At 38.5% G+C, this 278,148-nt stretch overlaps 1 protein-coding gene across 2 annotated transcripts; it reads left to right on the top strand.

Moving 5' to 3' along the window:
* The first annotated feature begins 14,804 nt into the window (after positions 1–14,804).
* PDZRN4 (PDZ domain containing ring finger 4) lies at positions 14,805–243,183 on the top strand. 2 transcript variants are annotated; one of them, XM_062491143.1, is made up of 10 exons: positions 14,805–15,434; positions 17,733–17,819; positions 21,602–21,706; positions 203,027–203,280; positions 204,845–204,947; positions 226,372–226,470; positions 228,555–228,617; positions 232,119–232,220; positions 235,610–235,726; positions 241,657–243,183. In XM_062491143.1, exons 1-10 carry the CDS (start codon positions 14,805–14,807, stop codon positions 243,181–243,183), a joined length of 3,087 nt encoding a protein of 1,028 aa, XP_062347127.1. The 2 variants fall into 2 exon arrangements, with proteins under 2 accessions (XP_062347127.1, XP_062347128.1); XM_062491144.1 differs by lacking the exons at positions 14,805–15,434; positions 17,733–17,819; positions 21,602–21,706 and adding an exon at positions 146,111–146,179.
* The last annotated feature ends 34,965 nt before the right edge of the window (positions 243,184–278,148 follow it).

Consider the following 278,148-nt stretch of genomic DNA (forward strand, 5'->3'; position numbering starts at 1 on the left):
CTTCTCCCTGCCGAAGCTTCCAGAGCACATCCAAGGATCTTGCAGCCCTAAGCATGCATATGATGTTCAACTTACAGTCATTCTGCACCACACTTACAAACCTGAAACATGGGAAAAAAACTAAGTCCACATCTCAGAGGAGCTTTGTGTAACTGGGTTACAAATTACAAAGAAGCACACACATACTGCAATGAAAGGCACTGTAAAGAGCTCTTGAGGATGTGAATGACCCTACATTCATAGCCCTGCTTCATGGAGAAGAAAGACAGCTTGGGTTGTTATGATTTAACTCCAGACAGTTTGTTCACCCCCACACATCCTCAGTGTAATCAGGAGGAGGATTGGAAAAATAAAGCCTGGGGATTAGTAAAAAAGTTTAATAATTGAAATTAAAGACAATAATAATATTAATAAATAATAATGATGATGATGATGATGATGATGATGATGATGATGATGATGATGATGATGATGAAAAGAAAGATAACAAAAAGAGGGAGAGAAAGAAAACCCAAGAGAAACAAGTGATGTGCTATCCAGCTAATCACTCAATGAACAGTGCTCAGCCTGCCCCCAAGCAGGGATCAGTGCTTCTTATATAGATCCTCCCCAGTTTATAAACTGGACATGATGTTCTATGGTATGGCCAGTTTGGGTCAGCTGTCCTGGCCATGCCCCCTTCCAGTTTCTTTTGCAGTTCCTCCCTAGCAGAGCATGGGAAACTGGAAACTCCTTGACTAAGGGTAAGCATTCCTTCACAACAATTAAAATATCACTGAGTTATCAACATTATTCTCATAATGAATCCAAAGAACATAGCACTGTACCAGCTACTAGAAAGAAAATTAGCTTGATCCCAGATGAAACTTGGACAGCCTTGTACTGAGCAATGGAAAGAAAATAAAATTTTGTGTTGCTACTCATTAATTGAGTGCAGTTAGGGTTTTGCACTAAGAACCCATGGAAAGGAAAAAACAACATGAGCATGTCATGAAAAATGGCATCCTAGAAGATGTACACTGCCTTGATGTTTCGAAGTTCCTGGTCATCATCCATTTTCTAACTCCTGAATTCTTAATAATGTTCTTTAACCTAATCTCTGTTACCTATCTCACAACTAATAGATGAAGAAGAATATCTTTGTAGATAAAGCCCTGACCTGGGACCTGGGAAGAGTAGTCTCCTTTTTGGATTCCATTGCATGTTTGTAGGTGTTTACAGTAGAAACCAAATCTATAAAATAAGTACATTTTTTTCAAAATATATACATTTATACTTTGTAAATTTATAAATGGGCAGTTTATTTACCTATTGTCTGTCACATCTATTTGATGTTCATTTCAGAACCTTTGGGGAATTCTTGACTCTTATTCAATATTTGTCAGTTGCAGCTGAGGCCTCTAGTTGTCATTTTAAGAGTAATTTTATGAAGTCTGTTCAAAGCTCACTGAAACTTAAAAAGGCTTCTCCAGGGAATATGGGGGTGCTCATGCTGGCTGTGGGAATTTCTCTACAAGCAAAACCCAAGCACTGCAAAAGCTTGGCTCATAAAACGTATGAAGACAAGAAATTGATCTTTTTATCCTGAGATGTAGTTAAGAGGTTCAAAGTAAATTAGATGTTCAGTCATCAGTGGACTAATTACATGTAAGTGGAAAACATGTTAAGGACATTTGCAAGGGACTGCCAGGATTGGCTGTAAGCACTTGGGAACCCATAAGAGATAGGCAAGGAACTAAGTGGAATATGGCAGGATGTTCAAGTGGCACTAGATGCCTATATTCAGGAAGCTAGATCTGTTCTGTTCTTCTAAGATAGGACTGCAAGCATTTATTATGGATCCTTCTGTGCACTGCTGATGCACTAATGTAGTGTCTGCTCTGGCTTTTCCAAGTAATAAGAGGCATGGTCTTAAAACTTTGTTCCAGAATATAACTGTGTACTGATGTAAAAGTTTTGATAGTGAAAAACCATTGCAGTCCCAGAGACACAATAGTTATATTAATATCATGTGCCTAAACCAAGAAAAAGTTTCTCCTGGTTTTCTTGCCCCCAGTTTATCAATTCTGGCTGTAAAAATTAGAGCAAAAAGCAGAAAAAGAGGAATGTGAACATGGTAATAATAGTTATGCAGAGATTCATTTAGAGTCTGACTTTAGGCAAAATTCCCCAGTAGCTTCAGATAGTGCTCAGAAATCAGACTTCTGACAGATATACCAGAAAGACTTTCTTGTAACTCTCAGCCCAGTGGTACTTAGGAGATTGTTTTGTTCCCAAAAGCAACGGTGTTAAATCACGGAGCCAGGAGAAGGAGATGTGTTTTGATTAGGTACACAGCCTTCCTCTGGCAGCTTTGAAGATCCACAGTCTAGCAGATGGTAACGTAACAAGCACAGTTGTGTTTCTCTTAGGTTGTCTGATAAATTCTGTGCCCTTGGTTTTGACTGTGTGAGATTTTCATGAACTATTATTTATTTTCTTTGTCTTGGGTTTTTGCCTACTTCCTTTTACAGAGCGTTTTTATTTCTCCTCAGGTTCACTGCTTGCTTGTGTGAGGAGCATAGCCAGGAAGCTGCCATTAGCTTCACTTAAGGCAGAGATGGAGCAGGCAGTGGCTGGGGTTGCAGGCACAAAGTTGTGCCATAGCACTGCTAAATGTGGGGCACTGTCACTGCTGTCCAGACCTGAGGTCTTGGGTCAGCCTCCTGCAGCCTCACCACTCACAAAGGGCCCTGCTCTGCTCTCATGACTTCAACAGGGATTTCAGTGTGCTCTGGTAGCAGTGCCTGTACACTCAGAATGTTAGGGAATTGACTGGTGGTGGTGGATTCTGTCTGTGGATAGCGTTCTCAGTGTCCTGTTCTAGGTAATGGACAGGTTTTGTTAAATTTTCTTTGAACATTTGGGTTAACACAGGAGAACATCATCCCTGTCACTCCCTCTTTCTTTGAGTGACACATACACGTTTAAGATTCAGTTGGTGACATTTGGTTGATTCCTGCAAATGTTACAGAGGATGCAAGTGGTGTCACCCTCTTTTAAAAAAATTAGGAAAGACTTTTCAAAACATTGAGAGGATGATATTGCAAAACATACCTATAACGAGGAAAGCTGATAGATGAAAATCTTCTCCATGATCTAGAAAATATGGCAAAAAAGGAAGTTCAGCTTGAGGTTCCAGCAAAGAGGAATCAAATTCCAAGTAAAGAATGTAATTATTTTAATTGCAGAAGTATTGTTTTATTATGATTTTATTGTAAACATGAATTTTAAAAAAAATTGAACCAGGAGGCCCTTTTCAGGAGGTATACAGTACAGAAAGGAGAATGATTCAGAGGAAGAGAGAACCAGATAAACAGAAAGTGTTAGGGTATAGGTCACATGCACTATACAAACACTCCCTTGCACAGCAGTCACAGCAGTGCTGTGAGTTACAGGAGAAAGAAGTAGATGGTATCTTATCTTCAAATTTTAGTTTACAGCTCAGCACTGATGACAGGAATTCACTTTGCTTAAATGGATGAGCCAATAAAAATATATATCCTCTGTTATTCACAGACTATCTATTGCAGCAGCTAGATAGAGTAATTTATTGATAAGAAGAAAAAGTCTCTGATGGGAAAAATTCCTCTTTTGTTCCTTTTGGGAAAGAGCAGCAGGAGGACGTCACTGGTTAAGCAAAGGTACAGTTCTGTTGACTTCAGCACAAGCTCTCTCATGCCTCTGTGTCAGACCATTTTTGTTGTGACTTGATGGTGCTGAGACACCTCTCATCAGCTATTCCGAGGACTTCTCGTTGTAATCCTTCACATATACCTCTTCCTTCTGCACATCATTTTTGCTTTATGTAAGCAGTTTTTGTAGGAGCCAAGGGGGTAGAAAGGAGGTATGGCAGCATAGAGTAGCACATCTTTCATCATTTGGGATACAACTTTGTCAGGAAACAGTGGGGAGGTGTGCAATGCAATTGAGAGATTACATTTTTGGGAGAAATTAGGCCTCTGTACTTCTTCAGTATGAAATGGCAGCACAAAGGTTTCCCTTCCCCTGATCCTTGGGGCAGCCCAGACTGTCTGCTGCCCACCAAGCACAGCTGATTTTCCACTTGCACACCTGTCCCAAGGGCATGCTGAGGAAGCCACCCTGAACCTGTGAAGGCCTCTGATAGGGACAGCACAACAGGCTCTTTATCATTCCACCTCCACCCAAAAGATAGGATCATGACAGGCTGGTATTTCTGAATACCTTCAAAATCCTTTTTTAATTCTCCTAGAAATCAAGAAGCCCGGACTTGCTCCCAACAAAACCAATGGCAAATCTCTACGATAATAAAGTGAAAAGAGCAATCCCTAAACAGGTGTCCATTTTCGTTTCTGAAAGGAAACGTGCAGATTGCCTTTGACAGCTTTTCAACTAAAACTAATACTCACTTCAACTTATGTCTGAATGATTTAAAATTCAGCAACATCTTTTTGCTCTATTATAGTCAGACATTCAAGATCCCAGCAAAATATTTATTTTGGATAGTCTTTATATCCAATTCCTCTCTTTATCAATAGAACAATATTTACAGAGGTCAGGCTGCCAACTTTGCCAGACAGACGCCTTTGCATTCAAGAGAAAACATGATTCATCACAGGATCAGGATTTCAGCTGCAAATTAAAGCTTTTCTTTGATAGACTGAAAGAGACAAGTCAATAAAGGAAAATTCTTGATAGCTGGAAAGGAATTTCTTCTTTGAGACTGCCAATATTCAGTTCTGATCTCTAATATCTTAACTGATGGATGAGATTTTTATTTTCTTTATCTAATTGTATCCCAGAGGCAATGTTTAAAAGAAATGGAAAGATAGCTATAAACAACTGTGCTGTATGAAGGTGTCAGCTTCCTTTTGTTATCTCTTTGAGACAATTAATATCTTATAATGCATTTGTGCAGCACACAGGACAAAAATGCTCTGACCCAAACCTATGATTCTCTAGATGTTGCATAGTATTAGCATTAAGCACAGTAAGGAAAATATCAACAATGAAAAAATCAGAGATAAACATACAGGCTTGTGGCTTGTTAGTTTTCAGTGCACTCTCATATCACTAAACCAACAAACACATGTATGAAAGCGGACTTACTTTAGTAGCCACAGTGTGTGATACAGTAGGAAAAATAACCTCTATGCTGGATGAAAAAAACAGAAATCTTATTGAACCTTGTTTTTTGGAGCTGTTACTCATGGTCTTTACTGCAGATGTCCCACAAAATTATTTCTTGACTCTCTTTGAAAATATGCAATATATTTTTCATCATGTACCCTTTTAATGATGATTAACTATCACAACCCTACATTTCAACTAATTGTAATGACCTTGTTATTCTTGGTTTTGTCTGACTATGATTTCAAACGAATGATCATTAGTAACAATAACAGTCCTCTACCCTTTTATCATGCCTTACATCTGTGGGACTCTGTGTTAAGCATTGCTACGTGCATTACACCAGTGCTTACGCTGAGTCACAGAGGTTAATTAACTTAATAAAGATCTTAGGGCACGTCAGAGGCAGAATCAAGAATAACGAAAGTCAACCCTGAGCTCTGATCTCTCCGGTCTTGACAATGTGACAATTGCTACTAAAGGGATAGAGAGATAATAAAATGCTATTGATGCCCAACGCATCACTATTACTCTCTAAAATCGAGACTTCTTTAGGAACAGATTATTTGTGTGGAAAGGAAAGGAAAGGAAGGAATCACTTTGTTGCTAAAGTAAAGCTGAAAGTGGAACTAGTGGAAAGAAAAGCTCCTACTTGCCTGAATCACACTGCTTGAAGGCACTGAGTGTGGCAGACAGTTGGTACTATTTATTAAGGAATCTAGAATCTCATGTTCATAAAACCAGCCTGAAGACTGTGCTGTTTGGGAACTGAATTTTGGTACATTAAAATCAGATTTAAATGTCATTTTTCTAAGGTCACTGAAGTTCCTCAATTCAGAATCTGGGAATAGGGCAGCTATTAATATGCAAGCTGCCAAAATATCATATTCATCTAACTTTTGCCTCAGAGAAGATTGACAATTTTGGACCCTGTCCTAGACAGTGGTGAATCACTGCTTGCTCAAACACAAAGCTGGATAAACTTTGATGTTGTAGAGAGCAAGAAACTTGGAAACTCTAAAGTCTGATTACTACAGAAAAAAGGTATTTTCTGTGTCTCTCCTCTTCCCAACCACCATGATGCTTTATTTTAATGTGAAATGTTTTACAGACGCTGTTAATGCTGTTTCAAATTCTCATGGGATGGAGAATGGAAAGAGTGAATTTAAAATGACATTTTATGCTGATGGCACATTAAAATGTATGATCTAGGAAAGACTTCAGCTTTTACTACAGTTTGAATCACTACTAATTTTGGAACATTTTCTGGCCTTAAAATGAGATGTAATAAGTTTCAAACCCTGCCTCTGCATATACCAGATAACACACTTTCCATCCATGTTTTCCATTTAAGGTGAAATGCTAAGTTGTCCCAAACCTCAGCTTATGTATCACCTGTTTCTATTTAAAAGAGAAAATCATGATAGCAAAATATAAAATTAATAAGGAACATTCTTGCTATGCCTTGATCCATTTTAAAACATAACCAAGGACCAAATCCAGCTTTTCTTATTTAGGAAAGGAGCCTCTTAGAAGTTAATATCAGATTCTTATGCTAAATGGTACATTATTGATCTGAATCATTGGTGATACAAGCAGAAACTGATGTATCCATAATACAGCTCAAGCACAAAGGGTGGAAACACCCTAAAATATATCTGAACAGGACAGTATTAATAGGTATGAAGAAAAAGCCTGTTCATTCTTCCTAAAAGTACACCTGATTTGGACCTGTTTATTTCCTGTTGGTGTCACTGAAGCATCTTGCTGCTCAGCATTTTTAAAACTCAGGCTTCTTTTTTGAAAACCTTTATAGGTTAAAAAAAATAGTAGTGTGGTAATACAGCAGGTTGGAGCTGTATTTGCACTTTGACAAAACACCCCAAAACAAGACTATCAGGCTGTACATGTCAATCCTCACTTCAGCAGTAAGTAGTCATTAGAAAGTTGCATCAGTACACCAGAATTAACATTTATGAATCCATGATGATAGGCAGTTTAGCAAAAATTTAGATTTAATTTGTTCAAATATGCTTTAATGATGTCATCTCTGATCTTTCAGGTCTTAGTCTCTCAAAAAGAGGAGTAGCTTTTGTTGTTAAACTCAAAATATTTTTAAAACGTTTTCAAACATCAGACAGTTATTTCTGTCTTTTCCATTTTGGGGGTCATTAGGATAAAAACTATTAAACCATGAAGCTGAAAATTTCTAATTCAGTTCTGTTGACATTTCCAGAAACAGAAGACATGCACTTCATTTGAGAGCATTCTTCCGGGAGATGTTCAGCTAAAATGCACTCCCTCAAGTACTGAGATAAACAGCCACAACATCTTTACTGTGGTTTTACCTGTACAGACGGTTTCTTAGTTTGGGCTCTTAAGAAAAGATGTGGCATTGGCCTTATCAGTGTGTATGCATGCCTGTTTGGGTACCCTCTCTAATTATGTTTAAACTCCTCACTTCTTTGAGCCACATCTTGCAAATGTGTAGGAGACATAAAGATACTAGAAGTTAAATGAAACCTGGCAAACTTCTAAAGGAGAACACCCTTCCCCTGGGTCTTCCAACCAGAGGACACAATAACATGAGACCCACTGTTACTGAACATCAGAAAAACCAGACACCATCCATAACTCTTGGGAAAACCACATTCCTCTGTTCTGCCAAATCCTCTGTCCATCTTCTGTCAGCCTGGGGATGCCCTCCACTCACAAGAACACTGGGAGGCCATGTCTTCACTCTGATACCTCCCAGGCAAGAGAGTTAAAGGCCCACAGTGGCCCTCTGCCTGGCTTGGCCGTGAGAGAGGGAGGGGAACAGAAATCACGGAGGCATCAATAATGGAGGCTGATCTGCACTCCCTGCAGTTCCTTTAGTGCTGTCCCATGCAGGTGTTACCCAAAATACTGTAAAAATTCACCATCTCTCAGAGCAGGTCATAGTTTCCAGCCTTGCTGGGGGCAGACAGGGAGGACCTGTGTGAAATAACAGCAGATCTCACACACCTACAAGGAAAATAATTACAAACTGAAGCAACTTCTTTCTACTTTTAGTCAGGGTGGTAAACAAATTCTGATAGAAAGCATAATGCTTGAGATGTGTCTTTAGAATAACAAGTCAAGGTGGTCTTCTGCATAAGACAAGTACAAGAAATCCTATTTATAAGTTAAATAAAATACAAGCAGTTGAGATTATTTAAATCTACTTGTGGAATAAGCAATTTTATGTATTTTAATTCAGACTCATTAACAAGCAACTTCTGAAAGCATAACTTCAGGAAAACAGGACTCAGAAGAAAAACAAGGCTAAAAAGATCAAGAGCTGGAAAAACTACAAAATCCAAACTCATACTTTTTCCTTGCTCATTTTGCTTCTATATTATGCTGACATTATTAAAGATTAGCTACTATAAATCATTACTCCAGATTATTTCTGCTATCAAATGCAAACATGAAACATCATTGTTTTAAGTGTCTCCTGGAGAAAGTAAAATATATCTAGGAATCATGTTTGCTAGTGCACTAAAATATTTAATTACAGGAGAAAATTTTTCTTTTTTAGCACTGCATTATTTGTCTTAACATAAGCTGAATCTCAAAGGGACTGGCCCAGGGGTCAATTAAATATTTGGATTATCACAGCTTTCATATTTGAGGAACACCAACAGAGTAAAGTGCTCCCTGGCTATTTCTGTTTAACCTATTTTGTACATGGAGGCAACAGGCATGGGATTTAAGAGGGTATCCTAAATGGCATAAATTTGCATAAATATGTGTAACAAACAAATAGAAAATATAGAAGGATCAGAAGCATATTCTTATATGCTTATCTTATGGCCCATATGAACAAGATATTAATTTTTTGTTTCCCTTTTTGTCTATTGCTTCCATATTTCTAACCTATTATTTTGTTGTTTCTTCTTTTTTTTTTTTTTGTACTGTATCATGTACGAGTTTAACACTGAAACAGTGCATGGATTCCCATATTCCCATGCACTGATTACCATTGACATTGCATTTTTGACTTGTTTTCTTTGACTTACTAATAGCTTTTTTCAATCTGTGTCATTTTCAAACACATAAAGTAATCAAAATTCTCTGCGCACATTTCCTATGCTGTTTACCTGGTTTGGACTAATACCAGCCCCATTTTGGTGGCAATGATATTTAACTTTAATTTCAAAGGCTTAAATTCAGGTATTTAAATAAAAGTTCTAAAAATCCTACCACAAAATTCCCACGTTTATTTCTTTTTATAAATAAACATTTGTTACATTTCATTCTGAGCTTTCTATCAAAGTTTTTAAATATTTTACTTCTCTCCCTTACCAGTTGATGTGTAAGTTAATACTACAAAAATTCATAGGTAAATGCAGTTTTCTAAAAGCTGTGCAATGTGACACCTGAAAGAGATGTGCAAAAGGGTAGAAATAACCAGAAAAATTTCTTACTCTGAACAGATGTCAAAGCCTTCACTGCAACATGCTGAGTTGGAAACTGAGGTTCTGCTTCTATCCCAGCTTGTGGTAACGTACTGATACTGGGGTGACTGTTTTTCCATCTTAGGTGTTTATGTCATTTTGCTTCATGAAAAGGAAGCCCTAGGAACAGCCACGAGGTGTTTGCTGGTTGATCAAGTACTGCAAGGGCAAGAGGAATTAACCCTTCTCAAGAGGGACTGTCATCAGCAGTGAGGTGATCCCTTTCCAATACAGTTTGGGCTGTGTCATCTCAGAAGAGCCTGGCAACAGCAAGTGGCTCTTCTCAGTGACAGTAACTGATGAGACTTCATAATGTGAAAAATTATCCCTTTTTTGTTCCTTGACTTAACAGGTGCTAAAATAGAAAGCTTTTTGTATCTGCATACCCTTAGGGAGCAGCTCTGTGCAGAAAGGAGGTGTCTGCAGCAAGGAAATGCATTGTGGACAGGCTCTGCAGGGACATTTAAAACCTGTGACATCTGGAGGTTGCAACATTTGGATTGGGAAAGGGAAATGAGGTAGAAACGCCCAATGCAAGGCAAGGCTCTGATGTTCCTTTACATTTATATCCACTGCCAGCACCTTCTGCTCGGGCTGCAGCCAGCGCCACAGTGTGCAGGGCAGTGCAGGAGTGCTGGGCAGGGGTGGGCAGCCAGCACAGCCTGGCTGTGGGGTGTGGTACGGACCTGACAAGTATGAGGGCTCAACACACACACAGACCTGCTTTCTCTCAGCCTGGGTCTCACCTCTCCTTGCTCCTTCTCTCTTGCCATGTTAAATGCTAGCAAGTAGCTTATGTTTAACACCAAACAAAAGAGGTTAAAAAAAGGTAAAGGGGAATAAAGAAAAAGCAAAACCTCAACCCTCAAAGAAGTGGAAAATAGCTGAAGTGCATAGTCTACTCTACCTGGGCTTCCAGTTTAAGACATGGTTTTGCCTTGCTCATAGTCTCCTAAAGAGAAAGAGAAGAGCAGTCGCAGTTCTGACACATACTTTCAGTTTATGTGAGAATTTTTGACCCAGAATCTAAAGAACTTAATTATTCACCTCCTCATCCACATAACATGGATAGGAGCCATTTCCTCCAAATCAATTTACTATTAAAATGTTCTGTTAAAAAGGTGTATGGAAAAACCACCTTTGAGTGCTCATATCTACCCTTGACTTCGTACCAAGGACTTCGGTAGTAATGAAATACTGAAAAAAAAAAAAACATTCAGCTGCTGGATGTATCCAAAGCTGATTGAATAGTTAATTTCTATCAGGTAAGTTCCTAAAAGGCTAAACAGGCATGCTTAGGAACATTTGGCTTTTATAGCACTGGGAAGATTGACTCTTAGATCACACACAATCTCGTTGCTCCTTGAATTCCTCTCTCTGCAAGGCTCAGACCACAGGGTGTGACTGCAGAGCACCCCTCCCAGGTCAGGCACATCCTGGAAGGTGCTTTTATCCACCTGTTGTGTTGGAAGCTGCATATTTCAATCCTGGCTGCCCTAAGGTGCCCTAGTGAGGTATCTTTTTTAGCTACAGGCATTGAGTAGGGATTTTAGATGACTGCTGTGAATTCTGCAGGGTAGCATTAGCAGTAAGTGAACTGAAAAGTGAAAAGCTGTTTTAGGACTTGCTTATGGCCATTTAGGGGGTGAAAGATGTGGGTCAAAAATCTAGACCTCCCACTTACTGATTTTTAAGACTCGTTCTCATTTTCTAGAGCTGATTGTTGATTCATTTGATGTCAAAGATAGTTACAAAAACATAGATATCATAAAGTGTTGTGACAAAAATTCTTTGCAGAATTCTGATTATAACAGATTTTAATAGCAAATGCTCAGATCTAAGTTCTTATCTCAGAGTGGAATTGCTGAGTCTAGATTAGTTACAGCATTTTACTAGTGTGACTGGAAAAAGAACCTTCCCATGAAATCCCATGGATGAATAATAGGCAAAATTTTTAATGAAAATTAGGGCGGAAGCACAAAGCCACATATTTTATTCCCACATATGTGAATTGGAAGTTTACAGGATTTTCCACTTTGACTTCAGTGGAACCTGAAGCCTTACAGTTACCTTCGGTATTTCAGAGCAGTTATTCTTACACTCCTTCAGTGCAGTTACCCCCACCAAAATCCTCCCTCAAAGTGTGTGTCTGTGTTCTTTTTTTATTTTTTTTTTTTTTGTGTGTGTGTGTGTGCATGTATAGGTACCTGTAACTAAGGAAGCAAATGATTTCTTACCTCAAATTACTTTTTCTGCCTCTACGAAACAGAGCAAAAATAAATGTGTTAGAAGCTGTTGAACACATGGACTGATACAGAGACAAGGCACTGCACATTTATTTGATCCATGACTGGGTGCAGTCCCAGTGTGGTGCTATCACAGCTGTCTCCAGTGTTGATGAGAGCACTGCTGTTCCTATGCTCCTCAGTCTTTCTCCGTCTCCCTAAATCTGCTTTTCCCTCTTTGACCACCTCAGTGAACCCATGACTGGAGTGGCTGGATGAAACCTGGAGCTGTAGGTGCTGAGGCCTTGAAGGAGAAAACAAAATTATAATTATTTTGTCTCTTTCAGAATATTTTAGGACAGTATGAGGATTGTGTTTTTCACTTCCTGATTACATCAGAACTAATAGGACTAATTGTAGAAATCATTGCTTGTAAGCACATGGGTAACATTCACATGTATTTATCCAGGAGTATCCATTTCCATGGAGGTCTGGTGTGTAGGCAGCTGTTATCTTTAGATGAGCTTAGTATATTTGTCTTATTACAGGTTCCTGCACTGGAAAATTGCTTCTGCTAATAAACCCAGTTGCCTGTGCTTCCATCTATGCTGACATCACGGCAAAGAAAGATAATTTCTTAGTCCAACACAAGCAGAGAAAAAGGCAACTGCCTTCCAGTCATCTGCCTGGAATTGTTTTGCCAGTGCATTGACATTTCACCAATGCCCAAAGTGGGCCAGAAAGGACAGAATTGGTTTTTTTTCAAGTATGCCTACCATAGGAATCCTAAACCATTGTTTAATTAATCACCTAATCTAAAAGAAGCCGAAAGGCTCCAAGGCTCAAACCTGGCTGCCTCATTTCTACACCCGCATTTATACTGGTGAATAAAATGTGCCAGGGACTCCAGAAGGACTTGCAGCCTTGCCCCTAAGCCTCCGTGTCCCAAAGAGAGCAGCCACCTCCAACTATCTCTTGGCACTTGGCCCTGCAGCACTAATGCCCTGCAGCACTAATGCTATGTCCAAGTGTGGCTTGGGAGGCTGCTCACACATCTCAGCCAAAACCGTTTCACACTAACAGATGAAGTGAAGCAATACCAGTTTAACAGATCATGAACCAGTGTTAGTGCCTTTTCTCTGCCCAGTTCAATTTATGAATGAAGACATTACTGCCTGTGCTCAGACCTGAAATTCTGACCCATGTATAATGAGGTGTAAGAGATACATTGGGACCCTGGGAGACAGAAGAGGATACAAACAAATAATGAGGCTGAATTAATAGTTAAAGTGAAAAATGTACTGGAAGACACTATTTTAAAATAATTTTCTATAACATTGTGAATGACACTGATTTGACCCTGTGAGCAAAGCGATTGAAATCAATGGATAATTAAAACCAGTATGAATAGCACAATACTCAAGGTGTCTGATTTCCTTTTTTGTGTGAATGCAATTTTGATCTACAATGATATATTGGATTATAGTGCATTGTTTTCAAGATGAGTGACTATTTAATGGTGCAGTTCATTTGCTTATTTATTTCATAGTCATGGTAATACAACAAAAACTGTGGGTTTCTGTTTGGCAAGTCAGAAAGAGTAGATTGGTGGTGCTTCTCAGTAATATTTGTGTCTGTGGATGTTCTGTGAGGCATTGCCAATCTTTTGTTAAGTACATAATGAGTATACACAACAGATATGCTATCTCAGATTCAGTTCTAGGGGCAGGTATGTGCAGGGTTTTCCTTCTTGCTTTGGGAAGAAATAAGTCTCTGCTTTATTGCCCACATGATGCCTTTTTAGTCATGGAAAAAGAACCATTCATTAGTGGGTCTCAAAAGCCCCCATGGCTTTCCCAGGGGATTGGCTCCTGAGATTCAGAGTTTAAAGCAGAAATTGCAGAACTGGTGAGGACACTCCCTGGCTCTACCTCTGAAGTTCTCAGCCCAGGAAATAACTTGGGATCGAGCCTTTACAGACCAAACCTGTAATCTTTCCAAAAAATGATGGTGTCTGATCCACATGTGAAGGAGCCGGCTGAAGAAACAAACCCCTCAGAGATCTCCATCCCTCTCTGCTCTGGGAGGCTTTCTTGGAGGGCTGGGGGCAGCAATCTGGCCCTGTGTTTTCAATAGTGAAGTTATGTGGGGAATGTGTTAGGAGTTTCATGTTTCAGTGTGTGTTGTGGGTTGTGCAGTAATGAAGGGGTAGAATCGAGGCAGCTATTGATCCTAACAACACTTTTACAGATTTTGCTGTGTTTTAGCTTTCTTTAAATGAAAGTGTTGCTTATACATATGTTGTAGTTTAAGGGAGCTCAACGAGTAATTTTCTTACCCTGACTTATTTCCTTTCTAGTGTGGCAACAAAGAGAGCACTAGTACTAGGAATTTCAGGATTCTGTGCCCTGACAGATATCCCAAAACGGGAAGAAAAGAGAGGAGGAAGCCTTTTGGAAAGACGTGAAACAGATGTGCTCACACGTGCGCATTATTTACCAGCACAAGTGAGCATCAGCCAGAGTCCGAGCGATTCGCTGTCCCGCAGCCTTTTGACTCCCTCCCTCCGCGACCACAGCCCAGCGGGGAGTGACCCACCGGGGGCACAGCTCTCCCGTCGGGACAGTGCCCGCACGGGGGAGAGTAATGGGCACAGGTCGAGCGGCGGCGCGTCCACTCGCCTCGGTCCCTCGCCCCGCCGCGCAGCGAGGATGCTCCGGGAGGGTGGAGGTGGTGCCGGGGCTGGGCGTGGGGCGGTAGCGCCGAGGAGAGGGAGCTAATGCGAGAGGGTGGGGGGAGCCGCCGGGATCTCCGTCTCGGCGCTGCCGCCCGCCTCCCTCGGCGCAGCCCCGCTCCTCCGCCCGCCCCTCACCGCCGCCCGCCGGGAGCGGCTCCAGCGGCTCCGGGGCCGGGCCGGGGTCACGGCGCCGAAAGTTTCGGCCGCACCATGGGCTTCGACCCGTCGCGGTTCGCGGGGCCGGTGGCGGCGGAGCTGCAGTGCGGGCTGTGCGGACGGGTGCTGGAGGAGCCGCTGTCCACTCCGTGCGGGCACGTCTTCTGCGCCGGCTGCCTGGTGCCCTGGGCGGCGCGGCGCCGCCGCTGCCCGCTGCGCTGCCGGCCTCTGGCGGCCGCCGAGCTGCGCCCCGTCCTGCCCCTCCGTAGCCTCGTCCAGAAGCTGGAGGTCAAGTGCGACTACAGCCCGCGGGGCTGCGGCCGCACCGTGCGGCTGCGGGAGCTGCCCGCCCACCTCGCGGCGTGCCGCTACGGGCCACCCGGCCCCGCCGAGCCGGAGCACCGGGCCGGGCGCCCCTCCGGCCGCTCGGCTGGGCAGCCGCGGGCGGGCGGCGGGCTCCGCTGTCTGCGGGCGCTGCGGGGCGGCGGCGCCCCGGAGCCGGGTCACGAGCTGAAGAGGGAGGCCCTGCGCTGGAGCAGGAGGGAGAAGTCGCTGCTGGCGCAGCTGTCGGCGCTGCAGAGCGAGGTGCAGCTCACGGCGCGGCGGTACCAGGCGAAGTTCGGCCAGTATATGAGCCACATCAGCAGCATCGCCCGGGACCTGGCGGGCAGCCAGCCCGGCAAGGTGAGTGCGGCGACAGGGACCGGCGGGGCAGCGCGCCCCGGTCTGCGCCCCTCCAGCTGTACTCTCCTCCAACCTGCTTTTCCCGTGCCCGACTTGTGAACCACGGGCCCAGTGACGGGGGGGGGGGACGGTCTCCCCGGGGGCGGCAATCACCACCACAGCAGTCCGGGACCCAGCCCGATCCCGCTGCGCATCTCCCGGGCGGTGCGAGCCTCCCCTGCCCGTGCCTCGTCTCTTTCGAGGAGATACATCCCCCTGTTGCCAGATAAAGAGTTTTATTTTGTTGATTTTTGGTAACTTCCCCGCTGGGGACGCACTTCTGGCCGGTCCCTCTTCCGTCGCCCTTCGGCATCCGAAACCCTTTCTGCGGTGAGCCCAGCAGTGCCCGGCAGAGGCTGCGACCGAGCGCTTGCTCGGCTGGAGAGGACGGGGAACGAGCGGGAGGGAGATGGCTTCGCTCCTGGGCTGGCAGCTGGCAGACGGGTCCTGGTTCCTCCGATCAGGGTATCCACATCAGACCGCCCCACCTCGCAGGGACCCAGCTGCGCTTGCTGCTCGTTTTGCTCCAGCTGGTACTAGCGGCATCTCAGGGGCGTGGAGCTGGGTTTTAACTTTTATTTGAGTAGCTGAGAAGTTGTCTTAAAAAACTTGAGTGTAAAATTATTGTAGACTTTGGAAACTCTGGCGAAAGGACAGCAAAGCTTTGGTAGAATGGAATGACAGCTACCGCCGTTGATAAGCAGAGGCCGGAGCAGTGCTGCGATCTCCCCTCGGATCTGAGGGCAATGCCCAGAGACCGACACGCTTCCTTAGGCAAAACAAACCATCCGAGAATTGCGGTGAGCTGGCTTCACTTACGGTGATGGTACTGGTTGGTTTTTAATTCCTGCCTGGAAGGTCACTGTGCAGGCTCAGACACTGCTGATTGCAGCAGTGGTGAGAAGTGTTTTATGCAAAAATCTTTTCTTTCTACCTAAATCTACGCGGGCCCTTGGGAAGCAAAACCCCAGGTGGATAAGGCCTGAGCAGCGAAACTCGCACCCGAAGCAAATGTAGTGTGCAGGGCATCTGCCAGCTGCATGGAAAATGGGAAAGGGGACGTTGTTCACAGGACGCTAGAATGCCTCAGAGTACACGTCTCCCAGGTCTTTGTGGCATTGCGTAACTCTGAAAACTTGAATTTTTAATTTTTTTTTTTTCAAGTTTCCTCTGGTTAGCTAGTCCGTGAGGTTTAGCTTGCTGGATCCGAGAGGTGTGCTCATACACTTGCTTCATCTCTTGGCAGATGAGGTAAGGTCATGTGGAGTGGGACAGCAGTGGCTGCTAGGGGTGGGGTGTGCGAGGACAGCCGGTGTCTGGAGAAGGGAGGAGAAGTGTCGGGACTGGGGGTGAGGAGCTGGCCGAGGTGCGGGCACAGGCGGGAGCGTCGCTCCGCCGGCCGCTCCCCAGCGCCGCCGGGAGGGGTCGCTGTGGGCGCTGCCGCTCGGGCATCTGAGGAGGGATAAACCAGGAGCTGGGGAGGAAAACTATCGCTGCGGTAAAAATACACCGAACTGAATTCAAATGTACCGTTCGGGCATCAAACACGACACTGACCCTGTGAATAAAATGTCAGTTTCAGCCTAAGACAAGATAACTTGCTGTGCTAAAGCCCCCAATTTTATTTTTTTTTTTTTTAATTATTTACCTGGTGCACTGAAGAAAAATATTTTTCTTTTATAATTTTTAACTTTTACTCCGTTTATTCTTCTCAGTGTTTGCTTCATATTTTAAGCCTTTTATCGGAATAAACCCCATATTTTTACGGATGTTGTTTTGGATTTTTTTTTTTTTGAGAGAAAGTGCTATTTTTCATTTTCTGTGTGTTCTCTGAAAAGTGATTTAAAAATGTGTGCTCCTATGACTTTGAGGTCTTTATAATTATAACGTTGTGCATTTTAATCTGTATGTTTAATGTTTGAAGTGTTAACACGTGTAGGGATATTATGTTTATAGAGACCTCCAGACATTTGGAGCTCTGACTTTTTTCAGTGGTGCCAAGAATTCCTCACACCTCAAATATATCCTTTTTTCTGTTCATCTGAAGATAACTAGACATAATCGTGTTACCTGCTAACTTTTCAGTGAATCATGACTTTTCCTTTGTTTTCTTTTCCCAGTGCCAAGTATTTTCAGCCTAGTTTTCCTTCAGGCCTTATCTTATATATTCTCCATCTAAAAATCGTACTTGCAAGAATGTTTTCATTTAATAACTTCTTGAGATTGTGTTTTAACAATATTCAATCTCTTGCTTCTTAGGGAGGAGAATGCAAGCCATTAATGATCATGCTACACCGAGAAAATGATACTTTGGGATTCAATATTATAGGAGGACGACCCAGACAGGTAAAGAGACAAATAACTGTAGGTGATTTTGTCCATATCTACTTTTACAGTATACACTGTTAATTAAGAGTAACTTTTGATGACAGTAGGTATGGAATCTGTTCTTCAGATGGAAAAACTATTTATTATCAGGTATAACTGGAGACATTGGAAGATGTTATCTCATGAGAGTTGTATTATTCTCATTTTTTGAAAGGGTGTTCATAGTTTTTTTGCTTTAAAACTTTAGGCTGGTTTACACTAAGTTCCCATGTGAGTAATATGTATTCATGCAAATTGTTCAATGGAAATCTCTGTGACTACTCATAAAAGTCATTGTTGCAGGATTAAGCCTTTGGAATTTTGTGGAATTCCTTGGGTTTTTTTGTTTGTTTTGTTTGTTTGTTTGTCTGTTTGTTTGTTTGTTTTTCCATTTACAGGAGAGAAGAAAATTTGCTTCTGTAGCTCAGATAGTTTAAGCATATGTCCTGTTCTCACATGCCTACTTTGAGTTTTTCTTTATGAACTGAAAAGTTTTTCACAAATGCTTCTGAATCTTAATCTCATCAGTCTAGTTTTAGAAAGTTCATTGCTAACCATAGAATATGCATTAGGATCACTAGCCCCCACTTAGAATATACACATGAATATGCTTGCATTTTTATTTTTTTTTCCACTTCATCTTCCCAAAAGCATTAATCAGGACTGTCATTGCATATGAAGGGTAAAGAAACCTGTTAAACCGGAAAATGAACAGTTGATTAAAAAGGGTTGGTAATAATTATGTACTGATCAGGTTCCTGTGAACTGGGAGAATTGTAGCCTTCTAGTATTGCTGAGGAGGGGAGTAGGACCCTGTATATTAGATTGGCAATCTTCTGCTCTAAAGCTATATTTAGTGGTGCCAAAGAGTCTGTTCCCATTAGTCCACTGTCTGTGCTGCAGTTACTGTTCCCTGTGGGTAAATATGAAGACCAGCAGTTATCAGATGCTGGGGCTGTAAATCCAAAGCAACAGTTTCTTAGATTTTTCTAGTGGAAGGATGAGACAACAGGTTAAAATCGCATGTCATGATTATATTTATATTTGGAGTATAGCAGTCACAAAATTCAGACAATCTTTAGTTTGGATTGCATTTTGATGTCTCTTATTCACATCTGTAGGAGAACTGCAGGGGAAGGGAAGCATATGTTCAGTTTTCTTGGGATGGTAACTGAACTCCTTTAAAGGACTTGGAAGTTGACAGTGCATACTGCAACAGTGATATATATCACAGACTGTCAGACTTTCTGACTTAATATTTTGTAGTTTTAAGGAATAAATTATAAATATATGATAGTCTATAGGACTTTGTGTTGAGAAGACTGCCAAATGGAGACAAGGAAATTAATCTCTATTAACATTCACATTTGGAGACAAATTGGTGAGGTTGTGAGGCAGGAGTGGGTCTCAGGTGGTTTTGAATCTTTGAGGTTCAATTTGGAAATTCCTTTGTGTTTTGTTCTTACTTTGGCAAATGTGACTACCACAGGCATTTGATTGGCATTTCCCAGATATCAGTGTGAGACTCAGTGTATCTGGAGCTGAGGATAGAAGAGGAAAAAATGCTTGAGTTGACTCAGATATTGAAACCACTGTGTTCTGCTCGAGAGCTTAAACAGTGGAACAGGAGTTGTTAAATAGACAAAAAGAGTTCATGAAGGTGCTCTGTACATTCAGGCTGTCCAGGAAAAATGCCCTTGGTTGAAACATTGGCTCTTGCAACAGAAGAGCAAAACAGTGATGTCTCTCTATTAGTCATGTGTTTGGGGATGTGTTCTTCATCCCATGTTATTCATGTTTTATAAGTATAATGCAGCTTATTTGCATCAGAAAGTAGGTGACTCTTGGTGACTTGGGTAACGTACATACATACTTTCTGTTGGCTGTGTTTATTTTCAGTCCATAATAGGCATCCCCACTGCTTACCTCCTACATGAAGGAAGGAGGAGTGGAAAGGAACAGCTCATCATAGGATCAACTTTTGTTTTGTCGGAAAGGAACTTGCTTCTCATAGGTGTGTTTCCAAGAGGTGATTCATTATTCTGAGGGAGCAAGGCTGCTTTGACGGGCCCCAGCTCTGTCTGGCTGGGAGGATTGTTTCCCCTGAGGACACCACGTCAAAGCCAGGCTGGAGGGAGGTGTGCTGCAGGCACAGTTGCTGCACCACCCCTGGGCTGTGTGACATAGTGCTGGTGCTCTGTATGCCTTGTGCTATGTTTTCCTGTCAGGAGTGGTGGGTACCAGCACATACAACTGATGGGGACCACAAGCCAGACTGAAATACCTTTTTTTTTTTTTTTTTTTTTTTTTTTTTTTTTGAAAATGCCAATGAATTTTCTGATGGAAAGAAATACACTTTATGTGGCTGAAGGTGCTGTAATCTAGCTTTTTCTCAGGTTAAAACCAAACCATGTCCCTCTTGTATTTTCACTAGTGGTCATTATCAGAGTTTAATATCTCACTGCTTAGACAGGAAGTCAGTGGAAGTCTATTTGTTCATCATTTCAAAATATTGCTAGAACTATTACTGTATTTCCCTTTTGCTTCTCACTCCTTCTGACATGTATGAGTCTCTGTGAAAAAGGGGAAAAAAAGAATTTGTGAAAACATAGTCTGATTAATATTGTGTTGAATAAATATTTATTTACCTTAAGTATACCTGGGTCAAGTCTCCATAGGACTGTTGCCATATTGTGTAAAGTATATTTTACATATGCCTCTACAGTTTTCTTACTAGAAAAAGTTATTAAGCATTTTCCCCATGAGTGTATAGGACCTAGACTGGAAACCTGTGCACATATGAACTGTGCTGTTGATTAGGATTCACCAGTCACAAAGGAAAATAAACATCATATAAACTGCAATCAAAAGCATAAATTGGCTGGAAAAAGATTACTTCAGTTATTGCTAGCCATGTTGTTATTTGTATAAACACTTAAAACCTTCTAAGTAGGCAGTGGCTGCTTATCATTAATTCTTTATTAATAATTACTTTAACCTACTTTAAACTATCATGTGATGAAATAAAGTAATTCCAGCATGTACAACAACATCAGTTATATTGTTGCAGCTGTGGTAGAAAACTTGCCTGTTTTAAATTTGACCTTATGTGAGTTATACTTAATGTTGCAGAGACCAGCTGGAGATGGATTCTCTTTTTGTCCACAGCTTGTCTGTATGGATTTTATAGTTGAGCAAGTTCTCAGTCTCCCATGTGAATAGGATTTACAAGGTTAACCAGTTCCAACCAAATCCTTTCACTGTTACGTGCCAGCTAACTAATGTTGCTTTGTTCCTTGGAGCTTTATTTTCAAATGCAGTAAGGCAGTTTGCAAGCAGCAGTACTGCAGGAGCCCCTTTCCTTCTGATAGAAACACTTATGCGTCTGTTTTTATGAGTGTTTTCTACTGTGCTTTTATGTGCTACTCACTGGTTGCTGTGAAGTCTGAGGTTTGCTCCAAGTATTTTAGCTGGGATCAGATTACTATTGCACACTGTGTCTCATTTAGACTAAAATAACCGGAAGTAAATGGATAATCTTATAAAAATTACTGGAATAGCTCATTAATTCTGTCCTTTTGATTAATAACTACTTTGTGTTAAGCAAGTTAAAAAAAATCCGAAGGACTTTAATTCTTAGCTAGAAAAGTGAGCTGCATATTTCAGATGGATTTACATTTTTCATTGCTCCTGATTTTAGTACCATCTCAGTTTTTGTACTAACATGGCATTTTTTGCAACTTCCCTAATGCCTGGTACAGAACAATCAGGAGGAATCTGCTGACGGAATTTATGTGTCAAAGATTTTGGAAAATGGACCTGCAGACAAAGCAGAAGGCCTGCAAATTCATGACAAGATTATTGAGGTAAGAAAGAACCCACACCATTGGATTAGTCTGTCATATTATCAGATTAATAAAGGATTTGATGGTTTTCACCCTAAGTATGTTGTAATTTTCCTCTTTTGCTGTGTCTGAACATGATTCTTGTACACTGAACTGCTTGAAAATTTCTTAGAATTAAAGACGTAAGATGGATTTTTCCAACAAGCAATAAATGTAGTAGTATTTGATTAAGCTGATTTAGATGAAGCAAAGGTGTAAACGCTTAAATAGCGAGCATAGAAGTACTTTGTGTTTCTTTTCATTAAGCTGAGAAAGAAGACGAATGACTGAAAATTCACAGGTTTGGTGAAATTGATTTTGTCCTGTGTAGGGACTGTTACTTTCATGATTCTGGGACAAGGCAGAGAAGATAGCTTAGCAAGCACTGCTGTGAAACTTGTTAAACAATTAGAGGAAGTACTTTCTGCTGTATGATCAGAAGGAGATCATCTATTGTTCTCACCTGGATCACTAAAGCACTTTCATGGTCATGTAATATGCACAGAATTTTCAGCTTGTATGCAGTTTTTCTCATAAAATAATTATAAATGACAGAAGAAATCAGTATGTCAACTGGAAGAATAGGTTGATGTCTAGCCTGTGTGTACCTGTAATTAGCCCTGTAAGTAATCTCAAAGGAGCAGTTTCCAACAGCAACTGGAATAGGCTCCTTAGGGTGCTGCCAAGACAGCATTTCCCATCACAGCTCTGACACAATGTGCAGTGACAGCACGTACTGTTAGCTACTGGCTTTGTTTAGGCCACGTCAGTCCAGCTTTGCAGGTTTAGGGGAGGCTTAGAAGCATGGTGTGAACGTGCCAGTGGGATGGGTGTTTGAACAAAGACACATAAAACAAGTGGATTGGAAAACAAATGGAGAATTATGCTGCTGGTTTCTTGTGTTATACCCCTTTTAAGACCTAAAAGGATAAGCTGAGAGTGTTTGAATGCTGACATTGCTCTTAATGTTAGGGGCCTAGAGCAGTGTGTGAAATCAAATATATTTTTGAATATATTTTCTTGGAAGAATAAAGCTTATGCTCTTAGCTGGAAGATAGAGGCATCTCTGGGAGAAACCAAGTAGGCTGAGCAGAACTGAACCTGCACGATACCACTTATTTCCCTAAGGTGTACAAAAGCTTGCACATCTAATTTCTTTTTTTTTTTTTTTTTTTTTAAAGAGTAACCCTATGCTGTAAAGATCTATTTTCTTTTGACATTACTATTTCACTTACCACATCGTGTTTTGGGGTTTGTTTTTTTCTGTTTTGTTTTTTTGTTTTTCTTTTTTTATAGACTGAACAGCTATGTAGTTTCATGCATTTGCTCAACCCTTCCTGCGTCAATTTATTGTGCTTTTACAGTGCTTTTTTTTAAAAGACAAAATAAAGTGGTTTTGAAAGAAGGAAGAATAGTCACAAACCAACATTTATGAAATGTGAGGTCATATCTTAAAATGTCACCATAACTGGTGCTTGATTTTTGTTGAAAAATTCTGGCTGCATAAAATCATACTGAAACAGATTTCACTTCTATGTGACATTATAGATCCAATCTAACATAAGTATTCATACAGCTCTGAAAGGAGCACCATATTGATATACAACAGATTTGTATATAACTTTCTCATTCAGGAAATCATTTACAAATATTTTGGGTTAGGCCAAAGTTATGTTTCAGTGTTTCAAAATTTATTAGACCAAAATAAAAAGAGGCAGAGAAAAGTAGTAACTATTTTTCCGTGCTAGATACAGGAAGCAGATGGAGTCAGAACATTGAAAGTTTCATTCCCCATGCATAGCTATCAATGTCTTCTTGCAGTGGGCTGCCCTGCCAGCTCTGTGTTTGTTACGAAAGATCATTCTGATAACTTTTGCTGTGAGGAAATAATCAGGGTGGTGTAAGTATTTAAAGATGTTGGCAGATATAAGGAATATGAGTTTTGGTGAAAAGTTGGTAGGAAGTGGGACTTCTTATTGTTTGCTTTGCACTTTTTCATTGATTTGATCTAATGAGTGATATTTTATGGGACGATTCTTCAATAATCAAGAGCAGAAGGAACTGATGTTACTTGAAGAGCCATTAATATCTTAAGTCATTTGTCTGACAACGGGATACCCAGGGTGTTTCTAGCAATGTGTATCTAATGGGATAACAGAGAGAACTATCCCAGTAAATCAGAAAATCTGTTCTTGAGGCATATTGCTAAATAAAGAAGGTAGTTTGTTTCGGTGGTTTATCACATGTTTAACAAAAATTAACTGCACGTGGTTGACTGTGGTGAGCTGTGCACATTTCAGATGACCATCTTGTAGGCAACTTAGTGCAGCAAATGGATTTCACAGTCCTATGGCACTGGCAGATGGAATTGAGAGCCAGGCTGGCAAACATGAGTAGTGTTGCCTTTTAGTTTATATATATATAATCTATGTAGCAACATTGCCAAATAATTAAGGTATTTGGAAAAATGCCAAGGGAAATAATCAGATTTCTTTCTTGAGGTATTTATTCTAAGTATAAAAGTGCCATACAAATGACTTGAGTTGCTGGAAGTTTTTGAGATCAATGTGCCTAGGCCAAAGACACTCTGTCACTTTCATTTGAAAAAGGTTGGTGTTTATTTGGGCTTTACTCGCAGGGGAGCATATTTTGTGCATGAGGACCTGAAATAATGAAAGCTCATAAAAGCTGAAATAGTTGCCTGTGTCCTGGCAGGGTGGTGGTGCTTTAGAGTGACAGGGTGATAGCCCTAGATCTCCTGTGTCAAAGGACTGCAGCTCTTCATGGGGGACAGTCACAGGACCCCTGTTGACCATTCTTACTGTTCTGCTGAAGAATAGGTTTCAGGCACAGCATTGCCCTCTTTTATTAAAGGTTAACACCTCTGTGAAAAAGTTACTTGTTTATGCAGTGTAAAGCTGACCTGGGACAGTGATGTGCTCAAGCAATACTTTGATATAGATATTTCCGGGAATCCTATTACAAGCCCCAAAAGATAATTATTTGTTGTTCATCATGAAAAAACCCTTATGAATTACTTCTATGTAGCAGGTTCCTGCAGGACTTCATGGTCTTCTGATGCTTTCAGAAGTTTTTACCCAGAAAATCTAGCTCCCTGAAATTGACACTGCATCATGTTTTCAAGGACTGTAACTGTTCGCATTCTGCAAAATGCATCTCATAAAACTAGATGCAGCATTGGTATCTGTAACTCCCAACATGAAACCCTTGGATATGAGCAGTGGTATAAAGCCATCCAAACTCTAACTTTTGGATCTGTCTTCTTCCTTTCCACCCTGCCTCTAAATCCTGTCAAGAGGAGACAAGCAGAGAGCAATGCACAGGGCTGTTTATCAGTCTCTGCTAGTTCAAAGCATTCTATTTGCTTCTAGGAGAAAATTGTATTATTAAAGTATGTTTAGAATCGTTCACAGTGACATAGTTCAGCAGCATTTTACGTCCCACTCACTGCATGCTAATCATTCCTTCTGAGTAAATTCACTGCTCATCTCTCTTCATGCTTGATTACCTCCTGAAGGGAGCATAAAACAGCTATGATCCTTAGCAATGTTACTGATACACAGAAGTGTTTCACCTGCTGCTTTTTTTATCCATACTTACAGTTCTGAGCAGTTAATGCTGAAAGCAGCTCTTTCCATATGGAGGAAAACTTGTATCTCAATTTGCAGTCAGTTGAGCTTCACATAAGTATAGCACCACATTGGCCAGATCTCCAAGCACAATACTTAATGCCTTGTTACCAAGCTTTCAGAACTAGTTCTTTGAGGGGTTTTTTTGTTTGTTTCTTTGATATTAATTTTACAGAAATTGGTATGTTGTGTTCTCTGTTCCTAAGCCCAACTTTAGAATAAAAACAGCCCTGGGATTGTATTTCTCACATCATCTTCCATTCTGTAAATCACAGTGTCTTGCAGAATACTCTTGAATCGCTTCAGTGTTGTACAGAAGATACATGACCAGGAAAGAATTTGCAATCCAGACAGAATTTCTGATGTTTTTGGTGGTTTTTTTTAGGTTTTTTTGGTTTTTTTTTCTTAAGAACATTATTTTATCAATTTGAGGAAAAGGAGCAACTGTTAATTAACATTGCCAAAGTAGATTTACCAAAAAGATAAAACAGCAATGAAAAACTTTGTACGCAAATAAGAAGGGCTAAATTGAAGTCCAAAATATACATATGTGGAACTGTAAGCACATCATCAGCTGAAAGGCTTAAGTGTTTTTCTGTTCCTCGCACTGCAAGGAAAAGAGTTCTGTTCTTTCGCTCTCAAGTAAAATGAGAATATTGGCCTTTCTGCATTTTAGTCAGTTGATTCTCATCAATTAAGCAGGTTTAATGGAGAAGGGAAAGGAAAACATTTTTAGTCTGGGACGTTTAAGTCTGAAAAATAAGGTAAATGCATTTATATATCATGACTGTATTTTGTTCATGCAGCCTGAGCTCTGTAAGTGGATGATAAATAAGGCTTCATCCTGTATTCCATGTTTGTCTTTGTTCTTTTCATTTTTTTGGAGAGTATTCACACAATGGCTTTGAGGCACATGTCAGCAAAGCCAGTCTCAATAAAGAAGAAATCTTAAGGCTTATCCTGGCAGAAGTAACCTACATCTGCTGAGTGCCTACACAGAAACTTTTTTAACTATTGCCAGACTGCTGACTGTGCTGTATGTCAGTCTTGTGATGTTTTATCTTCTGCATGTTTCTGTCATTACACTCACTATGTTGCTCAAGCACAATCTTTGATACGAGTCATGTTTATTTGACTAAGAATCTCTAGTGTCAGATTATGCCTGTTGAAGTAGTGAGTCTTAAAATGTCTTGCTGGGATCAGAGCCAGAAGATTTGGGATGACTTTGAAACAAAGCTGCACAAGATGTGGCCAGTAAAATCTGTGTGGTAGCTAAGAAAACTTAATACAACTAATTTCAGTGTTGTAGCTTTCATCTAAATATACTGTACTGGTATTAAGTTCTCTTAAACCTGGAACAAATTCATTATATTATGTTGCAGGTAACCAGGTTTGGCACCTGCAATCATTAGATAACTCCTAATTAGTGTGAAGGATCCTTGGCATAATAAATTTGTGAAACCGCAGGCTTGGAAATGTGTATAGAATCTTTTCTTCTTTCCTTCATCTGTTGAGATAAAGATTTTTGGACACCTGAAATCTTTCATCTATCTGAATAATTTTTTAAAGTCGGTGTGACCAGATTTCCGTAACGTCAGTTGAATTGGAGCTACTGCCCCCACTGACTTTTTTACTTCAGAGAAAGCCTTAGCGTGCTTTTCCAAGAAGCAAGAGATGTGGGTTGTCGTTGCTGCCTGAAAAGGATTGAATTTACCTCTCCAGGTAATTGCTCTTGTTACTAAGGCTGAGGCTCTCCTGTGTTAGACCAGCATGCACCCATCCTCCTCAAACAGACCTTGGTGCCAGCAGGTGTTTAGGAAGTCAGGATTATTCAGAGGTAATCTGGTGTGAAATAGACTAGTTCCAGGGAGCTGTATCTGAAATACTGGCCCTGCCCTTTTCCAGGTAAATGCTTGTGATAATACACAACAATTTCCTTTTATCTTCCACAGTCCTGTGTCTTATATGACACTGTTTAATGGTACTTGAATTTCTAACTTCATAGTGCCTTGACTTTGAGAAGGGAGCTAGCAAATCCTCTAGCTAGGACATGTTTCTAAAGGTGAAAGGTGGGGTTCCTGATGGAATAGATACCAATAGTTAGGGTTTTCCTCCTCTGTGTTGTAAATCCAACTGCAAGTGTTACCTGAAAGGTGGTTACTGTGGCTGGTGCTCACTATCAAAAGGCCGTAAGGGCTGGGTCTCTTGTAGGTGGAGTAACTTAGTGTTTTAAGGTACTGTCTGTTCTGGAAGCTGACCATGAATGGCTGAATTTTGTAATTTGTTTCCTCACTTCACAGATCAGTAGCCTAAATTTGACTGGACTTGCTATGGGTCTTTAGAGATGCTTGCATTCCTCTCTATTCACTGAAGTAAAATGCAAATATTGAGGTTTAGAGAAACAGTTGGTGTTCCTTCCAAAAAGCACTTAAAATTCTAGAAATTCCCTTTCTTTTTTAAAAAGAAAAATGAGACTTCTATTTTTGTGTGATCTAAGACATGTTGGGATTTTTTGTGGTGAAGCATATTACTCTTACTAAGACTTTTCAAAATTCTTTCTGTCTTAATTATGCTTTATTTCTTCCTGTTCTTTATGTTTAAGAAGTGGTGAAATTTGTGTAATAGAGTAAATAGTGAATGATAAGATTCTATTAAAAGAAATTCACTAATTGATCTCTTAGTTGGCTCAATGAAGACTTACATTCATAAATGGGCAAAATATTATTGGATACTTTTTGATATTTGTGTAGCCCAGCATCAGAAAAGAATTCTAAAATGTCTTGTCGTTTAAGAAGTGGGGTCTTTTAATCTGGCATATAAACTGAGAACTTGGTGTGGATGCAGCTTGAGAGGCCCAAACCTGTAGGAAGGTTTTCCATCTGAATTTGTTTGGTCTTGTACTCACAGAGAAACCAGGCACATGTGCAAGTATAATGCTGCGTTGTTTTTGTGAAAATATGTGCTCACAGTACTTTTATCTAAAAAATGACGGAAATGCCAAACGTAGTTGGAATATGACCACCAGATGAACTCTCCAGCTAGTTTATTTGCAGAATTGGTATATTTGACAGATAAGGCAGCTTTGTCCTTTTCAGTATATCTTTTCAGATTGTGAGTCATAGGTCTTGGTCAGCAAGGTGCTCCCAGTAAGCAAAGAAAAACAAGGCTGTGGTAGCTGGAATGGCATGAGGCAGATGGAGTAGAAGAAACAGTGTGAGACTATTTCTGAAATATGACCCAGCATGAAAGAAGTCAAGAGATATGTGAAGTGGAAATGGTGAAAATAATCTACCCTGTTGTTTTGTTTGTTTGTTTTCTCTTTGCATTTTTTTTTTTTATTTTTGGTTTTGTTTTTTTTTTTGTTACTTCTACCATGCTGGGCTTTTCTTTAGGCGACTTAGGTTAGGCATGATGAAAAAGGCTTCAGGACCTTGCATGCACATGAATGTGCATAACCCCTGCTTTCCCATGCTCTGACTGTGAGGGATCTCTACAACAGATGGGTCACTGTAGGAGCAGAAGACTGAAGTAGAATGTGCAAGGAAAAAGAAAAATGTGAAACTTTACAATTAAAGATTACAAAGCACCAACCTCAAGTTTCCACAGAAGTACTTTCTAGTTCTTGCTCATAAATAGGAAGTGTGGAAGAAATGGAGAGCATGTAGGAGTAGGGGTAACTGAACTGTCAGATTAGATCGTCTATACATGCTGTCATGAACTCTCATAGGAAAGTGAGGGGGAACAGTACTGGAGCAGAACTATGACAATTGGGTCTGCAGAGTTAGGCATTTGCTAAATTGGCAACTTAGAAGTGCTGTTAGGTAGGAAGGATTTTGGTTAACCCATGGAAGAGCTGACTAATATGAAAAACCTTCAAGTTCCCACAAATGGTGTTGCTACCATGGCTTCAGATCCCTCAGCCTCATGTGAAGTCCTGCTCACACCCATCTCTTTCAGAAAGTGCCTGATCTCACCCCTGAGGTATAATGTGTCAGAAATTCAGCAAGTTGAAGCTTAGCATCTTTCTAGATGCCCTGTTTGAGCTTGACTTTGCTGCTTGTCATCTTTCTTTTCTTTCCCATGAGTATTTTGAGGGTTTTTTTAAGCTTTAAGGTAAACCTTGCAAAACAAGAAGACTTAAGCATCCTTCTGTCTTGCCCAGCAGCTGGAGCAAAGCAGTTTTATGTGTAGCTGAGGTACTAGGTTTAGCGGAATTTGTTTTTTTGTATGCGGTGTTAATTAAACACTTTCAGGAATGCATTAAACAACTTGTCTAGCATCTGTCAAATGCTGTTACTTTCATCTCCTTCCCAGGAAGAGAAGGGTATATGTAGGGGAGTGTTTCGTTTAGGAATGTTTCAAATAATTGCATACACGCATATTTACGTGTAGGTATCTATTTATGTTAGGGAAGACAAGGTCATAGAAATGTATCTTGATTGCTGGTGGTGCAAGGTTTTGAGTGAAAACCCTTCTCTTGGATCTTTGCTCTGAGAATGATCTTAGGCAACCTTGAATAAAGTGCTTTCTCATCCACTGATAAGCCAAATCTCCATGACAGTTGGGCTGTATGTTATGTACAATTGCCTTGGTGTTGGTCCAAGTCTGTCTTACAGATATAGTGGGCTCGATGGTTGCTGTGGAGCAAGGCACCCTAACCTGGGGAACTACGGAAATCTGAGAGCAGGAAAGGCATTCTCCAATGACTTTCCTTAGCCTTGTTAATTACATAGAGAGCATACATTGCATAGCAAAGTCAGAAGCTTCAGAGGACTTTAGGATGTATCAGGGAGATATGAGCCTTTGAGGCTCATATAATCAAGACTAGTGGGAATAATTGATGGTAAGCACCAGTATGGAAAACTCTGATGAAGTCTGAGGCCATGCTGAGTTTGTTGCTCAGAACTGAAGGATGTGCAGGGAAGCCCTGTCTCTCACAACACATGCTGCCTGGCACCCCAGAAGCTCTTGGCATTTTCAGAAAGGGAAAAGAGCCGCCTTCTGCCTTTCATGAAGGTTGCTCTTTATTGTGGTTGAGACAACTTCACAGTTAGAGGAGTTGCCATCTTACATGTGTTGTGTGAATGCAGTGTTTTATCTTCCTAAGTCACTGAATTGATTGTTACAATCCCAAGGATACGTGCTCCAAGAGCTTTGATCTCTTCTTTTTCTTAATCAACTAGTTATATTTTTAAGGAGTAGGTAATAACTGTTGTCTATAATTGGAGGTTGAATGAAAAAAGACTTTAACATCTGCCAGTGCTGAAATGCTCTAAATGAAGTAATTATTCAAGGCTTCGCTTAAAAATTAATAATCCAGCTTTTAAGAAGCTCTGAAATACAGCAGTGTGTTGAATAGGAGAGTGCTCCTCCTCCTTAGAATGATTGGGTAGGAGTAGTAGGAACTTTTGTTAGAAGTAGTAGGAACTTTTGTTAGGAGTAGTAGGAAGCTTGTACAGCATAGTGTTTTCCAAATTCTTTGAAAATAGAAGTGATAATGTTTAAAAAAAATGGTAACTTCTGCAGCATTTAAAATCATACTGTTACGGAAAAAACTAATTTTCAAACTGGCAAGAGCAGATGTGGTCCCTTCAAACCACCAACAAAGACTATACTTAGTGAAATCAAATACACTCAACGAAGTACATTTGTTACCAATACAAAGGCATTTTGGTAAATATATGTCTTGTTTGGAATTGCAAATATTTTACATTTAAATTTACATTTACATTACAAATAATTTTACAACTTTGTATGAAGATCCAACTTGATTGAATCACAGCTGCTGCAGGAAAGGAGTGCAGAATGACTCAACACTGTTTCTTAATGAAAATTATTTTGGGAAGCATTTTCTTTATGAAATATTGTTGACAAAGTAAGTCATGGCTGCTATGTTTATTTACATAGAAAGTTTATGCATGTTATTTACAGGATACGTTTTACTTATTTTTTTCTTGAGGAAAATACTTCTTTCAAGTAGCAAGACTGGGAAGTAGAGAGGGAATGGGAAAAATGACAGGGAAAAAAAATTCAGAGCTGTTGACACCCTGCTGATTTCTACTTGGTTTTTAAGTATGGAAGCCTTATTTGAAGACCACTGTATTCTGAACACCTATTAAATGGTTTAGCAACTTTAAAATTGGATAAATGACAATTCTCTGTGTCTAGAAGAGGTCACTTAATGTGGGAGAAGTTCTGAAATGGGTTGATAGAGAATATGAGGTTTTTCCCCTTTATCTGTCTTTCCCTCCCTATTTGGAGCATCCAGCGTTTGAGAGACCCAGAGGCTCAGAGTTTGTCCATCTGTTTCCAAGTACGGTCTCTCAATCTTGCATTTGTTTCTTTAACCACACTGATCAAGAGGGTAAATATCTGAAGTCCTTCCAGCAGCTTGTGGGAAGAAGGCATGCTATTTTAAATGGAAGGGATTTGCTGTCTTGACTGAATTAAAACATCTGGATCCCTACACTTCTCTGTTACAGCCTGATTGATTTTAGGCTAGTCTTTGGCACATGGCAAGTATGGAGGCATATGGTCTTCATGCTGTCAGCAGGATTTTTGAGCACATACCTCTGCCTGCCCTCAGCTTTTTCTGGTAGCTGCTACTGTGACCTAAAAGATAAATGTTCCAGGAGCTTTCAGGCTGTTGTGCCCTTCTTGAGCAGATTAGTTGCATCTTTTTGAGGGGTGCAGTGTCCAGCATTTGGACCAGAAAGCTGAAACCTTCACTTCCCCTGCAGTGCTCAGAGCCCTGCTCCAAATCAGACACCTTGTGTTAGTGCCAGATGTGTAGCAGCACTTTCCACCTTACACTTTAACTCTCTAACTTACACTTCTAACTTGCATTTAGATGGCAGGTTGGGTTTTTTTTTTTTTTGAAGCTCTCCAAGTGCTTGGCACAACCAGTTCTTAGTATGCTCTAAGATTATATGGAAATCTGACTGCTTTGAGAAGTTTTTAAACAGAAATTTACTTTCTGGTAACCAAGAGAATGGTGTTAAAGCCATAATGCTCTTGCTAGCACAGTTTTTTTTCCCCCTTGAGTGGTAGGCAGAATAAGTATGATATTTACCAAAAATAAGGGTTCTTCTTTGTTTCCAAATACTCTAAAATACCTTCATTTTTTTAACAAGTCTTTTTAATGATTTCTCTATTTTTAATTTTTATTTAAAAATAGAACAAGGAGAGTCTGAGTACTAAGAAGCATATTTATATTTTTTACACTATAAAAAGAAACTGGAAGAAGGAAAAATGGTTCATATAATCATTTTTTTTAAGAACTCTTACTCCTGCTAGAACTTCTCATTAAATAAATGTAGACCACTGTTTTCAGCCTTCTTTTCAAAGTCACTTAAGTACTGTACCCTTATACTAAAAGTGTAGTTTTTTTAATTTATTTTTTGTTTCCTCCCTGCTATGAGGTAAATCATAAAGAAAATCTAAAGGATCACTATTCATCACTGAGCCCAGAGATTGTTTCTTGTAATTAGCACTAACGATGGACACTATTTTAAAGACTAAAGAAGACAATGACATTTCAGAATACCTTTTAGAGAGTGAGCTGTTGAGACAGTGCTGTTAATGTCTTAGCAGAGCTACTTAAGAACAAAGTTTTCATCCAATTCCTTAAACTTGCATCTTATGTTGGTCAGAGCCTTGCAGTCCATTACAGCTATTCTGCTGAGGGCATTAACAAGTGTTTCAGGCAGTTTTAGTAGACAATGAAGAACTATGGTGGGTGCATCATTATCTTCTTGCACTGCATATGTCTCTCTCTTCTTATGTACCTTAAAACTGAAAAATAACCACTCCTGCTTTCTTAATCAGAGTTGCTGCTTAGTGTATAAGTGCCCGTCCTCTCAAAAAACTTGTTGCCTTTCTATTTGGCTTTCAGCCATTAAAGATCTGCTCTAGCAGGAAAAGCCTGAACTCCATAATCCAGTTGCTACGATTTTCCTCTGATTCAGCCTGTTTAAAATTAAATGAGGCTTTAGAGGCTAATGAAATGGATAGAGAAATGTGTAGTAAACTACTACAAAAGAGTGGCGCCCAATTATAAATTGCAGGCTCCATCGTTGGTGCTGCTTTTTCCAGTTTTAAATGAGTTTTCCCCAGATTCATGTGTAGTGCATTTTACCAATAAATTAGCGTCCAAACCATCATGAATCCATGTTACTAAGTAGGAGAGCAATTATAAGTGATGCTCACCAGCCTGTACCAATCCACCTGCCTGATGTTTACTTTTCTGAGTGTTGACCATGTGTTCAACAGGGTACAAAAAAAGCCCTACAAACCAATCTAAAATTAGAACCTAGAGCACACAGGACACTTAAGATGAATTTCATACTGCCTATGGATAAATATCATAACATTTCCTAATTTTCCAAGTGTTGAATATGACTTAGGCATGTATTTTTTAGCAAAGGTAATTAGTTCAACCTTAAGTATTTTACTTAGTGATGCCTGAGTTAGGATGAGATTCAGCTGAACCAAGTGTTAGCAATATATCTTAAACTCTTTTGAATTTTCACAGGAACCAACACATTTTTAGTGCTTTTTAGTGCTTTGGACTTTTTATTAGTGGATAAAACTATTTGTACAGCGTTCTTCAATATTTAAAGCCAGAACAAACTGTACTGAATCTTGCGTCATTATAGAATGAATAAAATTTAAGAAGAAATAATATAATTTGGTTTAGTCTTCTTTGTATATTATGTCTCACATGGGTCTGATACTCCATTCTTCTGGGATTATATAACTAATTAAATGGAAGCTCATAGTATGTAAAATGCCAACATAAATACAGAGAGAGAAATTCAGGTATGAAACTTAGAATCCACCTCCTATGCACTGGTACTCCTGTTTGAGGTGGCCTTCTCCAACTCAATAATGCTAATGACTCAATGTTACATTTTTCATTAAACTAACTCAGCAAAATATGCATACAAAAAACAAGATCAAGCCTTATTCCATGTTTCAGATATTTTAATTGCTGAATTTTGAACGTTGTTACTCAAAATCTGGCAGGAATTAGCATAAAAACAGATGCAACTTGAAATGCTCCAGTAAACCTTGCCTATTTGGATACTAGCTTTGAAATCACTTAACATATGGTTTCATGTCATATCCAGTCTTGTTAATCTCTGCATCTTTACAACTGGAATAAAGTAAAGCCAAGTGTTGGATGGCAGTCTGTGTTCCCTGAGGGGATGGCTGGTGTATCTCTGGTGTAGCTGACTCTGCTGCAGCAGCAGAAGGAAGCCCCGCATTGGCTGAAAGCATGTGCCAAATCTCAGCTTTGACTGTTCTCTGTGCTTTTACAGAAGTCATCAAACTCTGATATCAGCAATTTTTGGAGGTGTCTGAGTAGGTGTTTGTGGAACCTTGGTGATGGGTTTTAGCAAGTGAAGATGCAGATGTGGTTTTTAAATGGTTCAGGGCACCAGCCATCAAAAGTAGCAGAGCATGTTTAATTTTTTGGCAGTCTTCAGAAAGACAGGAGTTTGTTCAGAGAAACAGACCATACAAAGACTGAGAGACTGGTGACGTCCTTTTGGCAAGAGAACAATAAAAATTATTGCTCGAAGAAAGAAATTTTTAACTGCACTTTGTTGCTTTTAGGTTTAGTATTTTGTATAGACGAAAAGGGGAAGGAAGGCAGCATCTTTTATCAAACTAAGACACTTGTAAAATTTGGGATGGCTTTTGGGCAAATGGTGTTTTTATTAAAACTGGCATAGAAAGATTTATTATGTATTTTTATGTAAAATAAGTTTATCTGAGTTGTTTTGCTTTGCTTTGTTTATTTGTTTGATTTTTGGTTTTGTGGGTTTTTTTAGACCAGGACTGAGAAATTAGGAGATGTGGGGATTGCTTCCTGCAAAATAGCATTTCCCTTTCTTAGTCATCTTAATTGATTTGAGTATCTGGAGTTTATTCTGGAGTTTCATGGTTGGGTGTTTCCACTCAATTTCAACAAGCATATTTGAGCATTGAATGAGCATATCAGGTTTTAGGATATACACATGAGAGATGCATTGATTCTGAGGATGCCTTGGTGGGGAGGCATTAAAAACTACATTTGGAAGGAGATGTTGGTTGTAGAAGTACCTTGGAGCATTTGGAGGCTACAGAGAAAACAAGGAATACTTGGCAGCAAATGCACAAACAGCACTGTAAACTATAATAATGAAATAACGATCTAAAAAATGAACCAGGCTAAAAGAAATTTACAAACTTGAATGTTCAGTGTGAATTTCTTACAATACTTTTTAGTGGAAGGGCTTGTAGCATTTTATTTGATATAGGTAAGATATTAATGGGCTAGGATGTCAGACAAGGGGATAATATAAAAGGAACAGATGAAGTTTTATCTATTAAACAGACTTTTCCAGTCTGATTTTTTTTTTCTTTACATGGTTTTTCAGCTGTGCACTCTGGATATTATTTAACTTTCCCTTGCAACAGTTTTCTAACTTTAGCTATTATATTACTGTAAAACTGTGCTTTTGGGATGGGATTAGAATTTCTTTTTACAATTTGTGAGCTGCACCTTCCTATGTTCAGAAGGCAACTGCTGTTGTTTTTCAAGCTACCGTTTTACATGTGAGGATTTGGAAATGTCTAAGATCCAAAAGGCACTGTGAGTAACAAACTAGAATAGAAGGGACTATTTTCAGTTGGAAGGGACATAATGCAATAATCTAGTCCAACTGCCTGACCAATTCAGTGCAGAACACAAACTAGAGCGTGTTATTATTAGAGTCTCTTTCTCAAAGTCTAAAATTGTAATCACTTTAAAGAATTTCTTTTTTTTTTTTTTCAAATGCCAGTGTTTAAATGAATACTGCAATATAACTTTCAGTCTGGAGCCAAAGCACTGCTAATATGTTTTCAGTAAGAAAGATCATCAAGGAGAAGAAGGTGAATGATGACTGCCTTTTCCTCCCTTCCGTGCCATGCGGTTCAGAGCAATGCATAAAGAGTGGGGAGCAAAAGACTGACTTAAATGCATGTACTCATTACTGCCTCCAGCAACACTTCAAGAAGTTGTGAAGTTTTTAATCTGTTTTGTGGAATTCTGGTAAATTAAAATCCCACGTTATATTGCTCCAATCTGAGATAGTAATGCAATAATTAGGACTTTTCTTTTTGTGGATAACCAAGAAAGTACATGTACTCTCCTGAGGTTACAGGTCTGTGCTGGTTTTGAAAAGTTTTCTGGAGATTCTGTGTGCATTTTGGGTGTTGGGGATGTGCATATAGAAGCAAACTGCAGTGAAAACATCTGCAAGTGTGTTCCTTGAGGTGAATCAGACACATTTCAACATTTATTTAAAATATTTCAATTGCTGTATCCATAATGGCATGCAAATATAGAATAAATGGATGTTTATATATATATGTGTATATGCAGTTTTCCAAAATCAACTGTGAGCTGAAGAAGTTGTCTGGCATAAATCTTTGCGTTTACTTTTAAAATTTATTTTAAAAAAAGTTTCTAGGCGATTTGTGTATTAGGGAAAAGGTTGGGGGTTTTTTTGTGGTCTTGTTAATCCTTTATTTCGAAAAAGAGCAATCAGTGCTTTTTAAATCTTAAATAACATTGCTCTGTTAAACACAAATGCTCTATACTAATTGACACTCATGGGCAAATGCAAAGAATAGTTGACCTATTTTATTTCTTGCTTCATACTTTTACCTGAAATCTTACTGTAGGAAATATTTCTTACTTAATTTTGAGAATAGAGAAAATGTTTTAAGTATTTCCTGTAAAATCCTGCTGAAAATATTTCAAAAATTTGGTTCCTTCTTGAACATTTGTAGTCACTTCTGTTTTTCACATAATGCTCAGACCACTGCATGTTAATGGCAGTTATTTGAACTGAAGAAATAGTGACACTTTATTGTATTTCTCTTTATTTCCTGGAGACTAATTCTGTTTTTCTTCTCCTCTGCTCATGCATCTGGCATCTTTTCTCATTTTCTTGAAGCAGAAGCCTTCAGCTCTGAGTCAGGGACCACAATCATCAGAAAGAAACTATTCTTACCTGTTCTTATATTTTATGCACTTGTTTGCTGCTGTTTGATAAGGCTGTTCGAGAAGATAGCAAAAGTCAAGGGCCAGATGACTGAAGCCATGAGCTGCCCTCAGTAAGGTCAGTAAGACAAGGAAGGTAGTCATGCTCCTGTGTGAAGAGTGGGGCAGGAGATGCTAGGAGGGACTGTGCAGCAGCAATAGAAGAGTGGAGCACTCTCCAGTTTTGTTATCAGCAGCTTTATGTAGTTAATTAATGAGTTTAATTCTTGTCATCTCCTTATCTTCTGTGATCTTAATTGCTTGGTGAAGGCTTTGTTTTTTACTGTGTCAAGGTTTTTAATGCTGTCAGGGTTTTGTATTGAGAACCTGGCATTCATTTTTTAATAAAAAGGTTTACCTTATTGTTTTCTCCCTTGTTACATAAGAAAAGTCAAAGCACAAGTGAAAAAGGCTTCACAGCATTGCCAGGTAGAGAGGTCTTGGGTAGTTCCTGATATTTGAGTTGCACTGTAAGTATAGGGGCAGGTTGAAGACCAGCTGGTGAAGTGTGTGTCATGTAAACTTGTTCAGAGACGATTCCTCTGAAGGAAACCCAGTTGATTGGGATCTGGCCCAAATAGTTGGAGCTGAAAGGCTGGATCAATGAATAATAAATAACCCTGTGGAGTCATGTCTACTCCCCATTGACTAGCTGGGTATTCTATTAATGACTCTGTCCACGTTTGTTTGTTGAAAGTAGTCGCAGACTGCTATACTTGAACAGATGTATTAAGAAACAGAGGACATCAGCAAGATGAGGACTGTTGCAGGATCTGCCTCCTTTTTTCTCAGTGCTGTGTTAAACACTGCTGCTTAAAGAACAGTATACTGCGTGCTCAGAGGCTACTGCTTATGCAAAAATTTGCAATAGTGGGGGAGGTGATTCAATGAAACTGTTCCTGGCTGGTTGTAGAGTTCAAAATTTGGATGATTATTGCGCAAGCTGACTTGTGATGCATACTAAGTGGTTATAGTAGTATATTTCATTCTGTTTCCTCGCTTTGAATTACTCTAGTATTGATGAACTAATCTGCCCTTTCAGTAGGAGGCATTTATACTATTAGTAATTTTATTGCCATCAAGAAACTCCAAAGGAAATATTTCTGCAGACATTGCTGATTAGTTTTCTATAAATAAGACTTGTAAGACTTGTAGGGGCTTTGTTGAATTCAGAGACTTGTTTTAAAAATGATGACAAAAGTAACAGGTACGTCCTCCTTCAAAAAAACGTATATAATTAAACGTGTATAATTAATTGCATGCATGTATTTGTATGCACATGCAAGCTGTGTCATGTACCTTAGTTTTCATAGCTGATTTTGATGAAGACCACCCAATTTCATGGCAAGTCAGCTGAGGTCTGTGCTGTTTGACACTAGGTACTGAGTGTTGTAAGCAACTGACCTGTATGTAGGTGTGAAAAGGAGCTGCTGTGATGGAAAAGCTTCCAGGAACACCTGGAAGCTGCTACAGTTCTCAGTGACAGCACCCATTGCCATCAGCAGCACTGCCATTAGTGCCAGTCTGTGTTTGCTCCCAAGGCACTTGTATGAAGAGATGAAATCAAAATGTACATATCCTTGGTTTTACATATACAAGATTTTATATATAAACAGATTTGAGACTGATAAAATCCCGTATAAATAGAGAAGCTTGGTTAATGCACAAAGCAATATTATCTAGTTTGCAGTGAATAGTATCCTCTGATTTCATGTGCTGTGCTGCAGCTGTGGTAACCAAAAGATGATGACTCTTTCCTGTAGCCTCTGATGCTTAGGTGTGGAGTAGAGCTCACCTGCTAAATCAACTTTTGCAAGTGTTGAAACTGCTCGGCAGGCAATGCTATAACTTATGCCTTCCTCTGACTCTGCTACTGATTAATTATTGCTGATCTTTGTGTCTTATCGGAGCTTTCACTACATGTATTTTGTCACTGAAGAGTTCAGGTTGTTTTCAGAAGCAAGATCTACAGGCCGTGGTGCATAATGCTAATTCAACAAAATTGTGACTTCCTCATAAAGCAAAAGTGCCTCTCTGCCTCCTCTTTTTTTATTTACTTTATTCAATAATGTTAGCTGCCGGTGATGTTTAATTAGTTTAATTACTGCTGTTGATCCTGTCAGGAAGTTTCCTTGGACTGATGCAGACAATTTCTAATCCAGCTGTTTAATATTGGCTCATGGTTGATTATAAATTTGAAATTATTGTAAGGGTCTGGGAAATCCAGATAATAACACTTGATAATAATTTTGGTGCTAATCAAGCTGAGTATTTTCATTTACATATATTTCCTGAAAAGCCAGCACTGATTGAGAATGACAAGGGTTGGTTTTCAGATCATAGGGGTGCTTTGAAAATTAGGAAACAATTGAGACTTCTCTGGGTGTGGACATCCAGAAAACTGGGAGACAAAGCTATGCTGCTGAGTCATTCAGTGAATCAGATTTACTCATTGATAAGAAATGGGTTAATGGATGTGTTTTAACAAAAAGGATATGGAGAGCAAGGTGAGAGAACTAATGTGGTGAGCTAAGACTTCAGCTGCCTTCCCTTCTGCTCCATCAGCCTGCCATGTCAGAACCCTTAGCTGGGTTTTCGGGGCCAGTACCTGCAGTGTCTGACCTACATGATTTTCCTGCAATTAGTCCACATTTACAGGTTGGTGTGCAACATACAGGAGTCCCACTGCCGGGCTGATCCTCTGCTCCAGGAAAAGGGCTGTCTGTTGCTGGGAGTATGCCATTTACCCAGTCTTTAAATAGCTCTCCTTTTGTGGAGGAGGCCCTGGAGTCCTCCTCTCCAGGGCTGTGCAGTCGCCTGCTGCCCTTTTTCTCGTGAGCGAGGAACCCTGAGACCTTCTTCAGGGTCCTGTGCCCAGCCTGTTCTGTGCTTGGGATTGTCCCCACCCAGGACCTTGCAGTTGGCCTTGTTGAACCTCATGAGGTTTGCACAGACACCCCCCCCTCCCCCCCCCCCCCAAGCCTGTGCAGGTCCCTCTGGGTCTCATCCCTTCCCTCCAGCGTGCTGACCACACCACACAGCCAAACCTGCTGAGGTGCCCTCCATGGCAGTGTCCATTCACCAAAGGCATTAAACAGTACTGGTCCCAGTACAGACACTTGATGTGCATTCACAATATACTGTGTATACACAGAATATGTTATAAAACGTGTGTGTATATAAATATATAATAACATTTCTGGATCTGTCATGTAAAATCACTGTGAAAACTGTGCAACATAAAACCTGTAATTGCTTATTGGTTAAATTCTAGCCTTTAAATGAGAGCAAGAGTTTTAACAATGATTATAGCTACTCCTAAACTTCTGTCGGTGCTTGTTTGTTGCTATAGCTCTAATCTACTTCCTCTTATATAGCTTTTGAGACCAGATAAGTGAAATTACAGTATTAGGACATGAACAACCTCAGCGTTAAATATTGCCACAGGATTTCTTTTTGCAAAATGAGGTTGCCAAGCATCATTACAAATGATCTGGTAATGATATTCTACCTTAAAAAAGATTAATTCCATTATTTTCATTTGGAAATAGCAATATCCTGTTGCTATAATTATTCTCAGAAATTCACAGAAATACATATATATAATTCACAGAAATAATATTTATCCTGTTTATTGAAAGACTGAAAGTGTTGTAAACTTTCCTCTGTCTTCGTTTGAAGTAGATGTTTTTTTAACATGTACCTTTCCATTTTGGTCTGGCTATCCAAAATTTGAACTAAATGGATATTATTGAGATAATGAAGATTTCTGAAAGTTCAAAAAAACCCACAAGTAAACCAAATAACCTGTTCAAAAATTGAATCTGAATCCATTATATTTTCATGGTTGTTTCCAAGAAAGTCGTTGAACAAAACAGATCAGAAAAGAGCTGCTATATTTAAGACAAAGAAACCTGGAAAATAATAATGCATAGAAAAACTCTTTAGATCTTTTAAAGATCAGAATGAAAAATAGGTGAAATTGTTTATTTTAATGTGATTTTCCAATTTCACTTGTTAGTTTTTATAAGCTTCCACCTTTTGTGATTAAGCTGGACTTCTTTATATTACCTGCTATAGTGAGAGAAAATATTTTTATTAATTTACTGGAAAAACAAGATGATATCAACCTATTAGGTGTAGGTACCATTCAGAACATGTTTGTTGACTTTTATAATTGCAGCTTAGTGAAATGATTTATACTCTTCTGAACCATTCAGAAGACTATTAGAGCCACTTTTGTCTTGTAAAATGAGCCAAAAATCATATATCTGAAATTTGTTTTCCTTTTTTCATTAGTGTTGTGAGAATAGACAGTAGCCTGGACTGAAGCAATAATAACAGTATGGAGCCAGACAGAGTGAATGTTGTGTTTGAGTGTAATATGGAAGGTTATTATCTACCCTTTCCTTAATCTACCTCCACCAGAGAGCACAGAGTGTTTTCAAGCTCTCTTCTCTCTATGGAACATTGGCAACCAGTCATTGCAATCTTGCCATTTACTTTACATAATAATAATAATAATCATCATCATCATCTTGCAATTCATTAAGGAAAAGCATAGTTTGATTGGTTTCCTTTTGGGTTGACTTAAATCAACTGCACCACATTGATGGGTCAAAAGTTTGCTTGCTTTTAAAATAAATATTTTGAAAACCTAAGATTAAGAAAAAGTCTGACTGGCATTATCTGAATATCTTTATAATTTTTTCTGATAATGCAACAAAAGAAATAGGCTAGATTTTTACACATCTTGTAGCTGTCTGCACTGAGGACTGTAATTTAATTTCCTAATTAACACGAAAAAGAGTTGTTTGTTTTTTTTTTCCATGAAACATCTTTGGCTTCATCCAAACACACGGATTGCCTTTACTTGTCACATGAAAGTCTCCATTTCATGACTTAAAAGTAAGGATAACCTCTTGCAGTCAGCAGGAAAGCCTAAAAGTTTTGCTTCTTTTAAAGTGTTTCTCTGTCTCAAGTGAAAATAAATACTGTCTTTCATTGTGCACCAGTTGAGCCTCTGGAGCAGTTAGTGATATACTTCAAACTAAATTAACTGCAATTGGAGTTGATATCACAGCATTTCTCGTATTGGAACGATAGAGGATCAAATGGCATACTAAAAATATTACTTGAAAATTAATTTTCTTGAGGAAGAAAAAATTATAGCCCACAAAACTAGCTCTTAGCAATTTTCAGACCATTATATTTAAATTGATAGATGTGACCACAATCAGTCTGAAAAATGAGTGTTGACTCCTGTTTATGTCAGTAGTGGTTGAATCTCTGTTATGACGTGCAAAACTTAGTTTGTGGTGAGCATCTCTATTTTGAGGAAAAGCATTCTAGTCCTGTAATAAGTAATATGAAATGTTTCCCAGTAATCCTTCTGTTGAAAGAAGCAGGGGGACTGAGTTTTGGTAAGGAAAACCTGAGGAGATTTTGAATTTTGTTCTGCTGTGTTTGCAGTATCAAACATTACCTGGGAAGTCACAGCTGCAATTTTCTGTGCCTGGAGATGCAAATGAGATTGCTGATTTCTTCATGTCATTATTGCTTTCCTATTTTTCACCTACAGAATTTCTTGAGAAAGGAAGCTGCTGTGAGCAGCCCTGCCTGGTCTGAAACCTTGACACTTGGTCATGAACAGACAGAAAGTGCTTTACAACTCTATTTATAGTCTGCATGTGTTGGAGATTTTTTTTCTGTTCTTTTACTTTGCCTTTGAGCAGAGGATTTAGAGGAACATTTTTCTGGTAGCCTAAAAAGATAATTTTTCTTCAAACTCAGTGTTAAACTAGTGCTCCTAGGGAGGAGGAAACACAGTTTTGGAAATTGCCTTTTATAAATAAAACCTAAACAACTCATAAATATACGGACTAGTCACAATCAGATCCAAGATCTCATTTTGTCAGCACAGTATTATTCTAATCCATGTTTTGTCTGCATTTTAACCTTTGTGTCAAATGGTTCTTTTACCTTACACTACTTTGTTGTATGGAGCTACTTGATCTGTTTTATGATTAAAGACTTTGAAGTTGTATACCAAACTGTAAAAAATTTTATCTTACAAACACCAAAGACATCATCTAGAATGTAGCCAAAATTTCATTCCGGCATTTTTCAAAACCACCATGATTATTTAGTATGTTTAATTCCACTTTGATACAAATGTTAAGGAAATCAACAGAGTAATAGAGTAAAATAGCCTGGAAGGCTATGAACTCCACTGTGAGCCCCTTCCCAGTAGCAAGTGGGAGAGCTAACTGGGGAAGGAATGTGTTTGCTCTACTCTTTCTCCCTTGCTCTGGATACTGATCAGCTGCAGAAGGGACCTTGATCTTGATGGTCCGTCCTTTGGCTTCAGTCAGCACAATTCTCATGGGAGGATTTTGTGTTTGCTGGGATTTTGGTCAAGTCACATTCATGAGCAGTCAGAGCTGCTTCCCAGAGTGTATCTGCATCACAGCCCATCATCATCCTGTGACAGCTGGGCTTCCTGCCCCAGGTCTGTTTCGACTGTGTGATCATAGTCAAACTCAAATGTCTATTTTCCTTTTGTAAACTTTCGATAACCTTGAAAAAAATCCATGTTTTCTGTAGGCCTCTCTTTCCAGTGCCAACGACTTAAATTTTCCTGGTTAATCCCACATGATGTCTACATGAATGTTTGATTTTTTTTTTTGCTTTGTTTTAAGTTGGCTAAAAAATATGAAAACATTTTCTCTGTTGGGGTGTTACTGAAAGTATTGAAATTATTTTCTGTTTTTTCCTAATCTGTCTTGTTTGATAAAACTTCTTTTTAAGGCTTGCTGATTAACATATTATCTTCCGAGGGTTTTGTGGGTCTTGTGTTTTGTTTTGTTTTTCTGGATAAGGTTCCTGTTTTGTGTGTGTGTTTTGTGTTATGTTTCAGTAGTGTCCATAGCCTGTTTCAGATAAACCAGGCACAGTGACTTTCTTTTATTGAGAAGGCTACACTCAAATTATGCTTTAAGTTCTGCTGAGCCAAATGTGCCAAAATGATTTAATACAAAATTCCTCTTTAACTAATTCCTAAAATCTTGACTGCAGATACTGGTATTAAAGTAGATGTAATGGAATTTTGTCTGGCGATAACTGAGAATGATGAGCCGTGGCAAAGATCTCTTACATCTAACACCTGCTGAGTTTGGAGGCTATCTTTGAAAGAGCCCTAAGGGCTCTCATTCTACATCTGCTGACTTCAGCACACTTATTCGTGTTTCACTGATACCATTGGAAAAATTATAGAAGAAGGAAAAAACCCAGAGGGGCTGCCATCCTGCAGCACTAGCCACTTTGCAGTATGCACTGGAAAAGTTTGAGAAGGCACAGGCAGTGCATAACCAGCCTATTGTTGACTCACCTATGGGGAATGATAGCAAAAGAGCAATGACAGGGATTAACAATGAGGCTGATGTTACTTTGTGTCTTGAGCAGGAGTATAATTTGTCATTAAATAAAAATGTCCTGGAAAACAGTTTATTAATTATGTCCTCAGATTCACTGGAAATGTTCTTCTCTGCTCCAAAACCCCTATGTGTCTATGATGTGTTATTCTCACAGTTCATGGTTAAAAATGGTACGTATACACTTTAGAGAAATGTGAGTATCAGGATCTGAATGGAAGTCAAGATGTCTGCATTACAGAGCTAAGAGAATTTGTGTCTGTCCTGGGATATCCAAGCTATTATGTCACTTAATGTATAAAAAGTTAGACTGAGGGGAAAATGCATAGTGAGTAAAAACACTAAAATATCATTAAGTAAAGACAGGTGAGTGGATGGTTTTAGGGACACATGTCCTAAATCACCTGACTTATGTGGTAAACATTTGTTAGAGAAAATTGCCTTCTGAAGACCTTTAGAGTGGCTCAGCAGCCAAACACATTATTAGATTTATGATGTTTCCTAAAGTTAGAAAAAACATATATTTCCATCTTGTAAGCATTAATTAATAATATCTACAGAAGTTAAAGCATTATTTGACCTTCTTTTTCTAAGTTAACATTTTGTCATTATAGGTTTTTAAAAAGCAGAAAAGAGTACTTCCTATTTGCAGTTCTCTCTTACATTTATTATAATAAATATAATTCTCCTTCTATGTTTGCTGAAACTCAGGTTAAGGTCTGCTTGCCTCAGCTTGGAAGGGGACCAGTTTGGGAAAAAAAAAAAAAAGACCTCTTGAAAATCTTGATTAACTCAGGGCTCTAGTTTGCAGTTCATGGAATCTACTGAAATCAGAGATGATTATTTAACCCTATGACAGATGGAGCCAGGATGTCTATATCATCAAAGAGAGGAAAAATGAAATGTGGGTGAGCAGAGAAGTCAGAAAATATGAGAATAATTGGAGTGGGCATGCAGAGGAGGTAAGGAGGTAAGCATACATTGCTGACACTTTTTTTAGCCATCAGCTTTGAAGCCAGCTACTGGGCTGTGTAAGCAATCTCTACAGCCTAAGCTGAAAGAGGTTATAGGGTTAGATAAATGCCCAGTTCTGTATAAACCTTTCAGGAACACCCATCCAGCGCATTTTTTATGATGACAAGACAGTTGTGCTTCTTGCAGAGGATGAACTAAATGATCTGAATTTGTCTTTTCAATTTGACCTTGGTAGTAAGCTGGAGTTTTTAATATACTTTAAGGCTTTCTTCTGGCTTCTGTTAGTAAGTACACTCATCTGGTTAGGAGAATAAAAAAAGTCTTGATTAAATATATAATGAAATTCTGTGTCTTTGAAATGTTGAATGTTGTCCATTATTGGAAACATGAGGCAGTTCAGACAGCTGTGGACTGGAATCAGGCCGTCAGATTGTAACATCCTTTTAACTATTGGAGATTCTGCTTAAAACCAATTACCTAGTCTGTAATACTCCCACTACAAACCTGTTCCACAACCTTGTTTTGTTGGTATGGAAGCAGTAGATGGTCTACCAGTTTCCAAAGTAAGTGATTTTATAGCCATTATTGTCAGTATCAGCCTTTTAGCTTAAATGAGTCCTGTCTTTCTAGCGTTTGTTGCTACAAAGTAATTTTAAATACTCTGAATTTTTCTTGATGTTGGTACATCAAACAAAGCAGCTTCTTCTGTTTTTCTTGCAAAATTTAGAATTGGGTCTTTGTCTAGGCAAGAAAGTTGGGGTAAGATTATGCATAATGTTGAATTAAAGCAGGAATTAGGACACGCTGAGTGAGATGTACTGGGAACTGCCTTGTGAGTAGTAAAGACTCTTGTATCCTTCATTCAACCACCCTCCTTTCTGGTGTTTGAAGCAGATAGAGGATTCTGTGTCTTTCCATTACATGGATGTCAGTACCTCTCTGTGAAACTTCATGGTGGAGTGTTTCTTTTGCCCGCCTGATAATGCTGTGGAGCTCAACAAACCTCGTTGTCCTCAGTTAGACTTAATGAAAAAGATTAGCATAATGAATCTAAAAATCATTGCTGTTGGTTCCTGTGAAATGTGTGATTCCAGATGATAGACTTTGAAGTAGGGTGGTCTTCAATTTCTTTTAAAAATTTTATTGTGCCAGTTTTATACATTATTTATACTGAGAAAAGATGAGGGAAGGAAGTTGAAAACTCAAGTAGCCAGGAGTTCAGGAATTTTCAGACTTCTAAATTATATGCATGAACATACAGAATAATTTGGCATTCAGTTATAGGACTACAGCTGTGAGATTTTGGAGACAAGGGTTTGTGGTCTGTAGGGTTGAACAGATTATGCTAGATTTCAAATTGCTTTTAAAACAGAGAATTATTAAATCAAAGCATTTTTTGTACTGGTTTGGTTTTTTGAGCAGATGTATGTTTGTCCCTTGGAATATTTGTTTCTAAGTTTGTGCCATATCTTGAGATGGTATAAAATACATCTTGAGAAACATCTGAGGGACAGTATTTAACCAAATTACCGAAGCTATTTTTGATGGTTTGTATCTTGGCTTTCCAGATTCTCAGTTTAAATAGTCTCCTTCCAGACATCATTGTCAGTTTGTTGTGGAATTGGTTTAATGTTGCTTTGGAGAGCAGAGGGGATCTGGGGAAGACTGTTCGTGAGTACAGTGTAGAAGGTGTGGTGTAGACCATCAGCAGGTGCCAGAGATCCTCCTGGAGACATGATTTAGAGTTTTCTGCACCTTTTCCATTGCAGCAAGTTAGCTGAGTCACCTGCCTGTGTTTACAAGAGATATGTGAATATAGATGGTTATGTTTGTAAAGATGAGTTAGGCAAATTGCCTAAAGAGATCTGGTAAAGGAAGAAGGTGATTCTGGAAGCGGGTGGGTGGCTAGGCTACTTGTGAAAGAACTACTTGTGAAAGAAAATGTTTTTTCCCCTCCCTATCCCAGCACATTAAAAATATGCAGTGACCATGTGCTTTCCCTGTTCATATTCTCCGTACCTCTCACTATAAACATGGATTTAAGAAAATGGTTCCCTTCACAGGCCTCTGCCCTCCTGGTTTGAGGACTAGAGGTGCTAAGAGGGGTTTAGCCAATGGGCAGCTTCTCTGTCCTGCACATGTCTTTCAGCTGCCTATTTGCACTTGTTTGACTACTGCTATTTCAATTAGCAGAGGAACATTGCCTAAAATCAGGGCTTCTATTAGAAGTTAAAATTGATTACTGTTTCAAGAGCTAGTTAATAAAAGAAGGAACAAAAATCAACTAGAAGGCTTGGCTGAATCACACAACTTTCACTTAGATAGCTTTGTCATGATAAGCTTAAAAAATAGTTCCCTTAAGGTATAGCAGAAGGTAGAGCTTAAGGGTTTTCTTTTTCTTTTCAACTGTCTGTCTTGAGTCTTTAAAGTTAGCTTGAAAGAATGTGTTTATTTTTCTTGTAGAACTTTAAATCTTCTCTGCTAAACAAACATATTGAACAAGGCCACTTGCACCATAAACTTCTTGATTTATCAGCAGAGCAGCATGAAAGCGCTCTGTTCCTGTCCAGGTAACAGTGACAGATGTGAGAGACCCTAAAGGAAAGCCCATTATCTATCTTCCTCTTTTTATCAAAGCAGCAGAGTGCCCCAGGTCAATTCTGGAAGTTAAAAAAGACCAAAAAGCAATTAAGTATTCATTACTCATGTTTGAAAAAATAAATTGCAATATTTTTGGCAAAAGAAAACTGTTTTGAAAACTATGCTCAAAAACAGGATCAGTTGCTGTGTATCATATTTACTGGTTTTAGGGAGGGAACTGAAGGGGGAATATAAGTTTTTTTTTCTTGTTTTTTCTGTATGTCTGTATGAATATAGTTATTTCACAGAAAGATATATTGCCATGTAATCTTCCATGAATCATCACAGATTTATAAAGATTGAATTAAATAAGTGAGGTTTGACTGCCATAAAGGCAGTGAAGGGAGGACCTGGCTGTTGAATTAGTTGCCATTTGAATTGGAAGATTTATCAGGAAATATGCAATCTATTTTTTAAATTCATTGCAATTTTGGGGGGCTTATAACTTCAGTAACACTTGGCAAAAACCTAAAAGTCCAGCCAAGTAATAACTAAGCAAATAATATGTGCTTAGCATGACAGCAGTAGCACTACTGAACTCTTTTAATGAGTTTTCCATATGCCACTTCTTGATTTTTTTTGTGGTCATTGTAACAGCCGAATTTATTCCCAATGTCCATTTTATTTCAAATAAGAATCTTTGAATACTGATTAGTAAGTAGCAGCATGGTTTTAAACTCATCAATGGTAAAATTTCACTCAGGGGATTAAAAAGTCAGGAAACTAAAAACTATATTAAAACCACTGAAATAACACATAACTGTGCTAAATCTCAGAAAAAGCTAAAAGTCCTTGTAAAGGAAATGTACCCTTGAAATTATTTGCCAAGGTAATTTCTTTCTCTCTCTTGAATGGGTTTTTATCACAGCTAGTCACCTCAAAAAGAAAAAGGTTTTTTTATAAAAATGAGGTATGGTATCTGACTTTCATGGATCAGGTGAGACCACAGCTTTTGAATTTAAAGAAGTGATAACTCACCTAGGGCTACACTGGTAGAAGGCAAGCATGCAAAGGCATGTTTAAGTTTTAAGTTTTGAATGGTATTTGAACTCTGTAAACATTTCCCACCATCTGAGCTGGATACAACCTCTGACTAGCTGCAATGTCATAAAGTAAGATTAAAGATGGTCCACATTAACTAGTTCCACCAATTCTAATTTTTCAACTAGTCACACAATTTTAGCACTTTGTCTGGGGAGACCAGCTCCTCTGAAGTGATACCTTGCAGTTTCATGATACCAGAGGAAAGGCATGAATACATCCATATAAGTGACAAGTAATTTTTAGAACTATTTAGCTTGCTGTTATAGACAGTCCAGGCTTATCTTCAACTGTTACTTGACAGATTTAATTCCTGTTCTAATGACAGTCTTTCTCCCTCCTCTTCACTTGTGCTTTCTGCAGTCCTCTTTTATGATAATCTTGAAGGTTGGGCTTCTGTTTTTAAATAGATGAGCTTGAATGGAGGTACCCTGAGTTATGGGTTAAAATATCAATGTTGTTTCCATCCTACAAGATGGTATTTGAATTATTCTTTTCAGTGTTGGAAGAGAGCCTGATGTGGACTAGAGATGTGGATCTGCCCTCAAAGAAGGAGAGGAGACAGTCTCCATGTCCTGCAGTGTCTGAAGGTGCTTTGTCAGACGTACAGACAGCATTGTTTTACAGTCCCTACTGAGATGTATTTATTTCACATTTGGTAGCTGTGAGGGGAGAAAATAGCATCCTGGACTTATAAAGCTTCAATAGTTTTAGCAGTCAAAAAAAAGTCAGAATTTAGCCCAAAAAAGGGAGAATTTAGATTTATGGAACATTATTACTTCTTCTATTAAAACTCTGCCCTTTAATAAAGATTGCTCTTTCATGAATCCTGGAGATTACATTCATCTTTCTTTAAGCCATTTAGTGCTGCAGTTGCATCTGAAGAACTCTCTTTGAAAGTGAAATGTTGGTGGTTTTTTGTTTTGTTTTATTTTTTGGGTTTTTTTACCCTGGGCATATTATAGGTCTCTGGCATTCTCATTTTCCAGAGACTTGAAAGAAAAACTTTTCCTTCTGATACAAAATTTTTTCCTGCCTAGAGCCTTCATTTTTTTTAGGGTAGCTGAATCAGAATCCTTGTGCATATGTTAGTTATGGCAGTTATGGTAGACTGGTAGTTGTGCTGAGTAGCAGGTGCTCAGGAAGGGACAGCAGCATCCCTAGTGCTAGATGGTGCAGAGGGTACCTTGACAGAGCTGCCATTAATCTGGGCAGCACCTGTGAACTGCAATTACAACCAATAGACAAATCCCTTGGACATCCTTAAATATGACATGCGTAAATTGGGTGTAGGAGAATGAGCTGGGAAGCACACATTTCCCTTTTCAAGGGAAGGGAAAGGATGGGACATGGTTATGAGTTATTTGACATAGAAGAAACCTGCTAATGGGGCACTAAAATCTCTATGGGCTTGAGCCAGGCTTTCTGCTAGAAAATTCATGCCTGTGGCAATAATTTGAAGGATCCAGGAAAAGTGAGGTGCCTTTTCCTGTTCTTATTGCTGACTATATTTGTGTACCCTATGCCAGAAGGGAGGGGAGGGGCTGAGATGTCCTCCTATGTCTTGGCTTTTTTCATAAATTTGCTTCATATCTGGATATTTTCAAAGTGCAAGCTGCTTTTGCAACTTTTTCGTAACTCAGCAGCTAATTTTTCTTCATCTGTTCTTGTGTGGTAATCAGTTTCTTGATGCACCCATAGAAAAGGCTGAGTTCATATCTTTTGCAGTTGATTGACGACCCTTTTTTTTTTCCTTAGGACTAATCCAGTTCTTTAATGAGTTGCCAAAGGATGTCTTAAGCACTCCTTGTGCCAATTTCTAATAACACCATATGTTCTTTACTTGCAACAGCAAGTAAGCTTATCTTAATTAGTCATGAAAAACTTAGAAATGTCTTAGAAATTAATTCCTACTAATAGTCATCCCACTTCTCCACCTTTTTGTAGCACCCTGAGTATGCATGTTCAGCCTATTCAGCTATTGTGCAAGCTGCAAAAAGGCAGGGACTCTCATAGTATAGTACCATAATTATTACCAAAACCTCTCTAGGAATATTGGGGGGGGATCTGTAGTATTGTAAACACAATGTTCATGAAACAGTGCCTGATTTAGCATTGTTGATACTAGTAATAATGTTCTCTACAGCTTCTTATGCTGTTCCTATGTTACCTGCATGTTCGTCCATGACAATGATGAGAGGCCAACAAGAGATTTCAGTATCATCTGCACAGATCTGCTTATGTGCTTCAACATGACCAATTATGGAAATGTGAATTGAAACACAGGATTTATCAGTGCTTCTAGTGGTCAGTATTATGTAGTCACAAATCTATGAGTTTATTTTTAACTCCTGAAGTAGTGACTTGAAAATGTTTGTGCAGTTATCGAAAATAACCATTTCGTTCTTTTAATTCTTAGTTTTTGTTGATTTTTTTTGGGTTGGTTAGAAAAATTTCTTGCTGTATTGCTGTTCAATAAAGGAGGAAAATGTTGACATCTTGGGCAGTCAAAAGTGGAGAGTTTCTGCTGTGGTTGGCTATGGTCAAAATAATTTACAGGTCAGCTTTTAGGTACCACAGTGCAGATGAATAATCGTTTGGATACAAAAAGTACATAATAAAATTATTAGAGAGTGTACAGGAATCCACAAAGTAAGCAGTGACATAGCACTTGTGTGTTTCTGGTGCTAATCCTCTCTGAAGGTCAGGGAGTACAATGTCTGTTTGCTCTGCTCCTGTTGCAGAAATTCCTGATTTAGTTTTTTTTTTTTTTCTTACTCCTCTGAAGTTGCTAATGTGCGATATAGCCTGCTTATTTTTCATCCCTGCTTTGAATTTTTCCATGCCATAAAAATTTCCAGGTGAAGGCAGCATCATATGGTCTTTCTACAGGTACAGAAAGTGCTTTCCAGCATGGGCCAGAAGTTGGTATCCATGACTTGCTGTTACTTTTGAAAATCAAGGGATTGAGCAGTCAGCTGAAGTAGGAATTTTAGCAGTGTCCACCAGGACTGTGACCCTGCCCTGCACCCACTTCCCACTTTTGTGGTTTCATTTAATACCTGTTGCTTCACTGTCTCTTCTAAAATGTTAGCACTCCAATGTAGTTTTATGTAGGTTTCTGACCTCACATTGGAAAAATCTATTAATCTCTTGGCTATTATTATGCCCTGCCAGCTGCTAACTCCCAGCAACTTAGGATATTGCTAAATCCTGCTTCTTTACACGCCCTCTGGACTCTTTTGTCTTGTTGTTGACCACTTTTTCTAAAGATGCTGGCTTCTTTCCCACTCCTCCTGTTTGAGCGGCCTCTCATCTGCAAACAAACTTTCTTACTATTCTACTTGCTAGTAGCATAGTTATATTTTGACTTTTCAAGAACTGTTGCTACTTTTACATTGTGAGTTAACACTTGAAAATCTGTAGAACATCTGTTATTCATGTAATGTGTGTGTATTTTGTAATTAATTTTCTGTTGTGATATCCAGAAGCACCTCCAGCATGATGGGGATGCCATGGCAAGGTGCATAGAGTGTATCTGCCCATTTGTTACCAAGGAGGCTTTCTGTATTTGTACAAGATCTTCTTGGCAGTTTTTCAATGCCAACTAATTGAACAGTTAAACTTTTACTGACTGTTATATGAGAGGGAAGAAAGAGGCACCCCAAGATGTGGACTAGGAAAGAGAAGTTCCTAGTGCTGTGGGAATGGTTTTAGTGACTTGCCCTCTTTATGGTCTGCAGTTTGACTGCATGTGCTGGTGGAATCCAGCAGGTGACCCCAGCTGGGATGTGTCTGCTTCTGGCACAAAAATATATGATCATATTTTTCTTTCTCGCTTCTCTTTTTAACTTGAAGGTGCCAAACTAATGCTAATTGCTTTTTGTGTCAGAGGGGGATGCAAGGACCATATTGGTATTCAGTATGTCATCTGTGATCCTCTCTGGCACATGCCACTTGATCTGTAGCTGTGCTTCAGATGCCAGTGACTGGGATGGCAGATATGGCCTGAGCACTTTGTCAGGAACTGACCCTACCTTTTTCTAGGTAGTGTATGTATGAGTTTGTTTGTTCTTCGGATAATTGCAGAAATGCAGTTGCGCAGGACACAGAGCATTGGAGCCTCTTGTGCTCTTGCTTTCTGCCTCTTATTCATAGGGTTTTTCAGACTAGTCCTTCAATATAATACTGCTTGGATACTTTAGAAAGAAATCCTACAAGAAAATCTCTGATTTTTCTCATGGCCTCTGTGACGTTTCAGATTATTTTATTTTGAACTAGTCTCCTATCTTCTGAGGATTCTTCACCCACACCCATTATTTTCCATCATGTAGCACTAACCCTAGTTCTTACCTGCCTTTGTTCTCATGCTGTCACAAACAACTTGTGAGGAAAAAAACCAAAGAATTTCTTAAACACTCTGGTAATTTTTATCCAGTTTTCATCTAATGAGTTTCTCTTTTTTTTTTCCAATTTAGAACCTTTTGCAATGATAAAGGTGATCATGCAAAGTTTTTCTACTCAACAGTGACCAGATTTTTTCCAAATCTTACTGAACAACTCAAATATTTTTTCCTCAGAACAATACAGCAATAAATCTCTTACTTCAGCACCTACCAGATGAAAATCTCATTGTACCTGAATGAAATAACAAAAGGTCCCTGTGTGATAGGTTGGTGTTTTTCTTCTGTCAGAGTCTGGAGACAGGCAAACAGGATACGGGGGGTTTCTGTTGTCTGCGGTGAGCAATTAAGCTGTTGGCCTGCTCATGAGAGTAAAGGCTGTCTGACAAGTTTAGTTCTTCCTCAGAAGCCTTCTAAGGAGCATTGCTGGTTCAAGCTGGGGACAGGGAGGACCTGCAGCTGCAAGCTGTGGCTGGCAATCATCTGGTTGAGTTGCACATCTCCAAGCCAAAGTAACCTTTTCTCTATACCTGTAAAGGGCCTCTGGTTGGCCTTCATGAGCCTTTTGGCCAGGACAAGGGGAGGGAGACAAACTGATATGTTCTACGGCAGAAAATCCCCTACTTTTATGGGTCAGCAGGCACTCTCAACCTTCGTGTACTTGGAACACAGAAGGGTGTGTGTTGGGCTTTGTCTAACCTGGGTCACGTCATCTGGCAAAACAGCTGAGCTGAGCATTCAAATCTTTTGCAACTCAGTCCTGTGGTGTAATTGCTGTTCATCACCATGCCTTTCATTACTGGCCAAATCTGTAGCTTAAATCCCTGTTGCAGTATTTCTGGCTCAGTTTTAATAACTTCATGTTTCTCTGTGATTATGAATCCATGGCCTTGTAGAAACTTTGAGGCTCTTGCAACAGTCATCTTAAAGCCTAAAATTATTATCTTCAGTGCTACAAGTAGAAGTTTTAAATCACGTATTGAGCAATGTGCCCGAGTTCTCCACATTTATGCTGAGTCCTAGATGTGGTACAATGCTGCTCCCCATAGAAACTCTAGGACAATGCTTGTCTGGGCCCTGGCAAAAGCCCATGGAAAACAGCAGGTTCAGGAACTTCTCTTTTCTATCTTGTCCTCTCTCACACATATTAATAGCACTATAGCTTCTGCCTGGGTTTCTCTTAAAGTATTAAGACCTAGATGTTTTGTGATGTTACATTTTTTTCTTCATTGCTGAGACAAATCATAAGAGTATATATGCAATTAATAACTGGTCCGGAATTTCTGTTTCTTTATTCAATAGAAATTGTTAAAGATTAGGGGCTATTTCCAGTACAGCAAGACTCTTTTGGATTTACTTTTTGAAAAAAGAATATGGCATGTAATTAGAGTTTTGTTAACTGAAAATGTAACTTCAACATGATTAATTCAGAGAGTTAATCTTACTGTAATTAAAATGTACTGTTTTTTTTTTTTTTAAATCCAAAGTAATTTTGTAATTAATAGCATTGACCTCGGGGTATGTACAGGTTAAATGACGGAGAAAAGTACCATAATCCTTGTAAAGAAACTCAGAAGTAAGGCTGCATTACAGGAGGAAACAGTAACTCTTCTGCTGGCAGAAACTCTCAGGGAAGGGGATTGTTTTGTAACCCCTGGCAGAAGGAAAATCGCAGCTGGCGAGGTTTTAGAGAGCTTGAACCATCTCTGGATATTTCAGCTGCATGAGGGCTGGCATTTATCCATTTGCTAAAAGATTTTACAGATGTGAGCTAGTCGGACTGTTGTTTTAGGCGGCCAGGAAATGACCTGTATGGAACAGACAGTTAAAGAAGAAAGATGTGAGCGAGCTACCCTTCTCTGGGGCGGCTGAGGGGCTGCAATTCTAAAAGTTAGCCTTATCCTGTTAAAGTTAAGCAGATATTCCATCTGGTGTCTGCATATGATACTGCTGAATTATTGCTAAATCTTTGAAAGCTGTCATATGTGTAACTTTAAACTGGATGAAATCTAAGAAAAGCTGGATGATGTCGCAGCATTTTGATGAAATCTCTCTGCAAAGACAGAGATGCAGTGCATCTGCATGTATTGTAATGTACCCAGGGTGTAGGGAAAGTTGCACTGTGATACTACTAGTCTGTGATTAGACTTGGCACATTTTAACAAACCCTGAAAATATTATTCCATATGCATGTATAAATCCATACAGATATTCAGGATGGAACAGGGAAAACATAACCCTTTTTATAAATGGGCTAAAATGAGCCTTGAACAAGGGTAGGTCTAATATTAAATTAATCACTGCCACAAAACATTATTTTTTGTTATCTTATACCATTAAGTACCTAGAGATGATGAAGATAGATTGTATTAAGGAGTGCAATGTGCACTTTTTTATGACTAAAATGAGCTATAACACTTGATATGCAATAATTAGCTCAAGATGGAAGAAAGTCTGAATTTTAACAGAAAGGTAGATTACAAAAATATCAGAGACCACCAAAGTATGCAAGGAAGGTCTATTCAGACTTTAAAAATTTTGGGAAACATAAGGTAAATGATTAAAACAGTGTAAAACTGTCCTCTGCAAGTTGATATGCATCTTGTCAGTGGTAAACCTAACAAGACTTACATTCATTAGGTAATGGTCAGGAAGTGTTTATAAGCCACTGTTTAAATGGAGGGGATGTGTTTTACTCATGTGTTTTCTGGGAATGTTTTGAAACATTTGTGTTAAGTCATGTCAAAGTAGAAGAGGTGTTTTGCTGTAGGCTTTTTGCTATTTTGCATTGTCAAATCAGATGGTGTGTTCTTTGATCACTTGATACCAATAGAAATTATCTGCTTCAGAAGGTGGGATGAGAGGGTAGAATCTCATTATCTTATTTAGAATGCAGCTCAGGGATATCTTACCTTCCTTCATCAATAGTTTTCTCATGAGAAAAACTGCTCTTAGTGAGAGCCTCAAGGCCATAAACTGTTCTGTCACGTGGAGTCTACAAAGAAGTGCCACTTGCTTTAAACTGACAGATTTGCTAAGTTTGTTGGTCTGACACAGACTTCAACATGATGCTTTCGTACTCTGTCATGTTGAAGCATTTAAGCTGAACTAACTGTACAATTTTTTAATAATTTTTGTTTGCCTTTTTTGTTACAGGAGAGAAATAAGTTAAAATTTAAAATTCCTTTAAAGTACTTCCAGAAGTACAGAATACTAACTTGCTAGCAGGAAAGGCTAACTAAATGATTTCCTGCCAAGTAGGTAGCAAATTTTCTGCCTTGATTCAGTCATCCAAGGTAAACAAGGTATGTGCTATTCCACCTGCATGAATTCAACAGATTTAGCAAGTGTGCCATCAAGAGTCAGTCGTGCTCTCTTTGCCAGCTGTGTGGGTGCTCCCAGACTTCAAGTATCTGCTTTTCTAGACAACCTCAAATGCTGCTTGCTCCTGCTGCAAGGCTTAACTTGGCTGAAGTGCATCTGTTTGATCACTACCTGTGTGTCCCGGGTATTTTTTTGTTCCTGAGCCTTTGTTCCAGAATTTAATTTGTTTCTCTATTTAGAGGGTCCCGTTCCTCCAACCCCCCCCCCCCCCCCCCCAAAGTTAGGATGAGCACACCATGGCAGCAGCTGCCACAGCTTGGTTCATTGTCAGTGCTCTTACCTACAATGTGTGTTTTCATAATAATATCAGGCAATTAGTTACAGATACATCCTGTTATATAGCTTGAGGAAATCCAGGCTGTGGGCTTTAACTCAGAAACCATAATGATACATTTTCACTTTAATGAGAAATTTTTAAATATGCTATGAAGACAGAAATAAATTAAGGTTTGTTAGTTTACAATTTACTTTTATTAGCCATTAATTTTTATTAATTTATTTTGTGCACTTACTACAGGAAAAATATTGTATTCTAAATGCATTTATGAGCAATTTAGACAGTATTGTTAGAACAAAATTCTTAAGCAGTCTGGATTCATCAAGATATAAAATATGTGATGGGGTTGTTTTGGGGTTTTATTTTTTGGTTGTTTTTTGTTTGTGGTTTGGTTTTGTTTTGGTTTTTATTTACACATTTTAAGATGAAACTTTCTCTTAATTTCTAATTGGAGTCTACGGTAGCATTTTCTTCCAGCTGTTTGAAAGAAGCAACAGCCCACTTGTGTCTTCCATATCTAGTGGGATTCTATCCACATCAGGGGACCCTGTTTGTCACCACAGTTTTGTATCGCTGAAGTCTAAAAAAAAATGCAGTTAAACAAATCCTAGAGCCCTGACTTAGAACTACTGTGTTTAGTTTCCATCAGTATTTATGGTTATGCCATTTCAGTGGCATAGTATTTCTTACAGCTATTTCACATTTCCCCAGGAGTCAGTTACTGCAATGACACTGAAGGTCAGCAGATAAGCTTTCACTTGTGTTCTCTAAATTGAGAAAACAAATAAGAGAAAGGGTTTCTCTCACTGGAATTGAAACATGCAAGAACACATTGAATTAATTATGTTATTATTATTTTAGAACCTTAATCATGGGATTTGTCTTTCATTAATTTCTGTTGAGACTCTCATGGGTATGGTTTTGTAGGTACATGCAAAGTAGTTTAAGTAGCCAGAAGCTGGTGCCCCCTTGGGCAGTAAGCCTTATGGCCCCATGGTTGGGATGCAGGAACTGGACTGAAGTTGTCAGGCTAGATTTAAACAACAGATTCACTGCGTATTTTCAGTTCTCTCTTAAATATTGTACAGGGTTCTTGCAATTATAAAATGAGGCAAAATCCAACATGAGCATTTTTTAAAAGTCTTGCTGGGCTTCAAGAATATAATACTCAAGTAAGTGTACACAGAAATGTGGGTTTTTTCTGATTTTCAGTTCCCTCTGCAATGTTCCAGAACACATACAGACTTTTATTGGCTTTTATTTTTTTGTTGTTAGTTTTTTTCTGCGGGGAGAGGAAGCTGTGGGGGTTTTGAGTTTTTTCCCCTCCAGAATTTACTTGTAACATGACATTCCATCTATGCATAACAGCAAGTCTGAGATTCCAGAGAGATTTGGGGGTTAAGCCATGGCCCACATAAACAAACATGCCACCTCTTCAGTTTCATGGCTATAAGTCATTTTGTCACTTGTCTTATTTGCTATCTGAAATCACTTGCTCTTTATAGAATATGATGCCAGAAAAAGGGCTGATATTCATGGCTAGAAATTGAAGCTGACAGAGTTTGTAAAGAAGGAGTGACACAAGCCAGGGTAAGCTGTTGTAATGTGTTGTATTTGTCAATACTGCATTTGAAAGAAATATTATTGCAGCCTGGTGACATGGATGATAAATGAGTGCTTGCTGCATTGTGTGCCACTTGATCTTGATGAGCTGACACATCATTGGGAATTTGTATCCTTGGGGCAAGCTGCTAAGGAAACAAAGTCGTTGAATGAAAGTGCTCTAGACAGTCAAGACAGTCAAAGCTTTTCATGTGTTATTTGAAGGTATCTTAAAAGTGCTGACAAAACCAAAATGATAAAGTGACTGCAGTGTCTCAGTATTTGCATTTGAGGGGTGCTAAAAAGTGTTATTTCCAAGAGTGTCTGGAGGTGGGACTAATTACTGCTGTCAGCTGATTTCATCATGGAAAGGCTATTCACAGCCAAGTAACTTGAAGACTTATCTCCTGCATACAGGAGGTAACCTGTATTAAGGAGCTGCAATGAGTAATGGTACAGTGCTGTTGGAATCCAGCATCAGGCCACCTGATCTTCTGTCCCCTCTTTAGCAATGAGTTGTAGTTGGTAAAGTCCTTTTGGTTGACTTGTAGGAGGAGGCATTTTTTCTTCACTGCACCAATTTTGTTAATTTTTTTAAATCAATATTTTCAGAATTATGGCAATTCTGGTGTCAGCAGGAACACCATCACCTGCAGAAGTATCTTAATTAATTTAATCAGCATATCTCCTTGACCCATACCATTTTGGAAAAAATCCCAACTTGCTTTATCAAGTGATTTCCTCAGAGTTAAACATAACAGGCTTTCCTGAGCTACTGCCAGTGGCTTTTTTTTTATTGAAAAGGACCTTTGGAGGGGATTTAGGGTATGTTTCTCAGGATAACTAAGGAGTATATCTTCTGCATTTCTGAAGGTTAATGTGAGACAGCATGAAGCTGCTCAAGATTCAACTTTGTATTGCCTTCAGTTCCAGTTCAGGTTGTTTTTGTGTTAGGATGCCTTGTTGAGGAGAGCAGTGTTTTCTCTGTTAAGAAGAACATTTTCTATAAAATTTTGTAACTAAATGAAAACAAATGAGAAAATATTATCAGAGGGAATTTGAGACTTTTTTCTGTCCTTTGATTTAGTGAAGTAGAAGAGTTTCAACTAGAGATTTCACAGATTCTCTCCAAATCTCTAACGATTATTTCTTAGCACCACAGGGTCAAAACCTGCCTGCAACAATACAGTTTTTGTTTGGTTTGGTTTTGGGCTTTTTTTGCTTCTTTGCAGTGCCTCCAGCAGCACTTCAGATATACAGCTCACATCAGAAAAAAACATCCCTTTGCTTGTGGCTGGTTAAGACAGTCATTTTACCTGTCTTTGTCTCATGAGAATATTGAGCAGGGTCTTGTCTCAAAAAAGATAAATCCTAAATCTGTCATGTCATCTTTAACTTTTACTAAGGAAACTTGAATAGAAAGCTGATGTTTTTACTGCAGTAAATACTGAAGCATATGGACCTTAAATGATATTAGCACTTCCATGGATAATAAATGTATTAACACTTATTCATTGTCACTAACAAAACATGCCTGCTGAGGCACATCTTAGCTTGTGAGCTGTTGAGTGCCTTTACTGGAAGGATTCAGTACGTTCAGTGTGGGGAGATTTATATTGGTATTCACAACTATTTCCATCTGATGTGTGTATCTGCTTTCTTTCTTCCTTTATATTTCATTGGGATAAAGAAAAAAAAATACTAAAAAAATCCATCCAGGAAGCTTAAGGTTATGAAAACCCCAACAACTCTTCACTATTTAAAATGGACTTGGCAAGTTTCTTCCCAGTTGTGTCATGTATGCCCACTTAAACAAGATTTCACCCAAAGGAAATCTCTGCATGCTTGTGTTACTTATTGAAATGTTTGAGAACTGTCTGAATGCAACTTCATTGTGGTTTCTCACAATAGACTGTTACTTGATGGCAGTGAATTTGCATCTTCTTTGTATATTTTTATGCAACTATTGCTGAAATTCAAAGTTGTCTTTACTTTTCTGTAAGAAATAGCTGCAATAGTTTGGGAAAATAGAAGTATTTTTCTTACTTGTTAAGGTTGTTGCCTCTGATTTTCATTAGATAAGGCTGAATTAGTGGAAAAAATCCTTGCATACTAAAAAAAAAAATTAAAAATAGTTTTATTTCTGTAATTTATTGGAACAGAAATAATTATTAACACTGTTGGGTTTGACAATGCAAATGCGGAGCAAAAGTATTATTTCAGCTTGCAATTCAGAGATAAGCCAAATTACAGAGGGTAAAAATGTTGAAGCACAGTGAAATAGATAATTTTACGCTAGACATCTTAGTCTAAATTTTGTGCTGTTTTGTTTGTTTTTCTATTTCAAATACGAGTTTTAAAGAGCAGTTTAAATAAAAACCTAACTGCAGTGGGGTTGGAGAAAACTTTCTGAAGCAAAAGGAAAGGAAAGAACATCTCCCCAGTGGAAATAAATACAGCAAGCAGAAATTTAATGAGACTGATGCCATAGTTAGTTATTTACAATTTGTACTATGCAAAACAAGGCTTTCAACAAGACTGTTCACAATGCCAGCTTCTCTGTAGGTCGGAGGGCCCACACTTGCTGTGCATATATTTGTTGACACTTCCAGAATTTTAAGAGTTTATGCCCTTGGGAACTTTTGAGGAGAAAAAAAAGTTTATACTTAGAGTCCAGAGGGTGTAATAAGCTTTAACCAAAACATTCCAATTTAAAATAGAGATGTGCCTAAAAAAGAATTCCTTCCAAGCTTCATTATTGCCAACAACATCCACCATTTCTCTCCACCTCACAAATATGCACAGATTTTTATTTCCCTTTAAATTACCTGGCAGCTCTTTTCTTCTGTTTGCTCTCGCTTTTCCTATAATTTATCTTTCATCATCTGATGATGTAGTTTTGCATCTGTGCCTGACACTTGCAAAAATTGTTGCCAGAACCATAAGATGCTCCTTCCTGCTTGGATACATTTCGTAGCTCCTAAGAATTGCATGACTGCAATATAATTTGTGATCTCTAATATTCACCTGTCTCGTAAAGACCTCTCCAAGCTCATCAGCTGATTGAAAAGATAGTCCTTTCCCTTGCCCAGTCAGAAGACAGTGGCTGAGGTGAAACCAAATCAGAGGTTTGCTCCCACCCAGAGCAAGCCTTTGTTCTAAACCACCCTCTTATGTCATCCCCAGGTTTACACACAGGTATGCTGAAGCAATGGTTTGTTGGGATTTTTTCTTAGTAGTACCACTAGATATGGATCTAGAAATGAGGTGAAAGAAATGTAGGAATGCAATTCTAACAGGAGAAAACTAATGCAACCTGAACAAAATCTCAGAGATGTTATCTTCGACCCACATGTGGTACAATTAGTAGTCTAGTTGAACATGCTAGTTATTCTGCAGAGTAATTGCTTTTTCTGATACAGCTTGGTAAGGAGAAGTGTGAATTGCTAGTCATTCGATCAGCTTAACTTCTGGGTTGGGCTTTTTTGCCCCCCCCCCCCAAGTTACAGTTTCTGTCCTTAAGGCATTCACCCATTCTTCTCAAAATGAGTGTGTTGGTGTTGAGGAATTAATTACAATTTGTTCTCAGATGCTAATGATGTGTCTATTGTGTTTTACTTAACCTTAGAAGTTTGTTTTAGAGAAGAAAAATTATCTTCAGACTTTACTGCACATTCTCATGAATAAAATAGAAATACAATTTCTGTCATCCCAAAACTGAACCAAATTCCATAGTAATCCATAATGGTTTCAAAAATGCTGTCTTCAGTTTGGAAGAAGTGTCATTAGAGAAAGTATAGTCTACTGCTTAAAAAAAGAAAAGACAAAAGGTGCTATAACCAAAAGACAATAGAGGAAAAATACTCCCTTGATCTGTTTACTTTATTTGCCAGTACTTCTTATGTCATGGTCTTTTGCCATTTCCCATGGAGTCAGACAGCTTCCTCTACTGTTTGCAGAATAAACATTTCTGCTTCCTATTGATCTGGGAAAGGCCTAGGCAATCACATTTTTTTTGGCCCCTTTCAGTATTTTCTTTTAAATAAGAAGGCTGAGAGACAGGGTTCTTTCTGCAGCCTTTCTAGAGCAGGTCACGTAATCTTTCCTGCTTGTTTTGCAAAACACGGAGTCACAACCATGAGGTTACACATCAGTTAGATGCTTTTTGCTCCTTTTCTTTACACTTGTCTACCCTCTCTGGAGTATGTACCAAATAATCCCTTTCATAGAAAGGTGGGTTTGAGTTGAAAGGAACCTTAAAGATCACCTAGTTTCATGCTCCCTGCCATGGATAGTGATATCTTCCACTACACCAGGTTGCTCAAAAACCTTTTGTTTGCTCTCTTAGCATCGCTCCCTTTATGCTTTATAGTGTGTTTTGGGGTTTGAGATAGGGTTTCAAACATTTTGCTGAAAAAGCTGACTGAGTTCTGTGTGTTTGAGAGTTCTGTCTTCACTGCAAGGTTTTCTACTCTTGATCTCAAACATATTTTGAAGATAGCTTTGTGTAATTGGGAAGTCAGGATTTATAACCTCTTCACATAAATTGTTTTTTGTGCTTGACAATATTTTCTTTCAGCCTTTGAATATCCTTGAATAAAGATACCTCTTGTCTGGTAAAGATTTTTCTTCATTAATTAATTTTAAATCCTTTTCTTCATGAGATTAGAATTTTTTTGCTTCTGTTTGCTTTATATGAGTGGGCTTTTTTTTTTTTTTTTGCTGTGCTTTTCATCTTAACCTGTTTTGTATTAGTCAACTGGCTCAATTAGTTACATTTCATTCATCAGAAATGAATCTGTTTTCATGTAAGTTACAACTTCAGGACAAAGAAAGAAATAACCTCCCTGAACTACACTTTTCTTTGAGTAAATGCATTTTTGAGTGCTTGGATGTGGAAATATATATTGCACTTAGCACTTTAGTCTCTGTTTCTGCCCTAGTCAGTCAGATGCTGGGTGGTCTGGGTGTAAAAATTGTTTCTGCTTCTGTGTGCAGGTGCCAGGAGTAATTATATTCAGGAGTATAGGTTAGACCAAGTTTCATGAGTGAAAATGTCATAGCCATTTTAGTGGAATTCTTGTCCATGTTTTGTTTGTTTTAAATGCAATTGCTCAAATCTCAGTTCAGCCAGAACAGGACAAGAATCATTACTTGAAATTTCACAGCTTTGCTAAGGATACTTAGCCTTTATAAGCTTTAGAGAACAAATTCCAAAGTGAGTGATTAGAGCTTTTGCTAGAAATCTCTGTCCCATGTCACACTGGTTGGATATTTTCAGAAAGGCTTATTTGTTTGTTTGTCTGTACACATATGTGTTTTCAGACTGAACTAACTTGCACCTCATATAAGAACAAAAGAAAATGTAATTTTAATTGATATCATCAAAATCAACTCTTGCAAAAGAAAAATAATTGCTCAAAGGTCTTTAATCCACAGTTTTTGCTGTGACTCGTTTTGGTTTCATGATGTAGATCTAAGCTGATCTTCTGTTCTTCTACTGTTGGGTGCTGACACTTGTGTGTATGTTGCTTTTACTTAATGAGTTTAGCAATTCAGAAATGTTTCTTCTTTCCTTGAACCGCCTTTGTCCTGTTGCTCCTGGAAAGAAGATTTTTGATTGAACCATAACATTCAGAGATTTGAATCTTGATTTTTTTTTTTTAATGTTTATCAAATCTGATTCCCCATACTTTAAAGATAAATGGTTTTAATTTACAATTATGGTTCTGGTGGTTGTAAGGATAAAGCTAGGCAATGACAGGATGAAGATGACAGTTGCAGTGCTTAAATTTGTGTGGTCTTGCTCTTTTACTGCATTAAATATTGCATTAATTTGAAATTTACTTGAAATTTATTTGTTGTTTTTTTTTAAATTGGTGATATACACAATGAATGCTTAGCTTTTGAGAATTATTATAATGAAAAATTATTACTGGAGCAACATTGAGATGCATTAAGCTACCACCACCACCACCAAAAAATCCCCTTGCCTTTTACTTTAAATTGCATGTGCTATCTGGTGTAAATCCACGTGCCTGTATTTTTACTTTAGAAATGACTTTATATATACAATTAGATCTCTTCACAAAGTTTTAATTTTTTTGTAAAACGTAGTTGTTTTCCATCTGGAAGAGATAAGCACTTCATGGGGAGAAAAGGGCAGAAAGACAGGTAGTTGTGCTGATATCCCTTGCTGAGACAGGACATTGGTGCAGCTGGCAAATTTAATGTCTGACATGACTTCTAAGGTTGAGTTGGAGTAGATGAAATTTTCTTGAGACATCCTTTGCTGGGTCCACTTTTATTCTGTTTTATTCTATTTTTTAATAAGCACTTTTTTTGCTCTAGATTTCAAGTAAAACTTACAGCCTGAGACCTTTTAAAAACCTGGACCTCCAGCACACATTACTTAAATTTGCAGCTGAATACATAAATATGGAAAGGTTGAGAATTGAAATCTTGCAAAGTTTAATTCAAATATAAAATGATAATTAAACAGGAACAAAACTATTTTAGTTTTCCCATTTATAATTCAAATATAAAAAGATAATTAAACAGGAACAGGGACAAAATTATTTTACTTTTCCCATTTCTCATGCAACTTTTTTTGCTTACTCAGGACTTTTAAAAGGAAAAATAGGCCTGTGCAGTTGTGCAGGTAATCCATTAGAGGGCAATGTAATATTGCACTGGAAAGAAGATGAGGCAGCAGAGACCTGAGATACACAACAGGTTTAAGTTTGATAAGGTTGAACTTAGTCTTCTGTTTAAAACTGAGTTGGTGTAATTGCAGGATGTATGTTAGCTCAGTGGTAGAATGAGGAAAATAATTTCCTTAATATTGTTACTATTAATATTTTATAGATGCTATGGATTTGTTGTTAGAACTTCCTTAAAATTTTTCTAGTCAGAGAAGTTGCAAAAGGATTTAATAAAGCAAATTCCATCAAGTTTAGTTGCCAAATTTCTCAGGCAAGAATTTTGTAACCTTTTTGAGGAAAAGCTAAGAATATAAATTCTCTTTAAATAAGTAACTTCAGGTAAAAACTCTGCTGAAATTGGAGCACTTAATCCATGCTTTTAACAGCTCAGATATATACTATGTCTGTTCTTTCAGGTAGGTAGTAAATTATAAAACCTCAGAATTATGTTTCCAATTTTAACACTTAAACAAAATATTGTCCCATAAACACACTGCTATAAATGTAGTGTCACTGCTGCTCTGTAATGGAAATGGTTTCTAAAGTTCACACATCTTGATCTCTCTGTAACCTCCTGATAACTGCTTGAAAGTGTGAGGTGTGCCAGCAAAAACACTGCTTTATATTTTCTCTATTTCTTAGCACGTGTTAGCAACACTGATGAAAACAGAACACTGTTTTGGATCAGCTTTTGGGTTAACACAATATTGTTGCTGAGATAGTAATATGAACTTTGTTTCCTATTTTCATTTTCATATTAGGGGTCTATATTTTTGTACCTAGATAGAACAGTGATTAACTTAATTGAAGTCAGTGGATAGGTACGATTCCTATGTAGGTTCAAAAGTGCAGGTGTGATTGTCTCCAAAGGCACTTCTAGAGAAGTTTTAGGTTGATAAATTCTCTAGGTGTGAATGTGAATATTTAAAAAGATTTGCAAGGCATGTATTACAAGGCAGCAGGCGTGGACACAGACAAAGGTGTACTGCTCAGAGATTACAGTATCATTTAATATTTCAGGGAAACATTTTTTATTGCATATTAATAAATTCAATTTATATGTTAAGCTTGAATGCATTATTTTTCATTTGTTAATTCAGTAAAAATAATTTACCAATGCCCACAAATTTAAACCTTTTTTATTTATTAAATTTTCCTTCAAAAATATGAAACTAACTGGTAGTAGTGGTTATTATTACCCTAAGTATGTATGTATGTATGTTTGTTTCTACAGCAAGTGGGGCTTGTTCCCTGTGGAGTGACACTGCAGAGCTGCTTTATTTTGCTCTGAGGTACTGAAGTGGAGCTAGGGCATCCATCCAAACCCATGCTTGAATGAGCCAGTATTTTATTAATTGTACGCAGATGAGGAACTTACACTCTCTCACATTCGTTTTTTTAACTGTCACCTTTTTTTTTCCCCCAGATCTGCACAGAGACAACATATATAAATAGTCCCAAAACCACGAACTTTCTCATCAGTGCTATTTTTGTCAGTGATCTCTGATTAGTCCTGGTTCCATTATGAGAATTTTTGCATGTATTTTACAGAGGGTTTATACACTCTGGAAAGAAACATGAAGTTCTAGTGTTACCTTGTGAATATGGCTAAATATGACACCTAAAGGTAAAGTGTTGGGGGGTGTTTTCTCACTTTTACACACACACCCTCTGCAGGACTGCTGCACAGTAGTGATTTCACTAATGAGAAATGTGAGAAGAATGCTTTCTCTGTTGGTCAACCCTCTGTCTGACAGTGTCACACCCTTTGCTTCCTGCAGGTTTGGGAGAGGGACTGCTCCCAGAAACACAGGTAGGAGAGCAGAGCTTTGATTCTCAGGGTGGATGGTCTGCTGCAGAGGGTGCTTTTTGGGCAGTTTTTCCTTTTAAGTAGATGGAGCCCAGGAAAATTAAAAAAAAAATCTGTTTTGAACATTCAGTTGGCTGTTCAGAAAAGATCCATTAACAGGGCATTTTGCTTTAGATTTTTATTTGCCTAGATATTTTTTTACAAGATATGAGTAGCTGTTTTGTACGTGATACATGGAATTTCATCTTAACAAAATAAACAATATTAATAAACTACTCAGTTTTTACAGTGGAAAATACTGTTGTTGGTGAGCTGTCAGAGGTTTATAGTATGATTGATGAGATGGATTTAAGTACCTGAAAGTTCAAAAACTGCTTTGTAAAATATGTCAGTTGGGTTTTTTTATGGCCCCTTTTCATTTTCATGAGTCCAGGCGTTACTGAGTTGTGAGCAGTGTTTAAAGGCTGCTGGTGACGTTGAACTTTGCAGAGCTCAAGACTGATCCCACTGCTGTGACGCTCCAACACTTCACTCTGATACACTAAACAGGAGAGAAGCACAAGTAGAGCAAGAAACTCAGAAGCTGAAGTTAGTTCTGTTTCACTGTAATTCAGTAGTCAGTGATTACCCACGAGACTGATGATATCATGAGTGTGCCCGACCTTTTGGTTCAAAGTGGGTGGCCTCCTTGGCTTGCTACTGGGGCCACCCCTGGGAATGGTTTTCTGAATGAATGACTTTTTCAGTTGAGGAGGAGCTAGGGGTGATGAGGGAAAATCTGTGGTGAATGGCTGGCTCAGGCTCAGACTGGGTACTTGTTTTAGACAGCTATGGTGGTAATTGCTGCCTACAAGCCTTGGGGGGAAAAAAGGTATCAAGTATGATATGAAAACTGCAGCATACAGGAAACAACTGAGTTCTCCCAGGAGAATATAACCAGTGTGTTGTTTAAAGTAAGATAAATGTGTAATACACATAGCAAACTTTTTTTTTTTTTCCCCCTGTTCAGTCATTCTCTGCTTCCCCACCCTTTTTTCCTCAAAACAACTAAGGGAGGAGGAAAGGCAATTTTTTTGAAATGCACACATGCTTGCTAAATTTACCAAGCTTGCTTTTCCACCTCCTCCCTCCTCCGAGGAGGGAAATGCAAATTTGACAGTTGGGCAGTTTTTTATAAGAAATTATCTGTTCACACCATCGCTTTGCTTGGAGTACTCCACAATGCCACAATTGGGAAAATGTATCTAGAAGGGTGCAGGTGTTCATGTTTCTGGTTTCCTTGTCTATATTAAACAAAATTGAGTGTGCAACAAATGGTGACTTTCAATCTATAAGTCACTAACTACCAACTGTATAGAAGCTGTCAATATAGTAGGACGTAGAAGAAACTATGCTTCTCTAACTGCAGATGCACGCATTTCACAAGTGTGCTATCTTCCTTCTTCTTGATGGCTGAAAGCCATTAAAATTACTCAGGAGAATATTCTCAGGTTAGTAATTGAATTATGATTATATTCTTTAGGTAATCTGTTGACGTAAAAACTTACCTCCCTGGTCACATTGATAAGGTATCTATTTATTCTAAGTTTTAAAATTATTACAACCAAATCAGATTTGTGAAAGAGCTACTGCGTACTAATCACCTACAGCAGTGAAGGAGCCTGGAACTACCAAATTTTGGTCCTGTACAGGCTGTCTTCTGCAAGACAGATTGCATTTGCCAGGTTTCAGATCAAACTCTTGAAGGTCTTCTGAAAATTGTACAATTTATGCACCACATAAGTTGTTAATGCTGTCCATGTAATAAGATTCACAAGCATTTCCATTGTAATTCTAAGACTGAAAAAGAAAAATAAGAGTGTTTGATCTTTTATGGCTTCATGGGGGGAATTGCTGTTGAAAGGGTTTCTTCTTGAAGGACCTGCAGCAGAGATTTTGGGTTTGTGACAGCTGTGGCTTGGTGACAGCCTGGTATGTGCTCCTGAATGATTCTTCTGATGCATGTCCTGCTAGATGGGTGTATGTGATATTCTGTGGGTCCACTGGGAAGCCTGAGCTACACAGTGTAGTTCTCTTCCTCCTGTGAAACCTCAGAGCTAGGTAGTGCACATCGTAAACCATTTAGTTTTAAAGTGATCTGTGTCTTTTCCAACTCAAGGAAGAAAAATAATTACTTGATATGTGTGAATTCTTGCTTTGAAACCTACCCATTTCAGGCTTTTTCCTGTAGGTCTGCATTGGCCCTGATTTCCTATATATGGGCAATGTGGGATGGAATGAATGCAACTCACTATCATCTGCCTTATGCAAATCTTTTTTAAAAAGACAGTTGTTTGGTAATTGGTAATTGTGTAATGTACTGCAGATGAACAGTAAGCAGGGCAGAGAGGTAAATCGGTGAAAATGTCTAAATATCTCTCTAAGTAATTGAATACCAAGATTCTGTAAGAGATTTTTGCTTCCCCCTCCACCCCGAGTAGTTTAAAAGGTTTCCAGTTTTTTCGCCGTTCAGAGCTACTACTTATTTATTTGGAGAAATCAGTTTGTTTTTAAAGTCTGATTGCTTGGTAAGATGTAATGACATAAAAACTTACCTAAAACTGACTTTTTAGTATTTGTTAAGTCAGTATCATTTCAGCTGTATACAGCAATATATTAATTCCTATGTAATCCTATGTAATTTGAATCATCATATCAAAAGGAAAGCAAGATGCAGATTAAAATGAAAGATTCCAAAAAAATATTGCAATCTGTTTTGACACAGGGCATTAACTGCATTATCCAGACTGATGTGGCAGTACTGATTGAGCTTACCCAATTTACTTTGCCATTTGCCAATGAAATTTGGGGTCACTCTATCCTCTGCATGCTAGAGAGAAAAGTGTACAATGTTTGTTCAGACAGATCAATCCAGTGGAGAGCTGAGTCTGTGAAAAAGATGGTAATATTAGCTGGTCCTTTCTTAACAGTGGTAGGAAAATTGCCAAGCTTCTAGGAAGTTTACACCGCAGCTTATGTTTTAGTTGTCTCAGCTTAATAAATTCATGAATGATCAGCATTTTTCTTTAAGGTACTTTTGTTATTCTCTTTGATCATGCATTTGATATCTTACAGAGCCAAAGGGAATGTTTGTGATGAATGAGTCTATAGAAGTTAATAATTGCCATTAATGAATACTATTAAAGGTTGGGGTTGTTTTTTTGTTTTTTTGGTTTTTTTTAATATGTTGAATGTCATTCTCCCCTGCTTGCATGGTAACATTACTGGGTCTTTCAAGCTTTTGCTTCAGCCAGTGGTTACTTTCAATTAACAAAATGAGAACTCTGGCAGTCCTGCAGTAACACTAATTTAATGGGTTCTTGGGTGCAGCCACCTCTGAAGAGCTTGAACACTGTAAATGCCTTCACTGTGCTTCTAAGTGTTGGGTTTGTCCTCTCTCAAAATTGTAAAGACTTTTCAACCTGTGGTTTGTTTGTTTGTAGGGTTTGGTATTTATGGTATGCCTTACCTCTAACTTTTGCTTCCTTTTTCTTATTCCAAACCAGCATCTCTTTTTCCATATTCTCCTAGCTTGATTCCAAATACCAGTTGTGATTCATCCTGTTCACAAACTGCAGCCTGGAACCAGATTTGGGCTTACCTGCATTTGCTGTTTTGATTAATGAACATTCATCAGGGGAGACGCAATCAGCTGGGACGCAGGTCAGGTGAAGAGGAAGAAGAGAGGGATCTGCTCTCTTTTGTAGTTGCATTAGAAACAAATTAAGATAAAATACTCTGAGCCAAGTTTTGCAGCATGATGTATTAGATGAGTGTATGTGATGCACTAGTGTTTGTCAGTTTTTGTTGCTGAGAAGAAATAAAAGTATATTTGAGTGGTAATTTTAGGAACTCGATCAGCTGTGTGTTTTTTTCCTGGCAACTGGAAGGTTGAAGATGAAGTGAGTTCTGTTCAAATATTAGTGTATATAATAGTAGGACAAGACCATGGCATATAAGCTGATTTCTTTTTAAGAAGGACTCTGGACTTACCTTTCCTCTCATGACTGATATTAAGCATGGATTGATGAAATACTTATGGCAACATTGTTCTGGGATTTTGCAGGCTGAAGGTCATTTTAGACTAAAGACTACATGCATTATGATTTTTACAGCTGAGCTTTGTCTGTACGGCTCTTCCAGCTAAGAATTTAAGCTCATTACTTTGCAGTAAGATTGCTTGCTTTCTGACACTGTAACCTGATTTACAATGCATGCTATTAGTACTCTGTTCCTTCTTAATGAATATAATCAGGCTGAAGACACATGAAACACAATTGACGAATGCTGTGTATTGATTTTAAGCCTGGCCTGATTGACATACTAGAAGAATAGCCAATTTGCCAATAATAGGCTATTTGTGTAGCAAAATAAATGTTTAATCTTGACAACTATTTGAAATTACATTAAGGGGTCACTGCTCTAAGTGCATCTTAAAGAAGATCACTTACAAAAATCTATGCATCCCCTTATCACTCATATGCACATCTCCAAACATGTAAAGGAGCTGTTACAAGACATGAAATGAGAGCAAGTATAAAAGAAAGCATATATCCATCTTGGGAACAGGAGTTATCACTGAATTCTGGCACCATCCTCTTGGACATGCTCATTTCACTTCCACTGCCCAAAATTCACTTTCACTATCCAAAATCTGTTCAATACCAAAAAAAAAAAAAGATAATTAACTGCTGAATTTTGTTGTACACTTGGAGGTTCATATATATATATAATATATTAGAAAGTCAGTGTGGGAACTATGTTGTGCATGGTGGTTGGTTCTTGTTTGGATTATTTCTTACTTGTTGTAAAAGGTCCTGCTTGCAGTTCAAAGAACAGGACATTCAATGATTTTAAACCAGTCACTCAGTTGAAATGTGATAGTCTCTTTTATTTTGTGTGGTATTTTAATTTCAAAAATTGATGAGATCAATTTGTCTTGTGTAGCATTGGCCACCCAGGCAAGCAAAGTTGCAACTATTTTCTGGTCTGCTTTTATACTGAACGTATTTACAGGTCGCATTTCTCCATCACTTTAAGCTTCATCTGTAAAGTTGCCCTTTTTCCCATATGATGTGTTTATCTATGGATGCTTTATTTTTCTTCTTTTTTTTTTCTTGATAACCTGCTACTGCCTACTTCTGGCAGCTTCTTTAAATGCAGTTTGAAGTAACAGAAATGCCCAACAACTTAGCACAACTTCAGCATATTCCCTTTGAAATACATTTAAACTGTTTACTTTGAGTTGTGTTATGTTTAAGCTGGGCACTTGAGCAACCTTTCCTTTAAGCCATCAAGTGAGAGGAAAGCACGCTGCTATCAGATATGTACCTTCACATGTTTAGTTATGTAAAACTGAACGGGGACTGCAGTGGTGATTAGTTCAGCAGCTTTCTCTGGACCACGGGCATCATTCCCAGTACCCTGGCTGGCTTCCAGCTCAAGCAGTTGTACTCTGCTCAGCTACTTATTTCCACTGGATCCAATATTTAAGTCCACTTTGCTTTTTATGCTGTTATTGTGTTATTCCCCAGTGCAAGCTAAACTGTTTTTTCCCTTAGTTGGCAGCCTTTCTGGGTGGGTATGAAATAATCGCTATGAATAAATCTGTTCATAGAAAGCTTGTTAAGTGGCTGAGGTTCCTTGGTAGTCAGGTTATTTGTAATGTATTATGTGTTTATGTATTATTTCCTCTTGTAGGTTGATATAGGAGTGTGCATATTTACAGGCATAGTCCATAATACTTAATGGTGCACTTCTGAATAGACTAGTATTTTAAGAAGTATTAGAAATAACAGGACTATTTTGACACCATGCCTTCACTGATACAGGCAGAAAGGTTTATGTGCCTTTCAGAGGTTTTCATTACATTAGAAGGAACCTGTGTATATGCTCAGTCAATCAGCTGAGAACTCTGGTGTCACCTTGCTCTTTAAATGACATCTCTCATTCTTCATAGAATATGAATTACTTCCTTGTGAAATCTCCTGAATCTTGCATCTGGGGTTTTAACTGAAACAAAATCCATTCCCTAGCACCCCAAAATACCAAAACATTTGGAATGTGTTTCTAAAAATAAAGAAACGCTTGGTAGTTATGAAGTGGGAGTTTATCACAGATCTTTCTAGATGGCTGGAATTTTGAAACGTTTCTTTTATTATTTAAGCAATCAAAAAAATCAATTTTGCAAGAACCAATGTCTGTTAAAATTAAGTGTTGATTTTACCAGAAGAAAATAATATTTTGTACCAAAGTACAGAAGTATTGTACAAAATGATGCATACCCAGAATAGATCCTGGCAAACAAATATGCCTTCAAAGTACACACAATATTACATATTTCACAAATAACCTGTGTGATGCACAGAATGATTTGCACTTTTTTCATAACTTTATTTGGAGGGCTTTAAAAGTCCATAAATGACTTATGCAGTGATAAAGGGTTTGCAGAGCTGCAGCAAGCTCCCAGCAGATGGCAGGATATCCCAGTTTATCCCATCCAGCCAGACACTGGATGCAGCCTGGGCTGCCTGTGCATTTGTGCTTTTGATATGGTCCCTGACTTCATGTAATATACTTCAAATTTGAGCAGGTGCTTTTAAGGCCATGGAGTATTCCTGTTCGTTGCTTCTGTGAAACTTTTATGAAGAGTGACCTTACTTGGGAGTATTCTGAGTCACAGCCCTTTGTGCCAGGTTTGGGCGAGGCTTTTGGGAGCAGATGGTGGCCAGGTTCGTTCAGTGGAGGAAGGGTGCTCTGTGTAGGTGGGTGGTCACAGGGTTGCCGGGGCCACCTTGGCTGGGCCAGGTTGCAGAGGATGGTTGTGAGGTGAAAGAGATCCTGGCTCTCCAGATGCTGCTGAGATGTTCAAAGGTCACACCATGTAGCAGGGCTGTGTCCATGATAGTTAAAGGAAATCCATTTCCCCTTTAATGATTTAAGCAGCTGGCTGAGCTCAAGGTGAAAATTCCTCTTCATCTGGGGAGAGAGCAGATTTTTTTGGAAAGACCATTGTGTAATAGGTGAATATTAGATAATTTAGCCTGCTGCTGGGATTTAAGGCAAACAACCCTTCATCTGCTCCAGAGCCAATTATGTTAATGGTCTTGTGGATGTAAAAGCCATGCTGTGTGTCAGGCATGGGCCTCTCACACAGAATGTGTGTGAGCAGATAAAAGGGCTCCAGACATACAAGATGTGCCTGCTGCAGATTAAAGTTGGACGCTTTCTGTTGCATTTGTGCTGTGATCACTCAGCAAATATTCAAAACATTTTAATGAATATCAGTAACATTTTGATGAAGTATCAGAAAACTGAATTGCAATGTTATTGATAGTAGTTGTTTCAAGCTGAAATCAAAAGAAAACAGTATAAAGGGTAGGAAATAGTACAATTTAAGCCTTCCAAAAGAGAGTATAGCTTATGAACTGCAGGGTTTTGGTGTTTATGAAAACTGGGAATTTTTAAGTTAATAGTTTAGGTGATTATGCTCATGTCTGTTCTATGTCTTATGATATTAACCAGTAGTTTTAGAAAAATCTCACAGGTTTCATGGTACCCTAGTATCTTTAGGGCTATCCCTGTTACCTACATTCTGCAAAGGCACTAGCATCAGTGGATGGTGCTAACATAGGCTCATGTAAAACAATTTAATAACAGGCAAATAATTTAACTTACATCTATCTATCAATATAGACAATGATTTGAAAGTAACTGAATGTGTTTGAGTGCAGAGTGTTGTATTTTCAGATTTTGTAATATTTTTAGTGAGATGTTTTTATTATCAGGACTGATGAGCAGTGGTGGAGAGTGCTCTCTGTGCTGTGTGCTCATGTTTCCTGCAGCTGAGAGAGGAAGAAATGGAAGTCGGCCAGACAGAGAAGCTGAAATAACCCTTGTTTAAGCCCCACCTTCATGTCTAATTGTGTTACTCAGTAGCATCTGAATTAGCCTCATTAGAAATTAAACTCATCTTGGTCTAGGAAGTGAAATTTATTTTGTGGAGCCACTCAGCTGGCAGAAACCTACTTTGAAGTGAAAATTGGATACCCCTTTCTACTTTTGATGGCTTTTTTTATCCTTTGTATTGTCCCTTTCCTCGGCACTCCTCAGTTCTGGTGGCACTGATTTGTACTTAGCCTTCTCTAAATATTAAACCACAAAAATTAATGAAGTGGAGAGGTAGCTGTGAGTGGCAACAACCTTGGCATCCCTTTTGTTTCTTCTCTGTTGAGGTGAGCATGTCAACAACCGTCAGCAATCATGCTTATTTCTCCTACAGCAATGTGATGGATTGATACGGGTACCAAAATATGTTAGAAATTGAAATAAAATATGCACTTTTTTATAATTTATCAGCATTATGATGGCACAAAAAAGCCAGGCTTATGAATAATACAGAGATCTGCAGCAGGCATTATGTACTGTAGGTAATAAATGCAACATCTCTACTAGTCTACCAGGAGAGTTGTAAAGCAGAACGCATTAGTTCTGCTATGTGATAATAAATCAGTTTAGTTTGTCAGAAGGCTCTGGCTAACTTTTACTCTTGAGGTATGAAAGAGTGCAGTGCCATAAGGCTCTGGATGGTTTCTGATGTGTTTAGGCTGGCTCTGAATCTCCTGGGTAATGTTTAGAGTGAGCGATACGGTTAGATAACAAGTGGCAGTATTTCTCAGGTATCGATGTTGTGATGGCTCCCGTTGTTTTATTGCCTAGAGTGGCTGATTTTGTCCTAATTGGAACAGCAGCTCTTTTCTGATGTTTTGTGTCTCTATTTGCAATGTGGTCTCCATGTCTCTCTGAAGACTGTGTGAGAATGCTGAGTGACAGGCTGCTCTGCTCCTTGGACATCTTTTGGAGGGGGCAGATGTCAATTACCCTTTTCATTTTATGTGCCTAAGCATTGTTGTAGGCACTGACAGTAAAAAGCTATATTTGCCTATGCTTGCATGCATATCGGCTGATCATTTCTGCAAACAGCCCAGATGATGGCAACACAGAGTAACAGAAGCAGGCCTGGGCTGATTATGCAAGATTTGAGGAAAAATTACTTGTGTAAACTTCACTAAAATATGTGAGTTATCTTGGGTTCATTCATTTCAGTTTAATTTTCAGAGCATTTTGTGTTGTGGTGTTCTTAGGAAAGATAGTCTTTATAATCCATGCTTTCATAATTTGACCAATTAATTATTTAGATTTAAAATGATGGAGTTGTCCATTTTCTAGTGAAGAAATAACAACAGAAAATATAGCAAAATTTTATTTAGAAGTTTTATCAGCTGAACGAAATATGCTACAGTGTGTCTATAGTATGTTACAAGGTATTATTTTAAAAAGTATCTAACTACCTAATATTATGGGGAATGTGACTGTGATCTCTGCTATTTTGTATACTTTCAACTTGAAGAAACATTTATGAATTACTGGCTGTTATGTTTTGTTGTGTTTGCGAAGTCGTAATGGACTTTATTATCCCAAGTGATTAGAAGACCAGTCCTGTATTTCTGGCTATACCTTAAAATATTTGTGAAGGGATTGGTAAGATACGAATTTTGAGACACCTCCAATAAAGTTCCCATTGCACAGGAGCAGCCCAATAGCTGCTTCAGATACTCACATCTGCCATTGGCACTCTGACCACAACCTATTTTCCCTTTTCTTGTCGTCGCTGAGAGGGTGTGAGATCTTCCATCTGCAAAGAGCAGTGTGGTCCAGCAGTGGCAGTGCTGGGTTTCCAGAGTTACTTATTCCATTCTTCCTTATCCTTGAATGGGTCCTTTCACGGAATGTGATTCTCTATTGTGTAGTTTACTTTGAAGACCTTGGTATCAAGCCCAGAGAACTGTTTTTTACTCGCTGCTGCTGCACACCTAGGATGCTGCTGGGGAGGCAGTGGCACCTGGTACCTGCATGGTGGTCAGTGGTACTTCAGGGGCCCTCGGCTGTTTCTTTGACCCTGTGCGTGGTGCCACGCACAAACTATCACTGCTCAGTTGTCAGTGGAGACAGCAGAGTTTCTGCATGGGCTGGACAGAGCATCAGTTCTTTCTGCTGGCTGTAGAAAGGCAGGAGGAGTGGGGAGCTCCTGTGTTTACATGGAGATTTTGTGACTCCTTTTGCCTTCCCCATGGTACTCCTGGTGTTTCCCTGATCCAGGATAGAACACTGTTCTTGGAGTACTCCTCAGCGCCAGTGGCCTCTGAATCCATAGGAGTAGCTTGGCTTTGTACTCCATGGAGAGCAGCATCACAGTCTTTTCTGGGGGTTGATACAATGGAACACACCATTCTGTATTTTGGCCTGTCTACTGATATTACATTGCCTCAGCTAAAGTTTTCCCTGGCAGATTTTGTGGCTCTTGAATTACATCCATTCAGAATAATTGTTCTGTGCTTTCAGGGCTCTGAATGGTATAATTAATTTCATATTTATGACAACTCATCTGTAAACCTTCCATCTTCAAATAATGTAGTGACTTTTTTACTCTGGAATTGTTTGCAGAAAGTATTGTGTACTTTAAAGAATGACAATGTCTTTAAAATTATTCTTCTGCAACTCAGTGTTGTAACTAATATTCTTTCTCTTGCTAAGAAGTTAAATAATAATAAGCAGTTCCATTACTATATTTAACAAACAGCAGCGTGCCTTGTCTCACAGAAAATCAAACAAAATAAGGTACCTTTTGGGGCTCTATTTTGTTTTAAATTATTGGTGTGCTGTAACTCTTACTTTGCCTTTCACTTTTTAAAGTTCTTGTATTGTGTTCTTATTCCTGTGGTGTTCTCACCTTGGCCACAGTCACTGGCTGTTGCCACAGGTCCTGTTTTGCAATTTTATTTGAGGAGTCAAATGCCTAACCTGAAGTTCTTATTTCTATGTGATAGGTGTAATTTTCAGAGAAGACTCTTACAGAATCAGTGAAACGTTGTAGCCTTTTCTTGTCAGATACTGGAAATGAAGAATTTGCAGAGCAAGCTTTGTTGCTTCTTGCTGTGTGGAGCTGCTTTGGAAAATAAAGAGAAGACGATGTGCAGAAAAACTGAATGGCATTGCAAATTTTTATGATTGTCAATAACTGTCAATCACAATTTCCCTCTACTTGGGGAGATATCCCTAAAGCCTTTGGACTCTCTGAACAATTCTCTGTTTCATTTTGATTTATCCTTATTCCAAACAAAGACAAATTTCCTTGTTAACTGGATCTAGAAATTGATACAAGCAAGCTGTATTTGGGTTGATTGAAAGAACTGTGGGGACCACCACTCTTTTCCATGTAGCAGTCTGGTGTGCATGGTCCATTGTGCAAAGGTCCCTGTTGGTAGAGCCCCTGTGTCTGATGGCAATATTGAGGTCCTGCCTACACCAGCTGGTTCACTGCATGGTCACAGCATCACTGAGCCTGCTTTGAAGCATTCATTAACTTCCTTAGAAACTTTGGCCAAAATATTTTGCTTGACAGTTCCCAATTTTACTTTTTGAGATAACTTTTTATATTTTCTATATCACTAACACATTGTGAAGTCTTTGGTTATGGCTGTGGGCTTTTGGTGAAACAGTAATTGTCTTTGAGATCAAGCTGACTTTATCATAATACATCATGAAGTGTATGATCTGCTTCATCCCTGCTGAAAGAAGTTGCTTTACAAATTACAGTAGAATCTGACATAGACTATTTGATCTCATGGCTGAATGTGCCTTCAACAAAATATGAGCTAGAGTTTGTCCTTTGATCTCATTTGTCCTCTTCAAGCACGTTTCTGGAGTGTTTAATGTGCAGAATTCATTTTGCACAGAGTAATGCAGTGCTGCTGAAATGAAGTCAGTAACAAGTTTTAATGCTGAAAACTGAAGCTGCAGAGCATTATTGCACATGAACAGCTTAATCACAGACAGGCCTGTTCATACAGGTGCTTTGTAAAGCTGTTATTGAAAATAAAACACGAAGAATCTTCAAATCAGAGTTTGAGGAGTTTGGCACTTGAATACATTTTTTTCCTGGTTGTCTGTATGGCAGTTCAGATTTTCTTTGTCAGACAGACAAAGACATAAATTCTCTACTTACTATACATAATCTTCATATGTGTGAGAAGGAAGAAATAAGCACAAATAAAATCAGGGTCTTTCTGTATGTCTTACTAAGACATCGAATATATTTGCTGCCACTGATAATATTCTTGATTCTAGGAACTACATTAATGCATTAGGTTACAGAAGCTCCCCTGGAAGCAGAAGGAATAACACCTCCTCAAATTTAAGAGTATAATAGTAAATCATGAAGTGAATGAAGTGCCTGTTTGAAAGTTGAGGGTGAGGGTTCAAAGCCAGGTATTGAAATAAATAAGAAGGTTCCATGTCCTGTTTAAGTGGGAGAAATAACTACAGTTTTACTCACTAAAGGTTTCTGTTCATGCTGTGTGAGTGAGGTGGGGGGAAGAGGCATCAGTCAGGAAGGGGGCTGGAGACAAGGTGCTAGATTAGATGGTGTAAGGTAAAAGAGAAATAGTTTATGTCAAAGTGAGGAAGAAATAAGACCATGAGCAGGTACTAAAAGTCAGTAAGGATGAATGAGAAACTACAGGGAACCGAGGAAGTTGCAGAGCCAGAGCTCTGGCTGAGCTCCATTACACCAGGAGTCACTGTAGTCTCCAGCTCAGTGTTGAAGGCAGGTTCACACACACAGAGCTTTCTTCACAGGACCCATAGCCAATAAACCCCACTAACTCTTAGCAAAAAAAAAAAAAAAAAGTTACAGCAGGCAAAAATAAAATGAACAAATAGAAAGAAAATTCCCCCCCATGGCCAGCAATGTAGAACAGAGACAGGGTTCCTGGATCAGCAGCTTCCTTTCTTGGGAAGTGCATGGAACAGGAGTTAGAGGCCTTTGAAATAACAAGGAATACTTTTTTTTTTCAGAGGCTAACAGCACTTTCAAAGACACAACTTAAACCTCTTGATGCTACTGAAGAAGTTTTCTGCTAGCAGCTGGGTGTACCAACTTACCAGACCTGAATTTGGATTCTCTGCTCTTTTCGCTCTGTATGGTGCTGTAGCTGAATTGCTTTCCTCCATGATGCAACACAGACTGACACAATCCCTTGATGATGATGTCATGTTTGGATTTTTGGAGGTGGTCATGTTTCCTATGTTTTGCACCATGATGTGGCAGCACTCCTTGTGGCATTCTACCTCTCTGGGGTTCTAGAGAATTTGAATGGTGAATAGAGAATCTTAAAGCTACCAAATCTGCCTCATAATTTATCTTTCTCAGCTCACATGTAAATCTGGGCTCTGACAATGACAGATGCCCAATTCTGACTTCCTGCTATTTATTTTCCTTTGGTCAGAGTTGTTTGTTTTTTGATCTACTACTGCCCTTCCTGCCTTGGAATTTTGCCCTTAAGCTTTGCATACAAATTACCTGATATGATTATTTCCATGATAAAAAGTGTCTGAAAATGTAAAACACACGTGCAAAAATAAAGATAGGTAACATATGCCCAATGGCACTCTTTCATGAACTCTTGCTTTGCACTAGAGTAGAGTGAGAGGAATAATGTATTATGTAAGTACAATAAATATTTCCTTATCCCTAAACACTTCTAAATCTTCAGCAGGGTCTTAGGAAAGATTCTGTATAGCAATCTATAATTAGAGTCAAACTTTCTATATTAAAAGTTGGCGGATTTTTTTCCCAAACTACATGTACAGATACAAGACTTTATTGGGGGCTATTCCTTCAATGGTATTTGCATATAGGTATTAAAAAGTTTATCCTCTTTCATGTGCAAGTTTACTAATACTTCAACACAGCTTCTTTCACAGCAAGCCAGCTGATAGTTTATAGCCCACAAAGGGTCTGTCCTAGGTGGCGATTACAGTGGAAAAAAATCAGATCCAAGATGCTTCTTGAAATTCTTTTTTTGTTACAATATTTTGGGTTCAAACTCTGAATATGAAAAAAAAAAAAGAATTAGTAAGTTTTTTATAAGGTTACATTTCCTCTGCTGTTAGTTTACGATCTCACTTCTTGCTGAAGTATTCAGCTTATTTGTGAAAGCAAGTGAATTAAATCACTACACAACTGCTTTCATATATTTGAATTTCTTCTTGAAGTCAGTTGCATCATCTGATGATTTCTGGCTGATAGGTAAAAGGAGGATGACCTGCAGGTGAAAACATTAAAGTAAATTTTGGCCTTGGGTTTTCTCAATTCCTGTGCAGATTGGCTTTTCTGGAAAAAGACATAATAATTACAATATCTTTATATGTTCACTGGTATAATTCATTCTTCACATGTTTCTTCCTGTTTCCTGTAATGAATCATTAATCGTCCCAGTCCTCTTTCAAATACTTGAGTTTTCTTCCTTTTTTTTTTTTTTTTTTGGTAAAGCCATTTTTAAAGTCCTCAGAATTATTTCAAGATTCATAAATGTATCATATCACCAAAAAAGCTTGCCCTGTAGCTTTATGATTAATTTCTGCAGCCAGATATGTTCTTCCTTTTTCCTCCTAGTTCCAGTCTCTCTGTATTCTTTTTCTCTGAGTTCTCCAAACTGTTTCACAAAAGCAATATTGCCTCTGTGAAAACACAACGATCCAACAGTCACAGCTAGAATTGTGTATAAGTTTGGGGTAACAGGAGTTTCTTAAAGCTTTTCTTAATGTGAGACCCTTAAAAATGGAGTAGCATTGTTTAGGTATATTTTTATTTTGGTAATAGAATTATCTTTGGCTAAAAATGCCGGAGTATTATGACCTAAATTTTTGTGTATGTTTAAAAACTGCCCCTTAAGGATTAATTCTTTCTAGTTTACATAGTGTAGGCAGAAAGCACTGTTACAAAAAGAACAATTTTCCATTTAAGATATGTGACAAATAGAGACTAGATTAATTTTAATTTCCTATATCCATCAAAGCATATATTTTAACTTGTTTATATTAGAGGAATGGAGTGCTCTATATAGTGCCTTTTCATTTAAGACAATTTTTATATTTTCATGTGAAAAGAAAAAAACAAAACAAAAAAAAACCAAAAAAAAAAACAAAACAAAATAGAGTGTACCATGTTGCTAACTATAGGTGTGAGAACACTGATTCTAAATTATTTGGTCCTATCTGGTCTTGGTTCCAGTGTGGACATACGCTCCTGAAAGGGTTCAACTTGCTCTTAAGTTTAAACTTCCCTTTTTCCTATTATCCAAGCCATTCTTCCAGTAGGAACTTATTTAAGCTCTTGTGACATTTCAGTATTGCCAGACCTGCAGGTGTTGAAGTTGTGCCCATAATGGCAGGTGTTTAAAGTTAGGGACTTAATTCTGTAACAAAAAATCTCTTCTAACAGTGCTCAGCATGCATGGTGAGCTGTCAATTGGTCAATCTATTGCCAAGAAAAATCTGGACATTTCTGCTTAGCCTGCTCCATCACAACCAGTTCATTTCTAATGGTTCAGTTCTGCAAGGTAGCCAGAGCCTTAAGTGTCCACCTTCTCTGTTCAGAGATGGGGACATACTCTTTGCTTGAAAGATCTTTGGAGAAGAAGCTTCACACACCCAAGTTTCAGCTCCAAAGGGCTAAGACAAATAACCACTTAAGTGATTTCTGGGAATGTAAGGAATAAAAAGCATGCATAGTTTAGAAGGTCATGGTCTCTGGCTTTCTTTAGTTTTTTTTTTAAATTTTTTATTTTTAATTTTTTTTTATTTTTAAACTATAGCTTTTAGCAGTATTTATTTTGTTGTTGTTCTCTTGGATTTGCAACTCAGCCAAACATAAGGTCAGCAGTTTTTATTGTTAAAGACCATTTAGGAGCTCTTATTTATTGATATCTTGCATAATTTATGTTTTCTGTCTCCAGATAGGAATACACAATGTAGGAGATAGTATAGGTTTCTAGTGATGTACCGAGTGGGGAAGCAGTGCAGAACAATGGGTTGATATTATATTAGCAAAAGTAATGACTAGATGTGTATCTTCCTTTAATCATTGAGCTGTTTGTTGTGACTCACCACTGACCTCTTTAAGAACAATTTCCTTTTCATACACATACATGTGGATGGAATAATACCTTTCCTAGGTAATTATGCCTCATGTAGATAGTATCTTGGCCAGGCAGATGTAAGAATTGTGAGTTGACTCACCAGTTTCTAAAACCAGCAATCAGTTTCTAGGGAAGCTTTAGAATTCAAATTATTCTCTAACTGGAATAGGAAAATATTTAATTAAAATAAAAATCTCTTCTACACCCTTTCTGTTATGTAGTATTTCTTTGCCTTGGGGAAACACCAAGAGACTTTTAGTTTTCACAGTGATCATTATGATTTCTTTGAAAATGACCCTCTAGAAAGATTCATTTAGCCAGGTCACATATTCAGAATATGAGGGGATGTAGGGGAAGTCATTAAAAAAAACTCCATAACCTATTAGTAGTCCCCATGAGCTCATACCTAATATCAAAAGGTATTTCCAGTAGTCAAAAGCTACTGACCAAATAATGACCCTTTTTCCCCTAAGATCCAAAAGGCAATCATATTCACAGTGAGGTATAAAACACAGGATGCTGAACATGGATTAACAGTGTTTTAACTGAACCTGTTTATTTAAACAGGTAAAAACTTGTGTAGGGGGAAATCCTTCCTAAACTGGAACATTTTACTTCATATTTGGAGTAGTTTGCCTTTCCATCTGCTCATGTTTAACTTGAAAACTGGTCCCTGGGTGCACTGAGAAATCATTACACGATTATGTGCCTTCAGCTTATTCTTGCAGTTTCACTGATGCTGATGTTAAGCAGATAAAATTAACGCTTTTATTTTTCCCCTGTATTTGCTGCTTCTTTTCTAGAATGGGTATTTTCAGGGTTGTGCACTATGCAACTTTCTTTGCACCAAATAGTTCTCAACAAAAGGAGAGTTGCTTCTGTTTTCGTGAAATGTAGGATTTCTTTGCAACTTACTGGCTGCTTGTGATGGTTTTACTGTGGCTGGATGCGGGATACCCACCAAAACCAGCTCTATCACTCCCTTCTGCATCTAGGCAGGGGAGAGAAAGTACATTGAAAAGATGATGAGTTAAGGACAAGGAGACAACACTCACTGATTGCTGGCACAGAAACAGACTTGACTTGGGGAAATTAACTGAATTTATTACCAATCAAAATCAGAGCAGGATAATGAGAAGTAAAATAAATCTTAAAAGCACCTTCTCATCACCTCTTCCTCCTTCCCAGGCTCTCCCTCCTCCCACCCAGTGGGATAGCGACACAGGGAATGGGGGTTACAGTCAGTTATTACTTTTTTTCTTCTGCTGCTTCCACCTCCAGGAAAGGAAACCTTGACCTGCTCCAGCATTGGATCCCTCCCACGGGAGATAGTCCTCCATGGACCTGTCCTGTGTGAGTCTCTGCCAAGGGCTACAGTTCATCATGAGCTGTTCCAATGTGGGTCCCTTTCCACAGGATTGCTCCTTCAGGAACAGCCCGCTCCAGCGTTGGTCCCCCACAGGGTTACAAATCCTAAACTTGCTCCAGCCTGGGCTTCTGTCTCCATGGAGCCACAGGTACTGCCAGGAGCCTGCTCCTGTGCAGGCTTCCCACAGGTCAGACTCCTTCAGGCATCCAGCTGCTCTGGTGTGGTCTCCTCCACTGACTGCAGGTCAGTCTGTGGATCTCCACGGGCTGCAGGGGAATCTCAGCTCTGGTGCTTCCTGCCCCTCCTTCTCCACTGACCTTAGTCTCTGAAGAGTTGTTCCTCTCACTTACTCCTCTCTTCTCTGGTCAAAATTACTTCTATGCAATAATTTTTTCCTCCTTGAATCTGTTATCCCAGAGGTACTACTGCCATCACTGATTGGCTCAGCCTTGGCCAGGGCAGGTCTGTCTTGGAGTCTCCTGACATTGGCTCTGCTGGACATTGAGAAGCTTACAGAAGCTTCTCACAGAAGCCATCTCTGTAAGCCCCTGCTCCAAAATCTGACCATACAAACCAAATACATGCTATGAGGTGTGCCATGAAAGACAGTACAGTTTAAATTTTTCTCTTCTTCTGTTCTTTCCTCACTTCCTTCAATTTATATTTATGCTTACACCAGTTCCTTATTAATATTAAAACTGTCATAATAGTAAAACTACTGCAGTGTATAAATTACTGTATATTAGTGTAGTTTGAATCAAAATGTGAGCACCTGCCAAATTTTGTCCAATTTTTGTTCAGCTTAGCTGAACTTTTTTAAAACTTCACAGTCAGTTAAGTCATACCTCTTGGTTAAATTGGCATTGCATTACATGCATAAGAATATTAATACCTTCTTACAATTTCTTCATAAAACATTAAAGCAATCGGGATAATAAGTGTGAAGAGAATGCAGAAGAAAAGTGCAATTATCTTCTCCTGTGAATTTTTCACAAAGTAAATCTGACCTTGCGGATTGACCCACATCTTTATTCTGCAAATCCTATTTGGTAACCTAGAGCAAAGGTGGCCAGTGATAGTGGGTATGTGAAGCAAATTGTCTCAGAATCACATCAGCCTTTTGAAGATTATCAGCTTGTTTGACATTGTTTTATGTGTCACTTCACTTGCAGATGCAGTGTGCTCACTGAATTTAATCTGAAATTCAGAATTCCTCCTGTCCATGGAATTGTTTGTCACCCTTTCTCTGGAATGTGGCTGTGGATTATTCTAAATTCAGATTTGTGGCTTAATGGGAAATTGGCACTTTTTAAAGGTTTGCTTTTTAAGTGTTTGATTGTATATCTGTCTGTAGTGCTTATCATGTGGGATTTTCAAACACTATAAAGCCATGGTGCATTGCAGAGAATGATCAAAATTACCTGTATAATTCTTCCTTCATATCTTACAGTTAATGAATTAACAGCATCACACCTGTCAGTACACTTGCAGGAAACCCTTCATTTCTTAATCACAGTTTGTTTTCTATATAATTAATGCTGTTTGCCACTCTTTTACTATATTCTCTACTAAGACAGCAGACAGCTGAGTGTTGCCAGGTCTCGACTTATGTTCTCTCTGTATTATCACATCAAATGAAAGCTTTCAAACTCTATATTAATTAAAGCAACTGGAGCTTGAATTGAGTTCAGCTCTAGCTAATTCCCTGCTAAGTACTTCAGTCAATCTAGAGATTGCTTGGTAAGTCTAATTATACTCTTAGGAATATATGGGACTGAAAGGTCATCTCATGTTGACTATAGCTATAGACAAAGTGACATAATGAATCTTTAACCCATCAAGTTTATCTTTTGGAGGTATTACCAAGTATGGTATGATGCTGGATCAGGTGAAGTCATATGTGAATTTTAACAAAAAATTAAAGAAAGTGAAGATGGCATTACATGGTAAATGCAAATACTTAAGAGTATATGTGAGTATGGCAGAGGACTCAGCTGGATTTTAAGTACGTGAACATACATTCTCATTTTTAAGTTGCATTTCTCTCTTTATGAAGATAATCTTATTTGGTAGGGACCATAGGAATATAATTTTGAAATACTATGGGATGTATTTAAAATGTAAATCCAAAATTTGCATATCTGCTTGTATCACTGGAGATGATGCGACTCATGTATGAAGCAGAACTGCATTGGGTCGCTTGAGTAGTTGTGTTTAAAATATTAATCTGATTGGTTTTCCAGCAGCCAGCCCATGAACTTGTATGACAAAACCAATTAAAACATTGAAATAGAATGCACTGCACTTTAAGAACACAAATTGTTATTTCTTTACTTTGGTAAGAAAGGAAGTCAGGAATTTTTTGCTATGAGCTTGATTTCAGAATACAGAGTGTGTGCTTTGATGGGAGAAGCATGTGTGTGCAGAGATGTGCTCATAAAAAGCAAGTTGAAGGCGGGACCTAGTTAAGCTGCATGTATGAACAGCATTACTCTCTGTGCTGTAATCTCTCCAGTGATTAGTCAGTGAAAAGTCAGTATGACTTCAAACCTGAAAATAGTGCCCTGTGATAAGATTGATATGACTGAAAACAGAAACAGGATAAGAAAAGGACAAAAGCAGGTTAGTTGGATGAAAACTTTCTCAATTTTACACATGGATTTAAAGCATTTTTCATGGGGAAAAAGAAAATAAACCTCAAACGTGTGTCATAAAATCTCAAGAAAATTACTCTGTAAAATCACCTTCTAAATTATGCTGCATCATATTTCACTGAAGGTAACAATCAGCTAGAGGTTTATTGATTTATTGTCCAATTTCAACTAAGTCAGAAAATAGTGGGATATTGTGGCAGCTGTCATAAATGCATGAAGTCCTTTCCTTCAATTCCTTGTTTTTCAGTATATATCAATATTCCATTGTAAAACTACTCTGACAGGGAAAAGTTGCCTCCCCCTTCCCTGTAAAGGAATATTCCTCTGGCAGGTGAGCTGCTCTTTACACGCGGCTTGCACAAGGTCAGTCTTCCAAGCTGTTTGTTCAGAGTATAGTTTTATCCATCACAGAGCAGATAAACACCCTAATATTCTACTGTCAACATATTTGTTATTTGAATGCAAGAAGTTAACATAGATATTGTCATCTGAAAAAAACCCGCAGTGCAACACATGAATGTTGTGCCAGAAGCTTTCACATAAATTTTATGGAAGAACTCCTTCCAGAAGCTTCAGTCTGATACTCATAAAATCAAAGCCTTTTTTGAAGTGTATGGTGAGTAGAGAAATGCTGCAAGCTTCATTTAATTTCCTGGCTGACTTTGTACTTATTCTCTGTTGAAGGATTTTTGTGTATTTTCTTTGATTCTGAAGTCAAGTCTATTCATCACCTCTTAATGCAAACCCATTTTAAAAAAGTTACCACTGTAGCTTCTGATATTCTCTTGTGCCTAAACAGTGACCCTCTGCAGCTAAAATCGAATGCTGAATTAGCATAAAATTGATGATGCACATATAAATGGAGCTTCTATTATCTTGATTGTTTTTTACTGGCTTGTGGAGGGAAAGAGAAATAAGTAAATCAGGTTGATGATGATGATGGTGTGTACCCATTGTAAATGAAAGCCTAGTCAAAGAATAGCCATAGATAAATTACAGTTCTTACTTTTGCAAGATATTACGACATGAAATCCAAGAAGAATTCTCAGTCAAGTCTCTGTTCTAAAGGATGAGACTCGTGATTATCCTTAACAGATACTAAGGAGTCTGAAAACCTCCTGTGTTGGTGTTTTCCCATTCTCAATTGACTAAAAGGCACTGGAAGGAGTTATTATTATAGCTGTGGCTTTGTGTTTTGGTTTGTGTTTTTTTTCCCAGTCTATTCTCATGGAGCAGATTAGGATTTATTCTCAGTGAACACAGAAAACAGCTAATGGTCACCCGGCTGTAAGTTTCCCATACTGGAAGGCTATTATTTTCTCTCTTGTTCTTCTGGTAAAATGCTGTCACCCCAGACATTTTTTCCTGTTGGTGTCTAGTCAGTTGTTCCCAATATATTTATGTTCATGTGCATTGTCTAGTCCTGATTTTTTAAAAATAGTTCTTAAAATTGCAAAATTTTTGTCAATGCAGTGACATTTGCAAGGTCTGTACACATACAAACTATTTTCATATAAGCCATTCATGAAATTGGCAGGTTTACCAGAACCTGAGACAAGTCATTGCGGTTCTTCTTTATACTTTTTCTCAGCTTGATGGAGAAGAGCTGATAAATCCTTTAAATTGAGTGCAATTCAATCTTGACCATATTTCTCTCTTCTGCTTCTGGGAATGTCACGTGTGACAGCATCAACAGCTTTAGTGGTCAGGCTATATCACATCTACTGCCTGTTCCTTATTCACTACAGCAGTTGGTCTGTCAGAGAAGGAAATGAGGTTGGCCTGACTGATTTCTTCTTGGAAAACCCAAATTTTCTGTTCCCTATCACATTATTATCTTTAAGGCCTTTAAAAAAAGATTTTTAAAATAATTTGTTTTACTGTCTTTCCAGTTATTAAAAGTAGAGCATTGCTTTTCACTCCTTTCTGACTGCTGTCTCCATTTTTATGGACAGGTGCTGTGGTTGATCTCTTGTCTCCAAATTCTTCATTCTCTCTGAACTCTCAATGAACTTCAATTGGATCATTATGCACTGTACAGTGACCACCACCAGGCCTGGCCAACATTAGAACATCTGACCTACTAACATTATTTGACTTTTTTCCCCCTGATAATACAAAGTCTGTACAGCTATGTTGATTTTCTTTTCCCCCCTTGTGCCAGTATTCTGCTGCTTTGAAGGTGGGATGTGGGAATGTATTTTTAAAAAATTTGTATTATAGTCCATTGAAGATGTTTGACTCGGATGCACTGTGAATTGCTACTGTGATTAAACTAAAATGGGCTATAAATCAAGCTTTCAAACAAGTTTAGGTTCTATTGAGGTTTGGTTCCTTTTGCATGTTTTCACAAGCCAAATTGAGGCATTATGGTTTTGTAACGTGTTTAAACCAGGCTCTGTGTAAAGTCTGTAAGGCAACTGCCTTCTCTGCTGGAGCACTGTAGTTGAGGTAAAAACAAAGTGATCTCCAGAGATGCCTGAGTGTCCCCAGAGACTACCTGTGAAGTCTAGATGAGTATGTTTAGTTTGATAAGTAAATGATACAGGTTACACTGGAGGAATGAAGGTGTTCAGCACAGGTGTCTAACGACATGCTGGTACTGAGATGCAGGTAGTACATCTGTGATGCCTGTTAATTTCTTTATATATCAAAGGACATTAAAACTAGGTAAGATTTCTGTGAACCCCATTGTGATTGTATTAGCGAAGACAGTATGGCCTGAGCCCTGTGACACTTATTTTTTGAATACTACATGTAACTTCACCATATCTTGTTGCAGAACACAACTTTGATCTATGTCAATTAGCATTTTCTCAGACCATCTCGTTCATGAAGTAGGGCTTGGTCCTAGGAGGCAACGTGAATGCAGCCAATATTTGGGGGATGGAATGCACTTTTTGGGTCTGAGCTGAGCCATCCATACTCTTACAATGTGAAGGAGATGTGGATCTGGGTTTTTTTGTTTTGTTGTAGTTGTGTATTGGGGTTTGAGGGCCTGTGGATGTGTGGAGGGTTTTTTTTGTTGTTGATTGGTTGGGATTTCTCTGTTTGGGGTGGGTTTTTTTTGTAATGTGTTTCAGATAGAGACAATGAAATTGTGTCTTAGACCTGACTGCTGTTCATGAACTTTTGTAAGTACTTCCCTCTTGTCACATTTTACAACTAAATAAGTACCTTTTTGACATAAATTATATTCCCATGATGTAGACTAGTCTGTAGTCTAGTCTGCTTTGTGAAATATCTCTGAAACCTGGTGAGAAATATGAAATATCTGAGAAACCTGGTCTGTATAACATGCTAATAGCATGGAACATGGTCACTTACTAATCATTATGTTGATATTGTTACTGTGAAGTAATATAAAGTACAAAAAGTACAAAAATACATTAAGGATGCTTATTATGTTTCTTCTCTCCACAGAAAATCAGTTTAAAGCTTTATGTTAAATGAGAAAATAGAATGGAAAAAAAAGTGGCATCAGCAACATTTAATGTCGCATGGAGGACCAGTGCTCAGTGAAACCTTGTATTAACTTGCTCTTTTTAAGGGTATTTATTTTATCTTTACCAGGCCTTCCAGCCTTGCAGAGAAGCATTGGGCTGGAAGGGAATGTTGTTCCATTTGAAACAGCTATCTACAGAGTGTAAGTACATTATAACTGCATTGATAGTTCCATTATCACAGCGTGAGTCTATCAGACTTGGTGAGGTTGCTAAGTAATCAGTCAATTGCTGGTCTTTCTTAAGTAGGGCTCTGGAAAATAAAAGGAATGCTGTATAGAAAAGTACTGCACTTGGTGTTTATTTCCAGGGGTGGAACTTATTTTAGTAAAATTTTATTCAAAGATGGAACTGTATAGCAAATCCACACTTACAATACTGATACTTTAATGTGAGGCTCTGCCATACTGAATAGCATTAATGCACAAGGTTGCTTCAAGATGCAAAAGAAAAATGGATAAGAAGAAAATAGAGATGCAAATCTGATGGGCATGAGAGAATGATATCTATCACATTTGAAACAGGTCACCCATAGCAATAAACTGCTAGTTTCAGAACTGATACCCTTACATATGTAATGATGGTTTGGAAAATAACCACTGTATCAAACAGGAGTCAGATTGTCCATTACTGCAACAGCAGGATCACCTTTACAATTGCCCGTTGCAAGGTGTCATTAAAAAGATTGGTTGAATCGTTGGGCAATCTGAACACTGATGCCAACATGTGAAAAATGCAATCTAGAGCAGTTTTATTTCCCCTTAAGTACTTCTGGTCTTAATATCACCAGACATTTGCCGTTTGGAAACTTGGATTTCGAACCTGTACGGTAAATCTTAATTTTGTAAGATTTTAATAGAAATTTTGAAGTATTCTTTCGTGAAGAACTTGATCATTGAATCTTAAGACAACAGAAAAATCTGGTAAATCGGTTAGTCCTACTTTTGCTAACCTTAATTTAATCTAAAAAAAGTACAATGTGGACTGAAAGAGCTAGTCAAGTGTGAGAAAAAATAATCAGAAGTTAAAAGAATTGAGAAAGGAAAATATTAGAGGGATATTATGTAGAATATTTGCTGTTCCAACTAATAGAACATCTTGAAATAATGTTAGCTTTTTATTTGTTTATATGTACTCATCTGCAAGCCTAAGACTACTAGCAGAGACTATTTAGGGAACAAGGGGATCCAAGAAGTGAGGGTTTCTATGGCCTTGATCTGCTAAGATACTTGGAGCCTACTCACTTAATGGTCTGTTCAGGCTACAGTAATATCTATTTATATTGCATATTTACAATGGCTATTCACCAAGTTAGATAAATCATTGTAGCTTCTCTCCACAATGAGGAGATGGAGATCATCTCCTCCAGAAGATGAGTTAGAGGAGCTAAGTTTATCCTTCTCATTGACCTTTTTAAGGGGACTCAGGAGACACATCCTCTAACAGCAGAATTGCTGAGGCAGGTTCCTTCTCATTACAACAGTAAGTGCTTGGTGTTGTTTGAGTCTGAGTGAACAGGAAGCTGTTTTCCATTTTAGAAATTCTGTTTATTCCTAGAGTGGGTTACAGGAACAGCTTGTTTGGGGATTGACCTGTTTTTCTTATGTTTCTAGTAACATTTGAATGTGGACATCAGGACCAGAACTGTAACTCAGATTTTGGATTCAGAGCTGCAGTTTTGCCACAGCTAGTAGTGCAGACTCAGTCTTGAAGTGTCTTGGTGCATCTTGATCAAGACAGAGACGTGTATGAACAGCTCTGCCTTTTGTTCTCTGATGACACATAACCTTCCTGTAACCCTGCTGCTGTATCCTTAAGAGATAAAAGTTCCGGGAGATGCAGCTGCAGCACACTGTGAAGTTGAGGGTGTGGTGTTGGTACCAAATATGGGTTTTCTTTCAAGAAGTGCCTCAAGAATCCAAGGTACTTCTGAATCCTGAAGTGCTTCCAATTGTCCAAGTGCAGACTTGTGAAGAGCATGAGTGTGGGTAGTAAAGGTGCTTTTTGGAGTGCAGAGCATCTGGGCTTCTGCATTTCTTAACTCTGTCTGTGGATCTTATGGCATATGCTGGAACTTGCCGAGAGCACCGATTCAGTAAAACCTGGTAGTGTGATCTTCCAGCTATCCCTGAATGGATATTTGGGGGCTCATATTCTTAGACAAACACCAAATTAATCACAACACTAAACTGGAAGTAAAGCCCATATAAAATTTGCTACATTTTTTTGCATAATTTAAAGAAAAGAGAAAAAAAATCAGTGTGCAGAATTGTTAGTGATAGCTTCTGTGTACACTTTTGGTCTAAGTTAATAGTGCATATCTATTTTTAATGCAACTCTACAGTAATGTTTACTGCTTTAAAAAGGAAGGAAAAATATGAAATTAAAAACCGCTGAAGGAATTAATAAAGACAAGTACTGCAATATGGTAGAATTTTCAGGGGAGATAAGTACAAAGATCAAGCTTTAAATCCATTTAAGGGTTGAGGAGAAATATACATGCCAGACAATATTGTTGTTACTACTTCATAAATTTTGGCAGAACCCCTGATGCATGTTTCTTGTATGAAAACACCTCACTGCCCTGCAGTTCAGATCATTTGGCTGTAAAATAAGGAGTTGAAACCATTTGCCTCCTCTTTATTTTATTTGCATTTTTCCTTAGAATCAAGCTGTGCATGTGTGAAAAGAGGACTTGAAGGGGATGATGCCACTTTTAAATTCATTAATAAATAATGATGCACTGATATTTTCTGAATAATTTCTCCCAGCAAGTTTTTGGTAGAAAATAGGGGAATTGCATACTCAAGTGTTTTAGTCTTAGACAGCAGGTTTAGTTGCTTCCACTTAAAAGGACTTAAGGATTCGTTGTTCTATGATTTTTTTTTCTTTTGTGGTGGATACTGTAAGTTCTAATAGTTTACAGCCATATGTTAAAAACGTGAACAAAATGTACTACAATTTTATGTTCATGTTCAGCAGCTGTCTTATGTTTTGATACCAAATAAGAGTCAAACCTAGAAGAGCTATTTTTCCTTGATATTGCTTATGGTAAAAATGGCCTCAGAATGTCAGTCCCTGACCTTGTGGACTCAAATATTTTGAATGTAAATACGTGCATTATTTCCCTGTACAGTGTCATTTTGAACTGTATCTGTCCTTGTTCTTACACATTTATTTTAACACAATGAGAGATTCCTGTGCTAGACAAGTTATTTTTTCTACTTTGATGGCCATAACAGTGACATAAGCAAACTGACATTTGCATTTCTCATTTCTTTCATTGGGAAGTTCTGATCCATCCCACAGGCATCTGCCCTTTGGGCTGGGTGAAAGACATTTCAAGACTGAGTTGCTAGAAGTAGACTTGTAAAACTCTTGCAAATCAAACTTGGAGGCTTCAATGCCCTGTCCAGAAGACTGGAAATTTCCCAATTTACTGTAGATTTTTCTAATTGTATTGAAATTGCAACTAAAACCAAGAATATTAAAATGAAGACATTAAAATATGCTGTTTTTTGTAAAGTGGAACCTTAAAAAATACAAATTCACCCTCACCCATCAAACAGTCTCAAAGAGTCTTGTGGCTGCATCGCTAGTACTGGATGAGTGTTTTGAGGAATTTTGTATGAATTAATATCCTGGTAAATGAAAAGAATAGTAGATGGATTGGAGAAGGTAGGCATGGGGATTTAATTTTTTCTCTGGAACCTGTTTTGTAGGAAATTCTGAAAACTGAGAGTTTAATGAAAATTCACACTGCATTTTTTATTTAAGTCACTACTCAAAATATCCAAGTTGCTACTAATTATGGCAATATACAGTTGTGGAGGGTGTATTTTAACCAAGTGCTATGTTCTTTACTCCACTTTTTAACACTGGGATAAGACCAGGTGTAGTAATGACTTACCACTGTTCTCCTGGAAGACCTCTTTAACCCCTCTAGTGCTGTCTCCTTGCAGAAGTAGGGAGTAAATTTAGGAAGTCTGTGTGAAAGTCCTTATTCCATTCATTTGTGGGTGAATAGGTAACTTTAAAACAGCATAGAACAATGACAGTGTTACTCCAAATCCATTCAGAAATTAGTTTTTGCTAGTAGTATTCAAAAATTAATGTGGTTGTCTTGTAAAATGTATATAGAATTAGAAACGCATTTGCCAAGGATTATCAACTATGCCTGATTTAGAGTAGTTAACTTACTCCCTGAGCCATTGTTTCCTATAAACAACTGTAAAATACAAGAAACTGTGTTTGTCATGTCATCTTATATGTATTTAGGAAACAAAATACATGAATGTAAAAGGTAATGTGTTTAGACTGCATGTATGTAAATCATCATGTGAAGAGATTTTTTGTTTTAAAGGCTTAGTAATTTAACCTACAGGAAGCAGAGGTGGAGTCTAAAATTCAATGGGAATTCCAGTTCTTAAAAAGATTACTGCCTCTGGAGCAAAAGAGCAACTTAGTTTTATTTTTAGATTTGTCCATACTAAGGATAGAAACACTACTGTGTATGTAACCTTCTAGTAGATTGTTACCATGAGTGTGTTTAGTAAAAGACATGTAAAATCATGTAAAAAGAGATGAAAGGTATGGTCAGAAATCTTAGCTGAAAGGCATTTTAAACACTGCATGGGTTCATTTCCTTTACTGTTGCTATCTTGCAGGTACTTAGCATTTATAGACATCATACCCTTGTAATTGAACTTGCATGAATCATTTATTTACTACGCTGCACTTACGGGTAATATATGTCAAGGGAATTCATTTTTTATTAGAGCTGATGGAGCCATTATGATGTCATAATATATACAAGGATAGAGATATAGCTTGGACAGAACTTCTGTCTCTTACATCTGTGAAACTCAACACTCTCTACACTTCTATTTTTGAAGCAGAAGTGTAAGATTTGGTGGTTTAGTATTCTTCTAACCTTTCACAACAGCTTTTTGGTCAGGATAAAAGAATGAGTAATCCTAGATATGACAGTGATAATGTCTGCATTTATTTTTGTATGAAAAAGAAAGAAAAAAAGGGACAAAATGTGAAAATTTGGCAAGGAAGATTAACAAATGCTTTTTTCCTTCAAGAGTTTAAATAAGAGCAAGTATCTTCTGAGGTTCAATTCTAAGAACTAGCTGTAAGGAAAAATATATAAACTAATATAAAATAAATATATGCATTATGTTTGTTAGAGTAACTGAACTGAATTCCCTGATTTCAAGTCTAATATTTTGTTTTCCTTGAAGAGATCACAAAATATCTCAATTCTGTACCCATTCAATGCTCTACCAGGTCTGGAACAGAGTAGGTGAACCAGTACACAGTGCCTATTGAAGCCTCCCCCAGTGAGAGATTCTGAATTCTTGGGGTCTATATGTCTCAGAAAGTCCAGTGCTTGAGTGAAGGGGATGAGCAAGTTTCTTTGTGCAGAGGGAACAGAAAGTCATTATAATTTTCTAGTCTGTATTTCAGTAAAAGTTAAAGCTTACTAGGAACAAACCTCCAATTTAAAACAGAAAGAGAACATCTGTGTCTGCATTCCCTAGAATCTATGATGTTCATACCACTGTACCGTTGTCCGTGCTGTGCACTGTTACAGAAATATAATGTCTAATTCTCTGTGCATATATTGGTAACATATTGATGTTTGTTTTAAGTCTGTAGTTGTCTGATATCTATTTTTATAAAACCTATCATGTTTTCTACTGAACAGTAGCAAAAGAATTAAAAGCTATATATGTTTAACAGAGTGTTTTGGAGCAAGTCTGATAGATAATCTGAACACTTTTTATGATTACTGTGTTACATTCCAAAAATGCATCTTCTCAGTAATAATAATAGACTTTGATGCATAAACTGAGTCAGATAACCTTTTTGGGAAGTTTTGATGAAAATAACAGTTTGATTAAATTCTGGGTATCTGGATGGGGAGTCTAGTAAGAAAGAAATATCTGACTTCTTAGATTTAGAAGGCAGTCTTGGGCCTTTCACTTATTTATTACAGATATTACCAGAGCTTAACCCAAATAAATATGTAGAAATAAAAGAAAGATTTTAGGGCTATTTTAAAAGTGAAAAATCTAAAAATTCCTTCAGCTTTGCTTTTCTTTTTTAAGTAATATGTTAGTTAACCTACTAGGTATGCTAATAATTTATGAAAAGGGGATTAACACATCATCTGAGAAGATGAGGTCAAATAAGTAATTACTTGATTTCACTAACAATCAAATCAGGTCCATAAGATACTTTATAACCATTATTTATTTCCAAGTTCAGGTTTGATGATTTTTCACTTTTATTTATGGCAGCCATCTATGCTAAAAGTTCACTGACAATGTGTCTAAAGGAAAAATAAAATCCATTTTTTTCTCCAGAAGAAGGCTAAACTTCTTCTGAAATTTAAACCAGATCAATCAGGTGGTTCATCGATAAATATATGCCATCTTCTGCAGTGCTTCATGTGACCTGCAACTTCAGAAAGCATGAGCTCACTCTGAGGTAGACAAAACACGTTTGAGTTATGTTCTCTTTTGAAAAGCAAAGATTGCTTCTAATTTATTGAGACAAGAGATAATTAATTCCCAGGTTCAATATAGGGACACAAAGAATTAGATTCCATTTTTATATCCCTAAATAAGGCTTAAAACTGGAAACTGGGAAAGTAAGAGGGTTTTTGTAAATAAAATCAGACCTATTCAAAAGTTCATGGGATAATGTGGCTGCAGATGGTCTCTATCATGTTAAAAAGAATTTCAAAAAATAAAAACAAAAGAATATCTAATTTCAATTCTTTTCCACGCTGTAGGGGGAAAGCAGGAACATCAGATTTCTTTCTCTTCCTTCCTTTCACTCTTATGGGGAGCTACAGTCTTCTAGGTGATGACACTGCCAAACCATGTTTCCACATAGCTGAATATCTTGATTGCAAAACAATGCAGTTCTTATGACTGCAAACTTCACATTTCTTTTCCATTTGTCTTGTCTTTTTGTGTTCATCAGTGTCATTGCATACCAGGTTCCTGTGATGGCTTGTTTTATCTGCTTAATGGGACAGGTTGTAGTGCAGGCGCTCTAAATCTCCAGACTAAAAGTAATTCTCTCCTCCTGCTGCCATCATTTTCTGCAAGGTAAAAATATACAGAGATTACTTCTTATTTGTCAGAACTAAGAAGCAAAGTCAACTGGCAGATCTATGCTAAAGTTGCAGTTCTAATTTCAATTGCATAAGCTTGGAAAAGCACACTTTAGACTTTTTTGAGACTTTTCTTGCACAGCACCACCTTCCTAACTCTACATTTTCTTTGCACAACACTAGCTGCATGTTTTCTGTGTCACTCATATTTCATTTTGATGGAACAACTGCATGAGGGGCAATACAGGGCTCAGGATAGAACTGGAAAATCAAGGTCAGCAATTCAGGGAATTAATTTGCAGCATTCCTAGAAAACTTTATAACAGAAAATTGTATTCTGTGTATGGAACCAGATTGTTTGGCTAAGATCAAGGCTCCTTTTTGCTTCTTCTTTTGGTGTCCTTCTTGTTGATGTGAGGTGTGGGAATAACAGTGTGTCCACAATTTTTCTTTAAAAATGGATAACTAACTGGTTGGCAAGTATGAACAATCTGAAAAATTAAATGCAAAACATCATCCTTTCACTCTAATTTGAAAGGTATTTCAAATAATATGTCTAGCCTGGATAGTTTAATGTGATTCTGAATTGAGTTTTTTTTGTGTAGGAACTGAAGGCTCATCAGACATGTGCATGTTGAATGTATACAGATTCTCCTTCCTCTGCTCCATTTTTAATTAACCATCCAATTGTTTTTAGCAGTCAATTCTCTGTGTAGTTTATGGCAGTAAATTATATCGGCAGTCATTGTTTTGTTGTGCAATAAGCTATTGCTAATTGGCATTTCCTCTTTAATAGACTTTGTTAAGAATTATGTTAAAATAATTGCTGCCAGAAAGCACAGTACAGAACTCTTAATTACTGGCTAACAATTCTGTCCTTCAGATCCTTCCTCCAAGCTATGCTTTCACAGAGCATGTGCTTTTAATTTGAATTCAGCTCCATAAGACTCAGGAGAATCTATTGTCTATCAAAGCCAAACTTGTAATAATGAAGGATTTGTAACAGCAGATCAGACACCAGGTCTCTGTAGTCTGGTGCCATGCCTCTGGCAATGGCTATTTCTTGATATTTTAAAAGAAGGTAAATCTCTTCCCAAAAGGCTAATGCATCCTACCCCTTTGTATGACACTGCACATTTCTTTCTAAACCTTGCAATTCATTGTCTCATACCCTGAAGCATAAGATTTGATCACCCTTATTGTCCTACCTGGCATAGCTACAAATGTTATCAGTCATAAAATTATGCGGTTCTTTTTAAAACGTAGCTATGGTTTTTATCTCGATGACCTGATCTGACAGCCAGTTCCATTGACTATGTAAGAGAAATGTTTTTCTATATTGCTTCTGCATTTGCTGTTCTTTCATTTAAAACTCCTTTTGTTTCATGTAATAAAGAGTAGAACCTGATCAGGTATTAATATATCCTGTCTAATTATGAATACCTACATGAAATTCCCCCTAAGTATCCTATAATTTTGGCTGCTATAAAATTCTGAAAATTGTTAATTGCTTTATTCTCTTCCTATTATTGATTCAGCCTTAGAACCAGTCAGTTGTTTTCTTGTGTTTATTTTTGTCCTGAACACACTAATAGACATTCAGATGTACCCAGTGTATGATCTGAGGCCTATATTTTTAAATGTTATATCCCTCATTTTCCTTCATGCAGTGAAGAAATTCAATAAAAGAAAAAAAAAATAAATAGTAGGTCTTCTGAAGAATTTTGCTTTTAAGTTAATGACCATGGAATAATTATAGATTTTAAACAGCTAAAATTGAAGATCTTTTAATCTTTTCAACAGATCATTACAGCCTGAGTAATCAGGATGTGATATGTTATGGAATGATATAGACTGTGTATGGGCTTTAATTTTTAATTTGCATCACCTTGTATCTGTTTAAGCTAAATTTAGTCAATCTCTGTGACAGATTTCTCTTAGATATTTCCTAGAAAAAGCATAGTTTCATATATCCTGAGGCAAATGGAATAATTGCATGCTATATAGTAGATGCAAAAAACCCTCTTGCCCAGTTAACACAGAAGCATAGAATATCCTGAGGTGGAAGGGACCACAGTGTTTGTTGAGTCCAACTCCTGGCCCTTCATAGGACAATGCCAAGAGTCACACCATGTTCCCAAGAGTATGATCCAAACTCTTCCTGAATGCTGTCAGGCTTGGTGCTGTGACCACTTCCCTGGGGTCTGTTCCAGTGCCCAACCACCCTTTGAGTGAAAAAACCTTTTCCTAAAGTTCAATCTAAATCTCTCCTGACACAACTTCAGGCTGTTTCCTCAGGTCCTGTCACCAGAGAGGAGATTAGTGCCTGCCCCTTCACTTGCTCTTTTGAGGAAGTTGTAAGCAGCTGTGAGGTCTCTCCTCAGTCTCCTCCAGACTGAATAAGCCAGGTGACCTCAGTTGGTCCTCATATGGCTTCCCTTCTAGACTCTTCGATTTTGGACACATTCCAATTACTTTATTTATCTTTCTGATATTGCGGCACCCAAAACTGCCCCCAGAACTGGAGGTGAGGCTGCCCCAGGGCAGAGCAGGACAATCCCCTCCCTTGCCTGGTGGATGATTCTGTGCCTGATGCCCCCAGGACAGAGTTCACCCTCCTGGCTGCCAGGGCACTGCTTACTCACATTCAACTTTCCCATAACCAGAACCCCCAGGTCCCTCTTGGCAGCACTGCTTTCCAGCATCTCATTCCCCAGTCTGTACATCCAGGGTTGTCTCATCCCAGGCAGGATCTGGTACTTTTCCTTGTTGAACTTCATATGAAGTTCATATGAACTTCATACCCAGCCTTCTATTTGTTGATGTCTCTCTGCTGGCTCTCACTGCTTTCACTTTTCTGTCTCAAAAAGATGTTTTCTGGTCCTGTAGTGTTCACTGAGATCTGTTTCTTCATATTTATTTTTTTCTAACCAATTTTCATTTTACCACTTGTAGTGTCGTTGAAGGTTTCTTCTAGTATCCTGTAGGTTATTTAGCTACTTGAAGATTGTGAAACTTTCCAGAATTTCCAGCAAAAACACCCAGTAAACTCCCACTACCACAGTTCCTAACTTGTTCAGTCCCATTTGCAAGTCATTAATAAATAGTATTCATCTCAACAGCAGCCCCAGGAACATTCACTCCTACATTTCCTTCATTTTGAGGGGCAGCCACTTGCCATTACTCATTGTTTCCTATCACTTAACAGTTTTTCAAGCAATTCTATGACTCTGTCCTTTGTCTCAGTTATTTATTTTCCTCAAAAGACTCTTATGGAGGCAGTTTATGAAAAGCTCGTTGGAAACTCAGGAAAATTAAGTGACTTGGGTCATTTAATCTGCTCTTTCATCAACCGTTTCCAAAAGAGCCCAGGAAGCCGATCTTTTTGTTGTCTTTGCTGCTGAGGGCGGTCTGAAGATAGCTCAGGTGATGCCGTGTGCCGCAAACCTTCACCTGGGGGCGGGTGCCGGGCGCTGTCCGCGGTGCTGAACGGCCGCTGCCGGCCGGGAAACCGCGCGTCCTCCGGCCGAGTGTGCGGGTCGTGCTCACGCGTGGCGTTCTGCGCTCCTGCTCAGCACTTCCTGCGTCCTTCCTGCAGAGAAAGAGCAGTCCAGGCTGGCAGAAAGCTGTGTTAGCAGCAGAGAGCTACCTGAAGCGCAGCAAATGTGCCCATCAGCAGCAATGAAGTTACAGATAAGGTGAGGTTGAGATGAAAGCCGTTACCAGAGTTATGGAAGTAGTCCGTTGCGGGGATCCAAGTACTGAATATAGAATAATTCTGCCTTGAGACAGATTCCGGCTCTAAGAAATTCTTTATATTTAAGTTATTATTTTTTAAAACGTGGCACTGTATTTTATTAAACAAAACAATAACAACAAAAGATAATAGATGTCTTTCTAAATGCAGGTGAATTGATTATTTGGTGATATTTTCCTGTATAAAAGGCCAGCATCATTGTTATCTTATCTTTGAATCAGTCTTTCTGCCCAAACTGATGGCTGGAACAATAGCCATCATTCTGGAGCAGGAACTTCTCTCAGAATCCATGTCTTATCACAGCTGTAACTGGCAAAGACTGCTATTCATACTGTCACTCACTGATGCTACATAATAGATGGTGTCTGCCTTGCACACCATAGATAACTCACCAGATTAGGAGCTGGATTTAATTCCACACACTCAACTGACCCCCAAACCACCCAGCCTCTCCAAACAGAACAAAAAAATCCAACAACAGCAGAAGATAACTGATAATTTAGGTTGTCTGGATGTGTGACTTTCTTTTTTGCATTGATTGTTGGGAACAACATTGGGAAAGTTGGCAAACCCTCTTTTGATTAAGGATGTTAAATACTGTTTCTCCAGAAAAATTATGACAATTAAGTCTTATCTATCATTTTCCCACAAGCAGGTACTGAACAAAACCACAATCTGTGTGCACTCACACACAGTGATTGTTTTATATCAAGAAATAATTATTCCTGATTTTATTTCCTTCATATGTGTGAAACAAGGTATAAATTAACAAAATATATGTATGTATTCATTACAAACATTGCATGGTGTATAATGGTTTATGATTTTCCATAAGCAGGCCTGTAGAAATAGTCAGAAGGTGGTGTCAAGAGTACTAGATACTGCATGGTATAATGACAGGGAAAGTTGTACTGACAATAATAACTGCCAATTGATCACCATCTCACTTAAATGAACAAGAGGCTCTTCTTATTTATACCTTCAAATAAATAATAAAACATATTTCCTTTGATTTTTTTTTAATGTAAAAGGATTGAAACAAAGTAGGACATGTAAGGAGAGAAAGTTCTTCAGTATGTGATACTGGGCTTCTCCTTTGAGTCATTGGTATTTATTTAATTTTTCATTTGCATTGGGAACCAAATTGCAAAAGAGCTCCAGGGACACCATTTTGTAAGGCCAAGACAGAATCTTCCTAATACTTTTCCTTGTCCTGGGAATTGAAATCTGAGGTAAGAGGTTGGATGTAGTTTTCCATCCAGCTGGGCAGAAGAAGAGAGGTTTCTGTCATATGTAGCCTTTATTCCCTGCACCTGCCTCAATCCACCAGCTAGTAGAAGAAAAGGGAAATGCACTGCAGTCTCTATTTAGTTGCAATAAATTACTTCCTTCTGCTGTCATGGTAATGGAAAGAATTCTGTATTTGAATCACAGTTCCTTCCTAGGACTCATCCAGGACAGATGCTGTAGGCTGTTTATTGTACATCTTGAGTAAAAGAGACTTAAGTTCTCCATTAATTCAGTTTGGACCTAAAGGATCTACATTTTCCAGCAATAAAAATAGTGTATATGTACATGATCTAATTAAAACCTTATTCTTCAAGTGCATAAAAATGATCAGAAATGGTTTTCATGTGACATGCAAGAAGTGAAGGAGAATTTTTGGATGCATACTAGATAATTCTCAATTGATCTTGTCAAGTTATTGCTCCACAGCTAAATAATACAAGTAAATTGTTTTCTTCTCTGAGTTCAATTTAGCTGTTTTTTAATTTGACTGTTGCAGTGGTGTCTTGCTTGATTGGAATGCTGTGTGACCATTCCTATACACATAAATATATAATTTTTGTTCTGATAAATGCATGAGTTTAAATGAAAGTGCAGTGGCAATTAACTCCAGCGTCTCTTTCCCACAGGAATGCAAAATTCAACCTTTCCCGGGGGTTACTCTGAAGCCTGTTTGGGGAGGATGGCTGCAGTTTATCCTTTCTTTGCTGAAAAACAAAGGAGTTTTATTTGTATGCCACTTTGGGCAGCCGTGGCTCCCTCTCAGCCCTGCTGTTGCTTTGTCAAAGGCAAATGGATTTCTGTTTTCTATTTCAGGCTACTCTTAAGTATGATTTCCTAGAGTCATATTCTAGGATGTTTTTTCCAAAGTACCGCATCATAGTATTTCCACAAAACGGTCCTGATCAGAAAAGCAAGGCCACAGTTTGCTTAATCCTGATGTTTTCCCAGTGTCATAGTGGCTTAGAGACAGGGTTGTGGCTGTGCAGGGCTTATCTGACAAAGATGGTAATATGGCTCTAAACTTGCCTTGAATTCACAGCTTTTGACTTTGGGGTGTTTATTTTGTAGGGTTTTTGGTTGGTTTTGTGTTGTGGTATTTTGGGGGATTTTTCTGTTTGTTAGTTGTTTGTTTTGGGGTTTTTCGCTTTTTTATTTTTGTTTTTGCTTTGGTTTTTTGTTTTGTTTTAATTTGGTTTGGTTTGGTTTGGTTTTGTCTTGGGGTGGGGTTTTTCTTTTTTTGTGTGTGTGTATTTGTGTTATTTGAGATCTGTGCCTAACAGTGACCTGTACCTAACAGTGTATGCAGTACAAGATGGGTGAAGTATGTAGAATAGGCATTTAGACTGTATTGCAGCATATCCTTCACTTTTGAAAGCCTACAGCTTGATCTAGGAAGCATTCTAGATGTGTGTAAGGCAATCTTACACTGCTGAAGGCAGAAAAATATTTAGCAGAGTAATAACATAAATGGGCAGCAATGGGAAAGTGACAAGAGTGCTTTGGTAATGACCTGCAGCACCTTGCTTATCTGACTTGGGAAGGCATAAAATATCTTCCTCACTTCACTTCAGCCTGCTCAGGTTGGGAGGGCTGAAGATCAAATAGTCTGGGTGTGTTGATCTTGTTCTTTTGTGAAGATCAAGTAGTGCTGGAGCATGCAATCAGTATGCAAAGTTCAGGGAACCTTTTAGTTTTAAGTAGCACATTCATTTTTACCTTTGTAATAAAGGTCTTTCTTCAATTTCTCCTTAATTATTTTTATTTTTTGGTTTCTCCTTTAGGCTTCTAAACTCTCCCTGATAAATCTGTTTACACAGAGATCATTCTTTCCTGTGGTAACAGTTCAATGAGTTGCCCAGTGCAGCCACTCATTTTTCCAGTTGATTGTCAACTAGATGCACTTTTTGATTGACAGTGATTTTTAATGTTTTTCAATATCAAAAATTGTATTTGCTTTTCTGTTTTTTTGAAAACAATGGGAAACTGTTACTATGCAAACAGTAAATATCCTTGGTAAAGAAATGCAGCTGGATGTGTTTCTCAAGTGTAACTGCATTTAGTCTAAAGTATTAAAATATGTGTTTTCTTCTCTTTCCTTAATGTGACCAGCAAGTGAAAGGGAGAAAAAAATCCCTCTTCTTGACTTTAAACTGCTTCCTATTATTCTTTGTTTTTATACAAACTAAAGTTATAATTAGATGATTAACTATATGGTTAAAAAAATCTACTGCAGTGAAGGTATAACAACTTGAAGAAAATTAAAAGGGCCATTCAACCAGGAATCTTACAATCAACTTAACTAACTGTGAGGAATTATTATTAAAAACAAATACTTCTATTCTAAGATGAAAAAACATATATAGAAAGAAAGAATATATATAGACACACATGCATACATACCAAGGGTAGTTTCCCTAGGTTCTTCCTTGCTTTAAAGATGGAAGTTGCATTAAAATAAAAATCCAGTTCAGAGTATTGTCTCCCCAGCTGCTTGTGCAGACCAGTGAGTTGGCCTGGGAATTTTCTTATTACATGTGCTGAAACAGTTAGTCAGTGATTGATGCTGTATTAATTCACAGCACAGACGCTTTGCCTTTGTTACCGAACATTAACCAAATTAGTTCTTACAAATTCACATCCCACCCCCACTGCATCCAAACTCCCCACTCTGGCTGGTTAGTATTGCTAATAACCTTAATTCAGAGTAAACCCAAGCTTTAGGAAGGAGGAGTTTGCCAAGGGAAGGGGCAGAAAACGTGTAGCAGCCACTGGGATCTAACAATACAGTCATTTGCTGGCAGAGCTCAGCTCAGTAATGACAAATGATCTTTTCATTGTCAGACCCCCCAAATTAATTTTCCCTCCTACTTCTCGTGAGCCCACATTCATCACACACAGATTGTGTTAAATGTACTTTTGACAGGACAGAGAAAAATGAGTAGTAAAATAATTTGATTCTAGTAGCTTCTTATCTGGGGAAGTTAACCAATGGATGATACCTGTAAAGGTAAATATTTCTGTAAATGTTCCTGAGATAAATCTGTGCTAAGATTTTTCACAACATTTGGGCAGAGCATTAAGTACAAATGAATGAGTGAGAAAGAAGTGGAAGGAAGGTAGAGTAACATCTTTAGTTGTTCCCATTGACCTCAAAGTCAGCCCTGCTTTGTACAGAGGGCACAGCAGCTGAAATAGATGTGTAAAATTTATGTTTATAATATTCTGTATAGAATAAAATTGGGGGGTTTTATTCTCTTATTTGAAATTAATTAGTCCTAAATGGTTTTTGAGTATGCTTTTATAACTCTCCATTAAGTTTTTGCTGTACACTGTCTTCTTTTGACCATTTAAAAAGATGTAGGAAATTATGTTGCATGGAGGAGAACCAAGAGATTTGTCAAGGTCAGCAGAAGCAGTAGAGCACAAGGAGGCTGGGGAATCCCAGCACAATCTAGTTTTCTGAAATATTCTGCTTATGGCTGGATTAAGTCACATTAATTGAGCATAAAAGCAGAGTGTCTAGTGCTTAGAGTGTGAGTGGAATTGATGTAAAGATTCTTGTGCAGCAAAGTGCAGAAAGTGCGCTCACTCCAAACTTGTTTCTAGTATTTTCAGTATATGATTGGCTCTCTGTATTTTCTTTGTTTAAAATAGTCATAATTAACTGAACTGAGAGCAGTAACTGTCTGGTCACAGATCATATTCGATGCATGATACCTTACTGTTAGATGAGGTTCTGTTCAAATCTGAGACTCTCTTCATTTCCACCAGCACTGGCCTTTGTTAAAGACATCCAAAATGCCTTTCATTTTGCATTTGTACTTCCTTAATTCACATGGTCCAACACCTATGAACATTCCCTGGAAATGTTCAAGACGAGGTTGGATGGAGCTTTAAGCAGTTTCATCTAGTGGAAGATGTCCCTGCCCATGTCAGGGGCATTGGAACAATGTGATCTTTTAAGTCCCTATCCGGCCTAAATCCCCATTCTGTGATGCTTTTAATACTTTTCAGTTGGCTTCCTTATCTGCTGCTGGCATCCAGCATAGTGGTGCTGCTTGTTATTCTCTCTTTTGCTAGGTTCTGATGCTGATTGCACATGAGCTATGCAGAATTTCAGGTGTGGTGCAAATGTGAATTAAATATACAGATGCACTTTTCTTCAGGGAAATACTGCTCCCAGGTTGCACTGTTTCATTCATCTCTCACCAATTTTGCTCTTCCACTTGGAGTTCTTTGGTGTTTTATATAGCATGTTGAAGGCAACATGCTTTCATAATTTGAACACACACACACACACACGCATATATATATGTGATTGTTGACATAATTCATACTTCAGTTAACTTTGCACTGATTATTATTGACACTTGTAACCAGGTTCTATGTCTCTGGTAAGTCTTATTTGTTTCTCTTCAATAATGGCATCTGTGTTGCAAGAGAGGTGGAAAAAAGATGGAATAGAAAATTTCTCATGTGCAGGTTGTCTGTTAATCACCGGCTTGCTTAAAAACCAAAATCTTTGAACTCTCATAGCTTCCACTTTTTGTTCATTTACATTTGGAAGAAGTGTATTTGTTATGTGACCATTGTATTTAATGTGCAATTTAGAAAGTATACATATTATTTCAGACAGAGATCAAAAATATTTTTTGCTCACTCTATTTTGCTTCAGAATTATGGGAGGAAAAATATGTTTCATTGTCATAGATATGTTTTTCAACATTACTTCTGTATTGCATTTTTGTTTCACTGGTGACAACTAGATAATATCCCATTAGTGAATGCAAACTTATGTTTACCTTCATGCATAGCCACAATATTAGACAATAAAGCTGGAAGTCAAGGGAATGGAAATGAAATAGCTTCCAGGGAAAATTAATAAAGGGGTGGCAAAGCAGAATTAGAATGAGTTGCTTGCTTGCTTTAAAGGTCATTGCCCATCTTCTTGCCAGAAAAGAAGTGTGTCTTGGGGGTTTTTTGAGGTAGGAGGAACCCTTCTGATGTCTGTCTTGGAGTTCTCCTGTTTACCTTTTTATATAATTAGGCAGAGCAGATTGGCATTTAGTCTTATACTGACAACGGTAAATTAGGCTTAACTCTTTAATTACAATGAGAAGGAAATCACCTTTCTGATATCCTTCAATTAGCTGAAACAGCTGTTAAGTTATAATTAAAATTTCACATGGATCATTTGAGGTTTTGGGATGTTTCCATTTAATATAGAAAAAACATTTACATATATGCATTTGCTTTTCAACAACCTTTTCTAATCTGTCAGTGCTATAGGAGGAATACTGATGCTATATTGAGCAATATATTTCTGGCTTTATGAATAGACATCTGGTTCTAGGAAAATGAAAAAAGGGATATAAAAGAAGGTGAACAGAAAATATCAAAGCTCGAAGGTGCACTGGAGCTATCTCAAAAGTAAACTTCTTTTTTTTTCCTCATCTTCTTTCTCATTTCTCATTTCTCATGCTCTTTGAGATTCTAATATTATCTTCAAAACAGGAAGCATGTTTTGGAGATGAGCAGTAACCTCAACACATACCCATAATTCTATATACAACCTCTTGTACCTTTTAAAGACCCAGACTTGTAGATATTTTGGTTGAAATAATCTGTCAAGAAGTATTTCATATACTAAGGAGAAGCATATTCTGATCTTAAAAACAAAAAGTCTTAACATACTATGCTTTATTCAGTAGATGAAAGTTTTCTTTTTTAGAGCCTCTTGCTTCTGCCTGCATCTAGGTGCTCTGCTGGTGGTGAGAACCTCAGCAACATGCAGAAATGGATTAAATTAACAATGGCAAGCACTGGTAAAACGTTGCAGCAAAATATACTGGGTGTTTGGAAGTCTCCCTGAAACTGAATTGAGCTGCTCAGCACACTAAGATAAGAGCTTTCCATACAATTTGTTGCTTCTTATTTACTTAGAACAGTAAGTTCAGAGAACATCACAGGAAGGGAGATTTGCCAAGTATGAGAAAAATAGCTTTTGTGTTCCTCCTTTTTTCTTCTCTGCAGTCTCATTGCATCACTAGTAGTCTGGTTTATCATGGACCTAAATGGACTGCAGGAGCACAGCTGCCTCACCATAGTCTTCACCATGGGCTGCAGGGGAATCTCTGCTCCAGTGCCTGGAGCATCTCCTCCACCTCCTCCTGCACAGACTGTGGTGTCTGCAGGATTGTTTCTCTCACATATTCTCATTCCCTGATCTGGCTGCAAAATGCACCGGGCATTCTTCCTGATTTCTTGTTACCCCAGCAGCACTACCACAGTCACTGATGGGCTTGGCCTTGGCCAGTAGCATGTCTGGCATGAAGCTGGCTCTGTCAGACCTGGGGACTCTGTCAGACATGGGGGAAGCTTCTGGCACCTTCTCACAGAAGCCACCCCTCTAGTCCTCCACTATCAATATTTTGCTATGCAAACCCAATATCTGGCTCTACAAGGTCTTCATTGAGTCAGCAATCACCCTCTGTAGGTTGATTTTATTATTTCATATCTAATATAGTTTTTTTCTGTGTGTCTTTATACGTTTTAAATCTAATTTCTACTATTTTCACCAAATCATTCCGGAATTAAAGCTCGGTTTTGTTCTCTTGTAGGTGTGCGCATTGGGGATGGGAAGGTTTAATTAAGTGGTTTTGCCTTGTTTTCCCCTGGATGGAAGCAAACTTCTTTTCAAAATTCTTTTATGTGGCTTTTTCTGGGCCTGGTTATTAGGAATAGGGGAAGTTCGGTGGTTTTGCAATATGTGCAGTAGCTTGCAGAATTCAATTCTGTTGTGCACATTTTCAAGGTAAAAGTACAGAAAAGTCTTAAAGGATGAGATTACCAGAACATTTATTCCTTTAGTCAGTCTCATCTCCTTTTTTTCTTCATTTATTTCTTCTTCCTGCACCTAATGCTGAGATTATTTCTGTTTTAATTTTCTTTGAATAATTATTCTGCCATGGGTTGCTTTTATTATAACATACTAAAAATATTTTGGTGCCTTAGTCCCAGTCACATATCATCAAGAACTTCCACTTTGCCACAGATGAGGAAATTTCTGATGAATTTCTTTCTTCTAGAAATTGTGCGCTGGGGTTTCAAATTAATATTTTAGCAATTTTGTAATCTAGTTGTCATTGGCATTTTACCCTTCAAATCAATGGCTTTTTAACCTTCAGATTTTTAGGCCACATCCATGTTAGGATGGTGTTCCTTCTGTGCCTCTGTTTTACTTCTGTTTGCATTATAATTTTGTTGTCTTCTTGAGAGCACTGCATTTAGCTAACAGGATTTCCTGTTCCTGTTAGATTTAGTTTACTAAAACTGTTATTTCTGTTGTATTAAGAGTGTCTTTCTCTTCAAATACATTACCTGGATACATATTTTTCAAGGTTGTACATGTTAGATTTTCTTAAATTCCTGGATTTTGGGGAAGTCTGCAGAAGTGTATATAAAGTTGGTATAAAATATGAAGTGGGGTAGCTGTAGCATAATTTTCATGACTGTAGGGAAAGCATGTTAATAGTTTTCAATGGCATTTTTGCATTATGGGAAGAGAGTTTTTTTCCCAGTTTGGAGTATATCTGCCAGCTTAACTGATATTATGAATTGTTGCTCTATGTTTTTTACCCTTTTGTGGTTTGACTTACTTGTTTCAGAAAGATGCACAGAAAATGAGAATTCTTCATTTGGCGTGGCTGCTTTTATGAGGTCTTGCAATTTATTTTCAAAATTGCATATAGGTACTGTATGTTTATCTACTCAAGTAAAGGAAAGCATAACTTAGATATAAGTGCAGGTGTCTTATCTTCAAAGGCAAAGTTTCTTTGGTGCAATTGTGAAGAGCTTGTATCTGAGTTTTAAGTGGGTGCATTGTTTTGTAGTGTTCAGCTGTTATTATCTGGGAAGGGAAAAAAAAGCAAGAGTAAGGTCTGAGAGAACAAATATTTATTCAGTGAGACATGAAGCCTTCACACACAGATTTTTGTTTCATTTATCAGTAAGTTTAGATACAGGCAGACCCGGAAGGTGCAGTAAAACTTTTCCTTGGATTTTCTTTTTTTTTTTTCCTTGACAGCAATGATATTTTGCATCAACTTCAAGGATTACATTGTTCAATTTAGAGACATCTGCTTTCTAAAGTATTACTTAGAAGATCTGAATTGATTTATGTTTTTTAATTTTAAAGTTTTGCAATTCTTGCTGTATTAAACACTAGATTTTTATGTCACCTGGATGCTTCTCCAAAGCTTGTACCATGTAAGCTCTTATTGAAGAAGATGTTGCTGTCATTCACTCTAAATCAACTTTAGAGAGCAGTGTCATTACACACGTGCAGGCTGGTCTGTAGGAAAACCTCCTATTACTACTGACCTACTAACTGCTTATCAGAAAGCAACAAGGTGCTAGTGTCCCTATGGAGAGAGACTAAGCTTTGCATCCCATATTTAGATTTTTGATGCTGGTGCATAAACCAGTACTTTAATACTTGCACATACCAGTTTTAGGGTGGTGCAACAGCATTACGATAAATGACATTAAGATGGGCTAACACAATGGAAGGCCAATTGTGATGTATTTTGTCTTATTTATTAAAAGCATGGGCATTTAAAAACACATTTATCATTGTAATTCAGGAGTATGCACTAAGACTTTGTCTTATGTTCTAAGCAGGAGATTGTTGAAAATGGTCTGCGTGTGTATTGTGTGATTAAAGATTTTTAAAGAGACTTTGATTACATCTCAGTAAAGATCACAACTGAGTGTAAAACTGCATATCTTCATTTTCCAGTGCCTACATTGCATTGATTAGCAATACCATTTGCAATGTGCCACACAAACAGATGCTGCTAAATTGACAGAAAGAACAAAACAACATTAGGTAGTATCTTGCCGTATTCCACCAGACAAGCTTTTATATTTCTGATGTCCAAAGGCTTAAAATATTTTAATAGAACCCTGGATTGTAATGAAATTTGAGAGCCAGACATAAGTAATTATGTCTTATATTTACATTAAGTTGTCAAAAATGCTAATAAAACATATTTGTGGGTTTTCCCTTTAATAAGTCCAACAATAAAACAAAATAATTGCCCAAGTTCCACTAGCTTTAAAGCCCTAAAAGAGGAGTTTCATCAGTGTCTAGATATCAAGCTTGTTTGTTGTGAATTATGGCCACTTTCTGCAATAAAATTTAGTTTCGTGGAAGAAATGGATTTTCAAGCCTGTTTTTATTAGTCTGACTAAATATTGTAGAGCTAAAACAAGGAAATTCTTGCATACTGTCACAGTTTGCACCCATATGGATCATAAACTCTATGCATATTTCACTCATAGACTTCAAGTGGAATTATCTCATCACAGAGGGGGGAGCACGGAATGCACTTAAATTTAGAAATTCTACTCGTTACTGAATGTCAGAAAAAGGCAAAGCCTTTAAATAGGAGTCTCCCTGATTTACTACCTTTAATGTGCACAGGAAGAGATGTGCAAGGCACATCATTAGTGTGACAGGGTGAAAGGGGCAACATGTTTCTTCTGTTACAATGGAAAGAGGATGAATCTGGCACAGCTCTGATGTCAGAACCTCCATCACCTTTCTCACAGATGATGTAGACTTTAATTGTACTCTAGGCTGATTCACATCGCACCAGCTCCTACGTGACATTGAGATAGATGAAGCCATTTGTTGGCATTATCAGAGCCAGCTGTGTGCTTGGCTGCAGCTACAGTAGGCATTATATCTCATGCATAATCCTCTCATTGAGAGAGGATCACAAGCATCTGAACCATATGGCAAATAATTTTATTATGATCAAAAAAAGGACTCTTGAAGCTAGTTAAACAGAAGAGTCCTTGAAATTCAATCAGAGGAGGTTTTTATTTTCATGTAGCATTATCATCTTAAATTAATTTTTAGCTCTGCCATCATCTGTGAAATACAGGAATGCTATTTTTCCCCAAAAGTAAAAAATTAATGTTGTGATTACAAGAAACAGCAAGCAGACTTGCATAGCTTGATTTTTTGATGTTTGAAGAGTGCCTTGCAGATGTTAATGCCTTTTTTCTCTAATTACACACTTGTATCACTCAGAAGCCCAAACAAGAAGTAGGAAGTGCCTGAAATTAAAAAAGCTGGGGAAGGGGAGACAATTGTGCACATTAAGCTATGGGGGTGCTGTGTTAATGTCTTAATGCCTCAGTTCCTGAGTGTTGTTACCATTTCCTAGGGATGAAAATATACTGCTGCAGTAAAAGCCCATAAATTAAAAAAAAAAAAAAAAATAAAAAAATGATAAGGAAGAAGAGAGAAGCTTCAGCTCTCCAGAGTTACTTCTGAGAAGCTGGGAGTGAGGGAGGGGACAGAATATGGGCATCAAAGACAACAGAAGCCAAACTTTTTAGTCTAGGAATGGGTGATAACAACTCTCAGCAGGATGAGGGCTGGATTAGGGGCCTGATCCTTTTTCCTTTCTAATATACAACAAAAACTCTTGCTGATATCTTTGGGCGCCCTTGGGCATAACAACATCATACCAAGAGGCTGCCAGAGCAGGTATTGGTTCAGTACAGGGATTGGTGGAGGATGCTGTGTTAAAAGAAAGGCACTGTCTGCTGTTTCAGAGCCTCAAAGGCAGAAAGCGGTAACATGAATCACGCTGCATGTGAATACACTCTGTGTGTGCTGGAAAAGATGTGTGCTGTTGAAGACTTGGCCCTGGGGACAGGAGCATTTCTCTGGACCACCTGGTAATAACATGCATGGCCTATCAGCAACTTTCATGCTGCAAACTTACAGAACATAAATAAAGGTTCATCAGAGCCAAATAGCAACAGCTGCCTTATCTGGAGGACACCTTTTGTATTTGGTACTTTATTGACAAATAATAAAGCCTTTAATTGGGCTGTGGGAGGATTATAGCCATGTAATTTACAGAACCTTTAATTTTCTAGTGCTGCATGCCTGAAACAGATTGTGGTTGTTATTGCAGCCTCCTGAGTTAAGCACAGGTCCTGGCTGAACTGCTGAAATACTGTGAATTGTGCATCTTTATTCTCTCATTTAGAAAGTGTCTGTGTGTGCTTTGGCGGGAGAAGAGAAACAGGGGGAGGAATCCTTGTTTCTTCTTCCATTAAGTGGTGATTAAGAATTTGTGACTTCAGTTTCTAAAATAAGAGTCATCAAGAAACCCCCAGACAGGCTATTGCTCTGGTGGCTTTCCCTGCAAACTGCCCTTTACTCTCAGCAGGATGTGAAGCAGGACTGTGCTCATGGAGCACGCTAACAGGGAAGAATTGCCTTTGCAGCAGCAGCTGCTGAACTGAGACTTTCTGGATCATGAATATATGTAAATATGTCCAACTGTTTGCCCTTCACACATCTTTGGCAAGTATGGAGTAAAAAATACTGCACAGCTCCAGTAGTTTCCTTTTCTATTACCACAACAGATGCTGTTAAGAGCACCAAGATGTGTTTCTAGGTGAGCATCCTTGTCTGAAATAGGATAAAGAAATAAAGTCTAGAGAGACCCCAGATAGCATCTTGAAATTAATATAAAGCAAGCTTTGGCAGAAGGGCATGCCCCGAAGTCCACTGCAAAGACACAGAGTTGTTGGCTCTTCAGTCCATTAAGTAAAGCAGATAACTGTTGTGGCTTCTGTATGTTGGTTCCTTTCTGAGAGTAACAGAGGTAACAACTATTTTGGAGAGTTTGTACAGGTTTGATTACTAACTTTATCTGCTGAATTGCTAAAATGGCTGAATTTGGATGCCAAGCTATACTTCATAGGGATCTCACTGGCAATGAAGGTTATGCATAAATAATGGATGAAGAAGGGTGACAGGACCTGAACACTTGTGGCTTGACAGATTATCTTGTGATGTATTACAATTAGATATGCGTCAGTGTCACTTCATTTATTCAACTAGTAAGGGTGCATAACTCCTAGATTTATTTGAAGGTGGATTTATTAAGAGCCTTAGTCATGTCCTCTCAAAGTTCAGAATTGATTTTTAAACGTCCTTATCAGCTTTCTAAATCACTTTGCTCTTAACAAGTCTATGATTTTTTCTCATTTTTTTTAAGTACTTAGGAATTTATTAGCACATATATTGGAGGAATTTGTTTATTTTTAAAAATCATTTACTTTGCTCAAGGTAAGTACTTGCAAGATGAGAGACCATTTTGTATATTAGCAGGTCAACAGATCAATTTGGCCTTTGGGAAGAAGTTGTCTGGGTTGTTTGTACAGGAAACTAGTAGATAATAGGCCCCAGCCACCACTAAATTACATTACCTAAAATTGGAAAATCAAGTGAATAGGAAATCAGATGGGCAAAGATTTTGTATGTCTTTTTGCTTTTTAAATGGGGGTAATGAAAAAGCCTGTCATGGAAAGATGCAGAATAAAGTACTGCAGGAGATGTGAGAGATCAGATGTGACTTCATTGCAAATGGAGCCTCTTAGACTATCAGGTTAAAGCAATAAAGGGATTAGTGTTACAGTCACTGGAACTTTCTAAAGTACCACAATGCTTTTACCCTCTTTTTTTCTTCCAGATGTGTTTTTCTCTGTCATAAACACAGATACAGAACAATTTACAACAAATACCAGTGGTGATCCCAGCCTTTCTGGGCTGCTGTAGGCAGGATTTTTTTTTTTTTCCCCTTGAAGTCATAATTTATAAAACAAACTGTGTTTTTCTGGTTTTGAATATTCCTTAGCAAAGGGAGTGGGTGCAGGACAGCAGGTGGCCACAGAACCCAGCAGAAGTTACAATCCTCCAGATAATCAACACCGTCTCCCCCGCTGCCTCCCTCCCTGGCATGTACCAACCAACAAACATGTTACTCATTTCACAGCGAACTCCTCGTTCTTCAGATAGGAGCTTAACATGGTTTGGGATTAAATTACACTCATAGCAAAGCTGATCCAGGCCAACAAGGTTTCAGAGCATTTGCTCTGTCTTGTAATAGCGGATGATAATTGATGGATGACCGGTGTGCAGGAGCCTGACAGGCTGGTTGGCCGCCCTTTGCACTCTGCCAGTTCAAGCCTTACAAGTGTGAAATAGCCAATTACTGGAATACCTATTGAAAGTAATAGGCCAATGAGCAAATGGCTACTGTGGGATGTGGTGGCGGTGTAGGTGGAAGAACGCCAAGATAAAGTTCTGCTCTGAGCAGCTGCTCCCACCACAGCTTGGTAATGCTATTGGATGACCAAATGATGAGAGAAAGGTATTTCCCCATTTGAACTGCAAGTGTCCTGCCTTGTATTGACTTAAAGTTTATGATGCATGATACCGTCTTGTTACCCAGATCCTAATTTGCAGAAATAAATCCTCCTTTTAAAAGGTAGTTAAATAGGTAATAGGGATAGTCACGGCCATGGATTTTGTGAAAAAGCATTAAATACAATTTTTGCTTGGAATGAAAAGTCATATAGTGTGCAGAGTGTTAATACTTGCCAGCCATTTGCTATTGACAGAACAATTTGTCTTGATAAAGGACAGTGAAAAATTCCAATCTATTCACTGGCATCACATTATCAGCAGTAATATATGACTGCATCTAAATATAAGGTTCAGATCTGATACAGCTGAAGAGTTTCTAGTAATTTTCCCGTAAATATATTGTGTACTGGACAATGAAAAAATGTCATTTTTGCCATGTAATTGGATGACCTATTTTTATGTGAGATTTAAAGTTTTACTGTGTTTAATGGAACAGACCATAATATTTCCTTTTTGGGTTACCTGTTTCTTTTTCTAAGTCTTTAGCAATATAATGGATATTACTAGTTTTGACGGAGCAGAACTAGCAGACAAAGAAAGATAGAAGCTTAAGCATTCATCTGGTGAAAGGAAGATTCTGTGACCACACAAACTTGTCACAGGGGGCAAAAATTTATCTGAAAATATTATCATTAAATTGTCTGCTGTCAGTCGTTAGCTTAATGTGGATAGTATGTCTTCTTTTTCCCAGGATAGGAATGCTTATGGGTAATTTTTAAGCATGTGCTTCTGAATTTTTTTAGCGAAAATATGTGATTCTTAATTTTAAATTTTATTAAGAACCTGTCCTATTTATTTCAAAATATATTAGAAAGAAAAGTGGCAAGTAGCTTTGGAGGAAGAATTTCAAAAGCGGTTGGCAAATTCTTTTATCCTTGTTTCTGTAATTGGAAAGCGACCATAGTGTAAAGAACAGAAGTGCAAATGAAGCCAATGCCAGTGCTCTGTATAATCCATGGGCTTTTTTCAGTTCAAAGTCACTTGTTTGGTGCTGAAAGGAGAAATTATAAATGACGTTTTGCTCTTTTCCTGTGAATCTTCTATTAACAATTACCAAGTCCATTTTAGATGGAAAGAATAGAAGATTGATTCATTTGATACTCAACAGAGATCAGCCACAAAAATAAGATTATTGTTTAAATCAGGGCAAAGTTTACAAAAAAAGAATGAGGTAAAGACACATGCATTTTGTTCATGATTGCTTTATTACCTTTAAAAATGTGGCACTTTATACTTAAAACTCCAAGGGGAAAACTATTATCCATTTGTGTTTTTCACATTTTGTTTTCTTCTGAGTGTGTCTGATTGTAAAACCCCTGTGCGTGGTGCTCTGCATGAGAAAAAGAGCCTCTCTGCTTATCTCCTGGAAGGACAGTAGGTATAACTCACCTTGTGAAGATTTCCACCAGAGGCATTGGCACTGTCCTGAGACTTAAAAAAATTACTCGGCACATGCTGGGCAAAGAAATACAGTTTCTAATGACTAAGGCAGTGAAAAAGCTCCCTGAGGAAGGCCAAATCTGAATAATTAATTTCTGAATAAGATGTGTTCAGAAGTTTCTATTAAGTTTTCATTTGTGGATTCCTCTGCAAAGCTGAAGATTTTGTATGCTTTTAACATACTAGGGACAGTTAGCCCTACCATGGTTCCTGGGATAACAGGAAAATGTAATTATTTTCTCTTTCCTCTTTTTCTTCAATCCAACAACTTTCATCTAATATTTTACTTTCCAGCTACTTGACTGCCCTGAGAGGAGAAACAGTCTGGTGTTATACCCCAAACCATTTGTCCTTCCCCAGTTACTGGGTCTGCTGAGCACTGTTTTATTGTGCAAGGCTAATATCCCCAAATTGGAGCAATCATTCTGCCATTCCCTTGCTTGTTAACTCCTCTGTGTTGAACAACAGAGAGAAGTTATGAGGAGAAGCAGAGGGTATCACCCTCACCAGACTGCAGATCCAGTGGTGAATAGAGGCTCACATTGCAAAGGTTGTCTACTCAGCCATGAGAGAGGGGCTTGCTGGCCCTGGGGGCATCTTTTCCTCAGCTATTGATGAGCTGGCTCTCAGCAGGAAGAGTTCCCTGTTCTCTGGCAAATGGGTAGGTGGAGTACACTGGGGGTTTAAGGGCCTTTGCTATATACCCTCCTGCTTCTTCATTTGTTAAATCTGTAGGGGAGTTCAGTGTCGTTATCAGGACAAGCAAGGAAAGGAATGAAGGCTAATCCATGACAGCAGTCCTGTTTGGTGTTAAGAGCAGAGATGGAAGAAAGTCTCAAGAATTCTTCCAGCTGCTTGGGATTTTTTTTCATTGGACATCATATAATTCTTTTTCCTTTTTTTAAGCTTTCTGACACAGGCAAGAAAAATGGGCTCTATATCCCTCAAATGAATGTCCAGGTATGACAAAACAGAGGTAGTTTCTTTTTTCCTGGTAAGACTCTCAGCTGCCATCAAAGAAAAGACTTTTATGTCTGTCAGAGAGAGAGTTCTGTAAGAAATTTTATCTGAGACAAATGCTGCAGTGAGTGCTAAAGAAAAAAAAACTGAAGAATCCCCTCGGAATTTTTGATAGGAGAATGATGAACTGAAGCTGTTAGACATGGATAAATGTGGATATCCCAAGTTGTGCATTTATGTTCCTATAAATATTTTGTCCTAAATTGGTACTTGTAGTCATGTGCTAGTTTCTTCACTTATATTTATAGTGTTTCCTTCCTTCCCTTTCTTGGGTTTTTTTATTTATTTCATCCAACTTTGACTTGACAGAGTCACACAACTTTATTGAAAAGCTGAAAATATCACAAAAGGTGGAAGCCGATATCATCTTGTCCTTTTTCCTTCATCTTTCCTCAAAAATTGTCAATTTATTTATGCAGCCTGTGAAACTGCAGTATTGCAGTGGAGTTTAGGCAGAGTGATACAGGAGAACTTCCCAGTAGTTCTTACTGGCACAACACAGGGGTTGCAGAGTGAAGGATGAGACTTCTCTTTTCCAGCATGTGAACTGATGACACACATATTCCACCTATTTTGTAGGTTATCCATTGTGCATGTTCCATTTTGTGCATGTTCCACCTGGTCTCTCAGGTTCTTCCTGTCTTCTGTTTGTGTAGCACCACATTGACAAGTTAATGAGACACAACCAGTTATGTGTGAATAAGTATTATGCTGATGGTTTATGAACAAGCACATTCCAGGCTGTGGTAAAACAGTCACCTGCTGCTGCTATGTGTAGTGTGTCAAGCTTTACAGGAACGTAACTTGGAATGACTCTTTTTTTTTCTGCCCTATAAAGATGCTTCTTTGAAAGGAAGCCGATCAGGGCAATAGGGTGGTCTCCCAGGGCCAAGCTCACTCAGAAGCTGGGCTGTGGTAGTGGCTGTGAGGCAAGCTCTCTGCTTTAAGGCTGGCACTGACAGTCTTGCTGAAGAGTGCTCCATCAGGACAGCATGTTTTAAAGGCATGTGTGTGTCGCGTGTGGTTTTTGCCCCTTGTAGAGCTTATAAGGCCATCATCTCTTGATTTCAAGCATCTGTTTTTATGGTTGTAATATAGCCTTGGTCAAAGGCAGTTCAGCAAGGATATCATACAATCACATAATTATTTAGATTGGAAAAGACCTCAGAGATCTTTCAGTCCAACTATGAACCCAGCACTGCCAAGTCCATCACTAAACCATGTCCCAAAGTGCCACATTTACACACCTTTTAATTAGTTTCAGGGGTGGTGAACTAAGCATCCTGTTCCAGTGTTTGACTAGCCTTTTAATGAAGAATTTTTTTCCTAATATCCAGTCTAAACCACTCCTGATGCAACTTGAGGCTATTTCCTCTTGTCCTGTCACTTGCTACCTGGGAAAACAGACTGACCACCTCTACAGCCTCATTTTAGGTAGTTGTAGAGAGTGGAAAGGTTTCCCTTCCTTTTCTTGACCTTAACAACCCAAATGCCTTCAGCTGCTCCTGACAGGATTTGCAAGAGTCCAAGTGTGAATGCAAGAGGCTTTACTTGGCTTGACCAGAGATCAGCCACTCTCTGGGGCACGTGGCTGCCTTTTCTGCTGAGGAGGAAACCAGCTGCACCACCAGACTCTTTCACTTCTATTCTGTCTGCAGCCTGGCTTTGGGAGGAAGCTTTCTGATGCAGAAACAAATCTAAATTGAGTTGCTTACAACGTTGATTTGGATTGCTCTTCTCTTTCAGTGATCCATCTAATAAGCTCACTAATAAAACATGTTTGTGAGTTTTGGCTTTGGGGCAATATTCTAATCAGACCTACTGTAGCTGTCTGGTAGGTTGGTTTAAACAGAATGACAAAACATAAGACATTAAAAAAAATCCCCAACTTTTTAAATTGCTTTATGGTAATAAATGATACCATGTTGAAATAAATTATTATTTCTCATTTCTAGTTTTAGCATTGGATTTCTTGTGCTGAGATAATTTTTGGCTACTGTGTGTTCATTGATGGAATCAATTGAATAGAAAAAGGAGGAATAATTTGGGATGATCAGCTACTGCTAAACTTCTGCCTGCCTTCATATCTTTTAAGCTACCAAACACTTAGGAAGGAATCTAATTTGAGGGGGAAAAATGTACCTGAAAAAACTGTTAATGCTTGTGAATTTTACAATCTCATTTCAGATATTATGCAATTAAGTACTTGAGTACATGAGTAACAAAGTAGTGGAGATATTTGAATGGAGAGCATAAGGATTTAGTTCTAGCTAAATAAGAAGCTACTTAAATACCTTGGTTGATTTAAATATGTGAAGATTGAGAAAATTAAAAAAATGTAAACTATATCTATATCTTGCCTTTCACCCTGGTGTCTTACAGTCATCCTTTCAGTCTGTGTGGGTGAACTGATCACGCGCAAGCTACTGCACTTTATCTGTTCCAGGGGTTTTGTTTTTAGTATTTTAAGAGGACAAAGGAAGGTTGTGACCTCCATTTAAAAATCAGAAGCAAGTTTTCAGTGCTTGAAATTGAAAGACATTGGTTTATTAGAAAAGAAGTGAATGTTGTTATGATGTGAATGTGCACCAGTCAGCCACTAATGGTGCCAAACATGGATTTTTGCACTCCTATACACCAAACATGCCAAATTTGTGGCTGTCACTCTGACTTCATTTGTAACATTAATTTTTAGCATCTGTGTCAGACACATCTTAAACACTGTTTTGCATTTGGCTCCTTCTCTCAGCCACAATTAGTCTTACTGTAGTTGCTTTTACTCTCATGTACTCTGTATCTTTCCTGCATTTATCATTTCAAAAAGTTTCCTTGCATATTTGTGTGTTTGGGTTTTTTTCCCCACTTCGTGGCATTTTGAACTTTACCCAGTGTAGTTCTGCCTGCTTTGACATTTAAAGGGAGTTTCATTCTTTTTCCCAATACAAATAAAGATGTCACTTTAAAAAAAAATGGATAAAATCCCACAGTACTAACCACATTTATTATATTTCTTACTTTGTTTTCTTTTCATGTCTTTTTGCCGTCATCCAGTTTTTTCATTGCATGATGTTCAGACCAATTTCAACATATTCCAACCCTTTATGCTGGCACATCCTCAAATCCTGTGCTGAGGCTCCCTTAGATAAGCAAGAATGACAAAACAATTAGGCTTCATGCTGTATATAGAATTAGAGCAGGTGTTCATCAGCTGTGCCTTGACTGACAGGCTGCTGTATCTTTGAATAGAAAGTCTGTCTCCACTTACAATATTTGTTAATTTTTAATTAAATTCATTGCAAACATTCACTTGATACAGGATGATACAATTTCTATTTGTTTGGTGTGCATTCAGATATGTATCACCCCTTACTTCAGTACATGGCAACTGATATCTTTTAAGAAAAAAAGATGCTCATCCATGGACTTTTACAAACAAAAAATGAAACCTGAAAGAAATGCTTCCTTTTGCATGATGAAATACTTTTCCAGTTAGGTAAAGCAGTGTTTTCATAAAAAATCTATCTAAATGTGGTAATTAACTTCAGAACTCTTTACACACAAAAAAATAAGTTTTGATTTTTTTAAGCATCTCTAGATGAAATAAAGCTGGAGTCTGTATTCATTAGCCTGAACCTCAAAGTGGCCTTTTGAAAAAGGTAATGCCAACAAGCAGCTGACTGTGCTGTTAATGGGGTTGGTTTGACTGCCTTTGGGACTGAAGTGACCTTTTCAGAAACTTTCAAACAAGTACATGAGTGTCTCGTCTAGCTCCAGCACTGTGTGCATGTATGTTATACTTTACATAGTTACCTTTACACTTAAAACTTGCTGGAAACAAGCAATCTTGCACATCTTGTCTGAGCAAGAAAGATAGTTCAAGAACTAATATAAATGTTGGAGGTTTGGTTCCTTCTGCAATCAAAGGGAGAAAAGAAGCTTGCAGTAGGTGATGGACAAGGAGGAAAACTAATATGTTGAGTGGTGCATTTGGACTTTTCTTTTCACAGAGCCCTTTATTTGGAAGAGCCGGGCATGGCAGATCATTAAAGTATAACAGAAGGTATTGAGTAATAAAGAATTAAAAAGATTGAAGAAATCAACTAATTCAGCAGTTTTCACATCAATTACAGAACAGGGGCAGTAAACATGGAATAAATGAGTGACATTAAAAGCCCTCTTCATGGTCCAAAGTTAATTTGAATAACATTAATTTACAATTGACAAATTACGTCTTTTTAGCATTGGTAATACAACCATTTATTAAACTATAAAAACAATGGCAATTAAGTATTCCTGTCCAGCAGTGTTACTATGGTTAGTTACAGCAGGAATAGGTGTGAAATAACTTGCCTTACAACGTTAGAGAGAATGCACATGTTTGCTCTCCTAGGGAGGAAGGCAGGAGAGGTATGATGTTGCCATGTGGTCCTTGCCAGCTGCAGCATATTCTTTCTTTTATTTTGCCTACAGAGTAATTTCTTAGGGAAGTAAGAAAGCTTGAGGGGGGACAGGGGAGCAGGGTGGGTGCTCTGTCTTATGTTTGCTGCTGACTGGAGTATAACAAAACTGCCAGTGATGCTGACACCCCTTCATCCCTCCAGTGCCAAAGGGTGAAGGAAGCCAGGAGCCCTCTCTGGACATCCTGCCTAGGTCTTCATTCAGCCACTATTAAAAAGATGTCAGGAAAAAAGACTGAGTGATGTTTGCTTCCCTTCCTCATGCTCCTGACCCCAATTACATTGGCCTCTGACACGTGGCATCCTCAGCCAGTGGAGGTACAGTGTTCACCAAGTGTCCCACACTGCTTTTCTTACACTAGCAAGGCTGTTTGCCTCTTGCTATCATGTCACCCTGCATTCCTTGCAAATTCCATCTCCCATGTGAAAATGAGGTATTGGGAGCAGTCATGGAGTGAAACCTCCTGCATCCTGAGGAATGGGGAGGTGAAGGGAAGGATTTGCAAACAGATGTCACTTTTCCTTGCAGACAAATTTTTTCTAATGGGTTCTCAAAAGCATAGTATTGCTGTGGTGAGTAGTAAGTGTCTTCCTTGGCATCAGCTTTCTGAGGATTATCAGGTCAGGGTTTGGTAGAATGCAGCAGTCCCATGCCTGAGCATGTCTCACATCCCTCACATACCTTAGCCTCTCTTCAGGTCACTATGGCTGTGGGGAATAGGCATTTATTTTGATGTCAAGGAGTGTACCAGCTGGGATGACCATCCTCCTGCTTATTTAAGAAGACTCTTGTTCTCTGAGCTGCTTTTTTGACCCCAAGCATGATTCCTTAAATAGAAATAAAAGTTCTGATGTCAGCCTGGGTAGTAAAGAAAGTTTTACAGTGAAGTATGTCTTCCCCTAGGAATTACCCATGGGCTTCATGAGCAGTGTAAAGTGACAGGAATCAGTATTTTAATTTCCATCTCTTTTATGCCAGCACAGAAGCCCCTGTCTCTCATTAAAATTCTGTGCTTGTCTGCTGCATATTTCTTAGACCCCCCACCTGTTATGTCACCCAGACTTCTGATAGAAACTTATTTGGATAATGTCTGCAAGCAAAGAATTTTCCCCGAAAAGGTTGAAGATGGAGACACTCTGTCAGGACCTGACAGGTGTAAATTTCTTAATGTATGAGAAGTATATGAAAATACAAATCATCACTGAGAGCCAGCCTGAAGCAGACGGAGAAGCTGTCATAAGCAATTTTCAGAAAGTATGAGTTATTTGGTTCTCTTCCAGAAGGAACAACTCCACAGGCATAAATTTGTGAATGGTACTTGACAATTTTAACAATTCTTCCTCTCCCAGCACTGAGCATGTGACAGAGATGTGATAGGGACTGTGTGCTCTCCTCTCTTCCCCAGCTGTGGAGGAGCTGCCATGATATTCATGGGATGAATCTTGCTTTCCTGAATGTTTGAGCCATTCTTCCTTTTGCTTCCTTCTGAAGCAAATTTTAGGGAGCTGATTAATCTGACAGTTAGGCCATTCTGGGGCTTATTACTTGCCAAAAAGAGGTTTCATATCTTCTCTTATTTTCCATTTGCTGATAGCAGTGGTAGGAGAAAAAATAGCAGATGCCTTGTGACAGACATCTTGGCTATTTTGTATGCTCCTTGGTTTTGTAGATGTTTACTTCGGGCATGTGGAAAGATCATTGCTAACTGGATGGGCCTATGCACTGGTGTATGGAAATGGACTTTAGGAAGCGTTGTGCATGACTGGTAAATCAGTTCTAATTGAATAAATGTCAAGGTCAAAACAAACAAGTGATGAAGATGAGAAAGCCCTGGAGTGGTATCTGTTTCAAAGTGTAATAAAGGCTGTTCAGTAGTAAAGTGCTTCAGGGGGACTATGTGAAATTAAAGAGCAATGAAGATGCTGCACAGTTTTAAAACTGAAGGATCTGTTTCCTCAAATGAAATTGAAAGCTGGTGCTCAGGAAATATCCTGGTTGAGGTGGCAAAGTTTATTTCTCTCTTGCAGGTGGACTAGAGCAGATGGAGTTACAGATTTCTGACAGGTAGGAGGGTGTGTGGCATGCCCCTGCTCAGCACTTTGCTCTGGGGTACAGTGGAGTGCCACAGTGGCCTTGTGTGCCTCGCTCCAGTTGCAGTGCCCTGCATACAATTAGCATGAGGAATGGTGATTATGGACATGTATCTAATACTAAAAACTTGATAAAACATTGTATGTAAGAACAGTCTAGGATCCTAAGGGAGTCCTCTGTAAGGATCTAGATTATTTTACTTTAAGTCTTTGTGAAACTTGCATGTAAACAGGCTACAGCAAACAGCCAAAGCCTTTTTTCTGGTTCTTTTACATCCCCATTAATTTTGACTTATGAAGGATGCCTTTAAACTAGAAGTGCAGGTGAATGTAGAAATGTACAATGAAGAACCCCACAAACTTCCTTTGTCCATGTGTCGTGATTTGAATAAAATTTCATGTGCCATATTATGTCACTAAGTGCAGACTGTGAGCTTTTCAATGTCAAATCTAAATACAGACTCATTGCTGAGAGGGGACAAGCAAGCAGTACTTGTTTCAGGTAGAATATCAGTTGTTATTTTAAAGTATTGGAATGTTGTTTGCTAGATTACTATTGTGTTTTTTAAGCAGCTAATTGTTGCGGTCTGATTCCAAAGTTACTGAGATGCTGGGAGATGTTTGAAGTTCAGGAGGATTTGGTCAGGACTTCAGAAACTGAAAGTATGTTTCTGAACTTTTAAGAGTCTAAACATCTTGAAAGATTTTCTTCCTAGTACCCAGAGAGATTTTGGGTTTTTTCTTACCTCTATTCTCCAAGTTTGGTTTTGGATTCTGGAGATCAGCTACTAAAAGTCACAATACCAAAACAAAATTACTTAAGTGTGAATAATATCAGCCAAGTAATGTCTCAGTGGTGGTTGATGTTAAGAGTAAACCATGCTATGGCCTTTGGGACTTTTATAGACCAAGTAGAAGAGCTACTTTGTTGCAATGGTGGCAGTTACGTGAATAGATCCATTGGCTTCAATTGAATTAAATTAGTCATAAATCTGGTTTCTTGAGGTAGCGAAATGATCATGAGGTAGTGAAATGACCAGTTCATTCCTGCCTTATTTAATTTATTTTTCTGAAACCAGAAATCATTAATCATTTTGGTACCTGTGTCCATATGAGAAAATGAGATGTTTTCAGGCATCCAATAATCTGGCTTTAGGATTTTGTTTGATATTATTTTTTGTCTTTACACAAAATGTTGAAAGTGGAATGTCGTCACTCAATTTCTGTATGGTTCTCAAGGACAGGGGAGGTGTCACAGGAGTAGAATACATCAGTTGTTATGGAAGAATTGAATGTTTTTAAGTGATACTGAGAAATGCAAATTCTTTCACAACCGCATAGTTATCCAGAATATAAGAAATAAAACAGGTGTACATGGTCTGTTTTAAGGTATTTTTGCTTTGTACAATCTGTGTCCCAATGCAATGAATGCCAGCTGTCTTGACATGTCTTCCAAACCAGCTGAGCAACTCCTTATCCATTTGTGATGGACTAGCACAGCTTGTTATTCTCGTGCAGCATTTGCCATTGCACATTGTAATGCTCTTAGTTTCAAAAAATGTACCTGATGACTCATATAAACTTGATTTTAAAAATCTTCATGTAAGCATCCCTGTGTGGCACTGTAGAATGGTGATGGAAAGCTGCTCAGGAGAGTAAGGATTTGCTGAGGTTGGTGTCTCCCCTTTCATAGTGATATTTGGCCTTTGTTAGTAAAAAGCTACTTGTCGAAAGTATGACATGGAGAAAAGATTGCCAGGTCTTACTAGTTTAGTTCTTATTATTATCATTCAAAGTAGTTTTTATTTTCAAAACTAAATGTAAGTTGTTACACCTATCTTGCTCCTGTTTTCAGATATTTTAGTGCCTAATCTGGTCACAAAGGAAAGCTCAGTTTGTTTTTCAAATGAGTGAAAATGACTGCTGATCCTACTGTATCTTTTGAAAGTATTTTCTACCACTGTAACAAGCCAGAATCAAAATGACTAATCAGTTATAAGCCAGTGCTCATTAACTTGCACTAAATTATTTTCATTTGACAGATTAAATAGTCACTTTTCCACCCTTAATTAGAATTTGGTCTAATAGGATTGACAAGTCAATCTGGGAGGGAAATGCCCTTCTTAATTGCTTTTAAAACAGAGTAGTGTTTTTAACAGCAGATTGAATTTGCTATTTATATTATAGGAAAATTCTGTTTCATGAGCAAATGTATTCTTTTTGTTTTTAAAGCTTGCTAGGATTGCCCATAGCAAAAAAAGGTTAACAAGTGTTATCTTTAAACTGTGTTTATACAGGATTATATTCCACTAAAACTGTAATCAGGATTTTTAAATTGAAGTGTTTGAGGGAAGTAGCTTTTCGCTTTCTGCATTCACTTTTCAGTCATAATCAAATGAGATCACTGCAAGTGAATTTCAGTGAAGTAAAAAAGGGATATTCCTTAGCACCTGTTTTCCCGACTTAGCAGTGTAATTTTTTCCAACTTAACAGCTTCAGGAACACACTAAATCTCTCTTTTGAAAGCCGTTCTCTGTCATTTTTTCTCCGCTAACTTGGCCAAGCACTGTCAAATTACTATTTTCATTCACATCCTTGAAAATCTGACTTCTAAAAACTTAGCCAAGTGGGGATAATTGGTGTGTATCCAGACAGCTCCAGTAACTTTCTTTCTGCTTCCTTTGGCCCATGAGAGGCCCCAAAATTTCTCATTGTGGCAGAAGCAACATGCTCCCTTCTACATGAAGTCAAAGGGCAGGTAGTACAGAGTGTACAAGTATTTGGAGTGGTTTTCTGTCAGAATGCCCTGATGAGCAGATTGTCACAGTTCTCTTTAACTCTGGCAAAAAATGCTGGCGCTGATTCTCTACTTTCTGGGACACTGACTATGAGCTGCTTGAACTAACTTTAGTTAAGGATACTAGTTTGGTCGATTTGTTACATTTCATTTCAATGCTGTAGTCTCTTACACTATTTTTGTAGCAAAAATCAATAAAGCAGCAATTGTTTCCCTGGAGATTCCACAAATAAGAAATATAGTTATTTTAAGGGTTCACAGTTTTGATGTTTTCCAGTTTATTATTTTTTTTTCTTTAACCACAGTTTGGCTCTTCTGTTTTGGCAAACAGTGTGTAAAGGCAGTACAAAAGCCAAAATGAATGGCCTCGTCACCCCCAACCTTCCCCTCCAGATTACTGGTCGTCTTTTTAAAAGGGACTTGCTTCCACTTTGAAGCCCTTCAGATATTTTTTCATTATAGGAAAATTCATATGAGATAAGGAATTCTTGATAAGAATTTAAAGATTTAAGAAAGAGTTGGCTGCTTATGGTAAGGTGGAGAGCTCCAGTCCCTAGAACAAGTTCAGTGAAATCAATGATTACATACGTTTCTCCCTGTTACTCATCACTATACATCAATCTCAAAGTAGCCAAAGCTTTTTGATTCTCATTCAGGAGAACATATGCAGTCCCCAAGTCCACTCCATCCTTGGCCTCTTTGCTGACACTCCCAACAGTGTTATTGAAAAAAGTGCTGTGCTTTAATGATGCAAACACCTGCCCATTAGGAACTTGCCTGAAACTGGCAGCTTGTTTCAGATAGAACATTAAACAGCTGTCTGGTCGTAGTAAAGTTTAGTCACTACCAACTGAGGCTGAAATCAAATTTATGACCTGCAGGTGAGGGGCTTTGTATCCATTACCTGTGCCTTGAACCATCTAGTCATTTCAATGTCTTCAGGAGGGACATGGTCAGACAATTTAGAAAGGATTTTACAAAAAAAGTATCATTTTTCCCCCTATTGATAATTACATGCATTTGGTACTGATTTTGTACTTGCATGAGAAATTTGAGAAAATCCAAATGACATCAAATATGTGTATGCACCAGGCAGATTCTCAGAGTTACACCACAGTGGTACTAAGAGGCAATGCATATTATGCCATTGGATGCATTCTTTTCAGCTAAGTCTTCACATATTTGAATGTCCCTCTCTGTTTAAAAAGAAGAGTATATTGATGTAGTGTCTTTGTTTTGTATAGAACCTGAATCTGCAATTTCGTAGCAGATTTCCGGTCCCTGTAGAGCATTTAACTTAGATTTGACAGAAACCACAGAATGGTTTTGTAATGGATATTATCTGTGCTCCTGGTCCCTGGAATGCCTTCTAGATGGGCTAATATCAGCAAAATTTTAGTGGGTAGTCAGGGAATTATATAGAAAACATGTAATTGGACTTCATGAGAAATTGTTGACTAATACCCTTCTGTTGGTACCTTGGAATCATCTATGGCTGAGTAATCTCTGTAAAGTCATTTGCATCACAGCCGAGTTAGTGTCAAGGGTATACTTTGGACAGAAGGCACACTTTAGAAATTAGGATCTTCATTTTTTTTTTTCCATGTGAAAATACATTACATATGCTCCCTGTTTTTCTCAGGGACTATCACAGAGCCCTAAAACATTTACAGCTTTTCTTATGCTAGAAGGAAGGTATGAAAGGAGAGAAAATATGACAGTGGGGGCTGATGGCAGCATGAAGCTGCAGCTTTCCATGTGCTTTCAGTGCCTTGTTTATTGCTTTGTGCAGCACATCCTAGATAAGGCTCATCAAGAGCCAACTCTAATTGAAGCTGTCCTATAAAAGTGCTGCTATGAGCAGATGTGGCTGTACCAGGGATATTTTTTAATGCGCTTACAAGTATTTTAAGACCTAAAGTATTTCTAGACAGAAACAAGATAATTGGCAGTGACTGAACATTTAAGCTTCATTGCTGATGCATATCTCAGTTTTCTCACTCCATAACTAGTCCTCAATTTCTCCTGGGAATCTGGTCAGTATTTGCCCCCGTTAATGCTGTGTGCTTTAAAGGTTTTTAGTTGTACTTTTCTGTCTTGACAGAAATCACACCTTTTGGGATATATTTTCATTGGAGATTGGAAGAAAAAAAAAACCTCTCATTTGTTAAGGGTATCGCCGAATATCTGGGCACATTTTATGCTTTTATTTTCACGATGGGGCCTACTTCCAGCTTTCCCAGGTGTGCTTTTCTGAATTCTGCCAAGGTTACTTGATGCCTGTTGAAAATGTAAGTATATTTCGTAGATCTTTTCCTACCCACCTATCACAACTCAAGCAATAGTGTCTGAGATGCTGCTCATCTCCACCCAGCATGGGAAGAAATTACAGCAAAATGTGTTGTGGACTGTGACAGAGTGGAAAAGGGTGGTAGCTGTGTGTAGTGAAGAGTAATTTCCAAACTGGGCAGCAAAGCCCAGGCACATGAACCTCTCTGGCTACAGATTTATGGTAGTTTTCTGCAGCCAGCCAGAGCTTTTCATACTGTTCTTGAGTTATTCTGTCTCCTGTCATTGTCTTTCTGGAAAACCGACCAGTGAATTAAAAGGTGGGTGAGCCCATTTAAGTGAAACTGTTACTGCATGCAATTTTGGACTTGTGAAACAGCTTTTTTGGGGAGTCAGAAGCTCAAAAGAGAGGTATTTTCTGAAATTATCAGAAAATTTGAGCAAATAGGACAGCACTTGGAGAAGGTGGTGGGTAGCTGGGTTTTATTTTAAAGTGTTCAGACATTGTCCTGCTAGTAGAAAAAGGGCTTAAAGACCCAAGCAAACAAAGAGTCATGGCTGGAAGGTGAAGAAATTGCATAACTTTTAACTGTGTGAGGCAATGGCTAATTTGTGAACATGATTCCTCCTAGGCTTTCTGTTGTGTGTCCTGATGCAGAACTTGCGTTGCCAGTGGATTCAGGACTGTCAGACTTAATACTTTATCTTAGGAGAGCAGACATTATCTTAGGCAAAAGTGTCATGTCCCATCATGGGCAGCATGCTCTCCTGGAGGACTAAAGGCTGCCAGCAGTGCCATAACTTGGATGGTGTTGGAGCAGCCAACTGGAGGCACAGGCTGGGGGGCATTAAGGAGATGTTGGATAAAACCAGGGAGGATGAGGTAGGAAGCAAGGAGATCTTTTGTAGCTGAATTCTGAGCAAAGACTTCTTTGTCATAAGCGCTGTCAAACAGCCTCGTTGCCACGGCAACACTGGCTGGATAACCCATTTGGGAAAATACTTGTAGGACCTAACACTCTATCATCTGTCATTCAATAATCTCATGTTCATAATAACTAGGAAATCAATGGCCATCCTCCGAGACAGTGTGCTGAAAGGGTGAGTGCTCCGTGGCCAGTGCGCAGTCCAGGCTGCCCTCAGCTCTCGCTGGCCACGGAGCATGGGGCTCGTGTGGACCTGCCCGTGGACTGAGGTTTGTGATCTAATTAAACTGTGCTGTTGACACCCATGAGAGAGAGAAGAAAATGGCACATAAAGCAGTTCAAGTAGTGTGAAGAAGCAAAGGTTTAGGTAGAATTAGCTTTTCATATTTTAAAATAGCAAGGAAAACTATGTACTCAAGTTATCACATGGCCAGCGTGAACAAATAGTAACTTAGAGGCATTTTCTTCTTATCTTGGCTTTCTAATTAAACTGCTTATCATCATAAAGACTGTGTTACCTTTATGTTATGTATTGAATATAAAGTAATCACAGAAGAGTAATTAAAATTCTTAAACATGCACCCATTGACTTTACATACAATTAGTTTGCAGCAGTGTGCCATTCATTAATAACGCAAGTTTTCAGAACTGAGACCTTGGTTTGCTTTGCAGGAAAGATGTGTTTAGTAATTATTTTGGCAGTGTTTATCTGTTTTGAAAAAATGTGCTAATATGTATCTCTGGAAAGTAATTCTGTAAATTAAAAAAACATCTTAAATTGAAGCTTAGGGAGACAGGGTAAGTCCTTGCTGATACGAGTATTACAGACATGAATAAAAGGTAATTCTTATCACTCTATTAACAGTATTTGAAGGATTCTTATTCTCATAATTCACCACAGGAGTTTCCTTTTCCTTTTAAAAATTCTTTTGGAGCACAAAGATAAGGTGGCTCTTTTCCAGCTGACTGTTTCAGCACAGTCAGTAGTTCAATTAGCAGACAGCACAGGGCAGATGTATGCAAGGCCACAGGCTGAAGTTTTGGGTAGTTTTTGCTGGGGAATGTGGTGAATAATCAGGTTAATTTTTATGGGTTTCTGCAAAAAGCACATCTTTTGAAGGGAGATTTGTGGTTCATTTTGCAAATGTAGTACTCAGTAATTATGTGAAGTGATAACTGAAGTATTAGCATGGGAAATGAGAAGGTACTCTGTCCTTGTTTTGCACCCAGAGGTTGAACTGTGAATATTCAGGGCAGTGACTTCAAACTCTTTGGTATTTAATGGCCTACTATGGTTTCATGAGGTAAGCACCTGCTCTCAGCTTTTGAGAACTTGTTTGTTTGCATCCTATTCAGTTACAGGCTCAGTGTATGTTCTCTGTGAAAACATTTTCAGGTGTTGAAGTCATCAGAAATACTTGCAGGTCCTAATTCCTGGCTCTGAGTTGTGCTAGTCTCTCAAAGTCATCCGCTTGCTGTTTAAGTTTAGATTAGCTTGCATTCCAGTAATATGTCAGGTTCAGAAAAAAAATCCTGGAATAGATCTTTTTGGGAAAAGAGGTCTGCTTCTTTCATGTTCTCCAACATACTGGGTTCAGAGAAGAAGAGATTCATGAGGTTGCTGTTCACTATATATCTGTCAAGAAACTCTGAACTCGGTTTTAGCAGAGGAGGCGTCAGGATTTTGTTGTGAGGGACCTGATGAAGGAGGAATCCCTGAAGGAAATAGATTTATGGAGATAAAGGAATGAGATCCCACAAGAAGTTTGGCATAGTAAAAAAAGAGAATGTTTATGCCCAAGTTAAAGAGCTTCATAAAGAACAGAAGAGAGATGCAAGGGGAAGAATGTTACATTCTTCTTTTTTTAAAAAAATAAGTAAAGATGAGTTTAAAAAAAGAAGTTAAGAAAGTTAAGGTAAGGACTACGGAAGCAGGGACAATTATAAGAAAGAGTGACAGATATGCCTGGATCTCTGGTGGTAGAGGTGAGCACCTTGAATAGGAAGTGATCAAACATATGTTATCTCAGCAAAACTGAACAAAATTGAAATATTCAATCAATAGCTGGCACGATTGACAATAGCCAAGCTGTGACGTGGTTCAACCTTTCTTTGACTTCATATGGGAGACCAATCTAGTCTATATGGAGAAGGCACTAAAGGAGTCAGCAATACACCCACTATTGAATAGAACTGAGAAACTGTCCTTGAGAAAAGCATATTCAGATAACAAGATAAAAAAGAGCAAGAGCAGATGGCTGGAGAGGAAACAGGCAGGTGCTTGAAGTGGTACAAGTAACTTTTCACACCAGGTTCACATAGGAATGCCTCTAGATGTCATTTTTGTAGAAGAAGTAATCTTCTCCCCTATGTGACAAGATGATGAAGCCTTATTTCTTCATGAGCATGTCTGCTGGGTACCTCCAGTGTGGCTACTGCCAGGGCAATGCTCCCACAGCCTCAGTGATTACCTCCCTTCACACCTGGGCATTTGACAAGGGAAAGGCTGGCTTGTGTGGACAAATGAACATGTTCTCTATGTCACTAGTTGCCAGCTTTTAATCAGATTATTAAAGAAATTAAGGGAAGCATCAAAAAAATTAATTTATTTGCCTTTCTGAAAGAAATTGGCAGCTTCCATGACTTCCTATGGGGATTCTTATATTTACTTTGCTTAGACTTAAAGGAGAGTGTTAAGATATGGATGCATATAATATTTATTGGTTAGGTCTTGTGCTTTTCCCCAGCATTTGTCAGTAACTGCTATTTTCTGTCACCCTCTGGAAGATGGAGAGGAAAAGAATTTCAAGAGTGCCAAGGGAACACGAACTGTGACTGCCTCTTCCATACTTAATGTGAGTGGATAAATACACAACATTAGTTTCCAGGGCTGGTGCTCACTTTGGCTGTGCAAGTCCTCCTTCCCACTCCTCCTTCCCCTCCTCTCCTAATAGAAGAGGAAAGCCAGGAGGAAGTTGTAACATGACATTCCCTGTGTGTTGCAAAAGATAAATATTTCCTCCCTCAGTGCTGCTTTGATGAATCTCTGTTTAGTCAGAGGTTAGATCAGTAAAGCTTGCATTGGAGAGTGTGAAATAGAATTGATCAGACTGACTTCTGAAGCAGGGTGAAAGATGAAAAGAAACAATTAAACCTGGGCGCCCTGGCATTCTGGTTTATTTTGCTGTGCACTGGGAAAGCAGGTGTATAGTTGTTGCTTGTTGTAATACCTAAGCTGGCACTGTCATGGGGAACAGCCCTAGGGGCACCTGCAGCTGAGCCCAGTCCTCTCCGAAGGTTTCAGTGGGCTCTCCTATCTGCCAGCTACTACAGAAGACTCCTCTCTCCTCTCCTCTCCTCTCCTCTCCTCTCCTCTCCTCTCCTCTCCTCTCCTCTCCTCTCCTCTCCTCTCCTCTCCTCTCCTCTCCTCTCCTCTCCTCTCCTCTCCTCTCCTCTCCTCTCCTCTCCTCTCCTCTCCTCTCCTCTCCTCTCCTCTCCTCTCCTCTCCTCTCCTCTCCTCTCCTCTCCTCTCCTCTCCTCTCCTCTCCTCTCCTCTCCTCTCCTCTCCTCTCCTCTCCTCTCCTCTCCTCTTCTCTCCCCAAAATTTTCAGTAGCTAAAACACTTGCATTTCCATTCAGATCTGTAGCTTGAGACAGGACTCTTGTTTTACCAGAGCTGATAATGTTGTTTCTCACTGAATGAGTTTCCTAATTTATTTGACCATCACTGTCGGGTCCCTAAAGCATAACAATAAATCCCTAACACATCTGCTGAAGGGGCAAATAACCTTGGGGCTTCTGACTAGTCACTCCAGCAGCAGGGTGAGGTCACTCTTGAAGGCAGTAATTTTTGAAGGAGACCACAGTGGGACAAATAAATACACTGTGTTATATGCAGATAATGTTTTACTACAAAAGATTTTTTGTCTTTTGCTAGAAGTCATTGACTTAGAAAACTTGTGATTTAGGTGCTGGGGAAAGAAAGACATTGCTTGCCATAGCAATCTTAACATCCCCTTACAGTATGTATGTCAGTTGTGCTAGGGCTAATTTATCATGTAAAATGTATGCTATGTATGTCACATTTTACTGTCTGTTCATTTGTTTTGATAATCAAGATCTTGACAGATTTGTCCCACATGGTAGGATTTATTGTAAGGATTTTCTTATCACTGAATTAAGTTGATACACATAATCCTAGTGTCCTGTACAAGAACTGAATAGAAATGAAACATATTCAGACTAGATACAAAGGTCTTGCATCACCCTTTCCCAATCAGTTATTCTCCTTTATTTTTTTCCTTTTTTTTCTTTCTTTTCCTGTGATTTGTTTCACATCTTTGCAGGAGGCATAATAGAGAAGAGAATAGACATTGACTTTGGAAAGGTTAAATATTTCCTCTTCTATTAAAAGACCTTTATGTTTTATAAGATACAAAGCTTAATTCTGTAAAAAACACAAGTCAGTTTTGAAAATACACTGCCTTTACCTCCAGTGTGAACGCTCACATACATGCCTAGTTTGAATTTTGATAAGTAAATTCCTTTTTCAGAGATGTTACTTCCTCCCTTGTAATAAGTGAAAGCATCTCATTCTTCTCTCTGAAGACGAGTTGAAAATGTGGGGTCTAACTTCTTATAGGCAAGTACAAATGTGAACAGATTTAGCCACAGGAGTTGCCTACCTGGCCTGAGGCCCCTTGTTTTTCTTTTGAAATAAATGTTTTGGTAGTATAGAAGTTGGCTCTGGAACATATGATATTGTGTTTCTGCATTTTTATATTGCAGCAGGCTGCTTTAGTCTGGGCAGGCAAGTTAGTAGGTGTGGGGACACAGGGCAGGTAAGTGTATGCCTGTGAGCATCTTTAAACTCTTACACATTAAAGTACAAGACCTGCCTTACTGAAGGAGCTGAGCATGATTGTACAAGTGGGCTTGAACCTTTCAAGATAGAGAACTCCAAACAGTGTCTCCTAAAATATCTATCCTGCAAAGATATAATTTTATTTTACAGTTTTTAAGAAACAGCATTTTTTGCTTTTGGTAATGTATAATAGTGCAGAGGGCACTTACTGCACTGTTGGACAAAGCATGGCGGACATTTCCTAGTAAAGAAATGTCAGAATCACAGAATGCTTTGGGTTGGAAGGAACCCTTAAAGATCATGCTTTTCCCAGCACTAGTAGTGGAGAAAACATCAGTGGAGAATTACAAAGCGAGGATCCCTGGAGATTTTTGTTTTGTTTCTCACCACATTTCTCTGGTCTAGACTCTGCTTTATTTTTATTTATGACTGATATTGACAATCAAAATACATTCTGGAGCTTCGGCATGCATTTCAAGAAGGGCATATTTTGGAATCCAAAACTCAAAACATCTGAGAGAGCATGTTTTCAGTGTGTAAAAGTTTAATTGGGGAAGATTTTCATCCCAGATAAATTGCACTGATATTGCTACTATTTCATCAATTGCTACTTACTGTTGAGGAAGGGTGCTAAGCAGCTCTTCTTCAGAGCACAGTGATGGTTTTTATCTTTAGTCTTGGCAAAATGAATGAGACCATTGCTCTACAATTCTGGCTTTCCACCTGAAGGTTTAAGTGATCTTGATATTTTCATTGTTTCTTATGTTTTTAATGCTAAATACAAGTTAAATGCTTCAGTGTTATTCACACCATTCTTTAACTGTAAAGTGATTGAATTCTTTTCCTCTGCTTTATATTGTCCTTTGGCTATTTTAGGAAGCTGTGTTCAAAAAGAGTTTTTAATGCCCCTGTCCAGAGGGCTCAGACCATCCAGGAGTCCTGGCAAGCTGCAGTAAGGCTGAAGCACAGCACAGGCGTGGCAGCAGCTGAGCAGAGGCTGGGTGGCAGTGGTGTCCCTGTGGCCAGGCAGCAAGGGCTGGGTGGGCACCCGCCCCCGCAAACCACTGATGTGTGACAAATCTCCCCTCTGAAGCTGACAAGATCTTAATTTTGGCTTTTTATTCCAGGAAAAAGGAGAGGGGTTCAGACTAAGAATCTGAAATTTTGTTCAGAGATAAAGCAGGATTTGCTATGCTAATTTCTTTTCCACAGGACATCAAAATAGATGGAAAAGAGGCATCATTAATCGGATTTCATTTGTCTCCATCCATGTAGGTGTGCAGGAGGTTTTTTTTGTTTTAATTTTTTTTTTTTTTTTATTTTCCTACATTTTTCTTCCTAACTCCTTATACCCGAGTTCAGAACTGACATTTCTGTTTCTTGATGGGTGAGTGTTGCAGGGATCTGGGGTTTGGCAGGGCACACTGCCAAGGCTGAGCTCTGGTGTGCTGCAAGGGCTCAGGACACCCTGACACGGGTGGGGTGCCTGGCATGGGGCTGGGACCAGGCTTGTGCCCAGGCAGCCTGCAGGCTCACCATCCACCAGAAGGACCCCTGCACCTCCTGACAGCTGCCACAGTAACCAAACACCAGCAATTTTCAGGGAAAGACACATCTAATAACATTAATTTTCTTCTAGAGCAGACGGTGAGGTAACTAAAGCCAGGTTGATTGGGCTTTGCTGGAACATTTACCTAATGTTCTTCTAGAAAGCAGGTGCACTGGCTGTGATTTTAAACTTCAGAAAGCCCAAACAGTTTACAAAGTAAACCTTTGATGCTGCGGGGATTTTAAAGAAGAGGAACCTGCATTTTTTCATTTTTTTAAATCATTATAAAGCATTTGCTGATGACAACAGAATTAATGGTGCTTTTATGGTGGTCAGTTAGTGACAGTCAACAGTTGTCTGTAGTTCACATTGTTATTTTAAATCAAACTAGCCAGTCTGAACCAAATGCAGCTAGTCTGACTAGCTGACAGACATGGGAGTAGTATGAGCAGTTCCTCCTGCAGTAGTGTGTGGTATGATCCTGCATCCATCATTCTATCAAGTGTGTGTTGGAAGCCAGGTTTGAGATTCAATCACATTCACCACCTTATACTGCCTTTAGGGTAATGAAGTCATGATTAGTTACATACAAGCATCCAACTCCCCTCTGTCTAACCACTTCTTTAGAGACGTAGGTCATATCTGAGTAACAAAATTATTTTTTACTACAGTAATCTTATCTTCTGAAAGTTATATTACAACATCTTTATACTTTGGTGGAGGAGAATATCAACTGCTTTTATGGCCTCATTCAATACAGTTCTTCTTTTTAGCTTCAATACCATGAAAATCCACTCAAGGCTATGAAAACTTCCCTAATCCTGGTGTGTTTTTCTAGGGCACAGTAGGCCATTTATATGGGGCAAGACAGAATTACCTATTTTATTGCTGTATCCCTTGACAGTTTTTCCAGATTGTCACTCATATGAGCTTTGAAAGTGAACGGTGGCGTGTCCATATTGGTAAATGTGTCTCTGTACTGGTTGTGCCATATTCATGACAAACTGTTCTTCTCAGTGTCTTCACTTTTGAAATATTCTGGTGTACCAAAACTACTCTTTTAGATTTATTGAACTAATCGCACTTAAAGTCAAGGGGACTACTAACAAGGGACTTTCTCAAGTCATGAGTAATTTTTCATTTTGTACTTCTATACTGTATAGAAGTATAAAACTTAAAACTTTTAATTGAGAAATCACACAAGACATGTTAATTATGTTTGAGTGCTGGAGACTACAAGGGTGGCCTCAGCAGAACTTGAGTGTAACAGCCCTCCATAATACATTATTTGAAAAGCTCTGTAAAGTCTTAAAAGTCCTATTGAATTGATACCCTTGAAAGACTAGTGTTGCTTATTTTATAAGAATGTAAAAAAGAAGAGTTTTTCTAATGATGCAGGTATCAGACGAAAGAGCAGAGCCAAGGAATTCCTCACCACTGCTCCTGTCCTCTGAAGCAGTCCCTGAAGCTTCAGCTCTTGAATTAATTTTGTACTGTGAGTTCAGTTTCCCATTGAGGCTTTTCATTGATATTTGCCGTTGTTTGATCTGGGCCTGAACTTGGCATATCTCAGTTCCAAATGGTCCTTATTTCCCACACAGGTATAAAAAAACCTCAGATGTAATCTTCAAGTGTTGGGAAAAATATTTTTTTTTAATTTTTATTTTTTTTTTTATTTTTATTTTTATTTTTATTTTGTTTTGAAACAGATGCAGCTTGAAAACATTTGAAAATCATTAGGACAATAATAAAATGTACTTTTATAGATGTGTTTGAAGTTCAAAGTCATTTTGTGATCATTAATGCTGTTGGACTCTGTTGTATTAGCAGCTAACATTAGCTAAGGAACTTTCAGTTAAAGAGATATTCTAGCTTTTTGTGCAAGAACTGGTAAATTTGGAGCATTAGAATTGAAATGATAAAGGGATCATGTTGCCAATATTAGATTTCTCAAGAGGAAAATAATAAACACAGGCAAGCTACCAGCAAGGGGATGCATGGAGGGAAATCTCATGGAAGTCTCTCTCTCTCACAGCTCCCGGAGTCGGTGAATTATGCTCTTAGTAGGCAGGTGGATGACTAGTGAACAGTTATCTGTTGTAAAGTTGTCTAATACCTTTTTGAACTCTCTTCTGCTTTTTGCTTCCTTTGAGGTTCAGTAATGCATTCCACTGTCAAACTTCTTGGAAAAAAATTCCAGGCTTCTTTTGGTTGTTTTAAATGTATCGTCTTATTATTTTGTTGCATAATGTGAGAAGAAATGTGCTCTGTATCAGGAGAAAACATATAAAGATGGAAGATGCAGGGAAGGGAACTATTATCTGTGTTTCTCATTTGTGCTTCATAGCTCTTCCATTTTCTTTAAATGATTTAGAGATGGAAAGACCAGGACTGCTGGCTGTGTGGATAAAATATGGATATTTCTGGTGTTTGTGTAGTTTCAATACTTTCTGCTCCATTGTGAGTCTTTTCCTCAGAGGAAATTCGAGGAAACTATCCACAACTCCCAATCTATTTTCTTAGTAGATATAATTACTTTAGAGCCCATGACTGAATATTTTAGCAGTGTTCCCTAAGTGCATTATTTAATATTTATTGACATGGGACTTCACCTCTAAATTTGTCCATAATCAGAGTTTTTACCCCACAACTTTGTTCATACACTTTAGGTATGGCTATCCTGATTAATCCTTGTTTCCTTTAAATGATTTTAAGCTTATTTATGAGTAATTCTACTCTGTGTAGTCCATAGCATTAAAACAATCTAGTCCAGTTAAGAGCCATCAGTCTGGTTTCACATGATCATATGGTTTTAAAAAAGTGAAGTTGTGTGAGATGGTTTCCTTATAACTGATGAGATAGAGAAAGTCAAGAAAGTCAAGGTCCTTCTAGAAGATGTCAACCAAGTCCTGACACCAAGCTTTATATATTCCTAAGGCCTTAAAGTTCAGTAATAGGCATAATTTGGTTTTCTGCAACAATTCCTTAACTATTATAGCACCAATTTAAGGGTGATAAGGAAGCCACTCTGAGTAAAAATCATGGGGAAAAGATATTCTGGATGACACATGGAGAAAGAAAAGAGAAAATTTGTTTCAGAGCAGTCTGAAGTTTGGCTAGTGGACATGGTAAGGGAATTGTACTTTTCCCAAAGCATTCTAGCTAGCTCATTCATATTGTATTGATTGATAAATGTAGATAAATGAGTTAAAATCTTGGGGGGGGGGGGGGGGGGGGGTGGCGTATTTCTTTTTTTTCCTATATAAAACAAAAGGAACAAGTAGAACTTGAATTGTAAGCAACTGTGGCAGAGAGGATTCCTTATGTGCTTGCTTTCCATTTCCCTTTAGACAGGTATTTGTATTCTGGACAAGGAATCCCATAAAATCCTATAGGATCCCATAGAACCCATGTAAATTGAATCATGAATGGGAAAAACAGTCAATAGATATCAATAGACTGGACCTGTGTAATATGATGTTATGGGTGCTCCCTTCCTTCCAGCAGGCATTTGAGCCCAATGGAAAATTCCACTTATGGTGTCCATTTGATTTACAATCAGGCAGACTTAAACAGTCTTCAGAGAAATTACAGTCCTCCTGGGAAATACAGAACATAGAAATTCCATGTTCTGCCCCTTCACTTGCCATCTTTAATTTTGCTGTGACTTTGACCAGGGCATGAAATCTTTGTAGCTGTTTTAAAGAATATGAGATTAAACAAATGTCTTTCCTAAATTAATGTTCCAGAGAGTATTGCAGAGAACGTATAGCCCTTTTAATTTGAGTAAGACTTCCATGTATCTTGAAGGGATTGTGGTAAGATTTTCTAGTTTATTATAATTGCAAAAGTCCTGTTTATTGAAGCCTAAGCCCATGGCAATGACTTTGTACTTCCATAGTTTGCACCTTCATTTAGCCTACTGATTAATATATACATTACATTATTTTAGAGTTCAAGCTGGCTAGCTTATATGCAAATTTTGAGTCTTTGGGTTATATTTACTGAAGGTTTTAAGTTTGTCTCTTCAATCATAGGTCTGGAAGATTCCTTGTTTTTCTAATATGCAAAATGACTGATGCATAAGATCACCTGATTCCAGCAGCTGAAAGAAAAGTATTTATGAAAATATTAAGTATCCCAACGGATTAAAGTATCTACCCAAACTGAGGTTAAACTTTATGAGTTCAAGCCTTTGTTCAGAGCAGTGGGGATATGCAAAAGCTTTCTCCAGCTCAATTTTTCTTATGATGCTTCTGTTTTACAGCTATGCAGCCCTTAGACCATAAATTGCATTGCCATCTGTTCTGTGAGCCAGATTTCTGGGAATTCCTCAGAATTTATATAGTAAATGCTGTGGGGTTGGTATCTCAAGAGGACAGCGTGAATTCAACAGCTTGCAAAGAAAACTTTGAATTCCACATATGCTTCACTGGGCTTCACCACCGAGTTTGGACCAACAGCTTCATTATTCTCACTTAAAATGAATGTTATGTGTCTTTTACCTGTGTGATAAAGAGAATATAAAAGAGTGACTGGTCTTTAATTTGCAGTGTCATTGTCTGGAATTTTTTGCAATGATGAATTTTAAAGCATGGGTGCTTATAATTAGACGTTGCTGATACCTCAGTAAGGTATCTACCAAATATAATTTCCTACATACTTAAAATTAATTAGGGGACCTAAACAAGGGCAGGTCGCTTGAAAATGTTAACATTTTTTGTTGTAGCTCTCTTAAAATTAAACTCCATCCATTTGTTTTATTGATTGCTGGTTTGACTGTAAATTATTCTTTTAATTTTTATGGTAAAATTAAATTGAAGGCAATGATCATAGATAACTCCACAATCTAGAAAAGCATTGAATTATTCAAACATTTGTTAATTACATATAAAATAAGAGTAACCTGATTAATTTTTGTACTTATTTGATCCTTTTAGCTACAAAAAGTTAGAGGGCAATAAAGATGAGGAGGAGTGAAAGAAAGAAATTGCTTTCTTACCAATGACAAATTCAACTTGACTAAAGCATATCACATATTTATTTTTAGTCAATATTTCCACCAAATTTTCCCTTGAATATTGTTCTGTGCTGGACAAAGTTCAGTATTTTGAGCACTTGTAAGATCAAAGTTGCATATTTAGATGGAGCTCAGGAACTGGGAAGTGCACCTTTCCTTCTCCAATAAATCTATTCAGCCCTTCAGAGTGTACCCATTTGTGGTTGCAGAAGCAGAAGACAGAACCTTTTTACTCTGTATGAGCAGGGGGCAGGCATTTGATAAATTAATGGAGAATCTTATGTTGTCTCCAGAGAAGTAAACAAAAGAACCAGAGAAAGGACAAAATAAAATAGACACTGTATGGGGAAACTGCTGAAAGCCTAACTGTAGCTTTCCATTGATAATTTTGTCTATTGTTTTTAATTGTTGTTTCTTGTATATAGCTGTAATAATATTTTCATTTCCCCCTTATTTTTTATGAACTAATTTTAAGAAACTATCAAAAATATAGCAGGGTAAATAATGTTACCTTTCAAGAACGTAGATTAGCTTTCAAACTCTGTATGTGTCAGAGGAAGAAGTCGTGTCAGTGGAAGAAGAGAACATTTTCATCGAAAGATGGCATGGTTGTCCTTGCATGACTGTTGTCTTATTCATTGATCTGACTTTCTTAAGTTCAAAATTTACACATCTGAGAATCTTTCTGCACCTCACAATATAGAAACCTTCAAAGATTGAGTCGATGTTTGCTACATGGATTTAAACCTCTCAGCATGAATAGCATTTCATGTGAGTATGGAGGAGTAGAACAGAGGCTGCTTCTTTCTAACAGTGATGATACTGCCTCCATGGTTCATCTTTGAAATCCTTGGGCTTTGGAGGAAATTCATAACCAAACCTGCCTGCTCAGGTTCTTTCACCAAATGAAAATTAATCTTACTGTTCTGTTTCAGAGTAGTGCTGGAAGCTGGTATGTGAAGAGCTTGCTCTGTTAGTGGTCATTATTTGATTCCTCCTGACTCTGTGCATTTATTAAAGGACACGAAATTTAATTAAGATTTAGTCTCAACCTATTTTTAATTTACCTAGAGATTCTAGCAAACTTTACTACTACTATGCAGAGTTTGCAGCAATGGTTTTTTCCTGTAGCTTTCTCTTCTTGGCTCTTATCCTGTCTATTAGGCAAAATTAGGGCCCAGAAAATTGGATTATTATATCCCAAGGGGCTGAACTGATAAACAGCACATGATTGTTGATCTGCTTGCTACCCAGTGTTGTTGGTGTTTGAGGTGCTGCTAGATGCAAAGCCAATTTCTTAACAATTAATTCTCATTAGAATAATTTCCTGTTATTGATTTTAAATGTTTGACAAAGCACTTTTAGGAAACTGCAGCTAAAAAAAAATAGTAGCTGTACATGATTTCTTAGTAAATGCAACTCTTTAGGGCCCAGTGTTAATCTTAACTAACAGGTTTCATTGGTTTCCAAGTAATTATTTCTGCTCTGGATCCCACCTACAATCCTCTCCAGATTAAACATGTTTTGAAACAAACACTTGATATAGTTCTTTATGAGCAAAGTTGCTGAGAAAGTAAAGATTTTTTTAAAAGCAACTTTTGCCTTTTCTATCCTGTTCTATTATGGCTTGGGCTTTTTATCTTGCATAAATACCATTGGATTACATGATGTCCAATACAAGAATTAATGTCAGCTTTGAATTAAGTGTGATTTCCATTGGCCTTAATATTTAACATGTGGGTTTAGTTTAATTTTGCATACACTTTTTCCTTTATACACACATTGAGAACTGGGGCAGTATTAAAATCTAATTTACAAATTGTAAAATTGGATATAATGACATATGAAAATAATAGCTTTGATACCTGGGAGTCTGAGAGGGTATATCTGTTGAGTTTCTGAGAAATTTGGCCTATATTTCTTATTAATCTGTTAAAGATGCAAAAAAGAGATTTGAATATGAGATCATTTAATAAACAGTAAAATGTGTGTCTGTATGTAAAAAGCACCAGGTCAGGCACACCTGCATTTCCATACATGATGAATTATTATAGAATTACACCTTTTATGAGCACAGTGGAATTTTGGCTAAACTTGGCCGTGTCAGTGTTGGAGCTATCAGTATAGCCATCTGGGTTAATTTTCTCTCCTTCCTTCTTTAGTTTAAATTTTTAGCAACATCAGCTTAAGTTTCACAAGCCCTCTCCTAAAACGCTTACAAATATTTTAAATGTATTCCGTGATCCCTGCTGCGCAAGGTGGAGACCTAACATAACACTTGACTTGTGCTTTTCCCACCTCCATTAATGTATTAATCTCACAATTACTGTAAAAATTGAGACGAGTGTGGGTGAAATGCGTGCAGCTTAGGCTCTCTAACCTTAATAAACAGAGCTGGTATTGACTCAAGTGAATTTTGTTTAACCACAGTACATTTGCTTCTTAATTAGCAAATATTCATCTGTCATCAGCAGCAGCTATGACACCCCTCCCTGCTAACACGTTCTGTCATAAATAATCAATGAGACGCTATTAATATTCATGAGTGGGAATCTGTGTAGTCATGTGCACTGATGCAGAGACAGGGGGAGTGTTGCCATGAACTGAGTCGAAACTCTGTGTGTGTATACGTGAGTGTAAGATAGTTGGGGAAAGGGAAGAAGAGCATGCTGCTACGCACTGCCCTGCCTTGTGCTTCCAGCTAACAGTGGCGTGCCTGTGTGTCGGGGCTGGAGTGACTGATGAAAAACAGTAGACAAGTCTGGAGGGTGATTCCCCGACAGTGCTTTTGCCTTTCGGTGCTGGGGAAATTAGAGGCTTTGCTCTTGTGTTGCTTATTAGGATGGGCTGCAATCTGTGCACTTTTCAGAAGAGAGAGGAGCACTACAAACTGCTCTATGAAGTTTCACAGGTGAGTGCAGAGGATATTAGTAGCATCTCCAGAGTAAAAATGTGTGTGTTTTACAGACAGTGAGTAGAGATGCTTTTGTTTTGCCTTGCCTTTTTTCTTTCCTTTGCAAAATTGCTGGTAAAATTGTTTGGGGGGAGGTTGGTAATTATTAGTATTTTGGGTGCCTGTTGTTTTCTGCTCGTATGCCACTCCCCCTTCAGATGACTTCCTGTGGGATTCTTTTAACATTTTTGTGCATCTTCTGCCAAGATGTCAGTCATATAGCAGCAGTCTCATTGAACCATATCGGTGATGTTTTAAGGGAGCCCTTGGCTTGGGTAATAAGACTGATTTCAGATAAATTGCACTGCTGCCTCTGAAAGCCTTAGGTCTGTGATCTCATATATTTTTAAGTTAAGGAACAAAGTTTTTATGACATATCTGTGCTGGCTGAGAAGCATGCTAAATTCTCAGATTCATTAATTAAAATTGAAATAATTTTGAAAGATGTTGTCACCTTTAAGCAGGTACTGAGTACAACAGGGTTCCATGGGTGAGTTGTGCTGCTTGTTCATTCATTGTGTGTATGTTATTTCTGTATACTACTAGACAAAGATCATAATCCCATTTAGGTATTTTGGTATCTCTTTCAGCATCCTAACAGTGTAGTGCATAGCAGAGTAGCAGTCTGCTGCTGCTGTGTTCCTAGCTCCCTCAGAATAAGATGAGAAAAGATGAAACAAATCCTTCCTCATAATAGCCCATATTTTTTGCTCAGATCCTATTGAATCAGTATTTGATTTGCAGCTTTTTGTTTTGTTTGCTTTTTTTTTTCTTTCTCTTGGCATAGCAGACTCACACATACTAAAGTTTAGTGCCTTTCAGCATCTGTTCTCTCCCTCTCTATAATTTGTTCTGGCTTTGACACATTGCCATTGATAGAGGCTGAACGCTGGCAGTTTTGGACTGCACTGCTGCTGACAGGCAGTGCAGGGAAGAAAAAACAGCTTATAATGTTGGTGGTCTATTGGCACAGCAGCAGCTAAGTGCCCAGTGCCTACTGGTTCCCTCCAAGTTCCTCCTGATGTGATTCATTTCACAGTGGGCTAATTACAAAGTGGATTCTCTACACATGAAGCAGCCTCCTCAGTTATGGTGTTAATGCACATTTTCATGGTAATGTGATCAGAGCCTCATTAGCCAGTTTCCAGAATGATCCTCTGCATTAATTAAATATAAAAATGACTCTTTTATCACCATAGAGAGGAAGAAGAAGATTAACATTGTTAATTACTACTGGGGGCCATACCTCTGCATCATTTTTTACCACAGAACCAGCAAGTGTATTCAGTCCTAAATGAGTGTCCATTTGCAGGTAACATGCCCATTGCCTTGCCTGGTGAAGATGGTCTCTAGGTGGAACACTTGCCTTAGTTCAATATTTAGTCGTAATCCCATCATCATTTTTTCTTACAGCAATAGCACAGGGAAAAGCATAGCAGCAGCACATTTCCCTCTCTTCCTCTCCCTCTCCCTCTCCCTCTCTCTCTCTCTCTCCCTCTCCCTCTCCCTCTCCCTCTCCCTCTCCCTCTCCCTCTCCCTCTCCCTCTCCCCAGCTCTGGATTGCCAAACTGATCTGAAAGTTTAAAATGGAGTAGAGTCGGTCAATATCTGCATTTCTGTGCCAGGGAACAAGAAATGCAGTTTCTGCTGTGAAAGGAATTAGACCTTTCTTAAAGGGCTGCATGTGTGTATGGGAAAAATACTGTGTCTGGTTTAGAGCAAATGCATTTTCAAAGTATTCCTTGCAGTAATGTTGCATGGTAATAAATGTGATTGAACTTATCAGCAAACCCAAAGGTGGGGTTTTTAAGAGATTTGAGAGAAATTCTTCCCTCTATCTGTTATCTTCTCTGCTATTGAGTTGGAGTGTCTGTGGATGTGAGCAACCAAGGTGCAAAATTAACTAATGCTTTCACTTTTTACTCTGGTGCTTGCCAGATAAAGTGTTATCCCTGGGAGGATCTCAGGGAGGTTCCCTGGGGAGTTGAAATGCAGTGAGCCTAGTGCTGCATCTTGTGCTGTTAGGGAAATGTCACTGATAAGGTGGAGAAGGAGAGCAGAGAAATGACTTAGTGTGCTCGCTGCCAGATCCTGTGTTCATCTGTAAACTCATCCCTATCTTTGTTTCAGTGTGTGCAGGTCAGAGCCCAAAGGATACAGAGCATATTTTTAACCAGGTGCTGCAGTAAAGATCAGGTAGTGTCTCACAGTGTACAATTCTGATTTGCTGCTGGGAGGGGGGAGCAGCAGCAGAATATGATAAATTAAATTAAGCCAAGGCAGGCATTACTACTTGATTTGCAAATCCCTTTTTAACTCTCTAGTCCTGTAATTCCTATACCACAGGCTTGGCTCTTTCATCTATGTGATTTCTGGAGAGCCTGGGACAAGTTAGCCTATCAGGGACATGAATTGACTGAGGATGAGCTGTGGCTCACTAGCATATGTGGATCAGATAGATTAATTTATATTCATATAAAGAAGCAATCCTAGCCTCATCTGCCACTTTTCCCATGCTAGACTACCTGATATTGTGGGTGGTCTGTGCACTCACACACTTAAAAATATAGTAAACAAAGGAAAGCATGTTTGCAGAGGTAAACCATGCAAAAGCTTGCAGTGGGACAGGTTTTCTGTGACTGTTTTAGTGAGGTCAGATTCAGCATCACAGATATTTTTGTTGTAGAGTTGCTGGAAAATGAAGAGATCATTAGAATATGTATGATTCCTCACTCTTCCCCCCATTCCTTTACTCCAGACTTGTCTTTTGATGAGGTAGCAGTTCAGAGACTATGGGGGCCATCTCCAAAAGCATCCTTTGCTTGTGTGATGGATATGTTTATTTAGATAACTATTTTGCACATGCAGACTAGGATCAAAATAAAAAGTAAAATAGTTATATTTTAAGAATGAAAGCTTTTGAGATACCACTATGCATTGGTGAAGGACCCTTGTGCCTCTGAGTGCTTCTTCACCAGTCCTCAGCATGGCTCAAGTTTATTTCTTGGCTTCACTGAGGGAAGGTATCAGGCATACCATCTCCTTCAAGTCCTCTTCTCTATAGGCCTACTAGTGCAGAAATGAAAGATGGCTCAATTTGAAATTTATGGCCCTACATGCTACTTTGTGGAGCACTTTAATATTATTTCCTGTGTGCTGTATAAGCAGGATTGAGCTAATGAGTGTGCATCCAGGAAGTCTGTCAAGTCACTTAAAGAGGGTAGGATCTGGTGTATGCTCATGTCCATTAAGAGAAGACTGCTGCCATTCTCAGCTGATTTTCTCTTCCACGGCAGGGGTTAAAGAAGTGAGTTAAAGTGATTTGTTAGCAGTATGGTGAGGACTCTTCCTGTTTAGCAGAAAGGATAAGAGAAATATGGCTGGGATTGAAGGGAATCAGCAGTCAACTTCAACAGCTTTGTTTGACACCCAGGAAAATGCAGGTTTTCTTCAGAATATTGTGGCTGTCATATAACCATTTCTGTTTGCTTGAATTTCTGCGCTTTGTTTTCAAGATATGCAGTTAACTGAGAGAAAAAGAGGGGAAAGCTGGAGGGAGAATGCTGCTTTTAGAGGCAAACCAAAGAATGGTCCGAATTTCTATTTTGAGTTACATATTAAGAAGCAGATCTAGCTCAGGTGAGCACAGAATTAAAAGGGAGAAAGTAGAAAAGTCAGAAAGGAAAAGAGAGGCTATCTCAGATGGCTTGCAAAGTCAGTGGTGGAGCTGGAATTAAAACAGGAAGGTTGCACATTTATGTTTTATATTTGACCTCGGATAATAGAGCTTGCTTGCAGCATTTTCACATCCTCTGAAGACTGATTATGCCGTTTGCTTCTCATGTTGGTTTCCATAATTACCATAAAGCTCAAATTTTTACCAGTTTAGAGTTCTGATTTTATGTTCATTTTGATATCCCTTGGGTCACTTGAAGTACTAAGTTCTAGTGGTATATCTCTTCAAACTCAAAGCTGCTCACAAGAGAGACGTCAAGCCTGGCTGCTGAACCAGCAGAGGCAGTTCTGCAAGTTTCAGGAGATGCTGCTTGTAGCTGGCATTGGGATAGGGAAGACCGGGGTCTAAGCAATGTTTCCCAGTGCTGGGACCTGCCTTCTCTGGTCTTGATGAAGTTTGAGTTTGTTCCAAAGATTAATTGAGTAACTAGATGATGTGATACTGATTTTTCCCTTGAGCCAGCCTTCAGCCATTAATATTCTCTTTGGGTACTTATGCCATGTGAGGTATTTACATGATGACTCCCCAGTGTGGTGGCTGCCATTAGCTCTCATTCTTTTCTGTAAATACCTGCCACAACTTTTTTGTGCCTTTGTTTGCTGTATATCAATGCCATCTCCAAATGCCCCTTGTGAATTTCACCAGCTATGGGAAAGTACTAGCTTGTGTTGCATCAGCACAAACATATTTTTGGTTTATATTGAAGTTCTTTTTTTATTAGAAATTCTGTAGCAGCACACTTTTACCTCTGGAGAATATGAAAGAAAAAAAATCTGCATTTAATTGTCTGGAAATTAGTTGAATTGTCTGAGTTCAATTAAATCAGTAGCAAAAGTAGATCTGGTTTGGTGTTACTGCATTTCCTTTCTTTTTCTTCCTGCTCCTCTAAATTTTTTAAACAAACAAGTGATAACTCCCCGATTCTTAATCTAAGAATTTTTCTAAGTAGCTGTTCTGAATGCTCGTTTATCTATTTGAAAAGTTGAAAAATAGGAGTCAACAAACTTGCAGGAGTACTGTTCAGTTTAACTGAACAATTCCAGAGATCAACTTTATGCAATTCCCCTCAAAAATACGCTGTCTCATATTTGTAATGTATGATTAAAATGTAATAAAATAAAGCTTGTTATGCATTTCTAGCCATGTCCTAAAAACTTTCTTGGCATTTATTTAAAGAGCTCTGCTGAACTGAAAAGACTGAAAAATGAGTTCAAAAATTAGTCTTCTAGATATTATCTTTGTGATTAGCAGACACAGCATTCCTGGTTCTTCTGTTTCCTTGATCACTACTTGACACCAATAATCAAGCAGCATGCAACAATAGAAATTAAATCGTAGAAATAATCCCATTGTCATAATGTTTCTGCAGGCTCAAGAAGAGACAGCAGTGTCATGACATTGCTAACAACTTGTTCCTGGTAGAGGAGCTTACTTTCCCTCCCTGGATACTGCGCCACAGATCTGGGGAGCATTGGCTGTCAGCAGTAACTGTCCCCAGAGTCCTGGGCTCCCACTCCTCAGCTCTGTGCTTTGGGTCACCACGTGCCAATTGCTTAAAAGAGACATCTTTCAGGCCACCTCTTCTCTGACTAGGCTCTTACCACAGAGCTCTGTTTGGATGTGAGGGCTCCCTGAGGAGCCCTGGAGAATTGGGATTTGGGTCTGGGAATGCACAGGCTGCTTGAAATAACCAGCTCTGGCTGTCAGGTTGGAGAGTGGCTGCAGAGAAGGCATCCATGCATACAACTACATATGTAAGGAGGTTGCCATCTGGTTCTCTGAAAACATAAACCTGCTAACAGGAGGTTTTTTGATCATTCTTTTGAACATGACACCTGAATTACATGCCAAGTACCTAAGTATTATTTCTGATCTCAAACCAACAAGTGATAAAATACATTTTTTCTGGTTAAGTCCAGGAAATTCTGAAGAGTTACCACTGACTTCATTGGTGCCTGGCTTTCCTTTTCTGTCCTTGTTTACTGTCTGGTAAAAGGCATATAGTTCCTCTGCATACTTCAAGAGGAAAGATAAAGAAAAAGTCATCCTGAGATAAGAAAGCAGACAACAGTATATGAGATAAGAATTCAGGGGATGGGTACAACACAGGCAGCTAGAAAAAGCCATACTGAGATTATATCTGTAATCTGCAGGGATATGCTGTGATTCTATGATTTGATAGGCAATGCCATGAAAATTTTAAAAAAATGAGTGGTTCAGGTACTCAATAGTGTGATTTTTCTCTCTCATTTTACTGTTTGCTCCTTGCATCTTGAATTTAACAATGGGGATTAAGGATTCTTCTAATGACCAGAATTCTATACATTTTTACAGAGCCATCCTTTTTTTGAGGCTTGCTTCCTGATGTGATTTGGTGTGGATACAATCCTTAGGCCTATGGCAAAATGTATCTTTATGTGAGTTCTATACATTAGTGATGTGATGAAGCCAGTCTTGCTACCTTGAGCATTCTGTCAAAAAAGAAGCATATTTTAGAGGTTTTGTATTTTTGTTTTGTGGCTTATTGAAGAGGAAGTGCATTAAAACGTCAGCCAAACACTCCACCATGTATATGGGGTTAACTGACAGTAGATTGTTTCACCAGTTTTCTCTCAGGATCTGAGAGTTTAATGGTGACATATACAGCAGGGCTTGGTGATAACTTGCAGTTTTCCACCCCTAGAGATTTGTTGAAGTCTTATAAAAATAATTTTTAAAAAATACTGAAAATTTCTTGAGTCTTTGGCTTTAAGACTATTTAGCCTCAGATTATGTTCAACCTGTTGTTTTAAATGGCATCAGCTTTCTGTAATAGTATTTGCTTTTCTGTCAACCCTGTAACTTAAAACCCACTGGCTAACTTCAATCACAAAGACTTTTCTCATCTTTTAGTTTAAAGCAAAATAGTTTGATAATACTCTTAAGTAGATTTTTTTTTCCAAGTGCAGGAAGATTTCCAAGTTTGCTAACATCACCTCAAAATATCAAGACATGAAAGAATTTAAGAATTCCTGTGCTGATTACTCTCAATACACTTACTTTGTGCTTGCCATGAAGATAGTTACCTTTCTATTCTTTGTATAATAAGATTGTCTTTTGTTTTACTTTGCTCAATAACTAACAAAAATGAGTCTATTAAGAGAGGCTATTAAATCAGCTACTGTTCAAAGGTATCTATAATATTATAACAAACAGTGGGTCAGGAAGAGAATTTTAAAAATACTTGTGCACCATTTCTAGGACTGGACCTAGAAATGGAATTACAGTGCCTTTATATAATGCATTGCAAAGTCTCTTCTATAATTGCATTTTAGCTTAAAATACTGATGTGGAGAGGCAGAGAACAGGGTGACTATTTGGTCATTTCTGCATAATAGGATGATGAAGCCTTCCATGACCCTCACTGTTGTAAATTTTCATTGTTTAACTTTGAGGAAGTTAGGATATTTTACGTATTCTTCTCTGAGGTGGAAAAAATAATACATTCTTTTATTCTCCAGTATGAAGGTTGGGGTTGTTCATTTTTCTTCTATGTTTAATTGGAAAAAACCCGGAAACCCGATAATCAGCAAAGTACAGCAAAACAAACATTAATCTTATTGGATTATCATTTGATTTTTTTACATTAATGGTTATTCTTTATAGGTTTTGGCCATTACGTCTGACCTCTGAAACAACATAAGCACAGTGGAACATGTAATCTTCTAAACTACCACATCACACATAGAATTTCTGTGCTTCAGGTATATTAATGTCAGTGTTGAACCTGAGAGGATTCAATTCGTAAAAAGTCTGCAAGTGTCTTTAATTGCTGGAGAACTCTTTCTTTTTTGTTTCATATATTTCAGTATTTGGGGTGGAGGGGGTGGTGTTGTTTGTTTGGGTTTTTTTCCTAGCTCCTGGAATAATAATGTTTTGTACAAACTATTCATTAGTAGCAGTATAGAGGTCTCACTCATGATCACTGAGAAAAGCTTGTAAGTATCAATCAGGTTTAATAATTTAATAATTCAGTTTATAAAATTTGAAAATAATTGGGATAATTGAAAGATACTGTTTAGTGTCTTACTCTGGTATGATATTGTTCTTCATATCTAGGGTTGGCAGCACTGCTTGAGAGGTGAGGCTGAAACCCAGCCACGTGGCATGGCCCTGAGGAGGAAGGTATGGTTTGGCTCTGGACTGTCAGGGCTTGCCCAGGGACATCAGTGCCAACAGGAGCCAGCCACGGCTATTTCAGCACACCTTAAACCCAGGCTGTTTCTGGCAAGGATCTGCAGACATGCCTTCAGGGACTGTCCTGCTTGCAGGTGTCTGTGCAGCTTCTGTGCCCATGTGCAACAAACTGGTGGAGCTCCTGGGAAAGAGCCACAAAGCTGTTATGTGTTCAGTTGCTCTGTAATGTCAGAAATATGTATTGCAGTGCCAGAGCCTGTGTGCTGAGGACCACAGGGAGCATGGGATTGGGTGAACTTGGCTAAATCCTTATGAGGACTGAACAACTGAAGTAATCAGAGAAAATGGTTCTTTCTGGTTACCTGTAATATAACAAAGCGATTGACTGAGCTATGTTATATGTTTGATCATATTTGTAATGTGCTTTTTGCATATTATAGTGATGAATTTGCAGGGAAAGCTGCTCAGAGAAAAATCGTTATTCAGGGCTTTGACTTCCCCATGGCTAGAATGTGAAATATTCAGTTTCCTCATGATATTTGGGGTCATAGGAACTGCCAGCTCAAAATAAATTTTAATGGAAGAAAAGGTTGATTATTAGTTAAAGTTCAGCATTTTGAATGCATTCTCAGAAGCCAAGGCTGCTAAAACTGGGGAAGACATATTTCATTGCAATATAGTTTTTATTTGAATTTGTCATGTAGTCTACTACAGTTGGAAAGACAGAGACACATAAGTTTATAAATGAGGAATACAGTGTGGATAGTATCTACATTGTTTCTCACTAAGGAATATAATTCCATAAAAATCAAAATGCTTCATTAAAAATTTAGATATTTCATCAAACATGGACTTACAGAAAAAAACATAGGGAAAAAAATTCTAGAAATGCTTGGATGTCATTTATATATCATCATAATAGAATATTTAGGTTGATTAACTTCTGAAAATTATTCAATAGTTTGTGAAATGGTGTGTTATTTTGTGTGGTATGAAATTTGGAAGCCAAAAGTGAGTCAAGTTTTCCTTTATCTGAAGTTGTTTTGCTGTTTACAGAGTTAGGTGTACTGTTCGAGAAGTGTCAGAACTTCTCTTAATGCAGAATTTCCATTCTCTCTGGATTTCCCATTTCTGAAATATGTGACTTACTGGGGGAAACGCCTGTCTATGTGCAATTGTATTTACCAGCATACACTTGCAGAGATTTGTTTGAAAGCAGTCTATGTCTTGAGGGAGAGAAGTAGCAAGAACAGCTGTAGTAGCTGTAAACAGCTTCCAATAAGGTACTTGGTAGAAAAGGAGTATACAATCCTATCAGCAGTGCATGTTGTGATGCCAGAGAGGAATGTTGACCTGTTTAAAAGAATTTGCCAGAAGCTGTCTTTCTGCTTTCTGGATATTGCTCACCATTGGATGGGTGATCAGAACATATTGAGGTATAGGGCCTACATCGTGCAGAAGTGGGACTTGGAGGTCTGGCTTTAATTTCTTCTCTTGTGGGTATATTTTGAGAGGTTCTGATTTCTCTTTTCCTGTTCTTGTGTGAAGTCAGGTATTATTATTTAAAGATGAAAGATTACCTGTAAAGACTGTGGCAAATGACTAATGAAGAAACTGAATTAGCATTGCTTAATAATGATGATAGTTATCACAATAACCATCATAAAGTGCTAGATGGAGCCGCTTAGTATTTATTGGTAAAGTTATAACCCAAATGGATCATTACAGTAGTGTAGGCCTGCCTGCATTCCCAATGCTTCCTCAACATACAGAAAGAGTTTGGTTCAATTTGTTGAATGAGTGTTTTTTCCTTCACTGTACATTAAACTTTGGTTTTGATAGGAATTTTCATTATCATTCCCCCAGAACTACTTCACAGACAGCTAATGGGACATACTGCTTTTTTTATTCATATATTTTGTTATATTATGCATATCAGAGGCTTTTTAGTGTGAATGAATTTCTAATTGTTTATTTGTTGGTATTGCTTTATTCAGATACAAGTAGAAATAGGATATTTTTGGTATTTTTTCATCCGTAATGGAGTCCTGTTGCTGTCAGTTCAACATGGACACCAAATCTCCTCACTCCTATAATCACAATATATTTCATATTTCAGGTGTGAATCTTATTAAACCATTTAAAACCTTCCTGATGAAGTAGTTTGAAGTTCTTAACGCAGGAGGTCATTCAAATTTATCTCCAAATGACCTTTTTGTCCCCAGATTTATGTATTTCCCTGATTTAAAAATGTCATTTGGTCATGTTCAGTAGGAGAATGTCTTTGAAAGCCTGACTTGTAGGAATATGATGAATAGTGACAGGGAAAGGATTTTGCCCAGTGAGAAAATACCAAATCATGTAGCACCGTAGTTTCACTTACTAAATATTGTCCAGGCTCTATTGTTGAACCCTATGCTTCCAGTGTCACTTTGTCAGGATGCTTTCTGTCCTGTGACTAGTGGCTTCAAATGTACTCATCCATCTTCTTGTCCCATTACATTTCATGTGACTGATGTTCTGCACCTATTAAAATTGATGGGAAAGAGCAAAGAAGAAAAATGTGCCCTTCAACTGATTATGCCTTTGAAAGAGCAAATGAGACTCCATTGCTGTTTAGAGTAAATTGAACAGTTATGTCTAGGTTTATCTATATTACTTAATTTTAATATTAGCAGTAGATCCCTTATTTTGTTTTTTTCAGTATTATATTGAGAGCTGTAATTTTGCATCAGTATTTTCTCCTTTAATTTTGTGACAATTAGTGAACATTCAAACTCTCTAAAATATTTCATCTGCCTCTGGTAATCTTGCCTTTGAGATATTGCTAGCATGTCTGAATTACCCTCTCAGGAAAGGATGGAGTCATGTCTGAGTAGCTTAGGCCTTTCCTCTGAGGAAGAACCTGTTGCTTGGCCACAGTTCATGTATGCTGGGAGAGCACTTTTGTGGGATGTCACAAGGTTCTGTTCAGTTGTAAGTGCTTGCTTACGTTAAGTTCTTCAGGGCAATTAAAGATAGACTAAAAATTCAAAATCCTTTGTAGTATTGGCTTTATTTCCTGGATAGAGATGGTTTCACAAAGTGCTACTCCAATGTTTCAGAGTTAGACAAGGGCCATTAGTCAGCTCGCTGGAGAGGACAGATGTCATATTTACTGACAACTGAAGACAAAACAGTGAGGGAATTCAGAAGGAAAAGCTCCCAAGTGATCAGTATGTCTTATTATTTACAGGGTTATGACAGCCTTCTCAGCATAGCAGCCAACAGTTCTTTCCCATTCGTGCATAGTAATGAGATTCTAATTTATTATTTTTTTTCAAATTTGAATTTTGACTATGGACATTTGCATGCTCCCAAAATGTAACATAATGGGGCCCTTTAGGCTCCCTGATTGTAGAGATTTCAGCAAGTGATGTATGCAACTCTGTTCCCTTACCTAGTGGTACTCAGATTCATTACAGTTTATTTCCATACAAAGTTCAAATATGTTCTGGATTTATATACTTCTGTGCAAGAAATTTGGGTTTCTTAGACTTAGTGTTGATGTTAATCCTTTGTCTTGGTAATTCAGGCTTAGTAGGTGTTCTGGCTGAAGCTCATAAAATGGGTTTGGCTTGTGAGCTGGGAAATGCTTCAGAGAGCTCTGAGCCTTGAAAGACTGTTTCTTACACCATGATCTATAATTATTTAAGATTTTTGATAGTCTTCAAGGCCTGTTGCTTTGTCTCCAACATTTTTTTCAGTCTGGAGATGGTATACAGTGAAATGCATAATACTTCTATGTCAGGAGTGGATTCACTTGGGCTACTATAAAAACAGTTGTTCCCATCTAGAGTTCATGAAGAGGAATTTGATTAAGATTAAAAGAGGCGAATAAGACTTTAAGAATCTTAATTTAATAATTTCTATGTGAGGCCTCTTCTCTCTTTAGTTACTTACTTGACCTTCAGCTGAGAGTGGATTCATGATTTTACAATAACCTTCGTACAGATAATTAACTCCTGAAATGAGTAGAAGTTAAGCAAAAATACAATGGACCTGTAGTCAGATCCTATGTAGTACTCTAATCTCAGCAGGACAGCCCTGGAGTATTCAAGCACATTCTCACCCTTAGCATTACAGGCACTTGAACAAGTAACTCCACGGGAATAAACTTCCTATTTCCTCTCTTCCATTCTGTGCTAAAATGACCAATGGAAAAGGGATTGTGGAAGAATGCATCCTGTATTTTATTTAGGGCAAAAGTATGCAGCAGATAGCTGATGCTTTGAAATTTGCACACCTGTATCAATAACTGTTTCTCATGCATATGTCTTCAGTGGGATATGAAAAAGCTCAGAAGTGGGAGAGAAATTTCAGCTTACCCTTCTGGATTGCAATGACTGCAGCAGCTGCTGGGACTAGGTTCCAATGAATTAATTCTGTTGCCAAGGAAAGCCAGTTCTTAGCACTATACAGAAAGGTCATCATACAAATAGTAGTGCTGTTAATTTCTAGTATGAGTTGAGGAAGAATAGGTCTCAGCCTTCCACCTCCCCATACCTCAGGAGATTTTAGTTGGATTCTATTCTAAGGCTGTGGTAACAGATTTTCAGAAAAGCTGCTGTTCCCACATTTTTTATTTTAAAGACACTGAGAATTGTTTATCTTTTTGTTGTAGTGAGGAAAATCTGAATGCAAGTGGAGAGATGAGAAAATTGGATTTTCTTTTATTGCATAGGAACACTGAACAACAGTGACAGAATATTTACTCCTGTCTCTTCCTTCTAATTTAATTCTCTGACTACCGTATCAATCTTTGTTCATTGGTGAAACAAAATTAGAGTATCACAGGTGTTGCTGCTTGTGCCTTTACAACATGTAAAAGATGTGAAAGAATTAAAGACATGAGCCATTCTGTAAGATTTATTTTTTACCAGTTCATCCACAATGAAATGTGTCAACTGTATAAAATTTTATGAAAATGCTCCTCAAGGCCATGTCAAGCAAAAGATCTTTTATAGTTCCTATTTTTCTTCCTCTAGTGAGAGATTTGATGTATTTGGTATGGATTTGTTCAGTACTGGTAACTATTGAATTCTGATTGACTAGCTTTCTTTCTACTCTCCAGCAAATGTATAGTCATTTGAATAATACAAATTACACTGGCATTACTAGCATGTACAACATTCTGGACAAAAAACTTTATTGTCCTCTGTATTGTGAATATTGTTCCAGGGGTAGGTTTATTTTTCTTAGTGGGTAGTTAGGTCTTTTACCTTGCTATTAGAGAAGAAAATACAGCATTGCTTTGCCTCAACTTGCATGATTTTTGTTCAGCCTGTGCAGAAGGAAGACAGAATCACCCTGGCCTCTACTGAGTAGGATGTGACACTGGTTGCAGTAGTGACAGGGTTCTCTCTTTTTTCTTGGGGGATCAGAGGATGATCCATAAGCAAGCTAGTCTCATACTTACCTTTGTTCAATAGATCTGTATTGGTCATCCCTTTCCACACATGCAACTGTAGGCAGACTGAAATTAAATTTCAGTAGAAAATTATCAAACCAGAAGAAAATAAAATTGATCCAGATTCATGACCAGTTCATGACCAGCTGCAGTAAGATATTTTTCTCTTTGTCCTTTCAGCTGTCAGCATGCTTACAAAAAAAATATGCAGAATTAAACCTTCCAGTTAGGACACTTCTGTGAGTGTAGTGGAGGTTTATGTTTAGGTAAGGAGAAAAGTTATACTTCTTATAGATTGTCAGTATGTTGAATCCATTTGAAGATCAGAGTCAGAACTCCAGAGAATATTTTCCTAACATGCTGCTAGGAGCACAAGGTACAACTTGTCTCCTCTTAGAAACAGGCCTGTAGTTTTAAATCTGTTTAGCATTCATAGAATAGCTCACACACTAATATCTTTGTTAAGTGAATTTTAGGCTGTATAAATATATTAGGAAGAAAATAATGTATCAGGAATAATCACCTGGCTAAAATTCCAGGGGAGCATTTCTGCTAGGACCTCTGAGAAAGTAAATTCGTGGGAAATATTTCAAATCTCCCCAGTTTGTATTTCATTCACAAACAGCTTCTAGAAAATACTACTTAACACAGAATAAGATGATGCTGAAAATTCTGAAATGTCTTTACAGTTGCAAGTGTAACAACTTTCAGAGCTGAGAGTATATTCAGGAATATTGTCCATATGCCTCTACTGGCTGCAAAGTAATGCAGCTTGCGTTACTCCAAGTGAACATTCAGGGATTGGAAACTTGCGTTGTTTGAGAATTTAGACCTCACTTGCACCTGTCTACACAGTATAAACTTCTGATTGTCCTTTACAAATATTTCAGCTCAGGAAGCATTTTCTTAAAACTGTTGATACTGTTTTTTTAATATCGTTTTCAAATAGTTAAACTAGCTTAGATAGATAGATGGACATTGCAGGATTGATTTTCCTTATTTTTGCAAACTGCTATAAAAAATACAAAATTTTAGAGCTGTGGTTGTTTATCAAACAATATAAGTAATTTTACAAAACAGGAAAATTCAATTAAATATTGCATGTTTTGCCTGACTATATGTAAATGATTGCTACTGGGAAACTGAGAAAGCAAAGTCCTTTATCACTCATATCTAGGAATGTGGAGAAAATACTCATTAAATTAACATTAGTTTAAGAAAAATGAAACTTCTGAGACAATTACAGTTTCCTGTTTAGACTGAAACAAAAAATATGACCTTTGTTACAGAATGTATGATTTGAGCAGGCAGTTCCATGTAAAACTGAGAAGCTGCAAATGTTCTGCACTTGAGTGATGGTGAACGTGTGATCTTAGTTCTGCTTCATTAGCCCCAAGTGAATGAGTGGTAAATTTTTCCCATTTATACATTTCTGTCAGGGGATCATAAACATAGCCCGATTAGTGCATGTTTTCAATGCAGCAATTCCTTTTTTTTTTCTTTTTTTCCCCCAGCTTTGATGAATAGTTTATATACCACTTGAATAAATTTTTCTTCTTTTCAGATATTCAGATAGGTATTAGCACTGGTTAATTATGCACTCAGTACCTTTTCTAATAGAACTATCTGTCATTATGGCAAGCTTTTATGTTGTATTTGAGGTATTCAGTCTTTTCAGTAAAATACTGGTTTTGCAGTATGCATGGGAATGTTCAATTTTATTTTCTGCTGATTTGATAATTTTCTACTGAAATTTAATCTTCTGTGCTGTGGAGTTTGTGGCCAATTGAAAGATTTTTTGTCTGCTAAAAGGGTATCTAATGCTTCAGGTTTTCACCTCCCATTGCAGAAAGTACACCTTTAGATTTTTCTGCACTATAATACATTTGCTTCTCCTTCTAACGGTAAAAAATGTACAGCTGGATTGTTTTCTGTTTCATTTACTAATTCAGTAAACCAAGGTTATAAACAACTTCTCATTTTTCCTAGATGCTTCTCCAGTGGTGATGTTTTGTATAGAATGTATATTTAAAAAGTCACTAGGGTTGGTACAGAGATGATGAATATTGTACAAGTTGATAAGTAGTTTGTTCTAGTCAGTGTTTTCTATGCAAATGCGAAGTATGTTGGCTTTGGACAGAGTAGGTTTTCTGTGCTTCTATACATCTATATTACTGCTTTTCCTGTTTTCAAGTTTTTTTGTCCAAGATTTTCAAAGACCCTTATCCAGAGTTAGGTATTAGTCACAATTGAATTTTCAGCATTTTCAGCATTTTCAGCATTTTTCTTAGTGTTCTGTGGACACTTCAGTCTTAAACCTTGTTAGATGGAGCCAACCAACTTTAATTGCAAAGTGGTATCTTTGAGATACACCTGAGCAATCTTTCCCAAAATGCTGTGCTAGTGCTATCACACCATAACCCGTTGTAGCGATGACGCTTGTTACATCTCCAGCTCCTGGCAGCTGACTGAAGGTGACCTCAGGCATCTGACACTTTTTTTCTGATAATGGTCTATACATCCTAGAGAAAGAGCCTGAAAAAGTGTCCGAGCTTTGAATGGTGTTCTACACGGTGGTGAATTTTACATGACTGGAAAAAGATGAGAGGAAGTGGAAAGAAACTCTGTAAATGATAGTTAATAAAAATACATAGCATAGCTAACACAGGCATGCCTTAAAGGCTGTATTTTTTAGCACTATTGTAAATCCATTCTCTGCTACCTTAGAACTGCTCTCCTAATCACAAGATAAGATCATAAATGGGAACAAACTTAGTAATAACAACAGATATTATCAAAGTCTAGGAAACGCTTTTAGAAACTGATTGCAGATTCCTTAATATTGACTATTCATAAATTCATATTTTTAAAATCAAATTTAGGTTGGAAAATATCTTTAAGATCATTGCATCCAACTGTAAGCTTAACACTGCCAAGTCAATCACTAAACCCTGTCTCTGAATGACATAGCTACATTTCTTTTAAATACCTCCAGGGATAGTGACTCCACCACTTTCTTCAGCAGCTTATTCCAATGCCCAATAACCTCTTCTGTGAAGACATTTTTCTAATATTCAATCTAAACCCCCAGGGCAAGCTATCACTTGTTACTTGGAAGAAGAGACCAACCCTCACCTCACTACAACCTCCTTTCAGGTAGTTGTAGAGAGCAAGAGGTCTCCTCTCAGCCTCCTTTTCTCCAGGCTAAAAACCCCCAGCTCCCTCAATCACTCCGTGCAGCCCTTGTGCTGCAGGCCCTTCACCAGTCTCATGGCCCTTCTCTCGAAAAATTCCAGCACCTCAATGTCTTTCTTGTAGTGAAGAGCCCAAAACTGATCACAGGATTTGACGTGCATTGCTGAGTACAGGAGGATGGTCACTGTCCTAAGTCCTTCTGGCCACGCTATTGCTGGAAAAGACAGGATGCCACTGTCCTTCTTGACAACCTGGGCACAGAAAATGCATAGGTAAGTTTAAAAGAAGCTAGAATAAACCAAATTTTAGTTACCATTGATGAAGACTCTTGTTCCATTAGTGCAAAAGAAACTGAAGATTCAAGAAGGTAAGAGGGCTTATGAAAATTTGAGAGAACAGATCACCAGAAGCGCAGGGGATTCCAATGAAAGCAATCTGTATCAGGGTATTAAATAGCTCCCATTTTCTTTATCACACTGATAAATTCTTTATCACACTGATAAATTCCAAGTATTCTGTTCCTGTTTTAGCCTTTAAATTCTACAATCTTTGTGCACTCTTCTTTTACAACAAGAAGATATAGAAACATTGCCCTTGGTTGATAAAGCATCTGTAAGTACATTACACAGGGCATGTAATAGTAATACTCTAGTCTATTTCCCTATTTACCCTAAGTGTAATATGAAACCATCCATCAGCCTAATAGAGTAATCTTGATCTGCAACAAGAAAATGCCAGGGGGGACAAAAGTATAGGAAAGTTTTACTCAAGATATAGTGCCAAGAACATAAAATTAGTGCTTCTGCCTCTTCCCCTCCATACTCCAAAATAAAGAATAACAACTCCACTGAAAATACAAACAGAAAAATAGAATTGGATTTGTTTGGGAACAACTCATTATGCCATACGTTGTTACACCTGTTCTTTGGCTAGAGAAATTGTCTCTTATGTTTCTCTGAAAGGGTAGGTATATGTAAAATAATTATGCTGGGATCAGCACCTTCTCAGGTTAACAATCAAGTGCTGATTCTCTGCTGATTCTTGCAAAACAGAAAATCTGTTCTTATACAAACACTAATTATGGAATATCTGCAGAATAATTCTGAACTAGTTTAATTATACACAGGTTTTTATACCCTGCTTAATTGAATTTTACACTGGAGAAAGGTCCAGATCAGTCCTCTTACTGATCTGGGTCTTTCTTCTGTGTAAAATGCAATTTTATACATAAGCTCTTTCTATATCTTTACTTTGCTTTAGAGGTTAAATTGACTGGATTGTCCAAGATGCTTCGCCGTTGTGGTAGAGAATTTTTTAAGTGGCTCCCCAACCTCTATTAATTACCATATTAGGATGATCCTCCCATACTACATCAAACAGATTACATCTGTTACATCCAATAAAATTGGTGTGTGGTGGTTATTGATGGGGCCTCAACCATCCCAGTTTTATTAAGACCACTTTTACACCTAGGTTATGAGTTAACAGTGCCATTATCTTTCCCCAAAATCCCTTGGCAGTTAGTACTGCCAGCAGCAGTAAAAATTATAGAGGGATTAATCTCTGGCTCCATCCCCCAAAAGCTTTTCTCTGGAGGTACAGAATGGCATGTTGAACTGTGTTAAGCAGTGGAAGATTTAATGAAAAAAAAGCCCCCAGTGTCTGCCTGCATGAGAGTCCGTGTCTGTCCCTTTCCAAACCTGTCAATACCATTTTCCATCTGTGCAAGCCTGTTGGGCTGCCACAATGCACACAGGGGCTTGGGAGGTTTTGTTGCTGTAGCTGTTTTTAAAAGCCCAACCCTGCAGAAAGTTGGTTGGTTGATTTCAGAGGAAAATGAGGAGCTAGGGTAAAAGAAGCAGGAAATTACCAGTCTCTCTAGAGTGTCTTTCATTGCAAATCATTCTTCAGCTTTGGGAGAGGGTCTGGCACAGTGATCTGAGCAGGGGGAGACAGATCCCGTGGTTGTGGACAAAGAGCAACACTGGGCACAAAAGGGTGAGGGAAGGAGAGGGGACACAGTGACTTGGCAGGTCACTCCGGTGGCACCCTGCTCAGCCTGATAAGGGTGGGTTTTACAGCGGGGATGCTGCTGTAGACACACCCCTGTGCACAGTGCAGGAGCACTGGGGTTTGGAAAAGGAATGATAAGGAGCACAATGAATAACTAACAAAGCTAATTTGATGAATGCAGTCATTTGCATTATAGTGCCAAATAGCTTCGCTCCTGGTGGCTGAGTGTCATACCCAGCTACAAATATTAACATTGTTTCAATGACATCTAAGGGTGGCAGTAGACCGCATGGGGGGAAAGGTTGCTAGGACTTTGAAATTTTGCAGAAGAAAAGAAGGCCTAAAGAATAGCGAGCTGCCCATCCCTCGCTTTTATTTTCTTTAGGGAAGTTAATGGCAAGATTGCTAAAATAGGCTTCTTTGAGTTTTAAAGGGTGTATACAAGTAAAGGAAAAGCACAAGATAGAACTGACATCACGGCATATATCATGCCTTCCTATTTACATTTTGTGACTTCTTTCAAATGCCAGATGATGGGCATGTTAATTGATGGCTTCTCTGCATAGGTAATGCCTGTAGGTGCAGCATGTACACATCAACAGACCAATCTTTGTGACATTCTTGAACATGCAGCATCAAAAGTTAGCCCAAATCAGAGATTTTCTTGTGTCTGTTTCTTGTTTTGTTTTCACTTTCACTCACACTCATAAGGTTTTCCAGTGAAATAGAAATGAATACACATTGTGCTATGTTTTATTCCTCAGGCTTCATTCCCCAGGAAAACAAAAAAAATCATTACTTCTAATGTCAGAGAGAGATCATACAGGTAGAGCACATTTCATTCTTTTACCTACCACAAGCAAAGAATATAAAAACCCTTGACCCACAGACAAATGTAGGCTTCACCTCCCACTGAAGTTATGATCTACCACCAGATCCCTGATCTATAGATCATCTATAGATTATACTTTTACAGTGGAAAAAACCACAGAACATACAAGACTTGTAGCATATTTCTGAATATCTGAATTTCATTTCAATTTACAATGCATAGTCTTGGTCTTCAGACAGAAAGACAAGAGCACTCTAAATTAATAAATAGCCTTTGCCTTATTTAGTGTCCTTTTCCCTTCCTAGTGTTTATTTCTCTGGTCATTTTCGTTGGACATTAAGTTTCCTGTACTCACGTGTGTGTCAATTTTATGTGTCTGTGGTTCATACACGTTTATATACTCTGTCTTTCCACACACTTATAATGGCTGATGGCAGTACAAAATATTATGTGGCAAGTGTCAGAAGATGAAAGGGTGGTAAATATTAGTAGAGAACCTGTGTAACTCTTATAAGAAGTCTTTAATTTCTTATTCTGTTGGGGATACTTTGTTGATGGAATATTTCTGAAAAATTACAAATGGAAGTTGAGAGACAAGAGAATGATATTTGAAAAGAGCTATGAAGTGTTAAGACCAAAGAATTTTGGGGGTTTCATCATTCCTAGGAAAGCTAGTGATGGCAGACAATTCCCAGCAGCATATAAGACATGTTTGCACAGTGTGATGAAACGACCAAAATTTGCATTAATCAAGCACCTCATCAGATTGTGGACAACCTACAGCAATGACCAATCCTTCACATATTTCAGGATCAATACAGTACTTTTCTGATTCTGGTTTTATTATTGTGTGATCGTGTTTTGTTATTGCTGCTATAAAAGTTAATTAATTATTTTCTCCTCTTCACTTGCAGTTGCAAAACAAAGGTACAGAAAAGAAAGGGGGGTTTGGGGTGTTGGTTTTTTGGTGGTTTTTGGTTGATTTTTTTCTGGTCATTTGGCATATAATTTATGGTTTGAATACTTAGTTAATATGTGCAAAATAATATCTGAATCCATATTAAGTCAGTTTCAAAGTTTGGTGGGTATTTACTTAGCCTGCAGAAATACTTAGTGAAGGTAGTTGCTGTAGAATTCCAAAACCTGGTAAAGGAAATCAGAAGCCTCTGTAAGGAAGCAGGATAAGTGTCAAGCCAGTATTTTGTAGTAATGTTGTGCCTTCAGAATTCTGAAAGTGCATCTTGCATATATTTTCAGTTCAGTGAGTCTTCCGGTCACAGATGGGAGCACAGTAAGGAAATAATAGCCAAGCAGCCAGAAAAATCAGAATTATCACAGACCTTTAAAAATGCTTTTTCTTTGACATAGTCCAGTAAGAACTTTGTTCATTAGTAGTACCTCTTTCTTTCCATTGCTGTAACTCACTCACAGGCTTTCGTAGGACTCTCCTAGAGCTTAAAATGCTCAGTGCATAAGAGGCAGTTTTTCATTGTGGAAATTTGTTCAGCAACAACTGGTTTACAGTATTTTTCAAACAGAACCTCATTCTTACAGTTTTCTAAGGTCCTCCACTACTGGAGAGTAATCCATTTTCACTTCCTTCAGTTTTCATTCTCACCTCTGTGTCCTTTTGTAGTTTAGTCTACTGCCAGTGTAAAACCAAAATTGAGACATTCTTGGTTATTAATATATTATGAATACAGTGCACCTCCAACAGAGTTTAATCTCTCACACTGACTCCTAGTCATCTTTCAGAAGTATACAGAAAGTGAAAATGGGCCACTTGAAACATTTTAACCTGATTGGAAAAAAATCTCCTCTCCTTATCCTTGCAGCTCCCTGGTTAAAATTGTGTAGACTGCTGAGCTGAAAACAGAAGCACAGAGTGTTGTTCAGATGACCACCCGCCACTTTGCGCTTATTGATAGACCTCAAAGGAGAGTGCTGTGTGACTGACAGATTCAAAGCAACACATGCTTCACTCTAAGTTTGGCACTGTCAAAGTAGTGAAATACTCTTAGAGCAAGCCCATTACTGCTAAGGATATGCAGCATGGCTCAGCATAAAGCTTCATAATTTATGTGAAGGGGAAAACGGGAGAAGGAGGAAGAATAAATATGCAAGCAACTGAGAATTATAGGGTTTAACATATATTTTTGAAAATGCAGTTTTACAGAGTTTGATTTCTAGGTTAACTCTATTACTTAGTACAGAGGTTAAAGCATATAAACGAAGATCAAATTAGAAGCAGTTTGCAATAATTTACACAGGAGTTCAAAATGCAAAAGGGGGTAAGGGTGCAAAGGATATTGATGCACAGATAAGGGTGCAAAAGGGTTTAGCAGCCCTTAATCACTGTGTGCTTTACCCTTTACAAACCAGTTCAGTTGGGCTAACTACCAATTATAACAGTGTCTTAACGACAGATTTGAGTAGTAACATTCATTCCATAACCAATACATATACACACAGGTAAAATGATGTGTACACCTATTTCTCTGCATATAAAGGTACCTAACACAAATTTCCCTCAGGTTCAGTGAAATACATCAAATTCCTTTGCATTTCCCAACAGGCAAGAATTGCACCTCAAGGAGCATGGAATTGTGTTTGGAGCAGTATTAGCCTAGACTTCATCATCAGTGACAGTTTGAATATCAGAAGCTGGAGGGTTCCTGAGCTCTGAGAGGTGTCCCACTCAGAGGGAGGTGCTGGCCCAGCCTGCTACAGTCCAGGAGCTCAAAGGGCCTCACTTAGCACCAGTGTTTATAGGATTGCAAGATGATTGGATCTGGTCATCAGTCAGTTTCCATTCTGGCCACAACCCAAGTCAGTAACTACTGGGCTTTTCTCCCAAAGTGCAGTAAGATGGTACCATTCCACTTGGACTACAATTCACAATGGTGCTACTCCACTTGGACTAGGGTTGAAGTAAATGGTTACCCGGGCTACAAGGGTAATTGCTTATCCTTTGTTTCCCACCTTGATAGGGTAGCTGGTGTTTCTGATTGTTCCCACCTCTACCATGCAAGAGCTCTTGATATGATCGGGCAATGTCCCACAGCCGAAGGGATGCTTCACCATGCTTTGGGCAAGGCTTATCAGGGAGCTTGTGAGATGAGATCTGAGTATGATCTAAGGACAGGGGTAGGGGATGCACCATCACAATCAAAGAATACCTTTACAAGGTTAACAAGGATGACTGGGAGTCGCTAGTAGGCATAATAAACCCCTCTCAGGCAAATCCATTAGACGGGTGGATTTAGGTGATCTCTGGAGGCCTGTTGTTCCATGACTTTACATCATGAGTGTGTGTGCTGTGCTTGTATGTGTGTGTGAGGAAAGAGAAAAGGAAGAGGACGGGTGATTATTTTTACTTCATAGGGAAGTTGCAAAACATCCCTCCATTTTCTGATCCCTTTCTGCAATTGTATATATTATAGAAACAAAGGGGAAAATGGGCAATTGTTTAAAATTTTAGTGAAAGCCATATCTTCTTTTTGGTATTTTATAAAGCATCATGGAAGTGTGGTAAGTGCAGTATAATGTCACTCAGAGGGAGGAAGAGAGGTAAAGTAGTAAATATATGGCTTCATTTATGTGGCAATTCTTAGTCAACCTGACCATCAATTCTGATATGGTGATCAAGCCTCAGGCAGCCCCATCCCATGGCTCATAGGACACCCTGTGATTTCCCATCCAGCTGCATCTAGCTAGGGCTAACTCCTCAGGCAGGGACCAGGGCCCTGTCCTTGGTGTGTGGGTGCAGAGTGCTAGGCTTCCCTTTTTCCTTGCCCAGCAGCACCCACACACCATCTAGGACAGGGAGGAAACGCGTTAACATCTGCATGACCTTGCAAAAGACAGCTTCCTATGTTTCCAATCTGTAACTTCTCTAAGGGCACCTGGCCCTAGGTTTTCTGTGTCAGGATGATGACCCTGCTCACCAAACCATGAACAGCATGTTGTTGAAGAGTCAATTTAGCACAAAAGAATAGTCTTGGTTAATTGTAATAGTCTGTTACAGTCTGCATTACCTTGGGGATAGAATCATTTACAAAGGTTGTATATTTACGTAGGAATTTTTTCCCTCCTTGTGGAGCTTAGCTATTTTTTTATTTTTATGTAGCAGCTAACTTAGACTTATCTTTAAACAAATGGGTGTTCTATTTGCAAAATATTTTATATATGGTAATTTTGTCCCCACTTGATGGGTATCTTTTATTCCTTTGCACAAGTGGGTATGTTAATGCTGTGGTTGGAAGTGAAGACAATGGTCTAATTGCTTGTCTTATTAGCCCACTGGAAATAATTGAAGACCATAGCATCTAATTGCCATTTAGCTACCACAGCCTTGTGTGTACATGGAGCATGGCATAGCAGAGTTAATTCATTTATTAACTCCTTAACAACATATATTTAATCAGTTTTCTGGTGCTTCAGAACTTGCAATCAATAAGTGACTTTTACTTTCTTGCCCTTAATTAGGGTATATTTGTCAAGATTGGCAAATTTGTAAGCTGCAAATGGTACATGGTAGTGAATTCTTTACATCATTAAATGAGACAGTTGTGGATTTTTGTCAGGATACCCTTGTAAGATAAAACAAAATTATTCTCACTGCTTGACATTAATCCAGTAGGTGCTTTTTTTTTTTTTTTTTTTCCCAGTGAGGGAATAATTAAGACTAAAACTGGCAAGGGACAAGTGTCCTGTAATAAGACAGCATTCATGGATATCACTGTAGTTTTGCTTCCCCATCCTTATAATTAAAAACCTGCTGTATTGGTGCAGTCATCTATCCATACAGAATGCTCTTCACAGTTGTAGAGTTTCTTAGGGTTGTGCTCATGTTTGCATCAGAAATGGTGTCCACTGAGGTCTGAAAACTGGTTCCTTGTATGGATTAGACAAAAGCATTTGATAAAACCACACATGAGCAGACGGATCTCTCACCAAGATCTAATTATACAGTTTTAGTCAAATCTGAAACAGATGCCCTTCTGCTTACCTGTTGTTGAAGCCATTTGGTACCATTCTAGTATTACACTGACACTGGTCAGGAAGACCCTTTTATTCCCTGCTGAATCACATGCCTTGGGTGGTGATGTAATAACTTCACAGTCCCAGAAACCAAAGATGTGTTTGCAGGACACACATGTGCACATCTCCCTACAAGGTCAGCTTACTGCCATGGGGAGGAAAATATATTTCTTTTTGCCAGTGGTTTATGAGAGGGGAATTGACAAGCAGGAGCACCTTAATGGCTTCAAACTACCTGTTAATGATCATGGCTCTGGTGCCTGCCTGGCAGCCTCAGTCTCCAATTAAGCATCTGCCCAAGCTGGAAGCAGGTCTCTTAATTGGAAAGAAACAGATTCAAAGCAGGTTGCATCTTCTGCCAAGACAGATTTATCAGCGAGGCCATGCCTTAATCCATTGTATCTTCTTTCCCACCCCCACCTGGCTTTTCTCTTGATTCTCTCTACTGCTGCAGGCACAGCCCTAGTGCAGGCCAGGTAGCATGGATGGATGCTCAGCACCTTGGGGAGGTTTAGTTTTCCCCTAACCTTTTGCTGACCTGGGGTGCAGTGATGGATGCTGTCCTAATTGCAGACCCTCGACAGCACACATACATCCATTAAGATATATTGCCTAGTACACATTCAGGAAATCTGTTTGCAGCTATCTTTTACATAGAACTGATTGTTTAATTGCAGATTAAAGATTAATGCAAGTATAATGATTCCATGAGGACACTTCAGACAAAAGCATCCAGCATCAGGCAGCCTGCATCCATTTTTCAATTTGGCCATAAATTTGGCTGGGAATTAAATAGTAAGTAGCCGTGATTGCAACACTGGTCTCTGAAGGCACTCACAGGAATGAAAATAAATGAACAGGCTCTCACACAAAGCATGTTTCATTATGGTCATTAGTGGACAGATCCTCAGCAGGGACCGAAAGTAAAATTGTCTACAAGAAATGTTGGCACATGTCTGATGAAATAGAAATAGTGAGGAAGTGAGCATGAAAACGTTCAGGTCACAGAACCTACAGATGATAAACTTATTTTCACTGACCTGTGGGCATAAGCTGCAGGAGGTGCAGTTATAGGGAGACCCTGGTATGCATTTCAGCATAGCTGTGTCTTCTTTTACAGAGTTTGAACATACTGGGGGAAATGTTTGCAATGTTGTGAATGCCTAATTGTGTACATTGTTCATGTACAAATACTATAATTCATTACCCTGCTGATTTTGATGAATTGTTAACATTTTGCTTTCTCTTATGTTTTTCAGGTAAGGTCACTTTTTTCCCCTTAAAATGCCCAGTTGGCTGGTAAGATGTTTACTTTTCTTCATTTCTCTTCCTTTGTGTTACATGGTGTGAACAGATTCATGGACTATTTAGGTTGGAGGGGATAGCCAGAGGCCACCAGCTACAGCTCCTTCCCACAGCAGAGCCAGTTTTGTGCAGGGTGCTCAGGGCTTTCTCTGAGGACTGAATCTGCACAGCCTCCTTGTGGAACCTGTCCCAGTGTTCCACCATCTTTGTGGCAAAGCTGTTTACTTGATGTCTGACTGGGATTTCACTTGGTTTGACTTTTGCCTGCTGAGGACTGCCTAGCTCTGTGTTCTCTGTAGTGTTGGTGGCATCAGTAAAGTAACTCTTAGTCTTCTCACAGTGCTGGAACCTGTCTTGAGAGAATGGTCTGTCTTTCCATCTCTGGATGTGGAACAACTAAAGTTACAAATTATTTCAGCTCACTTTGGTTAAAACAGCTTTTGGAGGGCTCCCTGACGTCTTGCATAGCTTTTATAAATCTTAGCAGAAGCCACTAATTTTAAGTGATAGAACTTCATATTCCACTGTGTAAACAGTGTTTGTAGGATAATTTATGCTATTTTGAGACTAACTAGCAATACTAAAGTTAAAATCATTCTTCTTCTGAAAAAAAAACAATATATTGCAAGAAAGTATTTCCTTCCTTTGCCAAGTAAATGAAGGAATCCACATGGGGTTTAGTGAAATGTAACAAAAAGAATCCATATGGGGATTACTGATGTGTGTTTGACTTAGTTTGACAGTTTCATGTAATTAAAGTCAAAATGCTGACATCTTCAGAGATATTCAGTATTTTATATTTTGGGTTTTTTTCCATTTGCTGAAGAGTCAGAAGCATTTGTTTGAAAATAAGGTATAATTTTTTGCTTATATACTGATATACAAACTCTTCTAGGCACAGACTGTTGGTTATGCATTCATACAAAGCGAGTACTTCAGTTCCCTGATAAATCCTCCACACTGTGTAGCTGTTAACATGTTAACATACATTGATAATACTAATCTGTGCTTTCTTATGAATATGTCCCTCCCTGTATGTGTACAAGAGAGCAAATACTTTTGGGCAGTAGTGTATGAGTGGCAGTGCAAGCACTTTTGGGTTTTCTGCATTCCATGAGAATGGGAAAAAACACAAAGTGTTTGTAGCAGCCTGCTACTGTCTTACTATCTATAGCATCAAGAGAAAAGTATTCTTCATGTTCATTTAACCTATTACAGTTTTTGAAAGGGACCTCCTTGGCAAGCCCTTCCAGCCTGCTTAGCCACATGCCTTGTGCCTATCAGACCTCCCACTCATCCTGCTCTTAGCAGATTGGTCTGCTCCTGCCTGCAGGATGCTTCACTGTACAAATCCGCCCCTTTTAAGTGACAAAAGGGCCACTCAGCTTAAGCTGCATCTATTTAACCATCCCATACAGATAAACTTGGATAAATAAGTGATGATCATGACTGGATTAAGACAAGATAAATTATTACTGCCCAGTGTTTTGTCAAAACCCTTCAAAGTCAGGCAAGGAGGACTTCTATCACCAAGAGAGGATTTCTGTTGCATTGCTGGGGAAGGCTTCTGTTGTGGCTTTACTTGTCCTGGTGAAGGCTTGAAGTATTTTATTTTGATATTCCCAGCAGCATTGGTGCGGTTTGTTTTTTTCTTGGCACTGACAATCACAATATTGACAGCCCCACCTCTGAGTCTGCCTCTTGCATGAGCAATTGCAGAATAAGTAGTGGAAGTCACACTTGCATAATATTTGCTTGGATTACAACATATATATTTATTCTGAGTTTAAAAATGCTTTAAAGTTTGGGATTAATTATTTTACTTCTGCAAGCGCACAGCCCTGAAGTTTCTAGAAAGACTGTGAAATTAGGGCAGTTTCTGTGCCAGGGGTGTGTAAATACTGTTGTCCTACTACTGTTCTTCTGTAACTGTAGAAGCATCTGTAGCAATGTGGGTGGTGATAACATTTCTGTAGTGGATCCACACTGGCATTTATTTGTAGACTCAGAGGTATGTAGAATAAAGAGAAAGGTATCTTCCATTGAGGAGACTGCTATGTGAGTTGAAAGATTGTGAAGCTTGCTGAGCCTGGGTTATGATCTGGAGAAAATAAACAGTAAAATACAATTGGTAATACTCTATTGAGTTTCTAAGCAACCACCATCATAATGAAATAAGAGATTTGTGACTTCTGCTAGATTTGATTAATGCTGGTTTCACAGAGCACAATCACATGTGGCTTGGGAAGGAATAAGAATGACTTGTCCTTGTGAATCCGTGTCAATTTTTCTTATTTTAAGTATTCACCAACTCACTTCCAGTCAGCAAGGTTAGAGACTTATCTTTATAACTGGAAATTAGAAAGCCAGCTATTTTATCTGGAGAATTAGCCTTTTTCTCTGTTGTTTTACACATTCCTTTGTCTATAGACAATGGCTCTGGTAAAATTTTAGGGACCACCCAGGACTACCCCAAATCTGGTGGTTTATTCAGTGAGTAAAATTCAACTTACCCATTAGAAGAGGAAAGTAAAGTAGCAGGCAGAAAAAAATGATACATGAAGGAGTTCCCTGTGACATGAGAAATAGGGCCTAGATCCAGCAAACTATTTAGAATCTTGGGTATTTTTTTAAGTTCACATTTTTCTACTTTTATTTTTAGGCATTGGAAGCCTTTGAACCAGAATCTAAGTGTTTTCCTTCCGAGGAAGGAAAAAGGGGCCTGTTTGCTAATTAAGCTACAATGAAGTGTAGAAATTCCTTGTGAAATCAGAAACATAATAGTGCTGAAATATAGGTTAGCAAAGCTAATTTCACAGGTACTGACTTACCTTACCTGACCTAATTTATTTCTTTTTATTATTTGGTTGCCTTTGCTGAATTAGGGCACTGTGATTTGTACTGCTAGATAATGTAACTTCATTTTTCAAGAATTCTGTGTTTGTTAAAATTGCTGGAAGAAAATACTTTAGAAGGAACAAAAAAGCAATTTGTTACCATATTTGCCAATAATTTATGATGATTTTTTTCACAGGCATAGATATTGTAGGGTAAACTTATTAGAAGTGTCTGTTTTGTAGCTGAGATAATAAAGCTTGAGGAAGTGCCCTTTTTACTTCAAAAGACCACCAGCTTTTTAAATATTGACTTTGGACTTCTAGATGGTAGCCTTACTATAAATAGCTTAGTGCCATGCTTCTTGTAGTGAATTCAGAGAGAGGGAGAGAGAAAGAAGATTATTCACCCTAGGCATGTTTTATTTATCTACATGATTTATTATAAGGTTTTAACTATTCAGAGTTGTTACTAATCTGTTTGTAATTGATCAATAATTCAAGTAGCATAGGGCACAGGCTCTCTCAGTAAACGTCCAAGCCTTTAAAGCAGTCACCTTGTATAGATGTGCAAATACAATTCTGATAAGGGATGTTTGCATGGAAGTGCTGGTACTTCTTGTACGGTGATGCTGCATTTGGTGATAACTGGTGATACATATACAGGGTGAGTTGTTAGCACTGTGAGCAGTCAGAGGAAGGCATCTATCTTGTTTCAGAGAGAACACAAGACCCACTGAACTACTTTCAGGAATATCAGTCTCTCTTCCATCCTTTTATTTCTTCAAGAAGCTGGTTTGAATATCCAGGGTGAGCTTTCTGCAATTGGTGGGATATTCCTTTTGTGCTGAGCCAAGAGCGAGGTTTTATAGAGACCCATCAATCATAGTCCAGCATTGCTTCAAGATAATTTACTTAGAATGGATTATTAAAGAAAGATTAAGGATGTGTTAAAATAGTTTATTTGATATTAATAGTGCACCTGAAATATGTGTGGTCATTCCAAGGTGCTCCCATAGTCCATTTATATGAAACAAATGAGCTTTCTGTAGTGCATCAATTATGATCGAACATCTGGAGACACAGAGGTCATGGAGGGAGTTCCTTGGACAAGGATGTTAGTTTGGGAGAAGGGCATAGATTTAGGACAAAAAGGTGTATAAAAGGAAATATGAAAAAGGTGTGCAAGAGAAACATCTTGCACGTGCAGAATAACGTAGTTATTCTGATTCTTGCAATCAGTATGTGGAAGAGAAAATCTTCTTTATGAGAATACTGAGAAGAGAAATTGTAATTATTCAGCAGGAGACAAAACATTAGCAATTCTGCTCTGGGTGGATTGTGGGAGATATGAAGATTAGTGTAGCCCAACAAGGTACTTGGTTTGCAGTTGGATCTCAGCAGCAGCCTTCACAGTCCACAGGAACCAAAGGAAATGCTCCCTTTTCCATTGGTGGCATCAAGAACTAATTGATGAATGAGTAGCCATTGAATGGTAAGTGTACCTAGATTAGCTGTCCTAGGGCTCCAGAGTATCAATGTGTAAACATTTAAATGGGATGGCTTCCACTATCTAGAAACTGCTTTCTGTGATTTTTCTCCCAGATACATTTATTCTTTACTGCTCTAAATCATCTCCTCAGGGCACTGGAAGGAGGACGTGACTCCAGTCTGGAACCAGTGCTGCTCAGGGACTTCTGAGAGTGAACTCCCTCATCATATACACGTTTCCTGTGATTTCTGAGTCCACTTAATTCCCCTTGTGGTGCATGTGATCTGAGAGAGAGATACACAGGAAGTGGTTACTAGCTCCAGGAATGCCTTTGTGAAACTTCTGGCAGTTTTTAATTTATCATGTGCTGTGTGTAATCAAAACAGAAATTGTTCAGATGCTGAAAGATTGGTAGGCACCAATTTAATTTGTGACAGGAAATACTTCTAGCTCTGATCTGGTGTTTGCAATGTGTGAGGAAGAGAAATCTGTTCTTGTGGGGTCTTTCATTCATTCTCTTTTCAAGAGCTGGAACAATCTGTCTCTGTGCTTCTTTAATTAATGTGATGTCAACAGCAATAATGTGTTAAATAATATAGAATGAGTTGTAAACAAAGCAGGATTTGAGTCTTCCAAACCAACCAAAAGTAATTGGCCAACCTCAGGGGATATTGAAGTGCTGTACCTTCTTCTAGAGCTTTGTTTCCTTTTTTATGAGGGGTGAATTAGTTTCCGTTTTGAAGCATCCTGAAATAATAACAGTTTTTTTGTCTCACTTTGAAAGTAGCTTACACTCATTCTCAAATAAGAAAGGGGGAAAGAAAAAGAAAAGCAAAACCCCCCGTTACTGAGGCATAGAGCCAGATCCTGAGTTCAATATCTGTCTGAAACAAGACTGGTAGTGGTTCTGTGTAACAGTGACAGTATTTATATTAAGCCATTAAAACACTGAAATATGATCTTAATTAGCAAACATCTGCCTTTATTAAGCAAAATGGGAATGGAAATAAGACTACCTGACTGAAAACTTCTGGTGGATTGTTAGTTAAGCTATTTTTATTTAATTGTGCACTTGCTGGATTTTTTTAACTGTATATTTTCCTCTCTGTGGAGGCTGACGCCCATTTGCTCACTAGATGAAAGAGTAACTCGTTGAGGTCAACAGCCAGGCTGTCAAAAAATGAGTGATGCTTGAATAAGATTCATCTTTCTTATTTCTACTATGTGTCTGGACTTGGGAAAACCAGGGTGAGAAACAAGCACCATGAGAGAGAGAGCAGCTAAGCTCTTCCCTAGCAGAGCTTAAATAGATCAGATGCACAGGCTTGAAGCTGCCCTCTTCCCCATGGACTTCAAAGGAAGCCTACAGCCACTTAGGCATATAGCTTCAGATATCTGAAAGGCAGGTGAGGTGGCTGCTATCTTGTGGTTTTATGGTAGTATAAGTCTGTAGTTGAATAAACCTGACAGTCCTTCAGGCAGGAAGGATGCAGTGGCCTGAGGGAATCTTCTTTGTCTCATGTCTTTCTTAAGCTTATTTTTTTGACCCTGCTGTTGCCTTAATAATGAGCACTGAGACCTGTGCTCGTGTTGAATTTTTCCTCTGCTTTGTGTCTGCATGGGCACATTTAGCCTCAGTTTATGCTGCCATGTTTCTGTTTTACTGCTCTGAAGAAACTGTGGACAAGAAATAAAGGAGAATGGGAAAGTTTCTGTTTAATTTTACATTAATCTGGAGTTTTTTTCAGATTTCTACTTTACAATAGGCTTGCAAAAGAGTGCAGAAACCCTAACACCTCACTGTCTTAGGTAACACTGGAGACAACAAAAAGACTTTTTTTCCTTTAGAGAATTTAGGTGCAATACACAGAACAGATGTATGACATGCTGTTCCTTTGTGAAAGTACTAAGAATATTAAAATACTCCCATTATCCATGCTTAGCCCCAAGCTTCCTTTAATGATCCTACCACATCTTGTAAGAACTAGAACTAAATTGAGTATGTGACTTCAGAAGGAAGCTACACAGTGACAATTAATGGTTCTTGTCAAAGTCCTGCACAATCAGTATCCATGAATTATGACATCTAACTACTAGCCCTTTTTATCTTGACTAAAGGTTTTCGTGTTCCTTATTAAAGTATCAATCTGTGGCTCTGATGTGTTCCCTCAAAAGAAAAATAAACAACTAATCAAGTAGACAGTGTTCTTTGTGGTTTAATTCAAAGGCTGCTGTTGTACATATATTGCATTTATATGCTAATATCAGTTCATCAGACATTTAGGCATGTATCCTTTTCATCTATATTTTGTGTCCTCATTATTATGTCAGTCTGCTGTTGAACTTTCCCCCATGCTCCATTCAGGGAAAGTGGCTAATACAGTCAGCTAGGCAGATGAAAGAGTTACAGAATAGGAGTTGGATCCTGCTGTTCTTGTTTTACTCACCAACAGCAGTCATGCAACTTTTTAAAAAAAATTAAATAACTCTTAACAAAGATGTGAACACCAAAAAAAGTCTATAAGTGGTCCACAACAAGAAGGAACAAGCTTTGCCTTTCTCTACAGGATTTCTTTTTTAATGTACTGTATCTGATCCTCATGCCTTGTCTAATTTAGAGAATAACTACAGATGTGCTTTAAACTTGTGAGAGTTACAAGCTGAAACACATTTATTTCTGGATTTGGTTTGAAGAAGAAAACCTAAACGTTTGCTTCCCGTTGCTCTACTTATCCTGCCTATGTACCAGCCAGGACACAGTCGCCAGGGCAGGTAGTAGCAGGAGCATTAAGTTGGTCTTTTTGTAACATGTGGTATGCCCTGCATTTTAAGTTTTACTCTGTCTTGATCAAATGCCAGTCATGGCAGGTTTGAAGGTTGAGATACTTAGCCTGGTTTTTCAAGTGTGACTTATAAGTGTGACTTATTGTAAAACTGATGCAGCAAATCCCTTGTCTTTTCTCTTTGACTAAAAAAGGGACTCACTGTGGCCCTGAGGGACAGATTGCCTTGAAACCTTTTCCCTGGTGTAAGTTTGTCATGAAATTGTAGGAGATACTTTGGTTGTTTTAATCTCTTTCCTTTCTGTATCTCTTCGTGCTAATCCTTCTGCAGCAACATGATGGTACTTCTAGCCTTGACTCACATTACTGGATCTACTGGTAATTAATCAAATGATTTCACAGCCTGGGTCTGCAGTTCATTATTTTTAAAACTTTTTTTTTTTTTTTAAGAATGACAAAAGACTGATTAAGCCCAGTAATTTCGATAGTGAACTTCTGTTTTAGGCAGAGGACATCTAAGTATGGAGCACAAGCTTCCATGAGCAAGGCTTCTGAATAATAACTGGTGCTAAAAACGTAATGCTTCCTGAGCAGAAAATTTGTAAAGGATTACATTTTCAGACGTATCCTAAAGAGCTTTAAATTCCTCATAAGTTCAGGAAACTCAGTTCAGCACTAAATCCAAAGAATGTTTGTTATGTGTTTGCTTCTCCAGTTTATGTGAGTGGGTACATTACTAAACTAAGATAGGAAATTTCTCAAAACCAAGCATACACATGTGATTTGTAGTCTTTGTCATATGCCCGTGGAAAAAAATGCATTGATACACCAGAACTGAAAAGATGAAGAATTTCTTAAAAAGTAGAAGATGGAAACTCTTCTGCATAGATAAGTGAAGATTAAAGCATTTCACCCTTTAATTCCTGATCTAATTTTGGCATTCTAATTAGAGGATTAATTATCTCTGTATACTTTGTTCATGTTTTACTGTTATTTTTTCTTTCTTAATTGGTGATGTGGTTTGACATTACCTTGTGCCAATGTAGTCAATATTATTTTAGAACTTGTTAAATCCAGCTTTAATTGGTATTGTGCTGTAATAGCAACAGATTCTTTTTTCCCTATTGCTTTTACACAGACACTTCATTTTTAGAGTCTTAGAGGAACAGTATTGAATTTTTGTTTCATTTTACTGATGGATCCAATCTCCATCAATTAATAAAAAAACAACTATTATGATAACTTGTTCTGCAAATGTGATAAAATCTGTTGTATAACTAGATCTGGAAAAGAGGAAGCTCTGCATGGGAGACAAACAAATGTCATCATACCCCAAATCATGAACTAGAACAATGTCATGGAGATATCATACTATATTATATCTCATAATCTACATCTAAGGTAGCCCTTCACTGTTCCTCCCTTGTTCTTCTCTCTTGGCTTCCCCTTCCTTTCTTACATCACCTCTTGCTCTACATGTGCTAACTACACTTTTGTTAGCCTTTGTATAATTAATGCAGCTGCATTTAAATCAGAGTAACTGCTCCAGTCCTCATTTCATTTAAAGGTGCTGTGCCTGTTTTGGATGAGGAGAAAGGCTTTCCTGGCTAAATTCCATGTATATTCCCTATCTCTCTTGGGCTGACATTCAGTGATGCAGCAAATGCTGCTCCAAGGCTCATAAATACAAGAGCACAAATTCTGTGACTGCATCTCATATACCATTGACTGCATTAAAATTCATCTTTCAGTTTTGTGGAAAACAATGTTCATTAGGTAATTTCCTAACAGCAGGCTTATGCTTAATACTAAATCAGATATCATCTGTCTGCACCATCCTAAATTTATGCTGGTTCAACTTTTGTCTATTCTCCCACAGTGTCATGCAATTGGCACTGTACCATAAACTTGCTATCAGGCACTCTGGCGATATGTCAGAAATGTGATCATAATGCACAGTGATACAACTGTACATATATTTAGGATCAGCAAATTGTGGAACAGCTGCATGACCTTTTCTTGTACAAGATACATTATCGCATTCTATGTACTTTGCTCTGATGTCTTTAGATAATAGTAGCAATAACACCATGACTAGCACTGTGTTGTGTGTCACTGAAACAGAAAAATGCTCTGTTATTAGATACTTTTATTGAAAACAGTAGAGATGAGATCAAGTACTACTTGCTTTCTTACAGTAGAAAACAGACATATTCCATATTCTGACATGATGTGTATACATGTTTTGTTTTGGTTTTTTTTCCTATCTTCAGTTGCTCTGGTATCTTCTTAAAGCAGATCCTGAAGGTACTTATCAGCAAAAGGACATATAAAGCAGCATTTTGATTAGTTTTGGTCATCAATCAGATTACCATTTTTACTGTCTTGATGCACTTGTGTTTTTACTAAGACTTAGGTACAGAATTTACTCAGAGCAGAATAGATGAATGATTTCTGCTGCAATAATGCCTATGAAAGCAAAAGCAATCCAATCTTTTTAATGGTTCCATTTATTAAGCACTCCTCTTTCCAGTCTCCTTCCCATGAAATATGCAGAGGGAAACAATTGTCTAAAGGAAAAGAAGGCAAAGCTCAAGGACATACATAGCAAGTGTTACAGATATGAAGATTTCTATTGTTTCAGGATGTGCTATATGAGATGTTATTGGTATGTTGCTGGTATGTTCACCGTGTGTAGGTGAACATACCCCCTCATATGTCTTTATTGCTCTTCTTAAATGCACAGCTGTTGATCAATACAGCTAATTTTGACTACTTTAAAATATCTTCTTTATCTTCTCATCAGTTCTAAGGTATTACACTTTGGCATAAGTGTCTTGCTCTGGAAGATTCACTTGTGGAAATTTAGGGGTTTATACCTCAAATTCTGTGGTTATGATTTGACTGATTCTTCTTCAACATCTGTCTTTCCCACAAAGACATTTCTGGCCTTTACTGTTTATAGAACAAGCTGCCTGAATAAGTCTAACATATCCTTGGGGTGATACCTAAAAGGAGGGGTGGATGGGAAATACTAGGAAAGCCTATCATCAAGATGGAGCTCAAATACCAATTGTTGAGTTGTGCTTTTCTCTGCGCATTCTTGGTGCGTAGAACAGACGTATGTACTTATGTCTTTATTCCAAAGACATCCACTATCATGTAAGTGGACAATGTCTTGAAAAATAGTAATGATATGTAGAATGATATGTTGGGCAATGGAAAATATCCCAAATGAAGTGCAGCTAGCAACAGTGAGATCCAACAGAATGAAGAAATGTGGTGTTGCTGAGAATGGCTTGCTATTACAAAATTCTGGTTACAAAGTAAATATGCAGAGTAAGCCCCTTTGTAATTAGTTTGAAGAATCTTGTTCTAGAGACATTTTTGTATGGAGAACAACAAACCTTACTTGTTATAATCACCCTTACTGATTATGACTAGGGCTATTGCTATGGAAAAAAGGCCAAACTGTAAATCTTGGATGGCAGTAAGAACATTTATACTTAAATGTGTTTCACGGTTTTACTGAAAAGTCATTTAAATGCTGTACCTTTACAGTAGGTACTTCAGGCAAAGTACATCTAAGATGTAAACACTTTAGACAAAGTACTACTGAGATGTAAAGATGATTGAAGAGATACATTTCAACTATTTGACCGCAGCACCAAAGTTTTTTGCTATCCTGCTAGAAGAGCAGGCCATGAATGTGAAGTCCTTGGGAAAGGCTTTCAAGAAACTTTCCGCTGCAAACTTAACCTTAAATGTGTGCAACATGCTGATAAAGACTGCATTTGTATGACTATCAGGAAAAGCAGGTTTTGATTCTTAGATATCAAAGAGAGAGAATCTACTTGTAATACACACAGAAAGTAAAAAAAGAAGACTGCCAGAGAGAACTGCAGCATTAGGTTTTACTACATGAAAAGCAATTACAACTAGTCTCTCTATAACATCTCTCCCAAAATCTATGCAGATCAGCTGTACTGGCATGTGTTTATAGTAAAGCAAGGATCTATAAATTTATTGCAATTCAGTCGTAATGACCAGAGCTTGCAGTGCGTGTGTATACCCACGATGTATATTATAAATGAAACATGCATTTTCATTTCAACACTAATCCCCAATAAGCTGGTGTTCATCACTACATGTTTGCTAGCAGATCAATACCTAATCTGTTTGCCAATTTAATTGTATCAAGAGGGTGCATCAGACCAATAATTTTCTAGTCAGTCTCTTGTGTTAACTGAAAAAGATGGTAAGAAAGTATTTTGACAACTACAAATGAATGAAATATTTCAATGCAGCAAAAATGCTTTGCATTGTGACCCACCTAAGAAAGCAGAGAGTCAAAGATGTTATTTATATTAGAACATTAGATATTTTAGGAGCAGAAGATGCATCATGTTATATTAATATAGCTATATTATTTAAATTTGCCAGTATAAAGGAGTGGATATATTCAGTGCAGGACCACATGCAAAACATGTTACAGCAGCACAACTGGGAATTTGTGTCATATAAATGAAAGGAAGTCTCTAGTAGAAAAGATGCTGTAGCAGCTCTTGGCTGTCACTGTGTAAGTAGACGGATGAGTGTTTTTGTGACTCGCAAAGCTGGAAGGTTTATATTGTATTAATGGGGCTGTTTTCATCTGATTGCATGGATCAAATCCAGCATTTGGCCAGGCTGGCTAGAGCTGGAAATCTGCCAGCTATTATACTGTGCTTTGTAGAAACAAAGTGAAAAAGGCTGTTTTTCAGGTTCTCTGTGTAACTGACATTTTTAAAGGATTGTCTGTAAAATTCTGTGAGCGCCTGGGAGGGTACATGGAATGGATTGCCAAAAGTAGTTGGCCTTGTGCTCACTCTGAACAGCATTTGCCACTGCCATCACTGGAAGCAAGCTACATAGATGGAGGTGGTTGGTCTGAGCCCGTGGGACATTTCTTGTATTCTCTCCATAGTTCACTGTAAAAGTCAGCCTCATTCAAAATTACTATCACTTCAGATTATTTTTCCTCTTCTGGAGGAATCCAAAGCACTTTGGGTCATCTTATTCAGAAATTGCTGTTATGGCATAATATTTAAAGCTGATTTCAAAACAGTCTTACATATTTAAAAGGAAAACAACCTGCTCTCTGAAGGTTGGGATTGCAATGATCTCTTTTCTGCATAGATCTCTTGTTCATATGAAATTTTGCAAATTATGTATTCTGTTTCACAGAATTACTGTATTTATTACCAGAGGAAAATAGATTTTTATTACACCCAAAGGCTGCTTTGATTAAATATAAAAGTATTAGCTATGCTAAGCCCATCCCAAAGCTCCCAATATTCTCACTGTATGGTTTTTCTAGAACTTTTAATTAAAATTGTTCTAAAAAGCCACAAGTTAGCTGCCTGTGTACTTAAACTGAAGTTAGCTCTTCAGTTTTGCTGGTTGCTATCTGCCATCTAATTAACCTGTAGTGATTAAATATACATAAAATCATCTGAAATACAAGGTAATTTGTGCAGATATGGAACAGTGAAGAGCTTTTACTAGTCCTTGACATAATTGTTTTATCTTTGGAAAATAATTTCAAAAGGCTGTAGATGATAATTGCTTTGATGAACCAAATGTGGAAAACAGTGTAGCAACCACACACGGTAAAAAAAACAGCAGCAAAGACTTACTGGGATGGATGTGTTTGCTTTTCAGTGCGCAGTTTGTCTTTGTTTCTAGAGGTACAGGCTCTTGTTGGCTGTCCTCAAAAGTTTGGAAATCTCTCTGTGCTGTCTGGTACTTTGCATCCCATTCCTGTTTTGTTGAACTGACTGTTGTGTGGCTAGGAGGTGGCTTGGGGCTGTTTTCTTTCATGATTTATGAAAATAGTTAGGGCTGAGTTTTCCAAAAGGACTGAGAAAGCAAAGAGCTCCTACAAAAATTCACAGGGTTTGTTTTTCTGTCTGCCATCAGTATTCTTGAAATTGTTCTTTCTCATTCCTGCTGAACAATTCTTAGAATAATTTTGAGGGATTAGTTTGTAGCTAGTGAAACATTCTTGGAGGGGATGATTTGTCTTTAGAAGTATAAATGCCTGTGATTTTTGGCAGTTCCGTGCATTTGCTTGGTCATGCATGGGGGTCACAGACCCTTTATGTCACAGTAGTGATGAGTTAAACAAATGAAGACTGGTGTTGGGTCAATGTTGTTGCATTGTCACTGGCTGGAGCACCTGTCATTCTGGAGACAGGAGAGGCAGCCCCAGGGCATGGTGGTGAACGAGGAGGGAATTAGAGCAGACATGTCCAAGTGCACTTTGCTCAAAGTGCACTTTGTCTCAACTCATGTCCCTGAGATCCATCCATCCCATTCATCCCAGCCATTTGTCTTTTTCCTCTGGTGGCAGCAGAGCTACCCAGAGCACACTCCCATATGGCCCCGTGGTTTGAGCAAAGTCCCACAAAGGCTTGAGCCCTCCAGGGTCTGAAGGGCCTCATCAGCTTGTCTGTTTCCTGGTTGCCATTCCAGCTGTGAGCTGTCATTGTGTCAGACCGTGAGCCTCAGGTGGGTGCGCTCGCTCTTCACAAGGTGTGTGAGCCACAGCTTATAGTGTTTTGCTTTGTTGTTCATGGTTTATTTTAATTTTCATTTGTTGTATTTTGTCCTTTTCTTTCCCCATGAATGAGATGGGGCAAAGTTGCAAGTGATTTTTTAATATTGAAAATATCTTTTACCAAAAATATCAGAGAGACACTACAGAGGAGATAGGCAAAGTCAGCATAGAAGGAAATTTTATTCTGTAGCTGAAGGCGGAGAAAAACAGTGTAAAGACCATCTCCATGTCCTCTGACTGAAGTTGAGTTCGTGATTCTGGGATATAAACTTCTTTTCTACCTTTATTCCCTCTTTTTTCCTTCTCATCCTGAGAACATCAAAATTCCTCTCTGGCTCACTAAGAAGTTGCTACAGGTTAGTAGTACAAGATCTGACTTAAGGAAGAGCTGTGCCTCATAACAAAATGATACATATTGTCTCCAGAAGTAGTGCCTCACCTCTCATTAGGCTTCATCTTTTTTTTCTTTTTACCAGTTGTTAGTTCTTTTCACAAAAATGAAAGAGTGTCTTGGCTTGGAGTAATAATAGTATTCAGAAGGCTCATCCTAAATGTGCCACAGGAGAAGCAAGCAAGTTACTTTTCAAGGTCCTAGCTGGATGCTGGATCACCCCTATCATGTCTGCCCTGTTAGTTTGTCATAGCACGGTCTGTTTCCTAACCTCACCATTTTAATGTATATGAGCCTCTAGCTCTTAATGGTACATTAGCTTAATTTGTACTTGACAAAAACAATGTTCCAGTTTTGCACATTTTGGTCTATAAATATCATTCTACTTCAGGCAACAATAGTCTGGCCTCCTATCAAATACACCTCTTTTATTCACAAAACTTTTTTATTTTAAATTTTATTTTGCATTCACAAGCCTTGTTTTATATGTGCATTAAAGGGGGCTAATCAGTGTATACAACTACATATATTCTAGGTTTTTTTATTTATCCTGAAGACTTCTCCACTTCATTATTTTGACACAGAAGGGAATTTCTGAATGCATCAAATATCCTGTGAATGGTGGTTTAAAAGCCTCTCTCGTGCCATGTGACAAAGAACAGACTCCAGGCACAAACAGGCATATGCTACATGTCACAAGTTAAAAGCAAACCAGTGTAGCATTGTCCTGATCCAGCTGTACACAGACACCCTAGTCTTGTGGTTAACTGTGCCTGTATCCATGGTGCTACTGAAACTCAAGAGTCTGAAACCTGAGGGCACATCTTGTTCTGGTGCCAGCCTGCTGCCAAAGGAATGTGCCAGACGTGGAGTTGGATGGAGCCATGCAAAGTGCTCGCAGTGGGAGTTGTTCTTTGCAGTCATCATATTTTCCAGGAGCTGTACCTGCAAGCCATTTGCATCTGTGTCTGCCAACTAATGTGCAGACCTTAAATGGAGTCCTTCAGCAGTCAAACAGATTGGAAATGCAGATGTGCTGGCACAAGAACGGTCCTATTTCTCCTAACACTGTGCTGTAATTCCCCTCTTGGTACCAATCTTAAACATTGGTGACATTTGGAGATATATGAATGAGGGTCAGATATCAGTCATGACTTTTGCCTGGTTTTGCTTTGTGCTGTTGCTGTTATCAAATTTCAACATCTGTCTTTATAACAATTTGCTTTGTGAAGGTGCTCTTTTTTTGAGGTTCAGAAGGGCTTTGCAAACATGAACTCAGCCACCCAGGCCACACAGCATTTCTGAGGTGTAGTGCAACAAGCATGGATCATGTTTGGGGATAGTTGCCTGGATATATGGAAAAAGAATTATGTTCTATATTTTTTTTTAAAAAAAATCAACACTTTATTACTGAAGTCAGAGTAGAAGTCAACTATCTTCAGCATAACAGCAGGGAGGGAAAAAGTTAAAAATACAGTGAAGTATTAAAATACAGTGAAGTAAGGTTAAGTTGCTGTGCCAAGATGACAGGGCTATGCCAGTGACAAAGGCAGAACTTGGACATTTCCAGTTCTGCCCTGTCCAATTCACAGCTCTGCTTCCACCTTTTTTAAACATAACTTTTAAATGAAAAAGCATTTATTGTCTGAGTGCAAGACTTGGCACAATACATACCTCCACCATAGCTGTTCTAAGCTTCAGTATTCAGTACCTTACACCTTTACAGCTCATTATGATCTTTTGTGTAAGTCTTTCTAAATTCACAGATAATTGACACGACAGGCGCTAAGGGGCATAGAGTGAACTATGTTAGTGAAGCTGCATCAGGAAGTTCTAGTGCAGAGAAACCTAATATATTATGACAGAAAAATAAATGATTGCCCATGCACAGCAACAGCCATAATAAATGAAATACCTCAGTTGATTTCTATTTTATTTTTTCACAAAATACCCAAAGGCAATAATCCACTTTCTGGATTAACAGCCTATAAAATATTGCTCTAAAAAATATAGCATTCTTTGAGCTAACTTATGCCAACACAGAAAGCATCAAGAAGCAGCAGAGCCTCCACTGTGTTGTACTTGTGTAACTTAAAACCATGCTGAGTGAAAGCTTTTTTTTCTGCTTTTGTAAGACATGGGAAGAATGATTTCTGTCCAAGACTATAAATCAGACCTGATCCTGGGAAATAGCTTTACAACACCCTAAATATTACTATCTATTAATAGAGGTGTTCTCCCTGGATTAACAAATGCCATAATAGTAAATCTTTATAATTTTCAGCATTTTGAATTGGTCTCTTCCTGTCTTTCACTAATTTTATTTTCATATCTGATTTTTTTTTTTTTTTGGCCTTTTAGAGACATCCAGAACCAAGGTTATGTCATTTAGTAAATTGCATGGGTTTTGAGTGGGTGGGAAAAGCACCTGAAGAGTGAAGGGGTAGGAGAGGGGATTTGAGAGGAAAGTGACTAATGTGGAGGGGAAAGGCAATTGTCTGTAGGGTAAATAATCTAACATTTTAAGAAAAATTATATTCAAAGTAAGATCTTTCAGTAATTCAATGTTTAGGATAATCTCCACAAGTAGTTATACTGTCAAAACTATGAGGCAAGAGACTCAGGTGTTGAGAGAAGCAGTAGCCAGAACAAACAGGAAGATTTGTTAATCTAGTTTAGCATGGAGGCAATAGTGGAATAAAATTGGTGTACCTATGCTTAGGATCATTATGGGATTTGCCAGTCTTTAGGTTCAGAGTACACAGTGTGAAGGTGTAAAAGTACAATTCCAAGAAAAGGATGATTACACTTTGGGAAGGCAAAGGGTAAGTGCAGCATAATGAGTCACAGACTAAGCAGGGGTGGATGGTTGCAAAGCCAGGCTAACCTGATAGTCTTTTTGATTAGCAAATGCCTTATCTTGCCAAAGAGTATGTGGTAGGTCCTCTTTATCCAGACTTCAGATAAACAAAAATATCTGATCTGATACTATAAAGGAAAATACTAGCTAAATTGGAACAGAAGCACTTAGATAAGTTGGTTTAAGGAGGACCTGGAGTTGACCCTGGAGGTATATCTAACTATATGTAGTGCTAAAAAGGAAAGTGAAAGGCTGAGGAGAGGTTACTGCTGGAACTCCAGAAGAGTTTGTCTTTGCAGTGATCTTATTTAATACTTTTATTAGTGACATTTTCAGAAATATCAGCAAACTTCACCTGCCAATTCCTAATGGTATGCTTAATGTCTTTTAAAATACAACTGGCTTTAGCAGGACTGAGAGGTTTACCTCTGAGCCCTCGGGGTAAAAAGGAGAGGAGGAGGGGACAAGGCTAAATGATGAGGCAAGAAGGTGGAGAAAAAAAGAGACATGCCATAATGAGTCATGTTTTATGGAAGTATAGTAATCAGAGTGCAATACTGAGAAGAAAGAGGCTGAGACTAGACCCATTATTTCTCCCATTTCTTCCACTACTGGGAGATTTCAAAGCATAGTTGTTGTACCCATTTGGCTGGGATGGCATAAGCATTTCAGAAGAGTAGCATCCATTTAACTGCATACATAACTCCTTAAACCCAGCCCTATTTGATAGGTGGCTAGATTATATTTTATTACTTTACAAATTAAAGCTTCAGAAAGCAGTGTGTAATTTCTTTCATTCCAAAATGTCCAGTAACCTGATGGAAAAACTGCCTTGCAGAGTGAAAGCTGTGATTTCATACAGTTATGTTCAGTTCAGCTTTTCCAGGTTCTCAGCAAACAACTTATTTGTTAGGCCAGTGTGTCAATATCCAGCTGCTACTGCTCCCTATCCATACTGTCCTCATTTTTTAATGGAGAGGGAAAGTCTTGTGTCCTATTAGTTGACAACTTTTTAAGAAGTCTGGCTGACTGTCCTGGCCCTGGACTAGAAGCATAAATCTAATGGGGAGACATGTCTGCTTAACTGCAAGGCTTTGATGGCAGCTTTTGAAGCACCTTTTGAGTTTGCTTCCAACCTGTTGTGCACAGTGACTCCTGGCTTGCCCCGTGGACCACGTGCATCTCCTGCTGACAGGCCTTGAGGGAACCTGTGCCTTCTCCTACTCAAATAATTCAGGGTGAAATGAGGATAGCAATAACTTCAGGTACCTGTGCACCTTGGCTGCTGATCACGCATGGGATGGCATTGCCCTCTCTGAGATCACAGGGTCACAATCTGCTCCAAGTAATCCCTCTCTCACTCAGGAGAGCTGTGTGACATACAGGATGTGATGGCTGGCCTGCAGCTTGTTTCTGACTGCCACTGACTGCCACATCAGTAGGGGGAAGCTCAAGATTAAGATTGCATGGCTGCATACCTGACCTCACAGTTTCTGGATTTTTCTAAGGCTAGGGTTTGAATGGGGTAGGAAGAGGAAATAAAAACAACTGCATGTTCTGAATCTCTGTGAGCACTGTCTGTCTTAACTGTGTTTTGGTGAGCCTTACACACTGACAACTCAGAGTATGATGATATTTCTGTTTGATATTGATGAAGGTACTCAACTCCAGTATGCAAATTCTTACCCAAAAAAGTCTCTGAGAATCTCCATTAAGAGCAGATTTGTCTCCAGTGTATGTAAATATTGAATTTTCACAGAATTTTCACAGATTAGAAACCTACAGTCCCTTTTCTCAGATGCTTTCTTTGTTGTCAAACCATATCAATAATTAACTGCAAAGTAGCCACAGTGAGAAACAGAATCATGAATATTAACTTGGCAGGTTTATTTTTAAACTGTCTGCCTGAAAAGCAACCTTACCATTCCAGTATTTCCCATCTCTTATACAAATAGTAATCAAAGGATATTCTTTATCATGGCAGACCTGAAACACAGTGGCCAAAAGAGTTTATGTTTGGAACAAAGAAAAGCGATAGAAGGGTTGAGACCTGCAGGCGGGTGGTTCACTTTCAGATGTGGAGGCTGGCCAAATTTCCCGGGTGGCCTGGCCTTTCTGCCATGGTTCCACATCAGCAACCGAGCCCAACAAGTGTCAGGATGAATTCAAATAGCAGAATTGATTGCTAGGAATGATTTATGCCTGTCTGCCTCTCCTTGGGTGGGGAAGGTTTGTTTAAATTTTGCCCTGCCATTTTGAGCTGGCTTCAGACATTTCTCAATTTATTGGAAGTCTCTGCTTTTCAGATGCAATTCTTTTCACCAATAACTTTATGCTATGACATTTTACTTTACTAGCTTGTAAAGCAAGCTTACCATTAAAGTTTAAAGGAATATGGCTTTCTCAAAGAAAATATCTATCAACATTAACCGGAAAGCTACTCTCAAGTCTTACATGATGTGGGTTTTAAAATAGGAGCCCACTTGACTTTCAATTTAAGGGGGAAATACACTTTCCTTCAACTGAGCCATTCTAAAAGAACCTTTTCAACAAATAAGCCGAGAAGAAGCCTTTGAATCCAAGTACATCTGAGCTGTTAGAACACAGCACTTGGTTGAAATTTGCACTTCACTACAATTTATCGATCCAGTTGCAAGCTTATGCTGCTCCCTGCCTGCCTCCTATTTAAAGAACAAATAAAAATTTTACAAGCTGTGATGTTGCAACATCATGTTTTTGTTTATGTGAGAATAGACTAGACTAGAAGAAAGTATTTACAGTTGGAAGGGACCTGTTATGATCATCTAGTCCAACTGCCTGACCACTTCAGGGCTGACCAAAAATTTAAGCATGCTGTTAAGGTCACTGCTCAAATGCCTCCTAAATGCAGACAGGCATGGGGCATGTGACAGCTCTTTAGGAAGCCTGTTCCTGTGTCTGGCCACCATCTCAGTAAGGAAACCTCCCGTGGTGCAGCTTTGCACTATTGCTGTGTGTCCTGTGACTGCATACGAGGGAGATCAACACTGCCCTCTCCACTTCCCCTTTTCAGGAAGCTGTAGAGAGCAATGAGGTTGGCCCTCATCCTGCTTTTCTCCAAACTAGACAAACACAGAATACTCAATTGCTTCTCATAGAACATTTCTTCCAGCACTTTCACCACCTTTGTTTCCATCCTGCAACACATGCAAGTGTCTTCACATCCTTTTCAAATGCTGGGTCCCTGAACTGCACGCAGGTACCCCAGGTGAGGCTGCACCAGCTCTGAATGCAGCAGGATAATCACCTCCCTTGACAGGCTGGTGATGCTGTGTTTGATGCAGCCAGGATGGGGTTTGCCCTCCTGGCACAATGCTGACACACTGAGCCTGCTGTCAGCCAGCATGCCCAGATCCTCTTCAGCCACTCTTCTCCTATAGTCTATACTAGTCTAGATGCTATTTTATATTTTACCACAGTTTCTTGCCTCCTGCTGAAGAAAGTTGTTGAAGTTAGTGTAAACAAACACTTCAGTGCTGGGGTCATGGTAAGATGACAAATATGACATCTTAAAATCTGTGAGGTTTAGTTAAGAAGTTCAACTGAGAAGCATTTCAGTGTTGTTGATTTTGGTGAAATGTCTTCATTTGTTCAGGAACTTTGTTTTTACAAACACGGTGCTATTTTTATAACTTATTAAAAGCATTTCTAGATAGTCTACTCTGAATAATTTTATTATAAGCACATAAAGAATTTACATCTCCCTTGATTAAATAATCCTCTGCATATAATCTGTGTATTGACATCAGGAATTCATGTGCACCTAACACTTCTTTTCTGATATATAATGTAAAAAATAAGGGGCCTTATTTCTTCTTTCAGTGGTATCTATCTTTTTATGTTATGAAATGTCATATAAATTGCAAAAGGAAAATTGCATTTTTAAAAGGACTTTCTTCCTGAGACAAAACAAAGATGACATTGCCCTTGTCTTGATATCCCCCAGTGTGCCATGATTAAGGTATTTTCATTGTCTAGGCCATAAACTTTATTTTAAAGCATGTCTATTTTAATTCATGCCCCCTTATAATTCATTGTCTAAATTCTCAGCACAGATCTATAATCATTTTTTTACTACAGCAATATCTAGAAAGCCCTATTTACTTTGGGGCTCTGTGGTGCTTGATACTATACAACCAAAAAGACAGTCCTTGCCCGGGAGTCTTTTTTTTTTCCAAATATGTAAGTATAGTAGATTGCAATATTCTTCTCAGTGTTTTAATTAAGTTGTTCATGCTGCTTTTAAGATAATCAAAAGCCTGTCAGGTAATTTCATTTCATATTAGAGTAAAATTCTGTTTCTCAGAGCAGAAAGAATTACTCTGTTTCTGATAATTAAACGTCTTTTCCACTCTGTATGCTAAACTGCACCATCTGATGTCACAGCATGGCAAATGAAAGCAGCAAGAACTGCCCACATGTATCCAAAGGTCAGATTTTTTTCTGAAGAGTTAACACAAGAGATTTTTCAAAATCTGTTTGTATTTCAGTGATATCTGTGGTATTGCAAGGCAATAGTACAAAATATTCTGGACCAGTAAACAGCACAGCCTTGGCTACCAGCAGTGCATTAGCTCACTGATGTATTTTTAAGACATTTGAGCCTTAACAGCCTTGATGTGCCTTGGAGAGCTGGAACAGCAGATCTGATAGCCTTGCAATACACCTAGAATTGCCTGGGAAAAGAAAACTGATGAGCGTTGCATGAACTTCCTCAGAAATTGCCCTTTACTGATTTTTTTAAGTCCATTGGAGAAATGAGTCAGCTACTTCATTCTCTACTAAAGCCTGTATGAAGGGACTTCCTGTAGACTTCATTGAGGGAAAGAGTCCCTTTACAGATGTTAAATACTAAAGCCATACAGGAGCTGCTGCTTCTAACACTGCAGAGACCAAATCTAAGAAGATAAAGGGAGTCAAAGGAGCAAGTGACAGATATGGGAAGGAAGCCAAAGAGGCAACTGGAATAAAACACAGGAAGGAAGTGATGAAGGAAGGCAGAGATCAGGAGACAGGAAGGAGAAAGACTCTAGAAGGAAGAATAGAGTTAGAAACACAGGGACAGAAATAGCAGCTGTAATTGATTTTTAGCTAGAAAGGAACTGTAGCTCTCAGTACAGAAGATGTGTACACAGTCATGGTGCTGTCTAAATAAGATAGAATTAAGCTGGTACTAGTATTCACATCCTTTATATTTTTTTTTCTCTTAAGGAATGTGGCAAATAAACTTTAGAACTAAGCAACTTAAAATACTTATGTGTCAGCACAGCAAGGCATGCCAAGTAATCCTAAACTGAAGTAATCCTACATGAATAAATGGTCTTTAAAAGACGATCAAAGTAGGAGAGAGAGAAACAAAAGGGAAGAAACAGTCACAATTGTTTCATCAGATTCCCTTTTTATGCCTCTACCCTTAATTTCTTTTGTGTTCATTGTGTGTAGCTACAAGTTTACAGCTGCTTTCTCGATGCTCTATAAAAAGTGCTGCTAAGCCTTCCTAAAAGCTACAGGGAGCTTTCTGGTACAAAAGCATCTAATGAACTTTTGAATAGCAGGTAAGGCCCAATTATTTGCATTGTTTTATCAAATGAGTGGTTCCTCTGAATTCATTTTCTTCTTCTTTGAGAAAGAGATCTAGGAAGTTGCCATGTTCCAGAGGCAGGCCCATATGACTGAGAAAATGTAAATACATGTGAGCTTGTCAAAAGTATTTTTAAAATATTTAGTCCTGTAAAACACTGGGATGAATTTTTGAAAGTACTATTATGCCAAAAAAAATTGTCAATATGCTTATTCTGGAGTAAAGTCATGAAAATCAATGGAGAACAATAGCATCAAATCAGTTTCAAGGCAGCATGAGAGAAAAATGGAAAAATAATGAAAAAGAGTCTCCAAGTTTTGCTTTTAAAGAAGAGGAACCTTTTCCATTTCTTCAACATAAAATTAAAACAAATGCACAGTAAGAAACTAATTTTAAAGCAGAGCCAGTCTGTTGTGCATCCACTAAAAAAGCAAGTGCAGGCACATTTAGCATCACTCTAACCTTAGCACTTGGTGTGTGGCACCCCTGCAGTGCATGGGGCTGTGCTGGACGTGTGGCAGAACCCAGGGCCCGACCAGGGTATCAGCCAGAGTTACGACCTGGCTCAGCGCCCTGCTCTTGGGTTTAATGTCTCTGCAGTTTTGCGGTGTGCAGTGCTGGCACACGGGGCTCCCTCCTGGTCAGGCCAAGCTCAGCTCCATCGGCTGGAGACGATGGGCTGTGGCTGCTCTTCCCTGCAGCGCTGTAGGAGCCAGCCCAGTGTGCTGGTGCTTGCTGGTGGACATACTGGCAGAAAGGAGCTCCCTAGCTGGGGTGAGGAGCACTGTGGCACACGGGATGCAGGCTCCTGGTGCCAGCAGTGCAGTCAGAAGCAGGGCAGTGAGACCCAGCCAGCTGCCTGCGCTTCCACAGCCATCTGTCCTGCTCCTGCACAGCTGGAGCAGCCAGGAGTTAGTCCTCCACACTGGGAGAGATATCAGTCTTGCTGTGCTACCTTAAATTGAATTTAAAATAAAAAAAATAAAGTCTGCCTAGGGCTTAACTGCATGCCTTAAATGGGGAATTTTAATAGTGGGCCAACAGCAGCAGTTTGAAGTACCTTACTAAGGAAAAGGTCACTGTGCCCATAAGTTATCCCAGCATTTGATCAGTGGACTCTTTTCCGAAGACTTTAAGTCTCATTAGTCACTGCTTATAAAGTCACTTGAGATATAATAAGTCTTTTTATAGTAATGAAAGAACTCCCACAATTAGCCAGAAGGCAGCCATCTATCTTTTTAAACTACTCGGTTCAGAGGAGACCAGGAGTTTCAGTCATCTGTATGTGGATGAATTGTTATGACAGTGATAAGTGTAACATTCATGTGGTGATGCCAGCCCTGACTGAGTTCATGGAAGGGTGGTTTTGGTTTTTTTAAAGAAGTGAAACTTTTCTGTTAGCAAAATGTAGAGTATGACTCTCTAAAAGGAAAAAAGTGCCTCTACATTATTTAGAGTCCTAAAAATCTGCCATTCAGCCTCTTCCATTATTCTTTGGGAACTGCAGATGATTAAAGAATGTCATTAATTTGATCTCTAAAACCTTAATAGCAATTACCTTCTGAAGAGCCTCTTTCTCTAAGAAAAGAGAAAGTTCTCTTTCCTGTAAGAGAAATTGAAGAGTGAGCTTGTGGTGGAGCAGAGATACCATGAAGTTCACAGGAGACTGTAGCATTCAGTGCAAAGGCTTAGAGATAAAAAGTGTTTGTTCTGAGCACTCACACTGGTCTTTGATTGTACTTTTCCCCATCATCAAAGGATTACTGTATGTGGTAGATCTCTTGAGAGATTTATTTAATGCCCTATCCCCAAATAGAAAAATTTGCAATGATTAATGTAATAAATGATGTTCTAATTATATCAAGAAGTAACACAACGTATTTTATGCATGCCACAGCTAGTTTAGTCTTTATTGCCCTCAGGCAGAATCTTAATATCATCAGAAAAACTGTTTGTCAATATTAAAAGCAATTTGCATAGTAAATATACCCCAGCCTTGCAACATTACCATCTGGGTTAGCTGAGCATTCGTGTTGGTACCAGGAGGTGCTGGTGAAGGCAGACCTCATGAGCATTCAGCTCTCCAGCTGTCACCCTGGGAGGATGACAAGTGCCAGCTTCCCCAGCCTGCGGGGAGGGGACAGGTTCAGTGGGAGGGCAGTGGGAGGTCTTAGTAGAGAGCAGTTCAGGAAAGGAAAGATGGAAGGTTCTGGAATCAGCAGGCATGAGAGTCCTAGGGAGTAAAGAAGGGCCTGCACTGAAAGAAAAAGGCAGAGTGAGAGGAGCCAACAGCCTGAGACAGAACGGAGGCAGCAAAGCAAGGGAAGGAGGAATGAGGCTGGGAATGCAAGCTGGAAGAGCTTGCAAGAAGGATGGTGATTGCAACTAGTCACAGGTCTACTGGGCAGATTGAGGGAGTTGGAAAAAGATAGCAGCTGATCACAAATACTCATCTACCAGGAGTTGTCTCCAGGCAGGATTTAAAACCCCAAACCACCTCCCAAAGACAGGCGGAACTCAAGTGATTGCTTTGCTTACAACAGACTTGAATGTTTTTTTCAAAACATGGAGCATAATTGTGCACACATAATTTTGCAAAATGCTTCTAGCGGTGGTTTTGTTTTATTTAGAGGTGACTGGGTAGAGAAGGCAAAATCATGAAGAAAAGAGATACTGAGTTTCTATTTGTTGGAGAACCAAAGTTTCACAAGCACAAGGTATTAGTTACCCTGCTTACCAGTTTGCTGTATTAACTGTAGATGTGATGAGAACTGTTTGTCCATTTTCAGAACATCTGCCTGGGACATTTTTTCCATTCCAGTTTAAAAGTCTTCTGAATTCCCTAGGACAGCTTGTTAGGCAATACTTCCAGGTTGTGTCTAACTCTTTGCTGGGGTCTTTCCAAAATATGTTATGTCCTTCATAGAGAGATGTTCTAGCTGTCAGACCTGCCCACAGATGCACTGATTTTGGTGAACAGCTCTGACAAAATGAAGCATCATCTTGAGGTCAGTAGAAAGGAGGGTACTTTTTTAATCTGACAATTGCTGTTTAAATGATCAAAATTGCCAAGAAGTCACTGGGATGTCTCCCTCTGAGAAGAAATTTTACAGAGTGGAAAATCTTTATGCTTTCTTAATTTTTGTAACCTTTATTTTTTCTTGATTGGATAAAGGCTTACCCATAGGCTTTTCAGCCACAGTAGATTTCTGCTAATTACTGGGAAATAAAAGTTTTATGCTGGTTACACACAGAGATGCACAGAAGAGTGGAGTTCTGGGTCTTGCTTGGGCCCATCCAGTATCGTTGAACCAAATACACAAACCAGCTATCAAACAGCACAAACCTCAGCTCTATAGGTAACAGAGATGTAATTCTTGTAATATGCCTGTGGTACAGCTTGAAGGAAGTAGCCAGAGCCTGCACGTTCAGCAGCTTCTGTAGCTTTTGGGAAGGATGACAAGATTTCACAGTCAGGGCAGCAAAGGATCAAATTGGAACAAGAGTCACTTAACTCATCTGGCCAAGGAAGAGGAAATGTCATTAACCAGCATAATAAAAGTTGTCCCTTTACTGAACTTGGCGTGAACCCTGACCTAGATAGTGGTATTCGATAATGGCTGAATTTGCTATCTTTCAGATTAACTTGCTGAAGAAATGTGGCTTAGTACTAAACTGTAACCTAAAATGTCAGTGTGTCAAATGCCATTTCTGTAGATGAACTATCACATGTGTGTTAGCAGAAGACTCACGGTGTCATCGCCTGCATGTGTGTCACTGGGAGCTCACAGTGTCGGCTTGTCCTGCCCAGGGAGCCTCACAGCTGTTGGCCTTCAGCAGTGGAAGTTCTCTTGAATTTCTGTATGCCAAAAGCTGTAAGTCTAGAAAGAAGCTGATATATATTTGTTCTTTTTTCCCCTGTTGCCTGCAGTTAGGAAGAGCTCAAACTCCTGTCCTAAAGAAGGACTGGTCAAACTTAGGACAGTGTTTGATCTTTGTGCCAGTCTGCTGTCCAAGGATGCAGCCAGGGAATGGAAGCCTGGGTGTATTTATGGTGAGAGACTGAAGGTGAAGAGACTGCTGTGATGAGAGCAGATTTAGCACCTGTCAGGTCAGGGACATCTTCTGCATGGGTGTTGAAATCTCCTAGGACAGTGAGCCTTATGTGACCTCCATCATCATGTCCGACAGCATCTCTGTCATTTAGCTAGGAAAGCTGTGTCTAGACATCTCTAGTCTTGCAGAACACTTCAGTTATTCTTCCCATTGCCTTTACTGAATAAATGAAGCGCCTCAAAGGATTTTACTTCAGCAGAGCTGATCTTAAATTTAAACTTGCATATGCCAGATATTTGCTGAGGATAGGAGGTTATCTCATGAGCTGCTAATGCAACACCTTTTTGTGATGATTACATTCACATGACTACACATTCATTTTCCCTTTTGCTCCTTTTTTCTGCTATTTTCCTTTTTCTTTCAATGTGGAAAAAGTAAAGACCACAGGAAACATCAACATTTCTGGCTCTTTTGTTTCAAAAATTCTGTCTAGGATTAAATTATCAAGAGCAGAAAAGCGTTAGAAGACAGACAAAGCAGTTTAAATGTTCAGTCACAGGCACTTAAATCCTGGAAGCAGTTTTCATTGAAGGACTGATTTTTCTTCACCTTTTTTTAGCACTCATATTATGAAGATAACTCAACAACAATTTGTCTACATATTTTATAGTCACTGTTTTGTTATTTAGTCCTGTCTTTACTTCTCTGCTGCCCACCTCTCCATGTGTGGGAGTAACTCTGTGTACACTGGTGCTGGCATTAGAAGTGGCAGTTGGCCAATGTCAGTTGATGTTTGCATGAAGGACAAAGCCCATTGCCTTGTTTGTTTTCTGATGCTGAGGAAGTTTTGCATGTGGCTGGGTTTAGAGCAAGAATCCAAATGGGATGGCAAGAATCCAGGCAGTGGCCACTAGTCACTCTGGGGGAGATGTTGACAAATGGCCCAGACTTTGCAGTGTATCCAATAGCTGGACAGGGGGAGAGGTCTTTCATGAAACAAAAGATTAATCAAAGAGGGCAGGAGGATGGTTTACATGAGAAAATATATATTCTTTACTTAACATTCACAACTTGCTTGTGGATTAATTAGCCCATCTGCTACAACAAATGTATTCCCTTGTCTTTGTGTTGACTGTTAAAAGTGACTGATTTCTCTATCCACTTAAAATAGTACCCTGGATTCCACTGAAAGTAACCTTTCAGAGGCAAGAAATTTATTTAATCACCCACTAAGAACCTCTAAATGGCTTGCTGTAAATAAGTGCTCAGCTGTCTTTGACTGCCAGAGCAGCTATACGTGAGTGTTAAGTTGGGAGTATAGCAGAGAAAGAAAATCCTTAAAGAGTGCTTCCAACCCATCTCTAGCACTGGCTTTAGATTTTTTTTTTAAATTCTCTCTTCTCAGCCCCAAGTGGGGAGGACAGCTGCCAGCATAGAGCAGTTCAGCTATAGATTTTCTTCTGAGAAAGGAGGCGTTTGTAAATTAGGTGACCTTTGTGGAGATTGACAAAGTGTGTTGATCAACTTCAAGTGACAATTTAAACAAGTATTGGGTCCAATGTGCTTGTATTTCATAAGAAACCAAATAAAGGAGAGAATGTGTTTAAAGTCATTAAATTAAATAGGCATTTAAATGAAAAGAGAGGTCAGCCATGGGTTCCCAGGATAAATGAATATGTGTATCTTTTTTGATTTTTCACATTCATGTGATTTGAAAATACTATTCTTTAGAAATAAAATTTGCATGTAAATGGCATTATTGTGAATTTGTGCCTATTTCCTCAGAATAAGTGATAAGTGTTGACTGATGTGAATAGGCAGAGCTTCTGGTTTTCCAAAAAAAAAAAAAAAAAAAAGGTGGGGGGAGGGCTATGCTATCCAAACATCTTTTGGATTTGTTGATGTGGATATGTGATAAAATGTTATCTTTTGCCAAAATCCACGTGGTTCAGCCGGGATGCAGAAGGCTTGTGTGTTTTATACTTGAATAGAGAAAAAAAAAAGGATACATAGCTATGTGGTATTTATTCCCAAGCATTTGCTTTTAAGAAAGACACCATATAGTTATCTGAAGCTTTAAAAAGTTTCAAAAAGAATAGGGAATCAGGAAAGTAATTTTCCTATTCTTAGGGCCTTAGGAATGAGAGTCCCTCAGACTCAGACAGCCTATAGGACAGGCTTGTTACAAAAATCACAGACATTGAAAAATTGTGTCCTTGATAGGATCTGAGGTAGAAACAAGAATGAAGCAGAGACTGGAATTGAAGAGTGGCTAGAAGACCCAGGCTTGAAGCTTTATCTCTAATTGCCTCCATTAGATGGGAATGAGTCTGAACACCCTGGCAGTGTGACTTATGTTAGAGAGGGTTTGCAGAAGCTCTTCCCTTGAGGAAATTTCTTTGGTTTTCTTATAACTTGTTCTTTTAATTTGTTCTTTGACTGCTCTGGCTCTTCCTCTTAGATACAACTGATATTTTTGCATGTAAATTACATAATAGTTAGATTACAATTTTATGGATGATAGTTTTAATGATAAAATTATATCATTAAATCTTAATATTTTTTGGCTTCATTTACCAGACAGACCACAAATACGCACTGAGCTTAGATGACCAACCTAGTTGCCTTTTGAATTACCTGGTCACATCTAGGATGCAATGGTGTGGTACTTTTTGGTTGTCCCAGGCATTCAACATAAGGAATTTTGAGCTTTTATATGTATAGAAATGTATTCAAAAATTGCTGGCTTCTCATCACTGCACACAGCATCAGGGCTAGCTAGAAAGATCAGCTGATCTTTACACTGGTGGCTACATCACAGTGTGGCTATTTTGCATCTCCTTGTGAGTGACATGGGCATGAAAGTGCTGATTCTTTGGAAGTTAAGTCAGAGGAAAGATGATGCTACCTTGTAATTGTGCACATACTCTGGAAATGTATTGAGTTGATATACACCTTAAATTAGTGGCCAGCAGTATCATAGCCATGCACATAAATATGACAGGACAATGGTTGCGCAAGTTGTTTCAAAATGTTACTGAAGGCTGCTGAGTTACTGAGGCCCTTTTGAGTTTGCTGACATTGTTCTTGTTTACCTTTATCATTTTTGACAACAAATTTCCAAGAATTTCTTGAATGAAGGAGTGATGTGGCAAAGAAATTTTCATTTCAACCACTATTTGCAAACACTGGGGGGAAATAATTTATGGGGTCTGTCCCATTTCTGAGGAGGGTTTAGACTTAGTTCATTAAGTTTTATGAAGTTTTATGACTCATTGTCTATCTATACAAAGAAGATAATTTGAGCATGACCTTGCAGTAGAATCCTATTTCTGATTTGCTGGCAGTGTAGAAGTTTTTCCAGGAATATAAATTGTAATCAGGTTTTGGTACCTTCAGATAGTCACATTTCTTACTAGAAAATGCCACCTTTCTACCCCAGCACAAGATCATCTAATTTCCACAGTAGCTCACAACAGTTAGGTCCTGTGTAGCAGTCAAAAGTGGTCCCACTGCTCTGGAAGCAGTGGAATAGTATTTTCTCTGTAAGGATGTTGCACAGCCCTGTGTTTAAGGGCTTAGCTACTGACTGCCATTTACCAATTAACCTTCACATTTTGTAGTGGGCTGATACTTGCAAATCTTGCCCCAAACATGTGAATCTGTATAAATTTAGCACAATCAAACCTTGCAGTTACATTTTGTCATACCCTAAGGTCTCTTCTAGACCAGGAGGAATTTGCTGCTTTGCCTGTAGCAGAGAGAAACCTTGGCACAGTCTTTTAGTTCTGCCAAGCCATGCTGCATTTGCAATGTAATTTTCTCTGGTTGATTATGTGTCTGTTCACAGCAAATTATTTATTGAGTTAGTTCTCTTTCCTTGAAAGAGCAGCAGCTGACTGTGCTAGTCAAATCTTCCTATCTTTGGTCTTAATGGTTGTATAACAGCCATAGCAGATAAGTGACAAAACATTCAAAATTGGCCTTGTTTCTTCTTAGACATCAGAGACATGTTTATTGACATCTGCATTAATAAGAGTGCTATGCCAGAAATCCTTTAAAACAGTTGCATGCCACAGAAAATGCTGAAATACAAAATTAAAGGTACCCCTCCTATTTTAGCTGTATTTTACAAAGTTAATAAAACAGGATAAGAAAAATAATTTTAAATTACTTTCTAAACATTGTAGTTTCTTTGCTGTGTTTGGATTCCATTGGTTGGGACAGTTATGGAAGAGTTCAAACCATTTCTAATTTCTGGCGAAGATTAAAGAACTTATTTCTCCTCTACCAAAATATGCTCATCAATGTCATCAAGTAGCTTGACGTACTGTACGAATAATTCATCCCCCTATATTTTACACTCATGTTTTTATGCTGCCCTTTCTCTCACCTTTGCTATATTTTCCTGTTCTCCAGGTCAATGGGAAGGACCTCTCCAAGGCCACTCATGAAGAAGCAGTGGAAGCTTTCCGCAATGCCAAGGAGCCCATTGTAGTTCAGGTTTTACGACGAGCCCCAGCTACCAAAGCTCACAGCAGCTCTCAGGATGTTCGGCTTATGGATGCCAGCACTCAGACTGACATCACCTTTGAGCATATTATGGCTCTGGCCAAGCTAAGGCCATCCACACCACCAGTTCCTGATATCTGCCCTTTTCTACTTTCAGATAGGTATGGCTTATCTTTTTCTGCTGTTTAGTTGTGGGATTGAGGTATTGCAGTGCTAGTCTTCTAGCCTTTTCCTGAAAAAGTCTCAGGAACACTTAAAATAAATACTAAATGTTGTTGATAACCACTATCTCATTCAGACTTCAGTGACAGCTTTCCTAAACTCTGCTTGTACATTAGGGCTACAGGAAGGAATATCAGCTGTGTTTACTTTGTGTTTTCATGTCTGTTTATCCAAATCTAAGCCCTAGTCAAGAAGAAAAAGACTTCTGTGATTCAAAGTGCCAAAAAGGCTTCTTCAGACCGAAAAACAGCTTCTCTTGTTTTCAGTTCTTCCAAATTTTTTACAAAAAAAAAAAAAAAATCAAGGAAACAAGTGATTTAATATAAAGGTCCCCTTATCAAAAGCAAAACAATTCAAAAAATATTGAGATAAAAAAGTACCATTTCATCTGTCATATGGCAAAATATATTAATTAAATGATCTCTCTTTGGAACGGAATTGGATGCAAACACCAGCAGGTGGTGCCTATACATAAGTAGGGTGTCCTCTTTTGACTCCACCTCATAAATAACATCATGTAGTGGGTGATCCCAGATGACCCTACAGACCCTCGGTAGGCTGCAAAACTATAGTAGCCCTAGAGCTTTTTTGCTGTTCTGCTGGCATGTTGTGTGTCTCTGCAGAATTGATGTTAATGCATTTTGACTTTGATGGAAGTGCATTTTTAGAAGTTCTAGGTTAGATGGATTTGTCTTACTGCTGGCTGCTGCACAGCAAGGAACAGGAAGCATGTATTTCTGAGTTTTTACTGGGTATTTCTAAACTGTGGGCTACTGTGGTTGAAGTCCCTGTGCCCTCAGCATGGGGAAGAGTTTTCAGCCTCTGCAAAGATAGATGCGCACTGGATACTGCATGGCTGGGATCCAGCCTTGGGTCTAAAGATGTTTGTTGTAAAGACTTCATTCTTTGTATTCCAAGCCCATTTAACAGTACAGTTTACTGACAATTGTAACTGAGCAGTTGCTCAAGTGCACTTCACCATGTTGTTACTACTTAAACACAAGAAGATAATGCAAATTATTTTATGCAAACTCTTTAATAGTTAATGAGGCTGATACGGCCTCTAGATTGTTCAAGACTATGACCAGGTAATTAGTGAGTTGCCCCCAGCCATGATACAGCATCTGAATCTGGAGTTATGTATCTTTATGAGTGTAAGGAATTAAAAAATGTCACAGTGAAGCAGTTTGGCCCAAACCAGACCCCTTTAAAAAATCACCCTGTGTAAATCTGCCGAAAGATGAACCCAGAAAAATTAAGTCAGCCAAAGCACGAGCTTTTGCAAAGAAAACAGCCTGTGCTGCTTTTTGGTACTGTTCCTTTCAGGCTGTCAGACCATTCAGAGTAGCACTCCTGAGATAAGAAAACTGTGAAGTGAGGCTGGGTTGGCAGCAGGGTGGGAGAGGTGACGGGGGGTGGGGTTTGAGGTGGGCTTATCACCCTTTAATTTAAAAATCTCATAGTGTCTCATCTACTGTTATTGTACTGCTTTGTTCCATATAGCTGCCATTCTCTTCACCCAGTGGAGCATGAATTTTATGAAGGTAATGAGTATCTTTCCAGCCTGCCTGCTGATGCAGATAGAGCAGAGGACTTTGAGTATGAGGTAAGATCATGGGCACACTTCGCCCTCTCTTTCTGTTATTACAGATCCAGCATTTACACAGCTGATAGCAGGCTACTCTGAGAAAAAGAAGACTGGGAATACTTCTCAAAAATCGTCACAAAAGGCAGTTCTGTGTTATAGCTGTGTGATGTCACAGGATTTAATGGGGATTTAATGGGGTTAAGCTAAAGCTGTGAAATTTGAAAGCAGAATTCTGCAGTGGGTGACTACATCCAAGTCTAGGGAGCTTGTTCTGCATGTTCTGTCTTTGTGCAGTGGAGACTGCAACTCAAATGCTTCTCTTAGTAGATTTAACACTTTAAAGCAGACCTTTCCACAATTACAAATGATTACTGAAAGCTTAATTTCTTCCGCCCTCCTGCTTCTAATTTTAAGAATCAATTGTCCTTGTATTTCATACCTTAGAAATCAGTCTTCTAGATATTTGGGTATGTGCTTGAGTGTTAGTAAGATCACGCTTCAAATTGGAAAATGAATATAGTTTTTTATTACTTGCTCTTTGATATTTGACATTGTAAGTATTGCAATTATAAGAGACTGTGCTCTGCACCACAAATTTCCCTTTGCTGCTGATGTATTGCACTGTCTGGTGACAAGGGTGGATGTGTTTCTGAGTCACTGGAAAATCATTATGTGAAGCTTCCCAAAATGATAACGTGTGATTAGTGATGTTGCTCTTCATTAGATTTTCATTTCAATATCTAAATAGTCTACTTGTCAGTCAGTCATTAGCTTTTCATGTTTTCCACTGTCATCTGGTAACAAAATATTTATAGGGACAGTCATAAGAAGCAGATGGTTCTTTTTATTATTAAAAAGTGCTGAGTCTTTTCATAAGGTCAAGCTACTGTATTTTAAATAAGCATGATTATAAATAATTAAAAATCTTTAATACAAGATTAAAAACATCCTATCCTCCTGTTTGCTCTACCTTAAGAAACCTTTTTAAAGGTTTCATATAACTGGATGGCATTTAGAAGTTAAATGAAAGGCAAAAGCTTTGGCAAATATGCAGTGAGTTCACTTTTATTGTGTCGTTAGCATCTAAGACACTCAACTGCAAGTTCAGCCCATTGCTCTTCTAGCAGACAGGGGGATCTGAAAAATCAAATAACGTCTACTTACTGAATCTCATCAGAACAAGAAAACTTTTATTTGAACTTCTTCAAAAATCATTGCTAAGGATAAGTGAAATTATTACTTCTTCCCAGTTGGATTTTGGTGTGGTATCTCACAGCATAAGATTCTTAGACCTTAAGTTCTACTTTACTCCCCCTGTGTAATATAATATTAAATTTCTCTGTCAAGTGTATTTGTTCATGATACTTGGTCCTGAAATGAAATAGGAACATTTTTTTTCTGGTAATATTTAAATTAACTAGTAATGTAAGCATCTAGAAAGATTTTTTTTTAAATGGTAAAATAGAAATAATTTTCACCAATTAATAAGAATATCAGTTTTAAAGGGTCTACCTAGTGGAATCAAGCCCTCTAAGTGGCTATTATTTATCCCTAATAATGACTGGGATAAATATTGTGACAACAGTAAGTGTTTGGGCAGGTTCTCAGTTGCATGTATTCTCTGCCAATCACAACATTATAGTCATTAATTCGCTGTCAAGTGTGATCCAGTTGCCCAAGGCATATTCACTGAGTGACTGAAATCAAGTGTTTCATGTGAAATTGAAATGAGAAAGAAGCTGTCTAGACTCCTTTGAGAAGAATGTTTTCTACTAAATATATAAGTTTTTAGGAGGCACAAGAACATCTCACAGCCTTTAATTATCAGAGCTCTAAACATGAAAGACATTCCCAAAGATTAATCCCATATGGTACTGTTATGGTTTAGGTTACTCACTGGTTGCATTATCTGTTATTTCAGGTCCTTGTAAGACATTATTAAGCTCCCTTGCCATAACCTGGGATCTGGAAAAACTGAGAGAATTTTCCTAAGAGTTATACATCTCCATCCCAAAAAAAAGAGTCTCAGAACCAAAAGGGATTTCCCAGCTCCTGTTGCCAGTCCTGGGGAGAAGGAGCAGGCCAGGGGGGTGGAGTAGAGGGTAAGCTCCAATGCTGTCATGGTCTCTACAAGTAATGCCTTAGGTGTACTCTGCTGTGGCCACTCAGTTCCTCTGCAGAAGGACTTGTCCTGACGTATTCTGGCCTCTCAATTATGCAAGTATTACTTACTGTGAAACAGATGTGGGAACTAATCAAATGGGTTTTTTAAAATAGAATTTTAGAAGTGTTGCTCCCTGATCAAATTTCCAGCAGAGCTCCACAAGTACCTCTGCTGTGGCAGTAGCAACAGGGAAGGAAATAAATGCTCAAGTATTTGGGAAGACAAAAACTGACAAAATATAAACAAAAATAATCACTGTCCATCTGATGCCAAAAGGATTTTTTGCTTTTATATATTCTTCATATATTTGTAGTTCTAAAGACTATTATTCTATAGTTATATAGTTCATAGCTAACTCCAGCATTTTTCCTACCCTGATAGAGAGGAAGACAAAGCAAATTCCAAAGACCCTATCCTAATCTTGCTCCTTCTGGAAGGATGAGCTACCCTCCCAAACAGTTTCCTATAAACAACTAGAAGAAGGAGGCTCCAGAAGAGGTTGAACCAAGTGGGTGAATTACCTCATCACCTGTGCTGGTGGATTCTTGGCAATATGCTAATTTGCTAAACTTAGAAAACTGTATTCACCCTATGTGATGTGGGCATTTTTCCTCACTTTCCTCTGGAGGCCTCCAATTAAAGACCAGATTTATATTACTTCCTTTATTAATATTGTCTCAAAAGTGTGGTGCCTTGTTTCTAGAATTTTAACACATCATATTCACTATCTAAGGGTGAAAGCAGCATGGGAAAGGGTGCAGAAGCCCTTCTCATGCCATCCCTCAGTCTGCAGGCTGGATGGAAGAACCACAGATGTTTTCTATCTCACCCTGATTGATTTCTCCTGTGCTTAGGAGAAAGAGGTTTATTGTTAATACTGTGCTGTATTTAGAAGGAGGATTTTATCAGTGTTCCTTGATTTTATCATTGTTTTTTAATTCAGAACAACTTTCTAGTTGAACTTTAGCTAATCACACAGAATATAGCAAAGTACTTGTCTGGTGTTAAGAGCACAGTTCCGTTTCTGAAATGCACATTAGCTTTCCCATTGTACAAAAAGGAGATAAGTAGCTCACATGTCTCCATGGCAAACACAAACATTTTTAAATTGATTAAAAATCAAACCTGGAGATTCCAGAAAGGAATTGAAACAAGATAGTGAGCAGAAAAATAACTAGAACACCTCATTATTTCCTAGAAATGGCTTGTAGATAAAGAATGCATCAGTTCTGAGACACAAATGCAAAATATGCAGCCAAATTAGGAAGTAAGAAAATAAGATGACTAGCAAATGGGATGCTAGGGAAAAAAAATGTTTTCTAAGAAAGGGAATGTCCTGAAAAACTCTGAGCATTTTGGTTCTTGCTTACAAATATGTGCTAGTATTTAAGTACCTGTGTTACCACCATAAGAGACCAAAAGGAGGATCATATATGATAGCCAGCACTGGGGATATGGACTTACACTTGCAGTGGTAGGATTAGACCCTTATAAGACTTTTCTACTCCAATTGTAAGCTAGAAAAGCCCAGTGGGCTGTGATCAGATTGTCACAATACAATGAACTCAAGTATGAACCGATTGTCTTGGAAGGATGCACTCCCAGGGAGGCTCATTAGGCTCCATACAGTACCATACTTTAAACGAATGGCTGGGAAGATGATGAAGCTAGGGGGTTGTCGTTTGTCAACTTGAGCACCCTTATGATGCTACTGCAAAAATTGTCTTAAAAGATATCTGAATTCCTGGTAGATACTTACATGAAGGCAGAGCCAGCATCAGTCAGTGGTGGCAGAAAGGCATCAAAAAATTTTCAATTCTTGCGAAGTAGCCAGATACTCATGAGGACTTTTAAGAAGCAGGAATGGACTGGTTTGTAAGTGCTCCATTGGACTTGCAGTCAATATCACTGAAAGAGAGCCAGAGATATTCAGGACAAACCCACTCAGCCTGACCATGAGTGCCTTTCTGTTGCTGGAATTATATCAAGTTAGTTTAGGTTATACGTCACACTTGCTGCTACCAGTGAGGTGAAATGACTAAAAGAATCACAGTCCCCAGTAAATCTGTGTTAAACGTTGCTCTAAAATTTGGCCTTGTAAGAAGAATAGAGAATACTGGAGTTAGGGAGGAGTAAATAAGCTAATGGTGCACACTTACTTAAAAACATTCCTGAACCTACTATCCACAAGAGAGAAACTTTGTATATTTGGTTTGGGACATTAATAGTAATACAGAAATTAAGGGAACAGAATCATTTAAATGGTGGGACAGTTAAAAATGGGTAGAAAAAAGATAACCAACAAAGACCGTTGTAAGGACAGAGATGGTCAAAAGAAAGTATCACTGATGTCTGGTCTTATGCATTTAGTCTAATGAGACAAGAAAATAAGATGTTACAAGCAGGCTAGTAGTGTTAAGTCAACAGGTCCTTATCCAAGGGCAGACACCTTCATACCATATATGTACTGAAGTAGCTTTTGAGCAAAAGCAGGATGGGAGATGATTGCTTTCTGCTGGAAGATTACAGCTTTTTAAAGTTCATATATTTCAGATAGGAAAAGATTCTCATTTCCAGCTGAATGCTTCTTCCAAATAGCAAAAAAAACCCTTGAGAAGGAATAGCAGTGGTTTGCATTATCTGTTGTTGCATATATGAGGAAGACTAGACTTAATTTGCTGTCAACATTGAGGAATTATTTTTTGGGGGAAGGTTGGCTGTTAGTCAATGTGGGTGCACAAAGGAAACCAGAATAATTGCCTAAAAGAATTTACAGATCTGATTACTTTCATTTTTAGGCACAAGTGGTTGTTTCAGCTTTCAGGAGTCTGGAAAATTATATCAACAATTCATCATGTCAGTAGGGAAACATTTCAGAGTGAAAAAGGCAGAATGGCAGCCATGGTGTTAGCCCACCTGTGTCTGATGACTTTAGTTCTAATGCATGCCAATTCTAGTCCTGATAGATTGGGACAGTTTTAAGACCAGTACTTCTGAAAAGTTGCTTAGGATAGAGTTGACCATATATGAAATGATGAGGTATTCTGATGCACTTCTCTTGGAAACCATTGAGCACCTTTATGTTACGTTTTTTTGCTCAGAAATTTTGTGTATGTCAGTAAATGTACAGACAGCCACACAAATTATGTGAAGGTAATATCTTTCTGTAATATCTTTCATGTTTTGTGGAGCCTTTTTTGTCCAGGCAATAAAAGGAAGGAAGAAAGAGCAGCCATGAGAGACATGGTATTGTGAGAAAAAGCCATGTGAGATTTTTCCCACTTGGAGCATGAGCTAGAAACTACACACATGCTATGTGTATTCTTCCTGTGCTATAGAAAATAGTACTTCTGGAAATTGGAATATTGATATGCAAGTTTCTTTACTGCATCATCCTGCTCCTAAGCACAGCAACGCATAGTGCTCTGAGGGTTGGTTAATACTTCAGAGAAAAATTATTACTCTTAGGATCATGTTCTGATTTGTAGACCCAAGGGACAGATTATTCCATCAGAAATAAGGAAATAAATGTGTGTGTATGCATGTTGAATGCAAATGGTAATTTATGGTTATGCACAGTCATTCACTTAAATGTTTTGTTAAGTATTTGCACACATAAATCTGTTAATTGTAAATTTAAATTAGTCCATCAAGTTTACTATAGGCCTTATCCAAACCTGCTGAAATTCCTAAGGTTTCCTATTGACCTGAGCATTTCTGGATCAGATCCTGTCAGCTGCTTACACAAACAACTAAAAATGGGCCTTGAAGAGAGATAAGCTAGAAACCTTTTGGAGTTGGCCAGGAGTAAGTCTTTGTATAGACATCTTTTCACTGGATACTTAAAAGCTGCATAGAGGAAAATTTTACCCTGCTCTTCTTGTTTCTTCTACTGTATCTGAACATTGCAGTAGATACAGTGCAGCAGTAACACACTGATTCCCTGTTCCAGTTATGCTCATCCCATTGTGATGAGGAAAGGTATTTCAGGAGCAAATTCAAATTTACCAGTTCTGTGACATTACACTTTTGAAGTGATTGATTTTTATTGGCATTTTTTCCTAAGAAATTAAGAAGGAATAATTTCAGATTAGGAGTCTGAGTGAAACTGTTTTTCTGAATAAAGTTATTTGAATACCTCTAAGTATTTATGGGTTAAGGCTCTCACGGGTCACTGAAGAGTGGACATTCTGAACAGCCCACCAGTGCTGTAGTAATCCAGGAGAGACCTGACTGCCTGGTGAATTCCTATTTAAGACATTTGCAACACATGGATTACTTAACCAATAAAACAAACAGGTCTGCCTATCTTGTAAATACATATTTAGGGCCTTTTTAACATGAGGATTACTGAGCTGATAGCCTGTAACAGCTCCCTCCAGAGCTCTGATAGTCTGCAAACACCCCTGTGTGAGCATTACAGGAGCTTGGCAGCACAACTGGAACTCCACCTCCAACTGAACAAACAGTTTTTATGGAAACAGCTTCTGTGCACACACTGCCAGCACTGCTGACTGCTGCTGTCAGGCTCTTTTGTTTTGTTACTTGATGAGTGTTTCTGCACAATGAAGCTAGCTATCAAGATGTGCTTGGTTTTTTTACTGTATTTCCTACTGTGATTGGAGTCTTTACATTTTACCCTGAATTTCTTAAAATTGGAGATAAATTGCAAAATGCACCTCTAGGAAATAAAAGGCAGTTTTTAAATTCAGCAGCTATCAGACATAATTTAAAAGAGAAGGCTTCAAGAAAGATGGATTCTTATAGAGATGTGGGTGTTGTAGTTTAGAAGAGCTGAAATGGTGGACAAAGTTGTGTCTTTCCATTGTCATCAGACTTGACTGGTATGGTAGGAGAAATAGCAACAAACTTGCTGTGTTGTAGATTTTCAGCGGAGAAAGCAGATGCTTCTCACCACATGCTTTACCTTATGGAGCTGCTGTTGTGGTGAAGGGACTGACAGCTCAAAGTGGGCTTAGGTAATTTGGACTTCATTGTAGAATTATGGAATGTTTTGGATTGGAAGCGACCTTAAAGATAATCTAGTTCCAACTCCTGCCATTGGCAGAGACACCTCCTACTTGATCAGGTTGTTCAAAGACTCATCCAGCATGGCCTTGAACACTGCCAGGATGGAGCATCCTCAGTTTCTCCGTGAGTCTCACCACCCTCATAGTAAGGAACTTCTTCCTAACGCCTAAACTAAATGTGCCCTCTTTCATTTTAAAGCCCTTACTTACCCCTTGTCCTATCATGACATGCCCATGTATAAAGTCCCTTTCCACCTTTCTTGTAGCCCCCCTTAGGTGCTGGAAGGCTGCTCTAAGTTCTTCCTGAAGCTTTCTCTTTACCAGGCTGACCCCCAACTCTCTCAGTCTGTTTTTATAGGAGAGAGATGTTGTACGCTATGTATATTTTCTGACCATTGGTTCAGACCTAGCAGTTGTGGCTGAATCATGGTTGCCCCATGGTATAGAGACATTTATTGACACCATTGTTCTGATTTTTTGGTATCAATTCTTAATATTATATAACACCTGCTGATAAGTATCATGAAGGATGTGAACAGGTGTCTGTGTGTGCATTGCTTAGGAGAGTCTGGTTTGTGGGGACTTGGGGTGATTGGCCTTTTTTCTCCCCCATTCCACCTGTGCTATCATACAAATATAAAGAGAAAAAATGGACTGTGTTTTGAAGATCTCTTGTGAGCAATTCTCCTGGATTTGTAAGTAGATTATTACAGTTGTTTCTGTTGGACCTGAGGAAGCACTACAATGATCAGAGCTTCTAAAACCTTTCCTTGTGATTTCTTCATTTTAACTCAAAAGAGTTCTGAGTGGCAAACACCTGGCCTGTGACCCAGCTGACTGCAGCTATTGACTAAAAATGGAAAAGGTCACGCTTGAGAGGGGAAAGGGGCACTGGAATGTTTTTTGCTTTATTTCTTTGAGTAACACTGGATAATAATTAAAAGAAGACTGTTTGAGCATGCATTTGGCATAAAACAACATAAGATTATGCATTTTCACTGGCATTTTTATTTTTAAAATACCTATGAATTTACATGAGAATAATTTACCGATAGACAATAATAAACATGGAATTTCTCCCTAACTGTGACCAATTGTACACTGTAAAGGAGCAAAGGATTGATAAAAGGAGCAGCCCTTTTCTTTCAGTTTTTCATTTGTCTTTTAAGTATTGAAGTCACTTTTCAAGTATAAACAAATTAAAACCATTCTATTGAGGTTCTTCAGAGTTATGATGTCCTGTATTGCTGCATGAATTCACAAGCAGGTGAAATAAGGACAGTTATATTGAAAGACTTGCCAAGTCATTCAGTGGCAGAACTGGCAGTAAAAGCCAGAAGCCTTTAATTGTAATGCATCTCTTTTTTGGCCATTAAATCACTCTTCTTCCTTTCTAGTCGTTGGGTCATTTAGATAGAAGGGAACGTCAGGGTAATTTCTGCCACATGTGTTCGTTGATTTTGAGTGTAGTGATGTATATCTTCACAAAATCCTGACATTCAAAGTGAATGAAGTTGCTGTCATCGCACCTCCCCTAAGTAATTAATATCCCAATTTAGGGATTTGAATTGTGTCAACAGCTGCAGAGGATCGTGAGAGAATGGGGAGAAAAAGACACAAAAATGGCATGGACAAATTTATCAAGGTTATTACCATTTATTGGGTTTTAAAACAGGAGAAAAATATATCAAGTCACTGATATTCATTCTGTTTCATGATTTCATAAAACAAGCGCAGGGTTACTCCTTACTTCACCTGGAAGCTAATAAAAATTCTTACTTGTTGTCAGAGCTTGTTTTTCCAGGAAAATGAAGAAAAGTTACTTTAGTACAGCAACACTTTATTGTTGGGCAGTATTACAATATATGGAATGTGCTTTTCAGTCAGTGAAGGAAGAAAAAGGTGTTGGCAATATTTTAATATTTATGGAAATCTGTGGATTATAAATCTTCTGTTTTGGAGAAATTCTTTGTTTAGACAGTTCTTACATTATTATCCCACATACTTCCACATATGCTTCACAGTCAAAATGTTTCTAAGGGTTTTATTAATGCTATTTTTCATATGCCTTCTACTTGAATGTTCATGTAATCTGTCTTGGAAACATGAAATCTGGCTATATAGACAAAAGATGGGAGGGAATAATTTATTTTACATAAAGTAGCATAACTCATGTTAACCAATTTACTATAATGTTGCTATTTTAAAGCTTAATATCCTAGGAAATCCTAGAGCACAGGAAGCATGGGCTGAATCCCCTTAGCAAGAGGGAACCTTTTACAATAAACTGGACTTAAAACAAGGTTTCAGTATTATGCATGCTGGACCTTCAGGGGAGAAATAAAAAAAAAATGCAGGGGAGGCCTTTTCTCTGGGAGTTTTCTTTTTTATTTAATGAGGGATCTCTTCAAAGAGAATTTGATAGTCATTCCTAGAGGGCATGGTTTGGTGATCAGGAATACAGGTGAAACTGTATTGAGCATCAAAAAGCAGAAGATGAGTTTGCTTTGTACTTCATCTCATGATTTTATCAATCTGCACAAGTATGTGTTTGGGGGTAGAGGGCATTCTGTGCACAACAGAAGTTTGAACAGCTGAAACTCAGCATGGATATGGAGCCCATAGACCTCGTTTTGGTGCCAGGAAATTCAAAATGTGGTTTGAAACTAATTTCCTATTGCTTCATGTACTTGATTTATAGGCACATGTATGTCATTAAAATTTTCATATTTTAACTATACATATTTTAATATGTGTGCACCTCAAGGTAAACAAGAACATGAATGGAATGGAATTTTAATAGTACTTTCTAAGAATTTCTAAGTTCAGCTTTAAAATTAGCTTCTTCATAGTATTTTGCCTTTCCTGTGTCTGAAAGGCATAAACTGAATTACAGGAAGATATATTTCTCACAAGTGTAATTGAAAAACTACATTTTCAACTTGATTTCAATTAATATCCCAAAATAGCCTTCACACAGTTGTAGATCTAGGCTGTCCAAAGACATGGAGTTGTATCTGGGTAAGAGTTTGAATCTACAGCTATATGTTCCACTGTCCAGATAAATGCTTGCTGCAGCAGATGTTGGCACATCTGTTATACCTGCCCATTTTAGTTGGCTGCCTGGGTGTTTAGAAAGTGCTGATGAGGCAGATAAATCTTCTGACACATTTCAGGCCCAAAGCAGGCAAGCAGCAGTAACAATGATGTTTAAGGAGCCAAGTACTCAGCAGTAATATTTTGAAATACAGCAAATATAAAGCATGATTTTACCTGCAGTAGGAGAAATTTATTGTATTATATTGTTTTAATTTATTATTTCATTTATTGTACTGTGAAAGCTAATTATTCTAAGTGATTTTCAGCTAATCTGAACTTCAGCTATGACGCCCCTTAAATCTCTGGACTTTGTGTATCAAAGGTATATTGTCTAGAAAAAGGTGCTTGCTACAGTTTAGAAATAACTGTAAGCTATGAAGAGGTTCTCTGTTAAACTTAAGGGAATTGGGAACCAGAAACAGCTGAGGTATATGTGTTTTTTGGAAGGAGAATAGCTATCATCTGGGGACCTGAAGTTTCTGGCCTTATCAGAATTCTTACTTTCAACAGGTTTTCTTCTACCCAATGAATGTCAGATTTGAATGTTTTTATACCATTAGGGCCTGGAAAACTCCAGAGTGTCAAAGAGGACATTCATGGGCAGAGAAGTATATATCTGACAGTCTCAAGTATGGAGACTGGTTTCCGAGTACATACAACTTTTGCGTGTCTTGGATCCTTTCCAGACCTTAATATCCAATGCAACAAGTGATAAACAGAAATCTAGAAGTCACTGTAAAGATTTTAGCACTGATGTCTGTGCTAATATAGTCTCATTCCCTTCAGTAGACATTAGCACTATATTTTCTAAGTGGTTTTCAATTACCCGTATTTGAGGCAAGTCCAAAAATTTCAGTGAGCTTGTTGTAGAGAAGCAAAGAAATGGTTGCTGGTTATACAGCTAATATAGTTATAGTTGGTTATATTTTGCAGTATGTTGTCTACGACTTCTCAGGACAACTGTTCCAGACTTTGACTACCCTCATAGCAAGAAGCACTTCCCTAAATATCTAATTGGAATTTTCTGAGTAACAACTGGTGTCTGTTGTCACGTGGCTGTCACAATGCACCTCAGAAGAAGAGTCTGGTTCTGACATCTCTGGACTCTTGCATTTGATACCTGAAGGAAGCAATAATATCTCCTTATTGAGAATTCTCTTCAAAAGGTTAACCAAATGCATTTCTCCCAGCTTTCCCTTTTTGGAGATGTACTCCAGCCTTCTAGTTAGTTAATGGACTTCGAACCAGACATGGAGTACTGTATTCCTACCTGATAACCAAGAGAAGGTCCATTATAACATTTTATGTCACGGCCATTTCCTTTGGAAACAGATGGGAGAGCAAATTCTGGAAAGCCCCAAAAGGAAAAAAAAAAAAACAAAAAACTTGGACTGGTTAAGTTTGATGCGTTTGTTCTCCCCACCCTCAAGGAGACAAGACAGTTGAGCATGTTCACACATTGCACAATAGAATAGTTACTATTCCAGTCTGCTTATCTTATTTTAACATAAGGTTCACTTTCTACCTCGTCTGTGCTATCCCCACCTACTTTGTTTAATGAGAAGAAAGTGACAATGTAGGATCTAAGATTAGTGAAAAAGAATCTTCACTGCATATTATCAGTTCGCTAATTATACTTTAACCTCCTCTTGTATCCTTGCAAATTCACATTTCTATTGAGGGGAAGGCCAATAGCAAGGACCAAAGTTGACTGCTGAAAAATACCACATATAAGTATTTCATCATGGATCTCTCTGCTCAGAAAGCAAGTATTCATGGTTTTCCCAAATATACAATATATCAGAAGGGGTGTTTGGTCTCAAGCAGGAGAAAATATATATGCATACATGTAATGGGAAAATATAGGTATGTAGTAAAATGTCTCTAATAAATTAGCATTCATACTGCACCATGGGAAAACAACAGAAATAAAGAGGACAAATAGGAAGGTAGAAGAAACAGGGAGAAAAGTGAGACCGTGGCTTGTTTGAAAGAAGACAGTGGATATTTTAGTTTCCAGTAAGTGTGATCATCCAGACAATAGGGAAAAGTTCCTTTTTAATGGGATTTAGAGTATTTTAGGTTTAATATTTCTCATAAGGGTTGATTTTTTGGATTTATCATTTTGACAAGAATCTGGTATCATGCGTGCTAGCTAAGCTTAAAGAGAAGGTTTGTGACTTCTTGGAGGATACACTGTCAGCTGTTGAGCCTTTAGCATCCAGGAAGCCTGTAATTTGTAAAGGGTTTTTTTTCCCCTTCTTTGTCTTCCATATGTCATACACTCACTTTAAAGTCCACCATGTGTCTTTAAGCTAAAATATTCTTTAAATGCAAGTCAGACAGGCCACAGAAGGTCAGCCAGTCCCACAGAATTAGAATTGATTATCTCATCATATGCTTAGACCCTTCCTCCCACTGCAACACTGAATTTGTTCATAGTACAGTTATCACAGGCTTCTCGTATTTGTAGTCCAGCTCCATTATTCATCCAGCCCAACCAGTTGCCCCAACTGCTCCATGACTGCTATCCACACCCTGTCCTCACCCGAAGGGAGTCTCAGCTGACACCAGGGTGTCTTCCTCCTCCCACTCATTGCCAATGGTCTATTACTGATCATCTCACATCAGATTGCTGAATACTCACTGGCAGGCCTACCACACCTTAAATTTCTCCATTGTTTGATTTTTCACATAGAAGTGTAATGCACACCAAAAATTTTCACTCCAGAACTTCAGGGTGAGAGTGAATTCACTCATCAATTGGAGCTTCTTTATTATCAAAGGATTCAACAGCTGCAGGGCCAAATTCTGCTCACCCAGTTGCATGATGATATTTAATTAATAGGTGCCTATATGTCAGAATATTAATTCTGGTGTTTTCTGCTGTTTTTTTCTTTTTTTCTTTTTCCTTTTGTTTTGTTTTGTTTTCTAATACTAGTATAATTTTCTACAGCATCAGTCCCAGAGCATTCTTTATCTGGACACAAAAGAGCATGTGGCTCTAAGGGTAACTACAAAGCAGGGATCAGTAGGAAAATGATTTTGTTTTTCAGTATTTCTCATACTACATTGTGTTTAGGTTTGGATTATGCATTTGAAAAATGCTTGCTGGTATTTCTACTTTCTGCTTTGATGTAAACAAATCTTGTGTCAGAGATTCCTAAGTCTAAACCAGACTTTAAAAATGGGGATTATATGAGCCTTCAGCCTATAAGGCAAAGCCCCCACCCCTTGGACTGAGCATTGTTTTTCCCCACCATGTGGAATTGAGATAACCCTTTGTTTCTTTGTGGCAAGCTACTAACCAAATCCATTTTGGCAAATCTGACACCCAATGTGATTTGTCCTTTTCGATGCTGTTTATGAGAAGTCAGGACAGTATTCTGTCAAAATTGATAAGTGAGAAGGCACTGGGGAATGCAATTTTATTTGTAACAGCACAGCTGCCAGCAGTTCCAACTTGTTTACATCTAGGCTGGCTCTGTCTTGCTCCATAGCTTTTCTATTTCCATCCAAATAGCCCCCAAGTACATTGTGGATGTGCCGGTCTGTGTGAAATCGGAATAACAGAACATACTGGGACTATTAGAAAGAGGAAAAAATAATATATTTCTTTAGATTATTTTCACAACTTGAGAATATCTGTCATTTTAAAAGTGAAACCCTGAACTCTACCAAATCTCCATAGACATTTACAGAATGGGTTCTAAAACTGATCTATAATGTGCTAAAATCCTGCAGTGTTTGTAACCTTCCATGGTGAAGATACCAGAGGAGTTAAGAGCTTTGCTTTTCTGATAGAATCATTATTTTTCTGGTGAAAGTGGAGAGTGTTTGTAAATTAAATCCCCTGCAAGCTTTTAAATACAAGTTTATTCATTGTGAAAATAATGCAATAGGACCCTGCAATGACCTGTGAAGGGGAGGGCTGTTTCATTGCACTGTTTCACACTGAATACTTCTGGAACATAAGCTACAATTAGCCCGTGTTACAAAGACATTAATGAATTTCCTGGAAAATCCCCTTGACAGGGGAGCATAGCTCTTGATGGTGTTAGGATAGTTCTGAGGTCTAGTATGCCTTTGTTTGCCTGCAGTATTACTTGCCTTCTGTCTGGAAGCCCCAGAATCCCAGGCGGTTTTGATCTTCTTTTATTGGCATACTTAAGAAAGCTGCAGTGATAGGCATTTCCTCTGTACAGGCTCTCCTGTGAGCTGTTTCTTTACAGTAGCTCACCGTAAACACTCAGTTGTCATGGAGGTAAAGTGAGAAAATAGGTTTATGTAGGACTGATCTATCTAATGAGGGAAGTTATTTTCTAGAAAATTAAAATTCTTGTTTCCTTTTGCCATTCCTTTTTTGCAGTTGTATGAATAGGTATGGTTTGTAATTAAAAGTTAGTGTAGTCCAGAGATGGCTGTAAATGTCATTATTCTGATTCTGTGAATTGTGGGGTGATCTGACATTTTCACTTTCTCATTATAAGCATATACCCTGCCATTGTGTTTTCAAGAATTGTAATCATGCTCTTAAATTAACTGTTAGATGATTGCCAGGAAAGATTCTCTGCAGTGTACCTGACCTGCCTGGCACCCACTTACACACAGATATATAAGCACTGCATGTGCCTATATAGTCATGTACGTAAATTTGCGCACATAGACACATGCACTTGCAAGGAAATAATTAAGTATTTAACATCTACCCCCAACTCTGAAAGCAAAATACCTACCTTAATACAAAATTACTTTGTTAAATATACAGCAGAGGAGTCACAGACTCTCTTCATCTAAACAGAGATAGGTAGTCCATAGAAAACAAATAAAATCGTAATTGAAATAGATTGTTTTGATGACTTCTACCAATGCTAGAATTTACACCTCTTTCTTCTGAGTTTCTTCAAATTACTTCCGGTCACTTATTAAAGACATAACCTCTTAAAAAAGCCATGCTCAGTGTAGGAAGCATGATTTGGGTAATGTGTAACATGATACCTGTTTGAAGACTAAGTGTCTGTTTTAAGTGTATATTTTACCCATTGTACACACCCTGATCATTTTAACATAGCACTCACAACTCCTGCTGCACAGCACAAATTTGAGGTGAAATAAACTATGCTTTAAAATGAAGTCTAAAGAATAGCATTTATTCTGCTGATGATGCTCATTTTGTTACAAACCCCTCTGTTTTACACCCATTCTCATTTGCAATGCATGATTTTATGTAACATGTAATATCATTATCATCTCTTCTGAATTTGAGATTATTTTTTCTATTTAGTAGCTCCACTGTTAGCCCTCCTAGGGCTTCATTAGATTGAACTCTTCCTATATGAGGAGTTAAGGTTCTGTTTATATTATTTTTATTTCATGAGCAGAATTACTTGCCAGTGGTGATGAGTGTGTGTCATTACAAAGATTAAATATTATACAAGCAGCAATGTAAATTACCAGTGATTTTGCAGCCTGGAAAAGATAAATCCTTCAGGTCATGTGGAGGAAAAAGACCAAGAAAGTGAATGCTATTAGCAAGATGCTGCCAGATTCTTGGCTGTTTGAAGCCCTGTCTGATAATAATTCCAATGCTTGCATCACTGAGATGCATGGTAAGTGATGAGACAAGAACTGCAGAGTTGGAATTACTAAACACTTTTATGAGACTGAGACTGATCTTTGCTTAGTTTCCATAGTTTACAGAAAGTAGCAAGAACCTGAAAAAATGCTCTTACTTACAGAACCTTCATATAGTAACCCTGACAGAAAGTGTGAAAAGCAGCCAAAATTCAGCTATGCATATAAACTGGAGGTTGATCTCACACATAAAGATGCAGAATCAAGATGATACCACAGAATGAATCTTAATTTTAAGATGTGTATAGTCCGTGTAGTCCCTTAGCACTTCTGTTTGATGCCTCAGAAGACTGACACTATCTCAGATAGATGAGGATTTTTTTTCAGTGTAACTAATTTATTAAAATAAGTCAGAATTTAATGTACCTTCTCAGTTAATTCCTCATTGAGCTATTCTGTAAGTACTCTGATCTGGCCTTTTGTGCTTCATTACTCATTCTGTCAATTATACCATTAGCAAGATGAACAGTAAAAGCAGCTTCTCAGCAATTAATACAGGTGGAAAGGGAAAAACAAAGACAAAATAACTATTCTTATTTTGCTTCATTATTTTGGTGTTGTTTTTTCTTAAAATGTATGCTAAATACTACACTTCTCCACTTTGGATCATCAGATATTGGGCCCCTTGTTCCATTCAATAAGCCTTGATTTCTTCTGAAGGGGCTATGGCACAGAATGACTTGCCTGACACAAGACACTGCTTTACAAGTAAACAAGGACATAATCAAAAAACCTGTCAGCTAAAATTTTGTGTATTTTAGCATTTTTGGCATTTCCAAACTCTTAAGTCATCTCACTATGAGGTAAATTGTGTGAAGAGTTTGGAGCTCTGCCTGGTAGTGGACTGTCTAGGGGTAAAACACAAAGATGTTTCATCTCATACCTGAGGTTGTTTCAGAATCTTCACATGACCACTTAGTAATTCACTCATTGGTGGTAAATGCATTGTTCTGGGTGGCTACAAAGATAGCATTTTATTTTCTGGGTTTTTTTCCCTTGACATTGCAAGGATATCAACTAGTAAGAACTATAATCTGGGTTTGGTTCAAAGGGTACTAGTAATCCTTCACTGGTAGAGAAAAGTTGCTGAACCCACAGACATGTCCATATACTGCATCTCTTGGGATTCTTTTGCCTTAAAACACCATTACATTACTGTGGTCTTTGTCAATGGAACTTTTCAGCCATATTTCAAACATTTTAGGAATAAGATAATGCATCTCTGAACTGCATTGTTTGTTTCACCACACAAGGAGTTTCTCAGACTGGCAGCATTTTTTCTTTCTGCTGATGGAGTAGGAATCCTTATCCAGTATGATGTGGGGATTACCTTTTCTAAAACTTATGTATATCCTGTTGTGTTGGCTCTTAATTCAAAACCTGTTATTTTCATACTTGTAAACAGCAAAGCTTCCCTTCCCACTTCTGTCTTTTTTTTCTTCCCCTCTATTTAGGAGTGTTGTTTTAACTGGAGAGGGAAGAAAGAGGATTTTACAGGCTGGATTATACTTGTCTTTTCCTCTAAAAATTAAGTTAAATGGGATGAGTAGATTCTAGTTAATGCTTAGAAATTAAATAGTTGACTGTATCACAAATTGAAAATGATTAGGATCTTCTGTCTTACTATGTCACAAAAATATTAACTTTGAGCTATGAATAGCAAGTTCTGTTGCACTGGGAAGATACACTAATTAATTTATTTTTTTTACTATATCTCAATGGCAAGATAATATTCTCATTGTTATGAATAGTTTAATGTTAACTGATCACACAATGTCCATTTAGGAAAAGTACTGTTGTGTTTGGATTTGATGCTGCCCCTTCTAGTGCAGAGTTCACTGGACCCGTTGCTATGGTGTACCGTATGGGTGAAGGAACCTCAGTAGTGTTTGCATTGTTTTCTGCTTATAGATAAGGAAGACAAGTCACAAAAAGTTGTATGAGGTGACTATACCAAAGCAGTTACAATCAAACAGGGAATAGGGACTGAAAAGCAGAAAACTTCTGGAACTATGCTAAAATATCTGTCTTATGAGGCAAGACATTCCTCTTTTTTTTTTTTTTAAGTATGATGAATTTGAGAGGGTATGGAAATTTCAATCCTACATGATCTGCATCCCTTTCTGTCTCTTCTATCTGCAGAAATTGGCTACTTTGTAAATTCGCATCCCAGGCTTTCAAGAAAGGATAGTCCTTATTCTAATTCCATGTCTGTTTTTTAACCATAATTTGTGGCAAAACACTTTAAAATATTGTCTTTACTGTGGAGATGCACTGAATTTTTGTTCTGGCCATACAGAGGAATAAAAGCAGCAAGTCAAAGATTTAACAATTTGACACTGATTTCTATCACTTGGCAGCAAAGTACTCTTTGTGTTGAGAGGTGGTGCCCCCAGTGTGGCCAAAAAAGGGGAAGGTTATCACCTCCTGAGCTCTTCCTGAGCTTCAGTCCCTCTCCTCCCACCATCTGTCTGTCAGCACCATTCATGAATGTCCAAATATTATTTCTCATAGATTCTGAAAATGCTGGGTTTTGAAGACTGGCAGTTCAGTCCCTACATGCACACAGACAGAAGCCAAAGAGAAAGCAACGCTGTGTGTGTGTATGTGTGTGCACGTGCATATGTGTGCATATATCAAAAAAGATTTCAGAGAAGGAAATTATGTCCTTACAAATTCATTACTGCTGCCAAACTTACTGGTTCTTCTGTTAAAGATCAGTTGTGAAGGGAAAAATTCCACAACACTATAAATCATCTGTTGCAAAATACTATGTCAAATGTATTTGACTGTGATAGTCCAGGTTCTCTAGTGTTTCACTTGATGCTCTTCTGTTGAAGTTGTTTCATATGTGCTTGTTACACAGACTTATAGATCATACTTGTGGGCTTTTCCTCTGAAAGATGACTTACTATTTTATGCAAAGTGGTTTTAAATTTTCAAAAGATATTTTTCAACTCTGGTTTGTTTGCTTGTGACCAGGATGTATTGTGTTTCCTGTAAAAAAAGAAAAGCTGTGAGGTTAGTAGTGCAGGTGTGCCATGGGTAGAAGGCAGTTATCTGGAATGATTTCCAGTGCAAAGCAACAGACCTAATCCACATTCTCCCTCCTGCTAAATGAGATATTACTTGAACGTGTACCTGCATATAGACTGAAAAACATGAAATGGTTATTGGGCCTTTAATAATAAGATCTCAATTGTAGGTATCTACAGCTTCTCAGCAGCCATAGCCATCAGACTACACCCGGTATAGTCATTGAGGAAAGAGGTGGTCCAAGATTACCAAGTACTCAGCTCTTAGATCTGGTACTGGGCAGAGAAGTGAAAGCTGTGGTAGCTCAGGTACTGTGTGCAGCCAGGGCTATTGCAGCCCATTCAGAGGACTTTAGGCACTGATACTTGTCATCAGGTGGTTCCCTGAGGTGGTTTTGGTAAATCTCTTAAATGAAGCCTCTAGGCTCACTCTCATTTTCCTTTTCTCTTTCTTGCCCTAAATGTTTTATGTTTTGTTTTTTGTTTTGTTTTTTTTTTCTGTTCATTGAGCCAGTGCACTAAGAGAATTCAGTTTGCTTGCAGTCTGAAACATTGGTACAGTTTTGTAGTAACATTTTGAGTCAAATAGTTCACGAGAATTTCAGGGTCATTTGTGCCTGAAGAAATTGTGTTCAGAGCAGTCCTTGGTGTCCCTATCCAGCCTCAGCTTGGGGTACAGGAGGTTATGCCAGCAGGACAATGAAAGTTAATGGATTTCAGCTTGTGCTCAGCTCCCCATTTGCCTTGATTTAAAGGTCCCAGTTTCCGTCCTTTATGGTGTACTTAGGTTTCCTTATAGGCCTCCAAGGGACCGCAAACTTCTTTATTCCTTAAAAGTATACCTTGTTGCTGTAATTGAAGCAGTTTTGTTACTGTAATTTCTCCCTAATATTACAGTTCGAGTCAAGTGGTCTTTCCCTCTGGAGACATCAATTACTATGGGTTTTGAATAGGCCTCCCTCCCATACACATCCTTTTGCTCCCGATGCCAAAATCAGGTCACTGTAATTCCCTTCCCTAACAAAAACATGCTTCTGTGTTTCTTCTTTCAAATCCAGCGTGTAATGTGTACAGGTGAATAATTCCACTCTTACCACCCAATGTAGAACTCCTGCCATATCTAAATACTAAATAAACTAAATACTAGAGATTTTATGAGTTTTTTTCTATATTTTTTTTTTGTTTTCATGAAGACACTGAATGTCCAAAGTCCAGGGAGAAGCTTCTAGGGCTTGCGCAGGTAGTGAACTTGTGTAGATTTGAATTTTGGTGAGGGAGCAGGGGAGCAAGCCATAGCAGTGCACTTTGTGAAAGATGTTTAGCTGAAATGAAAATGTCACAAGGCTCATTGGCTAACCCATGTGTGTGAAGTGCAGGTTTTTCTGTAAGTTGTGGTATTTTGGCACCTGGGCCCCACAGCTTGATGGACTCAGTAGTGAGTCCGCACTGCTGTGCATCCTGTGCCTGTTTTTGGATTAGTCTGCACAACATTTCTGGGAATGGGGGGAAACAAGCTCTGTATCATAGAGAACTCTGTATCTGAGAGCTGAAGCAAAGGTTGGTCTCTCTCCTTTTATTGCATAGCCACAGAAGCAGAAACTGTCAGGGTCTGAATATGACATGAAGACTCCCTTTACATACTAAAGGTTCCCACTTGCAAACAAGCTAATATTCTGTGTTATTGGGTTCATCCTTATTTATTATAATTATTTGTTACACAATGTTCAAACCAAGTGCAGCTTTGCATTTTTGTGAATGGTTCCCATATAAAACCCTAAAGATGCTTAACTCAGATGGGTATATGTAGTAATTATCACTCTACCATCTGCCCAAAAACTTGCACTTTTCATGAGATGCCACTGCTGGGACATCTGGCACTAAAAATATGTTTTCTGCATCGTCTCACAATTGAGGAAGATGTCACGGCTGTTTAGCTCCACAGGAGATTCCTTGACACATCTTTCTTTTATCTAACAGCTTCTGCAATGAAGCACCACTAAACTGGCCAGGGAAGGAATTATGCCATTAATGGCAGCCTGAACTTCTGCTTTATGGCTTGGATTGCTGTCAGAAGGGAGTGGCACTTGTGTGATGGATTGATTGATGGTAGCCAGTCTGTCTTACATGTTATAAATCAGCTGGTATGATGTGACTAGGACTATGTAATCTACTGTAAATCAGCTTCTATTACCCAAAAACCAAAGACCTGCAGTCAATGCACAGCTGTATTTCTTAAAATTTGGCATGTCTTATTAAATAATTTCTGTATAGCTTGAACCTGCATTGTACTGGGATTTCCTTCTTAATTCATGGGATAATTTTGCCCTTAAAGATCTACCCATAACATTGTGTCTCAAAATTGAGCAGGATGAGTAGGTCGTACAGCATGAGTATCTCAGCAACTTGGTGTTTCCTTGTGCTGTGCAGTTTTTTCCACCCTTGGAAAGAGCCACCACAAAGACCTGTAAATTTTCTTGTAGGAGGTGGAGCTGTGCCGCATTGGCAGCCAGGAGAAGCTGGGGCTGACTGTCTGCTACAGAACCGATGATGAGGAGGACACAGGAATCTATGTCAGTGAGGTAAGGACGTGACTCCGGGGAGGAGCATGGGAGATGCTCATGGGGGGGCTACACATGCCAGGGAATGAATATTCCAAGTGCAAGTGCTCTGAGAGAGAAGTGCAGAAGTGTTGGCCATCAACCAGCTTGTGTCACTCTCAATTCATTTACATTATTAGTTCAAATCATGTTGCCCAAGCAGAGTAATTATTAGTAGTGGGCTTCTTTAGTATTAGTGCTTTTAACTACGACATTGTAGTTGGTAAAGCATAAAGCGGTCTGAGACTGATCTGAATTTTGAAAGAATGTGCCCTTAGTATGTAGATCAGGCAGAGCTTTTGAGCAGAAAAGTGCCTTCTCCACAACCCTGCTTGCATTCTCCCTCTGCCCACAGCCTCAGTAATCCTAACAGTGGTCAATTATTGTACTGGTTTTGTGTTTGTTACAGCTGTGGTACACATAGACATACCACAGGTGAGTGGAGAGAGTAGCTTTGGAGATTAGATTGGAGATTAGATTTGGAGATTATGTTGGACAACCAGAATATAGAATTCTGAATACTGAGGTGGGATGAATCCTCAGGTTTTCACTGGCTCCACTCAGAAAATGTGGCACCCAGCATAGATTGTTAGCATTTCACAAGGTCGGTCCACAAGACTTCCAAGAACACCTTCTCCCTTTGAGTCTACAGTCATTCAAAGAGGGGTTTTTTCCTGGGTAAAACTGAACTCTTCTGAGTCCAAGGTCACTGGTTAGTTCCTGGAACAAGGCTGTCCAGGGTTGTGGTCACAGCACCAAGACTGTCAGAGGAGCAACCAGGCAAAGCTTTCAGTTGTATGGTTTTGTTTTAGGTAGTCCTGTGAGGAGCTGGTTGTTTGGTTTAGTGGGATCCTTAAGAGTCCATTCTAACTTCAGCGATTATGTGATTCTAAATTCTTAGTGAAGTTCATGGATGGAGAGGATCAGAAAAGACAGCTCTTCTATGTTTCAGTGAATGGGACAAAGGCAAGATTGTACATAAAGAGGCTGGTAGCAATGTAAAGTAAGCTGAAAACACAGCCTTAGAACAAGAATGAGGAATTAATATAAATTACCTAAGAATTTATCTTCTACCAGTTGTATAAGCTGTGCTGTTGAAGTCTGTTTGACCTTGTGAGGATAAAGAAAGTTCAGGAATCTCTTAATGCATTCCAGGATTATATCTGAAATATTCTGTTTATCCTACATGATAAAATTTTCTCAGACCTTTGAAAGTGAATGTATTGGTACTATCTTTTGTACTTGATTAAGGGCTTCAGATTAATTCTTTTTTTTCTATGGCAATGCACAAGAAGAAAATAATAGCTAACAGATTTAGAGGATGTAGCCCACAAACTAAATGTTCAACTCAAATTTTTGGTTTGAAAAAACAGCTTATGTCATGATGAGGCAAAAAAGATAACCATCAAGTGAAAGGTAATATATTGAATTGTCCTGAAACAAACAGTAGGTCATTGCTCAGGGATGCACAGTAATGTCTTTGATAAACTATCACTGGAGCCCTAAATATCTATTTAGGTTAAAGTAACTTAAAATTAACTGGTTCAGGCTAGGAATGATTTACAGGACCTGTGAGTAATCTATACAATATGGATCCTTTGGGTTTTTTCGATGTTTCCTTGTGAACAGATTGATTACTAAGATAATAATTTAATAGTAAATGTTTCCATGGAAGAAAAAGAATCATGCCCAAAGACAGGCCCATTTGTAAACAGGTATCAGTTGCTGCAGAAGCTTCTCAGTCCACAGTGAACTTCCAGAGAAAAGGGTGTCTGTCATTAATTTTTAATGCTCTGACAGCTGAAGCTTAATGCCTGACAGTGGCATAGGAAAGTATTAATTTGAAAATCATATGCTCCCAACCCTTTCTGTCTTGAGGCATTTATCTGAAACAACCTCATATGATCATTTAAAGTACTGATCCGTTTCTGTGATTCTAAAGGAAACTAAAGATTGCCTCTGTACTGTGTAGAAATGGTACTTTTTAAACTCATGCAATTGTGCAGCTGTTATAATTTCCCATAAAAATCTTTCCATGTTCAGTTAGTGGTTATTGTCCTGTACAGGTTGATCCAAACAGCATTGCTGCCAGAGATGGACGGATCCGTGAAGGAGACCGCATTTTGCAAGTATGTGACAATAGACTCTTCCTTAAACTCTTTCTTCAGACAAACATGCAGGGCCATCTTCCCTGTGAACTGTTAATGAGAGAAGATAGTTCTCTTTGTTACTGTGATCGATGAGAAAATCCATGTCTGTCTGTTTTTAACACAATAGCTGGGAGCTATTGTGCGTGTTACTGAAAAATGAGACTGACAAACTCGTTCTGGCTCATGCACTTACGTTCCATGTCTTTTTTTCCCCCATATTTATTTGAAAATCTCATTTCCACTATGTTCGTCTCAGTGTCAAATTCTAAACAGGATCCTGCATATATAAATAAAGTGTCAGAGATGTGCTGATCATTCACCAATTGCATACATTTGGGTAAAACTCGTTTATGCTAAGCAAAGATAATAAGTTTTCATACAAAAAAAATGTGTTGTTTAGAGAAGGATGATCTTGAAGGTACTTAAGGAGGAGGTTCATTAGGTTTTTGTTAGTATTTTCTTTCCCCCCCAAAAAAATACATTGCTTTTCTGAATTATTTTCTAATCTACCATCTTGACTTTTTTTTCCTCCTATATATCTGTTGATCCACTTGCTTAAAGAGCTATCCCAAAGATAGGTTTGTGTGTTACAGCATTGGTGGGTGTGGGTGGCTGGCTGCAGCACAGGGCAGTGTCACCTGTACAGAGAGGAGAAACAATGAGAATGGCAGTGAGTTTCCATTTTCAACCAGCAATGGGCAGTGCATTTTTCACTCTAGTGAAAAATCATGGAACAGCTGCCAATTTCCAACTGCTTGACTGGGAATTTTTTGCTGTATTGTAGCATTTTAATTTTGATTCTGAGTGTGTTTGCCTTGTATTTTTGCCTTTTTTCACTGAAGCCCCAGAAGAAACTCCTGGTGGTGACAAGTTGGTTTTCTGTAACATGTTCCATAATTGCCCTTCTATAATTTAAGCAGACCAGCTTTCAGGTTTTCACAAGATCAGTCTGTTCCTTCCTTCCTTCCAATCTTCTCATTTCTGCAGGAAACATCTTTGCCAAAACCTGTATCTCTTATCCTGGTAGAGCTTAAATCGACTTTGGGAGTCTAGCTACACAACAGTGTCTATTAGCTGGCTTACTAAAGTGGTCCATTTTCTAGAGAAGAAATAATAAATTAAATTTTAGTGTCAGGGTTCTCCTGGGGGCTGCTGTTTTTTCTCTGTGTGGCTGGGATTGTGAAAACATTCACAGGATGATGTTCTCCCCCAGAAAGTACAGATGCCACAGTGTGAGGGCAGTGACATCCTTGGCAGGACTTGGAGTGAAAGGACCATATCATGGCTGCATGTAGGAGAGGAAAAGTTAGGGCACTGCCTTCCATGTCTTTATGTGACATATCTACTGAAGATAAAGCAGCATTTTTAATGTTCAAAAATCAGGGAAACATCCCTTTTTTATTCAACCAAGTAGAAACATTCCTACTCTGTGTCAAATTAAGGAAAGAGAGAGTAGGTCCATTTTCCACTCCTTTTCTTGTTTTGTAAAATTTCTGTGTGGACAACCAGCAGCAGTTCAGGCAAATATTCTCCAGTTCCTAATGAAATTCAATTCATTTCAATTTTGAGTAAAGATTCCAGGGGTGAAAGAAAACATAGATAATTCTGCCATCCTCTTGTGGACTGGAGCATTACTTTAATGTCAGTGCTGATATATAGCTATGAATTTTATCATTAAAGTTAACACCAGAGAGTTATGTGGGGTTTACTTTCATATCTGAAAACACATTGACCCTCTATCTCCTCTTATTGATGAGATAGCTCAGAGAAATAGAAGGTGATGGTGCCATTATGGGGGGATTACAGTGAGGCTGGGAGAGATACAGATCCTTGAGCACAGGGGGCATTTTCTGTGGGCAGCAGGTGGCATTGATTAAGGCTATAGGGGGAATGCTGTGTTATGTGTACTCCTCACAAAATGACAGCAGGTTTCCTCTCCTTTTCGAGGCTGTAACTGCCCCCTTTTCATTCTCAGAAATCACCAACCTTCACAGTCTAAGCATGTGAAAACTGCCTGGGTACTTTATATGAGATGTTACAATGTCAAGGGAAAGTTTGAAGAGGACAGTCCTAGTGAAAGTTGCCTAAACACCTATTTTTAGCTGTGAACCTGCAGGCTAAGCAGGGTCCATGGGGCAAGCTGACGACCTGCTCTTTCCCCATGATAGTACTGCTGGGATGAGATGGGTACCTTCATTCAGGTACGGTGGGAGACAGCCCAGCTGCCTCCTCTAGGGTCCATGGGGAGCAGTTCCTCAGCTTATAGGAGTTACTGGAACTGCCACCATGTCTGGGGATGGTTTGTACAGGCTGGAAATCTGCTCCTATGCCTCTCTGTGGCTGCATCTCTGCTTTTCAGCTTAGGGCAGCTCTTGTTACCTGGTGTCCCATGGACCACAACTATCCCATCATGCAAGCTTTAAAAAGTCTCTGAAATTTCACTCACTGCCAGTTAGGTGATCAGGGATTTTCTGTAATCTGAATTAAAGCTGTGTTTTTTAATCAGGTCTTTCAGGACAAACATATATATAGACAAAAATGCAACTTTCTCTTTGATTTTCAACTACAAGTTCCTACTACTTTGAAATGGAACTGCTAGAAGATTTTTTCCCCAAAAAAAAAAAAAAAAAAATGTTTATTTCTACCATCCAGTTTTGTTTTCACTCTTTTTGAAATAGACTGAATTTTGCAGATTTTGTTGCCACAGTGAGAATAATCCACTTCTTGTGCTGTGAATTGGACAAAACTGAATTCATATGGGAAATAAGGTTTCTATTTGATTCCCTCATAAATGGTTTTTGGACAATGAAAACTGTATTTGTTACTATGTAGTCATGGGTGTCATTGTTTTAATGGGGTTACAGAATGGAGAAAGGTAGCAAAAAACGATGAGTTTCATTGAAGAACCACTTTTATTTTGATTATCCCCTTGTAAGCGGGATACATATGTTTTGTGTGGTACCAGCTACCTAAGTTGTCCGCACAAATATGAAATGATTAAATGGAGCAGCAACAAGCAGTGGCCTGAAAGTATTGCCTGGTGAGAGATAATACTGTAGCTCTCTAATTGCCTCTCTACCAGCATTCAGCGTGACTGATTTCAGCTGTAGCATTACCAGTCTTCTTCCACCAGCACTATTATCTCAGAGTGACACTTCCATTACTCTGAACGGAGAAAGATGAACGTCACCTGTCAGGGGCTGGTTAATTGTGTTGCTAGATGTATGTTACCAGGGTGCAGGTTGGACATTTATGAACATAACTGCTTCCTCTGATGTCCACCATCCTTCAACGATCAATACAGCTCTTACAGTAAGCGCATAATTGAGCGAAGGCACTTACCACTGAGGGGCTGAAGATGAGCCCGTTGCACAATTTTCATTGTCCGTACGTTCAGCACAAATGAGCTGATATCTGCCCTTTATTGTGTGTTGCTTTGTGGAAATAGAAACTAATGTGCCACTTTCATTTGTTTCCTAGATAAATGGCCAAGATGTCCAGAATAGAGAAGAGGCAGTGGCGCTGCTCTCCAGCGAAGAATGCAGGAAAATTGTGTTGCTGGTCGCGAGGCCAGAGATGCAGGTTAGACTAAACAGATCCACTGAGCCAGAACCTGGGTTATACCATGCATTCACTGTCACTGCAAGTAATGAGCTGCCAAGAAATAGGAATACCAAAGTTACTGACAGAAGGAGCAAACAGTTAACTGCAGAGCTTTGCCCTTTTTTATCCAACAAAGAAAATAATTTGGTATTACTAGGGCATGTTTTCCCCAAACGAAACAAGTTCTTTTCCAGCAGAGTGAGCAGGTATATAAATAAAGCTGGCAGCACCAGTATGGTATTAGTAAAATATGAAGTAGAACTTGAAAAGTGTGCATTACTCATTAGATGATTCTTCTTTGTTCAGGGGATAATTTTCCCACACTTAACATTTATCAATTTTATCTTTTATATGAAGTTTATAATTTACATGAACTTAAAGCATTAGCTTGTAATTGTTGTTTTATGCTACATGGTTATAAACAGGCATGGAAACATTGCATACATGTTTATGATGATGCATACAATGCATCAATTATGGGACTTCTATCACAGTATCATTCAGCAAATGGGACTCTGACTGTTTTAACAGCAACCTGGTCACAAAAGTGTACCTGCAACTTGGGAGGTACATTTTCTAAAGCTTTTAGAAACATTTTTATGGTTTTAAAATTATGCTAATGCCAAGAATCTCACCATGCCAAGAATTTTTTATATCATTGCAGGGGACAGATGTTAGATTGATTATCAGATAAATATGAGTTAGAGTGGTAGAAGACTACTGTCTCTGCATTCCTTTATATTCTATTTGTAGACCTTTGCAAAGCAGAAGGACATTATGTTGTCACTGTTCTCTCTATCTGCCAACAACTTGGTTAACTTGCTATTTGTCTCTCATGCTATTGTTCTTATATTTTCAGTCTCACTAGCTACATATTCTGTATAAATTAAATTAATTAAGTGTAATTCAGTGTCACTTGGAATATCTACTTGAATACCGTAGATATAAAAGAGTCTCAATTTCAGCATTCATGTCCTTTGTTTTTCAGGAAGCTAAACAATTCTTATAAAACCAGTGACAAAGTACAGCAAAAATAGGTGTGCCTCACTTTATACTGCAAAACTGTAGTCCTCAGTTGCTGAAATTTTAAAAGAGATTTTTCAGTATTATTCCAACTATTTATCATTCTGTTTTTCTTTAGGGAACAGAAATTCACGCACTTATATAATACATGCCCAGAGAAAGTTCAGTCTCCGTATTTGTTTAGACTGGTCAACATGAAATAAGGCGTCAATATGATAAGATTAGTATGAGATAAGGAGTTACTTATGTGTGCCAGCGTAGCTTCCCACATGAACACCTTACAAATAAGTGTGGTTTGGTTTAGGTTTGGGCCTTTGGTGCTGGATTTTTTTGTTTAGTTTATGCGTTTTAAGAACATACTCTTACAAAAATGTTGAAAAAGCCAGGGTGGGTCAGAGATCAAGCCATCAACTGATTTCTGCTGGTTGTGTTGCTTTGACTTGGTAAGAGCCAGCAGGATTAAGCAGGTTTTCATTTCTAATGAATAATGGTAATGGCAGTATTGCAACCTTGAAGGGTGACTGCTGAGCACATTCCCTCACTAACAGGGAAGAAAACCCCTCTGACCACATATCTGTATAGTGAATAATGAAATTTTGAAACAGAGCACCAGAAGATCACACCACACACATGCATTCTCATGTGTGAATGTGTACACAGTATATGTAGTGCACATGTATGCTAAGGCACATATTAGTTTTCTTTCAAAAGCTGTAACATAACAAGCATTCTCATTAGTTATATACTGGGTCTGCCATGATCAAATCAGCAAATTTGCCCAAGTGAGATTCATCTTTTATCCTCCAAATTTGTTAATCTCTGCTATTTCCTCATGTGAGATGAATTAAACTGTGTCCTTTACAGTAGAGGAAGGCAGTGCTCTTGCTTTCCTTGGGGGAAAAGAAAGGTAAACAAGACAAGTAAACAAAACCAGCAGATGTTTCATAGAATGGCTTGAAACTCCCATTAAGGACAAACATAAAAATTATATATCCTCAAGAAAAAGTCTCCTCCTAATCCCAAACTGTAGGTAGCCTACTTTACCAGGGGAAATGAAAGGCTTATTATGTTTTTTATAAGAGGAAAGAATTTGTTGACATGGGCAAAACCACATCAGTTTGCTAAGGAAATAGTGATGTTCTGCCAATATTCTATTAGAAGTACTACACAGCATCAGTCACTCCTTGTGTACCTTTGAACTACTACTAACTACTACTGGTTTGGTGTAGATTTTCTGTCTGACATCTATGACCAGACCTGTCCTGGCTATAAGGAAGGGGTAATTCTGCTCTAGGTGTTGGCCTGTGCTACATCACTCTTGTTGTCTTGGGACACAAGTACTTTGTAGTCTTGTAATTGTCTTATGCTGAGGCTTTTCCATTTAGCATGTTTTTGTCACCATTGTCCTGTGGTTCCTTCATCAATGACAAAACAAAAAGTGTTTCCTTCTGCTACAATCCTGTCATTATAGCCAAGAGTGCCACTGACCAGTGTTTTTCTTTTTAATGCAGTGTGCCATCTGGCAAGGGATTGAAGGTACAAAGGATGTATGCCATGTGCACACATGACTGTAATAAAAAAATGGCAAGAATAGCGTTTGAGGCCAGGGTGCCTGTTTTATCAGTTTTGAAAGATGTGAAGGGTGTGAAATGGCTTCAAGAAAAAATATGTACTTGACAGAAAACATAGCATCACCTCCTGTCCTTTTGAAACAATGTGTTCACCAAATGTCAATGTACTATTTTACACTTGGGGAGAAAAAAACAAGCAAACAGATAAGCCTTGCTTCCAGACACACCGGGAGAACAAAAATTGCCTCCCTTCAAGTCACCTCATCTTTCTATCACCCTGTTCTGTTTATTTGTTTACCTGGAAGACCAGTGGGAAGATAGTGGCAGAAATGCAGCATAAGGTTTCCATTGAAGTGATGGCAGCAGGGCTGGAATGGAGTTTAGGGAGGAGAGCCCAGTTGCTTCCTGGCCCCATTAGTAACACTGCCATTCTTGCAGTGCAGGGTCTCTCAGTAGTAATGAACATGACAGCTTCAGGATTATACGCTGTGCCTTTCATACCTTTTGAAAGGAAATGATGTCTGTGCTGTGCAGTCTCCTTCATTATGACAGAAAATCAGTCATACTGTTTTACGAAAGGATAAAAGACATGAATCCCATCTTTTTATCCTTTTTCTTTTCTTTTTTTTTTTGAGACGTGAACTTCTATCGCCTGGCTCTCTGAAGAGAATCATTAGAACAAAAAGAACTAGTCAAGCAATACCATTTGTGTTTACTCTATTTTAGCATGTGTCCTTGTTAACATAAAATAGCATACTAATGTATTCTTTGCAGCTGGAGGAAGGGTGGCTGGATGATGAAAGGAATGAATTCTTAGAGGAGTTGAACTTGGAAATGTTGGAAGAGCAGCATAATGAAGCGATGCAGTATGCAACCAATGAGGTGGAGCAGGTAGGACCACTACTAAACATATAATTTGAAATTTTTCAAGGTATACCTTTTTATTAATGTAGAATGAAACAGTGAGCTGTAAAATGGAGTCAAAGGCTTTGATAGAGCTCTCCCTCCAAATGCTGTGATCTCCAGCACACTGTATGAAAGGAAAATAACAATACATGCTTTGGCCCAGTATGTCAAGTTAACGAACAATTTAAGAGGGTGTGATAAGTGCAGATTTCTTCTCTTCTCTGAACTCTCAGAATAATACTGCTTCCCTTCATTAATTCTGAAGTGTTTGGGATTTATGATGTTATACTTCATGTCAATTTTTATTAAACTGGGGCTAATAACACCAAGGTCATGGGTTCAATCCCCATACAAGGGATTGAACTTCAGAGTTGGACTTGATGATCCTTTTGGGATGATTTCCAACTCAGAATATTCTGTGAATCTGTGAATGTCAGTGTAGCACCGGAGCTCAGAGATGAGCTAGGTGCCCCTCTTGTTGTATGCATGCAGTGTATGAGCCAGCCTTGCACCAGAGCTTGCAAAACAAGATGGAAGAGGTGTTTAAATAAACAACAGGTGTTTTGTTAATGTGAGTGTATTTTTCTTACACCAACAGCGCACAGCTCAGCATTTGTTTTGTTAATGGAGACAAATAAACTATTGTTAGCATAGTCTCACCTTGCTACTGTCCTGACTTTCACCTGCCCGTATGTTCTGTAGGCTGTGTTACTGTGGCTAATATACCATTCAGTTTCATCAAGGGGTCTTCTCAGATGTTTGTTGTTGTGAAAGGTGCAAGTACCCACTCCTGGATCAGGTGATCTGCCAGTATGCACACCTGTGTGGAGCCAAAGAAATAAAATTCAACTTCTCCTGGCTTCTGGATTTATGCAGCTGGGGAGAAATTGGTTTTCCACCCACAGAAGTTTGTGACTTAATTTTTTTTTTTCCCAATTCTGAATTGCTCAGAGAGCCTGAGGCATTTTTCTTTGAAGTGACTAAAGGGAGAAAGACTATGAGAGGCTACTCTTTTCTGGAAACCAGGAAGCTTCTTTGACTTCAAATGCCTCAATGCTTCGTCCACACTGGCGTGCCTGAATGTATATTTAGTCTGCTTCCTCCTGACCTCCCCTCCAGTCTTGACACTGGGTCATTGAGTAGGTGATAGCTCATATTAAAGCTGTTCCCTGTATATCAATGAAATATTCATTGGGACAGAGACACTAACAGAATAATTAAGTCAATTATCTGAACTATGATAGATCAAATTACAAATATTTGATCTTATACACATTTAATTATTTACACAAAGGGGAATGACTCCAGGGTTGGTGGGAAGGGAGCCTTACAACAGGATTTTTACTTGCCTTTTAATTGTGACTCTTTTCTAGTCAGTGAACAATGCCTCAATTTCCCACCATAAATGTGCTAACTGCTGCACAGCCAGCTACTTTCAGCTCATACATGGCATCTTTTTTATTGTTTTTAACCAATTTTATCTTGGATACCAAATATTTCCTATCAGAAAAAACACTTGCTCTTTGCAAAACAATTTTGCTTGCATGGTGACACATGATTTTCACACAAAACCCCAGTTCTGGTACAAATTCTTGAACAAGTCTATCTATGAACTCCTACTGGGCATTCACATTACGTGTTGGGTCCTCTGAAATCACTTTACAATTGTGACCTTCCACTGCAAATTGTTGTCAAGCTTTGGTTGTGGATAGTGTTAATTAGTAAATTAGTGACATTCTGAATGATATTCTGTGATGTGCTTTCACAGAACCCATTGAAATTGTTTATTCCCCGTTGGAAACTTTTGCCAAGCTTTTTCTTTCTTCTTCTTTTTTTTTTTTTCCATATTGAGATTTTATACTACTGTAAATACTACACTGGAAAAAAATTGTGGTCACTTGTGATCTGTCAGTATCTGACATTGCATTGCTTGAAGTAATTCTAGGACAGCCAGACATTTCTTTGCCCTTCTGATGAGTAATCGAATCAACCAAATGCAGCTTGGTGTGTAATGGGGCATCAGTAATTTGTGACAGCTGCTGTCTCTCTAGACTCTATGTAGTGACCCCTCAAGTCAGAAAACTGGTTCTTTACTCCTTGTTAGGCTGGGAAATCTAGCAGTTTCCTGAGGGGAATCACACCATCCACTGGAGCTATGAAACCATTCTCACTGCAGCTGACAGTGGCCAGTCTGAGTATCTTCAAGCTCCCTAGTTGGTCATGGAAACCAGCTTTGATTTTTGTGAACAAAACTTAGTCCTCTGGCTTCATAATCATCTGTCATCATGAATCTTGAGATCTGCAGGAATGAATACACTCAATCAGAATATCCTTCCAAATACAAGTCTGTTTTACAGAATTCCCATTTAACCTTTAATGTAAGATGTCACAAAAAATTTGGTACAGTTTGTAATAGAAGAGTCAAGTAGATAGTCATATCTTTTCTGTATGTTTTTGACCTACTCTGTAGAATTTAATCAAGAATTGTATCTTCTCTGTACAGAATAGTCCAATAAGCCTCAAGGAAAAATGTAGTTCTCCATTTTTTATAACTCATTGTGTTCCTTTTCCTTTACAACATCATGGTTCATTGTGCAGCAGAGATAATTTTCAGAAGAATACCATACATTTGCCATGCAGAAATTCTTATTGGTATTGTGGAATATATCAGAACCTATTAAGAAGAAGAAAGAATTGGATAAAAAATTATCCTAGTTCAGTCAAAGCTGAAATACAGAGAAAATACCTGGGGGAAAATCTTTTTTTTGAGAGAAGCCTGTTTTAAAAGACCAGCATTATTTGCAGAAGAGCATATTCCCTTTTAGTGAACCACTGAAATAAATTCCAAATTTCCCTCATGGTTTGAGTACCTCATGGTTAGCCTGCCACTGGAGATTCCTCTCCCTGTGACCACTCTCCCTCTCAGTGTCAGGGAGTGTCCAGAGAGCCCAGCTGTGTTTTTTAGAGCCTTCAACTGAATCATACTGCATTCAGACTTGAGTAGCAGTCTGGGTTTTGAGTCCCAGTATATATCAAAAATAGTAAAATAATAGAACGGTGCCTGAATTCCTGCAAGATTAGCAATTTTATAGGCAGGAATTCTTGCTGGAGCTGAAATACAGAATCTTTTGAGGTTCATTTATTGCTTGATTGTACGCACCACTGGGTTTACCTTCTCATTATCGGAGTTCTCACTGCAAAGATGAGGCCTAAGGAGCCCTTTGGTATTTCAAACAGAAGTAATTGTAGAAGAGATTGACAATGTATGTTTGAAAATAAACACATTGTTTGAAGTAGATAACACCAGAAAAAGCAACACACTGAAAATTGTGGATTCTCACTTGTTTTTCAAAAGAGATGTAATGTGGAATTAGGCTTGTTATCTTTCAATATAAAGTTAAAATTATCTCCTTCTGTAAAAGCCTGCTCAGCTTGCACATGTTTAGAAACTCTGGCAAGCATGAAATGTCCAGGACAAAAATGCCAGGGGCTATTTTACTTGAGTCACAATGAATTTTTTTAACGAAGTATATCTCAAAGAACATGCAGTACAATAAATATCTGTATTACTTTTCATTTTCTTAATTGACTTAACTCCAAATGTCCACCTACTGGGGAAAAATGTAATGGGATATGGATGTCTGCTTTAGTTTGAGAAGAATCTGATTGCATAGGCACTTGTTTTTTCCTGAGGAAACCCTGAGTTGCTATCTGACATTCAGATGCCTCTATTATAAACACTTTCATTTCATCAGATCAGTCCCACTCATCTGGTTTCTACTTGACTCAAAAGATGGGCTGTGCTTTGTTTACATCCTTTGTGTGTGCATGTTAATTCCAGATAGTGTGACTTAAGTAGATGGCAGTGTATTATATTCAGTCAGTATAAATCAAATTGAAGTTAAAGAAACAAAGCTTAAATTTTTGATAAAAGTATTGTGGAAAACAAGAGCTACCAGTTCTGAAAGTGTGGATTGCATGGACATCAACTGTAAGGTCTCTTCCCAACACCTATACAAGTAGACCCATTAAGTGTTTTTTTGCAGAAGTTCTCAAATATATGCTTTGGGTGGTGTAGTACCATGCAGAAGACATCAGAGTAAGTATCATGAAGCTCTGCTTCTGTAAGCTGTACAGCTGTGCTAACAGACAAACCACCCCCTTTGGAGTTTTAGTCATATGGATGCAAATTGTGTTCTATCACTCACTCTCAGAGTCAAATAGCAGATCCTGACCCTCATTGTTTGGTCATGTGAATGGAGCCCTGCAGTTGGAATAGGCACCCAGATTCCTGACTGTTCTACTGCACTGCCCTCCTGTTGTTTGGTGGAGCTGTTCTCCCTCCTGTTGATAGTTCAGTATTTTCCAGAGCAGTGAGGTTGGATTGCACATTGCAGTGGCTGGGGTGAAGTGTAAGCTGCCCAGGTTGGAGTCGCTCCTCTGCTGGGGGCTGAGGAGGTCAAGACAAGCTGCAGCAGCTCCTAAGCAGGTGAGAGAAGGGAACAGAATAGCATATGTAGCAGCACTCACCTGCAGGAGGTGAACCAGAAGGATACTAAATTAAACCTAAATCTCCTAAGGTATCTTTTCAGAAATTTTTAGACAGACACTGATTTCTCCTGGTGGTGTGTTTCTTTCAATATTTGCTCTATTCCACTCTTACCCTGAATTGGGGGTGGAGGTTATTTTTGTTTTTCTGACACTAGGCCATTATTTTTTCCTAACAGTTGAAGAAATGAAACCAGATGAAGGGTATGTCTTCGTGAGGTGCACATGAAGAGAGGAGATGACATAGAAGACACATTTTCATCCTGTTTTACTGTTTGTCAAAGTAGATAAGAAGGGAATTATGACAATGGTCTCTTTAAGTTTGTTTCCTTTCACTAGGTGCACTGTACCTTTTTTCTCTCCCGATTATATTGCAGTCATTATACATAATTATGCAATTATACCTCCTAAAAGAGACATGGTGTTTAGTTGGTACTGTGGATAGTTACGTACTTGGTCATATGAATTGCACTCTGAATGATTCTTTGCTTATCTGATTTGAAAAATAAAGTGTCTGTCTCTTCAGAGAGGTATTATCTCACATTCTATGGAATATAAATAGGTTGAGAATATAAATAGGTGAGGTACAATGAGTGGAGTGCTAATCAGCAGTCAAAAAGCTTGACATACCCATGGCTAAGCACTCAGTGTTGTTCCTCGCTTAATATTGAATTTTTTATGTTTTTATTTTTAAGGAACATGAACTCTAACAATGGAAATAAATGAGTTTTCAAAAAGATGATGTTTTCAAAAAGAGGGATGGAATGGACTGAGATCCTTCTGAGCAAAATCCTAGAATCTGAAATGAACGGTTCTTCAGAAAAAAAGCTGCTGAACACAAAAAGTGTAGGAGAAGGCCATGGAGGGTGTAATGGAGCAAACGAAAGTTCACTGTTTAAAAAAAGAAACAGTAGTCTTTTTACACCCTCTGAGGTTGTACTAGTCATTGCTTCATTGGCTGCTTGTTGCTTGTTTGAGGTGATACCAGTACTGAAGCTTTTGCTCAAGCTTGAGAAGATTTCTGTGCCACCAGTTTCTGGCCATAATCCAGAATCAAAAACAGCTCACCATCTGGTGATCGTTATCTTTAAGCATTGCAAAGAGATGGCTTAGCTAGAGAGGGAAATATTTCTTTCTGGACATTAGAAGCTATCTCGCTAGTACTGTAACTCACTCTGCTCAGAATGGAAACCACAGCATGACTCTCAGAAATGTTTGAAAGCTATGAGCAGTAGGACTGCTGCTTAGTGATCTGTTTTAATTCAGCTTAAATCAGATCCCAGCTATTTAAGCAAAACAGAGCTGGAAAATATTCTTCTATAATAAGATCTGCATTTGATAATCCTTTTGGTTTACTCCTTTTTTAGCCAAAGAAACATGAAGAGGAAGATGGCACTACAGACACTGCAACCTCATCATCCAACAATCATGAGAAGGACAGTGGGGTGGGACCTACGGATGAAAGTCTCCGAAATGATGAGAGCTCAGAGCAAGAAAATGCAGCCGAGGAGCAGAACAGTGCTACCCTGCAGAGCAAAAGGGATCAGGGCCACAGCCAGGATACATCAGGCAGTGTTGAGCTCCAGTGCAATGAAAGCTTTGTGTCTGGGGGATACATTGAATCTGATTTTGTAGGAAACCCAGAGGAGGAATGTGAAAGGTTTCGGCAGCTGTTGGAACTGAAGTGCAAGATTCGAAACCATGGGGAGTATGATCTTTATTACTCAAGCAGCATGATAGAATGCAATAGAAGAGAGCAAGACGGAGTAGAGCATGAGCTGCAGCTGCTTAATGAGGAACTGAGGAACATTGAACTCGAATGCCAGAATATTATGCAAGCTCACCGGCTCCAAAAGGTGAGAGATCAGTATGGAGACATTTGGGCTTTACATGATGAAAGTTTCAGGAATTATAACACCAGCATAGATGTACAAAGAGGAAAACTGGATGACATTATGGAGCACCCTGAGAAATCTGATAAGGACAGCTCCAGTGCCTACAACACTGCTGAAAGCTGCAGGAGCACTCCACTGACTGTGGAGCGATCCCCTGATAACTCTCTCCAGAGGGTGATCAGCATAACAAACAGGAAAAACCTGAGGACCACAATTGTTTCCAATCAGTCATCCTCAGGACAAAGCAACAAGGAGACAACCTCAGCCAAAACGAAACCCACTGAGCAAAACAGTGCTGCTGAGAACACAGTACTGGCATCAGAAAGCAGCAAATTCACAGACCAGGATAGGCAAGGCAGTGAGCACATTCCCTATTTATCTCCATATCACAGTTCTTCTTACAGGTACGGGAACATACCTGCTCATGCAAAGCATTATCAAAGCTATATGCAACTGATCCAGCAGAAGTCTGCTGTGGAGTATGCCCAAAGCCAGCTCAGCCTGGTGAGTATGTGCAAAGACTCACAGAAGTGTATGGAACCCAAGATGGAATGGAAAGTGAAAATAAGGAGTGATGGGACGAGGTACATCACAAAGAGACCAGTTCGAGACAGAATCCTGAAGGAACGTGCCTTAAAAATTAAAGAGGAGCGCAGTGGGATGACGACAGATGATGATACAATGAGTGAGATGAAGATGGGTCGCTACTGGAGCAAAGAAGAGCGGAAGCAGCATTTGGTGCGTGCTAAGGAGCAGAGAAGGCGGCGGGAGTTCATGATGAGGAGCAGGCTGGAGTGTCTCAAGGAAAGTCCACAGAGTGGCAGCGAGGGCAAAAAGGAAATCAACATTATTGAACTGAGTCACAAAAAGATGATGAAAAAGAGAAACAAGAAAATCTTGGACAACTGGATGACAATACAAGAACTGATGACACATGGTGCTAAATCCCCAGATGGCACAAGAGTGCACAATGCCTTTTTATCAGTTACTACTGTATGAACACAACTTCTAACAGAGAGTATACTACCAGTTTGGGTAGAGTACAATTGCCTCGTTCAATGTGGCATTTTTATATATTTTGTGACTGTTTATAGTTTGATCTTTTTGTAAGCAAAATGACCTGGTATTTTTCATTTGTTTTTCATATAACAATACCTTCTTTATCTGGCAGTCTTTCTTTATCCTGCAATATATTCATATTATTCATTTGTAGAAAAAAAATAGAAAACTAAAGGAAAAAATTTCTTAACCTAATGCATATCCTGTAACTTAAAATCTGGATTTATTTCTCTAATTTTGCTTTTTCTACTTTATTAACAATACAGTACCAAACCAAAATGCTTTATACTGTATCCTGGGCTTAACCAGTTTTAAAGTTTTACATCTTAGATTGAATCTGTTCATAAAACATATGCCACAACCCATCATATAGATAAGAACTACATTTTTCCAACTACATATTTTACAGTACATTTAATCTGTAAATTGTAATTGTATTTGTCCAAGTAAAGTGTAGGTGGGCAATTCTCCTGTGTTATGTAGTGGCATTGGTCTTGTAGCTGGACAGTATGTGATAATTGTGAAGAAGAAAGAGAAATAAATTATTGCTTATCTTTAAGAAAATAAAAAAGCCAAGCATTGTTTTATTTAGATCGAGAATTTGCCTTTAAGTATAAGCCATTTCACTGTGCATAATATTTACAGCATACAGAAATTTCAAGAACAAAGGACACAATTCCATAGGATATTTCTTATGAATTGGCTTTTAATTTTGCTGAACACATAGAATGAGTGGGTCTTTCTGGTTTGTCCTTACCTGTTGCTATTATTAGCTAATTAAATGATTCATTGATGTATTACTGTGTTGTAAGATGTTAGGTAACTGCCATGAGTCCTCTCTCCCTGGCTGAGCTTGCTATTTGTTCTACACATACAAAACATGAACACAGCATATGCCTAATTTTGAGCCAAATCTCATGCAAGAAAAATTAGCAGTGACATTTTCATAGAATGTGAGTTAAGGAAAAACAGAGAATGAAAAGCAACTAATTGAGTTAAGGGTGTAAAATTATTGTTGAGGAGCATCCAAGTCATTTAAAAGAGCCTCAGTGGGTGCTGGCTGGAGCTCAGAAGCAATGGCAGCTTGCTGTCTGGGTGCTTGATGGGACTCCCTGACTCTCCATGCAGCAGAGGCACCTCCGCTGCCACTGGGGCGTCTTCTGAGCTGCTGCAGCAAGCTGAAATGACTAGACTTGGGTAGTCAGTGGGGCTGAAGACCTGGCTAATAGCTCAATTTTCATTGTCCCTCTGCTTGACTCACAGAAGTTCCTACCTGACTGTAGTGCTTCCCATAGCAGGATGCATGAAGTTGAATAAGGGCACATTATGGTATTTCCAAAATACCGAATTCTGGGAATCATCCATTTGTTTTCTAAACACTTTTGGCATTAGTTGACATTGGCAGTGCTCTTTGCATCTCCTGACATACAAATACTGTGAGAACACTGCTCTCCAAGTGCTTAGGAAAATTATGCGACTGACAGTTCACAGTTTGATAATCAGAAAATTCTCTCTTCAGGACTCAGGGAGACATCATGCTAAACCCTCACTAAACATACAGCTGTTCAGGCTCAATGAAAACCTTCACTGTTTTCTTTTAAAATTAATTTTAAAAACTGTGCAATCCCTGACCAGAAAGGATCACAGTATTGCTTTCAAGGGGCTGGTACCAGATTGTCTCCCCAGGTGAGCCTAGGAATTGTCTTTGACCAACCTAAGTCATCTAGGAAGGTGCACATTCTTCTGGAGACATCAGAGCCCAGAGGTCTGGCTGTTGCCCTTATTGCATTCCAGTAATCACACTTAAACACAGGTCTCCTAATCTGAGTTCAGCTGCTACCAACTCAAGTGTTACATCTTTCCCTTAGACGCAGTACTTACTGATTTTCCTCCATTATTAAATCATGACTCAGAGCTCCCATCAAGCTGGTGTGACACTCATATTCAGAGAACAACATGAATTTTCAGCAAATGTAATATTATTATTTCATCAATGAGAAATAAAAGTAGGAAAATCCATTTCTAGCTAGAGAAACATCCTAACTAGAGGATGGTGAGGTAGGGAGTTCAAGTGGAGGAGAGGAGCTAAGTAATAGATAATAATTAGAGAAACAAATAAAGAATAAACAATATTTATAGTATACTAATAGGCTGTAAATGGAAGTATGTCTAGATCTAGGAAGATCTAGTAAGACAAAAGAGAAAACCAAGAGGTGATACAGAGATACTGATGGTAGCACATGTGATGTGATTTCTAGCTCTGCACATGCCTTCCAGAGCCCAGCCACCTTCTTTTCTTTTTCACCTGCTGAAATACCATGTCCCTACCCAATCCTTAATCTGGTCAGTTTCAAGCAACCCACAGTTTTCTCTCCTTTTTTCTTAACAGTGGTTATTAAGTATAATTTTCCTTTTTTCCTGGGCAGTTTTGGCCAGAAGTATTCCTTTTTGCCTGGTGAAATTCCTTGATCATTCCTGCTAGCATGAAAATAACCAGGCACCCCAGAGCAGGGCTGCAAGGCCACCCAGGGTGATGGCTGAATGGCAGGTGAGTGTTTTACTGTTCACTGCTCTCAGCTGGTTTCTCTGCAGGGCAGTACTCAGCATTGCACTCTCTCATTCCAGCAGTTTTGTATCAGTGAAATCCAATGCTAACATCCCACATGCAGTTTATTCCTGCACATATTTTTTAAAAATGTTGTAATTTTTAATGTGGAAAATAACGTTTTAGCACCAAGGCAAATTAAAACAGAAGGAACAAAATGCTTTTTATGTTGTGATAAATCTTTAAAAACTTGTCTGTTGAGAACTTTTTTCATATGAAGGAACATAAAACTGCTTTCCAACTGGAACAAGACCAGATCTTGTTTAGCAGGATTGCTCTGAGATAAAGGGCAAAAGTCAGTAGCTGTATGGATATGTTACCATGGTCACATCGCTGCTGGGAAAAGACTTAATGTCCCACTCATCCTTCCCCCAACACTGGTACCCAGCTGAGACCAGTGGGAGGTAATTTTTCCTATGAAGCCAAAAAAAGATGGCCTTGTAAAAAGACTTGTGCCACTTGACAACTGTATTGCCAACTGATTTAGGAGCACTGCTCACCATAAGTAAGGTTAAAATCTGTGGGATCCCTGAATCATCCTCCCGATGTAAGTATCCTAGAAGGGAAAAGGGTGTGATCATGACAATAAAATAAATTTGCATCAGATTTATTTTTTTTTAAGAAAGAGACTGGTAACATTATTTGAATTGAACACAAGCAATCAGAGATGAAATCTAGTCTGTGCTTGATACATTGCCCTGTGAGAGGGCACAAGGACCTCACAAGAGATGATACAACAATTTCAGTTTTAGACTTTCTCGACTCACAGGGATTTAATTATTCATTACTATCATGATGTTTGACTTTATTAATTTGTTTCTGTTTAACAAATATTCATTTTCAACCTCCATTTCTTGGTACAAATTACAGAATAGCACCCTTATTTTTCATGACATGGCATTGATGCTAAAATATTTCCTGGTTCAAAATTTCCTGGAATTGCCCCAGGTTCTTAACCTTTAAAGTGCTGATCACAAATGTGTATGTGCTAAGTGCTCTATTAATATCCATTTTATGCATCCACTGCTTTTTCAGAGTATTAAATGAGTGAGGATAAAATGAAGGTTATGGGAGCTGGAATTTGGCTTCAGCAACGCAGAGTAGCTGTCAGAAACCTGGTGGTGTTAGTCTCAGGCCAGGTGGCTAATACCCAGAGGAACAGAAAGAACATTGCAGAGGGATCATGAGCAGGTTTTATTATCTTGAAATGCCTTTGCTCTGAAACATGTTTCTCTGTTTGAAGAAGAGCATTCCAAAGCTTGGATAACAATTGCTGCATTTATAAGACTTGTATAGATTTTGCCCAGATTTTCTGATGTTGTTAATCTTGTTCTAATGTCAGCTACTACATGAAGGATGGAGTGGCTTTGGATGACACCTCTGAGACAAGGTGCAACCTGGGATTTGGGATGCACCTGGCAAGGTAGCAAGCTCAAGTATATAGTCCCTGAGCCCTTCTTGGGAATGAGCAAGTTCCTGTCCTTCTGGGAGAAGAGTCCACCTCTCACTGTCAGAGCCTTCAGCCATGTGCAGCTTTTTCTATTCCTGATGATTAAGGATCTTGGCTTCCCTTGTCTAATTCATCTGGTTCTGAGCCAGGAAAAAAATGGCATTTGTGTAGAGGTTCAGAGCCTCAATAGCTGCAAGGTTAGGAAGTGAAATAACTCTACTGTGAAGATAGCTTAGATGGAGCTCAAAGGAAGAAAGGATTGTCTTGTGCAATCATATACCATCCTGGTTGTGACAGCTATGGGTAGTGGGGCTGAGCTACTGGCATATTGCTTACAACTGATATGAGCTGTAAAATAAATTGTATGTGCTGCTTTTCACAGGCACTAGACCATGGGGAGGGACTGAGTCCTTACTCACTAATTAGTCTCTCTCATGCCAATATTCCTACTGGCAGCTTCTTTCTTCAGTAAATTTACAAGATGTCCCAAAACAAAGATGTCCTTCTGGCATACAAAAATCTATAATTTGACAGTGTCATCCAGGAGATTACAATGTGTTCTGGGATAAAGTCAGGTACCAGGGAAGGGCCGTCAGCAATGTTTCACAAAGATGCTGGCCTCCTTTTCATCCAGACTAGTTCATGGTTTAGGTATCACCTTCCCTTCCCTTCCCTTCCCTTCCCTTCCCTTCCCTTCCCTTCCCTTCCCTTCCCTTCCCTTCCCTTCCCTTCCCTTCCCTTCCCTTCCCTTCCCTTCCCTTCCCTTCCCTTCCCTTCCCTTCCCTTCCCTTCCCTTCCCTTCCCTTCCCTTCCCTTCCCTTCCCTTCCCTTCCCTTCCCTCGTTTCCTCTTTCTTCCGGAAGCAAGACTTGTGAACTTGAAAGGTAATAAATGTTGAAGGGGGGACTTCACTAAAAGAAGCAATTCTTTTCCTCATAGTTCACCTTATCAATGCAAATGGAGGCCTGTGTCTGAATCTAAGTTTTCATCTGTAGTCAATTTAGGTGGTTTGGTTCATTTGGCACATTTCTTATGCCATTTGAAGTTCATTCTACTGAAGTGCTGCAAATGTCTCTGGTGATGGCTCAGTACAGAGTGCATTTTTAAATGTTAGAGGAAAGGGAGACCTTTTAAAACATATGCTCACTTATTTGTGAGACACACATACAAAAATGCATATTAACCCAAATGCTTTTATAATGAAGGGACTTGCTACAAACAGTAAATTATGTTAATCTGTGCATATATAGCATAAAGAAATATTTCACTTACTGTTGAATTTTAAGGACCTCCATTGCCCAAAATTCAAATTGAGAAGTAATACATTGATTCTACTCTTTGATAGATTTTAAACAATTCAGTCCCTATTTTTTCTGCCTTTAGAATGATACTAAACCAGAATTATGCTAAAGTCTGTTTTGGCCTAGGAACAAAACAGTAAATTTTAATTAGTGCAGTGTCTATGATAGGCATTTATTGAGATCAGATGTTGGTCATCAAACCCCATAGCTTTAATACTTTGTCATCACTTAGGAGCATCTACACTGCAATAAGCATTAGACATACTGTGGTATTTGTTCTACCAATATATTCCCAAAAGTATCAAGCTTATTCCAGAGCACAAGGAGCAAATCAAAGCTTATGTCTATCTGCAGTGACAAAAAAAACTTGAAAGCACAGAGAATTTTAAGTATGAAGTGAATATAGGAAACTCTCATCTTGACAGTGGAGAAGAAGCCAAAAGATGAAAATTAAAATTGCATGATGGAAGATGAAAAGGTTGAAGCCACTGTTTTGACTACTGGACCTTTCAGGAAAGATATTTGGAGAAAGACTGAAAGAAAAAGCTAAGTGGGTGAATAGCACATAAAATTTACCTCTGATGCAAATATTACATTCTTTGCACATCAAAGGCAATCCTCCTATTTTCATAAGTTATTTAACCCCATTGGCAATCTCTGCAACATATAAATTTCTCTGATGGAATGAAAAGTATCTTCTTAATGGTGTATAGACACTATATGGAGAGCAGGTTGAACAGTATAAATATTCATATGAGCAAAGATGCTGTCAAACTCTAGACTTGACATGATATCTAAAATGAAAATATAACAAAGATACGATTTTCGTCTCCTTTTTCTCCCCAAATTTGGGATCTGGCTGCATAGTCAGGGTAAAGAAATGCACCTGGAAGATTGTGTTTTGGTTAAGTACAGGGAATTCAAATGAAAGCTTCTCAAACTCGACAGTTTAATTTACTTCTCTTAAGCTCTTTAATACCAAACTTATCAGTTCTCTCTGTTAGGCATTAACTTGTTAAATGAGTCTTAATTATACATAAGCAGATGGAGATTTGAATTAAAATTACCTTACACTCGAGTGGCTTTAGTTCATTATAACATATCTTCCTCTTAATCATTTAGGCAGTCTCATCATCTTTCATATATAAAGTTATTAAAGTATTCCAATTTCCATATTTCTTCAGATACATCGACTATTAAATGGCACATAATACACATTAGTTGGTGACTTATACCATTCAGTAGTTAGTGAATTATTCATGTCAGTACATTCATTTTTACACTTTTATGTCATCTGTATTATTTTATTTTAAAGGGTTTATATTTACAGAATGTGTCATCTTTTACCTCATCTCAATTTTTGGTGCAAATTTGAATGCCTCACCATGTCTACTGGTGTGAAAAGGATTAACATCCACTGCAGGTTTTGCACTCCCATTGTCTGAGGAATAGAATTAGATCCAAAGTGGCTGCCCCTACCAAACAAGTGCATGCTTACTGGGAGGTTTGGGAGTGAGATAAAAGAAGTCAGCATTATTCTTTTCTTTTGTCACGTTTTTGCACTATCATAATATCTGGATTCTGTAAAACCAAGATGCTCCTTAGAATTTGCCTGTCCTGAAAAATTAAAAGGGCAAAAGGAATAAAATATTGAAATCTTTTGCTTTTACTGCATAGCTGATTTCTTTCTTTAGGAAGGATATCCTTTGGAGGGCATTTTTCCAACTAATTCAAGCTGGACCTCTAATTTTTATACAGCTCTAGCAAAGTAAAAATAGTCTTTCTTAAAGTATGTTAATACCTTTCAAAAAAAGGAGATACAAAACAGGTAACTGTATATGAAATGCTCCTATTTCACCTGTTTTGAAAGAATCCTAAACACATATGCTGAGAGACTCATGTGTCTGTCTTAGACAGAGAAAAGCACCAGGTGATTTAATCAACTGACTCTATGTACCTCGTGGGTAAAATCAAGAAAGAATTGGACAAAAAGTGTCATTTTAGTTCCAGTAAGCAATTTACAGCTATTCACAAAGGAAAGACCAGTGGGACTTTTCAAAGACAAAAGCATCCAATATTCCCTGCTAAAGGCAGCATACTATTCTCAGTATCCCTTTAGCTAATGTATTAACCAGGTATCTTCAGTGTGATATAATGGGTCTATAATACAGAAATCACAGTGTTAGCTGGATGATGGAGACTGACAGCTCAGTCAAAATGCTGAGTTTGCACTGGCAAACACTGCAGCCATCACTGATCAAAGGGATGGGCTATGAGAGGCTTCTGCAAAAAGTGGATGCTGACATTTACCTGAATGTTTTTAGAATGAAAGGAGATCACTGCATCCTGGGAGCCTCAGCAAGACATTTTGACCATGTGGCCATTTCACTCCCCAGTTTGTCTAAAAACACCGATACCCTATAAGATGTGGATTTATCATGGTTAATCTCAATTAATTCCAGTTGTACTTGCTTGAGAGAGAGAGAATGCTGCTGCTTGCCTAGCAGGAGGTTTATTAAAAAAAAAAACAACAAAACACCAAAGCACGTGAGGCCCTGAGGAGATGGGGAGAGGAGATATCATTTGGAAGGGACCTAGAGCCATCATCTAATCCATCTGACCAATCAATTCAGGGCACACCAAAAGTTAAAGCATTCGATTTAGGGCATGGTTCAAATGATTGAGGCATGAACCACATCTCTAGGAATCCTAGTGTCTGACCATCCTCTCAGTAAATAAATGATCCCTGATGTCTAGTCTCAACCTCCCCTGGTGCAGTGTTACACCATTCCCACATGTCCCATAATTGGATCCCATGGAGATGAGATCACCACCTCTCTCTCCACTTTCTCTACTCAGGAAGCTGTAGAGAGCAAGGACGTCACAGCTCTGCCTGCTTTTCTCCAAACCAGATGAACACAAAGCCTTTAGTCATACCTCATAATACATGCCTTCCAGCCCTTTCACCAGCTTTGTTGCTTTCCTTCGGACACATTTGAGTACCTTCACCTTATTCTTGACTTGTAGAGTCCAGCACACAACATTCCAGGTAGGCCACACCAGTGCTGAATGCAGTGGGATAATCACCTCTTTTGACCAGTTGGTAATGCTGTGCTTGATACATCCCAAGGAGGAGTTTGTCTTCCTGACTGCCAGAGTACTCTGCTGATATGTCAAGCCTGTTGCCAAACAGCACACCCCAGATCCCTTTCTGTGAGGCTGCTCACCAGCCACATCCTCTCCTTCAACAGGATGCCACAGCACAGAGATACTCAGCTGTGAATATGGCAGTGAAAGAGTTGAAATATGAAACTCCTGATGAACAGGACTTAAGAACTTTTAATGAAAAAAACCCATCTTAGCTTATCTTAGCTTCCATGAACCGCTAAGGTCAGGGCATGAAGAGTAAGAAGGATGAGGAGGATTAGCAGATGCTGTGATGGTCTGTTTTCCTCATGGTGATGCTGAAGTATAAAAATGGTGCAATATGCTGCAGCTGGAAGATGGAAATGGTAATATCAGCACTTAAGGACAAAGACGGTAATTTATTGTATCCTCTACCACCTAGTTGGCATGCATAGCTTAGTACCAAAGCACCAGTTTGCAGGAGGCTGTATTTGTACAGAAGCAACAGTGCTTACACCTCCCTGCTCTAGACTCACATCCATAGCAGTTCCTCACCATGCCACAGTGGGACCTACTGTAACTGCAGCAGTTTTTGATGGAAAATGTTAAGATATAAAATGTCAAAGATAAGCAAAACATATCACATATCCTATAAATACATTGCTTTATGCCCATTGGCAAAAGTACTGTTCAAGGGAAAATGAGCTTCTTTACCTAAACTCCTCTAAAATGTTACAGGGAAGTGTGTTGTTGTGTTTATTTATACTTCTCTTGATGGGTGAGTCACCAAGGACACAGTAATCCATGAAAGAGGAGAGGAGAATCTTCCCTCATAGCATCTTCCCACCTCCTCTGCTTAACTCTTCATTCATGACCTGGCCAACGTGGCAGAGTGCACCCTCAGCAAATTTAAACTATACAAAACTGGAAAGAGTTACTAACACCAGGTGCTTGTGCTGTCAACCTGTATAGGCTAGAGAGATGAACCAACAGATATCTCCTGAAGGTCAACAAAGGGAAAAGCCAAGCTCTGATTTGGGAAGGACTAAGCCTATGCACCAGTGTATGCTGGAGGCCATCTGACTAGATAACAGCTTTGCTGAAAAGCCTGATGAGCCTAAGTTGAACATGAGCCAGAAACATGCCCTGTCTATGTGCCATATCCAGTCCTGTGTTCCCCCCACAAAACATGCACGGGCATGCTAGACTGGGTCAAGTTAAGATGTGTACATATGATTAAGGGACCGAAGCACCTGTCAAAAAAGGACAGGCTGAGACAGCTTTGTCAATTCAGCCTGGGAAGACAAGTCTCAGGAAGATCTAATCAATGTGTATAAATACTTGATGAGGGAAGAAAGAAAATGGCATCAGAATGCTCTCAGTGGGGATCAGCAAAAGAGTAACAGGCAGTGACAAAAAACTTAAATACAAAAAAATCTGATTAAACTGAAAAAAGCTTTCCTTTGATGTGTATGGTCAAACACTGTCACAGGATGACCAGAGATGTTGGAGAGTCTCCAGCCTTGGAGAAATTCAAAATCTAATTAAACACAGACATTCCTCATCAAACTACTCTAACTGACTGTGCTTAGAGAAGGGTGTTGAATGGGGAGATCTCCAGATGTGCATTCCAGCCTCAGTGGTTCTGTGATTTTTGTGGTCAATTAAATTACAAGCACAAGGCTTTTGAATGCAGGGAAGGACAATGAGAGCTGATCAGTCATGTGGGCTGTACAAGTTATCAAGTTCTTGCTTTCTGGCTAGAGCTCACACAGAGCTCTTGACACATTTTATGTATAAAATCCTGCCCATTTCCTGCAAATGATGAAATTTGGCAATATCCTAAAGGACACCGGCGGAACCATTCCAGAGCATGTGATCTTACAAACAAGCAGAGCCCAGCAGTCCAATCTGCATGAGGGTGCCCAAAGCCACTGCCCTGGGTTTCTGGAACAAAACAATGCATTTTCAATAGCTGAGGTTTTTCCCCACTGGCAACCTGCAACCAGTATATGAATGCAATGTTAACTTTTAATTGCATCATATTAGCTGTTTCACATTGCATCTTACTAATGCTTGTTTTTCCAGGATATAGTGGAGAAAAACAATCATATTAACACTGTGGAAGTAAACACAGAGGTAGTATAAATTGTTAATGCAATCTCCTTTCAAGCAGCTTGTTTGAACAGTGCACTGGTGTATGAGAAAATGCCAGTTTTCAGCCTTCTCAAATAGTGCAGTGCTTGCAGTCTGCTGCAGAATAAACATATACATTCTGTTTAAGGTAACAGATGTTCATTTGCTGTATGTTCCCATGAGCACCCAATCTTTCGCCTGCATTCTGCTACCATTTGTCTGAGACCCACCTGTGAGCCAGCACAGCAGTTTCTTAGACATGAGGTTGCCTCACTGATATGTCATGTACAAACATGGTGGGGTTTGTAGATGTATATTCTTGCAAGTCTTTCTCTGTTTTTCCTTCCTATGAGTGGGATCATTAATTCTTCTGACTTGGATCATCAGACTGAAAATGGCAGTCTCCATGCATAAATACTACAAAACTGTTTGAATTCTTCAGACTCTGAAGATCAGCCTTTAAACCAACTAATTAAGTTTTCTGCTTGCTGCCATTGAAAGACTCAGTCAGATATAATTAAAACTGAGCAGAAGATGACAGCAGTGGCATTTGTTGGAATCATCCAGTGGTTCAAATACCACTTCTGACAGAAATGTCAGAATGATAACACTCCCATCTTCCCCATGCATGCCAGGAAAAGCAGGAAGAACTTTTATTATAAACGCCTTACTGATAACCTTTATGAATCCCAGAGCACCAAACACAACACACAAAATTTCATTATCCCAAGAGAGGATGCTCATTTCCAATGAAGTATATCCTGCAGCTCGTTGGGCCTCCTTGCAGTGTCTGTGCCTACTGGGACACCCATTCAGAAATTTAAAGAGAAAAAAAGCCCTGATCCTGACATATGGGAGATTCTAGCCTTGAAGACAGCTAAGCTAGAAGAGATTCCTTAGAGAGTTAATGAGCTGAAACCAAATCAACATATTCTTCATCTGGAAAGGGCAAAGCTATAACATGGCTGTGTAAGCTATCCTTGAGCTGTACAGAAAGGTGAGGAAACAGAGCCCTTTCTGCCCAGAGTTGAAATGGAACTGTTATTGCTAAAGATCACAGAACAGCAGAGTAAACAGCAGAGACAGCCAAGAAAAAATGCATAAGGGAAAATTACTTTTAGACACATTTTGAGATTACATTTTCTGCAGCTTCATACACAGGTTTTTCCTATTTTGTCTCATCAGTTTTGCCAACAGATTTATAACACTCTTCTTGCCACTCTGTCTTCCTTGCTTGAGAGTTTAGGTATTTTCTTTTTTTTTCTGTTTTGTTTAGCTTTGTTTTAAGTAAATGGAGAGCAAAAAGAAGAACATGTCTGAAAGGGAATCAGTGGCACTTTGAGACAACCACACTACCACTGCTGCTGCTTCCAAGTCCCTCGACTCTACTCTTGCCTGTAGCATTTACATGTTGCCTGCATGTTGCATGCAGAAAGCCACCGTCACAACAGCAAGCCCAAAGGGAGGGATGTGCTGGCTGTGACTTTTTGGCAGTCCCCAGGGGAAGACCCTGGCAGTGGGTGGCTCAGTTTGGCCTCAAGGTGTTGAGCTGGGGCAGTGGGATGAGCAGGGAGCAGCACTGTTGCTTATGATTTATCTTGGGTGTAGAGGAGGAATAGCATCAGAGCACCAGTGCCTATTGCAAATGCCTGAGTCGGGATTTTTGCTTTCTGTAACTGAGATGCAAAGACATGACAAACCATTAAAAATAATAATAGTATTTTTTGAAATATTGTATTTGTAGAGGTGAACCTGATCACTAACTTTTCCACTTTATTACTCTGTCTTATCCTCAGGAAAATCATTTCTCCTGGGCATATGGCCTGAGGCCATGTTTTGCCCTAATTATCCCAAGAGATTTTCCTGTTGATGATGAGCAAATATTTCTATTATATTGTTGTTTTGGTTTTGTGGGTTTTTTTTTTGTATGGTTGAGGAGGAGGACACAAGTACCTCTTCTTCCTGCAGGGGTACTTGTATTGCATTATTACTCTAGCTCTGCAGTAGTTTAGATTTGCAGATGATGGTGTGTGACCTGACCAGGAACAGCATTACTCTTTTTCTCTTGAACTCAGCAGACCACATCACATTGTACTGTGCACTGAATGCAGGGGCACCATTTTCTGTCTGAGCTCTTTTCTTTTTAGCAAGAAATCAAAGAACATTTACACTTTCCTTTCTTTTGACCTTTATTAGATAAGTAGGCACCTTAATCAGGATGTTTTTAGGTGAGAATGAAGTCTGGAAGGATTGTATTCTGGGATGTAAAGGTCTCAGAGATGACTCCTAGTGTTTGTGGCAGAGCTGCATTGAAATTAACATATTACAGCAGATTGTGTCAGACTGAATTACAAACTTTTCTGAAGCAGTGTGAACAGAAAGGTCACATTCCTCATCAGCTCATCTATCAGGCTGTATAAAGTATCTGAAGAGGTTAAATTCTTCTTCCAGGAAATCAAATCAGAATTTCCCATTTTCAGGTCCCAGCCATGCCTCTGAATTTCCATTTACCTTGAACAAGAGCTAACTTCATTACGTAGGTGTACTGTTCTGGTTTCAGAAAGGATCCTTGTCTAAATCATAGCACCATAATCTAAATTATTAACAAAGATCCTTTTGTAGTGACTGCAGTTAATACAGAGATCTTTTCCATCTTGCTCACCTAGGCACAAGTGCATATTGTGCCCTTTGTATTTGGTCAGATGAAGAACCTTCAGAATGATCTCCTGCCCCAAAAATTGATTTAACACCTTTTGCTATTATGCAAATAAAAGGGCAAAAATATGTTCCTTGTTTCTTTCAACAGGCTGAAGCTGGCAGCTCTGTACTGCTTACTCAGGTTGCAGCATATAATGGGAAATGCCTACACATCAGTGTCTGTCAAGCTGCACAATAGGAGAGCAGCTGAGCACTGCAGCACCCATCCCCGTTCTTCTGAGCTGGGATAATGGCATTGCAGCTCAAGTGGAAGGATGAGCTTGCCCAGCTTCATGCTTCAGCGTGCTATTGAAGTGACAGGCAATTTTCCAATGGTGGTTTGAAAGTCTTTTTATTTTATTAATCCTTTCATCAAGTAACAAAACCAGAGTCTTTTCTTCTGTTAAACACTGCTGCAAAATCTCATAGCTTCCAGTGACTTTGAGCAAGCCAGGCAAATAGATGAGCTTTGCCTCATGCCCACCTTCACCTCCATGTGCCTGGGCCAGTGAGCAGTGTCAGCAAGCTGAAAATGCCGGGCTACCTCTTTGGAGATGCAGCTTGCTCTTGTGGAAAGAGAGGTTAAGGCTTAACTCACACAGGAGATGTGCCTGAGCATCTGCCATGCTTCATGGCACAGTGAACAATGCATGGTTATCACCAAAAGCCAGTGAATTCTTTTCAGAAGTTATCTTCTCCCTAGAACATGTCCCATAGAACTACAGCCCAATCCTAGATAAAGTACTGCATTTTAATATTTTTTCCTTTTCATTTTGTCTCTATCCCTTTTTTCTTCTTTTTTTTTTTTTTTATAAAAGCATGCTGTCTTTCAATTAACATAGTAATGACCTATTGTCACCTGTTACCATGCTAATCCTGAGCTGGTGTGAAATTACTTTATAATAAACACTATGCAGTTCTGACTTTCAATTAATTTTTCCCATGCTGTGCTAAATCAGATTAACTGTACCCCACCCTTTTGACCACAGACATAATTCCTTCCTTATAATGAAATAGAGGATTAATTTATATGAAGCATATCTATACACATTTGCAAATAAATGTAAAGATAGGCTTTGTACCATAGTTGCACTGCTCACAGTGTCATCTTGAATACAGACTCTGAGATTATTAATTTTTATGTTCACCGGGGTGGCAAAGGATATTGCTGGTTTGTTATTATTATTTTCACTAAATCTCTACAACTAAGAATAGATAAACAAATTGAGTACTAAGGGACTCATACTTTCCACAGGGAATTACACTAATGCTGTACAGCATTATAATGATCTCAAAAAAATGAAGCACCACAAAATTAATTCAATCACCATTAATTTATTGAATTGCCTGTCATCCTTTTTGTGTGTACATATTTACAATGTGGCCAAATATAATAAACTGTATTGTCTTTTTAATGGTTATTAACATTATGAAGATGGTTGATAGCCTTTCAAAACATGTATACCAGTATAAGGAAACTGTATAACACCAATTTTTATAAACTTCTTCATACTCAGTGCAGAAAGAGCTTTCTGAAACTTTCTGGTCTTGGTAACTTCCAGGATGCAGTAGACTGCTGTGTCATTTCATAATCAAAAGTAATATAAACACAGAGTTTACTCTTGATTTTTCTCTGCACAATCATTTTCTGTCTCTTGCTTAATTTTGAAGTCCAAATGTGCAGAATTATTGCAGATATGAATCTTCTCCTTGGAAAAGGAAAAACAAAGATGAAAATTAGGTACTGCTACAAGCTTATGAATGCCTGTATTTCCTTGTGCTTCTTGCTCATTTGATTCATTTCAGCATGCCTAAGTGCTCTTTCATTCAAATTTAGCTCCTTGAGATTGATACTGGCAAACAGACAGGCCAAACCCCAACTCAGCCAGTTGCTTTTCCACCCCCCCCTTCATTGGCTGCACTGTACTAGACAGTTCAGAGCTGGGCCGGAGCACCCTGCACCCATCTGGACCACTCCATACAGACCCGCTGGCCCCTTGCATCCAACATCAGGAGCAGCATCAGGACTATGCCACAGGTTCAGATTTACCTCTCATTCACAATTCTTCATTTCTGGAGCAGCCTGTCAACCATCTTTTGCTGATTCAGCAGCTAATCCCGGGGAAAAGTCAGGGGCACCCTTTGCATTAGTTAGGGGGAATGTGTTGTCCAGTGGTGTACCTTTGAGACTGTGAATGATTGACTTTAGGCAGACAAGACCAGGACTAGCTGAGATTAAATACAGTTTTCTTTTGTGTTTTCTATTGATTGTTTGAAACAGTACCACTGCTGTAGGCAAGAAAAAAGTCATTACATATTCAGCGTTTATTGGCTTAATACTGAAATTTCAATGCACTCATTTTATTGCTTTTCTCATACTATCTGTGAAGTCCAAGCATACAATATTAAAGCAGAAAACCATATGCATACCTGGAAGGATAAGAAACAGCAAAATGACCTGCAGGATGCCAGAGACAGGTATTCTTGCCAATGTGGTGCAGACTGTATAAATAAAGTGAATATACTGGCATTAACATTAGGAGTAATACATTCCAGGAACAACAAAGTGAACTAAACCTACTTAGATCGGGTCAAACAAGCACAATCTCCACAAGGGGATTAAGGAGGTTGGAAGAGACATCAAATTATTTTTTTTCATTTTTCTTAGGACTTTCTATTGCACATCAGTAATGAAAGGTCTTATCTCTGGCTTTTACGATGTAGCTTTTTAACTGTATGTTGATCTGACTTGGACTGATTCCAACTTTGTTATTATTGAAAATCTGCTTTCAAATGCAAGCATAAAAACACCAATGTAATAGCCATTACTCTGTTTACAATGATAGTACTAAATGAATGAGTTATTAATAGCTTTTTTTACTTTATTATTTCAAAATGCTTTATCAAATATCCATAAAACTTCACCATTACAACCACTTCCACCCAACTGCAACTACCATATCACCACATGTATGAACTGGTTACAAGACTTAGCCACATTAATATAATCTCTCTCACACACACATTTCTTTCAACTATCTTCTTTGCTTTGAAGAAAGCAAAGAGAGGAGAGATCACATAAAATTCTCCTGCCATTATAGCCGAGAGAGGATAAATGCCTTCAGTTATGCTCTTCCAGTCAGCAAAGTTCACTCCAGTTTCCCAGATGTTAAAGTATTAACAGTTCCTGTCTATGCATGCACTGCAAATCAACATGTCCAAAAAATAAACTGGTATATAACAGTAGTCCTCTCACCTAGTAAAGCAGGCCACCAGCTGTCTTCTCCCATTGTATTGCCTATCTGCTTTAGTAGACATAGGACATTAATTGAAGTCTCAGGGGAAGTAAAAAGTAGACTGCATTTCAGTTTGAAGGGGTTGATAAGCACTGATGATCTTTCTTCTTATGCCTGCTTACTTTCTACATCTTTGATCATATGATGTGATGGAGAATGGTGATGCTGATCTGCTGTGCTCAGCACCAGGCAGAAGCACAAGGATGGGTAGTGAGTTCTACCATTCCATGTTCATCTACTATAAGGTGTGGGGTGGGGGGAATGTTGCTGAACACATACATGGGACCTCTTCTCCAAAAAGAAGTGTCATTAAGTTATCTCCAACAGAGATTTATATTCACTGTGAGATTTATACTTGTTCTGATTCCCACACCTGCCTGACTCTGGACTCTGCTCGCTCTTCTGGAAACCAGCTCCACATAGAGAGGTAAGGGGACATAACAGAAGACCTGTCTTCTAGCCATGCAGCACTGAGAGAAGCAGATAATAAAGCCCAGCTGCTGTGGACAAGGGAGAAAAAACATGGTAGGGGGTACAAATCCTGGGGTGGCATAAAAGGCATTGGAATTAAAGAGACATCAGTAATTTAGCTTGGAAAAAAAGAGAAAAAATGTATTTTTGGAGAGAATGGGGTCATGAGTTTTACTGATGATGCATAAAGACAGTCTCTGAGTTTCAAATGTCATGCAGTACTGCTCTGGGGAATAAGTTAATGTGAAGCATCACTACATCGCATGAAAAATCCAAAAGTAACATAAAAATATTCCTCAGACAGTAGGACAGGAGGAAGAATCTTCTTGAATAGTATATACCTGCATTTTGCAAAATGCATGATAAAGGAGAAGCATACCATTGCACAGTCTTCTGGTGGGTGTTGTATTGTTGGAACAAAACAATTTTTCACTGTGAATATGCAAGCAAAGCAAAAACTGGCTGAGTACCAGATCCTTTCCCAGGTATCCACACATAAGCACATTGCTCATTAATGACATGTAGTGAATATAAAAACATTCTCCCAAACCAGGAATTGCTGTCAGATGATGTGCCTCAAAAACAAGAGAAACAAGTTCGTTACAAGCTGTAGAAAGTGAATGTGTTTTCTTCTCTCCAGCTCAACACCGAGCACAGGTGTAATTCAACTGGAATTTTTGTGCTCAGGACATTTGAATAAAAAAGCAGCTATTCCACTGACACTGTCAATGAAGAAGAGAGCAAGGGAACAGATATCTTAAATAGTTCAAGTAAAAAGTTCAAGAAGTAAGCATTAACAAGAAAGTAATGATAATAGAATTGGTGTCTGCAACAACAGATGGAAGCACAGGTATAACTGGATCCAAAACTTTGCTGCTTATAATCATCAGCAAACATTCTGTGGAAATGTGAATGACTTTTAACATTATGGGAACAGCAGTAAAAATGAAAAAAAACCCCACCTCCATTAACTCCATTTAAGTCAGAGGCCTTTGTGTTTTGAAGGCTGCTTGATTAAGCTGTTGCAGCTTGTAATGATCTGATTTTACACACTGAGATGAATGAGAAAAAGTGTGTTTTTGCTGTGGCTTTTCTACTGCTCAAGATCAGAAGTCATTCAATCAGGAAATGAAAACACTCTCATGATCCTTCTGAAAAGAAGAGTTTGCTCTTCATTTCTCATTTCTGAGTGACTTGGCTTAAAGGCAAATGAACATAAAAGTCAGAAATTGGGATGATATTACTAAGATGCTTTGTGCAGTGAGTAGGTTCAGACCCGACTGAATGAAGAGCTCAGAAAGAAAATAGTACAGTGTTTCATGGCTCTGTGAGGTATCTCAGAGGATTGTGAAGGCAAAAGTAAGTGAAAAAGTCAAGAGGAATCATGACTCTTTCATGCATACTGATAGGGCAGCTCTGTCTCTGGCTGCCCTTGAATGTGGCAGTGCAAGAGCAGAAGGACTAGAAAAGAAAGCAGAGACCTCATCCAATCCTACAAATCAGGGCTTGTGCTTTGTAATGCCAGATCTGCATTGTTTCATGCAGAACTCAGATGGTAGGAGGTGGCTCTGATCTGTAAGTCTATGTCTCAGAAATCTAACTCAGGTCTACAAGACAGAATCAACACTTAAGGGGCACAGGATTTGGAAAAAAGCTGTGTCAGTTTTTCCTTGTGGTATGCTGAGTATCACCCAGTGTCCTGGCTGCCAAAAACATTCCTGACCCATCCCTGTGGCTTTAGAGAACTGTGCCTTGGCTTTTATTCTCTGCATGTGTCAGTGTTGATATACCTGAAACAATCCCCAGGTGAGCCTGGCCTGGGAGTAAGGAGCTTCCCTGCTATAGGAGATGCACTAGAAAAACCTTCAGTGGAATCTTCCTATGGTGGGAGTGCTCCAGAGATTCTGCTACACAGTGTTTTTCCAAGGTCTGTGATCTCCACTGGGGTCTCTAGGTAGTTGTAATAAGCAATTGCACCTCCAAAAACAAGGGAAGATTTTTCAGGACCCATTCAGGAAGAGAATGCTCTGCTTGCCCTTCAGGAACCAAAGAAGTGCAGGTAATCAACTCAGGTGGCTCATAACTCAATACTATCATGTGACATATTGGCAGGTTTTGAGCTTCTGTCCCATGCAAAGTTCAAATGCTTGGATTTAGGTTCAATAGGGAATCAGGGTGGGAAGTTAGGAGTTTTGTGTCCCAGATATGATGTGGCTTAGAGGGTTGACCTCTATGGCTCGTGGTATCTTGTGGGTTTTGTTGCTGTACTCTCCCAGAGGCACTGGTGCAGGAAAAAAAGGTTCTGGGAGGTTAGTTTACCTGCGGTGAAGCTTGGCTAGAAACAAATCTTTATGACAAGATAATCTGCTGCAGATGGAGACACAGCAACAAGCCCTTCTGCTCCAGCAGTATCTTCTACATTGATTTCCTGACTTCTGCATTATTCTTCTGCACTGAAGAGCTGCCTTTCTACATAAATATATTTCCCTGAGAAAACCTCTTGGGGAATAACTCAGTATTTTTCAACCAAGTTGAGGTAACCCATTTTACATTGCTGTATTTCTTCTGTAAGTACCTTTTCAGCTGCTCTTTTCATTTTCTTACTTCCAGGAATGGTGAATTCTTATATCATGGATGCTCTGTATAGAAGTAATATTTGGAACAGTTTGCAAAAGACATCTAAAATATGTTACAATTTTAGAAGTTTTTAAACTTTCTTTTTTCCCTAGGAATTAAGCATGCAATTTAAAATAACATTTTCTATCTCTTTCATGTGCCATATCCCACACAGTGGTCCAGGTAGAAAAGGTATACCGATCCATTTCTAGAACCCACAATAGAGAAGTAAAGTTGGATCAGTTCTTTCATGTGTGCTTTTCAAAAGCAGAAAACTACTAATTTACTCTAACAAAAATTGACCTAACAGGCAAACTAACCAGCCTTAATTCAATGGAAGCATTTATATCTGCTAATGTGTCATTTAATGTGCTGTGTAATACAATTCTGCATTCCTAATTGAAGAAAATTTTATGTGTGCTGTATCAAATGTCTCCCAAGACTAATTATACACCTGCACCAGGGAAAAAAAAATAACCAAAACCAAAAAACAATAAAATTAATTAAAATTAGTTCCTGCTGAGTTGTCTAAAGTGAAATAGCCACAACCATAGATGTGATCTGAAATCTCCAGAACCTGAAAGAAAAACTCCTTCTGAGTTCAGTGGGCCTTGGCACCAATCTTGCGTTAACACTCCTGTGACCATACCTGTGCTCCACCAGCATTCCAAAAGCAGGTGGAGGGAGCCAAAAGTATTTTGGAATGCACAGGCCTAGGGACAATATTAAAAATGCCATAAACAGCTGATAATCCCCTCATAGATGTCTCTAGCCTTATGACAGATGAACACAGCTTTTGAGCAAGCAGGGAGAAGAAACATAGACAACATGCTTACAAAATCCATTAGGACTATTTTGATGAGAAACTCAAGTAACTGAGCTGTTTGTGGCTGTGAGAAAGATTATTGCATACTGTCAGTTTTAGTGGGATTTTTTTTCCTTGTGGTTCTTACAGCATTCTCAGTGAAAGCTCTCAAGCAATAGGATTTTCAAAAAGGCTTATGATAAATACAGTGTGATGGATTTTGACTATAAAAAGGGTTGTATCACTTTATAGATATTTACCACTTTATAGATATTTACCTCTGGTGCAGTGAGGTACTCCAGTTGCCGGTAAAAAGTGGGTAGGAATCTCTTGTCTGTTCCCTTCAGCTGTATTGCCTTACTGTTAACACCTTACAAGTCTCTATCATACTGGACATCAAAATAAGTGCTAGGATGGTGTATCAACAAAACAGAGTTCTGTTTACCTATATTATCAAGCATACAAACAAGTAGGCGAAATTTGTTGAGACGTTTATTTCTCTAAAAGAGAGGTGCATGCACAAGCTAAACTTAATTTCTTGTAGTACATTGCCTTGCAGGACTTGTAACATGAAATAAGGAATTCCTGCTCTTGTGGACAGTTTTATTGGCATAGAGAACCTACACAGTGAGTTCTGCAGTCTTCAAGCCCTCCTCTTCTTTCAGCCTTCAGAATGTTTGTCAGTTGTAGGATATGTACATCATCCTTAACTCCAAAAACAGTGATTTTAAAGCAGCTATTTTCCTAAACAATGTCCTCCTTTCTGAATCCCAGCTTTTATATACTGTGAAGACAATTGCATTGTGGCAGCAAAAATGTGAAATTGTTCACAGGCTGGTTTGATACATTCCTGGATAAAAGAAGAACCCACCGTCTTCTGATGAAGAATGATTCTTGCTTTCTGTAAACAAGAAGCCATACCAAAGAAGGCATGAAAATTAATGTGGTTACCTCTGAGAGGGAAGCTGTAACCTTCACAGGGACTTTCTTTCCAGCTGTGCTCAAAGGCGCTGTAATGACTTCAGAGAACTGCAGTGACTCATTTTAGTTGATGACTACATAACAATTCATTTACTCTTAATGAGTTTATTCCATCAGGTATAGGACAAATTCTAAACAAATAATGCCACTGAATCATACACATCAATAAATTTGAGCACTAAACTGATTCTGGGCAACAAAGGTAATGATAGAGAGAGCGGAAGAAAAGCTGCTTCCAATTAATGAAAATGCCCTCTGTATTTTCTAATAGCTCAAACATTAATTTGAAAATGGCTTTCTTGGCAATAATTTACAGACAACCACTTCATAATGGGGAAACAATTCAAATTTATGTGCACTCAAACGGTGATGATCTGATTAACTTATTAAATTCTTGTTGATTCTACAGTCCAGATGAAGTGTACCATTCTTCATGGGTCTCATACCTTGCAGTTTTAAGTTCTCACATCATCAGACTTCAGGCTTCAGTTGCTAGTGAAGGTCTTTTCTCTGGGATATCTGGTGTAGAGTGGGCAGAACCAAGATCCCAGGGACTGATTTTATTTGTCTCTTTCCATTAATTCTAAAGATATATTCTCTTCCACATTGAAGGAGCACTTGATTAAATTTAGCACTAGAATTCACATAGTCCTTGGCTGCTGTGTAGTATAATTGAAATGGTGTGAAATATTAAATACACACAATTCAAGTTAAAGCTGATTCAGTCAGGGGATATCCATGCTGGATTTAAGTTCAAGAAGCTTAGCTTGAACCATGTCGAGCTTAATGTCCTTCAAAGGAAGCAAGTTAGCTTTTGAAGCAAGACAAGATAAAAAATTATCCATGGGAAAAGACAAAAGAACACACTCAAATCAGTCTGCCAAATCTAGTGTCCAGTGGCTTTAAACAATGATCAGTAATACCAATTTATCTGTAATGTATTTGTCAGCTGGAGCTACCCCAGCTTTAATCACCATCCCCTTGGATTTTTGGTACACCCCTGATAATTCCAAGGACAGTGCAAAGTTGTTCAGACCCTCAGATACTGTACAGAAAAGACTGAGGCACCACATGCTAACATAAATTATTGCAAATAAACACGTAACTATCTCCAGCATCCCTTTCACAATAAAAGAGAGGCTTCCTGTGTCTACGCAGTGTGGCACATTATAAAGTTAAATATATTGTTATTGAGTAAACATGAGCCCTAAAACAACCAGCCCTTCATTTACCACTGTGCTTCATGGCTGCAATTCATTCCCTGTCCTGTTTCAACCTTGGGCCATTCCAGCCTTGCAGGGTGTTGCCAGTGTAACATTGTTCAGACAGAAGATGGTGGACTTGAAGCATAACTATATTTTCAGGTCTGAGTTAGGTGTCATAGCTCTCTTATGCACATCTCCCTGAAGCTGTAATTGCTTATATTCAAGAAAGAGAGAATTGTTTTAAAACTTCCAAATATTTTAGCCTATTTTAGTAGAAACTTAAACTTCTTTCTCCAGAATTGCCCTGAGTCTTGTCCAGTGTATGCAAAATCTGAATAAGACTAGTTTGTTTGCTGGATGAGAATATACATTTTTTTCTGTTCATTGAACATTTATCTTGCCTTTTATCAGTACAAAATTCCAGCTTTGTCCATTTACTGTATTTACCTGGTAACATTATCAACCCCAACATTTAAGTGCATACTTAAATATTAAAATGTTACTTCCAATCATTCTTACACTGATTCTGGGAGTCCTTCCCAGTCACCCAAAATAACACCCTCTCCTTTTGGAGACCAGGATCAGTCTGGATCAATCCTTCCTTAAAAGTCTGTGGAGACTTAAGAAGTTTAATTCTTTATCTGAGTACAGTTTAAATAAAAAGAAGTGTCAGTTTGACAGAAATTATCTGCAGAAATCCAGTTTAACTGACAAGAGTCAGTAGCTGTTTTCACTAGGGTTCCTCTGCACAAGGGCACCCTGAAGAGGTGAGGTACATGAGCTAAATATGTGAAGTCAGCCTTCTTACATTGAGTGTCTTCTAAAAGTTGCCCACAGCCAGTAAAGGACATTTTATTTCCAAGTGAAAGTAGCCACAAACGGTTTAATTCTCTTATGCTCAGCTTACATGGGCTTACTTATGTTGTCTTCCTATCTCCCTTTGTTTCAGTTCAACTTCTATGACCATTTCCCCCTTTCTGTTTGTCCACAAGTTCTTTAAAATGCTGTGTTGGTGTGGCTGAGGCGAAAACATAATTTTGTCTGTCTTTATTAGAACTCTTGCCATAGCAAAAATGAAATTCCTGCCTGATACAGATGTTTGTTCTATGTTTCAGGGAGGACAATTCTTTCAAGTGCATCACATGAAGCACAGCTAGAAGCAGCACCAAATAAATGAAGTAAAGCCAAGTCAAATTCCATGAGCACAAGCTAATTCTGTCTACATATAGGAAAGACCATGATCCTAGTAGCTTAATATGTCACCACCATTAACATTATTCCTATCAGCCTGGGATGGGGTTAATCATGGCTCAGCTTTTTAGTCTAGTGCTCAGTGACACTGTATTGTCAGGATGACACTCCATTTTGTCTTTGGTTTCCTGGCATGAAAGAAAGGCAGACACCTTTCTTCATAGCTGTATGCATGCTCCTCTGTATTCCCTGCACTGCTAGGAACTCTTGCTGAAAGGTAGTCCAGCAAAATTTTATCCTAGTCACTAAGGTATCTTCATTCTTTGCACATGTAGAGTTTAAAAAAAATCCAGCTATTTGAGATGGGAAGGCTTTCTTTGGTTAAATGAGTCTGCTTACGGCTCAAGTCTTGTAATACAGGTTGCAGCCCAAAGCACATTTTTATGACCATATTTCAGTGTTAAAAAAGATCCCATGGCCTCTTGAAAATACAGTATCTCTGACAGCATTGCTGCCACAGTCTTAACTAAAGCAGTATAAATGCATAAATAGAAGGGACAAGGTGAAGGCCTTCAGGGCATCCCTCTAAAATAGTAACAGGTCTCTAACTAGGTATTTAAAGTGAATTTTCCCCTAATAGGAAACTATATAGCCAAAACTAGCAGTCATTCCAACTCGGTGACAAAAGGGCAGTTATCCTCTTATCAGCTGACTGGAATTACCACACAGGAAAAAAAAGCACATTTTTCTTCTTTAATTCAGGTTGCAAGAATATATCTATGTTTTCCCAGAAAACTTTCCACAGATATACCTCCATTCACTCCTTCTTTGGCAGTGCCTGGTGAGTTTTAATTCTGGTGGTCGGTGCTGGGCTCTCACTGAATACAACACAGCAGCCACGGGGCCAGCGGTGAGCCTGGGACAGAGGTCAGTGGCAAATAAAGACATATAATACTTATGCATTGCTAAATGCAGGTCACAGATTTCACCTATCCCGTTAATTTTAATGGTCTGATCACATCAGGATGAGGTAGGTTGCTAAACTTCCATTATCCAGTAATGCTGAGGTGTGAGGAGCTGCCCCTTGCAGGATGGAGAGTGTCACTTTTACCTAGTCTAGGCATCCCTGCGAGCTAAGGCTGTGTGTGCAGGCTATAAATTAACTGTTGCAGCGGCCTGAATCACTTATGTAGCACTTCAGAAGCCATATGTCAGTGTATATCAAAATAGCAATGTATCAACAACTGTCTGAGGTGCATGACACGAGATAAAAAGAAAATGGAGCAATTTAAAAATAAAAAAAGAAAAGGAGGATTGGGCAACTATGAGTTGCTGATGAGCAGCTTCAGAAGTCATTGCTCATATGCCAGCATTTGCTAAGGTCAGTTCTGGCAAGGCTGTAGGGAAGGAGAGGGAGAGGGACAGGTGGACCTGGGTACAGCATGGAGATCCCTCAGCTCTAGCAGCTTGAGCTGGACCTTGGTTTGGCCTCGTGCCATATCACTGAGAGGTAATTAGTTCAGGGTCATTTAAAATGTGCTCATTTGATCAAGTGCAGCACACACCTCATCAGAATGAGAGGGATTTACATCAGTCTTGCCATTTGTATTGAGGTTGATGCTAGATGTAACGGGGTCTATATATTTATAGATGCCCCCAGAAAGATTTGTTCTGTCATGTACCACCTGATAAACAAGTGAATGAAATTTTGATACCACATGAAACAAAAAAAGGGGGAAAGGAGATGAAGAATGTCATTTGATGGACACTGATAGACATTTATTCACCATGACTTAATTCACTGCTCGTTTCTGGAGCCCAGGGCAATGAATAACATATTAAGCAATATTAATGTGAAATATGGTTTCTGCTACAACAGCAATATTGGGAAAGAAACTGCCATTATATGTAAAAAACATACACAACCCTTAATTTTTTTCCAGAATCCTTTCCTCAGCTGCAGACTATGGCAATTTGGCTAGTTATATTAATTCCAGTATTATTACCATCTCCAAAGCCTAGGACTTTCCTGGTTAATTCACCAAACAACCCTATTCTTCTAATTCCATTTCCTTCTGTTCCTAAGTATCTTCCAGCCCCTTTTTAATGTATGAGTGAAACAGGAAGGCAGCTTACATTTTTATGTCTCTCAGCACTTTTAAAGATATTAACCAAAGCTGTTTATCCCCTCTCTCCATAGAAAAACAGAAGCTTGGAAACAACTCTTTATTTTCTAAAATCCTGAAAATTGGAGTGCATGTTCACAGGTGTGTTTGATATAATATTTTATATCAACATGCACATTTCTTTCATGAGGAAAGCAGTAAGCAGATGAAACTGGGAAGCACTAGTAAGAAAAAGCAAGAAAAAACCCACATGAAATATGATATAAAATTGCAGCAATAGTATTTATGTTCTTTTACATACATTTCCATGAAGTATAAATCTGGATAATGTTGAGATTATACTCCTTCCCCTCTTTAGTGGAAGAAGAAATGCAAATCCTCTAGACATTACAATTCATTTCCTGCCTCTCTTGGAAACATATGTATCACACAGAGGATTTTTTTTTATGTGATTGACTTTTAGCTGAAAATAAAAGTACCTGTACTGAAACAAGGAAAAATTTGTACATCAACAAAGGGAAACCTTAAAATTAAGCAAACAAATAAATGAATCCTAAAAATGTAATGCCTGTTAATCATGTAGGCAATGTTCACTGCAGTTTTTATAAGTAGGATATGTAAGTACCTGAAGTGTAAAAAGGTTTCAAAACATCAGCATTTTAAAGAAAACCTTAGTAAATTTCTTAATGGATTTCTGTTTGTTTTTTTTTATATAAACAGGCTTTGCTAATCTGACAAGATGAGTTAAACCTGATTGTATTTTGTGTCAACCCTGCTGATAGGTGACAGTGTCAGCTTGCTTCAGATAAATGTTGTCTAAATTGATCTCCCCTTGTTGCAAGGTTTTTAGGACAGGAGCCTGCTTGCCCCAAGGTCCCTGTATTGTCAGGGGAGAGAGAGGAGCCTCTCCAGGAGTGAATCAGCTCCTCTACATTGACAGTGCACTCTATACTGGTATCATTGCCCTTTATGGCACACCTGGGCTACTTTTCCACAGGCAGCTGAGGAGAAAAATGGGTGAACGAGTATGTCCTGGTTTTCTGTGGAGGAAAATCTGGATGCATGGTGTGGAAGAGAGGTACGCCACATTCACTGAGGGTTTGTGTGAATTGTGGGCTTTACCACACACCTCATCTGTATTGCCGTGTAGATCCAGACTGATGATGAGGCTGTGTTTGTCTGAGTCAGAGCAAGAGTATCTAAGATCAGTTTTAGCTCCAGATCTAGGCTTGACCCATCTACACACCCTCACCAGCAGTTTTGTTTGCAAAGCACATCCTTGATCATCACTGTAAAGTCCTCAGAACACAGAACTGGAAGCTCCTTGCATTGACACCCATGTAGGAGACAGGTCCATGGCTGTTCAGACGAAAAAAAAGGCAGTGGCATGGCATTTGTCCTTTGCAAAGTGGCTTGCTGAGTAGAAAGACAAACTCAAACATCACCTCAAGTACAAAAACACTGCGTATGGCTGTGATGGGGATCCAACCGAGGCTACAAAACTGTGCTCAGTATTAGAAGGGGAAAAACAGCCAAAGTACTCAATACCCTGTAAGAATCGGGAAATGAAATTATTTACTTTTGAGGGTTGAAAAATAACCATGCTAAAAACAAAGCAATTTAGAAAAGAAATTTTTACAGAGACAGAAAATATTGAGAATCTTTGCAAGTAATTAAGCAGTGTAATTGTAGATTATCTTTACTTAATAAAGAGAAAGGTTAGGCATCTCCAGAGCTTTAGAAGACTATTTTGTTACTATGTCACAATTGATAGGAATTTGATTGTTCCTCTTGAGGATTATTTGCCTCTTATCCTCATGATTATATCCTTTTGGCTCACAAATCAAAACTAGTTATCAGCAAAAGTTATTATTTTCTCTTAAAGAGCAAGTTTTCTTTTGAGATCTTGTGTTGACACACTAGTCTTGAATACTTTCCTTCTGTAATTTATAGAGAATGGCTGGTTTCTGTCTCAAATTTAACCAGTTTATTTATTCTTTACCACAAGCTAAGGGTTTCATCCATCTCAGAGGAGCATAAAAAATTTCAATTTAAAAATTAAAAGTCATTTCCTTTCTCTGAAAAAGTAACTTGGTTGAAACAATACAAGAGGTTTTTATTTAGCAAAAAGTTGCAAATGATATAGATGTTCTCAGACAGCTCTAAAAATCTTGAGCTTGATGTTCCGATCGATCGGGAATCACCTGCAATCCACATGCCACCATAACCTCAGGCACTGATGTTCATCATTCCTATTTCAATGGTTACAAAGGGATCAAGACATCAGCTGTTTTGGATTGAAGCATATATGTGTGTGCATGTAGCATGTACACTGCATTTTTTTATTTGCATTGTCTTTTAACACGAGAATCATTACATTCCAGACTTTAATGTCCAATACAAGACTCCAACAATCTCACAGAAAGCAACCACCTCTATGCTTGCTCAAGAATAGGATTGCCTTTGTTTTCCTGCTCTTCATTTTCCCCCACCACTATTGTGCTTTTTAGCATAATACAAGCCTAAAATGATCCTGTGCTTGCCAATTGGTGGCCCGCCACGAGAGCTGATTTAAGCAGTTAGCAAAATCCCCCATCTGGTATTTGGACTTCCAATGTATGTCCTGCACATAAGCACAGCTGAGCTTCCATCTGAGACTCTCTGCCAGGTGAGCCAAAATACTAAGCCAGGAGGTGCTTTACTAAACCTGTCTCAGCTGGAAGTTGGTCTCTGCAATATTTTTCAGTGTTATTAAATTAGTTCATTCCATTCACAGATTCAGAAGCTATTTTAGAACAGTTTTACTCTTTTCCCCAGGCAACCTGTTTTTTTTACTGCAAGCTATTTTTATATGAATCTTGTTCGGCAGATTTCTTGGAAGAAAGAAAAATGGTCTCTGAACTTAAGGTGTGCTCAGTGCCTGCTGTTCAGTGATTTATCATGTGAATTATGTCTGATGTCTTTTTTTATTTTGCCCAACTCTTAAGTTGCTCCCAGAAAGCTTTGTTTAAAAAACCAACACCCAGAAAACATAGTACCTGTGATTTTATGGAATACATTGTGTAGTTAAAGATTTTTGAAGTATGCGATATTTTCAGAAAATATCTTATTGGCTCTCAAGTATTATCCCTGACTGAAGAGAGGTGGTAATAACATCCATCATGAATGTATCTGAAATGTCTCATTGGGTCATACAGCCATATCCAGTCTCATTTCTTTTAATTTTCAATGCAGTCTATGGCTAGATGCTTATGTTATTTGTAGGCCTAATTCCTCCAACCTTTGGACACATAAAAGTATCTTCAGAATCTAACTTAAAAAGCACAGGAAAGAATAAGCACCTTCATTTAAGTTTGGGCTTTTATTGTTAGCGCCTGTCAAAAGTTTTTGAAGCCACTGCCTGTTTTGAGACAAGTGAAGGGACAATTGCATTGTCAGAGAGACTTCAAGTGATGATTGTATAGAGGAAAGGAGCTTATTAAGACAATTGCCAAGGGTAAAACAGAGAGAGTTCAGCCCTGATGGTTATATTTGGTTTGTCTAGCAGCCAAAAGACTGCCAGCTGTTCATGCACATTGCCAATCACATCCTGGCCAGGGGCACAGCCTCTGCCTGACCAGCAAGCTAAGCACATTTGATAGAAGACAGGGGAGGTCACAAAATCTGTGTGTAGGTGCAAGATACAGAGATTCAATGTTAAAGGTACTTTGAGCAGATGAATGTGGCATGGCTCAGAGGTGGTCATGCTGGGGAATATATTGGGGTCACTGAAGAAAGCTATTGCATGGTAAATTCCTCTGAAAAATAAGGAAAGCTGTTTTAATCTGAGGCTGGACACAAGCTGGCCAGAGCGATTGTGGAGTTACTCAAACCCTAATGGGTTTGAGTAAACCCTGAGCAACCTCTTCTTGATTCTGCTTGGGAAGGTGGGTCAGACTGGAGACATCCAGAAGTCCTTCCAATCTCTGCAGTTCTGTGACTTGGTGAAGCATAAAGCCTGTGGAAGTGATGAGGGCAACCTATTAAGTGGGGATTCCAGAAACATGGAACATGCTGAAGGGTGTTGTTGAAGGCCATAAGGGACATGGAATGTGGATAGGGAAATGAGGCTGTTGTCAGGGAGTTATTAGGGTACTGTGGGGCTGTTAGAAGGATGGTAAGAGTCCCCATAAGACTATGGGCTCAGCAGTGTGGATGGAACTTGAAGTATAAAAAAGGGTACAGAAGAGATGATGGAGGTGGGATTCACAACACCTAGATAGATATATTACCAGAGAAGATGAGGAATATAGAGAATCTCTAGAAAATGTGTCTTGATTAGTTCCATGGTTCTGAGAGGCTTCCTATGTTTCAGCATGTGTTCAGTTCTTCAGATGTTTTCTACATCTTTAGGTAGAATCTTCACTGCCAGTTTGTTTTTATTTTCCCTGTTGTTATTTAGGTTTGGGGGCTTTTTCCTCCTTAATTTTTGTTTTAATGTCATGCATCTCAGTGAGACCATTTCTCACTTTCTTGAGTTAATTGTAGGCAAGAGGTGGAACCTGCTTACCATATGTTACTTTTTAATGAATTCTTCCTTTCTGACTGCTACTCTTTAATATGAATTACTTAGTTTGGCTCTTTTATTGTGGTTACAGGGTGCTAATGCACTTCTAGTATGTCATAGGAGTCATTTCTATGAGAAGAGTTTAGCTTTGATCAAGCTTTTCCTGTTATCCTTGTTGATTACTATTATTTGCATATTACGTGATTCCCCAGGTTTGTGATCTGTTGTTTGGTCTGGTTCCATCCTCTCTTGTCTCTCCAGGTTCCTTGTTTGCTTTGCTTTCCTGCTTTGCTCTGCTGCGGTGTAAGAGATATTTCAAAACTCATTAATTTCAAAGGCAAAGGTTTGTTTTACACATTTGCTTTTTTAACTCTTGGCAGTTTCAGTTTATTTCATTACAAATGAGACTTTGATATTGATCAGAGATCCTGTGGTGAATTGTTTGCTATTAAATACCTGGTTGAAATAGGGAGTAAGGTAAAATGACACTGCTTCAAAGAATTAGTGCTGAGAAAATGAGGAAAGCAGTAGCTTCAGCATCAAGGTTTTGTCATGGTCATGTGTGCTTCCACATTAATTTTCTGTACAGATTTCATGCTTCTGTCTGCATGAAAGTTTGCAGTCAGCTTCTAAACTCACACAGTGAAGAGTGACTAGTTTTTATGGTGTTTGGGACAATGAAGGTCATTTCAACTATTTGCCTGTGTCTCCCCTGCAGAGCCATACATCCACCACTCTGTTTTGTAATTTCCAGGATGCTCCTTATTATGTTAACTGCCTATGAACCTGCTCATTGGCTAAATGAGCTATTGATAAATGGGAACTAAAGTTATATCCAATTATGAATGGTAATATAAGTTTCTTGTCTGTGCCTGTCATCTTCCTCTAGTGTTCTCCTTATTGCTGAGAGGATTCATCCATCTGGCTTTATTAATAATTCTCAAATTTACTTTTTCTTCTGCTGCATATGCATGCTCTGAGGCTCACGCTTCCTTCTCTTGGATGTTTCATCTTGAATTGGCTGCCATCCCATATCAAACTCACTACCTCCAGAACTGGTTTTTCAAGACTGTCATTGAAGTAATCTCTGCCTCCGTCACCTCCAGCGCTGTCAGTGACATGACTTTCTTTCACCTCTCTGGGATATGACTTATTAACCTCTACCACTTACTCTTCCAGGTGAGCCAAATTGTTGCTGTCACATTTTTCTCTTGCCTCACCTTTGAGTCTCTTTCTTGGGTTCCATGAGTATATCAAATTCAGAATCCTTGCCTTCAAGTCTCTATATGAATTTTCCACTTTCATACTTGCCAAAAAGCATTTTTCTTACCCCCTTTCCTGCTTGCAGTGGCATTCCTCAATGTGATTATTCATTTAAAATATAGTTGAATATTCTTAATGACAGGGGATGGATTAAGTATTCTACAATTTATTTGCTTTCCTTAAGCTCACCTATGGCAGTGATTATTCAGTAGGATGAAGAGTAAGGTAGAACATAAGCACAGCACTAGCTGTGACCTGCACCCTTTTCCTTTTACCTTGTGAGAGGCTATTTCAGCTTCTGCTCCAGATCAAATAATCCATAGTGTGAGAGGATTGAGTATAGTGAGACAGATCCAGTCTAATTGAGAAGTTCACAGTGTTCAGATTCTGCCCTTCCAGAAAGTTGTAGGCTGGGATCCATAAGTCCCATAATATATTTCTATATATCCTGTGTAAGTGATAGCAAATGAAAGTCATGCCACAGCTTCCTCTCCACATTTTCCTCCAATACCAATACCTTTTTCTTTCCAAAACCTTTTTTTTTTTTTTTTGGTGATCTTTATAAAACTGGTCAGGCTGGCTCTGTTCCAGTGCCTGACCACCCTCTGGGTGAAGAACCTTTTCTTATATCCAATCTAAACCTCCCCTGAATCAGTTTCAGGCCATTCCCTTGGGTCCTATCACTGTACAAGAGAGTGAAGAGATCAGTGCCTGCCCCTCCTTTTCCCCTCATGTGGAAGCTGTAACTGCAATGAGGTCTCCCCTCCATCTCCTCTTCTCCAGTCTGAACAAAGTGACCTCAGCTGTTCCTCAATGGCTTTCCCTCAAGGCCCTTCACATGCACAGAAACACTAACACCCAGGCCAAGAATACATTCAGGAATCCTTAAATAATCCTGTATTATGAATGCAAAGGGACACTTTGAAGTACAAAACACTGCTTTTCTTGTTTATAAATATAAAATACACACGTAAAATAAACTGTAGAGCCGTAAGTCCTATTACTAGAGAGTTTCACTCTGCTTTGGGGTTTTTTTTGTAATTTTGGAGGCTTTCTCCTGGCCCAGAAGGATATAATTTCATAATGATACAATAAAGTCTTTCTTCAAGCATGAAATTTTCTGTGTTCATTTTTGCAGCCTTAGTTCTGCTGGAATGAGGTAGAGTAAGGAACCCAGTGCCTTTCTCTTTAGAAGATGCTCTCAGTGCACACAGCAAAGATTATCATTTTTGTAAGCAGTGAGGAATCTTTCAAATAATCCATGTAAGTGTTAACTTTCTTAATGTGGCAGTTTTCACATTTTTGTGAGAAACAAAGTTAGTTTTTTTATGGAGCCAGTGACTAGGCCTGAGAGTATAATCTCCATACAAAGCTAAATTGAAAAAGTGATTTGCACCTATGTTTGGCTCACTTTGATTACTAACTCCTCAATAAAGCATTCTTAATTATTTCTGAAGGTCCGCCTGCAAATTTTTCAGGGTTTGGGTGACTCCTACGTATTGTCAAGTGTTTGATTTTTTTCTAATATGCTAAAAATTTTATATCAGTAGCTGGTTAATATAATTGAGATTTGGTCATAAAATTGAAACAAAATTATCAAAATAATTTTCTGGTTTGCAATAAATGTTGCAATAAATAATATGAACTAAGAATATTCTGTGCATAATGAATATAATTCCTTTTCAGAGGAATTTAGTGTGAGTTACATTTGGAATTTGCAAATATCAAACATGATAACCTGAGTCCACATCTTTTTGATGAGAATTAAAAGCACAGATTTATTTGAGAAGTAGGATCTTTAATTTCTCTTCTGGAGAACAGAGTTTTAACAAGTAGGTCCGTGGAGAAAGTGAAATATCTTGGAGGAATCATGAGAAAATGGGGGGGAAAAGAAAAATGGGGGAAGAAAAGAAATAGGGGGAAAAAAAGATTAAAAGAAATTGGTGTTGAGCATAAGGAAGATTAAGGACGGCATTCTGACTAGGGGCTTCAATTTGCAATGCAAAGTCTGTATTCCAGAGAAAACATATTAGGCTTATCCTCAGACAGAACCAGATTGAAAAATTGTGTTTTCTGGTCCTGAGTGTTTCCATAATGTACTATTATGCAACTGAAACTGCCACAGTCTTCCTGTTTATCATCCCAGTTTTTTTGTGAAAACTGCAGCATCAGCCCTTTGCAAGATAGGGTCATGAGATAAGAAAATTGTTGTTTCATTTCAACAATTTTGCTACTTTTCTTTATATAATCTAGTAGTGTGTTATAGCTATAGCCTTCTCTGCCAAGTAAGCGCAAAAGATTGCCCTTTAACTACTTTCTGCATTTTTCTATACCTGGCAAGCAAGAAAAATCCATGAATTTTACTAGTTCTTAATAAATACTCAACAGTGATATGAAGTAGTAGGGGAGATGCAAAAGAAATTATAATTCTATTTAATGAAAAGGAGTCCTATTAAGTCAGCTCATTTGTGTTCAGGAAGGAGAAGGAATATGCTTACATATGATAAAAATAAACTGATGAAATTTCTAATATTTATAGAACATTGCTCAAAAATCATTTCAATATGAATAATGAATTGCCCTTAATCTTCCTATCTGAGCCAGGCTTACTTTCAAGCCTCTACTCTTACCCATTTCTTTTGTGGGAACTCCTCCTTTCTGCAGAAGGGAGAAAGCAGGGCATTAGGGGATCTTCCACTCCTGGGACTGGAGTGGCATCAATACAAATTACTTACTCCCCACTCTAATTCATTATATTTCTGGAGCTGTAGTAGGGAAGCATTTTTGGTCAGAATGCTGCCTAAAGGAGAGCCCCATGTTGCCAGCATGACCATGAAAAGTCCCAAGGGCCAAACAGCAGAAAACTTCTCTCAGGAGATGCTTACCTGAGGACCACTGCAGAGCTACATCACAGTTCCGTTAGACACAGTGATAATATTTACATTTTGTCACAGTTTAGCAATAAAGAATAATGTCCCCACTCCTAGCCAAGCAGAACCAGACATCAGTTGTTTCAGTACCAGCATCACTTTTGGGTCATTTTTGGGAAATCAGAAGAACATAGTTCAGTCCAGAGTGGTCCAATTCACAG

This window comes from Cinclus cinclus, chromosome 4, assembly GCF_963662255.1.
Source record: "Cinclus cinclus chromosome 4, bCinCin1.1, whole genome shotgun sequence".
NCBI classification, from domain to species: Eukaryota; Metazoa; Chordata; class Aves; order Passeriformes; family Cinclidae; genus Cinclus; species Cinclus cinclus.

What these genes read in the sequence shown, in the direction of transcription:
- PDZRN4 (XM_062491143.1), top strand. Translation starts at nt 14,805, where the DNA reads ATGGGCTTCGACCCGTCGCGGTTCGCGGGGCCGGTGGCGGCGGAGCTG. An exon ending in AAGGAGACCGCATTTTGCAA is followed by an intron (nt 228,618 to 232,118) that starts GTATGTGACAAT and finishes TTTGTTTCCTAG; the next exon opens with ATAAATGGCCAAGATGTCCA. An exon ending in TCGCGAGGCCAGAGATGCAG is followed by an intron (nt 232,221 to 235,609) that starts GTTAGACTAAAC and finishes TATTCTTTGCAG; the next exon opens with CTGGAGGAAGGGTGGCTGGA.